Below are 288,358 nucleotides of genomic sequence, written 5' to 3' on the forward strand. Positions count from 1 at the left end.
GAACTTTTGGTTTACAGACGCAAAGCAAATACTGAATGCTAAACCTGGCTGAGGGAAAATCACTTTAGCCTGATAACCGGATTACTTAGAACAAAAATAGAGAAAATTAAGAACTGAAGAGCAGAAAATTAAGGTGGAATGCAATTTAAAGAGAAAGTAGATGATGTAGGCTTTCATTTTCTTCCCCCCCAGTGTCCAGCTAATTAAAATTACAATCAAAATGAAAGAGTCTAAACTTGTAAATATCTTTAGCTAATGATTTTGTCTTTTTAATCATCTTCACATTCAAAGTCTTCTTTTATTCATTTAGGTCTTTACAATAAAATGAAATTGTTTTTCCCCTGTAAAAATCCTCCTTTAATTTTCCTTATCTGCTTCTCTTTATATTATATATTCTCTAGCTCCTTTTACTCTCTCTTAACATCAGTATTATTTTTTTTTTCTAGTTGTTTCTTTCACTGTGAACATACTTTAAGAAGGAAAAGTTGTACAGGTATAGAAGCATTACATCATTTTAGAAGTTAACTGCTGATCCAAATACAGCTCTTCCAAGTTCCCTCATGCACAAAAGCGTAATATATATCTTTTTTTTTTTAAATTTTATTTTTTATAAACATATAATATATTTTTATCCCCAGGGGTGCAGGTCTGTGAATCGCCAGGTTTACACACTTCACAGCACTCACCATAGCACATACCCTCCCCAATGTCCATAACCCCACCCACCCTGTCCTGACCCCCCTCCCCCCATCAACCCTCAGTTTGTTTTGTGAGTTTAAGAGTCACTTATGGTTTGTCTCCCTCCCAATCCCATCTTGTTTCATTTACTATTCTCCTACCCCCTTAACCCCCCATGTTGCATCTCCTCTCCCTCATATCAGGAAGATCATATGATAGTTGTCTTTCTCCGATTGACTTATTTCACTAAGCATGATACCCTCTAGTTCCATCCACGTCATCGCAAATGGCAAGATTTCATTTCTTTTGATGGCTGCATAGTATTCCATTGTGTATCTTTATCCATTCATCTGTTGGTGGACATCTAGGTTCTTTCCATAGTTTGACTATTGTAGACATTGCTGCTATAAACATTCGGGTGCACGTGCCCCTTCGGATCACTACGCTTGTATATTTAGGGTAAATACCCAGTAGTGCAACTGCTGGGTCATAGGGTAGTTCTATTTTCAACATTTTGAGGAACCTCCATGCTGTTTTCCAGAGTGGTTGCACCAGCTTGCATTCCCACCAACAGCATAGACATTTTCATAATATTTATTCTTCCAATCCAGGAGCATGGAACATTTTCCATTTCTTTGTGTCTTCCTCAATTTCTTTCATGAGTACTTTATAGTTATCTGTGTATAGATTCTTAGTCTCTTTGGTTAGGTTTATTCCTAGGTATCTTATAGTTTTGGGTGCAATTGTAAATGGGATTGACTCCTTAATTTCTCTTTTCTTCTGTCTTGTTGTTGGTGTAGAGAAATGCAACTGACTTCTGTGCATTGATTTTATATCCTTTACTTTACTGAATTCCTGTACAAGTTCTAGCAGTTTTGGAGTGGAGTCTTTTGGGTTTTCCACATATAGTATCATATCATCTGTGAAGAGTGATCGTTTGACTTCTTTGCTGATTTGGATGCGCCTGGGTGGCTCAGTGGGTTAAGGCCTCTGCCTTCGGCTCAGGTCATGATCCCAGGGTCCTGGGATCAAGCCCCGCATCAGGCTCTCTGCTCAGCGGGTAGCCTGCTTCCCCCTCTCTCTCTGCCTGCTGCTCTGCCTACTTGTGATCTCTGTCAAATAAATAAATAAAATCACTAAAAAAAAAAGAAATAAGCCACGTAATATATATCTTATAAATTTGCATTTTCAAAAAGTAGGTGGGCTCAATTTTCCTTTTATTTTTTTTTTTTAAAGATTTACTTATTCATTTTTTGAGAGCGAGCAGGAGTGGGAGGGCCAGAGGGAGAGGGAGAGAGAGAATCTCAAGCAGGCTCTGCGCTCAGCACAGAGCCTGATGTGGGGCTCAGTCTCATAACCCTTAGATCACGACCTCAGATGAAATCAAGAGTCGGACACTAAACCGACTACATCACCCAGGAGCCCCTATAGACTCAATTTTCTTACCAGAAATATTTCTTTACTGCTTTTACTACCAGGAATCTTCTTTACATTCCCAAGCAAAATCATAGCTGAAGATGCTGCTGACCCATGAAAATTTTGCTTTATATCTGTGTTTACAAACGCATCATGCTTCAAACTCTCTTGGAAGAAGTACTTAGGGACCTAGGGCATGAAGAGGCACCTAAGGAGAATGAAGCCCACAATGGTGGAGCTCTTTATTTAAGTATCCAGGTTCAATGCCCATCAGTTGGGCACCACCATCGATCCATACACCTTCTGGAGGACTTGTTCCTGAATTTAAAGGTCAGATCTGGGCTTTACACAGCATGCCATGTCTCTCTTGATCAGTTGCTGCTTCAGCTGGTTTGGTGGTGAATTTCTCTTCTGGCTTGCTAGCCTACAAATATAAGTTATACCCTGCTACTGAAACTGTGGGTAGCAGCATTCCCATAGCCGAGAGTCTTGTTGAAAATACAAAATCTCAGGCAGCAAATCAAATGAACTGATCAGAATCTTCATCTTAACCAGATCCCCCACACAATTTTTGTGCACATGAGAAGTTGAAAAGTACTCTTTATGGCATTTTATCTCTAAGCACTCTAGGTATATGACTACTCTTTTTTTGCCCAACCCTCCTACAACCCCCATCCGTTTGTGAAGAATGCATGTCTAAGGGATGAAAGGAAAGGATTGGGTTTCCTGCCTTGTCAGCATGGTACCTAACCTAGGATGTCATTTCCCATGACCTAGGTCTCTTCCTGATAAGCTGGCTGGAATGCCTAAAGCATGTAGCCTAACTAGGTGGTGACAATGGCATGCCGACAAAGGCCAGCTCGTCATTCTCAATTCCTATCCCCTAAATATGAGACCAGTGTGGGCCAGCACACCCAAGACCAAGCACCAGGGCAATGAGGGCATGTATGTGGGGTAGTGATAATGTACTTTCTACAGCCAAGAATAGATGCTCCCAGCAGGAATAGATACCTGCATATCATCTGTGATATCCAGATGCACTATAAGGAAACATTTTGTTTTGCTGGTAAGGGAGGAATCTAGCACTATGTTCCCAGGTCTCTCCTGTACACATTCATTCCATAAACATGTAGGTTGATGCTAACTGGTTTTCATCCTACCTCACTGGTAACTTATCTTCAGTATCTTTTGATGACCATTTTTCCTATATCCAACCTTGAGACATTTGACTTCCTTTAGGCAACCTCTTTTCTCATTATATTGTCTAGACTTCATCTTTATCATCCAGTGGCTTCAGTTACCATCTTTGTGCAAACCACTCCCATTTCTAGCTCTAGCCCAGATCTTTCCTCCATGCTTTAAACCCATATACCCAGCACCATTTTTTTTAAAGATTTTATTTATTTATTTGACAGAGAGGGGAATCACAAGTAGGCAGAGAGGCAGGCAGAGAAAGAGGAGGAAGCAGGCTCCCCGCTGAGCCGAAAGCCCAATGCAGGGCTTGATCCAGGATGCTGAGATCATGACCTGAGCCGAAGGCAGAGGCTTAACCCACTGAGCCACCCAGGCATCCCCCCAGCACCATTTTGTATATCACTTGCATTTCATGCCCAGGCATCTTAATCTTTCTATGTTCAATACATAATTCACAGTTTTTCCTGTTATTTCTCTGTTCATGAGCCTCGTAAATAAATCAGCTATGCTTCCATTTATGCCTAGCCTATCTCATAACCAATTAATCAGCAAGGCTTACTGATTCTGTTTTCTGTCTTCAGAATCTTTCCATTCTTTTCATCTCCATCACCACTAACCCCCCCCCCCCCCAGGGCAAGTGTCCTCGTAGTTTATACAGGTTACTTCAATAGCCTCTCAATTGGGGTCTTTCCCTATCTACTGTAATGTAAGAGAAACACAACTTAAAAGATAGCCCTAGGAAAGCTCATTTCAGATTATTACTAGAGACATCCAAAGACCTTGTTAGAAGCTAACAAAAGAAGTTATCTAACTATCCTTTTAACTAATCCCTGGCTTTACCCTGCCCCTTCTATTATCAACACTGCACCTGCTGAGATTTTATATACCAAGCAATGTTATATTCTATACTTGGGGTGGATTTATTTTTCTGAAAACCAGGTTCTAATCATGTCTTATGTCAGCCTCCTGCTTAAAATCCCATGGACTCTTCCAAACTCTTTGATTAAATTAAAATTCCTTACACTGACTTCAAGGCATTCTAAGAACTGTCTCCCGCCTCACACATTAGAGTCATTTTATTCCTCGTTATATTCCTATCCTTTATACTCTAATTTTTTGAAGGTGTCACTTACTTTTCTCAGACTGCCACCCCTGTATAAATTGTCTTCTTCTCTTTTGCCTTATTAACTCGTATCTATTCTTTGGATCTTGAATTAATCCCTTCCTATGAGACTTTGTATCCGGCATCTCAAACTAGATCAGATCTAGGTTGTGTGCTTTCTTTTTCAATGTCTGCTTCTCCTTTGTAGTAGATACCATCACTGACTGTCTTATGCTACATCTGTTAGATGTAAGCTCCATCTTGGCAGGGATTGTGTTGGTTTTGTTTACTATGTTAGCTCTAGCTGTACTTCTATTTTTAAGATTCTATTTATCTTAATAGAGAGAGAGAGAATAAGCAGAGGGGGTGGCAGGCAGAGGGAGAAGCAGGCTCCCTGCTGAGCAGGGAGCCCAATGCGGGACTCAATCTTAGGACCCTGGGATTGTGACCTGAGCCAAAGGAAGATGCTTAACCGACTGAGCCACCCAGGCATCCCAAACATCACATTTTCTTGTAATTTATAATCTATTGAGACCTTGAACATATTTGAGGAATATAGTCAACAGAATGGATCACCCATTCTGAGCAGTACCTGTCCCCCTGTGGTCCTAAGACAAAGTCTGATCCATCCCCACACTGCCTCAAACTGCAGCTGAAGTGGACATTGTTCTGGCTATAGGACGAAAGACCTCCAGATCTAGACTACTGTGAATTAAAAAAACAAAAACAATTCCTGCAGTTGGCCTACAGTACTCACTTGGTAAAGTACTAACTAACCAAATTACCTGATAAAGTTATCCAGCACTTCAGTCTGCCATTGCACAGACTGATAAGCAGGTCCTGGCCACATGCACTTCTGTTTATATCATAAGCCAGAATCCAGTGAAGCCCTTAGCTTTAGGGGAACTCACATGGAGAGCGATGGGGGAGAAGGATATTTGGCCACATCAGTCAAATCAAGTTTGATGATCAATAGGATAGAAATCAAAGCAATCTCATCCTGCCGATTCTTCTATATCACCAGCACCTGGTACGCTCTACTTACTCATTTCTTCAATACTTTATTTCTTTGTTCTGAAGTGTTTATTGAGAACATACTTGTATTGAAAACATATTGCTGGAGGGGTGCCTGGGTGGCTCAGTTGAGCCCGGTGTCGGGCTCCCTACTCTGTGAGGAGGCTGCCTCTCCCTCTCCCTCTGCCTGCTGCTCCCACTGCTTGTGCTCTCTCTCTCTCTCTCTCTGTGTGTTAAAAGAATGAATAAAATCTTAAAAAAAAAAGGGGGGGGGAGAAAAGAAATTTGGGCACCTGGATGGCTCAATGAGTTAAGCATCTACCTTCAGCTCAGGTCATAATCTCAGAGTCCTGGGATTGAATCCCACATTGGGCTCCTCATTCAGTGGGGAGCCTGCCTCTCCCTCTGCTGGCCGCTGCCATTGCTTGTGTTCTCTCTCTCTCTGACAAATGAGTAAATTTAAAAAAAAGAAAAAAGAAAAGAAAAGAAAATGTGCTATTCATTTTTATGATTGTATTTCATTTATAAAATGTATTTATTTGTATTAGATCATTTTCAGTTGTAGCTTATTTATTCATCTTTTCATTAGTAACTTTATGATTCTAACATAACTGAAAACTGATAAAATTAAGGCAAAACTTGTGTCTCTGTTTGCTCACCCAACAAATATTTATTTGAATTTCCGTTATGTTCCAGGGAGTAGCCTAGGTGCTGTAGATACAACAGAAAATAAAACAGAAACAATATCCTGTTTATGTAGTCTATACCATTCTTGGGGAGGGGGAGACAGACAATAAGGGAAATAAACAAGTTTAATTTGTTAGAAGATAGTCTAAGGGAAAAAATCAGGCTAAGGGACATAGGATGCAGTGGTGGGCTACAATTTTAAATAGGGTGCACTGAGAGGTCTTACTGAAAAGATGACATTTGGGCAAAGACTTGAGTGAAGATGGGGAAAGAGGGAGAAGCCACGTGGGGTGCAAACATTCCAGGCAGTGGGAATAACCAGCTCCTGGGACAGGAGCGTGGCTTGGTCAAGGCACGGCAAAAAGACTAAAGTGGCTGGAGTAGCATACAAGGAGAGTAGCAGAGGACAGGATTAGAAAGGAAATGGCAGGAGAGATCCTGTAGGGCCATATAAACAATTTTGGGGATTTTGGCTTTTACTTGATTGAAATGGGGAACCGTTGAACGTATTTGAGCAGTATGGGGACAATGTGATTTCCATTTAAAGAGGATCTTCGAAGCTTCTATGTTGGGAGTAGAGGACCCAGGGTGGAAGCAGGGATCAGTTAGGAGACTAGTTAGAGAACAATGTTTACCAACTTTCTGACTAGACTGTTACATGTCTCCAGTGGAAATTCTAAGTAAGTTGTGTTAATGTCATGAATTTTAACTCTTATGTTTCATACAGCCGGGAACCTGGTGGAGAAACATTAAAAAGAAATTAAATAGGCTCCTAATAACTGTTCTTCCCTCTGTAAAAGTGGGAGAGTTTGCTTGTGGAATGTGAGAAATATTCACAGCAGTTCCCTGGCAGGTAGAAATCGGACACCACTGGGGAAAGTACCTAGCCATGTTTTATAGAGTGCAGAAAGAGTCACTTTCTCTTATCATGCTATTCAGATACTTTAGGAACCTGTGATATTCCTTCATAAATTCATTACGTTATTATTTCCTTAATTCCTGTCATTGCACAAGATAGTTAATCAGTTGATTTAGGGGATAGAAAGAAATACACATGTTTCCAGCCTTAAGCAACTTATTTATACCATAATTAATTTCATGAGTATGATTATAATGGCATAGAACAATTTTTATAGACAGAATCAGACTTATAACCTAACCTAGAATAACATACCATGTATTTATGATATGATATAGCCTGGTTCCTGAAATTTTATATTTTAAAATTTACAGCAATCATATTGTGTTGCAACGAATAATTTCACCAGATTTCATGCCTACTCATCACCAGATTTCATGCCATAGCAACAGGAATTGACCTTCGGGATAGATATGAGATTGCTCTTGCAAAATAAAAGACACAGCAGTTAAAGAGTGTCTAATGCTAGTAGGTGAGATTAAAAATGTTCTTTGTGATGTTTTCTTAAAGGTTAAATAAAAACCAAACAAAATCTATACCAAAAACCTAAAGTGAAACTTTTTTTTTTCAAGATTTTATTTATTTGACAGAGAGATAGAGAGCGCAAGTAGGCAGAGCAGCAGGTAGAGGGAGAGGGAGAAGCAGGTTCCCTGCTGAGTAGGGAGCCTGATGTGGGGCTCGAACCCAGGACCCTGGGATCATGACCTGAGCCGAAGGCAGCCCCTTAACCCACTGAGCCACCCAGACACACCTGAAGTAACAACTTCAAGCGATTCATTATGATTTTCCAGACTTAAAATTTAAGTCCTAAAAACCTTAAAATAGCTAAAATTTGATATAAATGTCAAATTTTAATAGAAGCCAAATAATGAAAATGTTTCTAAGCTTTGGTCAGTGGCCTATGATCACAGTGCTTTGTAATCTCATTTTAGAATTTGGTATGACAGAAAATTTCATAATAAGCACCAAACCATGTCATAAAAATGAATGCATATACCACACATATATGTGCATATGTATACACACTATATATATCTTTATATATGAAAGGTCATAACTTAACCTGGGTCTTATGACTTCTGTCCATGCCTTTTCTCACTCATTTATAGACCCCAAAATAAATGGGTAAGAAAAATCGTCTATCTTGTCAAATCTTCCCCTTAATGGAGAGTTTCCTTCGCATGACCCATAACAACTGAACAATCCATTCACAATCTGTAAGTAGCTATTTAAATTATATTAAATAATCATTAAAAAATATTATTATAGATCAGACTTAAATGATCATATTTAGAACTAGTTAAAATGGACCAGTTTCCTGGATATCAAATCATTTTTAGATCCATATGTATTTGTCAATGAACAAATCTTTTAAAATGTAAGGCTCAGAATCTTTGATCTATCCCATAAGAGATATAAGCCTAAAGCAAATAGCATGTTATTTTGAGGGTTTAAAAAAAAAAAAAAGAACATTTATCAAACCCTGACAATATCTTTTCTGAATGGAATAAATAAAGTATTTTTTTCAGGGGAAATATTTTCTGTAATAAATAAGTTTCTTATAATTATTTTGACTTTGTCAAAATGTAATGTATTTGAACTCAAGAGTTTAGTTTGAAAGAGGACCCAAGGAAAAATGCGAGTGCTGTATTAACTAACATTATTGGTATTAAAATATAACATAATTTCTGGTGTGCAAACTATCTCATCTACACCATAGATTAATTTGTATTCTCTTCCTTAGTAACAATTTCAGTATTTTTCCATATAATTTTCAATTATGGATGAAAGCTCCTCTAAAAAAGTGATTACTATCACTATGATTTTTAAATTTTATTTTTCATTGATTTTATTTTATTTTAGTTTTATTTAATTTTTTTTCATTGAAAGATATGATCTCACTTGTATATTTTTCATGTTCCCTTACGAATTGCCAGTTGAAGTAAAGTACTCTAAAGGTGTGTTTTACTGATTCCTTCACTTCTGGGTTTTAAAGTTCACTGTTTTTGCCTCCTGGCAAAAATGCTTTTACAGTATGATTCAGTCGATGTTTTCCAAAAAAACCAGAAACACAGGGGGGGCGCCTGGATGGCTCAGGCGTTAAGCGTCTGCCTTCAGCTCATGTCATGATCCCAGGATTCTGGGATTGAGCCCAGCACTGGGCTCCCTGCTCAGCAGGGAGTTTGCTTCTCCCTCTCCTCTGCTTCCTGCTCATGTTCTCTCTCTTGCTCTTTCTATATCAAATAAATAAAAAAATAAAATCTTTAAATAAAAAAACAAAAAATAGAAACATAAAGTTAAAATTCAAACTCATACTTTTCATCTCCAATAAAAATATAATATTTTGATTTACTAGTAAGATCTTGGATTTAACAATTCAGAGCCCATCCATATGATCCAAATCAATGTAAACATTTTAAACATCTCTTTTGTATCAATAAGCTCACTGGTAGATCCACCATGTCCAAATATAAAAGAAAAGATCCAGTACTCGCTAGCAATTTTTCAGTGTGGGTAGGGAAACAGAACAGATGCACACATAATAAATGAAAACACTTTCAGAGAAACATCAACAGGTGCAAATTACTATAATGCACCGTCTTCAAATAGCACAAAATCAAGATGTAGATTAAGGGTGGATTAAAATTAAGCCGTAATTAGGGTGATTAAAAATATAGTTTTTGGAGATGAGTTTCGAGCAAGGTTTTGAAAAAGTTGTATGAATTGGCAGATGGGAGCAGGTTTTCCAGTGAGAAGAGTAGGGCAAAGACATGGAAAGGAGCAATTGTAGGATTGTCGAGAAAATATTAATGGCAGAGCAGAGGCAGGTTGCCAGAATATGCTGCTTTTGACCCACATGTTTCTTTAATCTGTTAATTCTCTTTCTTTCAGCCTATCACTTATCACGTCTTCGCCTATTCAGCGTAGAACCTGTGGTATATCCGTGTGGCCACACTGTGGCTAGAAGGCTCAGTGCCTCGGATCCTGTCTGGTTCTGTTATTGCCCAGACATGGCCAGTTTCAGAAATCAAGGAGCAAGCTTTGCAGGCAGGCCTGTGCCGGGATTGCTAGTGAATTGAACAAAGGTGATCAAATGAGCGTTATCTTTCTATCGTGACTCCCAGTCCTGCTTTCACGCTGCTTCCTCTTGTGTCTTTTCATCATAATCTGAACATCTTTCATGTCAAACTATTTCTACTGTAAAAAATTTTTTGGAAAAGTTGACTATGTTGGAAGGCGGAGACTCTCCTCAGGGACAGCAACAGTTCCCCTACTTCCTATCCAACACACCCTTCAAGCTATACTTCGGATATACCTCCAGTAATTTAGCCTTGCTGTTCTTAAATCTAGGACAGTAAAGAAAAACTCCTACTTGTTCATGTTGCAGCCACCTATCCATCATCTCAGGCTTCATCGAGGCTTCCAGAACCATTTGGCAAAAATTCTGTGCCTCCTGTCTTTTGCATTGTCCTCTCTCATTTTCCCTTACTCCCTCCTAATTGCCCTCCTTAGGTCGCCTAGCCCCAAATGGTTCTGTTGATGGAGATAATTGATCAGATACCAAGCCAGGAAGTCATCCTGTCCACTTGATGAGTAAGGAGGCACTTCTCCATTATGGGCCTTCTGCTGAGTATTCGCTTGAGACACAAACATTTTCAGGTTTCCTCCAGAGCTAATATCAAGGCAGGAATTTTTTAACAGAAAGTTCCTGGAAGGGGCGTGGACTTTGTCCAAACTTGAGGATCCTTCTCTGAGTATCTCCTGTCTGGAGTTAGCAAGTCCACTCAGTACCTCAGGCAGCTACAAAAAATCAAGCACAATAAAAGATTGAGGGTCATAATGACCAACTGACAGTTGCTTGCATTGAAACTCTGGACAAGGTGCTCAGCTTTCTTTTATTTTGGACCCCCAATTAAAGATGGATAAAATTCAGATCATCTTGTTAATGGTCAGAGTAAGGTGTACAAATAGGCTGCACCCAAAATTTAGATAATCGTTTTGAAAGGAGTATCGTGGAATGCCATAAATCCTCAAGCACCCAGACCCTCTAGTGTCATGTCAGAATTTTTATGATTTTTATTTTTATAGATTTTCACACATATGACTTATAAGAGCAACCAGGAGCATTTCTACATTCTGATCTTCGTGTGCTATCAGCATGATGTTTTGTGGGTATGGGATCGAAGCGATGTACCACTTGGATCAAAGAGGTGACATTCCCACAAACTAGACTGTAGCACAGAGCTGGGAAGCTGATGTATTCCTGAGGCACAACAACAAAGATTTACTGGTGTTTATGTCAATGAAGGCAAATTTCTGGTAATACCTATAAACCAAAATGGATAAAACATATTTTGGGCAAGATTCATAATTGCACACTTAGTGCTAGAAGATACATTAATTTATTCTGGTAAGGAGGAAAGAAATCAGAATAGCAGCCACAACAGGAACCTCAACTCATTTTGTTTTCAATAATCTACTGTGATTCCTCATGACTTATGGAAGAGTGAAAGCCAAATCAGCCTATTAAATTAATCACCAAATCTGCACTTGCGGGAAGCAATCTCTTGTAGTGTTCCTGTTCATTCTCTGTTTTGGCAGGGGAGGACAGTGCCAAATGGCCTCCACTGGGCCCTTCCTAAAACAATAGCCCCTTTTATAGGTCTAAGTGAGCAACTGTGTGTGGTTCTGCCAGTTTCCTAAAATATCCATTCCAACAATTCCCTCAGGATCTGAGAAAATGATCCCAAGATGTTTTGGGGAATCCCATGAAGCCTACCATGAAGAAAATTCAGGCCGGACCTCCACTTATCACGATAACGATCCCAAACCTAACCAACTAACTCTTGTGAAATTATAGGTCCCCAGGGATCACTGATAAATTTGAGCCTATATCCAATATTCCTGAGCTTAGGTATTTCCCTTTCCTCAATGCACAAGTATTCAGGTTAACAACAGCAGGCCCCATTAAGGAAGATAAGGCAGAAGGTTGCAGCAAGATCTTCTCTCGTAGGCACTAGCCTCCCCTTCCTTGGGTGATGCTGGGTCTGTGAACCCAAAATTCTCTAGCACTCTGGCTGCAGTGAGGCCTCTGTTCCCCAGACCTAGAATAGCTTTGGTTAAATAAATCAAGACACACCTTAATTGGCTGTCTTTCTATTTCATTCCTGGGGACCCCATGATTAATTAACCATAGCCAGAGATTTCTGCTACTGAAGCCATTCCCTGATCCCCGAGTGTAGCATCTGGCTATTAAAACAATACCCACTTTACTTCAGACTGTTAACAGTCATCACCTGGGCCAGGCTTCAGCTGGCTCCTCATTGAGATCAGGAATACCATTTTGATCGCAGCTCCTTCCACAAGCATCCCCAGCTCAGAAAAATAAAATAAAATAAAAATAAAAAATAAAAGCCAGCAGAGCCCTTTTAGATATTTGGGTATTCCCTTTTTTGGCTGTCTTATTGCCAGGGGAAAAGAATCTTCAGGGCCCTGGCAGAATATAGGAATGCGGGAATATGACACATGACCCATGTAATCTACCTTCTGACCTCACACAGTCTTTAAATTCTTTCCTCTCTGTTGTGCCAAGGACTTTCTAGCCTTTCTTTTACCAAAAGCAACCAACAGTGGATTCCTGTTTGCTTTGCCAAACCTGCGAAAACTGCTAAAACTTTTTGAGCTACCACACTGAACGCAGTATGTTTTATGAATAAACCCATCATAATGAATACGGTTCAGTTTGTTCAGGAAAAAAAAAAATCTTAGCTTTCCAACACTGGCTACACATTAAAATAATATGAGGAGTCTTTAAAAAATATGATGCTTATTATACCTTCCACTCCCAGACATTTAAATCAGGATCTCTGGGTTTAGACCAAGCCTCTACATTTTCTCAAAACTGCCCAAGTGACTGCCATCCACTGTGAGGTGTGAGGACCACTGCTGTGGGAGTTTTCATTCACTCCCAAGGTTTCTATCACCATGTTTATGCTAACAAGGTACATTTATAAATTCTTTTAAGATCTGTCTTCTAAGCCTCAGCCCCCTCAAACAATATTTCGCTCTTTGCGTCTCCCTCCAGTTTCCAAAGAATCTGAAGGCTTATACAATGTAAAGGAGATTATCAAACATTTTTGTTTACTCTGTGCCAGGAACTGTGCAATGATCAGACTAAACATATTAATTCTGGTCTCTGCCTTCTTTGTATAGACATTTGGTTGCCTACTGTGGCGTTTATCTTTTTTTTTTTTTTATGTTTTATTTATTTGAGAGCGAGCGAGAGAGAGAGAGAGAGAGAGAAAGAGTGAGGGGCAGGGCAGAGGGAGAGGGAGAAGCAGACTACCCGCTGAGCAGGGAGCCTGAGGCAGAGCTAGATCCCAGGACCCTGGGATCATGACCTGAGCTGAAGGTAGACACTTTGTCAACTGAACCACTCAGAGCCTCAGGGGTTCTTAACCTCAGCACTACTAACATTTTGGGATGGGTCACTCTTTGCTAAGGATGACTGTCTTGCGCTTTGTAGGGGGCTGAAGAGAATTTCAAGCCTCTACACACCAGATTCCAGTAGCATCTTATTCCTTCCCTGCTAGATATTGCCAAATGTCACCTGGGGGTTGGAATTGCCCTTAGCTGAGAACAACTGGTCTGTAGTCATCTTCACATTAAAGGTTTCACAAGAACTTGCATTTTAGTATTTTATATCCCGAGTAGTAATTTTCTCTTCACTGCTCCTGGTCTTGGATGTGTGTACCATTATCAAGACTTCACTAATCCAGGGACCCAGTATTCAAAATTCATAGTATTATATTGCTCTGGAATGTCATGATTCCTAAGTCTCTTTCTCACTTGAACAGTTCTTTCCCTTCCTGCCAACTCCCTCCTCCTTTTTTACATGCCACTGACTAACGAAATTGGTTCGGTTGTCCTACGGTATCCTGGACATTCTGGAGTTGGTTGATTGGTCCATCTTGACTTTATTTAGCTTGTTCGTCCATCCCTGTTTTACCATACCAGTAAACCAGAAGTTGCCTCCCAAAGCTTGATTAGATTCATATGAAACATTTTTGGTACTGAAATTCATATTGTTATGTATCAGCTGGCACAAAATTAAGGCTGTCCGACTCCTGGCTAAAGAGCTATCATGTGGTTATACCCCTAACTCCACCATTATGAAGTTGATAATTTTGCATCATGTGATTGTCCATTTCACCCTAACTTCTCACATAAAGGTTTAAGCACATATGGATGCTTATTGCCTAAGACAGTTATTGATATATGAGTAATAGATGGTCATTTTCTGGAGATCCGTTTTTGATACAATTTGAGATGGCAATTACATACGTAATGTGAATAGGTCATGTAGCAGTTAGGGATGCAAGTCTGAAGGTTGGTGTGAGAAAGATAAACTTAGAAGTCATCAGTATATGGCTGACACTTACTATTCGTAGACTGGATGCGGTATTTAAAGGGAGAGAGAGGATGGAGAGGAGCGTCCCGTAGTGAGCAATCAGGCACCCCGACTGTTAAAAGTGGATGAAGAGAAGTAGCCAAAAGAGGACTGAGAGGCAGGATCTACCTTATTAATATCATTTCTCATGGCTTTTTCCTTGGTATCTTCTCTGGACTGTGGTAATCATCTAATTGATCTTACTGCCTCTAGTTTTGCCTCTTCTAATTCATGCTCCACAGGACTTTCAGAGAAATTAGTCTGAAAGTTAAATCTATCAGCTTTATTGGTTTTCAGATTAAAATGCTCTAAAAGCTCTGCATTGCCTTTAGGATAAAGCCCAAATATCTACTTTCACCATATGACTCGGGACGTGTATCTTTGCTTGTTTGCTCAGGTCTTGTCATTCCCCATCCTTTCCCTGTACACACTGCCAGGAAGTTTCTTGAAACATTGTAAACTGTTTGTTTCTCTAACTTTTATTCAACTTTTTTGTGGGAGAATTTGTTTCACTTGTTTCATCTGACTCATGTTTTGGTACTAAGTTAAAGGCAACTGGGAAACCTTTCCTGACATCAGCAAGGTGTAATTGACCACTATTATTTTATAGTGTGTGGGGGTGTGTATGTCTCAAATTGTGACCTTAATGCACTGCTCTACAAACTGAGCACAAATATCATCACTTATTTTCCTTCCAGTTGATTACCTTAAACGCTACACTAGGGGGGGAAAAAAAAGCATTTCCCTTCTTTTTTCTCTCCCCCAAATTTTCCACAGTTCTAGAGGCTTACACAGTCTAAAAAAGGGTAAGCAGGAAGATAGGCTATGTTAGTCACTAGAGCTATTAAAAAAAATATCCTGGTTCTCCTTCTAAACATATAGTAAATACGTACTTTTCTGTTCCCATGTTTTTTGCTTGGACAATGAAATGTAAGTAGAAATGACATATTTCCCCTCCTTGCAGAAGGCTTTAAGGACCAGTATTTGATTTGTTCTTCCCTTCCCTCTGTTGTAGTGGTTGGGGAAGCATATGTTGAAATGGAGTCTTTATCAGTCTGGGTCCCTGTGTGATAAGCATTTCAATCTGTGTTGGAATGTAGCATGAACAAGAAATAAGCTTTTTTGTGTATTCAGCCACCGAGATTTTGGAATTGTTTGTTAGCACTGAACAATGTAGCCAATTTAGGCTGATACATACACTAAGCAGGAAGAGTATGCAGTCTGATGATTCTAGTAAGTAAAGCTGGTAACCAAGCCTGGCTGTTGAAGTCTTGCTGCATATCTCTATGGAGGAGAGATTCTCAACCTTGGAATGTTTGACATTTTGGCCTGGAAAAATCTTTGTTGGAGGAGGCTGTCCTTTGTATTGTAGGATGTTTAGTAACAGTCCTGGCTTCCAACTACTAGATGCCAGTAGTACCCCCCACCCAAGTTGTGACAACCAAAATGTAAAGTATTGCCAAATACCCCTGGGGGTCACAAGTCACCCTAATGGAAAACCAGTGCTTTAGGCAATACACATCTGCTTTTGATGCTCCGGTCTACCCAAGGCTGCTATAGATCTTTGAGAGAGAAATGTTACTCCGTCAGAACATGGTTCTGCTGGTGTGTCTTTGACAGGTTCCCAGAGTCACAGTTTTTACGTCTTGGCTCTTCCAAGGCCATGGGGCTCAAAACACCTCCCTGTGGCAATTCCAGAAGCACAGTTGGTTCAGAGTCCGCTTCTTGTGATCCTGGATCTACTGTCCTTGGACATCATTACCACTAGGAATGGTATCACTTTGTGACTCCAAAAAGATATCTAATTTATATATAGTCTTTCCAGGACAATAGGTCTACCAAGCCAAAAAGGCTCAGCTAACCTGATGGGACAAGAAAAGTTAAGAGCAAATTAATGTATAATCAATTGTTACTGAAATTCAGTATGAAATATATATATATATATATATATATATATATATTTATTCCCCCCCACCATAGCACATACCCTCCCCAATGTCCCTTACTCAGCCACCCCATCTCTCCCACTCCCTCCCCTCTAGCAACTCTCAGTTTGTTTCCTGAGATTAAGAGTCTCTTACAGTTTGTCTCCCTCTCTGGTTTCATCTTGTTTCATTTTCCCCTCCCCTCCCCTATGATCCTCTGTCTTGTTTCTCAAATTCCTCATATCAGTGAGATCATATAATTGTCTTTCTCTGATTGACTTATTTGCTTAGTATAATAAATGGCACCAGATATTCTTAAAGATATTCAGCTTTATTATACTCCTAAGCGGAAGGAGGGTAATAAAGGGTTTCAAGCAGAAGTTCAGCAAAAACAACAACAACAACAAAACCTCCCCAAAAATAAAAAACAAAAAACAAACAAAAAACAACTTTGATAATTTGCTAAAATGTTTATCTCATGGTAGTTGTTTTATATTTGTTGAATGTGTTTAAATGTGGATTCTTTTCTTTTTTAAGATTTTATTTATTTATTTATTTAACAGAGAGGATGAGAGAGAGAGAGAGATCACAAGTAGGGAGAGAGACAGGCAAAGAGAGAAGGGGAAGCAGGCTCCCTGCTGAACAGAGAGCCCCGAAGCAGGACTCAATCCCAGGACCCTGAGATCATGACCTGAGCCGAAGGCAGAAGCTTTAACCCACTGAGCCTCCCAGATGGCCCTAAATGTGGATTCTTAATCTGTGTAAAATCACGGGGGTTTTATCATACAAATAAATAGAAAAAGATGGAATAATAATAAGTAGAATAATAGTGAAGCCTCACAGCAGCAGTCTTTACACATTTTCACTCACATATCACCCAGATTAAACTTCTAATTACATATATTTCTGTTGACATCTAAAATTTTTTATTATAAGTTTAAATAGATCCAAAGGATATGATTTTGACATGTTGTAAATATTTGATTTTTTATAATAAAGCTATTATTTCCTTCTTTTAAACATTCCAATGGAATCTAAATACCAAAGCAACTTGATACGCACCATATTAGAGTAATGCATGCTATATGCTAGTGTAACAAATGAAATCCCCAATTTCAGTGCCTTAATACAATGTTTATTTTTCCCTCACACATATCAATTGGAAAACATTTCAGACACAGCTTCTTTCTACCTCATGCCTCCACCAATCCTAAGGGCTTTAGAATACTTTGATTCAAGTCAGTGAACAAGGAAAGAGAATGTTGAATCAAGCATAGTAAAGTTTTATGAGCCACCCACTTTCCATTGGCTACTATTCAGTCACCTGGTCACATCAACCTGCAAGAAAGGGTAGAAATGTAGTTTAGTTTTAGGCCCAGGAGATAGAGGAAATGGGTTAGAAGAGCACAAACATAACAGTCTCCACTATAGTTTACTCTTCTGATGACCAAATATGCTTCCTCTTCTCACACATAAAACATACTCCCTCACCCCATTCCCAGATTAGATAACCCAACATTTCATCTGTCACTACATTCATTTCAAACTCCAGGATTTCCCAGGGGTATACATCCTTTCTATCAGGATCTGGATTTTGATTCCTCTGGTCACTGCCACCACCTCCCCACCACACACAAACATACAGATGCAAAATACAGTGGTGGACCAGGGACAGGATAAAGACACTAAGCTTACCCACTGAGAAAGAATAGTTGAAGATACAAAGCAGTTTCTTGTCAGTGGAGGTTAGGAAATTCTGCAGGGTAGGGACTATAAGGAGCCCCTGCCCTAGCAGCAGAAAGTATTTTTGATTCAGTTTTCATTCTGCTCATTAGGAAGTCCTTTATAGTACATAAAGTTGTATTTGAGTCAAATTAGGTTTGTTGAAAATCAACTAAATAAAGCACAAGCCAAGACTATTCCTGGGAACAGATTGCCTCTGAGGCTTTACCTTTGTTGAATGAAACTGCTTATCCAACAAGTCTATTCAATTTTCTTCCAAATTTACATTTGTCTTTTAGAGTCTCTGGACAATTGAGGAAGAGGACATAATTTAGGTTGTGACTTCTACCAAACCATGCACTGAAGTTAGGTAAGATACTCTCAGAAAGGTGGATACATTTTAAATACAGAAAATAACTTTTATAATACTGTTATAGTTTATATGAAACATGATAGTATAAAACTCTAAATATATATTTATATTAATATATGTCTAGTAAATAAATACTGGTGCTCTAAAGAGTTCTAAAAATTTGAGATTTCATCTTTTACCTTTGTTGGTCATGTTTTCATATGGAGTTCCAGCTATAAAACTTGGACCAGCCAATTTTGACATGTGACTTTCTGTTCCTTTGTGCCCTTTTCCTTTCACAATATATTTTCCTTTGTACCTATTTTAGGCTATAAAGGAAAATGAGATTAAAATGTCTCCTCCTCAGACAATTTGAAGAATGTATTTTATAAAAGACAATTTTATATACTTAAGGTTTTGAAGAATATTTTAAAAGCCCTGCTATTTATTTATTATTTATCTATCTATTTATTTATTTATTTTAAATATTTTGTTCATTTGAGAGAGAGAGAGCATGAGAGGGGGGAGGGTTCGAGGGAGAAGCAGACTCCGTGCTGAGCATGGAGCCTGATGTGGGACTTGATCCTGGGACTCTGGGGATCATGACTTGAGCTAAAGGCAGTCACTTAACCAGCTGAGCCACCCAGGTGCCCAAAAGTCCTAATTTTTTATAAACTTAAAATTTTTTTGTTATTTTAGAATGACTATAGGTGTATATAAAATTGCTTTGAATTTTGAACTGCTGATACATAATAATTTCTGAATGGTAAGTTCTATAGAAGGGAGATTATGTACATTTGAATTTGTAAGGTGTTTAGTTCATAATTTGAACATGAACATTCAAGGGATGAATCCTTTCGATTCATCAAAAAAAAAATAAAATCATATGTAAACATGCTTGTTTCAATTCTTTCTTGCTGTTCACTCCATACGGAACATGAACTTCATCTCCTGCTGCAATAATTGGTTCATAACTTTCTTCCATCATTTCCTGAAAGCATTTATTGTCCAACTAAAAGTGAACAAGACTAAATTATCTTCTTGTTACAATTGTTGACAAAATTGCAGAAGTATCCAATGTCAGCATTCCACCCTAGAATTCACAAACAAATTCTCACTAAGTGGAATGACATTGTGAATGAAATTTCCAAAGTTGAGTTTTTTCAGATTTGTTATTTGGATAATCCATATTTAACTGTAATTATTGTTTTTAAACCCATTGATTTCTTACAAATAATTTTTAGAATTGCAAAGGACCCTATAAATCATATTATTTATACAGAATCAAGCATTTGAAGTTTCTTGACTCTCTTTTCATTATACTGTGCTTCCTCTAACTCAACAGATGATTTTAAATTGGACAGCATTTACATTTATAAAAATCTTAGCTAATGCCTTCTTTTAAAAAAATCATGGTCTCTTAAGTAATTTGCTTTACACAGAAAAATGAAAGATCTTTTATCTTTAAAATATCAACTAATTATGTAAGTTCCTTCTCTTTCTCTTGACATTGTTTTGTTCTTTTCACATATCGAGACTTCATATATAGTTTTTATGTACCAATATTGCATGTTCACATAAGTCATTTTAATGGCTCTTAGACATTTTTTTTAAAGATTTTATTTACTTATTTGACAGACAGAGATCATAAGTAGACAGAGAAGCAGGCAGAGAGAGAGGGAGAAGCAGGCTCCCTGCCGAGCAGAGAGCCTGACGCGGGGCTCGATCCCAGGACCCTGGCATCATGACCTGAGATGAAGGCAGAGGCTTTAACCCACTGAGCCACCCAGGCGCCCCTGGCTTTTAGACATTTTATCACGTTATATAACTTGACCATTTCTAACTTACTGGACATTAAGTTGTCTCCTATTTAAACAGTTTTGGATTATCTTCTTGGGACATACTCCCATAAGTATTTGTTCAAAAGAAAGTAATTCTTATGTTTTCTGTTGTACATAAGTAGATTGCTTTTTAGAAACATTTTGTGAATTATGCATAATAATCAGCAATGTATGATTATATCTGTTTCCTGTAGACCTGCTAACATTAACTTTACATAGGTAAGATATTAAAGAATAAAAAGGGTACTACTAATTTTTTGATAAAGATACTTAAAATGTTTTTGTCATTTTGAAATGATTATATACATATGAAATTCTAAACTTCTGAATCTTTGAGCGAATTTTATTTTATTTTTTGAAGATTTATTTATTTGAGAGAGAGAGAGAGCACATGGGGGAAGGTGCAGAAGGGGAGGGAGGGAGAGAATCCTTACACAGACTCCCTACTGAGCACGGACCAGCCCCCGCCAGAGGGCGTCCCATCCTAGGACACTGAGATCATGACCCAAGCTGAAATTAAGAGTTAGACGCTTAATAGACTGACTGAGCCACCCAGTCACCCCTAGAGTAAATTTTAATTTATTTTTGTTAATTTAGTTATTTCTCAAAATTTTATAAAATCAGCTATTTCCATGTTATGGATAATTCATTTACTTGCTCTCTTTTACTTAATAGAAACAAAATTGCTATTTTAGCAAATCTTATCCCCATCAACAAAGGATTCTTTAAAGGAATGTCACAAACCACAACCATATCTTATTTATCTTTCATAGCTGAAGGACATTTTTGCATGAAAATATCCCTGTAATTTCATGGCTTCCTTATTCTATTTGCAGGACATTTCATTACTATATAGATTACACCAAGTTTCCAAAAGGTAAAATTGATTCTTTATTGCTTTTTATAATGTTACTTATTAATCTGATTTCTAATTCTTAATACTTTTTTTTAGATAAGTTCACTTCAGTTAGTCACAATGTGGCTAGGTAACTGAGCTCAGAACTTTGACAATTACTCACTTGATTAGGGCAATGACTTTCAACTCCCTGCACAACAGAATTAGGTGTGAAATATAACCACTAAGTCTAGAGTAATGGTTTCCAAACTTTAGTTTGCATCAGAATCTCTTGTTAAAACACAGAGGTTTTTGGGGCGCCTGGGTGGCTTAGTGGGTTAAAGCCTCTGCCTTCAGCTCAGGTCATGATCCCAGGGTCCTTGGTCATGATCCCAGGGTCCTGGGATCAAGCCCCACATCCGGCTCTCTGCTCAGCAGGAGCCTGCTTCCCCCTTTCTCTCTCTGTCTGCCTCTCTGCCTACTTGTGATCTCTGTCAAATAAATAAAATATTTAAAAACAAAACAAAACACAGAGGTTTTAAACATATGCTTGTTAAAACATAGATTGCTGACCTTGTCTCCTAGAATTAAAGAGATTCAGTTGGTTTGGGGGTGACATGGTCCCAGGTGACGCTGATGATGCCAGTCCAAGAATCACACTTTGAGAACCACTAGTCAGGGATGTAGCCTGGGCATCTATGTATATAGTTTAACATGATTGTGATGGTTGAACACAGTATCATCCTTAAGGAATGAGTTGCATAATTGAGTGTGTGTAGGTCATTTCCCTGAGGATCTCTCAAACTTCACAGTGTAACACCGTCACCTGGAGGGCTTGTTAAAACACAGATGGTTAGGCCTCACTCCCAGAATTTGGCATTCCCTAGATCTGAGATGGAGTGAAAATCTGCATTTCTACCAACTTCCCAGGTGTTATTGATGCTGCTGATTCTAGAATCACATTTTAAGAACCACTGCCTTAGTGTAATTTAAACCTAACCCCTGCAGCAGTATCCTTGCTTTTCCCTAAGTATCCAGAATACCGTAACAATTGTTGTGCAACTTTAATCTTCAAGAAGTCAGATTCCATTCCGAGGGCAATAAAGATGGGAGGGAGTACATCTTATTCATCTTTACATAGCCTTGGCATATTACAATGATGTTTTGCAAATACTAGTGCTCAAAAATGTAATGCATTTGAACACTGATTGGGATAGCAAATGATTTTGTGGAAATAGTAATGTTACTTATTTAATCAACACTTAGTAAAAGAAAATGGGTAATTACCATTCCTGAGTTTAAAAAATGTAGAGAAGGGGCTGTCAAAGAAAAATTAACTTTGGCTCATCAAGTTAATTGGCAATCTTCCCTCATGTTTTGCCTTTAGATATTTGTGAGTGCAGTGCACCGAAACGGACTATAGTGTTGACTTGAGTCTGGAGATCTGTGTGTGTATATGTATATGTACACACACACACATTTGTGCATCTCTCGAATAGTATCTGACTAAACTTGGCAAACCATAGAATTACGTCGCATATATTGAATGGATTATAGTACATTGTATAATAATATATACAAAATAATACATTATTCCGTATGCCGAGGGCATACAGAAGATCCTGTAGAACAGGCCAATAGGAGACAGACTGCAGTGAAGAAGGGGAGTGGAGGCAGGTTCGGGGTAAATAAAAGAGATACTACAACACCCAGACTGTACAAACCGTCTTATGCTGGAAGAAATGCAATCTCAAAGTTGCAGAAGTCCCATTTTATGCGGGAAGAAGTACAACTGCATAAAAACAGTAGCAATCTTTCAATAAAATGAAACAAAATTACCAAAACGGTTCTTGAGACAAGGCTGGAATGATCTTGTTCAATTAGAGCTATGAACCTGAGAACAATCTTCCCTCCTGTCTCCTGTTGGGGCCAATGCTGCCTCCTACAGAGCCACATCTACTCTGCCAGGTGCTGCAACTAGCGCCAGACCTTAATTTCACTCCGCCGGGTCTCGAGGCTTTTTCCCGCCAAAGGCCAGGTTTCCGCCCCTCCAAGCCCCGCGCGCAGGCGGGACTGCGCATGTGCGGGGCCCTGGCCGACGGATAACGTCCCCCCCCTCCCCGCGGCCCCACGGACTGCGGACCATGGCGGAGATGGAAGCGAGCCTGTTGCGCCAGTGCCCACTGCTTCTGCCTCAGAACCGGGCGAAAACCGTGTACGAAGGATTCATTTCGGCTCAGGTACCCGCCAGCTTGTTGCCCGATTGCTAGGAGAGCGTCCCTTTTCGCGGCGCAGCTCCGCCCCTGGAAGTCAGTTACGGGAGCAGTTAGGGGCCCTTAGCCGCGGGGAGTTAGTAGGGGAGGCGCCTCGCGTCTCCTTGGAAACTGGAGGTTTGAGGACTTCTGCGGTTGTTGACAACCCGCCACTCGCTACCGCGTCTTTGCCTCGGCTACCGTCGGGCCAGGGACTCGGCAAGAGGAGCCCCGCGCTGGACGCGAGCGGGGGGCGGGGCAGGCGGCCACGCCCCCTCGCGCGCGCTTCCTGAGTTTGACCTCCCTTCTGATTCCGCGTCTGCCCCACCTTGAACTGTTTTTTTTGATTGTTTTGCAAATTTTTACCTTGTCTCTAACAACCCCCCCTGACTCCCCTCCCTCCCCCGAGCCCCACAAAGGTTGGTGGCCAGCAGTTCACTAGGGAATCCCTGCAGATTATACTCGTTTTTCCTGCAAAAATGTATTTTGGAGGAAAACCACCTTTTGGCTCTCAACTAAGTCCTGTGTCCCTGAGCGCTTCCTGTAGCGATATTTTGTACGAAATCTTGACAGCAGAATTAATTATCTTTCCTGAGTCCGGGCGGCTCCTTAATTCTGTGGTGGAGTTGATGACACATGGTAACACACGTGTACAGGTTTGAAGTTTACAAAGCGCTTTCCAAGTACGTTATCTCACTAATCCTCCGCCCTTTAAGGCAGAATTAAAAGAAATCTTTCTCAGTCTTCATAGTTAAGTAAAACAGGGCATGGGAAAGTGGACAGGTTAAGTTATTTGTCCATGATTGCCAGAGTCCCTGAAAACGAGGCAATCAGATTCCACTCCCGCGTTTTGCTCCTCTCTCTGCATTGCACCAGGATACTGGGTTAGATTTTTGAGTATAGATTTTTGCTCCCAGACCTTTATACTCAACATTGTGCAACCTCTCTCACCAGCACAATTCATTCATTCTTTCTTTCTTTCTTTCTTTCTTTTTTTTTTTTTTTTTTGTCTTTTAAAATTAACAGATTCTGCTTGAGGAAAAACTGTTGAAACTACACACAAATTAACCACCTGCAACTTTTGATATGGATCATGAATACGTTAGATTACCAGCAGTACCTTTTAGCTATAAAATATAACACGCAACTAACCTGAGGATTTGATTTGCTATGTGAAATAAATTTCGGAAGAGGAAAGAAACAAAGGGGTCATTTTTAAACAACTTAACATTGAAACAACTATTTTCTGGAAAAATGTGTATGAATCTTTTATAGACATGCACATTTTCAGTATTTGAACTCAGTTATATAGAAACACAAATTATGCAATTTTGTCATAATAAATTTAAAATTTAGTAATTAACCAGATAATTTGAAAACCTCATGGTGATGAGTAAAAATTTCTGTTCTCAGAATTATTTTTATTTTCTGAAAGGAAAATGAATAATTGCATTGCTCCACCTTACCTTGATTAACACTCCATTCAGCAATCCTCATCAAAACATTGTCAGCATTAAAAGAGTGGGATGGAGGTAAAATTTAACTCTTAATTATAGTGATTAAGAGAATGGTTTCAACTTTAAGAAATATTTAAGTGTTTGAGTATTGGGTATTTGAAAACTTGATACTTAATTTAACTTTAAAGAGAAGCCTGTTTCATTTTTTTTTTTTTAAGGTATAACTGACATGCAACATTTGTTTCAGGTGTACAACATAATGATTTGATGTATGTATATGACATGAAATGATCACAGTGAGTCTAGTTCATCGGATGCACCATATGTAGTTCTATAATTTTTTTATGATGAGAAATTTTTTTTTAAGATTTATTTATTTGAGAGAGAGAGAGATCCTGTGGGTGCCGAAGTGCAGGGAGACAGAGAGAGAGAGGAGAGAAAGAATCCTCAAGAGGACTCCCAGCTGAGTGACAAATAGGACTAGAGCCTGATCTGGGGCCCTGAGATCCTGACTGGAGCCAAAATCTAGAGTAGGCCTCCTAACCCACTGACCCACCCAGGTGTCCTCCTTATGATGAGAACTTTTAAGATAAGTCTCTTAGCAGCTTTCAAATAGGCAATAGAGTTTTAACTATAGTTTCCATGTGGTACTTTTCATCCCTATAACTTAGGACTGGGAGTTTGTGCCTACAAAAACACAAACTTCACCTGTTTAGCCCTCTACCCCACCAGAAAACATACTTTTTGAGGGTCAGGGCCATATCCTAGGAATTACCATATGTTTTGAAGTTTACTCAAAACCTATAGTAGTCTCTCAAAAATACTGAGTGAATTATCAAATTTACTTGCTAAATGAAACTTTTACCCACCCCTTAGAATATTAAGGTAAACTAATCTGAGTGCACTGTGATTAAGGAAAGATTATAGAGGGTACATACAGATTTATTTTTCTTTAAATTCATTATGAGCATTGCAGAAAGTAGAGGCTAAATTTCATTACTATTTCTGGAATAAAGGTAATCCACTTTTTCGTTCCTGAATTGGAAGTATCAGTCTGGAATTATCTAGCTGAAAACCTGATTCATTTTCAGGTAATGTTTAGAAAAATTAAAGAGAGATTAAGTTACATTTTTATCAGGAGCCATGTTATATCTAATTTTAGGATTTTAAGGAAAGTACTTTATATGTGTGTCTCTACTGAAGCCTGTGAGAAAAACTTGTGTAAAGGTCAGAATTGAGATTAGATGAATTTTCTTGTGACCCTTCTGACTTCTTAATATAAACACATTATTTAATGTTTGATGGGACTGGTTTTCTTTAGAAATGTTTGTCTTGTATATAATTTCAAATTTACAGAAAATAAGTATGTATAAAAATTACCCAGATTCACCATTTTACTTTTGCGCCATTTGATTTTACTCTGCGTGTATATATATGGGTGAGTATATATACATTATTTTTCCGAGCAGTTTGAGATTAAGTTGCAGACATAGTGTCTCTTTATTCTTAAATACTTCAGCATATAGTTCATGAGAACAAGGACAAACTCATGTATATCCACAGTAATCAAAATCACGAAGTTTCATCATGATATAATGCCATCATCTGGAGGCCAAATTCAAATTTTGTTAATGTTGCAATTACATATTTTGTACCCCCCTTTCCAGCCTCCTATAAGGAGTGAGATGTAAGATACCGCATTGTATTTAGTTTTAAGGTATCACATTGCATTTAGTTGTACTATTTCTTTAGTCTGGCATAGTTCTTAAGCTCTTTATTTTCTATGAACTTGACATTTATTAAGACTATGGTTTGGATATTAGGAAGAATGTCCCTCAGTTTGGGTTTGACTGATACTTCCTCATCATTAAATTCAGATTATATAATCTCAGCACAGATGACACAAAGAATTCTGTGTCCTTTTTAGGGCACGTGAAGTCAGTGGTTCTCATTGATGATGTTACCTCTGATCACCTTGTTAAGAAGGCATGTGCCAGATTTTCCTTTTGTAATTCATAAGTACTTTTAGAGAGCTACTCTGAAGCATCAAACTTTCAGGTACACACACCAGTTTTAGTATCTTAATTGAGCCACCATCATTTGGTGCTTGCCAAATGATGATTTTCTAACTCCATTATTTCTTCTTTATTGTCATTTTATTATAAGGAGTAAACTCTTTCCCCCTACTTATTTGTATCAGAAGTTTTAAAAATAATTTAATGGATTGTAATCGTTACTTGCCTTATTTATTTTGATGCTTAAATTTTCCCAGATTTGGTTGTGAGAGCACATTTTTACTGATACAAGTTTTTAAGGCTCTGCATTTTCCCTCTTACCGCTGTTTTTTAAAGTAGGCTGTATATGCTGACATGTAGTGTTTTATCATAATCATTTTTTAGTACTTACATAATTTTCTTTGTAGATCCCTTGCACCCAAGAGTTACTTAATAGAAGATTTAAAAATTTTTCTCATGAAAATCTTTTTTGATTATTAATTTTGTTATTTCTAGTTTTACAATTAGATAATACTGTTTCTAAAAATTATAGTCTGTGAAACTTACTGATTCTTTGTGCATGCGTGTGTGCACATGTGTGTGTGTTTGTGTGTGTGAGAGAGAGAATGAACGATCTCTGTGATTTAAATAAGTTATTTTCTCAGTTGGGTTATTCCTTTTCTTTTTGGTGAGCTTGGCAGTTTGTTTCCCTCAAGGAATTTGTGCATTTCTTCTAGAGGTTTGAATTTATTGGCTTAAATTTTACTTCATAATATTCCCTTATCCTTTTAGTGAATGTATTTAGGAACTGTAATGATGTTCCCTATATTGGTTATCTTTTGCTGCGTAACTACTTATTCCAAATCTTTGTGGCTTAGAACAACAAACATTTGTTATCTTACCTTTGCTATGGATCGAAAGTTTGAAAGCTACTTAGGTAGATGGTTCTGCATCACTGTCTTACAGACTTGTCATGAAGATGTTAGCCAGTATGCCAGTTCTCTAAAGGCTTGGCTAGCACTTAAAGATTTGCTTCCAGGATAGCTCATTCACATGGATATTGGCTGGAGCCCCCTGTTTTCTACTTCTCTTTGACTTGGGAGGCCTAAGTTCCTTAACTGCGTAGACCTCCATAGGGTCCTCACAACATGGTGACTAGCTTCCCCCTGTGTGATAAATCAAGCATAAAGCTGCATGGTACTTTTGGAGAAAAGGTACCAGTCTCTGAAGTTACACATATTTACTTCTGCTTTTTCTGTTTTTTATAGCAAGCCCCAAATCTAGTCCATATTCAAAAGGAGAGAAATGAGGCACCAACTCTTAAAGGTTGAAATATCAAAGAAATTATGGATATATTTTATAGATACTTCTTGTCCCCACTCTTATGGTATTTTGTGTCTTTTTTCCCTGGTGCAACTGGGTAGAGGCTTAAACATTTTATTGATCTCCTCAAAGAACCCACTTTTGATTTTATTGATTTTTTTTCGCTTATTTTTCTGTGTCTTTCTTTGCTTTCTGTATTTGTGTGTGTATTTCTTTTTCTGATCTTAAGTTTCCTAGTATCTTCAGATGGGATTTTAGCTCATGGATAATGAGAACTTTTTATTTTATAATTTTTTTTTTTAAAGATTTTATTTATTTGGCAGAGATCACAAGTAGGCAGAGAGGCAGGTGGGGATGAGGGTGGGGATGGGGAAGTAGGCCCCCTGCTGAGCAGAGAGCCTGATGCAGGGCTTAGTCCCAGGACCCTGGGATCATGACCTGAGCCGAAGGCAGAGGCTTAACCCACTGAGCCACCCAAGCGCCCCTCTATTTTGTAATATAATTGTTTAGTGCTGTAAATTTTTCTTCAGACACTACTTTGGCTGTATCACACATACTTTGATATATTTTCTTTTTCTTTTTTTTGGTTCAAAATACTTGTTAATTTCTTTTCTTTTTTTTTTTTTTTTTTCTTTTGACCCATGGGTTACTTAGAACAACAGTATACCTTTCTAAATATTTTAGGCCTTTCTAGATATCTTTTTGATATTGATTTATAATTTAGTTTCATATTGGTTACAACAGAATTTATGGGATTGAAATTCTTTTAAATATATTGGGACTTATTTTATGGCATAGAATGTGTCCTATTTTGGTAAATGTTATGTCTGTATTTGAAAAGAATGCATTCTGCTGCTGTTGGATGATTGTTCTGTAATATTAGGTCAAGTTGGTTCATAATGCTATTTGAGCTTTTTATATACTCACTGATTCTCTGTCTACTAGTTTTATTAGTGAAAGGGGGTATTGAAAATCTCCAATTATAATTATTGTTCAGTTTCTACTTTTGTTTCTGTAAGTTTTTGCTTTATATATTTTGAAGTTCTTTTACTAGGTACATGAACTTTTAGGATTGTTGAACACTCTTGAACTGATTTTTTTTTTTTTTTTTTAAATGACTGGGAAATAACCCTTTTTATCTCTGGTAATCTTTGTCCTAGAATCTCTATTTTCTGATATTAGTATAGTGACTCTAGCTTTTTTTTTTTTTTTTTTTAATTAGTATTGGCATGGCTTAATCATTTCCCATTTATTTGATATCTATTTGTGTCTTATATTTGAAGAGGATTTCTTCTGGACATTGTTTTTTTTAATTGAATCTAAAAATCAACTGATTTTTGCTTTGAGATGTTTAGACCATTTACATTTAATGGATGACTGATACCATTGACTTTAAAGCTAATATTTTGCTGCTTTTTTGTTTATTCTATGTGTTTTTTAATCTTTTTTCATATTTTTTTGCATTTTTGTTACACACTGTATAGTATAATATTTTTTATCTCCTCTATCAGCTTATTAGCTATTTTCATTCTTAATTAGTTGCTTTATGGTTTATAGTATACAACTTAAACTTGTCATGATTCACATAAATATTAGGATTATATTTTATATGCACTATTGGTTTATCAGCTATATATCACTTTTGTCTCTTTTTTAGTGTTTGTTCTAGGGTTTACAGTATGCTACTGTAATTTACCACAATCTACTTTCAAGTATACCACTTATAAGAATCATGCAATGTACTCTTTCCCATCCCCTCCCTTTTGTGTACTTCTTGTCATATCTTTTACTTCTATTTATCTTTTAACCCTCCCAATACACTTTTATTTTCCTTTAAATTTTTATTTCCTTTAAATAATTATCTTCCTTTATTAAGACACTTTTATTTTTTAAGGACAGTTTTAGAGTGGGTTTATTTCTGTGTTTTCTGTCCTTCCAATGATTTATATTACTGGTTATTGGTTTTTGAGAGGAACATTGAGAATTTAAGTACCATTTCATCACATGATCTAAAGGGAGGAAACCAACAATATGATTTACCACTGTTGATACTGATTTGGGCTAAAATAGTGTTTGTCCGGTTTCTCTACTGCAGCATTAACTCTTCTCCTCTTTCCATACTTACTCTTTGGAAGGAAATCTCTGAGTTGCTCCCATTTAAGGAGTGAAGGGTTATGCTCCCCTTCTTTTAAGGTAGAGTATATAATTTACCTGGAATTCTTCTGTAAGGAAGGTTAGTTTAATTCCCATATTTATTTAAGTTTTTAAATTTAATTCCAATATAGATAGCATATAGTGTCCTGTTAGTTCCAGGTGTACAATATAGTGATTCAGCAATTCTGTACATTACTCTGTTCTCATCGTGATAAGTGTACTCTTTAATCCCCATCACCTATTTCACCCATCCCTCCTCCCCCCACCACTTCTCCTCTGGCAACCATCAGTTTGTTCTCTGTAGTTAGGATTTTTTATTTTTGGGTTTTTTTTTTTTTTTTTTGTTCATCTCTATTTTTTTTTCTTTGCTCATTTGTTTCGATTTCTTAAATTTCACATATGAGTGAAATCATTGGTATTTATCTTTCTTTTTTTTAATATTTTATTTATTTATTTGACAGACAGAGATCACAAGTAGGCAGAGAGGCAGGCAGATAGAGAGAGAGAAAGGAGGAAGCAGGCTCCCTGCTGAGCAGAGAGCCTGATTCGGGACTTGATCCCAGGACCCTGGGATCATGACCTGAGCTGAAGGCAGAGGCTTTAACCCACTGAACCACCCAGGTGCCCGATATTTATCTTTCTTGACTGACTTAGTTCACTTAGTGTTATACTCACTAGTTCCATCCAGGTTGATGCAAATGCCGAGATTTCATTTCTTTTTATGGCTGGGTAATAATTCCATTGTATATATGTACCACATCTTTTTTTATCCATTCATCTGTCAGTGGACACTTGGGCTGCTTCTGAAACTTGGCTATTGTAAATAATGCTATAATAAACATAGGGGTGCATGTATCCCTTTGAATTAGTGTTTTTGTAATTTTTAGGTATATACCTAAAAATGTTTGTGATTACTGCATCATAGAGTTCTTCTATTTTTACTTTCTGAGGAACCTCCATAGTGTCTTCCAGAATGTTTGCACCAGTTTGCATTTCTACCCTCAGTGCAAGAGTGTTCCTTTTTCTCCACATCCTCCCTAAAACTTGTGTTGTTGACTATAGCCACGCTGACAGGTATGAAGTGATAATCTCATTGTAGTTTTGGTTTGTATTGCCCTGATGACTAGTGATGTTGAGCTTCTGTCTTTTCATGTGTTTCAGCCATCTGTATGTCTTGGAGAAATGTCTGTTCATGTCTTCTGCCCATTTTTTAATTGGATAATTTAGGGTTTTTTTTGTGTGTTCAGTCATATAAGTTCTTTTTGTGTTTTGGATACTAACCCTTTGTCAGGTATGTCATTTGCAAATATCTTTTCCCATTTAGTAGATTTGTTGATTGCTGCTTTTGCTGAGCACAATCTTTATTTTGATGTAGTCCCAATAGTTTATTTTTGCTTTTGTTTCCCTTGCCTCAGCAGACCTGTTTAGAAAAATGTTGCTGTGGGTGATGTCAGAGAAATTAATCCCTGTGTTCTCTTCTAAGATTTTACAGTTTCATTTCACATTTAGGTCTTTAATCCATTTTGTATTTTTGAGTGTATTTTTGTGTATGGTGTATGAAAATGGTCCAGTTTCATTCTTTTGCTTGTAGCTGTCCCAGTTTTCCCAGTACCATTTGTTGAAGAGACTTTTTTTCCCATGGCATATTCTATACATAGACATTTTAACAATATCTGTTGTTTTAGTCCTTGAGGATGGAATGTCTTGTCTTGTCTTTTTTTTTTTTTTTTTTCTTTTTTCTTTTGGTCCTGTCTTTCATTAGTACATAGTTTTCAGAATACGGGTCTTTCACTTCTTTGATTAGGTTTATTCCTTAACTCCCTCACTTATTATTATTTTTTTTTAAGATTTTTTTTTTTTAAACTTATTAGAGACAGTGAGTATATAAGCAGGGGAAGCAGCAGAGAGAGAGGGAGAAGCGGGCTCCCCACCAAGCAGGGAGCCCTATGTGAGGCTTGATCCCAAGAACCTGGGATCATGACCTGAGCTGAAGGCATATGCTGAGCCATCCAGGTGCCCCTCCCTCATTTATTAAATCAATCATTTATATCAGTATGGACTCATAGATACTGTATCTTATACCTTGGTTTGTAATCCAGTCCTTATTTATTTGTTCAGATTGTCCAGTTTGGTACAGTAATCCTTTTAAAGACATTTAAGAAAAAGGTTGTTTATATTTACCTGTATATTTACTATTTCTGGTAGTTTTTGTTGTATATCCACATTTCTCTTGTTTCATTTACTTTCTTCCTTAGGTTATTCCTTTAACATTGCTTGTAGTGCATAGCTTGTACTGATACACTTTTTTCAGTGGTTTTATGTCTGACATGGTGTTTAGCCTTTTGAAAGATACTTTTACTAGGTATAAAACTCTAGATTTTTTTTTTTCTTTTAGTACTTTTCAGATGCTGGTTAATTCTCTTGCATTATTGCCTATGAGAAATCTCTTCTGTTTCTTGTTTTTGTTCCTTTATAAGTGTGTTGTTTTTGACTGCTTTTAAGATTTTTCTTTTTGGGGCGCCTGTGTGTCTCAGTGAGTTAAGCCTCTGCCTTCAGCTCAGGTTATGATCCCAGGGTCCTGGGATCGAGCCCCATATCGGGCTCTCTGCTCAGCAGGGAGCCTGCTTCCCTTCCTCTCTCTCTGCCTGCTTCTCTGCCTACTTGTGATCTCTGTCTGTCAAATAAATAAATAAAATCTTTAAAAAAAAAAAAGATTTTTCTTTTTATCATTGGTTTTTGTTGATTAGATTATGATGTACCTAGGTGTAGTTTTCTTCATGATTTTCCTCCATAGGATTTGTGGAGCTTTTTGAATTTGTGAGTATATATTTTCAGTTTGGGCAAAACTTCAGCCATTATTTCTTAAATTTTTTTTCTTCTTCTCCTTCGTATTGGGGTCTTAAAATACGTGTATAGTAGGCCATTTAAAAATCATTCTGTAATTCACTAATGGTTCTGTTCTTTTTCATTGCTTGTTTCAGTGTCTTTCTCTTGAATGTTCTGTGCCTTTGGGTACCCTAATATTTTCTTTTGCAATACTTAATCTGCTGTTAATACTTTATAGCATCTCAGACATTGTATTTTTCATCTCTTTGATTTGGGTCTGTATATTTCCTGTTCTATTTAGCATACTCATGCCTTTCTCTACCTTCTTGAACATATATAGTTATCACTGTTGAATTTTTTTTAAGCAGTTCTATCATCTGCCATTTTTGTATTTCTCTTGATTTTTTTTTTTCTCTTCATTATGAACCTTATTTTCCTGTTTCTTTGCATACTTTGGTTGGATGCCAGATACTGTGCATTCCAACTATTGTGTGCTAGATAATTTTATTCTCTTAAATATTCTTGATTTATTCTAAACTGTAGTTAAATTATTTGGAAACAGTTTAAGCTTTTCATAGTTTGCTTCTAAGCTTTGTTAGGCAGAATCAAAACAGACTTTAGCCTAGATTAATTTGGCTCTACCACTTAGGCAGTAATCTTCAGAGTACACTCTCTTTCTCTCTCTTTTTTTTTTCTTTTTAAAGATTTTACTCATTTATTTGACAGTGAGCATGAGCACACAAGGAGGGGGAGCAGCAGAGGGAGAAGGAAAAGCAGGCTTCCCACTGAACAGGGAGCCTGATATGGGGCTTGATCCCAGAACCCTGGGATTATGACCCTAGCCGAAGTCAGATGCTTAACTGACTGAGCCACCACCCAGGCACTCCCAGAAGAGAAGTCCCACCACTTCTCTTTAATGATAACCTTTATAGTATAAGGTTTTCTACTCTTCTGAAAGGAAACATGACTACTCCCAGCCTCGTGTGAGCTCTGAGATTGTTTTGCATGTTCCAGTCTCATGATTCCCAGGCCTTGGGTAGTTTTCTCACATATACGCAGCAATCATACTTAGCTGATGACTTTTACAACAATACACTGATATTTTCTAGGTTCATTCTCTGTGTATTATCTCTTCTTATATGGAATTCCTCTTTGGTATTGTACATTGTGAATTATACATGTCTTTGCCTCCCCCAACTCACCCCCTTTTGTCAAATCAGGGAGAATTGTTTGGCTCCATTTGGTTCTCCATCCTTGCTGTGAAGTCTGAAAAATTCTCCAGGTAGTAAGACAGGATAATTATAAAGATTTTTCTCATTTGTTTCCCTTCTTTCAATAATCACTGTTTTTTGCTGCCTATTTGATGTCTGAACATCATTGTTTCATATATTTTGTCCAGTTTTTAGTTAAAGTGGGAAGGTTTAACTGCTTTGTTTAACTGCTGCTGTTTCTCCATCATAGCTAGAAGCAGAAATCTTCTCAGTTTCTTAAAAGTTCTGTTCTATTGTTGCTTTTTTAAAATCTTGCTTTGAGAAGTGTGATGCTACTTTTATTCTATTTCCCATATATTATTTGGTCTTGTAAGTTAATGGACTTTTTCTTTAAAGTCTGCATATTAAGATACATTTGAGTCAGTCATTAGGACTTCTTTCTCACATGGTCAGTTTTTTTCATATGTGAATTTCCAGAAAGTATGCTTAGATTATAATTCAAAATATTCTTTCTTCTCTTTTGTTTTCCTTTTCAAGGTTGCCAGTTCTTTTTGTGTTGGATTTTCATTACGTGTTTCCAATTCAACTGCTTTTCTCTGATGGTTTTTATTTTTATTTTCTGATTTGATATTTTTTTTTAAATTTCATAATGGCAAAGAAAACGCTAGAAAACTTTTACTGAGGATGGCACCTGGCTGGCATAGTCTGTTAGGTGTCCAACTCTTGGTTTTGGCTCAAGTCATGATCTCATGGTCATACGATCAAGCCCTGCTTTGGGTTCCATAATTAGCACAGAATCTGCTTAGGACTCTCTCTCTCCTTCTGCTCCTTCCCCTGCTCACTCTCTCTCACTAAAATAAATAAATAAATCTTAAAAATTCTTTTTTTTTTTTTTTTAAGATTTTATTTATTTACTTGACAGAGCGATCACAAGCAGGCAGAGAGGCAGGCAGAGAGGAGGAAGCACGCTCCCTGCTGAGCAGAGAGCCCAATCTGGGGCTCAATCCCAGGACCTGAGATCATGACCTGAGCCGAAGGCAGAGGCTTTAACCCACTGAGCCACCCAGGTGCCCCAAATACTAAAAATTCTTATTGGGGTAAAGTACCCATAACATTTGCCACTTTTAACCATTTTATTTTAAATATTGTCTAGCCCCAACTTGAGGCATGAACTCACAGCTCTGAGATCAAGAGTCATGTGCTCTACTACCTGAACTATCCAACACAGTGCCTCTAATGAAATTTTTATTTTACTCTATTCCTCCTTTAGCACTTATTAATTTATTCTACTGTAGTATCTTTTTTTTTTTTTTTATTTCTGAGTCTGGGTACAGACACTTACTAATGATAATATAATTCAGTATTGTAATTTGTTTATGCCTTGTGTTTTTTTATTTGCATGGGGGATCATTATCACTTGAAATGTTTTCTTTTATTCTGATTTTGACTCATAGTAGCTTGGCATTGATGAAAACATCTTTGTGAATTTGGTTGTTGGCAGTAGTTTATAAAATTACTAGTTTAAGAATACTTTCTTCTGTAGTTGAAGCAAAGTGTGGTTTATTTAATGGCTGATTTTTTAAGTAGTGCTGACGGAGGAGTTGAGTATTTTTATTTTGTTACATAAGAGCCTCAGTTTTCCACTCTTACTTTTCCCCCTAATACCCAGTTTCCAAAGGATGTCTCCACCTGCCTTTTTATCATCTTCTACCTGTGTATTTCTTTTACAGGGTGAGCTTCTTGACTTTTATGTTCATATTAAGCCCCCTCCCTGTAGTCAGTGCTCTGATCTACTAAACTCTTTATTATTATCTTAACACTTAGTTCAGTCTCCTCTTCTCTCTTCCATGCACTTTTTTTCTGAACCCCATAGTTCTTTAAAAGGACTTGGTATAGGAGCCCCAGAGTGAAAATCACTGGAAAGTGGTTTATGTTTTTCTTCCTACAGGTAGTTTGAAGTTTATAGTGTTCTGTTTTCTGATTTTGGTGGAGACATGGGTTTTTTGTGGTTTTAGTTTTTTTCTTTTTTTTTTTTTTTTAAAGATTTTATTTATTTTAAAGAGAGAGAGTTGGGGCAGAGGGAGAGAATCTCAAGTAGACTCTGTGCTGAGCATGGAGCCCAACATGGGCCTTGATCTCATGACCCTGAGATCATGACCTGAGCTCAAACCAAGAGTTGGATACTTAACCGACTGAGCCACTCAGGTGCTCCTGTTTTAGATGTTCTTAATATTGATATATTTGGGAGGATATATGAAGAGATTCAGATTTAGGCAACTGTCATTACTTTGTTCCATACAACCTGGAAGACTTCTTTTTGAGAGCAATTAACATTTTTTATATGCTTTAACTAAAAAAGCTAATTTTGGACATTTTCTTGAATCAGAAAAATATTATGGCATGTAACATAGCATTTGACCTTTTAAAATGGCTGGATTTTGCAAATAAGGGACTTTGGAATTTTATTCTTTCAGATAACAGATCAGAGTAGTTTTACTATTTTTCATGTAAATTCTGAATTCCAGATTGTTCTTACATCTATGTGTGGGATGTCTATAAAGTTAGGTTAAAGTTACTACATAATACCTTCTAGTGCTTTAATGAAATAGTGAATTATTGTTACTTGACCTTTTGAAAAGGTCAGTAGTACATTTTGTTTCATTTTTTTAAAGGACATTTAAATGTAATGAAAGTCAGAACTGTAATATTATCATGAAAGTAAAGGTTATGGGGTACATTTAATTGTGTTCCTTTAGTTTTGAATCTGCTTTGAGGGAGCCAGTGCTAAAATTCTCATGGTGATTATTTTTCGAGAATTTTATTACTCTTTTTCATTTTATATTGTTGGAGTAAAAGATTATATTTCTGTTTGTCTTTTTCTGCTTATCTTTGCTCAGATCATGTGTATTATTCTATTTAAGATATAAAGTTTAAGCTGCTTACCCATTCACTTTCTCAAGAAAGTGAAACTGAATATATTTCTCAGAGAACAGTTCTTTCCTTAGAAAAACTCTTGAGTAAAATTTGGTATATTCAAATGTATAGCTAGTAAATATTTAAATTAAAATAAATATTAGTGATTTTTTTTATTAAAGGCCCACAAATGTGGGAGAATTAAATACTCTGTTTTTTGAAAATATTTCTTTTCATGTCTGTATGTTCAGATTGTGTAACTAACTATACTTTCATTTTATTAAAATGAGGAAATTGAAAATGAATTCTGTAATGGATTACATATTCTTATATTACACTGTTTTTTTTTCTTTCATAGTCAAAGCAATTGAAAGAATTTCTTTTTTCCCAAGTTTATAAGAAGTAATTAAATTTCTTTGTTTGCACTAACAGTCTCTTAACATTCTGTTATGTGAATTGATTCTCTTTAAAAATGAAGTCTTGTCTTTGTTTTGGTTTCCCAATAATTACAAAGTTTCTGGCATTTTTACATTATTTTCCTTCAAATGTAGTATTCTATTGCATATATTTTAATAAATGTAAAGATTTGGATAAAGTTGATACCTTTTTGAAAATAAAGGAAAACATTGCTTTTTTGATATAATTTTGTTTAACTTTTTCTTAACATTGTAATTTTCTCAATATTTTCCACAGGGACGTGATTTTCACCTTAGAATAGTGTTGCCTGAAGATTTACAAATGAAGAATGCAAGGTGATGTAGTGTTTGGTCATATACACGCATCTTGGTGGGATGGGCAGTCAGTTAATCTAGGAAAAGCTTATTCTGTTAGTTTTGCCCACATGCTTATTAGTCAACCAGAAACATTTCCAGTTTTTTCCAAATCAGTGTACATTTGTAAGTTACTATGCTTTGTGCTGAAGTACCGAAGGTAACACGTTAATTCTCTATTTTTATTTTTTTTCCTTTGAAAGCTTAGATGATTAGCAGTTGTGTAAGTTATCTGTTGGTATAGACAGCCCATCAAGGAATGTTAAGAGGACACTGGAAATTAGGTAGCATCTAGAACCTCTTTTCCGCTCTTAAATATCTCTGGAAGAAGAGTAGAGGAAGAATCCAGAGACACTTATTAGAATTGACAGGATTTTTGTGACTGATTAGAAGTAGGAGAAGAAAAGGAAAGAGGAGTGAAGTTTGCTTTCTAAGTTCCTGGCTCTCATCACTAAGCTAGAGAATGGGTCACAGTGGAGAAGTAGGAGAGCCATCATTTTAAGACATATTAGATGTGAAATATCAAGAAGAGATGTTTAATGTATTAGTGTGGAACTCAAGTGTGAAACACGGAAGTCACAGTAGGGATGGGATTTGGGGCTGTGAGTATAGGTACTTAACATTGCCGGCAAGTGTGGGGTGAAAGAAGGCCAACATTTAAAAGACTTGAGAGTATGCCAACATGTAAAGAACTGATAAAGAGGAACTTGGAAGAAGACTAAGGATTGACCAAAGAAGTAAGAGGAAGATCTGGGCAGTTGTCACTGAAGCCAAATAGAGGCTTAATGAGGACATGGTTCCTAGTGCTGAGTATTGCAGAGGGATCAGGTTAAATTAGGTTTCATGTAGTGGCAGAAGCCAGATTGTATTGGGTTTCGGAGTGGGTGAGTAGAAAGGAAATGTAAACAGTATAAACTACAATTGACCCTTGAAGAGCCCAGGGGTCAGGGGCACCGACCCTTTGTGCACTTGAAAATTTGCATGTAACTTTTGACTGCAAAAATTTAACAGTACTGTTGATCGGAATCCTTACTGATAACATGAACAAACCGTTTAATGCTTGTATGCTGTACGTTGTATATATTATAGATTAAAAAGAAAATTTTGTTAAGAAAATCATAAGAGGAAACACATTTGCAGTACCGTATGTATGTTTACTGAAATAATCTGTGTGTAAGTAGACCTGGGCAGTTCAGCCAGTTTTGTTCAAGGATCAACTGTATTATGAAAAAGAGGAGTGGTAGAGAAGGGTATGCAGTCAAGGCAGAGTTATAATCTTGTTTTTTTGAAATTTGCTTGAGCAAGTTAATATGTTTGTTGAAAAAACTAGGAGAACATAAAACTATCACAATAAAGTGATGATTGATTACTTGATATGACCAAGTTGGTGACAAGGGATGGAAAGTACATTTGGAGGGGGAGTTTCCCCATGGGCAGTTGAATGAACTACTTTGCCATTAAGAGAGGGAAAAAATAGGGGTGGAAATGGGGGTTAGCACAGCAAAAATGGAAGAGAGTCATGGTGGTCTGAAAGGGTTGTAATTGGGGAATCAGAGGGGCTTCCTACTTCCAGGTAAGGAAAAGCAATTCTTAGGAGAATTACTCACCTAAGCAATATTGAGAGCACAGCTGAGGTGAGCCAGTGGATAGATGAACACTAAGTACTACTTACACAATTAAAAGTTATCTTTTACATTAATCTTGAATTTGAAGATTATATTGCTACATATGCTTTCTCAAATACAAGTTCTGTATATTATGATCAGAACTGTTGGTTTATTTAACCTACCTTAGAGAAGAATTGAGTTAAGTAGAAAATTCTGCTTTTGATATGTTAAAAAAAATTTACTGTTTGCATGTCATTTACTGATTGCAGTTATTTATATTTTGAAATAAAATTAGTACCGACAGTCTGAAGACAAGACTTTCAACAGTATCAGTGGTAAAAATTTTATTAACTTGTCAGAATTATATTTATGTCATTCTCTTCTTTGTATGTGCATGTTTGTGTTAGCATACAAATAAGTTTTTTCTTTTTAATTCTGAACAATGAACAAACCATTTTATTCCATTAAAATTTTAGATTATTATGTAGTTGGCAACTGAGAGCAATACTTAATGGATACCATCACATAGTACAACAGGTAAGTCCTTTAAAAGATTTGTTTTAAGCAAGGAGGGCGGGGGGTTTAGGGGGTAGGCAAGGAAAAAAATGAAACAAGATGGGATCAGGAGAGAGACAAACCATAAGAGACTCTTAATCTCACAAAACAATATGAAGGTTGCTGGGCATGGGAGGGGGTAAGGATAGAGTGGCTGGGTTATGGGCATTGGGGAGGATATGTGCTATGGTGAGTGTTATGAAATGTGTAAGCCTGATGACTCACAGACCCGTACCCCTTGGGCAAATAATACATTATATGTTAATAAAAATACTTAAATAAAAAAAACAAATTGCTACATTAACTTTTTTAGAGGACTTCTTGCAGAATGTGGTGACAGACTGATATAGTAGTTGCTGAATTTTATAGGTTTCATTTCAAATATTTTAAGGGTCCATGAATTATATAAAATGTTTTCTGTCTTGGAATCCTCAGCACATTACTGGGGAGTATTCTGAAGCGAATTTCCATCCTGGAGAGGGTCTTCAAATGTATTCACCCTTACCCATATCCATCACTTTTTGAGCAGTTTTTCTGCTGAGACTGAATAGTGGTAGAAGAAATCCAGGAACCATCTGGATATTTTAGAGTATCTATGGCAAAAATTGGAATGTAGTTCTAGGTTAGTAACAGAAAAGGTGTGGAGATCACTTAGGATCATATATATATGTACTTAATGAACATAGATATAAATACAGCAGAGATATAAATAGGCAGGATTTTTGTAACTGGAAGTTTGTATTATTATTATTTTAAAAGACTTAATTTATTTGAGAGAGAGAGAACGAGCAGGGGAGAGGAGCAGAGGGAGAAGGAGAACCAGACTCCCTGCTGAGCAGGGTGCCTGATGTGGGATCCATCCCAGGACCCTGGGATCATGACCTGAGCAGAAGGCAGATGCTTAACCGGCTGAGCCACCCAGGTGCCCCTGGAAGTTTGTATTATTGATCACCTTCATCCATTTCACTTTCAGCTCCAATGTAGTTGTTCTTAAAGTTTAGATTCTTCTACCTGAAAATTTCTTTAAAAATTAGAAACACTTAAAAAGAATTACTGTTACTAAAGAAACCCAAAGTAATGAAATGCCTCTTGTAGAAAAAAAATATGTAAGTAGAACTGCATTTCTTTTGATGCTTTATTCATTTTTATGTTTTTCCTGATTTCCTATATTCCTATATTTTTTTCATCTTAAAAGTGGGTTATTATGTATGATAACTGACAATGACAGTCACTCACATAAAGCATTACTGAGCCACAAAGAAATAGGAGATAAACTATTTGATTTGTAGAATGTAGGCTGTCATTGGTGGCAGCATAATTACTGCTGTTTTTTTAAGGGGATGTTTAAATTATTTCTGTTTTCTCTCCACTGCCTCCTCCTCATCCAATGTGACTATATTGTATTCTAGAGTTTGGGAAATGAATCTATTGAGATATTTAAATACCCTGGAAAAAACTTGTTAATAAAGACTAAGTGTAATAATATCTATAACTGTTTTTCTCTATCAATTCACCGAGAGAGTTCCTAGAAAAAGTTCCAATTACTTACTAATCTCTTTCCTGTCCTCTAGTTGGTCATATAGAACCCGGAGTTAGTTTGTCTTTGTTTTATTCTAATATTACTATTCTTTCCTTGTATCGATTTTAACTTTAGTGAATATGGGTTAGGGGAATCAGCAGTCTTTTTCTGTGAATGGCCAGCTAATAAATCTTTTAGGCTTTAGTGGTCCCTAAAATCTGTCACAACTACTTCACTTGTAGAGCCAAAGCAGCCATAAAGAGGTAAATGAATGGGCATTGCTGAATTTTAGTACAGCTTTATTTACAGAAATTGGTATTGGGCTGGATTTAGCCCCTAGGCTGTAGTACACAAAAATCTGATATAATTTATTGCTCATTACTGGTAAACTAACAGGGAAAATATTGTATAGAAGATGGGGAAGTCAAGATTTGTTTTACAGATTTGCCCACCTAAAGCTATGTTAAGATGTGCTTCATATGTCTCATGTATTGTTGAAATATTTTAGATTATTATTTTTCTCCTCTAAAAGAGGGAACAAAATCACAGATTGGCTTTGTTCAGAACTGTGTGGTGGTAGTGCAGTGTATCACAAAAAGTAACAAAAATAAAATATTTTGATTTCAAGCAGAGAAGTGATGTAGAGTTTCATCAAATAAAAAATGGGACACTTGAGAATTTGCTTTGCTTTCCTTTATTCTGTAGGTATTTTAAGAATCAAAGATTTCTAGGAAACAGAATTATAACCCTTAAATATTTATTGAACTTTAGAAGTTATTTCCTTTTTGCCATTTTATTATAATGGTTTTATCCTGTTTAAAGATTGACTTCTTTTGAACTAATAGAGTTAATTGTGAAAAGACAAAACTAATAATTGTATGTTGTTTTTAAGGCAAGGGGGAAAATAAAAACATGGTGTTGATTAATAATTGATTCAGCACTCCAATTTGATTTTTTAATTGCATAGATTTGCCTGATTTTATATTTTATGTTCATCTTTCCACCCCATACCACTTTAAAAAAAATTTTTTTTTTTTTTAGATTTTATTTATTTGACAGAGATCACAAGTGGGCCCGAGAGGCAGGCAGAGAGAGGGGGGGAAGCAGGCTCCCTGTAGAGAGCCCGATGCCGGGCTCCATCCCCAGAACCCTGGGATCATGACCTGAGCTGAAGGCAGAGGCTTTAACCCACTGAGCCACCCAGGCACCTCCCCCCGCAACCTTTTTTTTTTTTTTTAAATAACGTGGTTTGGTAGATTTGCTAAACTTGATCAGTTGTCAGTGCTGAAGGAACAAAGGAGTGTTTGAGATTTTAAGAGACTTTGGTACAATTCAATTTAGCTCACCAAAACAGATTTGAGGGCAGTAATTACTCTTTCAGAATTTTGAAATTGGTAGGTATAGAAGGGATGGTGACTGGTACTTCAGTTCTTAAACTTTTAAGATGTAGATATATCTGATATTTTTTTTTCACATTCACATGGACTTATATTTTATTTCAATTTCAGTGTATAGAATATTCATTGTACAAGTAAAATTAATTAGAAATGTTTCTATCTAGAGAATGCAGCACTCTCCTGATCTAATGAGCTTTATGATGGAGTTGAAGATGATTTTGGTAAGAATTTGTTTTTTAATGCTATTACCATATTCTGTAAGTCCTGATTTTTTTTTTTAAAGATTTTATTTATTTATTTGACAGAGAGAGAGATCACAAGTAGGCAGAGAGGCAGGGAGAGGGAGAGGGAGAAGCAGGCTCCCCGCTGAGCAGAGAGCCCAATGCAAAGCTCAATCCCAGGACCCTGAGATCATGACCTGAGCCGAAGGCAGAGGCTTTAACCCACTGAGCTGCCCAGGCGCCTCTGATTTTTTTTTAATTCCTATAAAAATTAACATGATTAGAATTTAAAACTTTTACTCCCAGTCACTCAATGTTTTATCTTACTGTGTGTAAATGTGGATGATGCTTCTTTTGAATTACATGAGGAACAGAACGTGTGTATAGGAACTAAATTGATTGTGTCAAACCGAGTACACTGGACACTAGTCATGGACAGGTGGTGAAATAAAATGTAGTCCTGGTCTGTCAGAATTTAACATCTGTGGAGAGATTAGGTACCCACACTTAAAGATCTAATAGAGTGTATAAATAATTTTGTTTATAGCTGCAGATTTCTGAAGAACTTGTTAGGCTTCATTATATACATACACCTATATATAATAATTGATTACTCAGTTAATTATGCATAAAATACTTGAGTTTTTAGTTTTTCCAATAGACATTGTATTGTTTAAGAAATTTTTAACTATGCAAGTTTTCAATATAAACACAAGAGGGAAGACTGTATAGTGAATACCCATGGACCCATGACCTGCCTTTAACATTTTGCCATTTTTCTTCCCCTGCTCCTTAAGGAAAAGAGACTAGAGTATTCTTTTTTAGATTGATTTGAGAGTGGGAGAGTATGCACTGAATAGGGAAGGGAGAGGCAGAGGGAGAGAAAGAATTCTCAAGCGGTCTTCCCACTGAGTGCTGAGCCAGCTGCAAGGCTCAATCCAGGACCTTGAAATCGTGACCTGAACTGAAACCAAGAGTTGGACACTGATCCAACTCAACCACCTAGGTGCCCTGGGACTAGAGCATTTTAATGAAATTCTGAACATTGTATCCAATCCTCCATGAATGTATTGGTGTATACTTCTAACAGCTAAGTGTTTCTTTGTTTTGTTTTTAAATATGCTGTTATAACCCCAAAAGACTTAGTGGTAATTTCTTATAGCTTCTTGTTTGTGTCTGTATGCAAACAAAGTCCACACATTAAATGTTGATATGTCTCCTAAGTCTTAATTTCTAGCACTGCTATGTTTTTCCCTTTTTTTTTTTTTTTCTTTTAGTCTGCTAGTTAAATGAACTATGTATCCTGTAACATTTCTTGAATTCTGGATTTGGTTTATTAAATATTCATAGTATCTTTTAACATATTTTTCTACCTTTTTTGTGACCTAGTCTCATTTGTTCTGGTAAGAATACTTTGTGCTGTGTACTTACATTGCACAAGGAGGCACATGGTATTTGATAGTTCCTCTCTTAGTAGAGTTAGGATTGATCAGTAGATTTAGATCTATCAAGTATAAAGTTTGTTATCAGCTTATTACCTAATGATTATAGCATCCAGTGAAAATCATTGCCTACATCCACTATTAGGGGTTGCAAATGGTGATTTTTAAAATTCCATCATCTACATTTGTTATCTTGCTATCTTCTGTAGAGAACTTCCTTTCATCAGTTATTTGGTTTATTTGAGGCATAGCTCATGCTGGAGAAATAGGTTAAGTGCTTGTTTCTTTTCCTTTTTTTTTTTTTTTTTAAACAAAAATCAATTTTTAGAGTAATGAGTTAGTGCCTAGCAACTGTCAAAGGAAAATAATGATTTTTTTTTTTTTAGTATCATTATGAACTCCTGAGTTTTTATATATTGACTTAAGTCCATTGCAGTCACTATACCTTTTGATGCTTAAATTGTATCATTTTTGGTCAGTGTATGCCCCTTCATTTGGCTCCTTAGTTCTTCTAACATAGGCCAAACTATGCTTTCTGAGACCAGTTACCCCAATTTAATGTACTCATCCTTTTGCAGAACTATAATTAGTTACTTCTCTAAAGAGCCATGGTTTCTTTGTAGGAAATGGTGTTTTGATGCCACAGATCTGGAAACTGTGGATTGTTACTATTACTGGTAGGCCTCTTTAGTGGACAGAGCTGGGAAAAAATGCTGTTTAGAAAGAGAATAATTCATTATGAGTTCATATTGACATTTCCAATTCAAATTTGGCATAACACTTTTAATTTGATTTTAATGCTTGTATTTTACTCTGAAAATCTTGGTTTCTAATATTAACATAATTATTTTTTATTTTTTACTTGTTATGTTTTACTTATGCTTTTCCTATGTCTCTATTTATATTTTACAGAATTATAGTACCAATATATTGCTACTAACAACTGAAAGCAGTTTATTTTTTATAGTTCTTTTTGAGTTTTTTATTCTTAGCAGCAGCTGCCACATACTAAGAGCTTAGTTGCTCAAGTTGTTCTCAGTCCTTTTTTTTTTTTTTAAATCCTCATAACAACCCTCTGAATGTTTGGGATCAGAATAAATAGTTTAAAGTCAATTTCTAAAGTTTGAATTTTGACTTACAAATTTATAAACTCTAACGAGAATTATCAAAATTGATGATGAATTTCATCAAAGGTCTGATTTCATGATAAGCTTCAAAGAGGTAAGGTGAAGAAGTAAAGCATATTTTGGTTTACCTTGAGATTGCAAAAAAATTTGAGAAGTTTTTTATTGGGGTACCTAGGATGACTCAGTTAAGCATCTGCCTTGGCCTCAAGTCATGATCTCATGGTCCTGAGATAGGGCACCACATTAGCCTCCCTGCTCAGCAGTGAGCCTGCTCTCCCTCTCCCACTCCCCTTGCTTGTGCTCTCTCCCCCTCTCTCTGTCAAATAAATCTTTAAAAGGAAAAAGTTGTTCTAATTTTTCATAAGCTATACAAATAAAAGGACTAAGGGACCAGAGTAAAACTATATACACTATGTCCCATTAGCTCTTACTACTGGCTGACTTTATTAGGTAGTAAGAACAGCTGTTTTGGTCATTTAATTTTGAAGAAACTGTCATTAATTTAAAATAAAATATTGACATTGATCTCTAACAGTATTTAGTACATTTGTTGCTGCATTTCTGAATAAAATAACATGCTGTATTTTAGTTTTCTAGAGAAATTGACAGAATTGGTGAAACTATTGCACATTTATGAACAGTGTATCAAAAAATAAGTGTATCAAAGTGTATCAAAAATATCAGTTTATTTGTTGGGCTATGTAGTCAGTAACAGGGTTTTCTATATGTAATCACCCATGAAATTACTGAGGATGATGTACAAATGAAATCAGTAATTCTGAACCTTTTTGGGAGATTTGGTAAATCTCCACAGTTTCCTAGTAATAACTAAGCTTATAGTAGGTGTTCAGTATATATTTAATAAGTGAATAATTACCTGTATTTTATTTATTTTTTAAAGATTTATTTGTTAGTGTGCATGTGCATGCAATCAGGGAGAGGGACAGAAGGGAAGGAGAGAGAACCCTAAGCAGTCTCTGAGCTGAGTGCAGAGCCCAATTTGAGGCTTGATCCCAGGACCCTGAGACTATGACCTGAGACGAAATCAAGAGTCAGATGCTTAGCTGACTGAGCTACCAGGTGCCCCACAATTACCTGTATTTTAAAAGAACTCTGATGTGGGTAGGTTTTTTAAATACCCATTTTAGGGCTTAGTAGTGTGTATCTAAGGCCTTAAAACTAGGAAATGGTAAAGTTAAGATTTAAAACCTTTGTAAAGCCTGTGTTTTTTCTACTGGGTATCTTGCCTCTTCTTCACAAAGACTGCTTTGACTCTCTGCCTTGCCCTTTTTTCTGTTACGGTTCTGGAATGGGAATACCTTGTCTGACCCAAGGTGGAAGGTAGAGTTTACAAATGTCATAAACTTAAGATTAAGATGCAGTTTTTATTATCCACATTTACCATCCACATACGTGGATAGCAATATTTAATATTTCTGGATTTAAAAAAATTTCAAAAGAATTGCTGAAGCTGTTTTATATATAAGTATAGGAACTATACTGACTTTTTTAACAGGATAATCTTAATAGTAAAAATTTGTTTCTGTGGACTACCAGGCAATTTACAGATAACATTAGGTATTTATTAAAAAAGCAGTATACTCCTTGTCTTCTAAGAACTTACCTTCTAATTAAATCCATACTGTCATTTTGAGCTTTACAAACCTGCTTTCACAGTTTTGTTGTTTTTAATTCTAAAGGAGATTTAGAAAGTAGTTTCAGTTAATAGTCCTGATTTTAAAATGCTGTTTTGTAAAATCTATTCTTTCTAGTATTATCTCAATTTAATGGTATCCTATCCTTGTTTAAAAACAAAGTATAAGGACTGATAGAGTAAATAGATACTTAAAGGAAAAAAATTATACCTTTTATTAGGGTTATAGTTAATAGAAACAATTTTTATGCTTGTTCTCATCTGCTTTTATCATTTACTATATCTGACTTTTTAATTTATCTCTTCTGATATGAACATCTGTGTAATTTGCAGATACATTTTTGTTTTTGCTTTCCAAATAAAATCTTTGTCTGGGTTAGCACCTTTGAAGAAATTGATAATATGCAGCCTCAGCAATTAAAGTGATGTTTGTATTGCTTGTAAACTAAAAAAGAAAAAAATGGAAATATTAGTTTTTTGGGGGGCGGGGTACATAAACCATCTTGACGATATTATAGGTGAGCCTAGCAGGGAAAGGAACTGTGATTCCACATAGATGGAAAAATATTTAACCTGGTCTGGGAGTAATATAGAATGTAAGCCAGTGAAAGAAAGTAGCAGGCGAGTATTTACTGTGGTAATAAAGGGTTTGTGTTTGTAAGGGTGTGATTCATAACTGTATACAAATATATCTGTCTAAATAATGGGCTTAAGATTTCAGGCTTTTCTTAAGGGTACATTTTCTTTATATCAAAGTCCTATCCATAGGAATAGAAGAATAGTGAAGCCTTGAGGGTATTTTTAAAGTTTTGTCATAACTGATAGGCATAATAGTCTAGAAAAATACTAAAATCTGAAGTTTTTAAATGCTATAATAATTGACGTTTTCACATAATAATCTTCAGTGCAGTCCTTTAGCTTGTTCCTGTCTTTATATGAGAAGGGGAATGATTCAGCTGGAATTTCTGTAAAAATAGTGGACACTTTAGTGAGGCACAAAGGAGATATTGAAGTTGTTTTGTAATCAGATAGTAACAATTCGCTATCTAGCAATACACAGCTGATTCAAGTTTTTTTCTTTTAAACAGGAAGTTGCTTTAAAGAATAAACAAGAGTTGTATGCACCACCTCTGCCTCCCCAGTTCTACTCCAGCCTTATTGAAGAGATAGGAACTCTTGGTTGGGATAAGTATGTCTATTTTAAAATGTTCCAGAAAAGTCTTCTTTTTTTTTTTTTTCTTTTTACACATTTAAATTTATTTGCAGTTTTAGCAATTTATTTTGTACCTGTGTTTATTCAAAGTGTTTCATGATAATTAGAACTTATTTAATTATAATTGATAACTGATCCTTATTGTGGGTATGAATTAAAGGGATAGCATCATTAACAAACTGATCTACAAAGTAAAATGTGAAATAAAATGTTGAAAAAAATAACATTTTTATATAGGAAGTAAGATGTTACCATATTTTTACTGAGCATAAACATGTTATTTTAGTTTTATTGAGGTATAATTGACAAACACGATTATAGTATTTTCAGCATGTACAATATGATTTGATTTACATGTACATTTGGAAGGATTCACATAAGCTCACATATTCACGTATTCATCACCTCACATATTTGCTTTTTTCCTTGATGTTTTTTGGGTCATTGTTCTTCTGACTGTTACGGAATGGAGACTTTTAGGAATTTCTAATTGCCATTTTCACTGACATCTTGCTATATGTTTTCTGTTTGTTTCCTGCATTTTGTGTTTTTTCGTTTTATCTACTTTCATTGGCCTTTATTTGAATTAATCAAGAATTAAGTTGTTACACATTCTTTTATTATTTTTTTAGAACTGTCTTGGAGATTTCAGCATACGTGTAGCAAAATACACATTTTTACTTTTACCAATTTTCTTATGGGAGGATCTGAAATGCGGTATATTTTTTTACCTGTCTACCTGTTGTGTTATTGTTATCATGCATTTTAATTCTATATTTAAAATTGGCAAACTGTTTTTAAAGTCAATATTTATGTATATGCATTTATATATAAATTTATATTTTATATATATGATTATATGTGTAAATATATTATTATACATTATGTATAATTTGTATGTAATTTGTGTATTTCTCCCAGTTTTTTTATGTTTTATTTTAATTTTTTTTTTAAGATTTTTATTTATTCATTTGAGAGCAAGAGAGACAGAGAGCACAAGCAGGGGGAGAGGGAGAGGGAGAAGCAGACTCCTTGCTAAGCTGGGAGCCCGTTGTGACATGGGGCTTGTTTTCAGGACCTGGAGATGATCTGAGCCAAAGGCAGATGCTTAACCATCTGAGCCACCCAGGTGCTCCGTATTTTTATGTTAAAAAGGTTTTATTTATTTATTTGAGAGAGAGAGAGAGGGAGTCCATAAGTGGGGGAGGAGCAGAGGGAGTAGGAGAGGACTCCCCACTGAGCAGAACAAGATGTGGGGCTCCCGATCCCAGGACCCTGGGATCATGACCTGAGCTGAAGGCAGATTCTTTATTAACTGAGCCACCCAGGCGCCCCTCTCCCAGTGTTCTTTCCTCCTTTCTGCATTTCTACTTCTCTGTCTGGAATCTTTTTTCTTCCTCGCTACAGAATTCTTTTAATATTTTTTTGAGATATAATTGACATATTTTAGATGTACAATGTAGTGATTTGGTATAGGTATATATTATGAAATCACAACAATAAGGCTAGCTAACCTCCATCATTACACATACTTACACAGTTTTTCTTGTGGTGAGAGCTTTCAAGATTTACTCTTTCAGCAACTTCTAAATATATATTACAGTATTATTAATTACAGTGGCTATGCTGTACATTACATAGTGGAATTTTGTACCATTGACTAACTTCAGTCATTTCATCTCTGCCTCTGGCAGCCACCAGTATGTTCTTTGTATCTATGAGTTCATTTGTTTTTTCCTTAGATTCAACATATAAGTGACATCATATTGTGTTTGTCTTTCTCTGACTTGTTTTACTTAGTGTAATGCTCTTAGGGTCTATCCATATTGTTGTAATATAGCAGGATGATCTTTTTTATGGCTGAATAGTAAGTATTTCATTGTATATTTGGTGAATATGCGTGCACATACATACACACACACACACACAAACACGCTAAAATTTCTTTCTACACACACACACACACACACACACACACACGCTAAAATTTCTTTCTCCTTTCATCTGTTAGTGGATACTTAATGTTTCCATGTCTTGGCTGTGGTAAATATTGCAGCAGTGAACTTGGGGTTGCAGATACCTCTTCAACATTGCGATTTTGTTTTCTTTGGGTATATACCCAGAAGTGAAATTGCTGGATCATATGGCAGTTCCATTTTTAATTTTAGAGTGTATGCATTTTTATAATTGCTGTATCTTCCTGTGGATTTTTCCTTTTATCATTAAATGTTTCTTTCCATCTCTGGTAATCTTTCTTTCCTTAATGTCGACTTCGTTAGATTAGTATAACTACACTAGATTTCAGTGTTTTTTAGAATTCTCTGCCTTTTCCTGTGTTAACTTTTATAATTATTTAAAAATATTTTTCTACTAACTTCCATAACCTAGATCTACTGGAGTCTGTTTTTAATTTTTTTTCTTGTGGTTTTCAGTCATATAGTTAGTCCTGGATCTTGGCATTCCTAGTACTCCCCCCAAATTGTCTGTCTTCCTCCCTTTCTCTCCTTTCCTCTCCCTTTACCTTGCTTCCTCCCTCTTCCTCTCCCCTTGCCTCTGGCAGCCACTGATCTTTTTACTGTCTCCACAGTTTTGGATTTTCCAGAATGTTGTATAGTTGGACATTATGTAGCCTTTTCAGATTGGCTTCTTTTACTTAGTAATATGTATTTAAATTTCTTCTTATTCTTTTCATGGTTTATTAATTCTTTTGTTTTTAGTACTGAATACAGTTCCATTATCTGTACAAGTTTATTTTTTCACTTGCTGAAGGGCATCTTAGCTTCTAAGTTTTGGCAGTTTTGAATAAAGCTGCTATAAACATCTGTGTGCAAGTGTGTGTGTGTGTGTGTGTGTGTACACGCACACGTGTGTGTTTATCCACATTGGTAAATACCAGTTTTGTAAGGGGCACCTGGTGGTGCAGTTAGTTAAGGGTCTGACTTCTGGTTTCAGCTCAGCCTCATCTCAGGGTCATGAGATGCAGCCCTTCGTTGAGGTCTACACTCTTGTCTCTCCCTCTTCCCCCCGTTCCCCCACTGCCCTGCCAACACATACGCGTGCCCTCTCTCTCTTTCAAATAAATCTTTAAAAAAATAAATTCCAATTAGTTAGCATACAGTGTAATATTGGTTTCAGGTATACAATACAGTGATTCAGCACTGTGTGTGCTCATCACAGCAAGTACACTCCTTATACCATTACCTATTTAACCCATTGCCCCTGCCCCGCCCCTACAGTAACCATCAGTTCTCTATAGTTAAGAGTCTGTTTTTTGTTTGTCCATCCTTTTTCACCCCCTTTGCTTGTTTGTTTTGTTTCTTAAATTCCACATATGAGTGAAATCGTATGGTATTTGTCTTTCTGACTCTCTTATTTCACTTAGCACAATACTTTCTAGCTCCATCCAGGTCATTGCGAATGGCAAGATTTCATTGTTTTTTTATGGCTGAATAATGTTGCATTGTGTATGTGTGTGTATACACACACACACACACACACACACACACACACCACGTCTTCCTCATAGATTCATCAGTTGATGGACACTTGGTCTGTGTCCATAATTTGGCTCTTGTGGCTACTGCTGCCATAGACATTGGAGTGTGTATATCCCTTTGGATTAGTAGTTTTGTATTTTGGCCAGAGACTTAGTAGTGCAGTTGCTGGATCACAGGGTAGCTCTATTTTTAACCGTTCGAGGAACCTCCATACTGTTCACCAGTGTGGCTGCACCAGCTTGCATTCCACCAACAGTGCAGGAGGGTTCCCCTTTTCGTTTCCTGTGCTGCTGATTTTAGCCTTTCCGACAGGTGTGAGGTGGTATCTCATTGTAGTTTTGACTTGTAGTTCCCTGAAGACAAGTGATGCTGAACATCTTTTCATGTGGGCCTACTGCATTTTAATAGTAAGAGGTAAGGGGTTTTTCTTTATTTTCACAATTGAATCAGTGGCAAATTGAGTACTCTATAACAATGAAAATGTAAAAGCTGAACTCTCATGGTCTGTGCTTAACAAGATGACTATGACTACTCTTTCCTTAAAAACGAAAAACCCAAACAAAACAAAAACCCTGAAAAACTGGCAAAAGGGGAGAAGTGCGGAAACTGACTTAATTTCCAGATATTTTAGTTAATACATCTTTTCTCACTTTCTCTTGCTGGCTGTTCTTCAGTATTTGCCCTTGTTCATTAAGGCTGCAGTGCTATGCCTAATGATCTTTTGTTGAGTGTTAGAAATTGTATATAAAAAAGTTCAGAGGTTTTAAATGATACATTCTTTTAAAAGGGTTTACTTTTTCCTTTGCTAAGAAATAGAGTAGGGGTAGGTTGCTATAATCCTGGTTGAGTTTGGGCTATAGTTTTTTTAAGACTCAATGTACTTCTTACTGCTCCTCTCCCTTTCCTAAGTCGTAACCCTCTAGAACGTTTAGGCACGAGCTGGGTGTGTTCAATGGTATTTCTCCCTTGGTAGATCCAAAACTCTCGTGTGTGTCTCTTCACGGGGCCAGTTTTACCTCTCAGTTGGAGTCAGGGGTCCATTTTTGACAGTGTTTCACCTGCCTCTTGTTTGCTTTACTTTTAGGGGTAACCCTCCCAGGGTTCCCACTAAGGGCTTGGGGATATTCACTGGGGCTTTTCCTCATGTAGGTTCTAAATTTTAATTAATTTCTCCTCAGTGTTATGGGATTTCTAAATATTCCCTCCCCCCCTTGGTTTTCACTGGCTTTCCACTTAGTTTTTTCTTCTTCTTCTTCTTTTTTTTTTTTATCCTCATCACTTGCAGTTCAAGGATTTATCAAAAGTTTTGATGGAAGAGTGCTGAAAGTTTAGGGCAAGTTCCCTGGCCCTACCTTTCCACTAGATTCTGGCTCTTTAAAAGTCTGTTATTTTTATCCCTAACCTCAAGAGAGTTCCAGAAATGCTGCAGTGTGGTTTATTTGTTTTGATTTGCTTCTTAATAGCAGCTTTCTGTTTGTGCCCTTTGCTCAAATTCTTCTTCTCTTGCCCTGTGTGCAGAATTGGTAAATAAGCTGAGGGAAAAATGGCTGCAGTGTTGGCTTACCTCTCCTCTGTTCCCCTTTTTCAGGACCTTGGTTCTTTAGGTCTTGGTTGCTTTAGCAATTCTATGATGCCTCCAACCTTTTTTTTTTTTTTTTTTTTTTCCCCCTCTTGCATCAGGCTACTCTGATGGTTCTCAGTGGAAGTGTAGGTCTCTAGCAGGATACTCCATTTTAGCCAGATGTTGTTGTTACATATAACTTCAAATGTACTGTTGTGGTGATATCGAGGACTGGTTAATGCTATTCATGTGATTAGGCATTATTTGGTAAGGTGCCATTCCTGAATAGGATTTGGGAAAAATGGAACTTTTTTTTTTTAAAGATGGAACTTTTAAATAAAATTTAGCATAACCAGGAGAGGGGAGACAGAAGACAAGTAATGAATTGAGATGAACTAATAGCAGTTTGGCTAGAAGTATGAAGATTTGTCTTGAGGCATTGACATCATGGACCTGGTCATTCTTTGGATTTAAGGTGTTATAGAAAAATCAGGTTGACTTACTTTCAGATGCTTAAACGTTAAGATCTTAGTGTTTAGAGGATACTTAGGAATGTAGGAAGGACTTGGGAAGGGGAAACCCTTTAAAAGTTGTTGTGACATGTTTGGAAGAACTCTAGTAATGAAGTAGTAGAATGCAAATAAGAGATTTGTGAATCATTCATTTTTTTCTCACCTAACTATTGAATGCCTATAATGTAAGACAGTGGATAACCAGAGGCAAGACTTTATTAAAGATTCCTCAAGGAACTTATGTCTAGTGGGAGAGTCAGAATTTAAGTAGATGATCGCAGTAGTAGTTAATTCTAACTGTAATAAGTACTACAGAATATAATTATAGGGATTCTTGAGAGCCATTAACAAGGTATAAGAGAAATAGTGCAAGTATTAAAATATCTTATGGAATAAGTGTTTTTTAGGGGCAAAAAGAAAGTATTGAGTTTTGCTTTGCATTATACCTATTCTAATGTGGGAGAAAAAGGAACAGATGTCTAGCTTGGATAATAGATGAAGCCAAAAGGAAGGTTATGAGTGCCTCTGTCATAGCACTGATCACAATATGAATGCTTGTCTCTTCCTTAGACTAAAATTATTTTATACAGGGACTTCCATTTTTGAAGTTTCTGTCCTGTGCCACTGACTGCTATAGCCACTTTATATAATGCCTAGTTAATTCTCTGAATAAATTTCAAGATACATATTTTTATGTTCAGCTTTATATATAAAATGTGTATGTAGCCAAAACTGGCTGCATAACAGTCCTTAGGCATTCTGTGTGAATGGTGCTGCCTTGAATTGTGCTATGGAGTAGCTCTGATAAGGATCCTTCACTAAAGTGCCTTCATATACTTGGAGATAGGTTTTATTAGTCTCACCCTCAGTATGTGCCTGTCTCATCATGGATAAAATTGGCCACATGCAAAATTAACCCATCCTGAGAGATAGTTATGAAATCTGTTGTTTAGATTTGTGAGAGATCAAAGTTTAATTATAGTGACTAGTGTGCGTGATTGAATTAGAATATAGCTGCTGTTACCGAATCACTTGTTTCATAGTCTTTACAGATGAAGAATGTGTTAGCAAAAGAGAAATTGCTTGTGTGGATTGTCAGAAGCCAGATAGTAAGATTTTGTCGGTATTTATTCAGTGCTTTCTGGAGTAAGAAAATCTATCAATTTTATTTTTGTGATTTAATTCTTGAATCAGGTCTGGCAATGTTGGCATAGGGTTTCAGACCATCAGTGCTAACACTGAGACTTGAATTGTGCTATCCATGTACTAGAATTGCTACTTTTTGAGGCCTTGCCTGGATAGCTGGCCAGCTTCTTAATTTAAAATATCTCTTAAAATGACACAGACAATAATTTGTATGACAAATTGATTTGAATGGATTGTCAGAATCTTAATGATTTGTAGACCATGTCAGTATGTCTATATTTTTCTTGCACTCTAATATTCTTGTAGATTTGTTAGTATAAGGGTAGAATCTGATAATGAAAGAAAAATCTTTTTTTTAAGATAATGAAGACTTTGCTGTATTTTTAAATTACATAACTGACATATCTAATCAATTCTATATGATGAGGCTTTATAAAAAATTAGGAAAAAATAGAAATATTTAGAATATGATTGAAATCTTTTTTCTTTTATTCAATACATTTTTTTATGGAAATGGCATTGAGAATTAGTAACTGACCTTAAGTTTGATTGCTATTGTTGTAATTTCTGTACTTGTTTTCAGCTTGTATAAAAACACACTAAAAACAGCTAGTTGTCTGAAGGGTAAAAAGATGATAAGTCAGTGATTTTGGGTGTTACACAGTTCACAACCGTAAGTGATGCAAAAAGCTGTCTTGATAGGTTTCTATTCACTTCTGCTTGTGTTGTTTTGTAGAAGGGCTCATTAAAAGGATAAGAATTAGAGTCCTTGGGGTTTAACAGGATTTTCTGTTCAGAAACATTAGGATGTTAAGGATATCAAGAATGTCCTGGCGTTGAAAGCACTAAATACTTTTTGTTATAAGTAGGTTGATCTACATTCCACTTTACCTAGGATAATCCTAGTTTATGCCCTTTATCCTGGCCTCTTGCAGTCTCAGAAGTGTCTTTTTGGAAGAAATATGTAGTCATCTTAGTTAGAAGATACTTAATGTTTGTTTTAGTAATGACATGGCCCTAGGTAATTCAGAGATTAAATAGTTCTAACAGGGCAAGTGTGATCTGATGGTTTTATTCTTTTTTTAAGACACCATATATATCAATTAGAGTGAGTAGAATTCAACTATTTGGCCTTTTATTGTCTAGGGAAAGAGCTGAGTTTTATTAAATTTGTTGTGCTGTTTAAAGATTGTAAATACATATTAAGTTGAATTTTTCAAATTTTTCAAAATAAGTATCTTATTTTGGTAATGAACTTACTAATCCATTGATATTTTCTATAACTCCCAGTGCATTTCAAAGAACTGTATACTATATTGGGAGAAATTGAGATACTTGTTAGGAGTAACTAGACAAGAGCTTTAATTCTGGCTTATCAGCTATGCGACATTGGGCAAGTAATGTAACCTCTCTGAGGCACGTTTTATTTTTATTTTTCAAATGAAACTAATAATAATAATAAGGGTTAAAAAGAAACATGTGTTATTTGATTCAAAGAATGCCTTGTATAAAATAGGTATAAAGTTGAGCTACTAGTTCACCTAAAAATGTCAGACTATATATGAGTTTTACAGCTCTTAATTAGTGTTATGATTTAATTATAACCAGTAATGATAATTTTCATTGCATATTGCATAAGAACATAGATGTTAATAAGTATGATTTTCATCCTAAATTATCTTTATCATAGAGTGCTTTTTCCTCATATATATTAAAATCAATGAAAAAGTGGAGATTATCTAATAATGAAAAAAATTGTTTTTCTAAATTGGTAATATGTTTACAGTATGTAATTTAAACAGTTTGCATTCAGTTGTTTAAAACTTGCATATGAAATCAATAAATATGAACCAGTCTGATAGTAACTTCTCCATGGTCATGTAACGCATAGAGCATTGATACAATGCATAGAAGTTTAAAACTTTCATATTCCTTAGAAAAAAGTTGATTTAATTGGGAAGCAAAAACTTGAAAAGGGACAGTGTGACAGTTTTGAGAAAGGTGAAGTCCTTTTGAAGATTCATTTATTTGAGAGAGTTCACATGCTTGTGCATGCATATGCAGGTGGGGAGTGGGGCAGAGAGAGAGGGCGGAGAGAATTTCAAGCAGACTCCGAGACCTTGGTGGGGCTCAGTCTCAAGACTCCTGAGATCATGACCTGAACTGAAACCAAGAGTTGGACACTAAACCAACTGACCCACCCGGGCACCCCTAGGAAGATGAAGTCCTTTTGGGCTGCAGATGATTTAGGAAGGTTCTTCCTAAAGGAGGTGGGTATTGGGATAAGCTTGGAAGGAATGTAGAGAGCCTTAAAAGGCAGTGGTGGAAGTAAGTTTAGTGATGGAAATGTGCAGTTCATCTTTGGACTTTGTAGTAGATCAGTTGCTCACAGAAGAGGATAGAAACCAGGGCCAGACTGAAAGGTCTTTCCTACTAGACTAAGGATTCTGTATATGCAAGTGATGGGGACTCACTGACTATATTTGAGCAAGGGGTTGATAGGATTTTAAAAGTATCTAGGAAGATTGGGGCACCTGGGTGGCTCAGTCGGTTAAGTACTTGACTCTTGGTTTTGGCTCAGTTGTGATCTCAGGACTTGAGCTCAAGTCCCATGTTGGGCTCCCCGCTCAGCAGGGAGTCTGGGACTATCCCTTTCCCTCTGCCCCTCCTACTCATGCTCTCTCTCTCTCTCTCAAATACGTAAATCTTAAAAAAAAAAAGTACTTAGGAAGATTAATTTAGTCATGAAAGGCAGAATAGATTGATGTACAGAAGATACAAGAAGTAAAGACACCAATTAGGGAGATTGTTTTTTGAAGTAGTTAATGCTTAAACCTGAGGGTGGTAATGAAGATGAAATTGATGCTTTATTAAAACATGAAGATCTTTAGTCTGCCTTTTGATGTTATTGCTACATATATGCCTCTAGGTATTTAAAGAAACTATGTAACCTAAGCTTTTAGTCAAAGTAAATACTGTATTTCAAGAAAAACAAAGCAAATTTGTTTTGTCTGTCTGTACTGATACCATTCAGCTTTTAACAGGAACAGTGGAAACCTCTATGAATCTTAAGTATTAGTATCCTTTTTCAAAGGTTTTAAAAAATTTAACTCAAGTGTAGTGCCATTTTATTGTAAGCAGCAACTTATAAAGAAATGCAGCAAGTGATAAATACAAAGTTAAGTGCCAGAAATATATATTCTTTAGATTCTATATTTATGTTTTTCTATTTCTTTGTCAATTTTAGAATATGCCTATTTAAGTAATAACACCAAAACTTCTAAATACAAATTTTAAATGTGATTTCATAACTTCAAAAATTGAGCTTTTCACTGATTTTCCTAAATTTATTACTTACATGAACTTATATCTTATTTAAATGAATGAAACTGTTTACTCCATATTGTCTAAATTGAGAGACCCAACTTTATAATAAAGCAGAGCATTTGAAATAGACTTTTTTCAGAAAAATTGATTTTGATATTACTTGTAAGATTTTATCACTTTTCCCTCTTCCTTTAATAATCTCCTCCATAGACCAAACACTAAGATACTCTTTCCTATTGTGGATAGAAATACATTGTATTAGTAAGGATACAAGCTGAGCTGCCATTAACAAAGAGAACTCTAAATTCTCAGTGTTCCATACAAGGTTAGAATTTTATTCATCTCTCTCATTTAACAGTTGAGAGGTAGGCAGATAGTCAAGATTGAGCTGGGAGCTCTGTTCCACAGGGTCATCTAAGAATCCATGTTTATTTTGTTTCTCAATCATACAGCCTGGCTGCATTGTTAAGTACATAGGTCTTAGCCATATGTGGCTATTGACATTGACATTTATATTTAAATTACATTAACAATTAAGGGTCCATACCAGCTGTATTTTAAGTTCTTCATAGCCACACATGGCCATGGTTACTATTTTGGACAGTGCAGAGAGAGACCACCTCCATCACTGCAGAAGGTTCTGTTGGTCGGAGCTGCTCTGAGCGTTGTGCTTGTCTGCATGGTCTTTGCTGGCTCTCATTGGCCCAAGTTTTAGTCTGTAGGTAGGGAAGATGAGAGGGGTGTGGGAAGAAGGCACAGTTCTGTTTAAATGATTCAAGAGATGCACATATCCCTGCTGCTTACAGTTCTTTGACCAAGATTTATTGATATGCTGACACCCAAGGGCAGCTGGAAGGGTTGTTAGCTGAGTGGAATGTACCCTGCTAAAATTTGGTTTAGTTAGGGGTGCTGTGGAGGCAGGGATCCTGTTACCAAAAGGAAGGAGGTGAGAATAGATAGCAGAGGACATTTTGCAATCTAGGTGAGGTGTACCAAAGTGTTAATAATTACAGTAAGGTTTCTTCCTGTCCCTCATACAAAGTAGACAGGGAGTCAGCATGGGTAAAATGTTTAATTTTAAATGACTGTGCTGAGATTAACCCATAATTATACATTTTTTGTTGCTTTATTTGAATTAATTCTTAAAAGTTCAAGATTAACATTATGATCATTTTGACTGCAAGGCCATATTTGGAGCATGACAGTGTTTATCTCTAAGGTATTATTTCTGTCTTAAATATTGTGGGAAGATGATTTTTTTGTGTGATTGTGTAAAGACTAGAATTTTTGTTTATTTCTATCTTACAGGTGTTCAATAATGATTTCTAGTATATTGATGATGAGCAGAAATGTGAAGCATGAGAAGTACTAGGTGGTGACTTAGTCGTTCCTCCTCTCGCCATCCGTTCTTGCTTTCTGTGCATATTTATCTGACTCTTTTAGACAGACACTCTGAAATGTTCATGTGTACAACTTGAATATTTCTAAATAATATGGCTCTTTCAGTGTAACTTACCAGTCTTAGAAATTCTGTAGTGATTACTGTAATAAAAATGGATTCAGCTCGTATACCACCTTTTCGCTCCCTTCTTCACTATTATTCTATTCACCTTAAAATTTCTTAAACTTCCTTCATGTTCCTTCAATTAAAGATGTTATCTCTTCCTCTCAAATTAGCAATTACAAATTTTAGTGTTCCTAATCTTCCTTCCTCATATCTTTTCCCTTCTACCTCTCAATTTTTGTCATCTCTACTTCTTAAATTGCTGTGGTCAAATATATTTACATTAATTTCTGTAGCTATAATTAAGTCTTTTAGCTTTTGTCGGTTGCTGGATTCTAAAAATTGTGATTAGTATGCAGTTACATTTTTAATGACTACATAAATACTTTTCACTGAAAAGCTAGTGGTAGAGCAATTGCACTTTCATCATAGCTTTATTGTTTATAACTTAGTTTAAAATTTCTTCATCCCTTTTGGTTTCTTCTATTTTTTTATATTAATTTTGTCTTATATATAAGTCCTACCCTCTAGTCTATATATTCTACAGACTTTTTTGTCCACTATCTTTCTCCAGGAGTCTTCTTTCTTTTTCTTCTAATCTGTTTTGTTGGGACACCTGAGTGGTTCAATCGTTAAGTGTCTGCCTTCAGCTCAGGTGATGATCCCAGGGTCCTGGGATTGAGCCCTGCATCAGGCTCTCTGCTCAGCAGGGGGCCTGCTTCCCCACCCCCCACCCTCACCCCCCCACCTGCCTCTCTGCCTATTTGTGATCTCTGTCAAATAAATAAAACCTTTAAAGTCTTATGTTCTAAATTTTTGGGAGGAGAGGGATTTGAGATGTTTACAGATAGAGCTGTAGGAAAATGATTACATATATATATATATATATATATAAAACCATTGATATTTTAATGTAAATATTTTTTCTAGAATAATTTTACTTTTTGTTTTCCAGGACTCTAGACTTTTCATAGTTTCTGATATAAATTTCTTCTCTTGACAAAGATTGTTTTGTTTTGCTTTTGATTCTACTATTGAAGATATATATCTTCAGATTCAGATCTGTTTTTCATTACAAGCAGTGTTCACAGCTGTAGCCCAACATTTCTTGAAATTGACCCATTTTAACCATTATATCTGGCCAGTGACTAAATGGCATATAGTGATGTTAAAAGAAATGTTTCCTAGGTTAGGAGGCTAATGTTCTGAACTCTAATGGGTCTCACCATCAGTCTGGGTGATAAGTTGTGCAATACTCTTAGGCTACTTTTTATCTTTACAAGAGAATAGTATTGTAAAAATGTCAAAAAATATCCACATGCCCAGTTCGCTAGTAAATATACTGCTAAATTTGAACCTTTTTGGCAGTAGCTTATGCTACTCAAGGGACCATATTTTTACAGAATGATATATTTCAAGGGTATTGGTTTCCGTTGTAGAAAATTCATGCATTTAGAGCAACTTAAAGCCAAAAGCAATTGTGCTGTGCTATAGGTTTAAAATTATTAGTCATTTTGAATACGTGTCCAGGTTAAATGTCAGAAGCTATATATTGTATGGAAAGAAAATTTATTGTTAGCAGATTAGAGTGTACCTGTGCTTATATAACATTTTCCTTAGAGGATCAATTGAGTATATGAACTAATATCAGCCAGATTTTTGTACACTAACATTATTGATAATAAAGGAGAAGTTCATTGAAGGGAAAAACAAATAAAGGAAGCATAAAAGTCTCATACTGTATGAAACTACAGAAATGGATCAAAGAGTTTGACAGGAAGTTTAATGTGTACATAAGCAGAGGCTGACAGCAACATGCTGTGTGTGCCAAAGGTTCCAGTGATGGAAAACCAAAACATAGTGCTCACTGACCACAGCATGAGCCTTGACACACATTGTAAATAATCCAGAGATCTATGACTGCATTAAGCACCAGGCTGGTGTATTAACGGCAGTAAATCTATAGCTGCATAAAGGGCTGGCATGCAGAAATTCCTCTGATTAATTTTTGTAATGGATTCATAGGAATACAGCAAATATTTTCATTTTGAATCCTACCATCCTCCAACTTCCCCTCCCCCCATCTTTGCCCTCCTTAGTATGATCATTTTTTATTTCCTTCTGTTCACCAGACTTGTATATGTGGATACTTGTCTCAGTACCATCAAGTTAAAAGCTGAAGATGCTTCTGGTAGAAAGCATCTAATAACTCTCAAGTTGAAGGCAAAGGTATGTGCTTAATTAAACTGTTATTATGGTCAGGAAATACTCTGTGAAATGAACTCTGAATGTTTTCAATGTAGGAAGTGCTAATAGCTTCTGAAAAGGTATCTGGTACTTTAAAAATTTTATTTTGGAAAGCTCAAAAAATTTACCCACTAGGTTTCCAAAAGCCTAGACATGATTTTGTGTCACTCTTTTACTGCAGATTTGCTCAAAATACAGACTTCATAGTGAAGAAATACTAGAAATAAGATTGGGCAGGATCAGAGTACCTTGATGTCCTTTTTGTAACATTGTACAAAGAAAAAATTAGAAAGTTTCCACTATCCCAAGTAAAGTTTCATTGAAGTCTCTTTTCTTCAACTTTTACTATGAACTACACTCTCCAAACACATCCATATGTATAGTATACCTTTTTATTCCTTATTTTGGCTAAAATTTTAATTCTGTATTTTAAGAACTTGCAAAGATTATGCCTCCATTTATAGACTTTACAGGCTAGTGATCTATAATTACTAATTCTGTTGGCACAAAACATAGCTGTCTTTATGTCTTTGTTTTAGTTCTAGGTTATGAATTTTGAGAAATAAGTAGAGTAAGCAAGTTCAGCATATTAATCATTTATTTAGTAATCACTAGGGACACATTAGAATTTGAGAAAACCCGGACATCTAACTTTTTTTATTGTTCCCAGGAATGATCAATCAACTCTGGTTCAGAAGATTGTAGTATAAAAAGATCAATTGTGTTTGTCCGTTTTAAAAATGTGTCTGGCATTTAAGCTTTCCATGAGAGAAAATTAATACATAAAGCTGAACTGGGTGACACAGAAAAGTTGGTATCTTAGAGTGCCTCTTTATCAGACAATTTGAGAAATGACTCATTCTCTCTTTTTCTCACACGCAGAATATTCAGGTATAATTTTAAGATTCATGTGTGATAAGTATTGAAAATATTAGTGGGATAGAAATTTATTTGTGAAAGAAGTTAAATGGATATTTTTGTCAAAATGAATAAAAATTTATTTTTTAATTTTTAAAGGTGAGCTTTGTTTTCCCCCTTAAGATCAGGGAGAAATTTTCCTTTATTTCTCCAAAGATCACATGGGTTCTGTAATTTACTTCAGAGTTTTATTTGTTAATTAATTTAATATATAAAAATTGCTTTGCTGTTGTGAAGACCAAAATGAAAAATTTTAAATGCATCGTGTCTTGACTCATGGTGGTGGTGGTGGTTTTTTTAATAGCCTTATTTTTACACCTTTACTTTACTAAGGAGATTCTCTGTCTAAAACTACATCTGTAAAACTTTATTATTCCAGTTAATGACTTTAGTTGGTAGTATCAAGAGGAAGGATGTAGCCATTAGAATGGCCCATCCTTTTTGCTTTTTCTTATACCTTTTCAGGGTAGATAAGGTGACACTTAATATTTCTGTGAAGAATGTTTCTAAGTTTTTGCAGCATTGATAACTGTGAAGCACTATTATGGATTCCCTGGGAAGAGAGAAGAGAAAGCTTTTTTTAAATTCAGAAGGAATTGAGAAAAAAATTTGTATCCAAAAAAAAAAAAAGTGGAAATGAATGATTTTTATATTGGTATGATTTATTAGAATCTTTAATTGTATATTGAGTTCAGGTTACATAGACCGAAGTTGTATTTTAGTTGTGGTAATTTCTTTCTTCTGGAATATTTAGGTCTGGGATTGTCAGTTAAAAACAGTGATAGCTGAAGCTATATGTTAAAAGTATATAGTGCAAAATCACAATTAAAACTAAATTTTAAAGGTCAAGCTGATCTTTTTTAAACCTTAATGCAGACATGTTTTTGTAAATATACAAACCTTTATTTCTTTTACTTGGTATTTTTTGATTTACAGTAAAGGAACACATTTGTTTCATTTGTTTTTTCCTGTTGAATACTTGTTCTCCCAATTCTGCCATTCCCCCTCACTGTCTCCAACCCTCAAAGAAAACAATGCCAATTTTAATTAAATAGTCCTTATTAAAAGTGAATATATAAGTCAAAAAGAAATATAATAAGGGAAATAGTTGAATTTTGTCATTTTTATAGGTGTATTTCTATGCAATACTTAAAGTACATGCTGAACTATGGGATGGAACTATTATCTTTTCTTTTAAAAAAGGAGACCAGGGCTGCGTCAGCTTTGGCCAAGATCCAAGAACTACTTGAAAAACACAGATGTGTTTCAGAGGCTGGGCACTCTTGTCTGCTGGCCGTTTTTGTAATTTGCTACAGTTTGTATGTGCTTACTTTAAGGAAGCCTTACTGCTTAGATGGTCCAATCACAGAAGAGATTGGGTTAAAATTTTCCTTAAACAACATTCTATACAATCTAAAAAATACCATATATGACAAAAATAGTTACTTAATATTGTATGACAATTGTATTCTTTTATAGTTATTGATTTGATGGGTTCTTTTAGGTGAGATTTGAAAAACTGTATGTTAATTAAGAACAAGAATTACTTATTTTTCAATTAATATTCCTTTATGTGGAGCTTTCATTGTTGTCAGTTGGACTACTAAAGTAAAACTTGGCAATTAGTCTCTGGTTTTTATATACCTATACAAGTTACTACTGAAAACTACCTGAATTTTGATAGTACAATATTGCATTTAGTTATCTATGTTATAGTTTTATAATACAACAGATTTTGAAATATCTAGGATGCTACTTACTAATTGACGTTAAATCATCCAGAAGTATATCAATTTTTTAATTAGGTTCTGTACAGTTATGTAAAGTTTATTGTATAAACAGAATTGATCTTGAACATGAATGTAATTAACATATATAATATATTTGCATTTAACTTACAGTAGATATACAGTAAAGCCACCTCTGTAGATCAAATTTATTACATATTTGTATGTCTGTATAATTACGCATAAAAATGTATTTGAATATATCATCTCAGAAATTGTGACTCATATATATGGAATCATATGGAATTTATAATCTGCTTTTTTGTTTAACTATTTGTAGGTTTGTTTTTTTTTAATCACTATATTGAGTCCTCTTTGAAAGTAGATCATCTTCTCTTTTAAAATGTGCTGTATGTACTAAATGACTTCCAAAGTTACAGATATTTTTCTTTGTTCATCTACTCTAAATACAGTGAACATCTTAACTTCATACTCTTACCTAGATTGATGATTTAAGTTGATATTTTTCATTGTCAACATGAGTAGGAGATAAAAAAAAAAAACTCAAAATGAAGTAAATACTCCATTTTTGACCACAGAGGTCTCAAGTGTGCATTATAATTTTTACAGAATCTTAACATGTTAGAAGGAAAAGAGACTTGATAACACTTTTGCTTGAGTTCCATCAATTTTACCTATCAAACAGCCATTGAAGTTAAATGACTTATCCAAGATCACATAAGTCAGCAGAATTGGAAACCAGAGAAATTAAGGTCTCTGTCTGCACTTATTGAGATAATTACATGACTTGTAAAGTGGCTTACAGATTGTTTCTGTAGTGATTATAGCAGTTATACTCAGAAGTACATCATCTCATATTTTGAATTGTAATAGAGTTCCTTACTAAATCTCGGCTTGACCTTTTTCTTTTTTCTTTTTCTCCAAATGAGAGCATTTTATATTTTTATTATTTCCTGTATATTTGCCTTTGTGTTATCAGTTCTGCATAGCCAGATAACCATCAGTCAGAGTATAAGTTGATAAATTTCTTTTTAGCGAATTGCTTACTATAACTAAATGTTAATTCTTTTCAAAACATTGATTTCAGATGGGCTAATGTTTGCTAAATACTATAGTGATAATTTTTGGAACCCATTTGCTTATTCGGCGAAGTAGTGAGAAAAGGCTGAAGAAAGTGAAAGTCTAAAACTTATTTTAAGACTTTGTTGAATGAGAGCTAGGAGTTTTCCCAAATTAATTTTCTTTTGGTAAATTTTGCTTTTTAATGAAAATAAGTGAGTTTTCTTTAATTACATCTGACTTCCAAGAATCCAGAACTGGATTTTACAGAAGTCATGTAGTACAATTCTCTAATAACAAAATTGATTTTAAGAAAAACTGCCTTTTGTCTTTCTTAACTTAGACACCTAATTTATCCTTAATGACTATCACTTTTTGTATGAAGCTGTTAAATTTTTTTTATTGACCATGAAAAGGTTTTTCTTAACACTATTACTTTTTTCTTTTTGTTTATTATATATTTGCTAGGAGTAATTGCTTTATTGTGAAAAATATGTTTTTGTACACTTCTTGGCTCTTTTAACAGATAACTTTTTTTAAGTGGTGCCTGAGATGGAGATTAAATTTTAGATTGAAAGGAAATTAAATATTAATCAGTTTGATCTCTCATTTTAAAGGTAAAGAAACTGAGATCCTGTGTGTTTCACCCCTCAATTTACAGTTATTAGCTGACCTGTCACTGACTTAATTCATTATTCTTTACTCAAAACCTATTGCTTTGGTACCCCAAATCACCAAACTTTGTACCTCTTGAGCATAAGTTGACTTATTAGTCAGTTCTTGACATTTTCTACAATAATAGAATCAAAATATTAACATATAATACATTTGCATTTATAAGACTTTTCCTATTCAGTTTTTCTAAAATAGTTCATGTGAAATTGTCATGACAGAAGCAGATATGACCTAATTTTATGCCTTTTCATAGTACCCAGCAGAATCTCCAGATTGTTTCGTGGATTTTCCTGTTTCATTTTCTATTTCCTGGACACCACAGGTGAGTTCTTAGATTTATTTTAAGTAGCTGAAAAGCATATTCTATTAAAACAATAGGTTATAGGTTACAGCTATAGGTTATAAATATATATTTATTTATATATATAATAAATATAGGTTATAGGTTACATTTTAGGTTATAAAATGATTTTTTTGTTTTTATTGTTATAAGCATTTATTTATAAACAGAACTTTCAGAGTGCTTTCTTTCCCTGTATTTCCTAGTAGTAAATGTCCAGTTTCTCCCTCCCCTCCCACATAAACACACCATCCAGTCTTTAGGTGTTTATGCCTCATAGTAGATAAAGATGAAGTTCTATTCACAGAAATTTAATTTTAATTTAAATCCTAAAGAACGCTAAAGCAGTGAGCAGTAAGTAGAAAGTTGGGTGAATTTTTCAGATTGCTGAAACTGTTAATATTGATGGCATAATATCAGAGGATCTTTTTCAGAGAAGAAATATTGCCTGACAATACAAATCACTTGCACTGAGTTTTTATTGTTTTAAAGTGGTTGTCCGTAATTCATCCTTAAGCATAGGCTATATTTTTGTATGGGCTTTGGGACATTCGTACTTGTGTAAAGAATATAGGAAATTCTTTCTTCTGCTTCTATCAGCTTAATTTCTCAAAATGTTGATACCTAAGAAGAATATGAAATTAGAAGTACACTGTAAATGGTAACACAATGTAGATGTAAGGTTTTTAATTGTATGAACACCAACATTATGTGTGTGTGATTTTTAAAGATCTGACAGAGTGCTGGTTAGATTCAGAGAACAATCTAGTCATGACAGACATGGTCCTTCTTTCACCATGTAAATTGTGCCATTTGGTAGCAAAATGGAGAGAACATTTCTGTTCTTATCCAAAGAGCGGGGGGAAATTCCTATTGACATTTTACAAATATTCTGTAGAGGCTACCTGTATTTTTGTTAGGAAATTTTGATGGGGTCAAGTGAAAATTTATGCCTAATTTTTAAACTACATATATACAGTAATTGTGTATGAAGGTAGTTTTTAAAAAGACCTAACAGGATTTAAATAGCGTTGTGTAGGTTCAAATGTCATTTATTACATTAGTGACATATATATATTAAAAATTATTTTTTGTATTTTTTTCTTTAAAAACAATCTCCCTCCTTTAAATGGAAACTGAGAAAACGCAGCAAAAGAAAAAAGAGAGGAAAAACCCTGTAATTTGCTTTTGATATTCTGATACAGGTTATAAAAATCTAAGAAACACTGTGTTCACTTTTAAATTTTTTTTAAAAGACACTTTTCCTCTTTTTTAAATATACATTTTCTGTTCGGTGTTCCTCTTTTTAAAATAAACATTTTCCTCTTTTTAAAATATGAATTTCCTATTTGGCTCTGTAAACTTTGTTTTATGTGAGATTATGAGATAGGGCTGTACCTGGATTATATTATTCTTTCCAGATATGCTATCTCTAGATTAAATTTTAATATGTATCAGAATCCCAATTCAAAGACTGTATTTTTGACGAATTTGTAGTGTTTTTAACATAGATAAACATACAAGCTTTTCCAGCCTTAAATCTGTGCAAAAGTTTGCATCTCCACAAGAAGACTGTTTAGCGCTTACCTTATTCTGTCACTTAGCAAAATTATTTAGTGATTTCAACACACTGGGAAATCTTTGAGGGTAATTTCTTTCAAATTTGCTATCTGTATTTAACACCAGCTCAATGCCTTGCACATTTACACATGGGATGAGTTTTAGATCTAGTTAGGTCATACATCAAGTTTTCTGTTTTGTACTAGCTCCCAGAGAACAGAACCTAATTACTAGTAACTGGAATGTTATTATTTTTTTTTAAATTAAAGAATATAATAAGATTCTTAGTAAATCACAAATAAAAATTTGGATACCTTTTTATCCACAACTCAGATTTGACAGATGTTAATTTTTTGTCACATTCGTTTCATTTCTAGCTCTTATCTCTGTCTCTCTCTTAGGAATAAAATGTTCTACTAACAACTAAGATTTTATTCCTCTTTTCCCTTTCCTTCTCTCCCTTTCGAGGTAACCACACCTCTGAAATTGATGCATGTGCTACCCATGCATCTTTCTTGCTACGTTTGTTCATGCCATATTCTATAGTTTTGGCTGTCTGAATTTTTTTATACAACGTTTGAGATTTACCCGCGATCTTTGCATGTTTAATACATTAAGTGCTTTATATAGTTACATTATATGAATCCAACAGTTAATTTATTCGTTGTCCTACTGATAAGGTTGTTCACAATTTCTTAAGTTGTGCTCTAGTGAATATCCTTACATTTCCTTGTATGTATATGAGACTCTTAGTGTGGCATATGCCTAGAGAAAATTTTGGATTGAGGGGAATGTACCTCTTTGAGATTACTAAATATTGCCAAATTGCCTTCTCTGATTGGTTGTATAAGTTTATTTCCCTACTAGAATGCATATAATATCTACTTCTCCAAATTCTTTCCAGGTCTTAGCCTGACCTTTATTCTTAACAAGAATTGAAATTATTACTGTGTTTATAATCTTTGCTTATTTAAACATTTTTCTTAATTTGGATACCGATTATTGGTTATATGGCATGTATTTTTCTCTCTGTGGTATACTTTTTACCTTTGTATGTAATCTATTTTGTCAGTCAGAAGTTTAACTTTCAGTGTTGTCCCAAGTCTTGTCCTTGTGATTTCTGCTTTTTGTGTCTTGAATGGGAAAACCTTTCATATCTTGTTCTGAGAAGATAATTTCCTATCATTCTTAAAGTTAATATTTTTTTCATATTTTTAATTTACACTTGCCTATTTTATATTATGCACCTAGAATTTGGATGTGTCTTCATTTGTTTAGATCTGGGGGTAATTTCAGTTTTTCTTTTATATTTGCTATTAAAATGTTTCAAAATACATTATTTACTTATTTTAGAGTCTAGCAGTACATCATAAACATTAATAATACTACCAGTGGTATGATCTCTTGAGTCTTTTAGAGATGATGAGAATATTGGCAATATTAGTTTATGTTTTAAAAGTAAGCAATATCAGACTACTTTGCTGTGTATGATCTTTTTTCATTGATTTGTTGGAAATAATTCTGCTTGTGAGAATTATTTTTTCTTAACAGCTTTTAAACAGTGTGGTTCTTAAGCAAAATAAATGCAGTCTAGCAGCAAACTTATATTTAAGAGATTGTACATGGGTTCCAGATAATTCATTAAAAAAATAATCCTTGTCTCTTTTTGTTTTGTACATTTATTTCTTCTTTGGATTCAGTGTTTCTGGACTTTAAACTTGGAAGATCTTTATTTTCCTCTCTTTTTGTGAAATAATAGGCATGGCTTTGTGGCATCCATATTAAAAATGGGTAATTTTCCTTATGGTCCCTGTCTTCCTGCTGGGTTGATAATGTTTTGATGTATTTTTCTTTTGCTCTGATGAGAGGTCTGCTGCTGCTGCTCTGACATATTCATTTGGATGAATAATTATAACTTGCACAATGTCAAGCTGAAGATGGTAGGGTTTTGTGCGTCATGACAAGCCTAGTAGCCAGTGCAGGTGTCTCACAGCATGATCAGCAACAGCCAGTGTATTCTGGCTCAGAGGAGACATTTAGAGTAGTAAGAAATCAGCACCAAGGGCAAGGCTGCTGCTACTACTGCTGCGGTGATCTGTGCCAAAGAAACACAAAGTGCTTCTCAAAGACGAGTGACTGCATACCTCTTTTCAGATATTTACTTTGCTTACCCCGTAAATTTTCTTTTACAGATTTGGCATAGAATATAAGAACATCTCATTTTTATCTTAATATACTTTCTAGCATCCCAGATGCTCCATGTATCTTTAATAGCCTGCTACCTTTTGGACTTTTACATACAGGTCATATATGTGAATTTTGTTGACTAATGAGTCCATAGAATGCTCTAATGTAAGATTTTAAGTGCATTGATATTGGGGTCTATAAAAACAAAATTCATTTTCTCTAGGTCACTGACCAACCCAAAATAGGTGTTAATCTTCGTGATGCAGTCTGTTAAGTGTCCAACTCTTGGCTTCGGCTCAGGTCATCATATCAGGGTCTTGGGATAGAGCCCCCATGTCAGGCTCTGTACTCAGCTCGGAGTCTGCTTAGGACTTATTCTCCCTCTCCCTCCCTCCACGTGTGTGTGTGCGTGTGCACGCTCCTGCGTGCACTCTTTCTCAAATAAATAAATAAATCTTTAGGAAAAAAAATGGTAGTTCTGCCTATAAATGTGCCATTAAGTGCAGGTTTGGTGAAGTATCCTTGCCATGGCAGTTGGAATTTTCAGATTTGGTAGGATACAATAAGCAGTGGTCTTTATATTTTTTATCATGGAAATCTCCTATTCTTAGAATAAGTCCATGAAATGCAAGAATAGCAAAACTAATGATGAAGCCTCTGGCTGATAAGCTGATGGTGAATGAAGAATTTGTAATTAAAGGAAACAGTCCTATTACATAGCAGGGAGCATGATCCATTAGTTAGAGCAGCAGACTAGCAGTTGGGTAGCTTAGGTTCTGTTTACAGTTCAGTCATTGCCTTAATTGTATAATTTCAGACAAGTCCTGTGTCTGCCCTTTGCTTCAGTTCATATTATATGGAAATAATGAACTTTTTCACAGAGATGTTAAGAAAAATAAGTTTGATTTAAAATAAACTGTGTCAGGGAAAGAACCATCAAAATCCACTCTAAGGGTCCTGTGGAACTTCTCCTTTTTTGCTATTAGATTATCGTTCTTTCCATTTTTCCTCTTTGCTGCCTTTGTTGGAGAACTCCTAGTACTGGATTTTTGTTCACTCTTAAATTAATTAAGTAAATACACTTTTGCCTTTTATTGTTGCTCTAGCAGTATGTTTAAAAAGACATCAAAAGGACCAAAACAAAGAAACTTAATTCATTATTGAGATTATGTGATATGGTAGAAGAACTATCCGTGTGATCTATTGGACTCAGTAACCTATTAACCACCTTTCTTTTTTTTCCCATAACTTATTTTAAAAGTACCCTGTACTGATTCTTTAAAAAAATAAATAAATAAAGCAAATACAAATGAGCAAAATTAGGAAAATATAAAATACAAAAGTGTAAATTTTGCACTTAAAATATAAAATCTAAAATCTAAATGAAATGTCTTTATTTAGAATGGTGTTCTCAATAGATAATAGCTTTGAAACTAGGTTTGTCACTTAAAATATTTCAGTTTTAAAACATCACTGGTAATGTTGTGTATTTATTCCAAGTATTCCTTAGAATCATTTAATTTTTAGTTATAATTAGGTTTACTTTTATTCATCAGATTAAGAACTATTGTGTTCACATTCTAGGAACTGGTTATATCTACATTTATTTAGGTCCCTCAGTTAAGTAGCAGTAGTTTCTTAGTCTACACTTAGCATATTTATGTTGACTTTATTCCTAAGTATTTTGAAATTTTTTCTTGCTACTATGAATGCTTTTTTAAAAAAGTCATATTTTCTAGTTTACCATGAGAATGTGGGCAAGCTATTTTCTTTTTAAAGCTTTTACTTTTATTAAAGTTACATAAGAACATAGTTTAAAGAGTTAGGTTACAGGGTTTTTTGTTGGTGCCGTTTTCTTTTTCGACCAAAGAGCATTTCCTAGCCTCCTTCCCACCTTTTTCTCCTTCTGCAGGGTCAACGACTTTTGAGTGTTAGCTGATTCTTTTGGTGCTACAGTATTCTTTATGTTATTGCATGTTCTTGTAATTATGCTGCCTTTGGTTTGCTTGGTTTAGGCATTATCTTTTAACTTTGCCTTTAGGTGGGTTTGCTGTATCTTCTACCTGCTCCCACTCCACACACCTGTATACTTCCTAGCTTCCTGTTTTTCTCAAATAGTTATCTTGTATTTTTATTTAATTTTTTAATGTTTTATATGGAATACTTCACAGATTTGTATGTCACCTTGCGCAGGGGCCCTGCTAGTCTTCTCTGTCTTGTTCTATTGTTAGTATATGTGCTGCTGAAGTGAGCCCCCACATAGTTATCTTTTAATTTTGATTATATCAGTACTCAGTGTTCACATTATGAACATGTATATATGCTATGCAGAGATAAGCCATGTGGTTAAAATAACTATTATTTTTCTTTTGTTACCTGGTTTTTGTTATTCCTAGAGTTAACAATTATCTTAATTTTTCATTTCTGTAGTTTTCTCTATACTTAAAACTCCTTCAACCTCCAATTTCCCATCACTCGTCTAGATCTCTTCTTAGCCATCTGTATTAGGTTTCTGTTGACTTTATTTCTGGGGAATTTCATGCGATTTACCTAATAACCTTCCTGTTGAATTTTTTTTTTACTTTTGTCATGTTAATTTCTAAGAGTTTACTTCATAAGTGTATGTACTTTTCCCTCTAGAAATACTGTTTTTCCCCTCTAAGTAGTTTCTTTTTCCTTCAATTACTCTTTTTTTCTGCACTTAAAATCTTTGGTCATCTGCTCATGGTTAAAAGTCAGATATAGGGGCACCTGAGTGGCTCAGTGGGTGAAAGCCTCTGCCTTCTGCTCAGGTCATGATCCCAGGGTCCTGGGATCAAGCCCCACATCGGGCTATCTGCTCAGCAGGGAGCCTGCTCCCCCCGCCCCCTGCCTGCCTCTCTGCCTACTTGTGATCTCCGTCTGTCAAATAAATAAATAAATCTTAAAAAAAAAAAAAAGTCAGATATAAAAAGCTGTTTGGGAAAAAAACTAAAAAAGCTGTTTGGAAGCTCTCAGTGCGTGCATGAGGCTTGTCAACTGTGAACTCTATTTCTGAGTCATCTGACTAGATCTCATAATGAGGTATGCCAAATGTCAATACCTTCAGGTCTTTTTGAGTGACTGGTCACTCAGATTTCTTGGAGAAGACTCTTCCAACATTCTGTTTCTGAGGTTGTCAGTTGACCAGGCTAGTGGACAGGAAACCACAGCCTGAATTAGTAAGCACTTAACTTGATGCCATCTTCTACTGATAGGGCTGAACATAGTGTAGCCGTGAAAGAGACATGCTTACAGGATAAACCTCCATTATCACAGAGCAGGTAATAAGGGTGGATTTGGAGCTAAGAGGCAAAAAATGGTATCCTAGTCAATCACTTGGTTTTTTCAGACTTTAATTTTGGCCATTCTTTGTTGTGTATAGTAGTAATTTTTTTCTCCCTTCAGTTTTGTTTGTTGCTGATGTATGTACATCTTTTTTTTTTTTTTTTTTTTTTTTAAGATTTTACTTATTTACTTGACAGAGCAAGAGAGTACAAGCAGGGGGGCTGCAGAGGGAGAGGGAGATCAGCAGGGAGCCAATGCGGGGCTTGATCACAGGACCCTCACCCTCGGATCATGACCTGAGCCAAAGGCAGATGCTTAACCTTCTGAGCCACCCAGGCACCCCTATAAATCTGTTTTGTTTTTTGTTTTTAATGGTTTTCTGTCTAGTAGCCTTGCTAAACTCTTATCTAATAATTTATCAGTAAATTCGTCTGGATTTTTCTGTGAACATAATATTTGTATTGACAGTTTCATTTCCTCCGTTCCCATCTTTATACCTCCCTTCCCCCCCCCACCCCCATATTGCTCTGGCTAGGCTTTCTAAAACAATGTGAAATAGTAAACATTTTTGTTCCAGATCTCAAAAAACAATAAACATAAAAGTTTAGCGTTTTTATTGTTAGGTAGATTTTTGTATATGTATTTCTTTTACTAAAATCCTCTAACAATTAATGGAATTTATTTCTATTTCTGTTTTGCTAGGAGTTTTGTTATGAAAAGTTGAATTTTGTCAAATATATTCTTTCTATATATTAAGATAGTCACATTGTTTTCTCCTTTAATCTCTTAATGTGGTGAATTGATTGTTTGATTTCCTAATGTTAAGCCAGTCCACTGTTCTTGAAATTCACTCAGGTTGTGGTATATTTTATATTTCTCTATTGCTCACACACGTGATCTCTGGTGCATATTGCTTATGGCCAGATTTCATTTTTTAATTTTTTTAGGAATTTGCATGTATGCTTTTATGAGCAATCCCTTTGTTTTTCTGCTTCCACAGTTTTCTTCTTGTCTCCTCTCCAATTTTCCCTGTTCTCTTTAAGATTATGCCTTAAAGGAAAAACAGGAGCAACATAGTTTTAGTGAGTTTTGGGGAGAGGCTGAAGTTAGATGTGTGTATTTAATCCACCTTCCTTACCTAATAGCTTTTATCCTCTTTTTACAGAATATTAAATGTGTCGTTACTACTTTCTTTGAATTCTGATGTATAAACTAGTTGTGAACAAGGAATATTAAAATTTTTTCATTGCTTTCACTAATGGGCTGTTAAAGAGAAATATTTATTTAAATATTAAAATTTCTAAATAAGTATGCTAAATATGAATGGGGTTGCCACATAGGCAAGTGACAAAAGAAATCCTCTTGTTTTCCCATCCACTTGTGTAATATGGAGGGTATTAGTGTGGAACGGTCAGGTTTCTTTGGACCTTCATAAAACTTAGGATAAGATAAATAAGAAGAACTAACTTACAAAAGTCTACTAGAGAAGTTCTGTCCTATTTTTAGGGCTTTACTAGATGAAAATTGTATAGCTGTCATGGTAGAGTCTTTCTTAATAGTTACCTTGAAAAAGTACATAAACAGAAAAGCAAGGAGCAACGTTTTTCAGTAGGAAACAATTTAAATGTAACATACGTTTATTATCCACTGTCTGTGGAGCAGTGAGCTGGATTCTGAGGATGTTAAAGTGAATTAGGTTCTAATACCTAGCTAGGATAGGCTTTCAGGATTAGCTTTTGGTCTGATGAGAAAAGAGGTATTTAAAAAGATAATTTCAGTAAAATGTGTTGAGTGTTATGATGAGCCATTTTGATAAGGTAGAGTAGAAGCATGTAATCTAACCTGATATGGTCAACCAAGTTTTCTGGATAAGATGTTACTTGAGTTCAGTGGGTCTTGAGGAGTAAGAAGTTAGGCTTGGGAGGAGACAGGAAGCTTCAGGGGAGAACTGCATTAGCCAAAGAACAAATACATGAAATTATAGGAGATAAGGCATGAATTATACAGCATTTGGTACTCTGTAGTCAGAGTTAGTGATAAGATTGGACGTTTTGCTAGAGTTTAGGCAGGGTCTGGTGTACAGACATACCTCATGTTACTGTACTTTGCTGTATTGTGCTTCACAGATAATGGGTATTTTAACAAATTGAAGGGTTGTGGCAGTCTGTCTTGAAGTCTGTTGGTGCCATTTTCCAATAGCATTTGCTCACTTTGTGTCTCATATTGTGGTAATTCTTGTAGTATTTTAAGCTTTTTCATTATTACTGGTTATGATCTGTGACGTGATCTTTGATGTGACTGTTGTAATTGTTTTGAGTCAGTATGAATTGCAACCTTATAAGATGGCGAACTTAATGTGTTCTGACTGCTGTACACACTGCACATTCCCCCTATCTCTCCCTTTCCTTCGGCTGTCCTGGTCCCAAGACACACAAATTTTGAAATTAGGCCAGTTGATAAGCCTAAATGGCCTCTGAGAGGAAGAGTCACCTGTCTCTCACTTTAAATCGAAAGCTAGAAATGATTAAATTTAGTGAGGAAGACCTGGCAAAAACCAGGATAGACCAAAAGCTAGACCTCTTGAGCCAAACACTTAGCCAGGTTGTGAATGCTAAGGAAAAGTTCTCGAAGGAAATTAAAAGTGCTACTCCAGTGAACAAACAAATGATAAGAAAACAAAACTCTTATTGCTGATACAGAGAAAGTTTTAGTGGTCTGGATAGAAAATCAAATCAGCTGCAGTGTTCTCTTAAGCCTAAGCCTAATCCAGAGCAAAGCCTTAACTCTTCAATTTTATGAAGGCAAAGAAGAGGTGAGAAAGCTGCAGAAGAGAAGTTTGAGGCTATAGAAGTTGGTTCACGAGGTTTAAGGAAAGAAATACTCTGTCTAGCATCACAGTGCAAGGTGGGTGGGCACCTGGGTTATCTAATCTAATCCAGACCTCCATCAGCTTTTGTTTATCTGAGAATATCTTTATTTCTTCCACACTTATGGACAGTTTGGCTAGAAACAGGATTCTTGGTTGACAGTTTTTGTTTTTGTTTGGTTTAAGCACTTGGAATATATCAGCCTACTGCCTTCTGCCTTTCAAAATTTCTTACAAGAAATCTGATTGTTTTTGAGGGTCCCTAATACATGATGAGTCACCATTTTCCCCCCAAGACTCTCTGAATCTGGCTTTGAAAGTGTGATTATAATGTGTCTTGGTGTGGGTCTCTTTGATTTCATCTTGCTTGGACTTTGTTGATCTCTTGGATGTTTATATTCATGTCTTTCATCAAAATTGGGAGTTTTAAAACATTGTTCAAATATTCTTTCCGTGCCACTGTCTTCATTTGGGTCCCTACACTGCGTACATTGGTTGCTTTGTCCCACAGTTCCCTTAGGTTCTGTTCGCTTCTCTGTATTCCTTTTCTTTCTGTAGTTCACATTTGATAGTTGACATTGTCTTGTCGTTAAAGTCTCAGATTCTTCTTTCAGATTAAAGTCTCAAATCTGCCTCTAGGTTCCTTTTGTGAATTTTTCATTTCAGTTATTGTACTTTCAGCTCCACAATTTGTTTTTAGGTTTTCTTTCTCTTGTTGATATTTCCATTTTGTTCATCATTTTCTTTCTCCACATCTTTTTATTTTTAGAGCACACTTAAAACGTCCTTCTTAAATTCTGAATTTTTTTAAAAATTTTTATTTACTTATTTGAGAGGCAGAGATCACAAGTAAGCAGAGAGGCAGGCAGAGAGATAGGAAGGGAAGCAGGCTCCCTGCTGAGCAGAGAGCCAGATGTGGGGCTTGATCCCAGGACCCTGGGACCATGACCTGAGCTGAAGGCAGAGGCTTTAACATATTGAGCCACCCATGGGTCCTTTTCAAATTCCCCCTCCTTTTCAAATTCTTGTCTAATCTATTCTCAGGTCTTTTTTAGGGAAAATTGCTGTTACTATTTTTTTTTTCCCCCTTTGGATCGAGGCCTCACTTTCCTGTTCTTTTATGCCTTTTAATTTTGTTGTTGTTTTTAAAAATAGCGAGGTAACTCTAGAAATTGGATTTTCCTTTTTCCCTAGAGAAGAAAGATTAAAATATCCCATTTTAAAAATTTTATTCTTAATTTTTGATTGTTATAGGCTGTCTCTGTGCTAAGGATAAGCCTATGGCATAAGTTTAGAGTCTGCTGATCATATTTGAGCCTTCATCTTCTTGGGCTTGCACAGTGACTTCCACATTTCTTTGGGCAGTTACTTTGGTGTGTTTGTATCCTTAATGTCTGATTCCCAAAAGGGGAAAAAAAGAAAAATGAAGTGGAGGGGGAGGAAGCTGGCTCTTTGAATATTCGGAAAGTCACTTCTCCAGGAGGAGGAGAGGCTTGCAGTCATGGGGCATTGGAGCAGAGCACAGATCCCTTTACGTGGAAGACTGATCCCTTTGCCTACCCTAGCTTCAGCAAGCTGTGTGTACATTACTCCTGAGTACCTGCAGGGCTGCTGGCTATGGGGCTGGGTGATGGGTGGCCTCTGTCAAGCTCAGAGCTAAAATTGATAGAATTGCAAGCCTTCAATAGACTCCAGAGTTCAAAATATATCAGGGTCTATCAGTGTCAATGTCTAGGTGGGGAGACCATTTCCTGGTGCTTTCTGCTTAGCCATCTACTCAGAATCCTCTCCTCATTGGCTTGCTGTTGATTTTTTTTTTCTTAATGGTCTGTAATATAGGATAGCTAAGGACCACACTATGAGAATGTCTCCTAATCTCCCACATGCAACTTGGCAGATGTTTCTTTCTTTAAAGGTAGTTGCTATAATCATTCTGTAATGGCTGCATAGGAACATATGAAGTGAGTCTGTTTCATTTGACTTTATGGATAGATACTTGTTCACAAGTCCTAAAAATAGTAGCAGATCTTTTAAATAATCCTCAGTATTGGTCAGTTATAGTAAAAATAAACTTAAGTATAGGAAGGGTTGATATGTTCCGTGTGGATTGTTTGACAGAGAATAACATTTGATTAAACAGATGTAGTTATAGAGCTACTTAGGGTGTGGAGAAGATCAATGAAGCGTGCAAATAAGATCAAATGAACGGAATATTTAAGAGATTTGCTCTCTTTAAAGATATCTGATTAGAAATATTGCAATTAATACTAAAATTAAATTTCTTAAGAAGTTTAATCTCTTGATATTTCCTTATTCTATTGAAGCTTTTTGAATCCCCCAGAGATAAAGACAAAAATGATTATTAGAGGATTTATCTGCACATATTATAGGAGGAAAGTATAAAAAAAAAAAAATCAGAAGGGAAAGCAACTGTTGCAAGTATCAGAAAATTATGCTATTAATTTAAGTGTCATCAGAGCACAAAAGATCACATTCCAGGACTGTGAGAAAATTATTAAAATACTGGAAATAATAGTACTTAAGATGAAGATATTATACTCTAAGATCTGGTTAAGTGACTGACATTATTATATCACTTCAGGTATTATAAAAGTAACAAAATGCTTCTAAAGATAATAAGCATTACATTTTGAGATTGGCAGTGTTCACACTTTTCTGCTTAAGTGCTTTCCTAGTTTAACATAATTTAATAACAGTTATGGGGGAATAGCTAACATCTGAGTTCTCATATATATCCTTTTCCTTTTTCCTTCCTTCTTCAGTATATACACTTCTTAGGCATCTATATATATAAAAGTGATAAAATTTCATTCTCTAAGTGGTGGGTTTATGAAGTTTCTTTTCTGCCTTTGTCCTCGGTGTTAGAACTATTGCTACTTTGTAATTTTTTAGCTCCTAATTATTGATTATTTTACTGCAAGAAAGGTAGTGCTAATGTAGATCCCATTATTATCCAGAAATCAGAAATTTTTTAATAGCTTTATTAATGTATAATTGATATGTAATAAACTGAACATATTTAAAGTGTACAATTTGAGTTTTGACCAGTGTTTACACCTGTGAAATCAACCTCACAATCAAGATAATAAGCATTTCCATTAGACCCAAGTTTCCCCATTCCCCTTTATAATCTCTGGCCCTCTTGGCCTTCCCCTTGGTCCCCAGGCAACTACTCATCTACTTTCTAGAATTTTATATAATTCTATGTATTCTCTGTCACATTTCTTTTTCCAGCATGGAGATTCATTCATTGTGGCATATAATAATAGTTCATTCTTTTTATGCTGAATAATACTCCATTATATGGATTTACTGCATATTGTCCATTTAGTTGTTGATGGACATATGAATTGTTTATAAGATTTGGCTGTTAAAAATAGAGAAAAATGCTCTGAACATTATGTGATGTCATTATATGAGCATATGCTTTAATTTCTCTTCAGCAAATACTTACGAGTGGAATGCTGAATCATTTAAGAGGTGTATGTTTAATTAAAAAACAAATTGGGGCACCTGGGTGGCTCAGTGGGTTAAGACTCTGCCTTCAGCTCAGGTCATGATCCCGGGGTCCTGGGATCGAGCCCCGCATCGGGCTCTCTGCTCAGCAGGGAGCCTGCTTCCCTTCCTCTCTCTCTGCCTGCCCCTCTGCCTACTTGTGATCTCTCTCTGTCAAATAAATAAATAAAAATCTTTAAAAAAAATTAAAGAAACTGCTCACATTAAAAACAGTTGCTTATGAAAGTGGTTGTTACATTTTTACATTCCAAACAGTAGTGTCTGAGATCTTTGTTCTCTGGGTCCTTCATCCTTGCTCATACTTAGTATGGCCAGTCTTTCTTCTCTTTCTTTTGCTTTTCTTTTCCTTAAGTAGGCTTCACACCCAATATGGAGCCCAGCACAGGGCACAAACTCATGACTCCGAGATCAAGACTTGAGCAGAGACAAGAGTTGGATACTTCACTGACTGAGCCACCCAGGTGCCCAACTTTCTCATTTTAGCCATCCTAGTAGTAGTGTAGTGGTAATTTATTGTGCTTTTAATTGCATTCCTTAATGACCAATGATATGGGCATATTTTTATGTGCTTGTCATCCATACATCCTTTTTGATGAAATATCTGCAAATTTTTTGCCTAAAGGCTTAATTAGATGGAGAAATAGGCCACATTAATGCATTAGACTTTTCAGTATTGTTCAGATGTTAGTTCTCTTCAAATAGATCTATAGATCCAGTGCAGTCCCAGTCAGAATCCCCTCAGATTGATTTTAGAAATTGGCAGTATAATTCTAAATTCATAAGGAAAGTGTAAAGGACCTAGAATAAGAAACTGAAAAAGAATGAAGTGGGAGAACTAATATGACCTGATTTCAAGATACAGATCTACCCTTATCAAGACAGTGTGGCATTATGGTAGAAATATGCCTTGACTTAAGATGGGGTTACCCAATCTTAAAGATGATAAACCCATCATAAGTTACAAATACTCTAAGTTGGAAATGCAGTTAATACATGTAACCTACCAAACATTACAGCTTAGCCTAGCCTACCTTAAACATGCTCATAACGCTTACATGAGCCAACAGTTGGGCGAGGTCCTCTAACACAAAGCCTATTTTATAATAATGGGTTGAATATCTCATGTAATTTATTGAATACTGTATTGAAAACAAAAAGCAGAATGGTTGTATGGGCACAGAATGGTTTGTAAGTATATTGGTTGTTTACCCTTGTGATTGCATGGTTCACTGCCCAGCATTACAAGAATATCATAATGCATAATACTAGCCTGGAGAGATCAAAATTCAAAATTTGAAGTACTGATTTGAATGAATGCATATCATTTTTCACCCCAATATAAAGTCAAAAATCATTAAGTCGGGCCATTTTAAGTTGGGGATCATGTGTATACCCATACAAATTGTTTGCTGAAAATAGTTGTGTGTGTGTATGTATATATATATATATATATATATATATATATATATATATATATAAAGGTACAAAGATAATTCAGTGAAGTAATGACAGTCTTTTCATTAAGTTGTGCTGAAACAGTTTGCAGAATACAAAAAAAGATGAACTTTAGCCCATATACAGAAATTAACTCCAAATGGATTATAAACTTAATGTAAAACCTAAGACAATGAAACTTCTGGGGGGAAAAAAATGAAAGTTTTGGGAATTTGGGATTTCTTAATATAACACCCCAAGCAAGATTCATATAAGAACAAACTGATAAATTGTACTTAATCAAATAAAAAAATTTTTTTAAAGATTTTATTTATTTATTTGACAGAGACAGGGAGAGAGGGAATCTAAGCAGAGGAGTGGGAGAGGGAGAAGCAGCCTCCCCACTGAGCAGGGAGACTGAGTCAGGGCTAGATCCCAGGACCCTGGTATCAAGACCTGAGCTGAAGGCAGATGCTTAACAACTGAGCCACCCGGCGCCCCCAAAATTAAAAATTTCTATTCTTGAAAAACAGTTAAGAGAATGAAAAGACAAGTCGCAGACTAAGAAACAGTATTTGCAAATTACATGCCTGATAATTGACTTGTATTTAGATTATGTAATGAGCATTCAAGCTCAATAATATAACAACCTAAAATGAGCAGACCTTTCTATAGACATAATATTTTGTGTACTTCAAACCCTTTTGTTAACATTAAAGCTTTAAATAACTTGATTTCATGAGAAAAAGCTTTTCAAGATTTTTTTTCCTTTTAGAGAATTGACTGTATGTTTCCCTTGTTGGCAAGTAGCTAGGAATCAGGTAATTCTCACTCCCCACTTCACTTCCTTTGCATTAACTTTTTATGTAGTCATATTTCAGTCAGCCTCCGAGTGGTGTTTCTTGACAAAACACCTCATCTCAGCTCAACCACTGCTCATTTTTTCCTTTGTCCCAGAGTTTTTCTAATGCCAGGACCAGGAGCATATGTATGCCTCTGGTATGTATGCAGATCTGGAAATGTGAGAATTAATAATCTTTTTAGGACAACTTGACCAGTTGGAAACAGAGGCCAGTGAATAAATGTTTTGAGATTCTCTCTTTTTAGGCTTTCTGTATAAATTCTCAAAGAGTCACCATTGACCACAGTGACTAGCTTGACAGCACACTCTTATTTTGGCTTTCTGTCCTCTGTTTCACTCTTTCCACTACCCACTGCCTCTCAGGTTATTGGCAGCAATCTTAGGGACTGTCTGCACATAAGTTCTGTCTTACAGTGCTTTCTGGGGGAGACCCCAAGCTCAAATTATCATTGTGTATATTACTGGCTGGTATAGCTACAGAAAAAGATGATGTGGAACAAAGGTCCAAATATACCAGTCATACCTATGGCCCAGAAATTTACCTCCTTAAAAAAAAGAAAAATAAAAATTGCGTTTTGCTTATTTGATCTTCTCTCTTTTTTTTAAAGATCGAACAAAACATATGTAGGACTTTCTGTACAATATAACTTGACAGAGCTTAAAATCAATTTATAAGTCAAAGACTACACTAGTCTTCTCTCAGGTGATTTCCTTGCCTCTAGAACATTGTGATCTTCACAGATGCTATAAGCTTCCTTAACTTGTCACCACCATTTGAAAATTTTGTGTAACTTCTATACAGCAGTGGACCATAGGAACTAATTTCTTAGCTTGTACTTATACATAGTTTCTTTGTAGACTGTAAAAAAATATGTATATAGGTATTAACATGTTTTCCCCACTCAGAAGGGATTTTTTTTTTAATTTTAAAGTTTTTACTTTTTTTTTTTTTTAAAGATTTTATTTATTTACTTGAGAGCGAGACCATGAGAACAAGAGAGAGAGAGCACGCACATGAGATGGGACAGGGTCAGAGGGAGAAGCAGACCCCGTTTTGAGCAGGGAGCTGGATGTTGAACTCGATCCAGGGACTCCAGTATCATGACCTGAGCCGAAGGCAGTCGCTTAACCAACTGAGCCACCCAGGCGCCCAAGATTTTACTTATTTGAAAGAGAACATGAGTAGGGGGTGGGAGGATGAGGGAGGAGCAGAGGGAGAGGGAGAAGGAGACTCCCTGCTGAGCAGGGAGCCTGATGTGGGGCTCGATCCCAGGATTCTGGGATCATGAACTGAGCTGAAGGCAGATGTTTAATGGACTGAGCCACCCAGATGCCCCTGTTTTCTTTTTATAATTAAAAAAAAATCTGAACATTTCCCATGTAGATTCATAAGAAATCCTAGAAAAATAGCAAGATCAAAATATTAATGGCAGAATTTGAAGCTTTGTGATAGGCCACTATATTTTTTATAAAAGAAAGATTTTATTAGCATTTTCTACACTGAATAGACTTCAATTTAATGCATTTAAAGATCTAGCATTCCCCCATGGAATTAGCATTGTTCTGGTTTTGGTTTTGTTTTTTACTTTTTTTTTTAAATCAGTTAACATAAAGTGTATTACTAGTTGCAGAGGTAGAGTTCATGATCCATCAGTTTTACATAATACCCAGTGCTATTCCATCACCCAGTTACCCATTCCCTTACCCCCACCCCTCCAGCAGCTCTGTTTGTTTCCTATGATTAAGAGTCCCATGTGGTTTGTCTCCCTCTCTGATTTTTATCTTGTTTAATTTTTCCCTCCCTTTCCCTGTGCTTCTGTTTTTTTCTTAAATTCTACATATAAGTAAAATCATATAACTGTCTTTCTCTGATTGACTGACTTCATTTAGCATAATACCCTCTAGTTCAATCTGCTTTATCGCAGATGGCAAGATTTCATTATTTTTAATGGCTGAGTAGTATTCTGTTGTATATAAATACCACCTTTTCTTTATCCATTCATCTGTTGATGGGCATCTGGGTTCTTTCCATACTTGGCTATTGTGGACATTGCTGCTATAAACATTGGGGATGCAGCTGCCCTTTCGGATCTCTGCAGTTGTATCTTTGGGGTAAATACCTAGTAGTGTAATTACTACACTAGGGGTAGCTCTATTTTCAACTTTTTGAAGAACCTCCAAACTGTTTTCCAGAGTGGCCATACCAGCTTGCATTCCCACCAACAGTGTAAGAGAATTCCCATTTCTCCAGTACTAGCATGTTTTGGAAAGAGTTTAGACTTAAGCATACAGACAGTTTAGCAGTGGACAACTAATACTGTGGAAACCAGATAAGTGATTTTTTTTTTCTCTAAAGGTGCATTGTCTAGTCATGGAGCTAGTAAGAACAACTTTATCTACCTCCCTGTTCACTGGGTATGCATCTTTAAAAAAAGATACCATTTAAGGTATTTAGAGTAATGATAAAATCTACTTTTCTAATGGTTTGTTTTATTTATTAAACATGAACTATAATAACCAACTTGACCTTTATGTACTCAGATGTCAGGGTACTTGATTCATGTACATCCTCCACTGATAAAAGTGGGCAAGCATTGCCAGAATAGGCTGTGCTTTAGCATTGTAACACTAGTCAGAAAATAAAATAAACCTTTTAGTTTTTTTGTAAGGCATGTAGACCTTGGACCAGACAGACTGTTGGTTCATGATCTCAAGGTTTAAGTTCCAAATCTATCACACTGACCAGACTGCTTGCTTAGAAGTCTTTTCAGTGGTGTTTTTTTCAGAAATTTTCAATGAATCAGTGCAGGTATCCCACATAGAGAAGCCCATATACAGAATAGTCCAGGTATTCTGATTTCAGTGCAGAGAATGTCAGTAAGTGTCTTAGGTCAATCTAAGATTAGATTGATCTCTTAATATCTTCATGCTTGCTCTTTTCAAATCATGTTGAGAAGTCTATTTTTTTTTCTTATTCTTCTCAAGATTAATAAATGCTTGTTACTCTTCTGACCTTTGCTTTTCACCCAGGAGGATTGGACTCCACACCCAAGAACATTCCCCTATTAGCTTTGTGCTTCCTGTTCCCGTAATGTTTCAGAGGTAGTTTTCCATTCCTGGTGTTTGGTCTGTACCTTTTTTTCTGTTATAGTTCTGCCCCATGTGGAAATACACAGACTTGAAAGGTAGTGTGTTTGATATGCCTCAACATGGTACCTTGCCGCATGTCTTTGGAGCAGGTAGAGTAGAATGTCCTTTTCCCACCTTGTTTTATATTTTCTAGATATTGCAGGAGTTCTCTTCCTTTTTATTGATTTATTTTCTAAGATTTTATTTATTTATTTGAGAGAGAGAGAGAGAGAGCAGGAGCAGGGGGAAGTGGCAAAGGGAGGCACCCAGATGAGCGGGGAGCCCGGTGCTGGGCTCAGTTCCAGATTCCAGAGTCCAGGGATCATGACCTGAGTGGAGGGCAGATGCTTATCCAGCTGAGTCACCTACATGTCCTTTTCACTTTTATTTTTTAATGTTTTAAGGACAGGAGGTTGCTTAGCTTCCTGTCTTCTCCTTTCTCCTACTACAGGAAGGCTTAGGGGTTAGGTTTCTGCATCATTATTGGTTACTGGGATACATTTCTTCCCTGTAAGACAGGTTATTGCTTTTGGGATCGTAAGCCTATTTTGTGTGTGTTGATGGGTTTTTTTGGTTGTTTTTGCTTTTGCTTTTGTTTTGTGCTGCTTATTTTTGTCTTCTTTAGTTTTTTTCCCCTGTCTTATGTCTTCTTTCCTCTATTTCTCATCATGGTATTATGTATATGTGCAAAAAGAAAAAAGAAAAGAAAAGAAAAGAAAAAGCTGGCATTTTCTCTTTGATTAGTAAATTAATACCTACAGTGTTCTGGGTATGATTTCTGGCTCTTTGCCATGTTATAGCTATATAATTGCTTGCTGTTCTAGAAATTTGTGATTCCTAACCTATTCCAAAAACTCAAAAGTTTAGAAAAACCGATTTTTTCCCCTTTATTTTATAAAATAATGGTAGTTGTGTAATGCATCATTGACTTCTGTCCTTGAATACATGGGGATAGAGAATAAAATATTGTCTAAATAGTTTGATTCTGGTATGATTAAAGAGGGAATGACTATGTTGAATCATATAAATTGTTCATATGTAATGGATAGATACTTATATATAATTTTAATGAGAAAATCTGTTTATACACATGAATTGGGACTAAATGGGAGTACATTATAGTAATTGGCGTCTTGAAAGATAGGTACTTTTAAGTGGACAGAACTATCTGCTTTATGGATTTTCAGACAGTTATATTTAGAATTCTTGACTTTTAGAATTGGAAGTCACCTTAGAAGCTGTCTACTGCTTAGGCGCCTGGGTGGCTCAGTGGGTTGAAGCCTCTGCCTTCAGCTCAGGTCATGATCCCAGGGTCCTGGATCGAGCCCCACATCGGGCTCTCTGCTCGGCAGGGAGCCTGCTTCCCCACCTCTCTCTCTGCCTGCCTCTTTGCCTACTTGTGATCTCTGTCTGTCAAATAAGTAAATAAAATTTTTAAAAAAAGTTATCTACTGCATACCCATATTTATTGATTTATTAAGTCTTTAAGAGGCTAAGAAGGTCTTGATCAAATACTTCATTAGTATCAAGATGAGAGCTGTGACCTTGTGTACTGGATACTCTTATCTTTGTGTCAAGAGATTCCCAACATAGACCTGATACATAGTTGAAGTATTAATTAGGCTAGTGTGCTTTTCACTGATCTGTGCACATCATGAAGTGAAAGGATTGCTCTCTGACCATTTATTTTTACATATGAAATAAAAATGATTATGATTACAAAAATTATGATTTTCTGATTGGAAAAGTAAGACATATTATTGTAGGTAATATGGAAAAATACAAAGAAGGAAATAAAAATTTTTGTAAAAATAGGTAAAGCCACACTAACCAGGGACCATTGAAACTTACTGGACAAAGTCATTGGAGCCAAATCAGAACAAAACCACTCTGGATTATTCTGGAATGGATTAAGGGCATGTATCATGGTCCTATATGACCTAGAGAATGCTGACCTCTTCAGTGAGGTTCTAAAATCAAGCAGTGACTAATAATGTGAGAAGCAGTGACTAATAATGTGAGTGTTATAAGAGAAGCCAAGCTATGGAACTGAGCTACCTCAGCTTTGAAGGAAAAGCTGCTCTGGTGAAAGTAGACCCCCCTCCCCCAATCCAGTCTACCTCATTTTTCTCACCATCCTTTAATTCTTGAGGCTTTGCTCCTTTCTTCTCTCTCTCTTACCCTTAAGTCTTGCAATTAGATGAGTAGTGTCTAAACTTAGGATGTTGAATATTTTTCATTTGATCACGTGTATTTTTTTCTTTGGGGAGTTACCTTTTCATCCCTCCCCCCTTTTTAAGTCCTATGTACTTTCTTTTCAAACTGATTTTTTAATAACCCTTTTATATTAAGAGTGTTGATACTTTGTCTGGTATGATACAGGTATCTTTCAGTTGCTCTTCTTGTTCACGGGCTGTGAACTTCTCCAGGTCAAGGACTGTATGACTTTTAATAATGGTTATCAATTTTTAAATATACACTATATGCTAAGCAGTTAAACATTTTGTATATATGATCTCACTCAAATCTTATACGGATTAACACTATTTCCGTATTGCAGAAGCTAAGTGAATTAATTTGCTACAAAAGATGTAGCTAGCTTTAAGAGGTAGACCTGGGAATCAGATTCAGGATTTGACCAGTCTGTGATTTTTTTTTTTTTTTTCTTAAGATTTTATTTATTTGAGAGAAAGAATGAGCAGGGGGAGGGGCAGAGGAAGATGGAGATACAGGCTCCCTGCTGAGTAGGGACTCCCACTTGGGGCTGGATCCCAGGACCCTGGGATCATGACCTGAGCTGAAGGCAGATGCTTAACCAACCGAGCCACCCAGGTACCTCTAAAGTCTTTTATCTTAACTAACATGTATTGCATCTTATATTTCATTAGGTCAACCAGTATCTATGATAGAGCATAATACTTAGTAGACATTTCTGTACTTTTGCTGGATTGAATTGTATTAACACATAACTCATTGATGTATTTGCTTATTTGATTTTGTATAATTCAGTGTGCTGTAAATAAGAACATGCATTCTTTCATCTTTTTTTGACTAATGTTCAGTTGGCTTGCACCGTTACATTAGCGTCACATATACAACATAGTGCTTTAATAAGTCTGTACTTCATGTGGTGCTCACCCCAGGTGCAGCACCATCTGTTGCCATACAACAACATTTCATACCATTGACTATGTTCCCTATGCTGTACCCTTTATCACCATGACTTAGTTATTCCATAACCGGAATTCTGCATCTTCTACTCTTCCCTCGTTTGCCCATCTCCCCACTTCCCTGCCTTCTGGCATCCATCGGTTGTTCTCTGTATGGATCTGTTTCTGATTGTTGTTTATTTTTTGTTTTGTGTTTTAGATTCTACATATAAGTAAAATAATACAATATTTGTCTTTCTCTACATTCTTCAGTTCTTGATCCAGATAGTTTGTGGAATGTGGTTAGAAGCTGATTGTTTATAAGTTGAAGGTAAAACTATTCCATAGGTCTAATTTTATAGAACTTACTCATTTTTTATAAATTTATTGTATGTCCCCCCAAATCCCAAAATTAAAATTCTGTTTAAACATTAAAAAATGGTCAAATTAAATTAAAATGTAAATGTTAAGGATGCCTTTTTCCTCATAAACTGGACTGCTCGAATCTTTTTCTTTTATTGAAGTATAATTAACATACAATGTTTTATTAGTTTCAGGGGTACAAATTGATTCAACACTTCTGTACATTGTTCAGTGTTTTCTATGAGTATAGTCACCATCTGTTGTCATATATTATAACAGTACTATTGACTGTAATCCCTATGCTATACTGTTCGTCTCCACGACTTATTTTATAATTGAAGTTTGGCTTAAATCTCTATCCGTTTAACCTCCCCCACCCCCACAACAACCAGTTTGTTTTTTTGTTTTTTTTAGATTCCACATAAATTGACATCATAATTTACTCGTCTTTCTCTGTCTGGTTCATTTCACTTAACTTAATGCCCTCCAGGTCAATCCATGTTGTTACAAATGTCAAGATTTCATCCCTTTTATGGCTGCATAGTATTCCGTTGTGTATGTGTGGACACTTACATTGCTTTCATATCATGGATTCTGTGCATAACAGTGCAATCAACAGAGGGGTGCATACACCTTTTCAAATTAATGTTTTTGTATTCTTTGGGTAAGTACCCAGTAGTGGAATTACAGAGTCATACGATATTTCTATTTTTAATTTTTTGAGGAGCTGCCATACTGTTTTCCGCAGTAGCCACACCAGTTTACATTCTGACCAGTAGTGATTTTTTCCCTCACTGCATCCTCACCAACACTTGTTATTTCTTGTTTTTTGATTCTGGTCATTCTGACAGGTGTAGGCTGATATCTCATTGTGGTTTTGATTTGCATTTCCCTGATGATTAGTGATGTTGAGCATCTTTTGATGTGTTTGTTTGCCATCTGTTTGTCTTCTAGAGAAAACTGTCTATTCAGGTCTTCTGCCCCCCCCCCCTTTTTTTTTTTGATGAGAAAGGGATGTAGAAGTGCAGAGGCAAAGGGAGAGAGAGAATCTTAAGCAGGCTCCGCACCTAGCACAGAGCCTCATGTGGGGCTTGATATCACAATCCTGAGATCATGACCTGAGCTGAAATCAAGAGTCAGATGCTTTACCAACTGAGCCACCTGGGTACACCCCTTGCCCATTTTTTATTTGAATTTTTGTTTGTTTGTTTTGGTCTTCAGTTGTGTAAGTTCTTTATATATTTTGGATATTAACTTCTTAACGAATATATCATTTATCAGTTTCCTTTTCATTTTGTTGATGGTTTCTTTCACTGCAAAAGCTTTTTCTTTGGTGTCGTCCCAGTAGTTTGTTTTTGTTTTTCTTACCTGAGGTGATACATTCAGAAACATGTTACTAAGGCTGATATCAAAGAGATTACTACCTGTTGTTTCTTCCAGGATTTTTGTGGTTTCAGGTCTCATTTGGGTCTTTAATCCAGTATGAATTTATTTTTGAGTATGGTGTAAGAAAGTGGTCCAGTTTCATTGTTTTACATGGAGCTGTCCAGTCTCCCCAGCATAATTTATTGAAAATACTGTCTTTTCCTCATTATTTATTCCTGCCTTCTTCATCATAGATTAATTGACCTTATAAGTGTGGGTTTATTTCTCTTTAGTCTTTCCATTGATCTATGTGTCTATTTTTGTGCCAGGTCTTTCATCTTCTTCTTTTTTTTTTTTTTTTTAAATTTTATTTATTTGACAGAGATCACAAGTAGGCAGAGAGGCAGGCAGAGAAAGAGGGGGAGGCAGGCTCTCTGCTGAGCAGAGAGCCCAGTGTGGGGCTCGATCCCAGGACACTGGATCATGACCTAAGCCGAAGGGAGAGGCTTTAACCCACTGAGCCACCCAGGCACCCTGGTCTTTGACCTTCTTAAGTTTTTTCCTAAGTATTTAATTTTTGGGGGTGTAATTGTAAATGTTATTGTTTTCTTAATTTCTGCTTCTGCTACTCAGTATATAGAAATGCAAGAGATTTCTGTAATACTAATTTTGTATCCTGCAACTTTCCTGAATTCATTGATCAGTTCTAATAGTTTTTTGGTGGAGCCTTTAAGGTGTTCTATATGTAGTTTTATGTCATCTGCAAAGAGTGACAGTTTACTGCATCCTTACTATTTTGGATGATGTTTATTTCTTTTTCTTGTCTTGTTCCTATAGTTAGGACTTCCAGTACTATGTTGAATAAAAGTGGTAGGAATGGACATCCTTACCTTGTTTCTGATCTTAGGTGAAGAGCTCTGTTTTTCACCATTGAGTATGGTGCTATTTGTCAGTTTGTCATATATGGCCTTCATTATGTTGAGATATATTTCCTTTCAAACCACTTCATTGAGAGATTTTATCATAAAAGTATGTTGTATTTTGTCAAATGCTTTTTTGCATCTTATTGTGGTATTCATACTGTTTTTATCTTTTCTGTTACTAATGTGAAATATCACATTGATTGGTGAGTATTGAACCAATCCTTCTTGATCGTGCTGAATGATTTTTTTTTAATGTGTTGAATTTTTTTTAAGTATTTTTATATCTTTGTTCATCAGAGATACTGGCCTGTGGTTTCTTCTTTTTGTAGTGTCTTTGTCTGGTTTTAGTATCAGGGTGATGCTGGCCTTGTAGAATGAATTCGGAAGTTTTCCCTCTTTTTCTGTTTTTTTGTTTGTTTATATAGTTTGGGAAGAATGTGTATTGAGTCTTCTTTAAATGTTTGGTAGTATTTACATGTCCTGAATTTTGTTGTTGTTTTTTTGTTGTTGCTGATTCAATTTTATTAGTAGTAATTGGTCAATTCAAATTTTTTCTTCATGATTCAGTTTTGGAAGATTGTGTTTCTAGGATTTATCCATTTCTCCTAGGTTGTCTAATTTGTTGGCATATAATTTTTCATAATCTTTTATAATCCTCTGTATTTTTGTAGGGTCAGGTATTTCTCATTTTAATTGTATGAGTCCTATCTTTCTTGATGAGTCTGGCTAAGACTTTATCAATTTTGTTTGTTTTCAAGGAGTTTGTTCCTGGTTTTAGTGATCTTTTCTATTTTTCAAATCTCAATTTCGTTCCTTTCTGCTCTGATATTTATCATTCCTCTTCCTCTGACTTTGGGCATTGTTTTTATGTGTCTAGCCATTCTAGGTGTAAAGTTAAGTTGTTTGAGATTTGCTTTTTTTTTTTTTTTATGTAAGCCATTATTGCTATAAGCTTCCCTTTTAGAATAGCTTTTGTTGCATTCCAGAGATTTTGAACCATTGTGTTGTCATTTTTCTCTATTTTTAAAATTTTTCTGTGATTTTTACTTGACTGATTCATTGTTGAGTAGCATGTTATTTGGCCTCTATATATAATGTACTTTCCAGACTTTTGTCACAATTGATTTCTACTTTCCTACTGTAGTGGTTAGGAAAGATGCTTGATAAATTTCTTGAGATTTGTTTTGTAGTCTAACATGTGATCTTTCTAGAGGATGTTCTGTGTGCACTTGAAAAGATTTTGAAGAAGACTCTATATTTTTTACCTAAACCTAATGGGAGGAGGCTAAGCAGTTAGTTATAATTTAAAGCCAAGGTAGGGAGAATTGATATCTTCTTACTAAAAGGCTCCAGGCAAGGGGGTAAAGGATGGAAATGTCCCATGGGATGGGCTTTGTGTGAGACAGTTTTAGGTACTTTCTTGCATTTACTCTTCCAGCCTTAGGATGGTGGCACATCACGCCCATGTTACAATTAGGGAAAGTGAGGTCCTTGAGAAGTTAAACTTTGAGTGTTAGAGCTGAGATTTGAACCAAGTCTGCTGACCCTTGTATCAATACTCTTTCCCCTAGCCACCACCCTTTACCATGTGCAGTCACTCCTACCAATATCTGTATTGAATTTGCAGAGGGTCTGCCTTTGTGTTCCCAGTCCAGGTTATAATGTGGGGTGGGGGGGATGGGGGTCATGAAATCAATGCCAGGAAAGTTCAGTCTAAGGCCACCCAGCAGCTCCCATGGATTGCTGAGAGCCAGCAGCCACCATGAACAACTCTGGAGAAAGAGGTGAGGTCCTTGCTGGCATTCTTTTCCTCATCACAGAATGGTTGGAAGTGTCTGTGTCTCTTACCTGTTTTTTCCTTTCTTTCCCAATGCCCTCTCAAGTTTGGTTCTTTCTTTCCTCAGTTATCCACTTCCTCCCCACCCTCACCAATCTCTTCCTTCAGAATAATTTGTATGAGCACCTGTATACATTGCTTTTCATTTCCTTTCAACATGGCCTCTACTTCCATTTTTGCCCTCTGCACCCCACCATTCTTGATTTCGTCAGAATAGGCAACATAAGCAATTACCTGCCACAAATATATTTGGAACCTCCCCTCAATGACCAAGTCCTTCCTCATCCTACATTGAAGTCTAGTGATAATAAAGTTGAGAGAGAGACATTTGGACATCGGCATACTAATTTTCTAAAGATTACACCCCAGGCATTATTTAGGTCAGTTTTTATTTTAAGGACTGGGTGTTATGCTTTCTGTACTTTTTTTTTTTTTTTTTTTTTTTTGGTCACCCGCATTATTTATCTTCGAGTTGCCACATGCTTAACCAGCGTCTTGGGAGGATAGCATCTCTTCAGCTCCTGCTGAGTGTCAGCAGGTAGGGAGGTAATATACTTTATAATCAGGTAGAATTGGGTATGAAGAAGCTAGGTCCATCATTGACTGGCTCTGAGAGTTAGAGCAAACTACTTAAAAAAAAAGAACGAGTGTTTTGCTGTTTCTGAATGCAAAATTATGTATATGAGGTGTTCAAGTCCTCTGCTTGTATTACTGTCAGTTTCTCCTTTCTTGACTGTTAATGATTGCTTTGTGTTTTCAGGTGCTCCTTTGTTGGGTACATAAATATGTACAGCTGGATTCTTATCTTTGTCATTATGTAGTGTTCATCTTTGTCTCGCGCTACATGAATTGTTTAAATCTTTTAGAAATATGATCCTGTAACTTTTGGACTACAACAGGGATGGCTATTCATTGTTCTACTAGTCATTCTTAACTTTTTCTGCACATTAGAATCCTTTGGGGAGCTTTTAGAAGTACCAAGGCCAAGACCACATTGAACCAAGGTTAATTAAAAAGGAATGGCTGACAATGGAATCTAGATATTAGTGTTGAAGTTCCTTAGGTGATTGCAATATAATTTTTATTGTAGAGAAAGTTACAGATATTGATACTATTTGTTGTTACCTGAATCTGTTGAAGGAAATGCTAGATTTTACTTCAAGAATATAAAGATGTATTTTTTTAACCTAAACTTCTGATTTTTCTGGTTAAGAATATCTGTTACAGACTTTTCAAAAATTATAACTTGCCTTATGCAGTGAGCTTTTTTCTCGGGAGAAATATTTCTGTTTTGTTCTGGGAGAAGTTGTTAAATATTTTAAATGTATAGGTCTAAAGAATTAAAAGTCAGTTACTGAATATTTGAAAAAAAAAATGAAAGATTAGTCTATAACCCAACTCAACTAATTGAATTCAATTTCTGTTACAGTAAATAACTCACACTTAAGTTCTATAATTTGCTTTCCCCCAGTATTTTATTAAAACTTTTCAAAGGTACAGGAACATTGAAAAAGTTTGTCATGAATTCTCATGTACCCACCACCTAGATTTTAGAGTTTATGTTTATGGTTCTTATTTCATCAACTATCTTTCCATTTGTGCATTTCTCCATCCCTAAGTTGATTTGAGTTTTGGTGCCTTTCAAAGTAATTTGCAGATGTCCAAAGATCTTCCCCCCAAATACTTCAGCATATCTACCTTTACTAAAGTTTAGTTCTTTGTAAAATTTGGGAACCATGAAACACATAAATTCCAGCATGTGTAACATAAATATCTGTAAATGAATATACTCATGCAGTCCATTTTCAGGATACAGAGCATTACCATTATCTCAGTTCTTTTATCTCCTCCTAGTAAATCCCTGTTGTTTTTATTTTTTATTTTAACTGTGCCTTATTTTTACCTGTTTCAGACTTATATCATCTTTTGGAGATAGCTTCATTTTACCCAGTATATATATATTTTTTATTAACACATATTATTTGCCCCAGGGGTACAGGTCTGTGAATCATCAGTCTTATACAATTCACAGGACTCACCATAGCACATACCCTCCCCGATGTCCATAACCCAGCCACCCTGTCCTTACTCCCCAGCCCCCAGCAACCCTCAGTTTGTTTCATGAGGTTGAGAGTCTCTTATGGTTTGTCTCCCTCCTGATTCCATCTTGTTTCATTTTTTTTCTTCCCTTCCCCCCATGACTCCCTGCCCTACCTCTCAAATTCCTCATATCAGAGAGATCATATGATAAATGTCTTTCTCTGGTTGACTTATTTCGCTCAGCATAATACCCTCTAGTTCCATCCATGTCATTGCAAATGGCAAGATTTCGTGGTTTTTGATGGCTGCATAGTATTCCATTGCATATATATATACCACATCTTCTTTATCCATTCATCTGTTGATGGACATCTAGGTTCTTTCCATAGTTTGGCTATTGTGGACATTGCTGCTATAAACATTCATCACCCAGCATATTTTTGAAATTCTCCATGTTGTGACATGTATCAGTGGTTTGTTCTTTTTATTCCTGAGTGGTAGTCCATTACATGAATATACTTGAATTTGTTTATTCTAGCTTTTATTAAATGACATTTGGACTTATACTAATTTTTCGCTCTTTGAATAAAACTGCTATAAACATTCTTATATAAGTCTTTCTATGGACATATCTTTTCACCTCTATTGGAGTGGAATTGCTAGGTCATAAGATAGGAGTATATTTAGTTTTTAAAGAAGGTGTCAGATCTTTTCAAAAGTGGTTGTGCCATTTTACATGCTTACCAGCAGCATATGAGAGTTAAGATTATTTTACAACTTTGCCTACATTTTATATTTTATTTTAGTATTACTTTTTAATATCAGTATTCTTTTTTCCTGAATTTTGCTTTATTTGATTCATTTTTAAATTCATTTTGCACATTGTAAATTTGCTCCGCTACATTCCCCCCACCCCACCAATCTTAAAAAAGTAGCTTTGGTGAGATGTGAAACTCCTTATATTAAAAAAATGGGAACTTGGCAATTTTTATTTTTGAAAAAATTTTTTAGAAAACTTTTCTTCTTGTAAAATATTTAGCTTTGATATTAATTTTGATATTAATTTATGACTATATATGTAGAATTTTGCATTGTTTGAAACTACATTTAGAAATGGGCTTTTGTTTTCCAGTTTCAGTAGGAAAGTTAGTTCAAAATAAGAGTTTGTGAATGATTTAATGGATAAAATGAGCAGTTGGAAAAAAAACTTTTTCAGATAGCTTACTGATATATTAGTTTTAATGTCTACCTCCTAAGTTCATTGAAATTCCCAAGAGAAATGTTTCTGTGTCTCAGTATTCACCTTTTTTGGACTCTGTCTAGAACATAAAAATAGTAATGTATCCACTTCACATGACTGTGTAGTAAAATCTGATGATGACTTTTAAAATTTAAAATTTACTTTTTCTGTTGATTACCAACTACTTCTAATTCCGGGGTTGTTGCGTTTTTTTGTTTTTTTTTTTTCCCCAACTGTCATTTTATTTATTGAATATCTTTTATTTTTTGTTCAAAATGTAGAGTTAGTTTTAAGTGGAGCTATGTTTAGGATTTCATTTACAGTCAGGCACACCAGAAATGGACATTGTGTTTTGGCATACTTACTTTCAAATGAAAGATTCCACTGTGAAAACATTTTGTGACTTTTTGGTGTTTTTGGTTAGCTTTTCCATGGCTTAACAATGAAATAGGTAATTGTAGATTTCTATACAGATATATCTATAAGTGGAGAGAAAGAGACATTATTGTGCTGATTTTGAAGAAGAATGGTCTCTTCAACAAATGGTATTGGGAAGTAGGATATCCACAACAAAAAAAGAAATGTACCTTGCATTGTACACAAAATCAAAATGAGTTAATGACTTAAATATTAAGACCTGAAACTAAAAACTACTACAAATACAAAACAGGGGAGAATACTTCCTGATCTTAGTCTCACTAATGATCTCTTGATTGACACCAGAAGCACAGACAACAAAGCAAAAATAGACACAGTCATCATCTTGTACATGTTAAATATGTACAGTTCTTGTGTTTCGTTCACATCTCAATAAAGCTATTAATAAATCAACATACTGTCTAGCAATTGTATTTTTGTGTATGTATCTGAAGATTTCTCTGGGAAAAGAATGACATCAGTGTAGAGCAATAGGAATGTGATACGTCTGTTAGCCATGTGGAGATCATCTATATAGTGATAGCTGAGCAGTTCTGGAGTTCTCTGTCTGGCCTAAAGAAATTTGGGAATCATAGAAATTTGAGATTGTAGTTAGAGAAGATCCTTACTGAACCTTGGAAAGAATTTGTTTACTCTGTGTAAACATAACTATGGATGCATATTAAACAATGTTAATTGCAAGCCATGATGAAGAACTGTGGTTTTAATCAGTAACATAAAACAGTTTGCACGCTACCTGTAACTAAAAGTAGCCTTAAGAAATAAAATGTTGAAGCTCATAAATAATTACTTTTATGTCAGGTAGTTGACTTCAGTTTACTTAAGTCTTGGAATTTGTGTTGCTGTCATTAAGTGGTGGTATTACAAAGAAAAAATACCACTTTGAGAAGAACTGCATTTACATTGTTGTAAGCCAGGAAGTTATAGTTTCAGGTTTGCAGAATACAAATATCAGCCTAATTGCAATATAAATAATGGGCTTCAGGGGAATATGACTAGAGGGGAAAACATCCAGTTAGAAGGTGTTTTGAATGGTTTTCGGAGGCAGACTGATAAGTTCAGTTTACATTTTAGATAGGGTATGCTGCGGTAAGTCAGTGATGGCATGTCTGGTTGTGGAAACAAGAGCAAGGGGGTTATTTTAATAGTAAATAGTAATACTAGGGTAAATAGAGTTACCAAGAAATATGTTAAAAATGAAATTTAAAAAAGGTCTTTAGTTATTGAATATATTAGCTGTAAAAAGAAATCACAGCTGATTTCTTGTTTGGTTATCTAAAGAACTGTGGCATGTTTAATAACAAAACAAAATTTGGGAGTTTGGTTTCTGATTTCTGTTTGGCATCTAAATTTGTATGGCATAACAAAAGAGAACAAATATTCTACCTTCAAGATTTTATTCCTACACTTAACCTACCTCACACCCCCACTACCCACTGGGCCCCGTTTATTGAAGGTTGCAGAGTTGAATTAGCTTTGTGAAACTGAGCCATGACTTCATCTAGGTGTTCCTTAAGCATGTATAAGTACAAAGTATACCTTTAAGGAAGTACTTCCTTTTCACGTTACTCAGCGTATACTGTATTCTTGCATTGTTGACTTGTATCCGTTATTTGGGATAAATACACTTGTAATATTTTCAGTGACTTTTTAAAAATATGTTTTGCTTCTTTGAAACAGTAAGATCCTTAATTGTTCTTTTTAAACTTTTAGTTTTTAGTATAACATATTTAATAAATAGTGGTGACCATTAAAATACTACTTTATAAGAAACTGTTGTCTTTGAAAGTAATGATGAATTGGTTTTTAAAATCAGGAATGGTAGAGGCACCTGGTGGCTCAGTTGGTTAAGCATCTGCCTTTAGTTCGGATCATGATCCTGGGGTCTTAGGATCAAGCCTCCTTCTCCCTCTCACTTTACCCCTCCCCCTAATCTTGCTCTCTCTCTCTCTCTTCCTCTCAAATACATAAACAAAATCCTTTTTCTTTTTCTTTTTCTTTTTTTTTTAAGATTTTATTTATTTATCTGACAGGCAGAGATCACAAGTAGTCAGAGAGGCAGGCGGAGAGAGAGGAGGAAGCAAACTCCCTGCTGAGCAGAGAGCCCAACTCGGGGCTCGATCCCAGGACCCTGAGATCATGACCTGAGCTGAAGCAGAGGCTTTAACCCACTGAGCCACCTAGGTGCCCCCATAAACAAAATCCTTAAAAAAAAAATGGCTTTAGCTCTTATTATTACTGAAAATGTATTTGTTAATTCCCATGAAAGATTAATGTCTGAAATACAGAATTCAGATGTTGGCTAGAAACTTAACATTAGAAGAAATCTTATTTGTAATTTGTTTATTCTCAGAAATATGTAAAACCCAGTCAGTGTTTTATTACATATTCGAAAGTTGGAAAGAGTAAATCTTAAAAGTTCTCATCACAAGGGCAGAAATTTTTTTTTTTGGAACTTCAGTGACAGATAACTAGGTTTACTGTGATTGTACACAAATAATAAATTGGAGAGTATACCTGAGACTAATATAACGTATGTCGATTTTACCTAAAAAAAAAAAAAAAAGTGGAACCTCATGGAATCTACATGTCTTCTTAGTAATGAATGGTCTCTATTAAAATCCTATGCTTCTGGATTTATATCAGTATTTGTCAGTACTAGATATTCCACAAGGTGCCTATGTGTGTGAAAAAACATTTTAGGGTTAATACAAGTAAAATTTCATTACAGACATTAACAGATAAACATTTGCAATTGATTTTGATAAAGGGAACACTAACTTCTAGCCCCAATTAAACATTGTTCCCCATCCACATTATTCTCATTAATAGATCTATATTACAAAAAATGTACTCCATTATTATTTGAATTTAATCAATAAAAACCTTGTGGGAAAATATATGTAGAACCTTTTTATACTCTTTGCCTAAATAAGTCTGTAAAGTTAATAATGTTTAAAAGTAATTTAACTGAGGGATGTCTGGGTGGTTCAGATGGTTGGGTGTCTGCCTTCGGGCTCAGGTCGTGATCCCAGGGTCCTGAGAACAGGTCCGGCATCTGGCTCCTAGCTCAGCAGGCGTCTGCTTCTCCCTCTGCCTGCCGCTGCCCCTGCTTGTGCACACTACTCTCTCTCTCCCCATTCTGACAAATAAAATCTTTAAAAAAATAGTAATTTGGGGGGCACCTGGGTGGCTCAGTGGGTTAAAGCCTCTGCCTTTGGCTCAGGTCATGATCCCAGGGTCCTGGGATCGAGCCCCACATCGAGTTCTCTGCTTGGTGGGGAGCCTGCTTCCTCCTCTCTCTCTGCCTGCCTCTCTGCCTTGTGATTTCAGTCTCTCTCTCTCTCTCTGTCAAATAAATAAATAAATAAAATCTTTTAAAAAATAGTAATTTAATTGAATTACAAATAGCATTACATTTAACTTGATAACTGCAAATTAGATAACTTGATAACTTTCATACTAAAATTGTTTAGAGACTATGCTCAATACATATATAGTATAGCCATTAATAAAGTACATACATGTCATCTTGTACTAGTAATTACTGTTCTATAAATATAGTACAGAATGCATCATGGTAAAAATAAATACGGTCTTTAAAAAACAATTTCTGGTAAGATGCACAGTCCCAATGACAAACAGAAAATTCTGTCAATGCTAATGGAGGTGAAGAGAGGTGAAGCAGAGAGAGTTGACTCTTGTTTACTTGAGTAGTTTCAGCTAAAATGAAACAGAGCTTAAAATTTCTAAATTGAATTGTATTTTAAGTGAAAGATTATCTGCTGTTGATAAGAGCATCATGCAACTTATGCAGCTTTTATCTGTCTTTCACAGAGCTCCTTAATAAGCATTTACGGTCAGTTTTTGGCAGCCTTAGAATCACTGAAGGCATTCTGGGATGTTATGGATGAAATCGATGAGAAGACTTGGGTGCTTGAGCCAGAAAAACCTACCCGGAGTGCGACAGCACGCAGAATTGCACTAGGTACAGAAAAAGGATTAAGGGGACTTTGTGTGCGTTTGTACTTTGTATTAATTAGGAAAATGGACCCAAACAGGACATTGGACTCTTAGGTGAGACTTTTTTTTTTTTTTTTTTTTGCATGAAGTTAACTATTAAAACTTATTGGGATGAACTATGATTTATTACTATGTATTTGAATATTTCAGGAGAAAAGGGCAAACACTGAGGTGTTTCATTATAAAAGGTGATGATCAATGGAAGTATCATTCAGAGATACTGTTTAATTAGCTTTTAATTAGCACAGAAACAGTGAAACAGATTTTTCAAAACTTACATGACTTAGGGAAAAAATTACAATAATGAAGTCTTCATCCATGAGACTAGACAAGATTAATATGAACAGATCTGGGAATATTTTCTGACAAAATTTAGAGGATAAAAGAAGCTGAAGTGGGCCATGCATGCCATTAAAGAATAATCAGAAAGCACAAAATAATAATTAAACATTTTAGGTATTTTCTTTACTATAAATAACATGATATTAATGAATAAGATGTGATATAACAGTGAATGTCCTTGTAACATTACCATATTCCCTTTATTATAAAATTATTGCTTTATGTATTTTCATTATGAAAAAGCAATATGTCAGTTTTAGAGTTCAACTTTTCAATATTTTAGATGTTTTAAACTATATTTGAGTTCGCAGTAAATAGTGTAGATGATTATAAGATACCTATTTATATCTTTCCTTCTTGTTTTCCTTGAAAGCCCAAATAAATATATTGTCAAAAGGCATATATTTCGAAGGATATTATGAAATTCTGTTGTGAATCATATCCACATTAACAATTTTTGTAGTTTCTCCCCAGGCATAATTATCTGGGAGAAAAGAAGTAACATGTAATTATGAGAAAAGGAAGGTATCATTGTGCAAGCAGTTCTGCAAGTAGTATTGTTACTTCGTCTAAAAAGTCTAACGGTATTTAATTTGGAATAATTAACAAATTATGGTGTATTTGTGAACAAATAGATATTAAGAATGAAAGCATTTTCTTCAAAGGAGTCTAGTAATTAATTTTCTTCATAGCTCCATTTAAATAATTATTTTGATCAGGTAATGATCAAATATACCTTTTATTATATTTTTCATTGTTCAGCATAGACAACCTGGTTTTTTATTCACTCTCTCTATATTTACCTTTAGCTCTTTTTTTTTTTTTTTTTGCCTCAGGCATTGATTTGTCTTTTTAAGATCCAAGTTTTCAGCAAAGCAATATTAAATAATATACCCACTCTTAAGTGAAAGCATTTTCTGGAGCCATTAGTACATAACATTGCTAAAGGCTAATACGGAATTTGTGCTCATGGTACGAATGTATAAACAAGTGAGATTGTAAGTTAACTTATAATTTTTGTTTTCCTCAGGAATGATTTGTAGTCATTTTTTGTTTTACTTGATTATCTCCTTTTGTCAGATCTATTGTAATTGTGTTCATAGTGTTGCCAACCTTAGCCAAAAGCTAATGTTACACTGTATAAACTTTATCAAGCCATATCTACTGTAAAAAATCCAAATAGACCTTATAGTTATACTAATGTACCTCTAAGAAATAGTAACATTTCTGAAATTAGTACAATATTCCAGTAGGTAGAATTTATAAAGGAACTTATTGCCAAATAGAAATAGATTTTCTTAGATTCCATAAACTAGGTAAGTTGTTTTTGTTATTGAATAAACAGTATCTGATTTAATATGAATTGAATCCATTGTTAACTTATAATGGAACAAAAGAACTCAAAATGTTTTTTATTTCTGTATTATTTTAAGTTTTTAAATTCCAGGTGACCTACTGTGTAATATTAGTTTCAGATATACCATATAGTGATTCAGTACTTCCATACAACACTGGGTGCTCATCACAAGTGCCCTCCTTAATCCCTATCACCTGTTTAACCTATTCCACCACCTACCTCCCCTCTGGTAACCATCACTTTGCTCTCTATAGTTAAGAGTCTCTTTTCTTGGTTTGCCTCTCTCTCATCTCCCTATGCTCATTTGTTTTCTTAAATTCCATATATGAGTGAAATCATATGGTATTTATCTCTCTCTGATTTCACTTAGTGTAATTCTTTCTGGTTCCATCCACATAGTTGCCACAGCAAGATTTCATTTTTTTTTTTAATGGCTGGTAATATTCCATTGTATATCTATACCCCTAATTCTTTATCCATTCATCAGTTGATGGACACTTGGGCTGTTTTCATAATTTGGCTATTGTAGATAATGTTGCTATAAACATCAGGGTGCATATATCCCTTTGAATTAGTATTTTTGTATTCTTTGGGTAAATACCTAGTAGTACAATTGCTGATTTGTAGGGTAGTTCTGTTTTTAACTTTTTAAGAAACCTCCATATTGTTTTCCAGAGTGGCTGAATTCCCACCAACAGTGTAAGAGGGTTCCCCTTTCTCACATCCTCGCCACCACCTGTTGTTTCTTTTGTTGTTTTTAGCCATTCTGACGGGTGTGAAGTGCTGTCTCATTGTAGTTTTGATTTCTGTTTCCCTGATGAAGAGTGATGTTGAGCATCTTTTTGTGTCTGTTGGGCATCAGTATGTCTTCTTTGCAAAAATGTCTCTTCATATCTTCTGCCCGTTTTCCATTGGATTGTTTTTTGGGTGTTGAGTTTCACAAGGTCTTTATATATTTTGTATACTAACCCTATATCAGATATGTCATTTGCAAATAACTTCTCCCATTCCATACACTGCCTTTTAGCCTTGTGGATTCATTTTCTTTGCAGAAGCTTTTTATTCTGATGAGGTCTAAATAGTTTATCTTTGCTTTTGTTTCCCTTGTCTCAGAAGATAGTTCTAGAAAGAGGTTGCTATGGCCAGTGTCACAAAGAGATTACTGCCTGTGTTCTCTTCTAGGATTTTTATGGATTCGGGTCTCACACTTAGGTCGTCTTTCAGCCATTTTGAAATTATTTTTGTGTTTGGTGTAAGAAAGTGGTTCAGTTTCATTCTCCTGCATGTTTCTGTCCAGTTTCCCCATCATCATTTCCCATGGGATATTCTTTCCTGCTTTGTCAAAGATTAGTTGACCATATAGTGGTAGGCTTATTTCTGGGTATTGTTATGTACCATTGATCTAGGTGTCTGTTTTTTTGCCAGTACCATACTGTTTTGATCACTGCAGCTTTGTAATATAATTTGAAGTTTGGAATTTTGATGCCTCCAACTTTGCTTTTCTTTTTCAAGGTTGCTTTGGCTACTCAGGGTCTTTTGTGATTCCATATAAATTTTAGGGTTATTTATGTTCTGTGAAAAATGTTGGTAGTTTGATAGAGATTGCATTAAATGTGTAGATTGCTTTGGTTAGTATAGACATTTCGACAATATTTGTTCTTCCAATATATGAGCATGGAATGTCTTTACATTTCTTTGTGTCATCTTCAGTTTTTTTGATCATTGTTTTATAGTTTTCAGAGTACAGGTCTTTCCCCTCTTTGACTAGGTTTATTCCTAGGTATCTTATTTTTGGTGCAGTTGTAAATGGGGTTGATTCCTTTATTTCATTTTCTGCTGATTTATTATTGGTGTATATTAACGGAACAGACTTGTGTATGTTGATTTTGTATCCTTCAACTTTACTGAATCCGTTTATCTGTTCAGCAGTTTTTTGGTGGAGTCTTCTGGGTTTTCTATATAGATATCATGTCTTCTTCAGAGAATGAAAGTTTGGCTTCTTCCTTGCTGATTTGGATGCCTTTTAATTCTTTTTGTTTTCTGATTGCTGTGGCTAGGATTCACCTGTGAAGCCATCTAGCCATGGACTTCTGTTTCTTGGGAGTTTTTGGATTACTGATTAAATTTTTTTGCTTGTTATCAGTCTGTACAAGTTTTCTATTTCTTCCTGATCCAGTTTGGCAGTTTATATGTTTCTAGGAATTTATCCACTTCCAGGTTGTCCCAATTATTTGCATATAATTTTTCATAATCTCTTATAATTTTATTTCTTTGGTGTTGGTTATTTCTCCTCTTTCATTTGTGATTTTATTTATTTGGGTCCTTTCTGTTTTCTTTTTGACAAGTCTGGCTAGAGCTTTATTTTTTTTTCTCAGAGAAACAGCACCTGGTTTCATTGATCTGTTCTATTGTTTTTTTGTTTTGATTTTTTAGTTTCTATATCATTTATTTCTGTCTTAATCTTTATTATTTCTGTCCTTCTGCTGGCTTTAGGCTTCATTTATTGTTATTTTTCTAGCTCCTTTAGGTTTAAGGCTAGGTGGTTGGAGATTTTTCTTGCTTCTTGAGGTAACCCTGTATTGCCATATATACTTCGGTGTTAAGACCACTTTTGTTGCATCTCCACGGTTTTGGACTGTTATCATTTTCATTTATTTCCATGTATTTTCAAATTTCTTCCTTTATTACCTGGTTGACCCCATTCATTGTTGAGTAGCATGTTGTTAAACCTCCATTTATTTGTGGTCTTCCTCAATTTTTTTTTAGGTGGGTTGACTTTAAGTTTCATTGCATTGACTAAAAAAGGGGGGTGGTTTCAGTCTTTTTGTATTTGGTGAGGTCTGTTTTGTGACCTAATATGTGATCTATTCTGTAGAATGTCCCATGTGCTCTTGAAAAGAATGTGTGTTCTGCTGTTTTAGGATGGAATATTCTGAATATTTCTGTTAAATCCATCTGGTTCAATGTGTTATTCATAGCCATTGTTTCCTTGTTGCTCTTCTGTTGAGATGATCTGTCCCATTGATGTAAGTAGGTTGTTAAAGTCCCCTATTATTGTTATTATCAATTAGTTCCTTTATGTTTGTTATTGTTTTATATATTTGGGTGCTTCTACTTTGGGTGCATAAATATTTGCGGTTGTTAGATGTTCTTGTTAGATTGTCCCCTTTTTCATCTCTTATTACAGTCTTGGTTTAAAGTCTAGTTTGTCCATAGTTAAAAATAGAGCTATCCTATGACCAGCGATTGCACTACTTGGTATTTATCCAAAGGATACAAACAGTGATTTGAAGGGGAATATGCACCCTGATGTTTATAGCAGCAGTGTCCACAACAGCCAAAATATGGAAAGAATCCAGATGTGTCCATCAACAGATGAAAGGATAAAGAGATGTGGTATATATAAATACAGTGGAGTATTACTCAGCCATCAAAAAGTGAAATCTTACCATTTGCAACATTGTGGATGGAACCTAGAGGGTATTATGCTAAGTGAAGTCAGTCAGAGAAAGACCGTTATCATGATTTTACTCATATGTGGGATTTAAGAAACAACAGATGATCATAAAGGAAGGGATAGAAAAATAAGATGAAATCAGAGAGGGAGACAAACTGTAAGAGACTCTTAATCATAGGAAACAAAAACTAAGGGTTGCTGGAAGGGATGGCGTGAAGGGATGGGATAATTGGGTGATGGGCATTAAGGAGGGCACTTGGTGTAATGAGCTCTGGGTGTTATATGCAACTGATAACTTACTAAACTCTACCTCTGAAACTAGTAATACATTGTATAATGATTGAATTTAAAGAAAATAAAGTCATTTGTCCAATGTAAGTATGGCTACTCCCTCTTTTGATACCCATTTGTGTGACAAGTGTTTCTCCACCCCCTCCCTTTCAATCCGCAGCTATCTTTCAGTGTAAAATGAATCTCTTGTAGGCAGCATATAGATGGGTCTTGTGTTTTGGTTTTTTTAACTCCATTCTGAAACCCTGTGTTGTTAGATTGGAAAATTTAGTCCAGTTACATTGAAAGTGATTATTGTTAGAAAATGTTTTGATAAAACTTCATAAAAAGCCATAAACATGTTTGTTTTTACCATTTATTGTATTTCTGGTCTTTTAATTTTTGACCACAGTTCTGCTTTTCAAGAAAGTCATGGGAGTCATTTAGATAACTATTTCCTAATCTTGTGATTTCTTTTAATGTTAAAGATCTTTATCACTCTATAGATAACTTTTTAATGTATAATAGAATTCTGACCAGAATTCTAGTATAAATTATAGTAACTCAGTGGATTGACTGTGTGTTTTGAAACTTTGGGTGGATCCCCAAATCTTTAGTCATAATCATAATTTCAAAATTTATTTCTCTTAGACTGTAAACTACTAATATACAAAAACTATAAAACATTGGCTAATCATTTGGTATAGTAAGTACCAGATAGATGCCTCTTTATTTTTTGTTTGATGAACTTTTCTACTTCTATAAACTTCAATATTCTTTTATTTTAGGAAATAATGCTTCAATAAATATAGAGGTTGACCCCAGGCATCCTAGTATGCTTCCTGAGTACTGCTTTCTTGGAGCAGACCATGGTATGAGATCTCACATTTAAATGTTTTTAACAGGGTCATAAAATTCTTATCTCACACTGTTAAGATATTCTGAAATAGTAATTATTGGTAATCATTTTAAATGAAAATATTCTGAACTATGTAATTTTGTGGTGTTTAAAAAATATGATTTAGATTTTCCAGCCAAGTAATTAGGAAATTCTGAATTTATTTATATTTGTAAGTTACTAAGAATAGATTTTAAAAGTTCTCATAAAAAAAAAAACAACTTTGTAACTATAAGTGGTGATATGTTAACTAACCTTTGTAGTGAGTGTATTGCAATAAGTACATATACCTAATCATTATGTTGTAACCCCAAAACTAATACAATGTTATATGCCAATTATAGCTCAGTAAAAAAAAAAAATAAATAAAAATTCTGTGTTTAATGTCTTTAAAAAGTGAGAGCGGCAGACGCTAAATTATTAAACTTTTTTTTTTTTTTTAATATCTGAAGTGGTAAAACCTCTGGGAATTAAGCTGAGCAGGAACATACATTTGTGGTAGGTATCTCTGCAATACAATTGTTCTTCTTCTATTTTGCAAATTTAACAACACATTTTTTTTTTCATGCTTTCAGGGATCCAGAAAATAGTCTGTTACAAAACTTGAAAGATGTTTTAGAAATAGATTTTCCAGCTCGTGCTAACCTGGAAAAATCTGTAAGTTTTATCAGTGCTTTGATATTCCAAACAGCATAGCATAATGAAAGTTAAATGTTCTTCTTTTAGACACCAGAGAAAAATGAGGCTGAAAGGGAGGGAGTTGGAAGAATATTATAACAGACTTCTGAACTGCAAGCAACAGTAGCATCAAAGAACTTGTTAACCTTTGATTAGTGGTTTAAGTATACTTTTTTCATGGTCTTCTTAGCAATAAAGTGATTAATGACAGACATCTTTATTATTAAAAATAGGGGGAAAGGTCCAAAGTAGCTAATGAGATGTTTGGATATTCTGTTACTATCTACTTATGGATGATTGAAATAAAGTTTTAATTAACTAGATGTTATTTGTGAAAGGTGGCAGTACAGTTTTTTAAAAATGAATAGACATTACTATGTTGCAAAAATAATAACCTTAGAATTGATTTTTGATAAAGCAGCTGGGGTTGCAGACGGTTAAAGTGGTAGGGATTTTTTTTTAATTCCTTTAGTTACAGAATTTTGAAATTTAGTAATCAAATGTCAGTTCTCTTTACATACTACAGTGGCATTATACTGAAGTACAATATGGAAAAATTACCTAAGCCCAAAATAGAATCTGTTTTGAGTATATCTGTGTGCATTACTTACTGGATGAAAAAGGAAGCACTCTTCTTAGCAATAGCTTTTCCAAGGTGTTAAGCAGTCATATAGCTACCTTTATTAAAAAAAAAAAAAAAAAAAAAAAAACTTTATAAAAAGTTAATATTTATCTATACCATATTCACTCTTATGTTACCTGTATGTTTTAAACACATATAAATATTTTCTTTTGAAGGATTTTTCTATGGATTGTGGGATTTGTTATGCCTATCAGCTTGATGGCGCCATTCCTGATCAAGTGTGTGATAACTCCCAGTGTGGACAGCCTTTCCATCAAATATGCTTATATGAGGTAGAAATAAAATAAAAATAACCTTGGCAAGACTTTTTTTGGCTACCATGACATAGGGAGTATGCTTATTTGAAATACACAGAGTCTAAATTCTGTTTACTGAATGGTGATCTCTTTTGCCATTGGCCCCTTTACCAGTTCATTTCCAGATGCCCATGTGCTTTTATTTCTTCATCCTGGTTACTAGTAAGTGAAGAAACGTCCTAAAGTATCACAAGAAAGGAGAAAATGTATCCAGAATATATTCATGGACTGTTTACTGATGCTAACAAATCAAATCAGTGGTACCTTGGACTGTTTAATGCCTCCTGTAACCCAAGGCAAACTCTGTAGACTCATCCAAGAGGGAGTAGTAGTGGCAATAAGGTGAAAGGGAAGTAGCACTATTGGGTATCTATTACTTTTCAGAGTAGGCTTAAGTATAGAATAAATATAATAATCTTTTGATATTGAGAAAAATGTATTTTATGCTCTAAAAATGTGATAGGACTCTCAGTGACATTTTATTTACTGTTATTTACTATATGTGAAGTCTGCTTTCATTCCTGTGTAGTCACTTGATCTCTATAGCATTCCTCTTGGTGCATAGTTGACTTGATTATATAGAGCACCTTTCAGTTGTATAGTGCTTCCTGTCTTCCTTAATATCACCTACCATCTTTGCGCTTATCAGTTAGTGTTAACAATGGAGAACTTGGAGAGGTCAATTTACCTTATATAAAACCATTAAATATCAAGTCTAATTATGGAGATATTCTTAAGGGAACATGTGCTTTTTTTGTAATAATGAATATTCATTTGATTTTTAAAAATGGATTGCCTCATGCTTCTAATTAATGGATTGAGAATTAACCCATTATTGGTGATTAAGACCTAAATATTCTAGAGCCTGTGGTATCTTTTACAGCAGGAGTTCTTAATTTGTAATGATTTTAGGTGGGGTCTATGAACACCATGGACTTGTGTGCATTATTTTTGTGTCTTGTGGGGTTGAGAAAGTACATAAAGGGACCTATAATTTAGCTATAAACCAGTGGTATAAACCCTGAAATCCATGCTGGTCTCCCTTGTTGTTCAGCATATTACCAGTCTGGTATTGGCTTAGGAAATGTTCCCCTTACTTTTTGTTAAAAGAAAATTAAGAAGGTCAATGTTTGGGAATAAAAATATAAGTATTCAAAGGAAATAATACTTGGAGTATCTGTAATTTGTAGTCATGCTGACACTCTCCCTTTATCTTCTCTTTTTAAAATCTTCAGTGGTTGAGAGGACTACCGACTAGTAGACAGAGTTTTAACATCATATTTGGTGAATGCCCATATTGTAGCAAGGTAAGAAAACCATTAATCACATTTCATAAAGTGTGCCTAGCTTGTAGTAACATGTTCTGGAAGGTAAGCTGATATACTACATACATATCTATCTTAAACATTTTGTTACTTCTGTTCTTCTAGATATATTTAAAAATATAATAAAATAAAATTGTCTGAATATGAATAACATTGTTTTTTAAATTGCTCCTTCGGCCAAAAAAGTATTTTCCAAAGTGTATCATGACACCCATTTTCTAGCATAAAGCAATCTTACTTTTAGAATGTCCACAAACTTACTGTGTTAAAATGTATTCTCTTTTTACAAGCCAATTACCTTGAAAATGTCTGGAAGGAAATCCTGAAATAAGAATGTAACATTTCTGTGAAGAACTGGCAACTTTAAAAATTATCAAAAGGATTTTATTTGATATCGTCATAGAAAATATAAAGCAAGACATACTAAAGTCAAAAGAAAAAGAATGATGAAGCCATAGTAATACATGTCTGCCTTCATCTCTTCACTAAGAGTAAAGTCTGTTATCTCCATACCAGTTGTAGAAGTATATGTATACCAAGATGAAGATCTCAAATTATTGACTATGTCTGGACTGGCAGAATCTTGATGGGATTCATAAAATGAATTGGGGAATTGTATGCTGCTGGATTGTTGTGGAGAACTTTTTATTTCATTCAGAATTTCTTGAGATTTACAGTACTTCTGTCTTCTTCTTGTGCTTTCCTATAGAAAGAAAAATATGTATATTGTTAGGTTTGAGTTATCCTAGTATTTTTGTATTCTGTAAGAATACTAAATATAACATGTTACATAAAAAGAACAAATTTTTGTATATTTTTCCTGAGAAGTTTAGGTCCTGGATCTTACATTATAAGAGTTTACAAAAGTACTTACCACATTAAGCAACTGAAATCTAGTTAAACTGATTGGTCCTTTTAAATCAGGAAATAGGCTGTCTCTTAAGTAATTTATCCTCTAAAAATATGATGAAATATGAAAACTAAATTTTCTTGGCAAGACAAAAAACTGGGCTTAATCTTCGATGGGCAAGACAGTCATAATTAGAAAGCTTTTCGGTCATTAATAATTAGTGATTCCAAGGGAGCCAAGACAGTGAACAAGATGGTGGGGGCAGTGCTCCACGTCCTCAGAGCAGTCTCCTGCCCAGGCTCCAGAGAATGATGTCTTCCAATAACAGACCTTGAGAAGACAGCTGGTTAAAATCCTTATTTGTCCTGAAAGTTGATCCAAGAAAAGATGCTCATTCTAGTCTCCTAGCCAAAAAGGAAACAAGCAGGCTCTACAAATAATACAGTGTTGAGCTGGAATGTCTAGAAGTGTATGACAAAATTTGTGAAGAGATTCTGCCAGAGTCTCATGAAGATAAACATTAACCTTGTACTTTGGTAGGGACTTGGAACACACTATACAGCACGTATGATCAAGCAGTCTACCTCTGGAAGTAGGTATCTACTTAATGGATATCTTCATAATGAGTAAATTCAGAAAAATAAGGTATTTGTGGAATTCCATAAGGCAACTATTTCTTAGGAAGAGTCAGCACCTGACCCATAGCAAGGATCTAGTATATGTGAACTCAGATCTTAGCAACTCCAGCCAGGAACTGTGATTGCATAGGGCAATTACTGTCCAACAACAACAAAAAAAATTTCCACCCCCAAACCAATCTATAGTATTGAACACAATCTCATTCAGAATCCTAGCAGGCTTTGGAAATGCAAAGGACTGAAAATAGTTAAAACAACCTTGATGAAGAACAGAGTTGAAAGACACACTTCTCCATTTCAAAACTGACCACAAAGCTAGAGAAGTCCAGACAGTATATGAGCAACTGGTTTCCAGCTAATGTACCGAGGCAATTTAGTGGGAACAGATAATCTTTGACGAGGATACAGAGACCACTAGACATCCTTGCAGAAAGATTTAAAAAAAAAAAAAAAGACCTCTACCTCATTTTATACAAAAAGTGTAGACCTAGACCTAAATAAAATAGCTAAAATCTAAAAATTTTAGGAAAAAACAAAATCTTTGTGTCCTAGGGTTAGGTAAATAGTTGTCATATATTAAATTCAAAGGACATCATTTTAAAAAATTAAAAGACAAGTCACAGATTGGGAGAAAATTCTGTAAATCACTTATCTGATAAAGGAGTTCTATCCAGAATATGTAAGGAAAACTTGAATAGGCGATTCTCTAAAAGCGTATGAAAAGATGCTCAGCATCACGGATTGTAAGAGAAATGCAAATCAAAACCAGAGTGAGAGATCATCTTACCTCTTTTAGGATGGCTGGTATCCAAAGAACAAGAAAGTAACAAATGGTGAAAATTTCTGGAAACCTTTGTATACTCTTGGTAGAACTATAAAATGGTGCCGTCATTAAGGGAAACAATACAGAAAGTTCCTCAAAACATTAAAAGTCGGATTACCATATTCTGGGTATATATTCAAAAGAATTCAATTTAACTTCTTGCAGACATATCTGTACACCCATCATAGCATTATTTACAGTAGCCAAGAGGGAAAAATATCTATTGGTAGATGAATGGATAAATTAAGTGTGGTATAAACATAATGGAATATTATGCAACCTTAAAGGAAATCCTGCCACCTGCTCCAATATGGATGAACCTTAAGGACGTTATGCAGAGCAAAATAAGCCAGTCACAAAGGGACATATATAATTCCACTAATACAAAATATTTAAAGTAGTCAAAATAACAAAGTAAAAAGGTAACTACCTTACTTTACTACACTGCCAAAGTGTAGGGGAGTTGGTATTTAGTGGGTCTAGAGTTTCAGTTTTGCAAGATGTAAAGTTCTGGAGATCTGTTATACAGCAGTATAAATATACTTGGCACTACTAAACCTTACAGTTGAGGTAAGTTTCATGTGTGCAAAATTTGCCACAATAAAAAATTTAAAAAGATTTAAAAATAATACAGTGATTCCCAACATTTATCATGATATGGCACCCTTTACCCAATATACATGCCACATATTGGTAAGGGAACAGGCTATTTCTAACCAGAGGAAACTGCCCCAGGGTGGATACTGTGGCATATCTCTTTGAATGCTCCAGGAACAGACCAACCACTATGGACTGAACAGATACTGATACATGCAAGTTCCAGAAATTTCTTAAATGTTTTTTAACATCATTCCTATTGGCCAAAGCTCCGAGAATCAGTTTCCTGTTTTCAGCTTGTTGGAGATTGTTCTGTTTCTGCTTTACTTCAGTGTCCTGGCCTGCCCTCTCCTTGTACCATTTATCAAGTAACTTGGAAGAGAAGAAATTTATAAACAAGACAAAATATTTCAATCTTCATTTGATGTAGTACCATCATTCTTCACGATAGCTACCTTCTTGACCTCTAAACAACCATTCTTCAAAGAGCCTTTTTTACCCCACAAAAGTCACTTTAAGGATACAGAGTTTTAGAAGATAAGTTACTTCTACATAAGGTATATAAAACAAAATAGATGTCTTAAAGGCACTTTAGCTCTTCTACTTAGAAGAAACTATTGAGAGTCAAATAACTAACTTTAAATTACTCTTTACTACCTGAGAGCCAATAAAGATACACTCACAATTTTCCTAAATTTCTGTCAACTTTAGAGGCACCTGGCTAGCCCAGGGTAGAGCATGTGACTCTTGAACTCAGGGTCATGAGTTCAAGCCTCATGTAGGCATGGAGCCTACTTAAAAAAAAAAAAGTTTTATCAGCTTTATTTGCTAAAGGCAAAATGTGCAAATAATTACGCCTGTGGACTCAAGCATTGTTCTTCCACAATGAAAAAGAGAGAATGCCATCAAATTGTCTATTTTTAAAGGCTGAGGCCACTGGTAAGCTAACTTCAGTAGCATTTACATATAACTTAAATGTGGAAATGGATGACACCCCATCAAGGTAAGAAAAGAAATCAAGCTACTAAAATTTCAAGATAGAATTGTCTATTATGTAACCCACATACCCAGTCTCTCTGTAAGCGACAACAACTAGTATCAAATGGGAAAGCACTCACTTAAGGATTTAACTACCAGTTGTCTTCAGCGCACTGAGTGATCTGCTTAGAAAAGAACCTGTGGCATGGGCTGTAAAAATGTTGCGAGCTGCCTGTTCTGTGAATAAAGACTGGAACACAGCCACGCTCATTTGTTTATGTATTGTCTATGGCTGCTTTTATATTGCAGTGGTGGAGTTGAATTGTTCTGACAAAGATTAGGCTGTAAACCTAAAATATTTACTATCTGGCTCTGTAAGAAAAAGTCTGATCTTTGGCATAGTTTTTCAAACATTAGAAAAAGCATACAAATCATCTTGGGATCTTGTTAAAATGCAGATCTCATTCAGAAGGTCTGACATGAGTGAGACCTTAGAGTCTGTGTTTCTGAGAAGCTCCACGTAACGCCAGTGCAGCTGGCTGGCTCAGCACACTTTCAGTAGCAGGGGTTAAAGGTATGCAGTGATCTACTCTGCTAGTATAGTGTTTCTCAACCTGTGACAGTTTTGTGCTACAGTGTATAAACAGGACAGCTCCTTAACCCAGCTCTGTATGTCCATAGTGATGCTGCTGAGAAACCTTGAATTCTGAGCAAGTTACTAGCCTCGAATGCATATCAGAGTCAATTAGAGACAGGAAAAATACCAACACCCCTTTTAGTTCTGGCCATGAATAATGGGCATCTGACCTCCCCTCCTGCTGTGGAAGCCCATGAAATAAAGTATACAGTATAAGAGAGTTGGACAAAATACATGAAGCAACTTATCAGGCACAGAAAATAAACAAGGCTGTGATTCTTGAAGCAAGGAAAACAACCCAGATCTTGGGCTACAATTTCAGATGGTATTCACCTTAAATCAGCCTCCAAAAGGCCTAAACAGAAGTCAGGACATGACTCAAGTTGACCCACCAATAAATACCTCCCAGGACAAAAGTCAGTATTCTCTAAAAGAATACAGTAAAATGTAGAGTTTCAAGAACTGACTAGCATCCACAATATTCAGCTCATAATAAAACTTTACCACACAGGGAACAGGAAAATGTGAAAAGAGAAATAGATGTGATGCAGATGGTAAAATTATCAAACAAGGACAATGAAACCTCTATGTAAGTATGTTCAAGGACTTAAATGAAAAGTTAAACATAACTAGTGAACAGATTGGGAGACTCAGCAGAGAAATGAGAAATACAAAGTGCTTCTAGAATGGAAAAATACAGTACATGAAATTTAAAATCCACCAGTTAGGTTTAATAATCAACTAGAGGCCAGGCAAAGGATCAAACTGAAGCACAGCAAGATAAAAAGACTAAATTGAAAAAACAGCACCTCGGAAAAGGGCTGTGAGAAAAGGTAAAGAATTCTAACTTGCATGTATTTGGATCTCAGAAGGAAAAGAGGGATTAAGGGCATGAAACAATTCAGAGCTGAAACTTTTCCAGTTTGATGACAATTATCAACCCAGAGATTTAAAAAAAAAAAAAAAAAAAAAAAAAACCTCAATGAACCCAAAGCAGAATAAACATAAAGACAGCCATCTCTAGAAAACCAAAAATAATCAAATATTAAAAGCAGCCAGAAGAGACACATACAAGAATGTCAATGATAAGAGTAACTGTTAACTTATTAGAAAAAACAAACAAGAAGACAGGAAACAGCATCTTTAAGTTCAGAATGAAAAATCCCATATCCAGTTAACCTTTCACAGTGAAGGTGAGGGGCATCTAATTCCAGACAAGACAGTAAGTACATTCAACTTAATTCCTTCTTCTAATTACTACTAAAATGTTTTAGACAAAAGCAACTAACAGAACTTTCTCCAAGTTGTAGAATAGAAGGCAGACTGGATAAGGGCCTTACTACACAAGGAAGGACACAGCCACTAGTCTCACTCCAACCCCCTTCCTTTTTATGCCTGTTTAACCCAGCCTGGGATATAATGTGTTCTACAGTTTGAAACAGCATTATGCACAGACCAAAAAGGTCCAAGAAAAGCCTGCTATCTTTAAACAATGGATCAGCTAGAGGGCAAGTATACAGTTCAGAATACTTTTGACTATACCTGTTGTACTCTAGATGAATACCATGAGAAAATCTGTCCCCTTCCCACTTCCCACAAGGTGCTATGGAAAGTGGGGGGTAGAGTCCTGTCAATGTATCGCCACCCTCTGCTAACCAGGGAGCACACCTACCTCTCCCCACTGAGGAAACTAAAGCAGAGCCCTGTCAGCAAGACCATCCCCACACTAACAAAGCAGTATCCTCTCCTACTGGGGTTATTTATGAGACAGAGCCCTGTCAGCCACTTCCAGCCTGAACAACTGAGGTGGTACTTCTCCCTCCCTGCCAGATGCTGCGGAGACTCAAGGGATAGTGTGGAGAGGAGCCTACTGACCCATCATTGCCATGCATTAAGAAAAGGCAATACCCCACACCCTTCTAAGTAGAAAGCCCTGTTCTAGGCAATTAACAGACTACAAGAGAGATAACTATTAGTTAAGCTATAGAAAAAAACTGGCCCCAGAAACCAATGGGATCTAACTGATATTTATAGAGAACTCCACCTCAAAACAGAAGAATGCATGTTCTTTTCAATTGCCACTGGAACATTCAGCAAGACAGATCATACCCTGGGTCATAAAATAAACCTTAACAATTTAAAAAGTATAGAAAGTGTATTTTCAGATAATATAAATTAGAAATCAGTAACAAAGAAAATGGGAAAAAAAATCTTCAAACACTTAGCCAGGGTATCGAAAGAAGTCTCATGAAAAAGTACAAAATTATACAAAAAATATAATACATGAGGATTTATGGGATGTAGTTAAATCAGAACAGGACATTTAAAGCATTAAATACTACATTAGGAAAAAATGAAAGGGTTAAAAACAAACTAGAGAAAGAAAAGGGAAAATAAAGAATCAAGCTGAAAAAAAGAGGAAAATCTCCACAAACACCTGAAAATTTAGAAATATTCTTTTGGGACACCTGGGTGGCTCAGCTGATTAAGTGTCTGCCTTTGGCTCAGGTCATCCCAGGGTCCTGGGGTCAAGCCCCACATCAGGCTCCTTTCAGTGGGGAGGCTGCTTCTCCTTCTCCCTGTCCCTCTCCCAGCTTGCTCTCACTCTCTCAAACAAAATCTCAAAAAAATTAACATTTTTCTGAAAGGTCAGAGACCCAAGATAAAAACATACTGAAGTAAATGAAAATATATCAAAATATATGGAATATATCTAACACAGTGCTAGAAATCTATAATATTAAATACCTAGAAAAAAAGAGAGGTCTCAATTCAATAATTAGACTTAAGTCTCCATCTCAAGAAACTAGAAAAAATAAATCCATAGCGGAAAGAGCAGAAATCAGTGAAACTGACAACAGAAAAAGAGAAAAAAGCTCATTCCTTAAAAAACACCAATAAAATTGAAAAACTCCCAATATCTAGAAAGAAGTACTTCTACAGACTCCACAACCATTTACAGGATTTAAATAAGGGAATACTATGAACATTTCTACACAAAAATATGACCGTTTAGATAAAATGGACCAATTCTTAGAAAACCATAAATAATCAAAACTAATTCAAGATGAAATAGGTTAGGGGTTAGTAAACTGTGGTCGACAGTCAAATCCAGTCCACCACCTGTTTTTGTAGAGCTACCAACTAGGGATGAATTTTACATATTTAAATGGTTGGGAAAATATTTTGTGGTTTTCAAACTTACATGCCATAAAATGTTGTTGGAACTCAGTGATACTCATTTGTTCATGTATTGTACGTGATGCTTTTGTGCTACAATGCACAGATGAATAGTTGTGACAGAGACCATGTGACCCTGTAAAACCTAAATATTTAACTATCTGGCTTTTTGCAGAGAAGTTTGACCACTCTTAATATTGAATTCATAGTTAAAAAGGAAAAAAATCCTTAGGCCCAGATGATTTTACTGGAGAATTCTCAAACATTTTAAAAACAACACCCCTCCCCCCCAAAAAAAAAGAGAGAGCAGGAGAGAAAGAAAAAGAACAGCAATTCTACTCATTGTCTTCCAGAAAATAGGAGGTCGGCACTGCCATGATACCAAAACCAGACAAAGACCTAGAATAAAAAGAAAACTGTATACCAATAGTTCTCATTATCAGATGTAAAAGTCCTCAACAAAATACTAGCAAATTAAATCCAGCAGCATGTGAAAAGAATAATACACCATGACCTGGCGGGGGTTCAGTGTCTTGATTCAAACGCTAATAAACGTCATCCACTGTGGCGACAGTATAAAGCTGAAGAATCATAGGATTATATTATTAACTGATAGAGCAAACCATCTGATAAAATCAGTACCCATTCCTGGTAACTTTAATACACTAGAAATGCAAGTGAGCTTTATCAACTTGATAAAGAACACCTACCAAAATCTATAGCTAACATACCAAATGGTGAAAGGTAAAAAAGTGGAAACTCACATGTTCAACACTACATCCACAATTCTATGTACTTATTCATAAAAAGGGATGAACTAAACTATGATATATGCAAAACTCAGATGGATCTTTAGAGCATTACAGTGAATGAAATAAAGCCCATCTCAACAAGTTATGTAGTTTATAATTTGATTTTTACAACATGCTGAAGATACCAAATAAACTAATGCAGAACAAATCAGTGCTTTCCAGGGATTAGGATAAGGGGGAAGGTGCCCCTATAAAGCAACACATAGAAGTTTCTTTGTAAGGGAGTTTCTTTCTAGAACAGTTCTGTAGTAATTGTGGTAGTTACTCTATACATGTAGTAAAATTTCATAGGAACATACACACAAATGCATGTAAAAACTGATGACCAAATAAGGTAGTTAACAGTAATATGTTCTTGGTTTTAAAAATTATACTATGGTTGTAGGATGGTCATTGGGGAAGCTGAATGAAGGGTACATGGGAGCTCTCTGTTACTGTTCAAATGATGTTAAAATGTTAACAAATTCGGAAGTAAAATATAGTTCCCCCTCTCCCCACACCAAAAAAAAGTAAAGGTGAAATAAAGATAGTTTTAGACAGGTAAGAAGTGAGAGAATTAGTCTCTAGGAAACCTATAGTACAATAAATGTTAATCAAACTTTTTTTTTTTTTTAAAGATTTATGTTTTTATTTTAGAGGGAAAGTGAGAAAGAGCAGGAATGGGAGGAGGGTCAGAGAGGGAAACAAGCAGATTCCCCAGTGAGTGGGGAGTCTGACACATGGCTTGATCTCAGGACCCTGAGATCATGACCTGAGTTGAAACCAAGAATTGCCCACTTAACCGACTGAGCATCCTGGGTGCCCCTAAAGGAATTTTTCCAGGAGGAAGGGAAATGAACCAACTGTAAACTCAAATGGGGCATATTTAAGACTTTTTCTTCTTCAATTTGAAATAAAACTGATTTTTTAAAGCACCATAGTTAACTGCATTATGGAATTAATTACATATTAATTAGTTTTATAAAAACGAAATGTATGACAACGATAGCAACGAGGATAGGGGATAAATGGAAATGTGTTTTCACAAGGTTCTTATATATGAAGTGGTATATTAGATCAAGGTAGATTGTAGTATCTAAATTTAAGATGTATATTGTAATTTCTAGAGCTATGCTAATATAGTAGCCACTGACCACATATGACTTGAACACTTGGAATATGGCTAGTCTGAATTAAGATGTGCTGTTAGTAAACACACCAGATTATGAAGACTTACTATGAAAAAAAGAATGTAAAATGTTTCAATTTTTATTACAATGTTTTGGATATTGGTTTAATTAGAGTATATTATTAAAGTAAACCTTACCTGTGTCTTTAAAATTACATATGTGGCTTACATTATATTTCTATTAGAGTGGTTTTAGAGCTGGGGTTTGCAGACTTCTCCTTTGAAAGGCAGATAGTAAATATTTTAGGATTTTGGGGCAGACAGTCTGTGACACAGTTACTCAGCTTTGCCACTGTAGCATGAAAGAAGCCGTAGACAATATGTAAGAGACTTAGCAAGTAAGTCTGGCTAGGTTGTAATATAACTATTTACAGAAGTAGGTGGCTTGCTGAATTTGGCCCATAGGCCATAGCCTGCTGAGCTAAAGTACCCACTACAACAAAAACAAAAGCCCAGAAACCAAAAAAGAACCCCAAAAAGTATAGTTTAAAAATTGAAGAGATGAGAGACAAATTCTCCATTACTCCAAAAGAAAGCAGGAGGGAGGTAAAAAGTGATAAAGAATAAACAGGGCAAAAAGAAATAAAATAGATTGTAGATTTAACTCAACTACGATGATTATATTAAATGGATATGGATAGATTAAAAGGAAGTTTTGTGAGGTTGTACAAAAGAAAGGGACAAACTCTGTTAATTTACAAAAGTACTCACAGACACAAAGAAAACTCCACACTGAGCACAGAGCCCAACACAGGATTATGGATTGTGGATTAAGGATTATGGCCTTAATCCCATGAAGCCAGAATCACTACCTGAGCCAAAACCAAGAGTCAGGTGCTTAACCAACTGTGCCACCCAGGTGCCCCACTATACACTTTAGAAAAGAGACTTAAGTTCAGCTTTTATCTTAAGAAGCTTGAAAGAAGAGAGTACCTAAAGTAAGTAAAAGGAAGGAAATGATGAAGAATGGAAATTAGTGAAATAGAAAAAAAAAAAATCAACAGTAGATAAATCAGCAAATCTAAAAACTGGTTCTTTGAAATGATCAATAAAAATGATAGGCATCTAGCTAGAATATCAAAAAAAGAAAAAGAAACTAAAAAGTTACCATTATAAAGAATGAAAGAAGGGATAATCAAAATGGATACTGAAGATGTTAAAAGGATAATAGTATCATGAACTATATAATGCTGAGAAATTTGACAACTTAGATGAAATGGACAAATTCCTTGAAAGATACATATTACCAAAATTGACACAAGAAGAAAAAGAAAATCTAATAATTTCATTATTCATAATTAAAATTTTTCTTACAACAAAACTCTAGACTCAGATGATTTTACTAAATTCTATTAAACAATTATGAAAGACAAATCTTAGTAAAACACTTCCTGAAAATAGACACCTCCAACCGATACAATGACCTGAAAACAAAAGCACCCAAGGATATTATGAGGAAAGAAATTACAGATCAAGATCTCTCATTAATGTAGATATAAGAAAAACCCCTTAATGGAATAATAGCAAATCAAATTCAGTATGACAACACATTATGACTAAATGGGTTTTATCCAGAGACAAAAGGTTGATTTAATATTCAAAAACCAATGTAATTCCTTATACTAGTAAAGGAGAAAAATCATATGATCAGGAAATCCCAAAAAATTACTTAATATACATCCATGACTTAAATTTTGTTTTCTTTCAACAAACTACAATGAAATTTCCTCAGCCTGATAAAGGGCATTTAGGAAAAAACCTACAGCTAACATCATATTTAATGGTTAAAGAATGAATATTTTCCACCAAAGAACAGGAACAAAGCAAGAATGCCCACTCTTGTAGTATTAGAGGTCATGGCAGGTGTGATAAAGCATGAAAAAAAGATCTAAAAGGCATACATGTTGGAAAGGACGAAGTAAAACTCCCATTCACAAACATGATTGATGATGTAGAAAATTCTAAGAATCTATCAAAGAACTACTAGAATTAAAAAGTGAATTTAGGCTCACTCGTTCTCTCTCCCTCTGTCCCTGACAAATAAATAAATAAAATCTTTAAAAAAAAAAAAAAGTGAATTTAGAAAGATCCCAAGATTCAAGGTCTATAATATACAAAATTATATTTACAATAGAATTTAAAATATTTAGAGATAATTTTAATGGGAAATGTGTAAGATGTCTACACAAAGAAACTACAGAACACTGTTGAGAGAAATTAAAGATCTATATAAATGGAGAGGAGTATCCATTTCATGCGTTCGAAGACTCCGGTGTGTTGCCCCCCTAAACTGATCTTTAGATTGAGCAGAGTCACAATCAAAATCCCATTGTGCTTTTTAGTGGGAATTGATAAACTGGTTCTTAAATTTTATGGAAAGGGACAGAACCTAAAATGGCCAGTGCATTCTTTTTTTTTTTTTTTTTTTTAAGATTTTATTTATTTATTTGACAGAGATCACAAGTAGGCAGAGAGGCAGGCAGAGAGAGGTGGAGGCAGGCTCCCTGCTGAGCAGAGAGCCCGATGCGGGGCTCGATTCCAGGACCCTGGGACCATGACCTGAGCCCAAGGCAGAGGCTTTAACCCACTGAGCCACCCAGGCGCCCCTGGCCAGTGCATTCTTGAAAAAAAGTGTTGAAGGACTTCTACTCATTTCAAAACTTGTGAAGCTGCAGTAATTGATGCAGTGTAGCTCTGGTATAAGGACAAAGAGATTGAGAGAAGAGGAGAGAGTCCAGAAACAGACCATTACTTATAATGTCAGGGGACTTTTGAAAAAGATTCCAGTGAAACTTAATTAGGAAAAGGAACCTCTTTTTACACATGGTGCTGAGACAGCTGGCTCTATATAAAGTAAGAGAAGGAATCTTAACCCCCTTACACCATACACCAGAATGATTTGACATGGCTCATAGACTCAAAATGAAAACTAAAACTACAAGCCTTTTTAAAAAGGTATAGTAACCTGTGACCCTAAGACATGCAAAATTTTCTCAGGTTTCTTTACAGAAAAATAAATGACAAATTGAACTTCAAAGAAAAATAACACAGTTTTTGCTCACTGAAGACACTGTTAAATAAATGATAGGCTACACACTAGTACATATCCATAGTATAGATGTGTAAAGAATACTTACAACTCAGTAATAAAGAGACAATCATCCACATAAAAATGGACCAAGACATTTCATGAAAGAAGATACAGGATGGGCAGTGAGCACATGAAAAAGTGCCCACAGATACTAATTATCAGGTACATGATAACTGGAATCAACAGAGATACTAATACATAAATGTTGGAATAGCTAAAATTAGAAAGACCAACAGCAAATGTTGGGGAGGATCTGTGATTACTGGTGGGAGTATAAAATGGAAGTATTTGTCAACTTTTTATTAAGGTGAACATACATCTGCCCTATGAAATAGGAGTTCCACTTCTCAGGACAAACAAAATGTATCTATAGAAGGACTTGTGACACAAAGCTACTATTCATGGTGACTAGAGCCAGGGGCAGCCCAGTTATTAATGGGAGACTGGATATATGAATTATGATGTAGTTCTACAATGGAGTATTACTCAACAAGAAAAAGAAGAAATGACTAATATATGCAGCAATGTGGATGAACTTCAAAAATACATGCTGAGGAGTGCCTGGGTGGCTCAGTGGGTCGGGGCCTCTGCCTTTGGCTCAGGTCCTGATCCCAGGGTCCTGGGATAGAGCCCTGCATCGGGCTCTCTGCTCAGCGGGAGGCCTGCCACCCCCTCTCTGCCTGCCTCTCTGCCTACTGTGATCTCTGTCAAATAAATAAAATCTTAAAAAAAAAAAAAAATACATGCTGAGTGAAAAAAGCCAGACACAAGAGTTTATACTGTGTGACTATATGGTATGTGACTTTCTAGAAGAAGACAAACTAGCCTAGTAATGAAAATCAGAACAGTGGTTGTCTGGGAGAAAGGGTCTAACTGAGAAAGAGAACAAAGAGCTTTCTGGAGTGATAAAATCTGTACACATGTATCACAATGCTATCCCAATTAAAAAACCAATGTCTTTGCTTAGAACCTGGGCATCAGTTTTTTTTTTATAGTCCCTCCCTACCTCCATACGTAATTGATTATGGTGGACAGTAACAGTTGAAAAAGAACACTCAAGAAATCTCAAAATTTTGTCCCCAAGCAGTACTGTAATTTTATAAACGGAAACTATAACTGCAAAAGATTCTTACTAGTACTAAAGAGCATTCTCTGGATAAACATGCATGCTTGCTGGTTGGATAAGAAATGCCCAACTTGTATATGTCTAATTTTCATCCTGGCTGCCAAGAAGTTCAGAGCCAAATTCAGTGTTCAGTTTAGTGATTAACATCCCAGCTGCCTGATATACCAATTTGTGGGGCGGGGGTTGGGAAACGGAAGATGGGGGTATTAAACTATCCTGTTTCACATTTTAAACTACCTCAAATCATTTGGGGGAAAATGATGGTATATAAATGATAGAAAATGTTGGTCATTTTGGAAAAAAATTTCGCTTTCACTGAAGATAGAAATACATTGTATGCTTCTTCTTGTCAAAAAAAGGTTAGTTCTGGAAGGACTTCTGCTATTGCTTGGATGAGTCCTCTGCTAAAGGTAGGTCACTACCTGACCAAATGATGGAATAACATTAAAAAATGCATCATTTTAAAATACAACCATATCAACAGGGAGACTCTTCACTTACCTTCGATTTTAAGGGTGAGACTGACTGGAGGAACCCACGTAAGAGATGGAATATGTTAAGAGTCCCTAATGGATCATAGATGGCATAAAAATTTAAGTGCACTTCATTACATTCTTAGGCTAAAGAAAGAAATCAGATCTGTACGCAAATGTGCTCACTGTCGTTATGTTTCTGCGATGACTGGTGTCGGCTGCTTTGATTTTATCCACTGGATAGGATAGTTTTCTGCCCTTTCTCATTTAACAAAACCATACAACCTTGACCCTCAGGAGAAAATACAATTTCTTTACTCCCATAGCGCATATTCTAATGCAACATGAAGGAAAAAGAAACAACAAAAAGCCTCTCACCTGAGCTGTCTCACTGCTAAGCATTACAGTCGGTGGCTCCACTTTTTGCACTTTTCTCCCTGTTAAGCAGGACTCAGCACTTCTCTCACTATGGATGTTTTTCTCTATTAACCTATTTTGCATCTGATTGACTTGCTTTGTTGCAGCCTTTTGAGAAACAACCTGTTGATAGAGAGTAATCATGTATAATGAAAACTTTTGACACTTGTTTAAAAAAAAAAACAAAACGCATTCACATCCAGATTCTTGAAAATTCTAAACTTGCCAAGGTTTGTAAAAAGGAGGAAATAAAGAGGAAACCAACAAATGGATGTTATGGAAAGAATATAGAAGTTGGCAAGATCCAGACCTTTCTCATCAATAGTACAAGACCAATTAAAATTAGTGTCACTGTTGTACGCTCTTTAGAAATTATCTTATTGAAAACGGCATTTTTACAGAAAACTGTCACATTCTCAAACTGCACATGAATTCATTATTAACCTTTGCTGGGAGTGGATCCAATACATCTTTTTAGTTTAAATTCTTATTAATTAGAATCTTAGTTCTCTATCATTGAAGTGAGCCTAATTAATGTGAACGTATAAAAGGAGCTTAGGATGTTGCTTACTTTTTTTATACAGGTAATTTAACCTTTCAGCAGATGAGTCACAGTTCATGTCACCTAGTACTGTGAACCAGTATCAGAGGTTAAGTTCTACAACAAGCCTGCTGTCTCTGAGGTTTCTTTTTCACACCACGGTGTTTTCTGGGGGATGACTGACTCTCAATAACCTTGAAGTAGACATGGAAATAGAAGGGCAGACCCCACAATAGAGTTGGAAGATTGAAAGCCACAGTGAAGACCCTTCTGTGAAGTATTTGCTCAGCAGCTTCGTGTTTACAGCAGCTGAAAGTGCCATCACCTTTTTTCATGGGTTAAATAGGGGGCAGAAGATAGGAGCAGCACAAGGGGAAATAATGGAGTAGCCAGTGCCAAAACAGAGAATGAATTACATTGGCTGGGCAAGCAGAGCCTTAATTTGCAGTCTCTCGATTTTTAGCTTCTGTTGCCAAATGTGTTCACTCCTTCCCTTTAAAATATGCTGGTGTTTTGTGGCTAGGTCTAAGCTGTCACAACACCATTCTTTATTCACCCCTCCTCCTGGATTCCAGCTTCTCAAAGGAGAGCAAAGTCATTGCTTTTCAGTAACCTGACAATTGGAATTGTTCCCTCATCACTCAGGGTTTCTTTATTTTCACCACTTGACTCTCCCAAACTACTGGAGAAATTCGTGTGTGTAACCATCTTCTGAGTCTCTCTCCCACTGAAGTCATCTTGGTGATAAATGCTCATCATACCACAGGGTGAAATAAAGGGTTTCCCAAGGCTGCTGTACACCATTCATCCTAATAAAAGACTAGCTTGCCGATCATCCTGAAAATGTGTCTCATGATATAAAGGATTAGTTGAGATACTAGTTGAGGTTTTTAAAGCCTCCTGGATGCTAGGCACTTTAGGTAGAACGGTTTTTGGCCTGGGAGCCTCTGATGTACAAACAAAATTTGATCTAATATAGTCAGTCCTCCGTGAGGCTTTCTGGAAGAGATGGTGCCTCCTGGATCTGCTGTCAGTTGGCCGGATGGTTAGATTGTGCTGCCATAAGCACTTCTAGCTAATAAAGTGATATCCAGTTTATGAAAAATTTCTATTTCTAGGGAAACTTTTGAAATGGTAAGAGTGGAATAGGATGATTAAGTTTTACTCTCAGTTGTGAACAGAGGTAAAACTTTTCTCAAATACATGAAAGTAAGTACAGGAAACAGTCTGGGCATCTCACATAATCAAACAAAATGATACTGTGCAAATCTGGGTCATTTTCAAGAAAGTGGCTATTCAAATAAGGCATTTTTAATTTAATCTTCCACTGGCACTTCACGGTATTCTAAGAAATCAGGAATACTCTGGCCTCCTAAAATTCAGTAAGCCAGCAATATGCTCATAATTGAGAATTTATACTCTCCTTTTCTCACACAGAATTATGAAGACAAGCTTAACAGAATTATTTTGAGAAGGCTCAAGAAAGAATTGTGTAAATTTTTAAGTTCAATGCAAGGATTACTACAACCAATAATAATATATTCACCCCTGGGTTTGCTGTAGGAGCCTCAGATTCAGGGTAAATGAAAGGACAAACTTGCACTTGTCTGAAATGTAGGACAGCTTGAATGTTTCACTGTCCTACGGTTGCTCCTCTGTCTAGGTCGAGCATTTCGGAAGGATGGGTGGCTCATTATGCCCAGGTCTCTGTGCTGTTACAGTATGACTCGGGTATCCCAACACCGAGGGAGATATGATAAGCTGATCAAAGGGTCCACTACTGGCTCTTGAAGAAACAGCTTATTCAAGGGTTGAATGGGGGCCTTCAATAATGCTGGTTTTCCAGCTTGGCTTAGCATTCTCATCTGGGAATTCTAGAGCTTCAGCTCACCTCAATAAGCGTTCATACTGAAATATGGTTTCCTTCAGTGAATTTTGGACATTAAATCCCAGTGGAAGGCATCAACAGACTGTGGTAGCCCTGATGATAGATTCTTCTAATTTGACAGTGTTACCTCAGGAGCCATCGGAGCTGCTAAAGAGTGATTTCAGCAACACAGACCATCATTTTGATTGAGGCAAATGCCCCAAAAGATTTGCTTTTGAGGAAAAAAATATTAGTGTCCCTCCTGTCTTGACAAAAATTCATTTCCAACTTAACTCTAGTAACAGTATTTGAGGACTTGTGCAAGGCAGCAGCTCGGTTTACAGGAACAGTTTATGATGCCTAGTAAAACCCAGTATTGGAAAAATACCTCATTTTTCTTTTGCAAAAACATGCTGTAAGTTTGCCAAGATTCTTATGGTGATGTGCTATTTTCTAATACCTAACCAAAACATATTTTTGTTAGGAACACTAAATTTAAAAGGCACAACCACTTATACTGAGGGTAATAACTTGGACAAAATTAAACATTTATAACTTTCTTTTGAATACTGAATATTTTGTTTATCTAACTGTGTATGTTTTCTGGCTCACTGACTTGTTTTTAAGTGTCTTTGTCCAAAAATTTTAAGTCCAGAATTCACTCAGTATTCTATTAAATAATTAGAGTACATTGAAGTAACAAGAAATGTTTTTAGTTACTAGTAAGGGGATTCTGTGATTAAAAAGAGAGAAATTTGGAGCCATGTGACTGGTGCTCATTCTGGACCTAAAATGATTTTTGTTATGAAAGTAGTCAATCGCAGAAACTATCCTATACTTCTATCATTCACGGGAACTGAGTACATAACAGTTTACACTGTCATATTTTGCTTTTAAACATTTTCGAGTTTGATTTTTGCAACCTTACAAAATATGTAAACTTTAAAAATAAAAATTCAGATACTTTAGGTTTAGCCACATGGTGAACCCATTTTTATGACTATTAAATATATTTGTGCACTTAAAATACTACAGAAGTTAAGTCATTATTCCATAAATATTGATCTGCTGTGGAATATACCCTCACTATACACTGGGGCTGGTCATACTGTTAGAAATTAACTAAGGTCTTAAGAATGCACATTATTCTTTGTATTTTCTTTTTACTCATAATCAAAGTGCTCTAATCAAAAGGGAAGAATAAAATTTTTGATTGAGTCTCATTGGAAAAATGCACATTGGAAAAATGTTTTATGTTCTATTATCTGCATATAAAAATGGTTTCACAACAAACATCCTTTGCTTTTGATGAAACTGAAAATTCTGGTGAATAATAATTAGAATTTTACATCAGAGAATATAACTATCAGTTTTTAAAATGGCTTCCTTTATATTTCAATTAAGTTTATGAAACTGAAAAACTACGAAAAAGGAAAAAAAATCTACTTAAATTAGTGTAGATTAAGTGGTGACCATTATTGCAAGGGAAATACTATGTTAAGGAAATGGCTCTTTGTTTTGTTGCAAAAGTGATAAAAACACAGAAGTCAATAAAACTGTTAAAATAAGTCTCAGTAATTACCAAGATCAAAATCCACTGGCTTTTTATTAAACATGAACTTTTGTTCTGCCTTCTGCAATACGTAAATAGTGCTGACAATTGGTTTGTGAGGCATTTGCTACAATAAAATGTAATTGTATCATGAGAGAAAGGTGACAATCAGGAGATCATGAAAAAATTACATATTCTCACTGGTAGTTAATTAGCCATGCAAAACCTCCTCAAACAGATATTCTCTTCTATTAGGAATGATTACTATGCAGGCCTACAGATGTCAATACCACAGTCATTCAAATACTTCTTTCCCTACTAATTGAAGGTTGTAAAGCTCTGGTGCCAAGGTTTTGCTTCCAAAGAGCTAATTTATGACTAGAAGGATATTTTATGTCTTCAGTTGCAGCAGCTACAAAATTCAGCAAATCAGAACCATCTGTGCACTGATACTTGACTCACCATTCATCTCGCAGCCTATCAGTCACATTAGTTTGCATCCTGCATTCTTGGCTCGTGAACACTTGCGATGATCCAAAGTTCATAAGAAATATTAAAAATGAATGGCATCCTGACCCTACCTTATTGTACACGCATCAGGAAACCCCACCACCACCACCCACATCTTTTGCATATGGACCGTATCAAGGAACGACTGGACACTTGGATTCCCACCCAGTAAGGCTGTTCACAGCAGTCTCAAGTTGCCCCCGCCCTCTGAGAAAGGTTAAGTCCTAATTCTTGTACATTGTTTCAAGTTCTATTTTTTTAAGTTGGTGTGAGCCAGTCAGTTGGAAAATTACAGAGTAAAGGATGAAAAGGTGTAACTTAAAAAAAAAAAAAATTGTAGATTGAAGTATCAGTACACACAAGTCCTTTAGTTAAATTTAAGAGTATCACTATGATTGCCACCAAATTATGACCAAACTGGTAAGCAAAACCAGAGGGAAGTAACTAAAGAGATCTGAAGAAAAGCAGCAAATAAAGGTCCTCATGAGTAAAGTCAGATTAGCCTTTAATCTGACCTTTGGTCATATCTCTGTGGCCTCAGTCACTGCTTGCTTTCTTTAACAGTACACTAAATCGGCTATAGATCCTCCTGTTTTTCTCTAGGAGACAATAGGTCAAAAGGACTTTCAACAAAATTTCTTGGAGTTGAGTGAGGAGAACTAGTAATTACATATAATAAGCAAGAAACTGGGTTGTCAGACTCCTTTTGAGACCCCAAACAACTTCATTTGGTAGAAAAGCTTCAGAGAAGGTAATCCTAGGGTCCCAGGGACTAAATTACTTACTTTTTGATTGTTTGGGATATACACATTTGCACCCTCTCCTCTGGTGGAAAACTCCAGTGGTCCTAAAGGTATTCCACCTGGGTTCAGGATTTTCTTGAGCATTTGATAGTTTGGCTTTTCATCATATGCCAAATTATGAGCACATACCAAATATTCAGCTATTTCACCTGTGAAGTGTTAAATTTTTTTAAATGTTATTCATAATGGGCAAGAATTGTCAAGGTTCTAGTATCCTCAAAACCTCTCTATTCTCTTATACATGCACACAACACACATCCTGAAGAAACTATCAGTGAACACTCTGGTGAAAAGCACTTTTCAAATGATACCCAAAAATGACTGAAATACAGTGACCTGGAGATGTGACAAGATGGGAGAAACTAATAATTTTTTACATATCTTTGTTGGTATGTTTATTTTTCACTAATCAAAAGAAGCAAATTTTTAAGATTATAGTTAGTGATTTTGACTTACGGGGTGCAATTACTAAGAACTACATGAGTAATATGATAGATCAGGCATGCTTCATACTTCTTTTATGTTGAAGTTTTAAAAATTCAGCTACAAACAAGTGTCACTTATTATAAACCTCCTTACTTTGATGGAAAAAAATATCACTGCAAATTTTAATTCAGACTTTGATTTTGAGATAATACTAGTACATTTAGAAATGACCTTGAATTCTAGGTTTTTAGCCATGACTAATTTTAGAGTTCACCAGACCTCCCTCGAGCCCTCCATCCTTAGAGCCAGCCGGGTGCCTTCACTTGTGTCATCTTCCTAACGACAGAGCAGAAGGAGGAGATATTGCTACTTTTTTCTTTCTAATGTAATCTCTTCCTTAGAACTACATAGCAATCCCCCCCCCACAAAATATGAATGAACTCTTAAACACAAATAGAATTAGTGACCCAAATTTATAAACATTGCTGCCTTAAATGTAGTTTTGCATTTTTCAGGTGGAGATTCAATCTAAATTCAAGATGAAAGTATATGACGATACTGTATACTTCTTAAAATCTAGCATGTTTTCCTTTCTTGCAGAGATGTTTAGATACTCCACAAACTAGTTTTTATAAGCTTTCCCGTTCAAAAACTTATCACTCACACAGACATAAGTACCTCTTACTTTCTCACTAAATTGCTATATCCCCATGGCTGGGAAAATCTGGGAAGTTTTGTGGGTTGGCAGGAGTGACTTCCTAATCCTTCCCTTCCCCTCCGGGCCCATCTCCATTCAAAAGGGAATGGCAGACACTGGCTTTCACCCCCTATAGGGGAAAAATTCCAAAAGGAACAGTCACCATCCCTTCCTCTTACCAAAGTCAGAGTGACCATTTCATACCCATTACCCACAGCCATGTTCGAGGACCATAAGGCTACTGTGGCTAAAATGAGAACTCTTGGCTCCAGGGTTTTTGTCTTTAGTTTCTTGGTTTTTGTTTGTTTTTCCTTTTCTTCTGGATACGGTAGCAATTATGCAACCTAACTTTCTTCCTTCTCTAATGTTGTAAGGTGTATCACATTCTGTTATGTAACATTCGATCAACCACATCTTTGTTAACTAGTAAATGGTATGGCTTCATCACATTTGTAACTCCTGTTTCCAGAAGCCCATTGCAGGCATCTGATTCCTGAAGGGATGATCAAAAAGAAAAAAAGATTACATTACATTTACTACCATTTTCATGTAAATATTCTGTTGTTCTTTGGCCCTTTTGAGATGGGTAAACCAACTTTGGTATATGTTATCACAATTCTTTTAACCAAAATATCCCAATGGAGAAGAGAGCTGAACACTGTGGGAGAATTTTCGCAGGTCATGGTTAGAAGACGATGCAAGATTCCTGGCGCTCTCCCAGCTGAAGACAGCTGTGCTGCCAAGTCTTCTTGGGTCCGGGGCTTGGAAAAATGAGGTGAGGTAGGAAAGGGAGAAAAAGAAAAGCCACTTCTTATAAATTCGTTATTATCAATCCAAAGCTTGGACTACTGTGATGTATTACTGCTTTAAATGTTAGCCTTCCAAGATCTGGATTTATTATATTAAGTATACTTTTTAATTTACTGGCATATTTCTGGAGCTATAAAACAAAATGCTTTGAGTAGTATGAAATTATGATATTCTCGAATCATCTGCTTTTAAGCTAATGAAATACTAAGTATCATTACTATCACCTCAGGAGACAGAAACCTATGCAACTATTCCTATTACACGAGTTGGACATGCATATTGGAAACTTTTTGGTGGTTTTATTTCATCAACTGCTTTAGTAATAAACCTTTTTACACATTGGATTATCATGCTTGCAGTACCCACTCCTAAGTACAACCAAGAGATCTTCAGATAATACTAAAGTTTCAATGTTCTGTGCTATAGAAATAGAAATCTGCATTTTATAAAATAATAGGATGGACCCAAATAAATGGTTGGTACTGAAAATGGAGAACCTGGCCTTCCTGTCATCTCTCGTTGTCGCTCGAATCTTCTTATCTCCAGTAATAGAAGGGTCCCAGAATATACACAGGCCCACAAGCATTTATCTTGTGCAACCCAGGGCATCAGGGCTTTCTTTTCTATTACTGAGCTGAACAGTTAGTTACCTTCTGTGCAAGAGGGGCAGAAAAGGTAAGGGAGATACACAGAGAAAACTTTCTTTGACATCTCTCATTTCTCCTTTTTGCTGTCCTATTGAGTAAAACATAAGCTGTATAACTTAGTCCAAATGCCAATAGGCATATTAGCCAAAAAGCAATACTGGCATTTGGACCAAGTTACTCAGAGCAGTTACAGAAACGGAAAGTTTTCTCATTCCCAACCCACCCCTCCACCCAAGGAGAACTCCTCCTCTGTCAGAAGAGGGACTACAGAAGCTGGGAAGCTGGAGGCTCACACTGGGGCAAGCTCAGGACTTGGAGGACAGAGGTGGAAAAGCAGAACTGCTTTGTTCCTCTTTCGTTTCCCATGGAAATGAACATTTTGGTTTCTTGTCAAAGAAAGGCTATAAATATAAGTTCAAGACGATTTAACTCTACATTTAAACTCTCAGATGGAAACTGATGCTATTTGACCTTATCTAGAGGGTCAGTGTACACATTCACTTTCATAAGTCAGCTAAAAGCTAACTTTGAGATTGCCCAATATAGAGAAAACGAGATTCATTCTGCTTATCTGTCTCTGAGAAAAAGTGAGCCTGACAGCAGAAGCTGCCTCTTTTCTATAAGACAATCGAACTCATTTATTAAATTGGTGAACAATGTGCCATGCATGCATATGCAAACGACAGGCACTTATGAACTGACTTACTATTTTTACTGATAATACTGTCAATTAAAGAATTCCAAAACGATCCATACTAACTTGAAAGAGAAAACCATTTAATGAAACATACCTTCAAATCCCAAGGTTATATGACTTTGCCAATTCAAAATTTTTTTTGCTGGCTGTTCAGACTACGACCAGGTTTAAACAGCATTCAAGTGTTCAATGATTTGGTTTTTTTAAATTACTGACTTAAAGTAGTCCTTCCTTAGATCAACTTTATCTCTTTCAACAATATACAAAGGGACAAAACCAGAATGTCAACTCTAAAAGGCACTAGATACAGTTGATGATTAAACGGAGAAGTGAGTTGGGAGAAATCAGAGGGGGAGACAAACCATGAGAGACTGTGGACTCTGAGAAACAAACTGAGGGTTTTGGAGGGGCGGGGGTGGGGGGTTGGGTGAGCCTGGTGGTGGGTATTAAGGAGGGCGCGTATTGCATGGAGCACTGGGTGTGGTGCATAAACAATGAATGCTGGAACACTGAAAAGAAATAAAACGGAAAAACAAAAACCCAAAAAACCTGTGTAGGATTCCTCTCTCCCTGCCTCTCCCCCACCCCCGGCCCCATGCCCAATGTAGTCAGCAAAGCCTAGAAGGCTGCCTAAATATTTTCTTGTAGCCTTCATGTGTTCTAATGTCAGGAGAGGATCTAAACGTTCTCTTCTCAGGCAATTTATCTGTAACCCAGTGTACAGAGTTTCCTCCCACCCCCGTGGGAAAGGGAGTGGGTGGAATAAGCAAAAACTGTAAAACAAGACTGACAAATGTAGAAATGTGGTGACCACTAAATCATATAGGAGAAGGTGGTAGCATTTGACTTACGGCAGCGGCTTCCGGAAGGAGCCCATTTAAGCACTGATTCAGGAAGCTCATCCAATAGACTAAAACAAAAGAGAGTAAGAGTCAATGAATTTGTTTAAGATCCTGTGATTCCCACTGTCTTGATTAGAAAACAAAACTCAAGTTCTGTGTTGGTGGGTCGCCTGTATTGTCATGCCTTTCAATATTTTTTTTTTTTTCACACACCTGGAAGGGGAAAGAGGGTAAGTGGAGGTGGGGGCGATCCTTCAATTCTCATTGACCAGTTTTATATCAATTAGCTAGAAAGTGAATGTAGATTTATAGTATAAATGCTTTCACTCAAAGTCTGGACATGCAGAAATGTAGAAGCAGGGAAATCTATCATGATTTTTTTTTTCTTAAAAACAAGAAAAAATACATAGGAAAATTGTATCAGGATTTTCAGGAGATTCTTCCTCAGGTACTTATCCTTGGGGAGGGGCAAATTATTTAATTATTTATGTATACTGTTCTCCATTGGGCAGAGTTTTATGCTATTCTATGATTCAGTGGGTTAACAAGTAATATTCAAACCACAAAACAAACAAGAAAATCATTATGTTAATCCCTTCTAGTGCTTTAGATGAAACAGGCACAGTTCTATTAATTTGCCTCAGCCACCAGTATATAAACATGCAACTAAAATTATTGATAGGAGTGTCTGACTGACAAACTCGGGCACAGGCAGAATTGCAACAATAAATGCACTGATCTGGTGTTCACCCCATGTCAGGAAAATAAAGGGCATGAAGGAAATACAGTATCACGGCCGTATACGCAAGCAGGCCCTTACAAGGAAATTCAGAGTGCACCTTCTTAGAAGGTGAATGACTTAACGATTATACATTATTTACTAGCCGAAGTTTAAAAATGTCTATAGTTTACCTTAATTATAAACTTCACTATATATTAGCTTTATTGCTTAACAGATTTATATTAATCAAATCAAAATGAAGATATTAATGTAAGGGTGCCCAAAATATAAATGAAGTTATGTTTATTAGCATTATATTTTATTATTTTGCATGATACCCTATTATCATATTTGAATATACACAGGTAGGCATATTCTTTAGCTATCAACAATGAATGCATCTATATGTGTATACGGATAAAAGACTAAAACAAATCACAGTTGTCTTATTAAAAGAGAAAAATACATAAAATCATCAGAGTTAAAATGCAAGTCTTTAAATATAGCACATTATTCAAATCAGGTGAACTGAGGTGAAAAACTGGATACTGAGATTGTTTATATATGCCCATTACTGTGCTTTGATTTGACCCATATATTGAAAAATGTTGGTTAATACGGGGACATTAATCACTTCAGTAAATAACTGATTAGACGGTTCTAATATTGACTTATATAAATGTGTTTGTTTGGGGCAAGGGGCTGGGATGATCAAGATTCCAAGCGGAGAAATACTTCATATACTATGCCAGTGTATACAAATGTAAACTGTACTACTCCGCATCTGCAGGCTAGGCCCTCTGTGTTAAGAACTGAGAGCACACTGAATTTGAAGACTGCTTTCTATAGATCAGCTCCCCCTTTTGTAAATTTCTGTTGTGACTCACCTTACTTCAAACACAGCTGCCTTTTCCAATCGCAGTATTGTATCTGCGGACAACCACTGTTGAGCCTATCTTAGTATATAATGAAAACTGGCTATTCTGGGCTGCCTGTGATTGCTTTCCTGTAGGCCTTATCAGTGAGAAATTAGCAAAATAGTAACATAATCTGTTCTCAGTCTGACCTAGTTCTCATGCTAACACATTCTAGGTGATAAAAATTGAATGTGGAATATTAAAAGCGTTTATGTGGCTGCAACATTATCTCTAATAGGAACACCTCCTGTAAAAGTTTTGTTTCTTCCTTAAGAAACAAAACACACTCCCTCCAAGACACAGAATTAAAAGGTAAGTTGCTCTCACTTGAAAAATATAAGCCCTCTCTGTCCCGCCTCACTGTCGCTTTCCACAGTTAATACCAATCATACCCAACGCAGACTATCTCCACGTACTTGTACAACGCTGATTTGAAACGACTCTTCCTTGAAAACGCCACCACCCAGAATTTAGCTCTGGAAAACATCACGTAAAAGAACAAACACTTCACTTGACATTCCACGTCACAGTGCGCGTGCAGGTGACCTCACAGGTGCTACCTTAACTGATGTGAAGTTGGTCAGGTGTTTGGTCTTTAAAAAATGTTTTTCAGATTTTAGAAATTTGCTTTATCATACTGGGCCAATGGCTAGTAATGCCCTTGAATGTGTCCCTTCCGAGCCCCTGCCCTCCAGGCTGGAATACCTACAAATGCGTACTTTGTTTTAGCAGTTTGCACGGCCACAGGGTCCCGCAGGCTCCGCTCCCAGGGCAGCCCCCCACAGGACCAGCGCAGCAGGCAGTAGCCGAGGGTCTCGAGGTCACTCCTTCTGGACAGGGCTGGAGGGGGAGGAAGCACGGAGAGAGAAACAGGAGGGACAAGCAAGTTTTGAGACCTAGAGAAATCGCCAAATGAACTACCGCTGATGAAATATGAAAAAGCCAAATGGGCAAACGTGTTTTGTTTGTTCAGCTGGATGAAAACTTAGATGCCTGGGCTTTTGGCCGCAGTCCACAGACAGGCAGTGACTTGTGGCTGTTGAAAGTAAGGGTCAGTTTCCTCGCCTCCTCCAACTTCATCCTTCCTTCGTCTGGCCTGTCACATGAACTTGATCTCCATGGCCTCTGACATGATCCAGACAACCCATAACCTGGCACCAACACTTTCTCAAAGAGCCAAGCAGTAAAACAAAGAAATAAATGTCTGCGGCTAAATTGCTAACATATGTTCCAGGAAGTCCATGGGGTCTGCACTGGTCACGCGGAGACCCTCAGAGTGCAGACTAAACACTGATGGCCTTTCCTGCTCCACTCCCGCGAGGAGCACTGAAAGCTGGAAGAATATGACAAAACTGCCATCTAGTGTGCAGGATGGAAACACAGGTCTGCCTCAAGATTCTGCAATTAAATGGGAAGTACGGGATAAAAAAAAGCCTACTGTTTTTTAGGCACAGCGTTCTTAAAATTTTAACCAATATTTTTAGATATAAACAGTGCTAAGCTGAAATTCTGGTCAAATAGCCTGAACAGAAAAATGTAACCGCAAGGTGATGGTGTGCAGGGGTGGCTGGACATAGATCTGGAAGCCACACAGAATTCAAAATAGGATGGCTTTTCATCAAAAAATACAGAAGAACATTTTCAGGCCACTGTAGATGCCATTTATATCAGACTATTAAGTGCTATAGACTAATTTTATCATGCTTCTTGTGTTTTTTCAAGGTGTCTTATTTGAAAAGATAGTGGAATCTAATGTAAAAGTCAAAATAGAACAACTATTATTGGAATAACAATTAAAGCATTAACGAGATCCCACCAAATGAACTCATTTTTTAATAACCATTCCAAATTGTTCTAAAACAATAGGCCGGTATTTACATTTCTGCCCTTACTTAAATGTTTGTCCATCTGTGGGGGGATATAAAATCGTCTAAGTGCAACGTGTGGCTATTAAACCCGCTGTAAACACGTATCCTATTTTATTATCTTTCATTAAATAAACTCTGAAAAGTCTCTCCTTAAACTTAGTTTTTAATTTAAAAAGTCACCTACAAAGATGCGAGCACATCGTAACTACTTCTGGTTACCACACATGAGTTATTATAAAAGCAGAAGACAAGATTAGCCGTTCCACAGAGTCTGTCCTAACTGCTATTAGAGTGTTGGATTATTAAAGGCCCTTCAATCTAGCAGAATGCTATAGTCCCAGGGGCCCCGTCTGCTTTCCTCACAAGCTTCGACAATGTCCTAATGCAAGACTTGGCTCTCCTATTAAAATAAAAACACAATCTCTACCATGCTGTTTGGTCCTGATTTCTTCAGTAATAAATCTCCCCCTAATAATGGAACGGCTCCACTTGCACAGATGTGTGCACAAGTTCCTTTTCGATTATGGCAATTCCTGATTGCCACCACTTAAAAATTCACATCCTCTAATTTTCAAAAAAAAAAACCCAACATATTCTGGCACCTGTTTGGATGACATAGGCTACACATAAGAGATTCTTTGAGGAAAAATAATCAGAATTAAAATGGAATAAACTTTTCCAGTCACTTCCCCCCTCCTCCAACGAAGGGATGAATGGATATGAAGCTGTAAGTAATGTCGAGTCATTTGGACTTCTGAAGCCAATCTTTCATAAACTGGTCTTCATCTGAAATAGCCCGTTGAGAGTTAACTTTACTTCACTATTATAGTTTGGTCTTATCTAATTAATATATATTATCACATTTTTCAACCTTTATTTTCTTTTATTGCCCACATATATTGATAACTATGGTTAGGTAAATGTTTTACTACTATTTCCACTAAAATACATGTAATGCTAGGAAAAAAAAAAATCCTACAGTCACTCTTTCCCACCATTAAAGAGAGACCACTCCCTGAAATTCCCTCCCAGAGAAACAAATTGCAAAGTTCTCTGTGTTTTAATGATGTTCAAATCCAAGACTCTACCAATGATTTAGTCTTCTTTCTATCTACTGTACAGAGAAGTCATCTTAATTCCTGTTAAACTAATTAAAAATAAATATTCTAGATGGCAATATTAGCATCTACGTTTATGTGTAATTAACACAATGAATTGATCATATACCTTTAATTGACTTTAAAGTACATCCTCAAGACATAGATGATATGACAAAAGGATAATAATCATAAAGCCAGGAATTGGGTTTTTGGATATGTATTATACTAGTCTATTATTTCCTGTGCATTTGAAAAAAATTAAATAAAATGGTGAAAATAAAAAAATAAGGATATTTGAAGAGAATGATTAATATAGAGCTATAAAAATCCTTTTACTTTGGAACTTGAAATATATTATTAACTATTTTGTTTCTGTAGAATTTGATCTCTGTGTAATTTATTATAATACATAAAGTTCTTCAGTTCAATTTGATAATTAATGTAATCATTAACAGTAGTATATTTTCACATAGATTTCCTAAAAAAAAAAATTAAACTCTTACTTATGATGGTACTGCTTAGAAATGTAGCATGATTTAGTTATTAATACTTTTCCCCTACACTCCCTTGTTAGTTTTAAAACATAATTTAGCATCTAGCTTTTATTTAGCTTATTAATGTGGAGCAAAGCAAATGACTCTTCACTGAAAGCCTGTTGTGTTCTCCATTGTTTAACAATTTCTAAATTACAAAGTACTGTCAAGAGACACAAGAGTTAAAAAAAAAAAAAAAAGGCATGGGTGGGGACTTGAATTCTATCTCATTAGAAACCAGATTCCAGGAACAGAGGATACTAGAATGCTTAATTAAAATAAAAACAACTGACATGATTTATGGATCTGCTACTGTGCCAGACGCTTTAACTGCTTTTATATTATTTCATTTAATCATTCTAACAATAATATAAAGTACTATTTAAGCCTGTTGATAAATAAGAAAATAGAAGCTCAGAGAAGTTAAGCAACTTGTTTAGAATCACGAAGCAAAAACTGACAGAGCTCTGCATTGTAATCCAGATCTCCATCTAACAATTACTTTGCCTCTCCCCTTAGTTTTAACACCATTCAAACTGCATTACAGAAACTACTTGTATAGTTAGGGGAGTATCTGAGGCAGGAATTTTAACTTAACACACACCAAAAGACATATGGTTGTTTGGCAGGGAATAACCAAGGTCTGAGGTGCAGCACTAACAAGACTATCCATGCAACTATCCTTTCACCACACAGTTTCTTTCACAATGTTTCATTCTGGGCCGCCTGGGTGGCTCAGCCAGTTAAGTGTCTGCCTTCCGCTCAGGTCATGATCCCAGGGTCCCGGGATCCAGTCCCACATGGGGCTCCCTGCTCAGTGGGGAGCCTGCTTCTCCCCTGCCTGCCACTTCCGCTGCTTGTGCGCTAACAAATACATAAACAAATAAAATCTTAAAACAAAACAAAACAAACAAAAAAAAAACCTTATTTCATTCTGATAAAGAAGGGTGTCTGGTTAAAACATGACTATCCAGTGTTCGGATGGTCCTTCTCAGCTAGTCAGAGAACAAGAGAAGCTAACTGAGAGAATGGGTCTTTATTCTAAAGACAAACTGGAGTAAACATATCTGGGGCCAGGTCACAAATGGAATGCAACAGAAACTGGGGGGAGAAGAAAGCATAAGGGTTAATCCCAAAATGGATCCGATTATTTGCCTAAAGTGTTTTCTGTTTAGTTTTATTTTTATACAGAGTAATATGAAGGATGAAGGAAAACAGGATTTGGTAGGAAATAATACAGTGAACTTGAAAACTTCTGCCTGAAGGAGACAGGACTGGAATGCTCGAAATACTAGTTTATACGCCCCAAAATGACCTAAGAAAGGAGAAAACATCTGAATAAGATGCTCATCTGAAGAAGTGAATGGTGACTATGTGCAGAACAATTTACTCTTCCATTCCCAACTAATAATCTATGTTACTATATTTTGTGACTTAAGATGTATAAAGAGCTGAAAAATTTCACGGTGGCCACGATTTATTGCACTTTCAAAAAGGATATTAGGAAAACAGAATGCAATATGTCACATTTCAAATAAAACATTAAACTCAAGTCTCTCTTATTCTTTTAGTACCTTTAAAATTTTAAAACTTAGTTGTTCTCTTTTTTAATTAAACACTATTGTGTGAGGCTTAGGTAAAGTTATTCAACAGAGCAAAGGTGTTTTTGTTTTGTCTTGTTTTGTTTACTTTTACTTTTATGTACCCATTCCTGCCCTCCCCTCCCCCCACCATCTCCCCTCTGGTAACCATCAGTTTGTTCTCTAGAGTTAAGTCTGTTTCTTGGTTTGCCTCTCTTTCTGGTTTTTTGTTTTTTGTTTTTTTCCTTTGCTTGTTTATTTTGTTTCTTAAATTCCACAAAGGTATCTTACATTTGGCCAATGTGTATTATTATCTCAACCGAATAGTTCAAGACCTATATTAAGGCTTTAAAAGTCATGGCTGAATGTCAAAATTGGGTTATGCCATGTAGAATGAATAGTGTCTTCATTATTTTTTATTTATAATCAACCAAGGACTATTTTTAGCAGTAAATTTGCCTAAAAATAGAAATCAATGGTTTGCTTTCTGACTACTAACAGGATCCGAGTTTGATCGTTTACCTTAATATCATAATTGAAAAATGGGTTCCCTTTTTTGAATTATTGTTTGAGGAGATAAATATTGTGTAAACTACATCATTTCCTCAAGTTTGGTAACATGAAAATACACTCTCAGTTTATTTCACATATATTTTGTAAGCTGGAGTGCTAGATTAGAGTGAAAGGGAACTGTGCAAAAAATAACACAAGCCTTGGATTTCATCTACCGTAGCAATTGGCAAAAAAAAAAAAAAAAAGTATATATCTCTTTCCTTGATACTGAATATATTACACAAACAAATGGACATTTAAAATGCAATTTAGATATCATATTTTATGGTCATCAATGATGTCAAATTAAAACAGGTATTATACACTCAATGCAGAGGTCTGAAGTATTTAAAAAAGCTCAATATGTTAAATGCAGCATATCTCTAGAGAAATTAGGTATTGACTGCATGCCTCAGTGAGTAGAAAAATCTACAAAAATCCATACCACACATTGATCCAAATATTGCTTTTTAACATTACTAAGAATGTAACAAATTTTAAAATAGTACATTTGACACAGATATAATTCTCTTTAATTATCAGGCAACAAGCCCAAAATATGTCAATGTTTATACACGTTAGTTTTTATGAAGAAGAAAAAATTAATAACAGAAGAGATAGATAAACTGAATGTATATTACTCTAATTTTACACTAAATGAAGCATTTCAGCCACTCAGAAAATACCTCTAGGTCATACAAGAGAATTGAGTCTGGAAGAATAACTTCAATTTTGAAAAGGCAAACAGTCCCGCGGACGGTCGTTCCCCCATCCGGCCGTCTCTATCTCTAGTCATACATTTTGGTTTGTAATGATACAAGCTGCCTTCCTTTTACATAAAGTTGAACTAGAAAATGCTAAGGGAGACTGGTGATTGGTACCTTATACAACTCCTTCATTAGAAAAACCCAACTAAGCCACGGAAGAATGAGAGCTGGCTCTGGTTTCTGAGTAACACACTACGGCAAGTAGGAGAGACGTGATCAGGTCAATGGTCTCCGTTAAGTGGCTAATTCCTAAGTCAGTCTTCCAATGAGTCTTAAATATTTCCCTGGGCCTGACCTGACATATAGCAACTGTGTTGACAACTGGAGGTTCTATTTCCTAGAGATAACTTGTTTTGCTCTTTATGTTTTCCTTCGCATTATCTTTCTCAGTATTTATTTGATCTCCCAGCTGGACTGCTATAGAAAAGATTTTTCTGAGATTAAACTACATAGTGACTGTGCTGAAAGTAAACACGTGAATATTTATGAATCTGACCTTCTACATTTAACTACAGGATTTATGGTCCTGTTTATTCTGGTGTCTAGATATGACTAAATGATTATTTCATTTCTAATAAATTCCTAAAGTAAAATGTTTTATTTTGGAAAGTTAAATGCAAAACACTAGGAATGAATGGTATTCAAACATTTGAGGATATCAAACCCTTCACTTTATATATCAGACTGAAACTGCATATCAAAACTTCAGCAAAGATATTTATATGTATTTATGTATGTATGTGTGTTTATGTGCATGCATGTATGTACGTATGCGTATATAGTGGACCCTTGAAAACATGAATTTGAATTGCCTGGGTCCACTTATATGCAGATTTTTTTTTTTACAGTACTGTAAATGTATTTTCTCTTCCTTATGATTTTCTTAGTAACATTTTCTTTCTCTAGCTTACTTTATTGTAAGAATACAGTATGTTATACATATAACGGAAAAAAACATGTGCTGGGTGCCTGGGTGGCTCAGTTGGTTACGCATCAGCGGGCAGCCCGCTTCTCTCTCCCCCTCTGCCTGCAGCTCCCCTGCTTGTGTGCTCTGTCAAATGAGTAAATAAAATCTTTAAAAAAAAAATGTGTTAATTGGCTGTTATCTGGTAAGGCTTCTGGTTATCAGTAGGCTATCAGTGGTTAAGTTTTGGGAGAGTCAAAAGTTATACATGGGTTTTTAACTGCATGGGGAATCAGTACCCCAACCCTGTGTTCTTCAAGGTTAACTGTATACATATGTATATCTATGTAGACATGTATATCTACATATTGGTCTAAGTAGATAGAAATATACCTAAAAGTTTAGTGTAAATTCTATTTTAAATGAAGTAAGGGAATCTACTTTTTTTTTTTTTTAAGATTTTATTTATTTATTTGACAGACAGAGATCATAAGTAGACAGAGAGGCAGGCAGAGAGAGAGGAGAAAGCAGGCTCCCTGCTGAGCAGAAAGCCCGATGCGATGCGGGGCTCAATCCCAGGACCCTGAAGGCAGAGGCTTTAACCCACTGAGCCACCCAGGTGCCCGGGAATCTACTTTTTATAAGAATCTTGTGAAACCTCGATAAAAATGAATTATTCACTCCAGCATACAACTTTCTAGCAGATACCAAAAATATGTAATATAGGCACTTCCCTGAACAGTCCTCCCAGCGAAGTAATACCATCTTTCTACCATCATTCTCAGTTCAGTTTTCTCCTCAGAGACCTAGCGTGGTGAAATCTACCCAACTCATCAACATGTGTTATTATTTAGGGAGGAAAAAAACTTAAATGGACTCCAGAATAAAAAACGGTTTAAATCGTTCATGAAGGCAGCACAATGAAAACACTGCCCTGAACAATGTAATGACTGTAGAGGACGTTTAGAATTACCATAGTCCAAACACTGATTCAACTAACATGTAACAATTCTACTTCCCATTCTGCAATCACAGTTGTTTCTTAGCACTTATAATAGTTAATATCAGAGAGCATCAGTATGAGAGCTATCAGTTATAGTAATAAGGAGCCCAACCATAAGTAAATATCATTTAACATGCCTGGGCCAATGCTTAAGAATCTGTATGATGAATTTCCAGTTATACTGCTATGAAAAAAGTATTTCTGGGTTTGTGCAAAGTCTTCCATACTAATAGATCTGGCAAAAATGAGGAACAAAATTCACTCGGAGTGAAAGAACTTTAAACTGAAAAACATGTATCAGTAAGCATTCAACTCTTACATTTCTTAATTAAAGCTATGTCCCATTTATATCTTTAAATGCTCACTGACTCATTAACAATGTAAATGGTGAAAAATTATACAATATTACTAAATTTCTTATGATCATTACTTTTCTAACTCTCTTATCCTTGGAAAAAAAAAAATGTAGTGGTTCCCATTACTTTGATCAGGAATATAAAGAGTAATCTCCACTTCAGGAAATTTAACCTATGATTCTTCCCGGAAGGAAGGTATGCAACTGACACACCTGTTTCACTTTTTCACTGGCTTACCTTACACTAGTGTGGGTTTTAACTGCTCTGGAAGATGATCAAGACCCCCCACATTATATGGCCGATGGTTCTTTTAATAGAAAAGGCAGTAATATACAGTTGTTTGCACCAACTAAAGCTCATCAGAAAGTATCAGTTTAGGGTAACAGTTCAACAGCCATTAACAAGTGAAAATGTGTAATTACCTTTTAGTGACACGGGGTCCTTTCGAAGCTGTTTTTAAATTATTTTTATGGTTTAGCATATTTGAAAATACTTGTATAAATAAAGTTTACAAAGAATATAATTTTGAAAGGCAAACTTTTTCAATAATCACCATTTTTTTTACTAGCATAACATTAGAATTGACTTTTTGTCTTGCTGACAGAGCAACTAAGAAAGTACAGTTGCATTGACCATATTGATTGTGAACAAAGCAACCATCAGTGGGACTCTGCACCATATATTTTCAATATTGACCTCCCACTTCCTTTTCCATGGCTTTCTGGGTCGGCTATTGGATTTGGACTGCAGTGTAATAAACAGCTAAGGTTTAATTAATGGTAAATGAATACAAGACATAGGTTATGACTTTAACTAATTAGGGAATTGTTGAATTAAGTCTGCCTTGGAATGCAAGGCAGTACAATCAATATCCAATAAAAGGACTATGTATGTAATTTACCTGCAAATGTGTTTCCAATACCATCAAAGTGAGTTTAAATAAGTAAGATATATGAAAAGCGACTAGGAGAGATTTCCACAAGTTAACACTTTATAGTTTCAGAAGAGATTTCCTTATTGTTGAGCGATGGTATCTTCTAAAACTCTGATAAGGACCAGGTGAAAAACAGGCATAATTCTTCCCATGTGCACCTTTACCAAATCTGTAATATTAGTGACAGCGTACAAATTCACTTGCTGACCTCCAAGTTTAACCTATACAAACTACTGATTTCCTGCCCCAAATCAGCATCAAGTTTTGCTTACTTGACACCCTGTTGCACCCTTCTCACTTTTCACAATCTCTGTCTCTTCCCTCTAGTAGAAGAAATATTCAATGACATACAGGAATTCACTACTTTCAATAAAAATCTTGGCAACGTTCTTACTCTTCAAACTGACTATGCAAAGGTCATTTCATGGGCCTTATTACCCTTTAATCATTCTTCCGAAATAAAATTAAGAAAAAGAAGAAACCTACCTACTCCCTTGTGGGCATCCACGCTGGTAAACTCTAGTGTCCCGTTATGGCCTTTTCTAGGATTTTCCTGATACTGTTTGTGGTTCCCATTGGGACAATATCTGTAGCAAAGTCCATAATCTGCAAGATAAACCTGGAAGACATGAACAGAGAAATGAGTAATGCTTTTGTCCTCTGAAAATATAACCTTTATAATTAAGTCTTAAGAAACTGATAGGTTCAGAACAGCCTCAGATCTACATTTTATTAAACCAAATGGTGCCTCAGGATAAAATATATACAACTGGGGGCCATAACAACTAACTTTCCAGCTTAAATCCTTACTTCATCATGGGCATATCTTGTTTCTGAGTTGACTTATATTTTAGTCCTTTTTATTTTACTCTAAATTCTCTTCCCTCTAGGTGGGCATCTAGATATCATAAACTACAATAGGTTTTTTTTTTTCTTTTAAATCCATATTCATACAGCTTACGAGGCCTGCCTTTTCTTGTAACCCCTCCCTTAAAAATAAACATGTTTCAAGCAGGTAGGGGAGAGGAGAGCAAACAATCTAAAAATATAAACCTAATGTTATAGGAAACTCCATTAACAAGAAGTATAAAAACAGTGAACAGACTATAAGAGGTAATGACTCTTTAAAAAACAAAACAAAACAAAAAAAACCACCATCATGTTGCCTGTATTTAAGATGGAACATCAATGCAGTACTTTTGGCCTTTCAGACCGATCCATATCATCACTGTTATCTTTGTAAGTCAGTCAGAATTGCAAGCCGTGTCTCCAAACAGAATATAGATTGTTAAAAGTCAGATGGCAATTCAAGTGAATTTTTCTTAGATTACTTTTGGAGAGAGAAAGAAGGGGGAGAAGTAGTTTTACAGATACAGCATGCCCTGAATAGGGAACTGATAGGACTAGACATTCATCCTCATGTGTAGCCAGAATGGAGTAGTTCCCAACTACGTTACCATGCTCCTTCCCAAAACAAAGCAGTTTAAAATTCTTAAACGTGTTGTTTCACATGTATTTCTTTAAAACAGGAGGACTGAGGCAACATTTCCTGATACAGCTTCAAGACAACAGAGCACTGCAATACAACTTGTGCTTTAAAATATAATACCTATTAAAAGAAAATTTAGTGTTGAATTTTAGTCTAAGTTTTTGGTTTTATGATAGCCGAAGAAGAAGACAATTTGACCTTCAAAATATAAACAGCAGAGAGTTTTCTTCATTTGATGGAGAATATAGCTTGCTAGAGTGTCTGGAAACATGGTATTTCAGTTTTCTCTCCCTCGCCCACAGACACTATTTCTCAACATGGCCTCAGAAGTAACCGATCCCTCTGCCCTAAATAACTAGACTCCAGGATCAGATGTGTAACTGGTAGCTTGCTCTCACTATTTATCATGCACTCTATTTAGTTCAAGAACCAAACAGACTTCACTTTGCAAAGCAGATACCCTGCAAACATACATACTGGTAATTCAGCAAATGGAAACATTTTAAATACACTAGAGTAATTTACTACTATTTACTATAGGAGAACCATAAGAGACACTCAACTCTAGGGAACAAACTGAGGGTTGCTGGAGGGGAGGTGGCTGGGGGAGGGGGTAACTGGGTTACCTTAATTACATTAAAGAGGGCACTTAATGTAATGAGCACTGGGTGTTGTATGCAACCAGTGAATCACTAAATTCAACCCCCAAAACTAATAATACTCTATATGTTTACTAAATTGAATTGAAATTAAAAAAATTTTTTTAATTAAAAAAAATAAGACCTATCAAGAAGTTTTTCAGGTAGTCATTAGTCACAGAAATCAATCAATCAATCATTCAATCAGACCTAAAACTTATGGGGTGCCTAATATGCTTCAGGTAGCATGCTAAGAGGTTAATCTTCACTGACCCTCCCAAAAATCCTGTAGGTAGGTACCATCACCTCCATTTTACTCCAGTACACTCTGAAGCCTAGTGAGATTATTTGATTTGTGTAATAAGGTAGAGCCAGAGTCTGACACCAGAGTCTTCACTCTCAATCACTGTCAAAGGGAAACTGCACTGGACAAGCTACACAGACAAGGAAGATTTCATGCAAAGCTACTGAATAAGAGAGAGAGACTGCTGCTGGGTGGGGAGTTTGAACTCAACTCTGCTGAAACAAAAAATGGGCAAGTTTTAAAGTGCAGGGGGTGAGCTAGTGAACTAATTGCAGGAGGTTAAAGGAAGGCTGGTCAGCGTGACTAGGGCCCTCCATGTTGTTAATTGGTGTGTAGGTTCCGACCCTTTCTCAGGGCACAATCTTTCTTAATCACTACATTTTAAAGGGATGGCTCCCAGGTCCTTGAAAAAGACATTCCTAGTTACAAAATGGACAAGAAGCTGGGAAAAGATTTACATCTCAAAGGCACAGAGAAAAAGCTTACAGTTTCATGTTTTCTAAGGTAAATGCTCTAAAAAAAAGGACAGGGTCCTATAATCCAAAGAAAATTACCTAAAGTTCAGTTAAGGTAAAGACAAGAAGCTAATAGTATAATAAAGAAAACATATGCTAACCATTTGACTCAGAATACAGTAATTCATTTGAATAGTGCTGCAGTGGACACATGATAAAGATACCTCTTTGAGATAATGATTTCATTTCCTTTGGATATACACCCAGAAGTGGATTCTTGGATCATATGGTAGGTTTGTTTTTAATTTCTTGAGGAACCTCCATACTGTCTTCCACAGTGGCTGAACCAGTTTGCATTTCCACCAACAGTGCACCAGGGTTCCCTTTGCTCCACATACTCCCCAATACTTGTTACCTCCTCTTTTTGATAATAGCCTAACTGATGTGAGTTGATACCACACTGTGGTTTTGATTTGCATTTCTCTGATGATTTAGTGATGCTGAATACCCTTCTATATACCTGTTGGCCATTTGGATGTCTTCTTTGGAAAAGAGGTCTATACAGGTCCTTTGCCCATTTTTTTGTTTTAAAGATTTTATTTATTTATCTGACAGATAGAGATCACAAGTAGGCAGAGAGGCAGGCAGAAAGAGGAGGAAGCAGGCTCCCCGCTGAGCAAAGAGCCTGATGTGGGGCTTGATCCCAGGATGCTGGGATCATGACCAGAGCCGAAGGCCGAGGCTAAACCACTGAGCCACCCAGGCGCCCCCCCTTTGCCCATTTTTTAACTGGGTTGTTTTGGTTCATTTTTGTTATTGAGTTGCAGGAGTTCTTTGCATATTTTGGATATACCCTCACTGGATATGTGATTTATGAAAGTTTTCTCCCATTCCATAATTGCCTATTTTGTTGATGATTTCCTTCACTATACAGAAGGTTTTTAATTTGCTGTAGTCCCATTTGTTGATTTTTGCTTTAGTTGCACTTACTTTTGGTATCAAATCCAAAGATCACTGGAAGACCAATGTCAAGGAGCTTCTCCCTGTTTTCTCCCAGAAGTTTTATGGTTTCAAATCTTACGTTCAAGTCTTTAATCCACTTGGAGTTAATTTTTGTGTATGGTGTAAGATATGGGCCCACTTTCATTCTTTTCCATTAGCTGTCCCATTTTCCCAACACCATTTAAGAGATCATCTTTTCCCTACATATATAGATTCTTGGCTTCTTATCAAAGATTAATTGACCATATATGCAAGAGTTTATTTCCGGAGTCTATCCTGTTGCATTGATCTATGTGTCTCTTCTTACGCTAATACCATACTGTTCTGATTACTGGAACTTTGTAACCCAGTTTGAGATCAGGAGGTGTAAGGCCTCCAACACTGTTCTTCCTTCTCAGGATGACTATGGCAATTCAGGATCTTTTGTGATTCCAAACAATTTTTAGAATTGTTTTTCTATTCCTGCGAAAAAGGCCACTGGAAATTTGATAAGGACTAAATTGAGTCTATTGATTGCTCTGAATAGTATGGACCTTTTTACAATTTTAATTCTTCCAACCCATCAGCATGGAATTTCTTTCTATTTATCTATGTCTTCTTCAGTTTTTTTTTCATTAGTGTTTTGTAGTTTTCAGCACATAGTTCTTTCATGTTCTTGGTTAAATTTATTCCCAAGTATTTTATTCTTTTTGATGTTATTATAAATGGGGTTATTTTAATTTCTCTTTCCAATAGCTCATTGTTAGTGTACAGAAATGCAACTGATCACTGTATACTGATTTTGTATCCTGCAACTTTACTGAATGCATTTATTAGTTCTAATAGTTTTTTGGTGAAGTCTAGGGTTTTCTCTATATAATAGCACATCATCCACAGAGAAAATTTTACTGCTTCCTTTCCTATGTGGATGACTTTATTTTTCTTGCCTAATTGCTCTGGGTAGGACTTCCAGTACTATATTTATTCACTACTATACTTGTTCTGTGGCCTAACATATGATCTATTCTAGAGAATGTTCCATGTGTGCTTGAGAAGAATGTGTATTCTGCTGCGGATGATGGGATGACTTGTATATGTCTGTTAGTCCCATCTGGTCTAACATGTAGTTTAAGCCCAATGCTTCCTCATTGATTTTCATCTGGATGATCTAGCCTTTGTTGAAAATGGGGTACTGGAGCCCCATATTATTGTAGTGTTGTCTGTAGGTGGAGTCTATAATCTGTTAATATATGCTTTATATATTTGGTGCTCCAATATCGGGTGCATAATTATTGTTCTTAATAGAGAGTTGCAGGCAGAATTCAAATAATCATGGAATGCTATCAAACAGTGGTAGAACAAACAAATATCTATCCCACCACACCCAATATAACCTCCCCTGGTTTTTTTAGTTTGTTTTTAATCTACTAGTGCAGCATATGGCTTAAAATATTTATATTCTATGAGAACTGGATGAATTCTCTAATCAGTATAGATCTTGATGCACTAATGAAGAAATAAGAGTGACTGCACTTGGTAAGCAGAGATTTTGGTATAAGGAAAGTCAATAATTTGTCCCAAGTAATCAAAACGTTGAGAAATTAATTTGATACAAATTAGGACAGAGAATTTCTAAGAAGGTGCAGTAGTAGAAAAACAGTCTAGAATGCCTTAAGAACAGTTCAAAGAAAGAAAAAAAGGTTGGGAAATATTGTCAAACAAGATAAGGAGGGGAGGAAAGGAAGAAAATTTGTTGAGGTTCTACTTATGTGATAATCACTGGGCAAAGTACCTTTCACAAGTTATGCCATTAATTCCAGGCAACCTCCCAGCCAGGTAGTACTGGTCTCATTTACATATGAGGAAGCCAAACACCCCAGTAATTAAGTGCCTATCTAAGTCAGCGCTAATAAAGGATGAAAGCAGAATTCAGTCCCATGCCAATATAACATCAAGGTCCATGTTTTTTAATATAGTATAGAATTTGGGGTTCTGTCCATTTCTGAAATTTTGTTAAAGTCAAAAATAAGTTTAAGCAGAACTTAATCCACAATAAGGTTTGCAGTCTAGGTCCTATTTTTGTGTGTCCTTGAGCTAAGAATGATTTTTACATTTTTATAGGATTATAAAAGAAAAAAAGAAAAGAAAGAAAAAAAAAAGAATATGCAGCAGAGACCCATATGTGGCCCACAGAGCTCATAAAAGCCTAAAATATTTACTATCTGGCTCTTTACAGAAAAAGTTTGCCAACCTCTAATCTAAAATAAAACTTGCTTTCTAGTTAACTTTTTAAATATTATCTTTCTTTTTCCTGTGAAATATAAAATAACTAGTTAATATTTTCCACTTGAAGTGTAAATATATATATACTATCCCTAGTTTAAGACAAGCTTATAGGGGGGAAACTGAAGAGAACCAAGATCAAGTAGGAAGCAATTATTTGCATTGTAATCGTACTAGACATAGAAAAATGTAAGTATCTAGCTCCCTAATGCATTTTGGTTTTTTTTAAAGATATTATTTGTTTGAGAAAGAGAGAGGGCATGAACAGGGGTGAGGGGCAGAGGAAGAGAGAAGCAGACTCCCCACTGAGCAGGGAGCCCAATGCAAAACTCAGTCCCATGACCTTGAGATCATGACCTCAGCCAAAGGCAAATGCTTAACCAACTGAGCCACCCAGGTGCCCCTCCCTAATGCATTTTTAGTGATTTTCTTTTTATGTGACTTTCCTGAATTTAGTAATCATTTCCTTTCTCCATCAGTAAAAGAAGAGCCCTGCTTGCCTCTCTTTACTCTAATTCCATAGATCTTTCTATTATACTGTATTTATTACCTCTCACATTTCCACATGGTACTCATTTTCTTCTCATCTTTCTTAGATATTGTGTTTTATTCCAACTTCATGAGGTTGGTAGGGAAGAAGCATCATTATCCACTCTTAACAGATCAAAAAATAATGTGTTACACATAAATAATGCAAGTCACCCAATGCCAAGTCCAGCTTTGACAAAGTTTTATTGTTTTAGTGAGTTGCTCAGCCTCTTCAACTTCCCCATTCCAAAAAACCCCACTAAATCTGAACTAAGGTTTACATGGACATTTGGCTTTGATATTTTACTACTTAAAAGGTAGTGTGGCAGACACTGAGGTCCAGTCCCATCCAGAAAGGACTGACCTTTCACCTATGAAGAGGGCAGTAAGCTGATGACCTTGAGTGACAAGGGCCATCGGGAACAGCTATGGCATGTAAGCCAAGGCCACAGTCTTCCTAGGTCACACCTGCCAAACAATGATCACAGTGGGGGTACTGTGTGGCCATTGCTCCCCAAGGGGCTCTTCTAATGTGTACTTTCTGCTCTGATGCTTCTTGTCAGAACTCTATCACAGTTTGAGCTCTCCCAGCCCAATTCTTCCTGTTCCCTTTCCACTCACAGGGGTCATATCAATATCCTACTTTCAAGGATTCCCCTGTCCAATCTTGCTTTTTCTCTTTTTGTTTTTCATAGGTAATATAGTTGCTTCCCCCATTAAGGACTTGCACCCCTAATTCTATCTCAGCATTGGCCCTCTGAGAACTGGATTTGGCACAGGTGGTCAGTAAATCAGCCTTCATTAAAAGCACTAAACAAATAATGATGAAAACAAGTTAGACTTTGATGTCCATGAAGAACACAACTTTCCTATACTGAACAGGACTGTCTCAAACATTCTTTCCCTTTTACCTAACCAGATCTGCACAAATATGGTCCACATTCTCAAGTTCTGCACTCTTAAACCTTTACTTCTCATTGCCTTCATTTCCTAAAGTGGGAAGGTTCTTACATTGTTTCATTTTTCCAAATGGATGGGTAGAACTCATGATTATAGAACACGCTGTGGTAAGTCCTCTTTGCCTTCTACCCCAGCCCTGCACTCACAATTTACAATTCCTGGGTTTACCACCTACCCTTGAATCCTATTCTGGTTTGTACATTCCTTTAACCACAAAGCAACTTATTGGGTTTTCATTTATGTCCACATGGATTAACTATTTAAAAATGTATAGTTATTTAGCTTTTCTTTTCTTTTTATGGGGGGAGGAGGCAAAGGAAGAGAGAAAGAGAGAATCTTAAGCAGTTCTATGCCCAGCACAGAGCCCGATGCAGGGCTTGATCTCACAACCTTGAGATCAAGACCTGAGCCAAAATCAAGAGTTGAACGCTTAACTGACTGAGACACCCAGGTGCCCCTCGCTTTTCTTTTATTTAAGCCTTGGCTCCAGATTTATAGGCTGCAAGCTCTGAGGGGACAAGTGGCCAGGATAATGTACACATTTTTGTATCCATGACAGTACCTACTCATAAGTCCTTCTGCGCAGGCTTAAATAATTTTCTATTGATTTGACTTCATGGTAATAATTGGGAAAATTGAAGTAAATTCTTTCTCATAGCCACCTGAGTGCCAAGCATGATAAACCATTGAGAATCATACATTTACAAATAAAAGAAAAAAAAAAGAACGCATATTTATTGAATGCTTTCCATGTGAAAGCATTAAGTGCTTAACAGAAGTCAAATCATTTAATCCTCATGACCCTAAAAGAAGATTATTTTAAAATATCTTAAGGATGAGAAAATTGAATGAGAAAAGTTAGGTACTCTGTGCAAAACAAACTTATATAGCAAAGGACAAAGTTGAAAGTGAACCTAAATCAGTCTAATCAGAGGATGAGTTTTTTCCATGCCTCACACAGAAAAAGGAAAGATGACATAAGCATATCTACAGATCCAAAGATAACATTTACTTTGAGAAAAGTATAGCAGATTTAAATTTAGTAGTATTTTAGAGCAAGGGAAATTTATTTCTAATTTAGGGGTTCAGACAAAGAAACATTGAAGTTGGGCCTTGACAAATATCTAAGATTTCCAAAAATGAAGACAGGAAAAAGAAGTAACCCAAGAAGGAAAACCAGAGAACAGGTCGGTGTAGGTTGGAGTGCAGAGGTTACTGGAAATCTAACACAAGCCAGAAAAACTGGTTAGCAGAAAGCTTCTAAAGTCAAGTTAAGAAGCTGGAACACAATTTTTGCATATAAATCCAAGTCACCAAAGGTTTTTGGCAAGGAATAATATTACCAGTAGTGGCAGCTCCAAAACGAGGAAATAGAAGCAGAGAATCCAATTAAGAGAGTGTAACAATAGTCCAGACAAAGGGCAATGGGAGAGCGGACTCGCTCACTGGTGAACGAAAGAAGGGAGACAAAGAAGAACCATGGTTCTTGGATAAGAGGACCAATGACAACTCTAAAAATGGTATGGCTGGCCACTAAGTGAGGATTCAGTGTATAAAGGAAACAGGTGGAAGAGGTGGTTTGGAAAGAAAATGATTTATTCATTTTTGTACCGAAAGCAAAGTAGTTGATTGGGAGTTAACACCCTAACCCAACCAGTTCCTGGTTCTTTCAGTTTATGCAAGATTGAGTGACATGCTCATAGCTGATGGAAAAGGCAAAGGACCTCTTCCCCATCAAGGGCCAAATCTGCTGCCTTCCTGCTCCCCAAGCAACCAGGAATCCTAAGCACCAAGCAGCTACATTGGCTCAAATGGAAGCATTTCTCAACACTTGATGTGACGGACAGGAAATATGTCAGCTGGAGAAAGGATGCAAGGGGTTATGGAGCTGAGAGAGAAAAAAGCAAGACAAAAGGTGAACAAATTTCACTGGCCACCCACTAAATCACATTACTACTTTACCTCCACTTTGCAGGCTGCTTATACATTAGAGATGTATATTCAGTCCCCAAAATGGGATTTACTCTTTAAGAACTTCAATTTTTGTCATACACTCTCATATCTTATTGTAATTTACACTATTTTATACAATTAAATCCTTTTTTGTTTCTTAAGATTTTATTTATTTATTTGACAGATCACAAGTAGGCAGAGAGAGAGGGGGGAAGCAGGCTCCCTGCCGAGCAGAGAGCCTGATGCGGGGCTCGTTCCCAGCACCCTGGGATCATGACCTGAGCCGAAGGCAGAGGCTTAACCCACTGAGCCACCCAGGCACCCCTAATTAAATCCTTTTATTTAACACACCTTGTTGTATCGAGAAATGTATCTGTTAAGTTCTCATTATCAGAGGTTGGTGGAAATTATACTCTGGAGGGAGACAGTCACTCTTCAGGACTTTTTTAAATGGAAATTTAGAAAACACTTTGAAAACTCTAGCAAGACTGTACAGGCTTACTCAGCAACTTTGAAGGCTCTTTAAAAGAAGCTAGTATTTATCTTATTGAATAAGGTATAATATTTCCCCATTCTATCTACAAGATACTATAACGTGAAAATCTTCGCAAGAAGCTAAATGGTTACAAATGAAAATCACTATATGTCAGAAGAGGAGTAAAGCATGCGATGTGTAAGCAGTACGTTTATGTTCACAAACATCCCTCGCGTCTGTTAAAAACTTATATGTAACCTCACAGATGCTACCACAAGCTGATATAAATCTGTGCTTTTTATTCTTTTATTTTATAGCATTTTTTGTTTTTCAACTTCCCTACCTTGTTTTGCCAGTAACGTTGCATTTCCGCTATACAGTCTAGACAAAAGAGTGTGACTTTTAAAAGGTGCCAGCTTACTTTTCAAACATGATGCTTATTAGAATAAGCATGAAGATATATTTTGTTAAAACTGCAGTCTGACCTTATCTGAGCCATAAAAAGGCTGCCATTTCTGTTTTCTGATGGATGCAACATGCAGTTATTCTTAAGGGAAAAAAATCTGTTTTAGGTGCTGGAGGGTTTTTTCCCCCCTCTTAGATCTCAAAACTACCTACTTGATTTCAAATCTTCAGTTTTATCTTGTTTTCTTATACGTAATATTCATGGAGAGTAAGAGACTTAAAGATACATCTGTGGTTAACATATGAGGAAACGACAGAAGAGATGGGCCTCTTATCATGATGTCTTCAAGGCATCTACTGCTCCCTTGGGCTCAAGTCTATGGCTCCTTGAAATGATGCTGTAGATTCAAGGACCATAACAAAATACTAAGGTATTAGCAGTATTCTAAATGTATTTGTGTTTTGAACCCATGACCTGTTTCTCTATTCCAACCCAGTTCTTTTAGCAATATGTGAAAGCTTAGTTGATCAAACAGGGCTATGACTTAATACGCTATCCAAACTTTTGGGGGAAATTCCTTAAACAGATCATATGCTAGCAATCGCTTCTTTACTAAAAATGCCTTTCACCCACAAAAGAAAACCTTTCCAATTATAGTCTCTTTCCAATCTGTCCTGATACAAGTTCTCAAGAATTATATGAAAGAACCTATAATACCCTTTCTAATTTCCAATATGATATCAAAGCACATAATTTGTCTGTCCTTAAACAAAATAAACAGGCAATGGGAGAGGATAATCTGAATTGCATCCAATTTATGGTCTTCCTTTTTGTCTAAGTCAAATCTGAACTTGAGACTTTTCAGCATGTTGGTAAACATTCTCAGAGTTTGGTGTATCTGTACATAGCAGATACTCACAAAATGTTAGCTGATAGAATTTGATGGCCATTGCTATAATCTTATAAACAAGTTCACCAAGTGGAAGTTACATCTACATAAAACACAGCTAACCAACATTCAAACTAGCTGTCCTGTTCCATATTAACTGCATAGTTCACTGATTTCAGAGACGGCATTTGAGGTTTCCAGCACCGATGCCATTCATACACACAGAGTTGTTTTTTTTTTTTTTTTTTTTTTTAAAGAGAGAGAGAGGGAGGAGGAAGCAGGCTCCCTGGCCAGCAGAGAGCCTGATGCGGGACTCGATCCCAGGATCCTGAGATCATGACCTGAGCTGAAGGCAGAGGCTTAACCCACTGAGCCACCCAGGCAGGCCCCACACACAGTTTTTTAACAGCCCCTAGACAGGGGTACATCTTAACCCACCCAATTCATGCAGCTTACTGAGTTGATTCAGAATCCAGAAATGCCATTTTCCCATACTAACTAAAACACACACACACACACACCCCCTATATATATAGCCTTTTGTGACATAGGATGCTCAAATATTCTTTGGTCATGTATGCATCTGGCCTTCAGAACTAGAAATGATATGACCAGTAGGCACTCAGTAGGCACTTAATAAGCCTGTATTGATTATAGAAAAACACTAATTTTTCAACAGCATTAACTCTCTTGGGAACCACATTCTTGAGGATAGGTAATTTGCTAAATGGGCCATCCTATATTTACACTGCACATACACTCCTAAAATGTGAAATCTTTCCCTTATATAGAAAACGGACCCTGGATGTTCTGGTCCCTACAACTGGAGGGACGTCTATTATTAAACTACACATCTGGGGAGAATAACACTTATTAAATCCAACTCATTACCATCTTCTTAATATCTAACCAGAACATCATCATGTCTAAAGAACTCCTGGAAAGCAAAGTAAGATATGGTAATCTTTTGTCATAAGTATTAAAATAATGAAATTATCATCTGGCTATTACTTACTGAGCTTACTATGTGCCACTTACTGTCTAAGTCTTTCACGTGTTTGAATCACTTCTTCTCCCTCTGTGAGGGAGATACTATTATCCTTATTTTCAGATGTGGAAACAGAAGCACAGGAAGGTGAAATGATATGGCAAAGCAAACAGCTAGTAAGAGGCAAAACCAGGGAGGTTTTTGGAGCTCACACCCTTAACTATTTTTATACTGAATCTCTATTGAAAGTTATGCAAATAGTTGCCATCTTTCTCCATTAAACCTTTTGCCTGGGATCAGGAGAAAGTAAACCACCCTTTTTTAATTTTAATTTTTTTAGAAGATTTTATTTATTTGAGAGGGAAAGGCCACAGAGAGAGAGAGGGAGAAGCAGGCCCCCGCTGAGCAGAAAGCCCGACGTGGGGCTCGATCCTGGGACTCCAAGATCATGACCTGAGCTGAAGGCAGATGCTTAACCTTACTGAGCCACCCAGGGGCCCCACTACCTTTTTTTTTTTTTTTAATATCTTCTAATTCTGAACAAGGACATTTAGCTCCAGAATAAACAGTCTATTATCATGAAAATCCCACCACACATGGGCAAGAATTAACTGCCCAGAGATCCCATGTGTAAGAACAAATCTTGTTAAAACACTAGCTGATCAGGCCTGGCCAGAGTGGCCCTAGGAACAATAAAAGAGGGTACTTTTCTCTCCCCTCTGTTCTCACTCCCCCCGCCCCACTTTTTTTTTTTTTCCCTATCCTGGTGCTCACATATGTCCAAAATACACTGGTATTCATGCTCAAGAGAATGTTCTGTTTTATATAACTTACATGAAACAGAACATTCTCTCAAGGTTTTTATTAAAATTGTTTGGAAATGTATTATCTCAACTTCCATGCAAAGATTTGTCTAGGTCCCTGTATTAGTTTTGCAGGGCTGCTGCTCTAACAAGGTACCACAAACTGGGTAGCTTAAATGATCACCGAAATGTAGCATCTTCTAGTCCTCAAGGCTCCCAGCCTGCCCTCAAGATGTTCTCAGGGTTGGTCCCTGCTGAGGGCTGGGAGAGATGATCTGTTCATGCCTCTCTCCTAGCTTCTAGTGATCTCAGGTGCTCCAAGTCCGTAGAAGGCCTTCTTCCTGTCTCTTCACTTGTCTTTTCTCTATTCATGTCTGGTCTGTCTCTATGTCCAAGTTTTCTTATTTATAACTTCAACTGTACTAGATCCTGGCTTTCCCAAATGACCTCATCTTAACTCAAAAAGACCCTATTTCCAAATAAGGTCACATTTATAAAGACTGGGGGTTGGGACTTCAACATCCTTTGAGGGGACATAATTTAACCTACAGTACTTCCTATTTCTGTTTCTCTTCATGAACATGCTGGCAGAGCTCTATCCATTAAAAAAAAAAAAATACCACTGGTGATGGCTATATAAAGTACTACTGATGTCTTGACATGGGATAGATTTCTCCCAATAGGTATTTAAGAATTGTACAAATGCCTTAGCTACTATATATGGCTCTGCTATATCCAGCTCCTCTTGGTTGGCTTTATCTGTTACTACTGAACACTGAATGGCTAATTAATCAATTCATTTATACATTAACCTATTCAATTACTCATTGTTCACTCATCATTTATTTACTGAGTCCTTATTATATGCCATGCTCTGTGCCAGCTGCTGGATACACATCAGTGAATAAAATACAATCTTTGTTTTCTCCAAGACTAGAGACTTGCTCTCCTGATGGACATTAAACTGAGAGAAATCATGCTCACCTGGTTCTGTACCAGTAGTTTCCCAAGTCAAATTTGTAGCTCACAACCAGTTCTACCCAGGAAGTCAGGGGCTATGAGAGCTAAAAGGGGTCAAAGAGATCACATGATCTAGGTGACTCAATTATAGAAAGGGAAGTTATAATAGAGAAGTCCTGGGTAATAAATAATTTTTAAAAAAGGAAAAAAGAGCTTAAGCACACAGATGTCTGGGTGGCTCAGTCGTTAAGCATCTGCCTTCAGCTCCGGTCATGAACCCGGGGTCCTGGAATCAAGCCCCGCATCAGGATCTCTGCTCAGAGGAAAGCCTGCTTCTCCCTCTCCACTCCCCCTTCTTGTGTTCCTTCTTACTCTCTCTCAAATAAATAAACAAAATTTTAAAATAAAGAAAAAAGAGCTTAAGTGCAATTAGAACACACATTGTCTGTATTCCCATTTTCTAATGAATGCTAGGATAATGGAGAAAGAAAGTAGAAGACATAAAACTGTACCTGACAATGAGGAGTGATGCTTTTGTTAAGTAAGAGCATGGAGATAATATGGTGAATTGTCCTTGTTTTTTGGAAATGCATACATAAATATTTAGATAAAATGATATATATATTTATATATATATATTTAGATAAAATGATATATATATGATATATAAAATTGTTTTAAAACATTTCAGCCAAAAAATACATAAAATTTCAAAATGTTAATTTTTAAATCAAAGTCATGGGTATCGGGAGTTCTCTATTATTCAGTATGTTTCAAATTTTTCAAAATAAAAGGTTAAAAAAAACTGTATCTTCCTAGAGGCACAATTATCTACTTTTCAGATTCTTACCCGTCTCAGAGTCCCAGCACTGGGTAATAAGCTTCACAAAATATAAATTTTAAATATGGAGACCATGGCTTCTAAATCATAAGTATTATGCTGTTTTCTTCAATATTTTCCACTCATCATCACCTTCCAATAAGACTCTGGTAGCCTATATTCATATTACTGTCATTTGCATAGTATTTTGAATAAGAATTTTTCCTTTTTATATGGATCTAATCTGATTTAAAATCAGACATTTTAATATACACGTTAAGAATAAATTCTGATAATAGAAACACCATTCACTACCAGATAACAGAGCTAAAATACATTTGATTACTCCAACAATTTTAAAGTAATTTAATAAATTGGAGTGCAATAAAACATATCAGTATTAACACATTAAAGAATGTTAGATGGGAATAAAATTCGGAGCTGACTTTATTTTTATTTGACAAATCATACTAAAAGAATCCCCAAATATTAAGTTTATAAAACTGATCTATGAGTAGAGATACATACAAGGTATTAAATCTTAAAATCATATTCATATGACAAATTGTATTGAGACAAAAAACTCAGTGGAAGTGTGTATTTAACAAACAATTCTATTAATATAAAACTCATAACATTTTAAAAGTTCAAATATCTAAAATCATAGGAATAAATTTAAAGTCCCTTTGCTCAACTAAAAGTGTACAACAGAACCTCACAAGGAAGAATGATGTACACATTAGTGCATGTTATAAGTGACTGTAAACACTACCACGTTATTTAATCTACAGTATAACCCTAACCCCATGACACCAAAATACTTTAAAGAAGCCTTACCAGCGGTACCATCCAGTAATATTCTGGTATTATCAACTAAGATATATCATACTACTCTAAAGATAATGCAGTATAGAGGTAACATTGGGACTAAATTTTATATATATTCAACAAAGGAAATGCTACCTCTAAAAATGGTACCATATATGTGCATATACCATGCAAAATTCTTATAAATACACATTCGCACTTTATCTTACAAGTAACTGTAACTGATAAATGGCTTATGTTAGAATTCCCTCTAGCAAACAGTGAACAAGCAGCTTTAATGATGCTTATGACCCTACTCTATGGATGAAAGTGAGCATTTTATCACTAGATACAGGTCAGGTACTTCAATTCCTGCTCCCAGATCATTAATTTTTTTCTAAATTTAAGCTTTTTAAGTTCCTTCATTATACAACAATAGGCGGACACTTTGGAAACATTATAAGAAACATTACCTTATGCAACAAGCACTAAGCATTCGGAAACACATTTTTAGAGAAACACGGAATTTTAGAGCTACAAGGAACTTTTGAAATCACTCAATGTTTCATATTTTATCAACTGGAGAACTGAAGTCCTCACAGATTAAAACATGCGCTTAAGGTTGCAATGCTGTTCAGGGTTGGCACTGAGTCTAGAACCTCAGCTCCTGATTTTCAGTCCAATACAACTCCCTGTAGTCAAGTAAGTGTTTTAAAAAATGCTAGGTTTCCTAAGCCATACTTATCCCTCCATTTGCTGACAGAACTATTTTCTCTACCTGTGGGGAACTTTCTCTATGACTTAGCAGATAGCTTTGGAGCAGAAACACATGGAGCGTGGCAGTGTGAGGGACCTGAGCAATCAGGTCAATCTGGGCACTAAGTGAGATCAAGACGGCCTTAACCTCCTGAGTCAATGAAGTATTTCTTAAAGGGTAATTACAAAAGCAACACTAACCTAGGTACTGTGAGGAATACAAAAGAAGGCAGCAGAGTAAACCTATCTACAAAAGCCTCAAGGAGTCCATCCTAGTTCAGAACATAAGACAACTGAGACTGAGGGCCTTTGCATTCAAAATACGTATTAGAAGCCAAAGGAAATTGGAAAAGGAAATCAGTATAAACCAGAATCACCCAGAAAGTCTTCACGTAAAAGCTGCTGTGTAAAAAAATGATGCGCTTCCATGAAAACATGCTCAGTATCACTGGTCATCAGGGAAATGCAAATCAAAACTATAATGAGGTATCCCTCACACCTGTCAGAATGGCTAAGATCAACAACACGGGAACAACAGGTGTTGGTGAGGCTGTGGGGAAAGAGGAATCCTCCTCCACCGTTCGTGGGAATGCAAGCTGGTGCAGCCACTCTGGAGAACAGTTAAGTATATTCCTCAAAAAGATACAAATTGAACTATCCTATGATCCAGCAACTGCACTACTAGGTATTTACCAGAAGGATAGAAAAACACTAACTCAAAGGGATACATGCACCCCAATGTTTATAGCAGCTGTAAGATGTGGTACAGATATACATGGCGTATTAGTCAGCCAGCGGAAAGAATGACATCTTGCCATTTGCAACAACATGGATGGAACTAGAGGGTGTTATGCGAAGTGAAATCAGTCAGTCAGAGAAAGACCAATATCATGTGATTCACTCATATGTGGAATTTAAGAAACAAATGAGCAAAGGGATAAAAGAGAGAGGCAAACCAAAAAACAGATTCTTAATGCTAGAGAACAAAATGATGGTTACCAGAGGGGAGGTGGGTGGGGGAAATCTGCATTTCAAATAGGTGATGAGGATTAAGGAGGGCCCTTGTTGGGTGCCTGGGTGGCTCAGTCAGTTAAGTGTCTGACTTGATTTTGGCTCAGATCATGATCTCATGGTCATGCCCAGCATGAAACCTGCTTAAGAGTCTCTATCTTCCCCTCCCCTAATCTCTCGCTCTCTCAAAAACAAAAAATAAATAAATAAATAAATAATTAAAAAAATTTGAAAAAGCAAGTGCACTTACTGTGATGAGTACCAGGAGATGTATGGAAGTACTGAATAAGCCATATTGTCCACTGGAAACCAGTATTATACTCGCTGTATGTTAACTAACTGGAATTTAAATTAAAAATTTTAAAAATGATGTGCATTTGATCAACAAAGTGGCCTTTATAGGTGAGAATATATGCACCTCTGAAACAATAAAATTTAAAAAGGTGCACAAACCCTGATTTTAGTTAAACTGCCTCACCTTTCTTCACTAGTGACACTGGGACATACAGCCAAGGGTGTGGTACTCAGGGGCAAAACCACCACTGGAGAGCATTTCTAGTAATGGCGTTATAAGTAATGAAATCAGAAAGGCACATTCGTTTTCCAAATACCATAACAACACCCAATAAGCCTAACTTTCCAGTAATCAACTGTGCAATTACCGTATCATATTTCAACATCAGTGCAGTTTCTAAACAAAAGTTAGAAAACCTGTGTAGTCTAAGAGGATGTTACCTACTTATCTATCACGGAAGCATAAATTTTGAAACATTATTTTACTTAAAGAATATAGCACAAGGGCACCTGGGTGGCTCAGTTGGTTAGGTGCCTGCAGATCAGGTCATGATCCCAGGGTCCTGGGATCAAGTGCCACATTGGGCTTCCTGCTTATCAGGGAGTCTGCTTCTACTTCTCCCTCTGCCCCTGCCCCTCGTGTCCACACACACACTCTCTCGGTTTCTTTCTTTTTTTTTTTTTTTTTAAGATTTTATTTATTTATTTGACAGAGAGATCACAAGTAGGCAGAGAGGTAGGCAGAGAGAAAGAGGGAAGCAGGCTCCCTGATGAGCAGAGACCTGATACAGGACTTGATCCCAGGAACCTGGGATCATGACCTGAGCCGAAGGCAGAGGCTTTAACCCACTGAGCCACCCAGGCACCCCTCTCTCTTGGTTTTAAATAAATAAATAAAATCTTTAAAAAACAACAACAACAAAAATATAGTATAATGTCTAGTACACAATAAATGTTCAAAATAGAGTTGAGATTGATTAACATTGTTTTTTCTGAAAGTAAGCAGATATTTCTTAACATAATTTTAATTTTTGATTTAAAGGATTTTTTTAACCAAATCAATACACTCAATTTCTTTCTTCTTCTTCTACTAAATATAATATTACCACTGAAGCATTTTCTTTAGTCTTCTGTTTAAAACAGATTTTTAAAAGAAACCTTACTAAAATGGAGATGTTGTAAAGAAGTACAAACAAATCATGGGTTTTTTTTTAAATGAGACTTTTCCACAGATTTTTTTTTCAACAAAAAATGATAAACATGATGCAAGAAAGAAGGTAAATGGTGTACACTTTGAGAGTTTGCAAAATTCCAAATTTGGAGAGTACAAGATGAGTTACCAAGAAATGGCCAAAATGCAATGAAGACATAAGGAAAAGAAGACTAACATAATCTACAATCGAATTCAGCTCTCAATGAGGTTACCTGTCTGACTATAGGTAAAAACAGTGATCCCAGTCTGAATAGTATTTGGAAAATTAAACACACACACACACACACACACACAAATGGAAATGGCCCAGAACATCAAGTGTGCCTCCAAAGGGCTATCCAGAACTTTACTTTGACTATCATCCCTGTCAGGACCCTTTCATTCCACCTTAACTAAGATGGCTGTTATTTCCACCCAACACCTCTTAGAGTCTATTTCCTATTTTTATCTCAGTCCTTGCAAGTGTAGTGCTTTGACAAAGGCTATATGAATGTCAACTTTTCTTGCCTTTTTCTCTTGCCAAATCATTCAACAATTCTTTCCTCTTTACTCTTGAATCTCTTTTTCCACTTGTTTTTTTCTTTTCATTAAGACACCTTGTTGCTCAAGTTCCTTTCTCTATAATTTTCATTCAAAACACATATGAAGAGTGAAATAATACTTAAAACTATAATCCAAGAAAACTTTTGAGAAATGAAAGGCCCAGTCTGCATATCAAAAGGGCCCACCACATATCTGGGAAAACCAATACAGGATGATCTACTCTAAGCACATCCTGGTAAAACCATTAGACATTATTAATAAAGAAAAAAAAATCCCAAAGACAACAAGGCAAAAAGGAAAATAACATACATTGGTAAGAGAATAAAATCAGCAGCAGACTTCTTAAAAGCAACATGCAAAAGAAGGCAACAGATCAGCATTTTCAAGAAATTCAAGGACAGGAGCACCTGGGTGGCTCAGTGGGTTAAAGCCTCTGCCTTTGGCTCTGGTCATGATCCCAGGGTCCTGGGATCGAGCCCCACATCAGGCTCTCTGCTCAGCGGGGAGCCTGCTTCCCCTCCTCTCCTCTGCCTGCCTCTCTGCCTACTTGTGATCTCTGTCAAATAAATAAATAAAATCTTAAAAAAAAAAAAAAGAAATTCAAGGACAAAACGTGTGAACTAAATATTTTACATCCCCCCAAGCTATCCTTCAAGTATCTAGGCTACTGAAAAAGTTTTAAACATGCAAGGGCACTTCTTGAGCAATCTACAAGATTAGTTTCATCCAATCTAAAGATGAGTGGGTAACTTTGGCAAAAGGAGAGAAAGGTGAATATTTAATATATTTAATTATATCTAAGACCAAAACAAGGGTGGTGATAAATGAAGAATATACAAATAATACATGACCTGACAAGGTAAAGTAGAATGACTAAAAACTAAGGGGACAACATTAGAGGAAGATAAAATAAGCAATAGTGAATTAGTAGTAGGTAGAAGTAAACAACTACCATGAAAGACAGCAGTAAAAGATTAAATACAGACAGAAGGAGCAAAAAGAATCTTTAAAAAGCACAGATACCAAGGCAATCACTACAACAAAAATATGAACTTTCATAGATAGTCCCCCCTAAAAAAAAGAAACCTTAAAGAATATAAGATCAAAGAAAACACATACGAAGTGCAGCAAATATAAATAATGAATATTTACCAAGTAGCAAAGCAATGATCTTTATGAAACAAAAACTACAGGAGAACTTGATTCTGACCCTTGAGGCCAAAAAACCCACACTAATAACAGATTTTTTTTTTTTTTTAAAGTAGGCTCCACACCCAGTATGGAGCCTAATGCAGGGCCCAAATAGGCATGGAATATGGACAAAAACTGTTCTTCTCAGTCACCACTAAAAGCTTCAGTGCATTCCGAAGTGTAAAATTATCATAAATAATACCCTGATCATCTTGTCACAGTTCTAGATTTAATAATAAAAAATTTTAAAAAGGTCCTTCTACTTAAAAAATTAAAAATCTACTGAACAACTTTTTGGTGAAAAAAAAATAAAAACCTTCTAAAAAATAAAGATATTAAAAAAACATAACATATTAAAATCTATGAGTACAACATAAAGCTGTGACCAGAGGAAAAATCACAGCCTTAAACACTAGGGAAGTAAAAAAAAAAATTAATGAAAATAAATGAAATAGATTGGAAACTGAGTACCAAAAGAAAGAACAAATGGGTAAATTAAAAGAGCACAAGAAATGACATAATTAAGGCAAAATCAAAAATTAATGAGATATATAAGGGAAAATATATCTCATTAATAAATCAGAATCCAGGTGTGTTGAAAGATAAACACCTTTACTAAGGCAGAAAAAAGAAAGCAAAATTAAAAAATAACTAGAAGAAAACAGCCATTGAAGTAGAAGAAATTTAAAAGTCACAAGAGGCTACAACCACACAAATAAATTTTGAAAAACCAGACAAAATGGTTAACTAATATAATTGACCCAAATAGAGATAAAAAGCTTAAACATTTCCATGGGAAAAAGTTGAGTTACAAGGAACTGCCTCACAGAAAAATAGCAGAACCAGATGGTTTCATATTCAAAAACCAAATGGTATCAATTTAAAGAAATAGTTCTGGAACATAGGAAATGAAGTAAAACTTCCAAATTCTTTTTATGAAACAGAATGTTGATACCTAAATCTGATAAAAATAGTACAGAAATAGGAAATTACAGACCAACCTCACTTATAAATACCTATATGAAATACTACATAAAGGATTAGTGAACATACTTCAACACCATATTAAGTAAATAATATACTATAACAAAGTGGGATTTACTCCTGGCAAGTAAGGTTAGTTCACTATTAAAAGCACAGCAATATATCATACCATATTAATTGATCTGAGAAAAAATGCGATTATTTCCATACATCCTAAACAAATCTTTAATGAAATTCAATTTCCATTCCATAAAAAGAAAAAAATCCCAAGAACATAGGAGAGGTGCCTGAGTGGCTCAATTGGTTAAGTGTCTGCCTTCGGCTCAGGTCATGATCCTGGGGTCCTGGGATTATGCCCTATGTCAGGCTCCATGATCAGCAGGGAGTCTGCTTCTCCCTCTACCTCTATCCCTCCCCCTGGCTTGTGCTCTCTCTCTCTCTCTCTCTCTAATAAACAAAATCTTAAAAATAAAAGAACATAGGAATTGATGATTTCCCAAATATGACTATAAGGACACACACCTATGTACACACTTACATACACACATGTACATGCACCTTAGTCCTAAAGCCAGCATCACTTTTAATGCGATAAACTTCAGGAATTTCCACTAAGATCAGGAAGAGGTAAGGATAATCACTACCTTCACTACTATTTCCTATGTACTGGGTGTACCAGCAATACAATTAGACAAAAGAAGTCAGAGATATAAGAACTGGAAGAGAAAGACAATTGTATCTACTTGCATATGAAATGTTTCCTATGAGAACCCTAGAGAATTATTATTAAAGCAATTTCAAAGTCAGTAAATTAACAGGATATAAAGTGAATGCACAGAAATCAATAATGTTCATATACACAAACAATAATCACTTAGAAGATAAAACAGTAGAGTAAAATAGCAATGACAGTAAGTGCAGCAAGAGTAAGTATAGGTGGGAGGCTACCTGGGTGGCTAAGTGGGTTAAGCCTCTGTATTAGGCTCAGGTCATGGTCTCAGGGTCCTGGGAGCAAGCCCCACGTCAGACTCTCTGCTCAGCGGGGAACCTGCTTCGCCCTCTCTCTCTGCCTGCCTCTCCACCTACTTGTGGTCTCTCTCTCTGTCAAATAAAAAATAAAATCTTAAAAAAAAAAAAATAGGGCACCTGGGTGGCTCAGTTGGTTAAGTGACTGCCTTTGGCTCGGGTCATGATCCTGGAGTACCAAGATTGAGTCCCACATCGGGCTCCCTGCTCGGCAGGTAGTCTGCTTTTCCTGCTGACCTCTCTCCTCTCATGCTTTCTCTCTCTCATTCTCTCTCTCTTTCAAATAAATAAATAAAATCTTTAAAAAAATAAAAATAAAATAAGAAGAATAAATGTAGGTGTAGCAAGAAATGTGAAGAAGTTAATGTGAAGAAAGAACAAAAATACTCAAGAAGATACAAATGTAAAACTGACGAAATATAAACACATTCCTTGTTGTTGAAGAACAACTTTACATCATAAAGATGCCAGGTCTTCCCAAGTTAATTTAAAAATTTAACAAAATTCCAATAAAAATGCCAACAAGTATTTGTGAATGAAGCTAAACAAAAGAATATAGAAAAATGTGAATAGTTAGAATAATATTGAAAAAGAAAAGTTACAAGGCACTAAATATCACCAGATATTAAAATACATTACAGAGCCTCAGCAATTACTGGGCTGGTATAATTATGAAACATAATTAGACCGAAAGGATTCAGTAGAAAGTATAGAAATGAACCCAAGTACATATGGAAGTTTAGTATATGACAAAGGTGACATCTAGTATCACTGGACCAAACTTTTTTTTTTTCCCAATAGTGTTGGGAAAACTGGAAAATCATTTAGAAAATGATAAAATTGGGTCCATACCACTTGTCATATGAAAGTGAAATAAGTCAAGCAAAGAGAGTCAATTATCATATGGTTTCACTTATTTGTGGACCATAACAAATAACATGGAGGACATGGGGAGATGGAGAGAAGGGAATTGAGGGAAATTGGAAGGGGAGGTGAACCATGAGAGACTATGGACTCTGAAAAACAACCTGAGGGTTTTGAAGGGGCAGGGGGTGGGAGGTTGGGGGAGCCAGGTGGTGGGTATTAAGGAGGGCACGTATTGCATGGAGCACTGGGTATGGTGCAAAAACAATGAATACTGTTACGCTGAAAAGAAATTAAAAAAAAAAAACCTCTAAATTAATAAGAGATTTAAAGGTAAAAAAGGAAACTATACAATTAAATTCATATAAAATCTGTCTGTAGAACAATGTTATTAACCATGACTCAATATCCAGCAAATAAAAGATTGATAAATGTGACATTAAAAATAGAAGTTTCACCTTCTACGTGGCAATGAAACATCACAAGTATAATCAAAGGACAAGAGGCAGATTGAAAGAAAATATTTGCAAAATCTGTAATAGATAAAGGGATTATACAATGCTTATTTAAAGAACATTTTAAAACTGAGGGAATAAAAACAAAAAAAAAAGATAAAAATGGGCAAAAGACAGGAGTGGATAATTCACGCACACACACACAAATTATTAAAAACTAGCCTTTTTTTCTTTGGGCAAAAAGGAATACAATGACTGGATTTACACTTCTACTGCCCCTGGGAAACTGGATAAAATGAAAGATATACATATTTTTGGATATTAACTAGGCAGCACAAGACTGAGATCCTTGAGAAAATGGGGAAAAAAAGATTAGTTGAGTCCCACAGATGCCCCAGCTTTCTGCCTGGTGACAATTCCCAACTCAGGAACAGGTAGGAACTCCTAACTGGAGTACAGCAATCCCGCTGAGACAGTGACTGAGTTCAGGGAGGCTCCTAAAGAGCCCCAAATTCCAGAGAGTTCAGAAGAAGAGGGAGCTACAGGGCGGCAGGGTGGTGTGTGAGGCAGGGGAAGGTCCAGAAAAATCTGCACAAGGATTTCTGGGAGTTGAGTTCTGACCAACCAGAGTAAATCCTCATATGGAATTCCACAGAAGTCACAAAACTTTACAGCATAGATGTAGGAATAAAATATCCACAGAGAATAGGCTACTTATAGACTTATCTTAGCAAAGCTTAAAAATAGCCTCAAAATGAACATACTGTCTCCAAGACATTTAACTTAAATGTATAGACAAAAATAGATTGAAAGAATGGAGATGATATATAATGCAAACACTAATCAAAAGAAAGGAGGTGCGGCTATATTAATTTCAGACAAAGTTGATTTCTGAACAAGAAATATTTTAGGGAAAAAACCTTTTATTTTAAAATGATAAAAAAGACAGTTCATAAAGAAGACATAAAAATCCCAAACATGTATACCAATAATAGAATTCCGATACATATGAAACAAAAACTGATGGGAAAAAAAGATAAATCCATAATCATAACTAGGGGTTTCCATACTCTCTTCAGGGAGGACGTAGGAAATTTCAACATGGAACCAACTGGACCTAACAGACATTTATTAAACACTCCACCCCAAGACAGACAATGTATTCTTTTCAAGGGCTCATGAAATATTCAGTAAGTTAGCTCCTATGCTGAGGCATTAAGTAACTCTCAATAATCTTAGAAGTACAGAAATCAGAGAGAGTAGTTCTCTGACCACAAGAGAATTAAATTAACATCAATAGCAGAGAGGAATTTGAAAACTTTCAAATACTTGGAAATTAAACAACATATTTCTAAATAACCCTAAGGTCAAAAACAAATTACACAGGAAATTTACAAAATATTTTGGAGGGCGGCTGGGTGGTTCAGTGGGTTAAAGCCTCTGCCTTCAGCACAGGTCATGATCCCAGGGTCCTGGGATCGAGCCCCAAATCGGGCTCTCTGCTCAGCAGGGAGCCTGCTTCCTCCTCTCTCTCTGCCTGCTTCTCTACTTGTCAAATAAATAAATAAAACCTTTAAAAAAATATTTTGGAGGCACCTGAGTGGCTCAGTCATTACGCATCTGCCTTCAGCTCAGGTCATGATCCCGGGGCCCTGGGATGGAGCCCCGTGTCAGACTCCCTGCTCAGTGGAGAGCCTGCTTCTCCCTCTCCTCCTGCTTCTGTTCCCTCTCTCACTGTCTGTCAAATAAATAAATAAAATCTCTTTAAAAAAAAAAAAAAAAAAAAAGCATCTGTCTTTGGCTCAGGTAATGACCCTAGGGTCCTGGGATCCAGCCCCTGCTTGGTAGAGAGCCTGCTTCTCCCCCTCCCCCTGCCTGTAGCTCCCCCTATTTGTGCTCTCTCTGTCAAATAAATAAATAAAAATCTTTAAAAAAATATTTTGAAGTTAAATGTGAAAACAAAAGAAATAAAAATGAGTACTACAAAGATCATCCATTTTCCAGTGAATTAGCTTGGCATTTAGTCAGAAGACTCATATTGTTAAGATTTCAATTCCCTCAAATTAATCTATAGTTCAACACAATCTCAATCAAAATCCTAGCATGGTTTTGGACAGAAACTGACAAACTTATTTTAAAATATTATATATGGAATTGCAAAGCAGCCAGAATAGTCAAAATAATTTTGAAAAAAAAAAAAGAACAAAGTTGGAAGACTCCTATTATCTAACTTCAAGACTATAAAAGTGTGATATTGTCTGTTTGATACTGTAATAAAGAATCCAGAAATAGACTCATTCATAGATGGTCAATAATTTTGACAAAGGAGCCAAAGCAATTCATAGGGAAAAAGATGTTCACTTCAACACAGTGTTGGAGCAACTGCACATGTGTATGTTTCCCCTTCCCCCAAAAAAGAGCCTTGACCCTAACCTTGCACCAAATACAAACCTGAAACAGATCAGGTATTTAAACATGAGAGTTCTATAAAACTGGCTGAAGAAAACTCTCGAGAAAACATTTTATGATCCTGGCTTTGGACAGAAGTAGCAGAAAGGATGAAAGAAAAAAATCATAAATTGGGCCCCTCATAATTAAAAACATCTGCCTTCTGAAAAGACACTGATGAGAGAAAAGGAAAGGTACAGATGCAGAAAGTATCTGCAAAGATCTGAGAGAAGGTTCCTGTCCTTAAAACATAAAACTCTCTTAAAATAAAGCAATCTGATTTAAAAATGGGCACATTTGATTCATCAAAGAAAAGTAGCAAATAAACACATGAAAGATGCTCAGTATCATTAGTCATTACATAACTGTCGCAAATTAAGACTAGATACTATCGCGGGTAAAATTTTAAAAAACTAATGAAACCAAGTGGTGGCAAGATGTGGAGAACTACCCGTCACCGGTGGAAATGTGTAACAACAGTACAGTCGCTCTGAAAACCTGTTTGGCCGCTTCTTTTAAGTTAAACTTACACTTCCTTATGATCCCAGAAACCCACTCCTAGTTACGTATCCAGCAGTTCTTAAAACATGTATCTGCACAAAAACCCTTACGTGAATGCATATGGCCACTTTACTAATATTTGCTCCCCCAGCTGGAAATAACATAAATCTTCAACAGGTAAACGAATAAACTGTAGTAGTGCCAATGGAATACTCTATCTTTAAAGAGGAATGAACTACTAATGAACTACAGCATGGGTTAATCTCACAAACATTATGGGAAGTGAAAGAAGCCAGGCATGGGGGAATATATCCCATAATTCCATTTACATGACATTCTCTAAAAATGCAAAAACTACTGGGGCAGAGATCACTGCCAGTGGCCAGAGAAGGGGACTGAATGCAGGGGCGGAAGGAGAGAAAGTTTGAGGATGACAGGAACACCCTGTATCTTGACTGTAGTGGTGGTTGTAAGACACACATGTGTCAAAACACATCAAACTGTACAGTGCAAAGGGTGAATTTCACGGTTTGTAAATTATACTTCAATAAACCTCACCTTCAAAAAGTCTGCAGACTTTTAAAGGGTTTTAATATACATGGCCAAATTGCCCTTCCATTAACTTAATTTCTTCTCCTACTCCCATTTAATTTACATTCCCCCTGGTGTTCTACGAGAGCCTGCACCCTCTTCAGCCTCAATATCATCAGATTATTATTTTTGGCTTTTCCAATCTGGTAAGTTCTTTTAAAATGGTACTTCACCATTTTATCTGCAACTCTCTTCTTTCCAGTGATAGTAAACTTTCCTCATCCACTTCTGACAGTGGATGGGTTCTGTGTTCTTCTGTGATCTGTCTGTTCATTGCTTTCAATCATTATTTTAAGAAAATTACCTGGTGTTTTTTCTTACTAATTTTTTGCTTTTGCTATATATATATATATATATATATACATATATATATATATATATTTATATTTATATATATATATATATAAAAGAAAAAATCATAAATTGGGCCTCCTCACAATTAAAAACATCTGCCTTCTGAAAGACACTGATGAGAGAAAAGGAAAGGTACAGATGCAGAAAGTATCTGCAAAGATCTGAGAGAAGGTATATATACATATATATATATATATCCCCAAATATTTTTCATAAGCATGCTTTCCAATTTCTCATTTTCTTTCATTTTTTCAATTTTTTTTAATATAGACATTTTAAAATTTGAAATTTCTCAATATTTTCTAAAATTTTTTCTTTTGTACCATTACTCAGAAATTTCTTCCCTCATCTAGAGTTGTTAAATATTCAACTATGATTTATATACTTTTCATAGACTCAAATTTTTTTCACTTTTTAACTCTCTCCCGTCTGATAGAGTGGCCACTAGCCATTTGGAATTACTTAAATTTAAATTAACTGAAATTAAGCTTTTCCCCTGCATTTTCTTATGGTATTATGGTTTCAGGTCTTATATTTAGATCTTCAATGAGTTAAAGATTTAATATTTGTGTAGGGTGTAGGTTGAGTCATTTTATTCTTTTGCATGTCTCTGTCCAGTTTTCCCACCATCATTTATTGAACAGACTATTTTTTTTCTCATTGTATATTATTGATGCCCTTGTCAAAGATTAGTTGATAGTAAATGTATGGCTTTGTTTCTGAGCTCTCTATTCTGTTCTACTGGTCTGTGTCTGTTTTTATGTCAATAACATACTGTTTTGATTACTATTGTATTGTCATATAGTTTGAAATCAGGAAGTGGGATGTCTCCAACTTTGTTCTCAAAATTGCTTTGGCTATTCAGGGTCTTTTGTGATTCCATATAAATTTGAGGATTGTTTTTTCTATTTCTATGAATTTTGTCTTTGGAATTTTGATAGGGACTGCTCTGCATAGTATGGCTATTTTAATACCATTAATTCTTCCATAAACATGGGTTGTGGCAATGATTATTTTCAACTGACACCAAAAGCACAGGCAACAAAACCAAAAATTAGAATTACATCTAACTTAAAAGATTCTTTCCAGCAAAGGAAACCATCAACAAAATAAGAAGGCAAGCTACAAAACTGTAGAGAATATTTGCAAACTCTAGATCTGATAAGGGGTTAATATCCAAAATATATAAGAACTAGCAAGAAAATAACTTGATTTAAAAATACACAAAGGACCTGCATAGTCACTATTCCAAAGAAGATATACACATGCCCAAAAGGTGTAAGAAAAAGTACTCAAACTTATTATCATCAGGGAAATGAAAACGAAAACCACAATGAGATATCATTCAATCTGTTGGGATGGCTATTATAAAAAACACAAGAGATAATCAGTGTTGGTGAGGGTGTGAAGAAGAGGGAATCCTGTAAACTCTTGGTGGGAATGGAAATTGGTATAGTCTTAACGGAAAACAATATGGAAGTTCCTCAAAATAGCACTATCATACAATCCAGCAATCCAACTTCTCGGTGTACATTGAAAGGAAAAGAAATCATTATCTTAAAGAGATATGTGCACTCCCACATTACCAGGGCATTTTTCACAACAGCCCAAATATGTAAATAAACTTCGTGGTCACTGGTGGATGAACGAATAAAGAAAATGTGGTAGATACGTGCAATGATTATTTGGCCATAAGAAGAAATATGCCATTTATGACAGCATGGATGAGCGTGGAAGACATTAAACCAGACACAGAAAGACAAATACTGTATTATCTCACTTACATGTGGCATGTAAAGAAGTGAAACTTATAGCACCAGAGAGTAGAGAAGTGGTTGCCAGGGGCTGGGGAAGGTGGAGGGGGGTGGAGAAATGCGGAGATGTTGGCCAAAGGGTACAAACTTTTAGTTAGAAGATGAATAAGTTCTAGGGGTTGAATGTACAGCATGGTGACTAGAGTTAATAATGCTGTGTACCTCAAATTCGCTAAGAATAGACCCTTAAGTGTTATCACCACAAAACAAAAGAAAGTAACTATATGAAGTGATGAATGTGTTAATTAAATTGATGATGGTCATCACGTCACAACGTACTCTATGTTAAATCATCACTTTGTACATGTTGTACAGCCTAAATATAAGCAATTTTTATTTGTCAATCATACCTCAATAAAGCTGGTGGGAGGGAAGCAAGGTAAAATAAAATAATTAATTAATAACCAAAATTAAATTAAATTTAAAATTCGGTTTCTCAGCCACACTAGTCACATTTTTAAAGATTCTTTTAGAGCAGTGTTAGATTCAATTTTGGTAAATTTAGAGCAATTTAGGTAAAACTGAGCGGAAAAGTACAGTGAGTTCTCATACACCTGCTGCCCCCACCCCTCCAACAGTCTCCCCCACTATCGACATCCCACACCAGAGTATTATGCCTGTTGCAATGGATGAACCTATATTCATGACACAGCAACACATCCTTATAACCGAAAGTCTATTTGGTTTACATTACAGTTCGCTTTTGGTGTTGAACATTCTACGGACTTTGGCAAGTGTAAAACATGTATGTACCTACCAGGGCAGTATGACACAGAACACTCTCACTTCCTTAAAAATCCTCTGTGCTCTGCCTACTCATCTCTCCCTCCCCTCTAACCAGTGGCAATCACTGACTGATCTTGCTTGCATCTCCACAGTTTTGCCTTTTCCAAAATGTTGTAGAGTTGGAATTATACAGATTTTCACTTAGTAATATGCATTTAAGTTTCCTTCATGTCTTTTCATGTCCTGACTGCTCATTTCTTTTTAACACTGAGTAATATCGCATTGTTTGGATGTAGCATAGTTTTTTCTCCATTCACCTATTAAAGGACATCTGCATTGATTCAAGTTTTGGCATCTATGAATAAAGCTGCTATAAACATCTGTGTGTAGATTTTTGTGTGGATGTAAGTTTTCAACTCCTTTGGGTAAATACCAGGCAGTGTAATTGCAGATCATATGTTATGAATATGTTCAGTTTTTAAAGAAACCGCCAAACTGTCTTCACAGTGGCCATACCCTTTTGCATTTCCAGCAGCAATGAATGAGAGATCCTGTTGCTCCACATCTTTTTCAGCATTTGGTGGTGCACAACCAACGTCTCAATGGCTCAACAGCCACACGTGGCTGATGGCTACCATACTGCACAGTAATGTACCGAATACTTCCATCCTCAGAGAAAGTTCCACTGGAAATGCTGCTCTGCTTCAAAGCTATGTGTTTATACAGTGAAAGAGGAGCTACTGTGACTTTTAATTTGTTTTCTCTGCACAAATCCACCCCATCTCCCACTGGATTTGATGGTTCTTTATTTACAGTCGCTCAGAAGTTCAAATTTCAGCTACTTAACTATATGTCCATTAACAAATTATTTAAAGCCCTCTGAGTCTCAGTTTCCCCATATGAATTACTTCTTAGTGTAGTGCATTAAATGAGATGAACAAGGTAAGATAAATCACAACATGTTAATCCTCATTTGTAAACTCTTCTGGGTTAGGAGTTTGATTTTTGAATGTCTCTGTATAATACTGTGAGGATTCCTCCTGGAAACAGAAGCTTAATACTGCACTCACCCGATCTGGATTTCTGTAACCTAACAGTAGATTTGCTGCTTTTATATCACCGTGAACATATTCATTTTCATGTATATATTCCAGGACATCCAACTACGAAAAGAAATACATATATATCGGTAACTATTTCAAACTCATGATCAACTTCGAACATTCTGAATATAGAGTAACACTTTTTCATATTAACAATAACAAACTGACATATTCCATACTTAGGTATTTATCCACTTATCACATGTACTGGTCACTTATCCTCAAAAAAAGCTGAATACCATGATCTGCAAATATCAAGTGTTTTAATTAAACTTCTGAGAGAAGGAAACCAAGATTCAAGAATGCCTATGCCTACGCCCTCACAGCCTGGTAGCCAAATCACACTATGCAAAGAGGAGAAACGCAGCAAAATCGGAGATGCAAAGTAAAATAACCCTGAAGCTCCCTCAGCAGTTCCTCACCCAAGCAATGGTTATAAATTGAGTTTTGGAGACCCCAGAACAAAACAGCATGTCCATGAACACACAGAAAGGCATTCTCCCTCTGGACAGTAAGAGAAAATGCCTTAGCTTCATCTTTGAAGCCCTGGAGCCTTGCATGTTACCTACGCCTAGTGCTCAATAAACATGTGCTGGCTGCCTAAATGGATGAATGGATGAACGGGAAAATTAACGAGTTCTATTTGCCACATCCCGACCTGGAGCGAGCAGTTTCATTCTATTTAAAATGGAAAAAAGAAAATGGAGCTTGGGCAAACCAAACACAAACAAGATAAGACAAATATATGGTATAAACAAAATGTGTGCATGGGTGCCATTAAGATTTCATTGCTTCTTATTTGGCAAAGTATGTATTATTCATTGCCATACTAATTACTGCCACCATCCCAAACTCCTAATAAAAACTTTATAGCACCCCCATACCATCACATGTTTAGTATGGAAAATAATATATTTTGCCATAGTTTGCATTGTTATAAATATAGCCGACAAAAGAGAGGTTATTCTTATAGCAATGCAAGCTTGTTCTGATATGTTAAACAAAGCTGTGAGGGGAAAAAAAAATCAGACTGTAGAACCAATGCCTAATTGAGTTTGTAGTGCCAAACACAGCACATTCTGTCACTTACAGAGCCCACTGTTATCAATTTCACCAAAATAGCCTCTACTCTAAATAACTGACATTTCTAGGGCAATAATCCTTCATTCTCTGATAATTCCACAAAGGGCAACGATTTGTATATTGTAACAAGTAAATAATCTGAAAATGAGGCATGTGAAATAAGTCATTCATTCTTACCATTCGGACACCTAGCTGCAGGACAGTTGACTTTTTAAAAGTACCATTCTGGTCTGAGATCTTCTGTAAATCTATTCCTAGTCTTTCCATTACCATAAATCTGTAACTATAAGAAGGAGACGTCAAAAAGAGATCTTAAGATAGCAGTGCTTGAAACTGCCTATTTATGAATCTGAAACAAGGAAAAACACCCCCAACCTAACAATGAAGAACACTGCAATCCGAACCATTAAAGAATGAATGTACATTAATAATCTTGCTGTTCTTTTAAGAAAGATACAAGTCAGTATCTACTCTGCAGTTAGTTTCTAGTAGAAGAGAACGCTATGTTGAAACACGCTCACTCGTAGATCGTGAAAAGAGAATGTTCTTTCTAAATTAAAGAGTCCTCAGTTTGACTCATTTTGATTTCATCATCCTCTCACTAAGACCTTTAACAAATTATCTGCCCATACACAGAATATTATTTACATTTGTTTCTTGACCTTATGAATCATATTTTACTTTCTATACATACTTATAAACATGACTTTTAAAAATGTACTTCTTTTCAGGGTACCTGGGTGGCTCAGTTGGTTGAATGTCTAGTCTAACTCTTGGTTTGGCTCAGGTTGTGATCTCAGGGTCATGAGACTGAGGCTCTGCACTTGGCATGGAGTCTGCTTGAGATTCTCTCCCTCTCTCTTTGCCTCTCCTTCCCACACTCACACACACACACACTCTCTCTCTCATAAATAAATAAACCTTTAAAAAAATGTACTTCTTTTCTGTTTGGCACCTCTGTCCCTTTTCTTCCTTTCACTTACATGCCCACATCAGTCTGCATTTATCTATGTATAAAAACATGAACACAGACATAAAGGAATTTTTGTCCTTGTTTTACAAAAATGTGATATTACATGCACTTTACTGCATCATACTTTTTTCATTAGTATTTCACTGAAATCCTCCCAAACCAACGGGTATAGCTTTAACTGGTTTCTTTAATGGGCTGCATAATATTACATGATATGGACATACCTTGATCCACTCAGCCACTCAGGCCTCTATTAACAGCCCTTTACTTTGTTCCAAGATTATTGATCCTTCATTTTGTTTTTATTGACAGCATTTAAAGACCATTTGAACAAAGCACTGACCATTGAGCCTATCTCCTCATCTAGGGAAAAAGACATCACCTCTCTTAAAAGGCTATTGAAAGGGGGTAACTAACAAACTGATTTTTTTTTTCTTTTTTAAAAATCACTAGTCAATTATTTATATATGAGGACTAGCCATATGTGGCAATTAAAAAATATATTCTACAAATTCTTTGTTGTGCCTTTTCTCAAGAGACAAAGCTTAATTAAATCTCCTCTAGTGTGTGGAGTAGACTTAGCGACTCGCCTCTAGCAAAGAGACTATAGTGGAAATATGTGACATCACTGCAAGATTCAAAATAAGTCAGAGAAAGACAAATACCACCTGATTTCACTCATGTGGAGTTTAAGAAACAAAAGAGATGAACACAGGGGAAGGGGGTGGGGAGAGGGAAGCAAACCATAAGAGACTCTTAACAACGAGGACAAACAGGATTGATGGAGGGAGGTGGGCAAGGGATGGGCTAAACAGGTGATGGAGATTAAGGAGGGCGCCTTTGATGAGCACTGGGTGTTCTATGTAAGTCATGAATCACTGAACTCTACTCCTGAAACCAAACTGCACTGAATGTTAACTTTTTTTTTTCCAAATTTTTATTTAAATTCTGAAGATTCAATTTAAAAAAGGCTGTGGCTTTATTCTTGGATGCATGCTCCTATGTGTGTGTGTGTGTGTGTTTGTCTCCCACTCTCTTTCAATTATTTGCTCTAGGAAAAGCCAGCTACCATGTCTTTATGACACTGAGGCAGCCTACTGAGAGACCTATTGGGAGGCCTGGGGAAGTGAGGCCCTCAAACAATCACGTGAGTGTATTCAGAAGCAGATCTCTTTAGACCTGCCAACAGCCACACGAGTGACCTTGAAAACAGATCCGTCCCCAGTCAGGTCCTGAGATAATTGCAACCCAAAAGACAGCTGACTGCATCCTCAGAAGTCCTGAGCTAGAACCATCTGGGGAAACCATAATTTCCATGGGTAACTTCCATGTTGGCTACCCATGGAAACTAAGATGATAGTAGTCTCTTACAAGCTACTATGATTTGGGTAATCTGTTACATAGCAAAGGTATCAGAGCACATAAGACATAGTCATTGAATGAAACTCAGTAAAAATAATTCCATTTTACCTTCTTCCCTTGAATTCAGTAATACCGGATCCATAAAACAGAGGAATTCCTAAATAATCAAGTTGTTTGAGTTCTATCCAGTTTTCGACTATAAAGAAATATTTAATAGGAAAAAAGATATATATTTTTAGAAATGTTATTTCTTACTTTTTCATAGATCCTAAAACTTAGTTAGCTAACCTAAACAGAAATTAGACCTTTCTAGTAAATGTTTTAAGGAATCAAATACATCTATCTAGTGGCTTCAAATTCTATTTATCACTATAATTAACATAAAAACATATACCGAAATTTTTAATTAAAGCAACTATAATAACCAAAACAAAAGTAGTCATGGTCATAAAATGCATTAGCATCATATACACAAGTGTTTCTATTTATGAAAAAAATTCGTTCCCTTATATGTTAAATTTTAAAATATAACATATGTTCAAAAAATTAAAATAAAATGAAATAGAACATATGTTAAGTACCAAAGAATCAGTAGAGAGATAGCTTTTTCTTTTCCATTACTTAAAAATTTAAAGCCATGGTAGTTGAAAAAATAGAAATTGGGCAGAAAAAATCATCTCACTATGAAATTGTTATACAGAAACTGCTTTGATTAAATTTAGTTCAAAAAAAAAATCAAATCCACTGACACCGTCAGGTAGCTTATTTCCCACTTTTCTACCATATATATTTAATAAGTATGACAGCTCTACAATAAACAATCAAGTTTAATGGATTCTATTTGTCACCCTGACATAGTTTAAACAGTTAGTAAAGAGTACTGTCATAACATTTAGAAGGTTTTATTAAGGAAAACAAAGTTAATTACTGAGGCTAGTCTTATCATTCTTTTTCTAAAACAATGCAGAGGACCTTGACTATTATCATTTTTATTTATATTAACTTCCTGAGAGCTCTATTTATAAAATGCTACTGCTATTCTTCAGCTTGCTCACATTCATTTTACATTCAATTCCTCTAACTGGTGGTTTTTACATGTGATTTCCAGCTCCAGTTATTTTCCCAACAATCAAGTTTCTAACACTTTTAACTCATGGTCTAAATCATTTTAATGTTTAAACATTTCCATGTATCTTACACTAATCCATTCTATGGACATTCCTTTTGTTTATATATCTACCGTCCATTTTAATATCTTTTCCTTACAATCTTTGACTCCAAATGGTTTCCTACAAATTATTTCATTCTACTATCTTTATACTTAGAGAACTCTTGGTAGCTTAGACCAACAACTTGACATTGCATATAAAGTAGTGGAAATAATATTGATTTCTGGGCACCTGGGTGGCTCAGGGGGTTAAAGCCTCTGCCTTCGGGTCGGGTCATGATCCCAGGGTCCTGGAATCAAGCCCCGCATTGGGCTCTCTGCTCAATGGGGAGCCTGCTTCCCCCCTCTCTCTGCCTGCCTCTCTGCCTACCTGTGATGTCTGTCGGTCAAATAAATGAATAAAATCTTAAAAAAAAGAAATAATATTGATTTCAAATATATAACTCACTGTGTATATAATACCAACATTTACAAAGCCTCTATCCTACTTTTATATAAGTTAATTATATAAATTATAATAAAACTTCTAATTGAAAATAATTTTCCAGAAGGCCAGAAAAAAAGAAAAATATTAACATTCACTTTAGCGCATATATATATGTATATATATATGCATATGAAAGTAGCTTGCTTTGCTAAATTTACTTACTATGGTCTTTTTTTGCAGCTCTTTGGTAAAATTTAAGTTCTGAAAATAATGGGCCATTTTCTTGATATTCCTATAAAAGAAAAGAATAATTAATTTTATTAGGTAAAAACAATCTTAAGGATAGATTTGGTATTTCAACAATGAAAATATGAGTATACATGTATAGTATATAAATAGTGCTTGAATTATTTATTAAAAACAGAGGCATCAAATTTCCACTAAAAAAATCTCAGAAAAGCACTAAATAAACTTAGAGAATCTCATGCTTAAATTTAATATACTGTAATGCTATCTACACAATCTTAGCCATGAAAGTAGTCTTTTTATGGAAAAAACTTACTAAAAGCAATGAAAATTATATATACACATATACACAGATAGTCAGTGTCTACCAACATGGACATCAGGGTAGATATACTACAAACTAGCCTGGGGTTCATTCACACAAGACACCTTTACTAAGCATCTACTATATTTCATCCATTGTACTAGGCATAGGGGATACAAACAAAAGTAAAACCTCATCCTTGCCTTTAAGGACCTTACCATTTAGAATAAAGAGGAAAGAAAGGGAGAAAGGAAAGGAGAGATAGCTAGATAGGATAGAAAAATGATAAATGCCAACACAGAAAAACAAAGTTCTCCAGTCTTTACATTTTAATAATGTGAAAATATACCATAACACTACATTTGTTGATAAGATCATAAAAGCTAAATTAAAAACTGTTTTTACAAAGATACCAGGAATAAAGCAGAAAACAAAAAAGTAAAATATATATGAAATATAAATTTAAGAGTAATACTAACCACTTTTATTACATGTCTTGCATCTTTATCTGGTTTATTTGTGGGGAAAGCTGCAGAAAAAAAAAAACATAAGGTGGAGTAGAGTAAGTCGTTGTTCCCAGTTACTGAATATCTACTATATCCCAGACACTGTGCTAAGCACTTTACATATCTTCATTTATTACATCCTTCCAAGAACCTCTTCTGGTAGGTATCATCTTCATGTTACACAAGATACTAAGGTTCGAGAAATTGAGTAATTTGTTCACTAAGAAGTGCAAACTGGGGACTGAAACTCAGTCTGATACCATAGCCCACACTTTGTCATACATCACATTCAAATATTTAAACATGGAAACCAACACATATTAAACACACAAATCCAAATGTAGGGAGAAATATTTTCTAGATACATAGCATTAACCCCCATATATAATAAATAATAAAATTTTATTATTCAATTTTAATTTTATTAAATTCCATTTTATTAAACTAAAATCTGTAATTCAGAAATGAAAATTGATTCATCTTAACTGGAAAGTTCAAAACAATTTCTATGTGGCAAAATTCTAAAAAAAAAAAAAAATCAAGTGAGAATGAGAATAAATCTTTAAAAAATCATTTTCTGAACCTGGCAATCAATGTATTCCTTAATGCAGGAACGATTATCTCCTAAAAAGCACCATTTCAAGTTATCTAACTTTATTTTATTATTTGCTATTTGCATTTCTAAAAATTTCTTCTTTATTTTTTCTTTAAATAGGCTTCACAGTTAACATGGGGCTCGAACTCACAACCCAGAGATCAAGAGTCACATGATTTACCAAACTGTGCCAGCCAAGTGCCCCTTGTATTTTAGATATAGTAATCAAACTTCTGACAATTCCACTGTTCAAATTTTTAGATCAAATCAATCCTTTCATCTATATTATCTAAGTTATTAAGAAGTCACAGTTTTCAAATCTTGGTAAGTTGATGCATATATTTATTTGTACTGTGAAAGTCAAGAATCTTGTCATTCATCCCTTCATTCTCCTTCCATTCATTCCTTCAACTAACCAATAGTTATTTATCATGAGGCCAGAATTTGCAAGGCACTGTGTCAAGTGTTAGTAGGATGTTTAAAGGAGAGTGAAAGGAATGTGGAACTAGTCCTCAATATGATTAAATATCAGCACCTAACAGATGGAGAATAAGATCAATTCTTCACATTTATTTTCAGTAAGCTTACCAGACACTGTCCTCTTATGATTATCCCTAACATTTCCCCCCTTTCTCCTAACTTCATCTCCTAACTTTTCTCTTTTTCACATGATAGATATAAAAAAATCACAAATTTACCAAAATATACCAATCCCCCTTTACGGTTGTGCCCACTCATGCACAACTTTAACTGTTCTCCAAAAATTTTAATGTCAGCCTGCTATCAACCATTTGAAGAAATTATTACCTAAGTCTTAGTTGATATTAGACGTAAACTATGAACCCAGAGCTCTTTCCAAAGAAACTAAACTTATTTATATCAAGTAATTTTTACCTTTTCACCTTGATGCATGTAAAGTCATTCCACTGTCACCCATGCAGTAGTCCCAAGGGAACTGCAGGAGGAATAGATTATCTATATATCTAAGGCAAGAAAAAACTAAAGAGAGTGTATATAGAAAAAGGGGTCCAGTCCTGTTAAAGAAGAAAGGGTAAGAAAAGCCTTTCTTCTCACCTATGGCAAACTATTTTTACCAGGATGGTACCAAAGCCTGGGGAGAAACCACCCTGCCCCAATCCCCGTCCACTTACTGCAGTGCTGACTCTGGGCAAGGGTCTTGGCTTCCTGAGGTATAAGTTGGTAGAAACTTCCTGCTTCTTGCCTAAAAGCAAGTGGCCCCAGCAGCAAAGACATCAACAAGCCCAACAGATATAAGCAGAAAAGCACAAAAGAAAAATTGGGGTTTTCAACTAGATAAATAACTTATTTGGGTGCTAATGGGAAAAGAGATATCTAACCAGTGCAATGGGCTACTCCCTGCTGATTTCAATCCTTATAGCCCTACTACTTTCTAGCCTTTCACATTATTTCACATGAACATAACTATGTGTTGACAGATACTCAAAACATCCCACACTTGTTATGATAACTATATAATACTCTCCATAAACTTCTAAGTCAGATTATATTGGAGGGCCTAAATCCAAAATCAATTGACTACAAAGCTCTTGGAGATGGATGTCGAATGAATAAATTGTCTTCGTTACCATGGAGGTCTCTTTATGGTAATCAATCAGTTAATTAATGAAATAAATATTTATTTTCTACTGTAAGCCAAGCCACGTTCTAGCTAATGAAATTAAAAGATAATGGAAAACAGACATGGTATCTGCTTTTATAGTCTAATGGAGAAATCAGACATTCATCAAATACTCATACACAAGTGCAAAACTGTAATTATAATAAATGTAAAAGGGAGAGGTAGATAGTAATAAGAGAATATATAATTTAACTTATATAAAAGGGAATTATTGAGCAAGAATAGTTGGAGAAGTGATGATGGGCCAGATGTAAATCTAGTTAATAATTTCTGCCTAATGAACGGTTTTAAAGACTTGAGGTGTTGTTGGAGGACAGGAAACACATTATTAGATTTGCATTCTGGACAGATCCCGTTACCACAGTGTGGAGAACAGACTGAAGGGGAACCGGAGTAGATACTGACCTATCAGTAAGGATGTAATTTCGATAGATCAGAAGAAAGAGGATTATAGCTTGCACTATACTATCAATGGCAGATAAAAAATGAGCAGATTCCAGAGATGCAGAGATTTCAGAAAGCGAAATTGTTAGGACTTGATAAAGGAGGGAAAGGGATCTTGTTTGGTAGGTTACTGCTAATTAATCTATTCAGGGTTGAAAAGAATGATCAATCCCAGATAGTGATAGTCTTGAAATTATAGCAGTCTCACATCTTCATTGAAATTTCTAACCTGAGGTCTGATGAGCTGCTAAAAAACACATACTGCACATACAAGATATCTGCCCTCCTAGCACTTTTTTCTATTCATTGGGAACTCTGTCTGGTTTTTCCTTTGAGGAACCAAACCACCCTCTACCCATGTGAACCTTGTAGGGCTGCTTAACACAGTATACCTGCCCTTACATCTCAGAGTTGGGTAGATGACCAAATCTAGCTAATTGGAATATATAAGCCCACCGGCCACAGTAACCTGTTCAGAAAGAGCAACATGCCCCAAATAGGCAAAAAGTTATTTCCTATATATATCCGATGTAACACAAGGAGGGCATAAGCTGTAAGGATACCAAATCCCAGAAATCACTTTCATCAGCTAAATGGAAAATGAAGTCTGAGAATCAAATCCAACACTGAAAAATGTAAGGTTAAGGCAGGAAGAAAGGGCCCTGTTGACCGTGCTTAAGCTCTAGACTATCCATACCTGAAGCCAAAAAAGCCCTATAATTCTTTTATAAGAGTTAATAAATCCCTCGTTCGCTTAAATACATTTGAGTTTCTGACACTGGCAACCAAAGACAACACAGACGGCAACTAGAAAAACTAAAACATGATGGCATCTGATAAAGAATGTCATAAAGTAGCACACTAGATAAATGAAAACCTTCTTCTATAAAATAAAGAAGATGCCAAAAATAAGTCAAACTTTCTTATAAATGAAGAGTTGATCTAGTTAAATAAATAAATAGGAAGCCCAAAACAGAGAAATCTAAAAACCAGAGGGAGGGTCGCCTGTGTGGCTCAGTTGGTTAAGCATCTGCCTTCGGCTCGAGTCATGATCTTAGAATCCTGGGATTGAGTCCCAAATCAGTTCTCTGCTCAGCGGGGAGACTGCTTCTCCCTCTCCCACTTCCCCCTGCTTGTGCTCACTCTCTCACATAAATAAATAATTTAAAAAAATCTTTAAAAAATAAAATAAATAAAAAAATAAAAACCAGAGGGAAATAAATGTACCTGAGCACTAATGTTCTAGGCCATGCTGTAGGCCCCAAAGAGGCTGCCCACTCAGGGTAGCCAAGGATATTAGTGTTAAAGCCCTCTTGGGGAAAAGACAAGTCCTTGGGGCTTCAATAGGCAGAGATTTGAAGTTAAGTTGGTCACATAAAGTCAGATTTTCCAAGGCCTACATCTTCAGTAGTATGAAACATTTAAAGAAGAGAGAGAAGGAAATGGGGAGATGTGGGGAGAAGGAGGAAAGGAAAAAGGGGAAGGAAGGAGGGAAAAGAGAAGGAAAAAAAGACAGATAGACAAGACTTCACCACTGTCAAACACATAAAAACAAAAACAAAAAAACCTACCTTCTGTAGCTTAGACCCTGAGTATGAGGAAAAGTAGAGTCTTTCCTGAAAATTTGTTACTCCGAAGCTGCCTTCAGGAATTTGAGGCTCAAATTTACAAAACAGTATGGTACAAGGATTTGAAACCAAACGATAACCCAGAAGCCTTGCAGAAGCAAAAGAAACAAATCTTCAAGAGACACACTGGACCCACATGATTACCAGAGATACAGCATGGCTAAAGATGAGTCAATGGTCCAATACCACAAAACAGGAAAGAAAGCAAACAAAAGGCATAAATTCCAAGAAATTCAGACCTCCCATATAGCTTAAATATCTGCTTGAAATGATAACAGACACAAAGTAGAAACACAAAGAAACAATGCAAAACATTCTATGAAAAAATGAACTGGTTGTAATTCAAAAAACATCTGAGATCTAAGAGACAGTGACCAAAAACAAGAAATACATTAGAACTTCAAGAGGAGGGACACATAGGTGGCTTAGTGGTTAAGTGTCTGTCTTTGGCTAATGTCATGATCCCAGGGTCCTGGGATTGAGTCCCACATCAGGCTCGTTGCTCAGTGGGAAGCCTGCTTCTCTCTCTCCCTGCCTGTGCTCTCTCTCTCTCTGACAAATAAATAAATAAATATAATATTTAAAAAAGAAAAAAGAAAAAGAACTCCAAGAAGAAATATATATGGAAGTAAGTATGAATTTGGAATAGTCCAATGCTGGAAATTACATACACATTTATCTTCAGTAGAATGTGTAAAAAACTGTATTACAGTCATAGTATGAAATACATTGTAGGAAAAAATGAATGAAATACAGATGCAGTAGTAATATAGATATTTCTTAGATACAATGTTGAGTGAAAAAACACTAAACAGAATGTATATTTAGATTCTATTTATATAAATTAAAAATGACGAACAAATTATATTTGCTTATGGATACACACACACACACACACACACACAACTATAATGAAAAACAGTAAAACAAAAATCATAAAGCGTCTAGACAGTGTTCCTACCTTTAGGTAGAAAAGAGATGTCAGAGCTTCTAGAGTGCTGATTATGTTGATATATGTTTGACCCAGATGGGGACTGTATCTTGCTATTATATATATTTTCTTAATAAACTATAGGTCTATGTTGTATGCACTTTTCTAAATATTAATACATGCATACATATATAATAGTTAATATTTAAAACCTAAGAGAACAATGAAACTGATTAGATCTGAGGAAATAATCTTGAATTCACCAGACAGAAATATAGAGACATAAAATATGAAGAAGAGATTATGAAACATCAATGTAATGTGACAGAAACACAATTTTCTAAAAAAAAAACCTCCAGAACTAGAGGACAGAGAGAATAGAGGACAGGCACTTTTGAATAAATATTATCTGATAACTTTCAAATGCTGATAAAAGTCATGAATCCTCTGATTTAAGAATCGTTAAGTCCCCAGCAAGATAAATAATAAATCTGAACTCCAGCCCACCATAGTCAAACTGCAGAAAATTAAAGACAAAGTTCTAACAAACAACTCAGGAGAAGAAATTAGTTTACATACAAAAGACAGATGAAGTGACAACAGACTTCTGAATAGAAACAAGGCAGTAAGAAGACATTGAATAACATCATATTCATATGCTGAGAAAAAATAACTATCAACCTAGAATAAGGTACACTAAAAACAATGGACAAAAATAATGTACAAAATAGGAAAATGATGACTAAAGGTATAATGTTGTAATGCCATGTATTTATCCAGGAGAAAAGTGAAGACACTGATTAGCTTCTTAATTTATTAAATCAAGAGAGTGTATTGAGTTTACAGGTAACTATTAAAATAATAGACATAAAATTCAGAACTTCAAAATCAGTAAAGAAAAAAGAATAAAGAAAACCTAAAAATCTAATAGAAGATCAGGAAAGAAGAGGTTCTCTTAAAAAAAAAGGTAAATATAAAATATAAATGAAATAAATTATCAATTTTATAACAATTTTACACCAGTTTTTCATATTTCATTACCTCTGACATTTGAATGCACTACTAACTGAGGACATCATATGATTGCGGCTAACCACATAGCAGTTTCACTGCCCACACAAGTCACATATCTAGACCCAGACGTCTATTGGTCTTTACTTCAATTGAGTCGTGCACATTGCTGATAGTATTAATTTACATTTAATGGTCATTTATAGTGATTTGTGCATGAAGAAAAATTAATCAGCCCAAAACAGAAAAATGGGACATAAACTTGATAATAGTGAAATAAAAAAAAATGTTCTTTAAGATAGGACTGCAACACTGAGTGCTCTATGAGTTGCGTACGTAAGGCTGTTTTAAAAGTATGTGTCATAGTTTAAGGGGCACTAATGGGTATTAGATATAAAGCAGATCTTACATAAACACAAAAAGAATGATTCAAGAAGAAGAAAATTATGAAATTTTAAGCATCTAATGGAGACCCAACATATAAAAATAATTATGTATCTTAAAAAATCATGGACACCTTAGGTTTGAAAAACCAATAATTTGAGTAGACTAAATTCACCAGATGAGAAATGATAAGATCATGAGAAAAATAAATAAATGTATACTATTTATGAAACACAACTAAAACCAAGTGATACAGAGAAAACAGAAAGGTAAACTAGCCAAAACAGGTGAAAAAAAGGCTAGAATATTTATTTTCACAAAATTATAGAAATCTCAGCAAAGAAGAATTACTAGATATAAAGGTAGTCCAACCTAATCATTAAAAAAAATAATTCAATGGAAAAAAAAGATTCAATAGAAAAATTAAATTTATGAACTTGAAAGCATCTGATAATGTACCTTCATAATATAGAAATCAAAAGCCACTACAAGGGGAGCCTGGGTGGCTCAGTGGGTTAAAGCCTCTGCCTTCGGCTCGGGTCATGATCCCAGGGTCCTGGGATGGAGCCCCGCCATCAGGGTCTCTGCTCAGCGGGGAGCCTGCTTCCTCCTCTCTCTCTGCCTGCCTCTCTGCCTCCTTGTGATTTCTGTCTGTCAAATAAATAAATAAATCTTAAAAAAAAAAAAAAAAAGCCACTACAAGTACAGGGGGAAAAATGAAAAAGCACAAAAATCATGGAATATTTTAAAACAAATCCATAATGTATAGTCAAGCAGACAAAAATAACTTAAAATAATACAATTAATAGTTTTTATCTAAAGGCCACATAAAATAACAATTAAAGAATATACATTTTTTTCAATTGTTTTATGCATAAAACAATTTTTTAACTGCCCATAATTTTACTCAGAAAGCACACTTCCTCAAGTTATCAAAGAATAAGGATTATTAAGCTACATTCTGTGACCATAATGCCTAGACCCTAGGCCAAAGAAGAAATCACAAAGGAATTTAGAAAATACATAGGACTGAATACTAAAAATATCATATTGAAACTATTTAGCATATAGTTACATATTTATTAGTTGCTTTTCTCTCATCATGAAAACTGCACAAAGACTCGGTTTAGTTTAGATGTGTCCCAAGCACCTCAAATAAGGTCTAGTAAGCATTCATTAAATATTTGATGAATAATTTAATGAATGAAAGTAGTACTTAGAAACTAAATTTTAAGGCGGAATTAAGATGGTGGAGTAGTTTGGCAGGGGGACCCTGATCTTGCCTTGTCCTTCAAACACAGCTAAATTGGCATCAAAACATTTTGAGCAACTAGCAAATAAATTTGAGGATGAACCGAACAGTTTGCACAATTAGAAGGAGAGAATGTGGAGGCTGCAAGGTTCAGAGATATGAATTGGGGGAGAGAAAAGCCACATTGCCAGGTAGGGGCTGGGAGCCCTTTTTGTGGAAAGAAGACAGGGAAAGAAGGGGAGAGACAACAGCACAACAGGTTTGTCCAAGGAAAAACTCCCCCAGGACCCCTGACTGGGTGATTAGGAGGAACTGATTATGGCAAGTTTTTTGCTAACACTGGAGCTCAAATTCTGAGGTTTTAGAAGTCTATGCCATTTGCCAGAGTTAAGCCAGGCAAATAGTAGTACTCTGGGGAGAGGGAGGAGTGGCCTGGGAGTGCAGTGTGGGGATGCCCTGGGTGGCACTGGGAGAGAACATTCCCTCTCCTAGGGTACAGTTCAAAGAGGGTATATTGTCTCTCCAAGGACAAGGGACCCAGTGGGCACCACTGAGTGGCCATTCTTCAGCAGAGGACAAGAAGAGCATACAGAGAGCCGATAACCTGGTTGCAGCTTTCTCCAGGACTTCACCATTGACTCCAGGCACCTGGATGCCCATGGGACTGCTTTTCTATGACAGTGGCTCCAGGCACAGCACTGAGATGAGAAAGGGGAGGGGAGCAGCTCCACACCTTGCTGGGTTCTTTAAGATTTGGAGTTTTGAATCCCAGCTGTGCACCAGAGATAAAACACAGGAGAACTGTGGTGTGGGGCATGTTGAAGGCCCAGGCATGGATAGGTTGAAGGTAGGCATCTGAAGGAGGTCTGGGGAATAGGAGGGGAGATTGTTTGCTTTTCTGTGAGGGCTTCCTGAGCAGCAGGGGCTGTGAGTTCCCCTCCCCAGGACTAAAAGCAAGATTATGCCATCTTCCACGCACCCCTCACCCACAAGCAAAGTCCAACTTCAGTGAGCAACATGGCACCCCCAGTGGAGGGTGGAGCCACTTACACCAAACTGTGCCCCCCTGAGCTCTGCAGGGGCATTTTTCCTAGAGCAGGTCTAACCATGAGCCAGCAAAGTAGGCCTCTCCCCCAGAGGACCAACACAAGGCCCCTGCATGTACCAAGTATACTGATCACAGAGTGTTCCAAAGCATCAGCATCAGTTCTAGTGAAAATAAGACCAGGCTTTCCTTTTTTTTCTTTCGTTCTTTTCTTCTTTCCCCTCCATCTTTTTCCTTTGGACTCAAGCTTACAGTTTTATCTTTGTTTGTTTCTTCCTTTTTAATGCATTTGGGTTTCTTTTTGCTTTTTCTTTGGAAGCAGACTTATAAGTCTTTCTTTGTTGGTTTATTTTCTTTGTTCCTTTCTTTTTCTCTTTTTTTTTTTTTTTGGACCAGGATTTTTTTTTTTTTTTTTTTTTTTTTTTTTTTTCTTTCTTCCTTTTTTTTTAAGAGGGGTAGAGGAACAGCAGAGGGAGAAGGTGAGAGAGAATCTCAAGCAGGCTCCATGCCCAGTGTGGAACCCCTTCATGGGGCTCAATCTCACAATCCTGAGATCACGACCTGAGGTGAAATCAAGTTGTTTAACCAATGGAGCGACCCAGGCACAGGCACTTTTTTTTTCCCCCCAAAATCAGGTTTACCATAACAAACAAATCAAAGCACACCTAGTTAAAGGCCCAAATATCCCCAATGCAAGGAGGAACTCAGCAGATGACTTATCTGTGGGAAAGAACAGCCAAAACATACAGCAGAGTACACACAGCATACACCAGAAACACTTCCTAAAGTGCCAAGACCTGGACAGCGTATAACCCCCTTTTTAATAAAGCAAAAATTACTCTAAGGAGTAATTTATGTAATGAGTAATGAGCTCCATTACTCTGAGGAGCAGGAAACACAACAAGCTTTCATAACACATAAAAGACAGAAACCTAGACATGACAAGATGGAGGAATTCTCCACAAAAGAAGGACCAACAAGAAATCATAAACAGGGCCTTGCTCAAAACAGTTGCAGAGATAAAAGACATAAGAACTAGTCAGGCTAAAATTAAAAAAGCTACAACTGAGATGTAAAACAGAACATACGTAATCATGAGGATGGAAGAAGCAGAGGAATGAATAAGTGATATAGAAAATAAGATTACGGAAAATGATGAGGTTGAAAAGAAGAGGGAAAGAAAACTATTAGGTCATGACTACAGGGAAATCAGCAAATCCATAAAACACAGTATCTGTATCACAGGAGTCCCAGAAGAAGAAGAGCAAGAAGGGGAGGCAGGGAGTGGGGGGGGGGGGAGTCTATTTGAATGAATTGTAGTTGAGAACTTCCGTAACCTGGGGAAGGAAACAGGCATTCAAGTCTAAGAGGCACAGAGAATTCTCAAAATCAACAAAAACAGGTCAACACCAAAACATTAACATAGTGAAACTTGCAAAATGCAAAGATAAAGAATTCTGAAAATGGCTTGAGAAAAAAGTTCCTTAACCTACAATGGTAGACAAATAAGGTTAGTAGCAGATCTGTCCACCGAAAGTTGGCAAGACATAAGAGAGCGACCTGATATATTCAACATGCTAAATGGGAAAAATATGCAGCCAAGAATACTTTATCCAGGGACACCTGGGTGGCTCAGTGGGTTAAAGCCTCTGCCTTCGGCTCAGATCATGATTCCAGGGTCCTGGGATTGAGCCCCACATCGGCTCTCTGCTCAGTGGGGAGCCTGCTTCTCCTCTCTCTCTCTGCCAACTTGTGATCTCTGTTGTCAAATAAAAAAAAAAAAAAAAATCTTAAAAAAAAAAGAGAATACTTTATTCAGCAAGGCTGTCATTTGGAATAGAAGGAGAGAGAAAGAGTTTCCAAAACAATAAAAAATTAAAGGAGTTCATGAACACTAAACCAGCTCTGCAAGAACTATTAAAGGGGACCCTTTGAGTGGGAAAGAGAAACCAAAAGCAACAAAGACAATCTATAGGAACAATGACTTTACAGGTAATACAATGGCAACACATTCATACCTATTAATAATTACTCTGAATGTAAATGGACTAAATGATCTAATCAAAGATAAAGGATAAAAGATTAAAAAAAAACCCAGACCCATTGATATGCTGGGACTCATTTCTAGATTGAAAGTAAGGGGGTGGAGAACCATCGGTCATGCTCACGGACATGAAAGAAAGTTGGAATAGCCATACTTATATCAGACAAACTAGATTTTAAACCAAGAACTGTAATAAAAGATGAAGAAGTACACTAAATCATAATAAAGGGGTCTATCCAACAAGATGATCTAACAATTGTAAATACTTATGCTTCCAACTTGGGAGCAGCCAAATATATAAAATCAATTAATAACAAACTTAAAGAAACTCACTGATAATAATACAATAATAGTAGGGGACTTTAACATCCCACTCACAGCTGTGTACAGACCATCTAAGCAGAAGATCAACAAGAAAACAAGGGATTTGAATGACACACTGGACTAGATGGACGTTACAGATATATTCAGAGTATTTCATTCTAAAGCAGCAGAATACACATTCTTTTTGAGTGCAAATGGGATATTCTCCAGAAGAGATCACATACTGGGTCACAAGTCAGCTCTCAACCAGTAAAAAAAAGACTGTGATCATATCATGTGTATTTTCAGACCACAATGCCCCGAAACTCAAAGTCAATCACAAGAAAAAGTTTGGAAAGGCCTCAAATACATGTAGGTTAAAGACCATCTTACTAAAGAAGGAATGGGTTAACAAGGAAATTAAAGAAGTTAAAAAAAAAAATACATGGAAGCAAATGAAAATGAAAACAAGATAGTCTGAAACCTTTGGGATGCAGCAAAGGTGGTCCTAAGAGGCATGTATATAGCAATACAGGCCTTTCTCCAGAATCAAGAAAAGAAACTATAGAAATGATCCCTGAAAGTATAGTCTTAAACATACAACTTAACCTTACACCTACAGGAGCTAGAAAAAGAACAGCAAATAAAGCCTAAAACCAGCAAACGTGAAGTAGTAGCAGAAATAAATTCTACAGAAATAAAAACAGTAGCAGAAATAAATGCTATAGAAATAAAAACAGAACAAATCAAACTAGAAGCTGGTTCTTTGAAAGAATTAACAAAATTGATAAACCCCTAGGCAGACTTATCAAAAAGAAAACAGAAAGGACCTAAATAAATAAAATCATGATTGAAAGAGATCACAAACAACAACACAGAAATACAAGAAATATTATGAACAGTTACATATCAACAAATTGTGCAATTTGGAAAAATGGATAAATTCCTAGGAACATATAAACCATGAAACTGAAAGAAGAAGAAATAGAAAATTTGAATAGATCTGTAACCAGTAAAGAAATTAAATCAGTAATCAAAAATGTCCCAATAAGAATTCCCCTATTTCCCAGGGGAATTCTAACATACATTTCAAGAAGAATTAATACCTGTTCTTCTAGAAATGGAAGGAAAACTCCCAAATTCATTCTATGGAAACAGCATTACCTTGATTCCAAAACTCAACCGCAACCCTTCTATGAAGAATTATAGACAAATAACCTTGATGAACATGGATGTAAAAAGTCTCATAAGATATTAGCTAACTGAATCTAACAGTACATTAAAAGGATTATTCACCATGATCAAGTGGGATTTATTCCTGGGCTGCAGGGGTGGTTCAATATCTGCAAATCAATCAGTGAGATATACCACATTAATAAAAGAAAGGGTAAGAACCATATGATTCTCTCAACAGATGTGGAAACAGCATTTGACAAAATACAGCACCCTTTCTTGATAAAAACCGTCGAAGTAGGGACAGAAGGAACACACTTCAGTATCATAAAAGTGATATGAAAGACCTCCAGCTAATATCATCCTCAGTGGGGAAATCTGAGCAATCTTCCCCTCATGTCAGGAATTGAACATGGATGTCCACTCCAACCATTGTTCTTCAACATTGTACTGAAAGTCCTATTCTCAGCAATCAGAAATCAAAGAGAAATAAAAGACATCCAAATCAGCAAGGAAGAGGTCAAACTTTCACTATTTGAAAATGGCATGATACCCTATGTAGAAAACTTGGAAGACTCCACCAAAAAATTGCTACTGATCCATGAATTCAGCAAAGTCTCGGATACAAAGTCAATGTGCAGGAATCTGTTGCATTTCTACACACCAATAATGAAGCAGCAGAAAGAGGAACCAAGGAATTGATCCCATTTGCTATTGCACCAAAAACTGTAAGATACCTAGGAATAAGCCTAACAAAAAAGGTAAAAGATCTGTACTCTGAAAACTACCAAACAATTATGAAAGGAATTGAAGAAGACACAAAGAAATGGAAAACCATCCCATGCTCATGTACCAGAAGGATAAATATTGTAAAAAGTCTGTCCAAATCAATCTACACATTCAAAGTAATCTGTACCAAAAAAAAAAAAAAAAAAAAAAAAAAAAAAAAAAAAAAAAAAAAAAACAACAACAAAAAAAACACACCGCATTTTTCACAGAGCTAAAACAAACAATTCTAAAATTTGTTATGGAGCGAGAAAAGACCCCAAATAGCCAAAGCAATGTTGAAAAAGAAAACGAAAGCTGGAGGCATCACAATTCTGGACTTCAAGCTGTATTACAACACTATAATCATCAAGGTATTATGGAACTAGCACAAAAATAGACACATAGAATGGAATAGAATAAAGAACCCAAAAATGGACCCACAGCTATATGATCAACTAATCTTTGACAAAGCAGGAAAGACTATCCAATGGGAAAAAGACAGTCTCTTCAATAAATGGTGTTGAGAAAACTGGACCATTTTTTTGCAAAACTAAATAAAAAGTAAATTAGAAATGGATGGAAGACCTAAATGTGAGACAGGAAACCATCAAAATCCTGGAGGAGAGCAAAGGGAGTAAGCTGTTTCACCTCAGCTATAGCAATTTCTTACTAGACACATCACCAGAGGCAAGGAAAATGAAAGCAAAAATAAACATTGGGACTTCATCAAGATAAAAAGCTTCTTGACAGTGAAGGAGACTATCAACAAAACTAAAGGTCAACCTAAGGAATGGGAGAAGATAATTACAAATGTCATATTGGATAAAGGGCTCATATCCAAAATGTATAAAGAACTTATCAAACTCAACACCCAAAAAATAAACAATCCAGTTAAGAAATGGGCAGAAGACATGAAGCAGATATTTCCTCAAAGAAGACATACAGATGGTAACAGACACATGAGAAAATGCTCAATATCACTCATCATCAGAGAAATACAAATCAAAACCACAATGAAATACCACCTCACACCTGTCACAATGGCTAAAATTGACAACTCAAGAAACAACAGGTGTAGGATGCAGAGAAAGGGGAACTCTCTTGGACTATTGGCAGGAATGCAAACTGGTGCAGCCACTCTGGAAAACAGCATGGAGGTTCCTCAAAAAGTTAAAAATAGAACTACCCTATGACCCAGCAACTGCACTATTATGTATTTACCCCAAAGCTACAAAACAACTGATTCAAAGGGGCTACATGCACCCAAGTGTTTATAGCAGCACTATCAATAATAGCCAAATTATGGAAAGACCCTAGATGTCTACTGATTGATGAATGGATAAAGAAGATATGATACACACACACACACACACACACACACAAATGGAATATTACTCATCAAAAAGAATGAAATCTTGCCATTTGCAACAACATGGATGGAACTAGTGTGTTTTATGCTAAGCAAAATAAGTCAGAGAAAGACAAATACCATATGATTTCACTCAGATATGAAATTTAAGAAACAAAATAGATGAACACAGGAGAAGGGAAGGAAAAATAAAGTAAGATAAAAATAGAGAGGGAGGCAAACCATAAGAGACTCTTAACTATAGAGAACAAACTGAATATTGTTGGGGGGCTGTGGGCTAAATGGGTGATGGGCACTAAGGAGGGCAGTTGTGATAAGCACTGGGTGTTACTATATAAGTGATGAATTACTAAATATTACTCCTGAAACTAATATTACAATATATGTTAACTAACTTGAATTTAAATAAAATCTTGGAAGAAAAGAAAAATTTTTAAAGAAATTAAATGTTTACTTTAAGAAAATGGAGGAGTACCCAAGAGGGTGACATAGTTGGCTGCTGAGCTCCCCTCCACCCAAGAATGCAAATGTATGGGATTCAGAAACTCACTGAGCTACCCCTACACGTCAGGGTAATGAGAAAAATGTATCATAAGGGACCCTCACTGTGATCCTCCTCTCTGGAACAGACAGGTCTTGGCACACTCATAAGTACCGGGGACTACTAAAACAAAAACAAAAACAAAACAAACAAACAAAAAAAAACAGCAGCTAGGACAATCAGCATGAACAATAAAGTAGGAACTTGAGCAGGGCTGACTAACAAGATTCATTTCCTACCCAAGACCACTCTGTCATATTTGGAAGAGATAGCTGTTCTGTCTAACATAGGGAAACCAACAAAGAGAATCAAAGAAAATAAAGAAACAGTGGAAAATTTTCCAAACAAAAAAGTCTCCAGAAACAGATCTTTATGAAAAGGAGATAAGTGGTTTACCTGATAGTTCAAAATAATGGTCATAAAAATGATTAATGAGCTCAAGAGAGAGCAATGTATGAACAAAGTAAGATTTCAACAAAAAACAAAAAAAAAAATTCAAAACACAAATTATAGAGCTGTAGAATATAATAACAACAAAAAATTCAATAGACATTGCTTCTCAGCCTTTTGGCTAAAATCAAGTGCAAAAAAATTCAATAGGGAGGTTGGTTCAACAACAGACTAGATCAAATGGAAGAAAGGATCAATGAACTCAAAGACAGGGCAACTGAAGTCATAGCATTGGAGAAGCAACAAGAAAAAAAAACAGAATGAAAAAGAGTGAAGATAGCTGAAGGGACTTAAGGGATACCATCAAGCCAACAATTACATGCACTATAACGGTCCCTGAAGGAGAAAAGAGAAAGGAGCATAAAGCTTATTCAAAGTAATGGCCATAAACTTCCCTAAAGTGGGAAAAGAAACAGACACCCATACCCAAGTAGCACAATACCAAACAAGATGAATCTAAGGAGACCCACACTGAGATACATTATTATTAAATTGTCAAAAGTTACAGATAAGGACAGAATCTTAAAAACAGCAAGAGAAAACAATTTTCTATGTACAAGAGAACTCCCATAAATCTAATAGTATCCTGTCCTGCAGGACAGAAAAGAGTGAAATGACATATTCAAAGTGCTAGGGAAAAAACAAAAATAAAAACCTGTCAACCAAGAATCCTCCAGTTGTAAATTTATCCTTCATAATTAATGGTGAGATAAAGTACTTCTCAAACAAAAGCTAAAGGAGTTCATAACAACTAGACTCATCTTACAAGAAATGTTAAAGGGAGTGCTTAAGTTGAAACAAAAGGACATAAATTTTCAAAGTGAACATATATGAAAGTATAAAATTAGTTGATAAAATATACAGATAAATTCAGAATATGCTAAGATTATAATAATAGATGGTAAATTACTTGTAACTGTAGCATAAACATTAAAAGACAAAAGTACCAAAAAAACTATAATAATTTGTTAATGAATAAAAACAACAAAAGCATGTAAATTTTGACAATAAAAACATAAAATCTGGGGAAAGGGAGTGTAAAAATATACATCTTATCAATATGTTCAAAGTTATTATCAGCTTAAAACAGAGTTATGTTTTACATAAATTTCATGGTAACTAATAAACAAAAACTTATAGTAGATACACAAAAAATAAAGCAATCAAAGCACAGCACTATGAAAAAAGTCGATTCACAAGAGAGGTGAGCAAGAGAAGAAGAAACAAAAGATCTATAAAAGAGCCAGAAAACAACTATGGCAGTAGTTAAGTCCATAATTATCAATAATTACTTTAAATGTAAATGGAATGAATTCACTAATCAAAACACACAGAATGGTTGAATAGTATATATATTAAAAAAAGATCCAACTATATAGTGCCTATAAGAGATTCACTTCAGCTTTAAAGACATACAGAGAATGGAAGTGAAAGGATGAAAAAGAAAGATGTTCTATGTCAATGGAAACCAAACGAAAGCAGAAAACACTATACTTATAGCAAACAAAAGAGACTTTAAACCAAAAACTATAACAAGACAATGTAATGATAAAAGGATCAATTAAAAGAATATAACAACTATAAATATTTAGGTACCAAACATAGGCACACCTAAATACAGAAAGCAAATATTAACATATCTGAAAGAGGAAACAGCAATACAAGGATATTAGGGGGTTTCAATATCCTAAATTCCAACTATGTATAAATCATCAGACAAAAGTAAATTAAAAAAACACTGGATTTCAATCTTATATTAAACAGGATGGGCCTAACAGACATATACAGAACAGACCTTCCAATAGCAGGATACACATTCTTCTCAAGCACATATGGAACACTCTTCAAGATAAATCAAGCTAAGTGACATAAAAAGACTAAATTTCTTAAAACAAATTTAAGAAATGTGATAAGGATACTGACATATTCAGTATCCTTTCTGACCACAATGGTACAAAAGTAGGTATCAGTTATTAGAGGAAAACTGGAAAATTTATAAAAATATGGAGACTGACCAATATGACCAATATGAATGACCAATGGCTTAAAGAATTAAAAAAGGAAAAAAATAACATATAACTCAATACACACACACACACACACACACACACACACAATCTGATTAAAATAAGCAGAGGACTTAGACATTTTTCCAAAAGACACAGATGTCCAATAGACATATGAAAAGATGCTCAACATCACTAATCATCAGGGATATACAAATCAAAACCTTAATGCAATGTCACTGTATACCTGTTAGAATGGCTAAAATCAAAACAAGAAATAACAAATGTTGGCAGGGATGGAGAGAAAAAAAAAAAGCTTTTAGACACTGTTGGCGGGAATGTAAATTGGTATAGCCACTGTGGAAAACAGTATGGAGGTTCTTCAAAGAATTAAAAATGGAAATACCACATGATCTAATAGTTCCACTGCTGGGTATTTACCCAAAGAAAATGAGAACACCAATTCAAAAAAGTGTATGCAATTCTATGTTTATTATAGCATTATTTGCAATAGCCAAGATACAGAAGCAATCTAAGTGTCTATCAATGGCTGAATGGGTAAAGAAGATATGGTATAGACATATACACACACACACACACACACACACACACACACACATTACATAGCAATAAAAAAGGATGATTGTGTTATTTGCAAGACATGGATAGACCTAGAGAATATGATGCTAAGTGAAATAACAGACTGAAAAATACCACGTAATTTCACTCATATGTGGAATATAAAAAAATGAATAAAACAAAAGGCAGAATCAAAAATATAAATACAGAAACCAAAGTTAATGGTTGCCAGAGGGAATATGGGTGGGAGGATGGGCAAAATGGGTGAAGGGGAGTGGGAGATAACAGACTTCCAGTTATGGAATGACTAAGTCCTGGGAATAAAAGACATCATAGAGAATACAGTAAATAGTACTGTAATAGCACTGTATCTTGAAAGATGGTAGCTACACTTGTGGTAAGCATAGCATAACCTATAAAGAAGTTGAATCACTATGTTGTACACCTGAAACTAATGTAACATTGTTGCCAACTATACTCAAATAAAAAAATTTAATAAAAAATAAAGTACACTTTCTAGTTTAAAAAAAAACTTGAAACAAATGAAAATGAAAACATATCAATAACATGGAATGTAGCAAAAGCAGTTCTAAGAGGAAAGTTTACAATAATCAGTTTGTATGCTAAGAAAAAAAAATCTAAAATAAACAATCTAACTTTATACATCAAGGAACTAGAAAAAGAACCAACCTCAAATTTAGTAGAAAGAAGGACATAACAAAGATCAAAGTGGAAATAAATGAGAGACTGGGAAGACAATAGAAAAGATCAAGACAGACAAGGACACTCCAAGAAAAAAAAATTGCAGGCCAATATCCCTGCATATTTTACATATATATAAAAGTACTCAACAAAATATTAGCAAAATGAATTCAATAGTACAATAAAGATTCATACACCAGGATCAAGTCAGACTTATTTTTGAAATGTAAGGATGGTTCAACATACACAAATCAATCAATGCAATTCACACATTGACAAAATGAAGGATAAAAGTCAGAAGATCATAGCAACAGATACCAAAAAAGCATCTGACAAAATTCAACATCCTTTTGTGATGATAACCTCTCAAAACTTTGGGTACAGAAAGAACATACCTCAAAATAATAAAGGCCAATTATGAGAAGCCGATATCTGACATCATACCAAACTGTGAAAGCATAAAGCCTTTCCTTTAAGATCAGGAACAAGACAAGGACACCCACTCTCACTGGTTTTACTCATTTTAATACTGGAAATCCTAACCAGAGCAACTGGCAAGAAAAAAGAAATAAAAGGCATCCAAATAGAAAAAAAGTAAAATTGTCTGTGTCAATGACATGATAATATATAGGAAAACCCTTGAAGACTCCTCAAAACAACTACTAGAACTAATAAACACAGTAAAGTTGCAGGATACAAAATCAATACACAAAAATCAGTTGTGTTTCTATACACGAACAATGAGCTATTGGAAAGAGAAATTTAGAAAACAATCTCATTTACAATAACATCAAAAAGAATAAATTATTTAGGAATAAATCTAACCAAGGACATGAAACATTTGTACACTGAAAATCATAAAACACTGATAAAAGAAATTGAAGAAGACACAATAAATGGAAAGATATTCTGTGCTAATGGATGGGAGGAATAAACTGCCCACACTACCCAAAGGAATCTACAGATTGCTGTGCAATCCCTATCAAAATTCCAATGGCACATTTCACAGAAATAGAAAATCCTAAAATTTATATGGAACCACAAAAGACCCTATATAGCCAAAGCATTTTGAGTAAAAAGAACAAAGGTGGAGGCATCACACTTCTGATTTCAAACTACATTACAAAGCTATATTAATCAAAACAGCATGGTACTGGCATAAAAATAGACACATAAATCAATGGTACCTAGCCCAGACAGCCCAGAAATAAACCCAGGCATTCATGGTCAATTAATTTTTGACAAAGGAGCCAAATATATATAATGAGGAAATAATAGGCTCTTCAATAAATGGTGTTAGGAACACTGGGTAGCCACATGAAAAATAATCAAACTGAATCTCAATCTTATACTATATACAAAAATCAACTCAAAATGGATTTAAAGACTTAAGTGTAAGACCTGAAACCATAAAATACCTAGAAGAAAATATAGGTGTATATTCCTTGATATTCATCTTGGTAATGATTTTTTGGATTTCACACCAAAAGTCAAGTCAATAAAAGCCAAAATAAACAAGTGGGACTACATCTAACTTAAAAACTTCTGCACAATGGAGGAAATAATCAACAAAATGGGAAAGCTAGGTATGAAATGGCAGAAACATTTGCAAACCTATTTTAAACCCACATATTCAATGAGGGATATCTATACAAGAATTCATACAACTCAACCAAATAACCCAATTTTAAAATAGGCAAAGGAGCTGAAACTTTTTTCCAAAGAAGTCATCCAAACGGCCAATAGATACAAGGAAAGATGCTCATTATCACTAATAAGGGAAATGCAAATTGAAATCCCAATGAGATTTCACCTCATGCCTGTTAGAATGGCCAAGAAATAGTCTTGCTACTGAGGCTATAGAGAAAAGGAAACCCTTTTACACTGTTGGTATGGATGTAAACTGGTTCAGCCACTATGGAGCCAGTACGGAGGTTCCTTGAGAAATTAAAAACACAACTACCATATGGTCCAACAATTCCATTTCTGGGTATATATCCAAAGAAAATGAAATAATTATCCTGAAAAGATATCCGCACTCTCATGTTCACTGCAGCATTATTCACATGGCCAAAACATGGAAACGATCTAAGTGTCTGTCAATGGATGCATGGATTAAAAATATATATACAATGGAATATTATTCAGCCTTATAAAATTATTAAACCTTATAAAATGGAGATCCTGCCGTGGATGACAACTTGGATGAAACTGGAGGGCATTATGCTAAGTAAAATAAGACAGAGCAAGACAAATACTACATGTTATCACTTATATGCGTAATCTAAAAAAAAAATAATAAAGTTGAACTCACAGAAACAGAAAGTAGAATGAGAGATGCCAGGGGCTGAGAAGTGGAGGAAGTAGGGATAGACTGGCAAGATATTATAAACTTTCAGTTATAAATGAATAAGGTCTGAGGATCTAATGTATAATACAGTGATATATATAACTCAGTTGATATATAATATATGCAACATGTAATATATATTACATATAATATATGTAATATAGTTGATAACACTGTAATGTATAATTGAAATTTGTCAAGAAAGCTGAACGTAAGTGTTCTCACCAAAAACAAAAAAGCAAATGTGTGAGGTGATATATGCATTAACTCAATTGTGGGAATCCTTTCACAATCTGTATGAATATCAAAACATTAATACTGTACACTTTAAATATATTATAATTTTGTCAGCTGTATCTCAATACAGCTGAAAAAATCTCCAAAAACACTTGGGTATAAATCTAACAAAATATGTACAGTATTGATATGAGGAAAAATATAAAAGTCTGGTGAAAGAAATCAAAGATCTAAAATATGTGGATCAATATTCCCTGTTCATGGATAAAAGACTCATATTCTTAAAATATCAGTTCTTCCCAACTACACCTATAGATACAATGCAATCCTAATGAAATTATCACCAAGTTATTTTGTGAATACTCATATACTGATTTTAAAGTTTATATGGAAAACCAAAAGATTCAAAACAGTCTGTAAAGCTACAATAATTAAGACAGTGTGTCTGTTTCATAAGGATAGACAGAGATCAACAGATCAGAATAAAGAGTCCAGAAATAGGCCCGCACAAATACAGCCAACTGATTTCACAAAAGAACAAAGGCAACTCAATAGAGTAGTGGTAGTCTTAGCAAATAGCATTACAACTGGACATCCTCATGCAAAAAAAATGAATGTAGACACTGGCCTTACATAAATATTAACTCAAAATGGTTCACAAACCTAAATATAAAACACAAAATTATAAAACTTCTAGAATATAACATGGGTGAACATCTAGGTGAACTAGGGTGATATGTTTTTAAATACAACACCGAAAGCATAATCTAGTAAAGAAAAAACTGTTTAGCTGGATTTCATTAAATCTGAACATTTCTGCCCTGCAATACACCATTAATAGGATGAAAAAAACCACCCACAGTCTGACAGAAAATATTTGCAAAACACACACCTGATAAATAGTACTCATAACCTAAATAGACAAAGAACTCTTAAAATTCAATGATGAGAAAATCAACAATCCACTTAAAAATAGGCAAAAGATCTGAAAAATATATCTCCAGAAAGATGATATATGGATGGCAAACAAGTGTATGAAAAGACGACCAACATCATGTCATTAGGGAATTGCAAATTAAAACAGTAGGATTAAAATTACACATTTATTAGAAATGGCTGGAATCCAAAACACTGACCATTATCAAATGCTGACAAGGATATGGAGCAACAGAAATTCTCATTCACAAGGAAAAAGCAAAGCAAAGCAAAGAAAAACTCTCACTCATTGCTGGTGGAAATGCATAATGGTACAGTCACTCTGGAAGACAGTTTAATAGTTTCTTACAAAGCTAAACACAGTCTTACTACATGATCCAGGAATCACATTTCTAGGTATTCACCCAAAGGAGCTGCAAACTATGTCTACACAATAACCTACACATGAATGCTTATACCAGCTTTATTCGTAATTGCCCAAAACAGGAAACAACACAGATGCCCTTTAACAGGTGAATGGATAAGCAATCTGTGATACAGCCACACAATGAAATATTCAGCAATAAAAAGAAACATGCTACTAAGCCATGAAAAGATACAAAGGTAACTCAGATGCATATTGCTTAGTGAAAGAAGCCATTTGAAATGGCTACATAATGTATGGTTCCATATATACATAGTTTTGGAAAGGGGAAAACTATAAACAGTAAAAAAAACCAGTGGTTTCCATGGGGTTTAGGGGCAGCTGGAAGAGGGATAAATAGATGGAATACAGGGGAGATTCAGGGCAGTGAAACTACTCTTTATGATACTGTAATGGTAGATACTTGAACTGTGCATTTGTCAAAACCCATAAAACTGTACAAGTGAATATTAACGTGAATTATGGACTTTAGTTAACAAATATACTACACCAATTCAAGTCAACAATGCCAAAATTATACACAGATATTGGAACTATCTGACAAAAACCTTAAAGCAGCTATTACAAAAATTCTCTACCAAGTAAAGGCAAACACATTTGGCACAAATGGAAACATACCAGTGTAGTAAAAACATAGAAGATACAAAGGAAAGACAAATGGCATTTTGGAACTGAAAAACATAATGACCAAATATTAAAAGAAAAAAGAAATTCATGAATGGGCTCAATAGGATTATGGAGACAAGTGAAAAAAAAAAAAAACATTGAATTTGATAATGGATGAATAGAAATTTATCCAACTTGAAAAGCAGCAAGCTAGAACACAGAAAAATTGCAGAGAGCATCAAGAACCTGTTGGTAGCAACAACGAAACTTTTTTTTTAAGATTTTATTTATTTGACAGAGCGAGAGAGGCAGAGAGAGGGAGAAGCAGACTCCCTGCCAAGCAGGGAGCCCAATGTGGGGCTCCATCCCAGGACCCTGGGATCATGACCTGAGCTGAAAGCAGACGTCTAACCATCTGAGCCACCCAGGTGTCCCACAACAAAACATTTAACATTCATGGTATTGGAGTCCCAGATATAAAGAGGAGTGTGGTGCTAAAAAAATATTTGAGAAATAATGGCTGACATGTTCCAAGTTTTATATATACAAAAACTGACAGTGTAGTAAATCCCCAACAGGATAAACTTAAAGAAATCAATGCCCAGATACATCTAATCAAATGGATGAAAGCTAAAAACAAAGAAAATTCTTGAAAGGAGCCAGAGTAAAACAGTACATTAAGTAGAGAGGAACATGACTCAAATGACTGGATTTTTCATCAGAAACCATGAAGACCAGAGCGAAGTGTCACAACATATTTGAAGTCTTGAGGGGAAAAAAAAAAAAAAAAAAAAAAAAAAGCTGTCACTGTCACTCCAATATCCACCAAAAACTTCTTCAGGAATTAAGGCAAAATAAAGACATTCTCAAGTGAAAAAAAAAAACTGAAAGAATCCATAGCCAACAGAACTGCTATATAAGAATTGCTAGAGAAAGATATTCAGAAAAAAGACAATTGTACAAAGAAAAGCACACTACTGAGAAAAAAAGAAAATAAAAATTGGTAAACATCTGGGGAAATGTAATGGATTATGATCCTCTTCAGTTAAAAGATATTTCATAGTTGAAGTAAAAACTATATTATAGTCTGGAGGATTTTCAGTGAATATAGTGGTAATATATAAGACAATTACAAAGTATCAGAATGTTAGGATGCCACCAACAAAGGGCTTAGAAAGAAACTTTAGCATGAAATACTTAGGTTACAAAAGAGGAATGGTTCAAATAAGTTTCTACCTAACCAAATTAGGAAAAGAGCTAACTATACCCAAAGTAAATGGAAGGTAATAATAAAGAAAAAAACAAACCAATGTAATTTAAACAGAAAAACAATGGAGTGAATCAATGACCCCAAGGGCCGTTTCTTTGAAATGCTCAGTAAAACTGATATACCCATATCATGACTGACAAAAAAAATAGAGAAAAGATAAAAATAATCTACATTGGGAAGGAAAGGGGAACATCACTATAGAACCTGTTGACATTAAAAGTATAATTATGGGGGGCGCCTGGGTGGCTCAGTTGTTAAACGTCTGCCTTCAACTCAGGTCATGATCCCAGCGTCCTGGGATTGAGACCCACATCGGCCTCCCTGCTCAGCGGGAAGCCTGCTTTCCCTCGCCTAGTACCCCTGCTTGTGTTCCTTTTCTCACTGTGTCTCTCTCTGTCAAATAAATAAATTTTTAAAAATCTTTTTAAAAAAAAGTGTAATTATGGGACGCCCAGGTGGCTCAGTCGGTTAAGCAGCTGCCTTTGGCTCAGGTCATGATCCCAGAGTCCTGGGATCAAGTCCCACATTGGGCTCCTTGCTTGGCAGGGAACCTGCCTCTCCCTCTGCCTCTCACTGCCACTATACCTGCTTGTGCTCTCTGTCTCTGACAAATAAATAATAAATAAATAAATAAAATTTTAAAAATAAAAGTATAATTATGAACAACTCTACAGATATAAATTTGACAATTTAGATTCAATGGAGCTATTCCCTAAAAACCACAAACTACCAAAAGTTACCTAAGATGAAAACAACCAAATTACTGCTAAAACTACTAATGCAAGTAAAATCAAGTTTAAAAAACAAACAAAAAACTTCTGAAAAAAAGTATCCCTAAGCCCTATGACTTCACTGCAGAATTCTATAAAACATTTAAAAAAGGAATAATACCAATTCCAAATATTCACTTCCAGAAAGCAGAAAAGGAGGGAATAATTCACAATTCATTTTATGAATCCAGCACCATCCTGAAATCAAAACCAGACAAAATCAGTAGAAAGAAGAAAAAAAACTACAGACCAAAGGCCCGCGTGACACTGATGGAAAAAAATAAATAAAAAGGAAACTACTGTTATCCACCATATGAAGTCTGAATAAGAAAAAACACACAATAATAATTAATGCAGAAAAAGCATTTGGCAAAATTTAATACCCATTCACCATAAAAAAAAATTAAAAAACAAGTTAAAAAAAACCTTTTGGTATGCTAGGGGAGAGCTTCCTCAACTTTATAAAAACTATCTACAAAAAAACCTATAGTTAACATCATACTAAATGATGAGAGGCTGAAAACTTCCTCCCCAGAACTGGGAACCAGTCAAGGATACCATTATTATCATTCCTATTCAATAAAGTACTAGAAGTCATGGCCAGTGCAATGAGTCCAGAGAAATAAATAAAAGACATATAGATTGGAAAGGAAGAAATAAAGTGGTCCCTATTTGCAGAAGACACAACTATCCATATAGAAAATCCCAAAAAATCTGAAAAAAAAAAAAAAAAATCCTAGAATAAATAAGAGGAGGGGGCAGATAAAGTCAATGTGCAAAAACCAATTGTATTTCTATATCTTAATAATGTACAACTGGAAACCAAAATTATAAAAACAATGCCATTTTCTAAAGAACCAAAAATTTAGAAAGAAAAATGAAACTTTCATATACACCTAACAGTACATGTACAGGACCAATTATGCTAAAAACTACAAAATGCTGATGAAAGAAATAAAAGACCTAAAAAAATGGAGAAGCATACTGTATTAGAACACTCCACAGAGTAACAATGTCAATTCTCGGGGCACCTGGGTGGCCCAGTGGGTTAAAGCCTCTGCCTTCGGCTTGGGTCATGATCCCAGGGTCCTGGGATCGAGCCCCGTGTCGGGCTCTCTCTGCTCAGCAGGGAGCCTGCTTCCTCCTCTCTCTCTGCCTACTTGTGATCTCTCTCTGTCAAATAAATAAATAAAATCTTTTTTAAAAAATGCCAATTCTCTCTAAATTTATCTTTAGACTTTACTGAATGCCAACCAAAATCACAGCAAAGTTCTGTATTTTTTTTTAAATAAATACAGGTTAATTGATTTAAAAATGTATAGAGAGAGGCAGGAACTAGAAGAGATAAAATAATTTTGAAAAAGAACAAAGTTGAAGGAATCACATTACTCAAAAGTCCTTCAATGGCAGAATAACCAAACTGTGGTACATCCATACAGTACAATCCCACTTGGCAATAAAAAAATAAGATACGGTCCATATATACAGTGGAGTATATGCCTCCATCAGAAAGGATGAACACCCAACTTTTGTATCAACATGGACGGCACTGGGAGAGATTATGCTGAGTGCAATAAGTCAAGCAGAGAGAGTCATTTTTCATATAATTTCACTTACTTGTGGAGCATAAGGAATAACACAAAGGACATTGGGAGATGGAGAGGAGAAGGGAGATGGGAGACAAACCATGAGAGACTGTGGACTCTGAGAAACAAACTGAGAGTTCTATAGCGGAGGGGAGTGGGAGGTTGGGTGAGCCTGGTGGTGGGTACTAAGGAGGGCACGTATTGCATGGAGCACTGGGTGTGGTGCATAAACAATGAATTTTGGAACACTGAAAAAAATAAAATGGAAAAAAAAAAGAAATGAAGTGCAGATATACACAATGTGGATGAATTCAAAAGCACTAATAAGGTAAGTGAAAAAAATCCAATCTCAAAAGGTTACAGGGAGCCTGGGTGGCTCAGTGGGTTAAGCTTCTGCCTTTAACTCAGGTCATGATCTCAGGGTCCTGGGATTGAGCCCCACATCAGGCTCTCTGCTTAGCAGGGAGCTGCTTCCCCCTCTCTCTCTGCCTGCCTCTCTACCAGTGATCTCTACCAAATAAATAAATAAAATCTTAAAAAAAAAAAAGGTTACATGCTGTTTGATCCCACTGGTAGGAATTCTGTACATTCCTCAAAAGACAAAATCTTAGTGACAGAGAAAAGAGCACTGGTTGCCACTGGTTAGAGCTAAGGAAAGGGTGTAACTGAAGGAAGATTTTAGGGATGATGAACCTGTTCTGTACCCCGTTGTGGAATGGTAAAATCCATAGAGATGTACACAGGTGAAATTTTTTTCAATTTTTCTCTATATCAATTTTTTTTTTTTTAAAGATTTTTTATTTATTTATTTGACAGACAGAGATCACAAGTAGATGGAGAGGCAGGCAGAGAGAGAGAGAGAGGGAAGCAGGCTCCCTGCTGAGCAGAGAGCCCGATGCGGGACTTGATCCCAGGACCCTGAGATCATGACCTGAGCCGAAGGCAGCGGCTTAACCCACTGAGCCACCCAGGTGCCCCTCTATATCAATTTTAAAATGATATCAACAAAGAGACAATGTATAATCATAACATGAAATAGAATATGCTTAATGACAAAAAGAGGCAAAAGATGATTTTGAAAACAAATATATAGTGTACAACATTGGCAGAAAATACAAAAGGGGTAACAACAGTAGGCTTCAAGTGGAAGATGAGACTTCAAATAAACACAATTTGAATATCTAGAAACTGGAGATAATACGAGTGAGAAGAACAAAACAGAACAAACAAGTTGATCCTTAGTATTTATTTTCAGCAGTGAATCCCAAGACTATGACATATAAAAATTCCATTTTCTAAAATTCTTACTATATCACCACACACCTAATTTTCTAAATGAGTTCCTGTATAGTTGATTAAAAAAAAAAAAAGCTTATTCTCTATAAGGTTATTAAATTTCCTCCAAATATAAATTATTTATTAACTGCATATTCAACGGTATAGCTTATTAAATATTATATAGCACAGGTATTTTCAAACTCTTTTAGTGATAGAATGTTCCTCAAAAATGCGACACACAGGTCAAAGCAGAAATGCTCAGGTTGAAACATGGTGGAGGGACCAGAGCCCCTACCCATCTCACCTGTGGACGGGGCTCCATTAGAGATAACTGTGAAGACCCACTGGTAACTGACTTGTCATCTCCTGAGTTTGTTTAGAACACCATCAGTCATAACTACATTTGCAATAATTTCTTACTAAATGTCTGCTAGATTTTCTTCTCTCTCTTTTGTTTAAGCATAAACAGAAGAATTCTGGTCATATTAAATTCTATCATCACAGTTTCACTTTGCTTTACTAAATTTCTGCCTTTTTTAAAAAAAATTTATTTATTTGACAGAGAGAGATGCAGCGAGAGAGGGAATACAAGCAGAGGGAGTGGGAGAGGGAGAAGCAGGCTTCCTGCTGAGCAGGGAGCCCAATGCGGGGCTCCATCCCAGGGCCCTGGGATCATGACCTGAGCCCAAGGCAGACGCTTAACAACTGAGCCACCCAGGAACCTATAACGTCCTCGTTAGCTCTTTTGGTGGTTTTACTATTGAATGTAAAACAAACAAAAAACCTGCTTATTTTACTCTTTATTTACATGTGCATGAAAAACTTTGATCTTTTAAGGTATATTTCATTGTTTACTTCTCTTTTGGGGTGGGGTACCTGGGTGGCTTAGTTGGTTAAGCTTCTGACTTGATTTCAGCTCAGGTCACGATCTCATGGTGTCTCATGGTTGTGAAATCCAGCCTCACGTCAAGCTCTATGCTTAGCATGGAATCTGCTGGAGAATCTCTCTCTCCCTCTCCCTCTTCCTCTACCCCTCCCCATCCCCGCTTGCTCGAGCACTCGCTCTCTCAAATAAATAAGTAAATTCTTTAAAAAAAAAAAAAAAAAAAGTACTTCTCTTTTGACAACTGATAAGGTATTTCTGGCAATGATACTTTGTAAAGGATTTCAGACTATTTTTTATCTAATATAGTAACCGGCAACTGTATTACAATCCAATGCTCCGTAAATTTATATTACTGTTATTTTACTTTGTGCTTCTTTGCCAGTTCCTTACTGTTAGTGGTACATACTTCATATTTTACGGTAGATTTTTTTTTTCAATACATTTACCTATTTCTCAAATACCCAACACTGATACACTCTAATTCAGGTATTTTCATTATTACTAAGTAAATACATTTTGAGCTTGCTTAAAGGATTGATATGCAATTTAACATTAACTTTTAACTCCATAATTCCTAACCGTGGTTTATTAAGCTACTTTAGAAATGTGGATTACATTATAAAATTCTATGTTTTTAATGATTTTTACTAAACTGGTTGTACTTTGTATCATCAAATCTAATATTTTCATTCATTTACCTCTTATAAGCCTCTTTCAATTATATACTCTCAAGTGTAGTTTACCTTCATGCTAACCTGTTATAAAATCAGATTTCCTCAGATCTCAAATGCTCCCTCTTATCTCTTAAGAGACATTTAATTTGGCCAGAGAGTACACTGGAATGATAGCCATGTTTCTCTTAGCTATTATGAAGTCTTTGTATTTTCAGCCTATGAATTAAGGGCTAACATAGTTCTTGTTCTCCTTTCCTAAAATCATAAAGTAAAATTTGTATTTTGCTTAAAAACCTACTATGTAAGAACTTTAGTCCCACCCTCACTTTTTGAAACACTTTTTTTTTTTTTTAAGATTTTATTTATTTGTCAGAGAGCATGCCCGTGCACCAGCGCACAAGCAGGCAAGGGTAGAGAGAGAAGCAGGCTCCATGCAGAACAAGGAGCCCGATGCAGGACTCGATCCCAGGACGCTGGAATCATAACCTGAGCCGAAGGCAGCGGCTTAACTGACTGAGCCTCCCAGGTCTCCCTTTGAAACACTTTCCAATATTCATGCTGAAATTAGGTTTCAAATGAGGGAAATCTTTTCTTTAATTATGGTCTCTATCTTGCAGGTCTTTACCTTTTCATGTGATATTCTTATCATCCAAAGATATATTACATAGACAGATAATAGTGTTATTATTTTTTCTTCTTGAGGATCTCTTTAGGTCATTTTTCTCTAATAGAGATTTGCTTTGCTTGTTCATTAATAGTACAACTAATTTTTGCTCAGTTAATTCTTTCTATAAAGCCTCTATCCATGTCTCAGTATCTCTCACAGCCTTTTAGGCTCTCACAGAATTCCAGAAAGAATTAAATGTCAGAAAGAACTTAAATGTCCTTCTCCCAGTAAAAACCTCTATTTTTACAAATATTCCATAATGCATTCAATTTATGTTACACAAAATTTCCGAACAGTTATACTTGTTCAGAAGTTTTCTGCTGCAGTAGAAATTCTGCTATTATAGAGTCTACATAATTTTTTTCTTCCCCTTTTCATCACATGGCAAAATTTGCTTATTAGATATACAACTTTCTTTTGCTTTTTTTCTTGAAATGTATCATGTAGGGATTTTTTAAATGGGTCTTACTTCTTCTCCTTTACCAACTTCCTAACACATCGTAAGATGAAAGGTTTACATAATACTCATTCTCAACTGTTAATACATTTGACACTGGAGATCTATGCTAGCATTGGAACACGTGATCTTTTAATAGAAACAAGATCAAGTATGATAAATAGCTTTTCTTGACATTTTCAAAAAACTGAAATTAATAACCCCTATCACCATAAGTGCTCAAAGACAAATATTCTAATGTAGTATTATATTTTGTTCATTCTTTCCCTTGCTATGTATATACTCCAAAGAAAAAGGGATTCTATCATAAAAACCAGCATTGCAATACTTTTTAAATACCTCTTTTCCACCAAAAATACCTAAGGATAGGACACTGCATGAAATGTTACAACTTTTTAATAAAGTCATTTATAGATTTGTAATAAATCACTATTATATAATAATATCTGAAAGGAATTAAATAATTTTCTAAAAACTATTATAAATTACATATTTTGGTATCTGAACAAATTCTATATGAAAACACATTCTTTATCAAGATTCCACTTATCTAAATATTATTTTTTTGTTTTGCTTTACTCTTAAAAGACAAAGTTTTCTCAATACCATATCTTTATTATTCCAATGAAGAGAAATGGTCATGAATAATTTGTTAAAATATCTATTTTTACATGGTGCTATTTAAAATTGTATCACAGGGATTGAAAGAGTCTTCTTTTGATTTTCCTGCTGCTTATTAGACTCAAAATAAATGCATAAAATTACTCATTTTTCAAAAAGCAAAAAATGCACCAAATCTTTCTTACTAATTTGTATGCACTACTGGTTGACTATTTTTTTTTTTTTTTTTTTTTTTTTTCACAAAAATATTGTTTGACCTAAGTATAGGACATTTTTAATGTATTTTTCTAGTTCTTAGGATTAGATTTACTATAAATATCAGATGTTCTTTCACAGATTTTGTGAACTTAATATTAAAAACATATCCCTGACACTCTACACCTCAAGTTGTCAATCTGAATGAAAATGACACCATTATCAGCATCACCACTAACAGATTTCTTAAATTAGCTGCCAATACTATCAATTAGATATTTCACGGTTATTTTAGAAATAAATATGTCAAAAGCATGTCGTTTGCAACTATTTTCTCTGGCTAGCAATAAATTCAAAGTGTTCTTTGACAAAGGACATCAATCAGTAGAGCAAAGAGACCTGAGTTCAAATGCAGATGGAGACAATTATTAAAACTGTGGCATGCAAGTAAATTACTCAACTCCCCCTAAGCCTCCCTATCTTCCTTACTAGTTTATTGGGAGAATTAAATTAAATAATGCATGTAAAGCATTTAACACTAAGCTTGGCACGCACTACGTGAGATATCTCAGTAGTAGTTGATGTTGACAATGATTGCCTAATAAGGATTTCAAGAACTATCCATGGCAGTTATCGGATGCCACAGACACATTATGACTCATCTGTTATTCTTTGCTGCAGATTTGCTCTTTCTTTCTTTCTACTTTTCTATGTTCTCTGCCGAGTGAGGCTTTGGTAACATTACCTCTAAGAATGTCATTAGGTGGCACTGAGAACACCTACAATGGAAGCTATGCTCTCCATGAACCTCTTTCATACATGTTGTAGCTTCCAATTGCTCTTGCTTGAAATAAATTTGTGGAAAGCTGCTTTAACTCCACATTAAGCATAGATGAGAAAAATGGCCAGTGTCTCTGGGGAATAATTAACAAAAGACAGTTTGTTTCATCTTCATGATAAAATACAGCATCCCTATTAGAAGGCAAATTCATCATTCCCAAAAGTTAAATAGAATGACACTTTAAAAGTAATTCCAGCTGATTAAATTTAGGGTTCTGAAAAAAAATTTAATTCATGAATATACTCTGAATCTTTCATTTGATTTTAAAATGTATAAATGTTCATTTAACTTTGAGCCCTTGCCTCTCAGTGTTCTATTCTGAGCTAGTCAAACAAGTGGTAGCAGGCATGCTGGGCTCAATAATACTGCCTCTCATATTTAAATACTCTTTTTCACTTGGATTGCAAATTAAAGACAGTCTCCTGAACACTGACACATTTTCAATGATTGATTTTGCAAAACGTGTTGATTTTTCTTACACTGTTTTGCCTCTGTGTGTGTCAACTTTGGCCTTCTTTTCTTGCTCCTTTGCAGCATTGCTGTCTCTTTGAAGCCATTGTCTGCCTGATATGAAAAATGTACATTAAACCTCATGACTAATTACACAGACAGAAAATTCCTGATCTCAAATATAAAATGCCTATACCCAGAAACAGTAACAAAAGCTTCTGACTATGTACAAAACTCTTAATCAAACCTTTCACTCGTTTGAATTAAAAGAAATTCCAATAATTTATTTTCTGTTAAAGTTGTGTTTACATTCTTTGAAAAGCAGATTTCTTATGCATGTTACATGCCTACAAATCAATCCATTTAACAACAAACAACATCCATCCATTTCCTCCACAAAAGTTTATACTTGCTGTTAGATCTGCTATTAGGAGCTTCTGGATGAATTCAATTAAGTGCTACTCAGAATTGTTTTGTTCTAGATACAAAACCGTCTTCAATACGAGGTCCATCTTTTAACTCCTGACACTATGCATTAGCAAAGTAGACTTCTTCTAATAAATCCCATAATCTATGGATTAAGCACCTGGCTCCTTATATTTTAAAAATATACTTATAAAGAAAATGAACAGATACTTCTCTCCCCGCCAAAATATACAAAATAATGTCTCTAAATCTAAAAGTCCAGGCCTTATACACACACTGCATGTTATAGTCTATACAATATACAAAAACTCATCTCCGATAACCAGTTTGTGGGCCAATTTTTCCCCCCAAAACAGACTAGTTCTAGAGTTTATTTGACCAATCATCTTTGAAAAACTATTGGATGCAAGGCCTCACTTTGGCACTCGGAGAGAAGGCCTGCAGGAGTTTATAATTTAGTATGGGGGGCCTGGCAAATACAAGGGTACACGAAGAGTACTCCTAAGAAACCACAAGTTAGGCACTGTGAAAGAACACATCAGGGAAACAAAGAGAGGAAGGTTGTGCTTGCCTCTTCCGCATGTTAGAATTTTCCTAAGGGCCAGCAGCCACCATTTGTTTTCACAGACATCCGAGCACCAGACTCCCCAGCTCCCAGCCTACCAAATGTAGGTACCCCGCTCTGTTTAGCTGTGGCTTGCCTTTTTGTTAGACCAGCTCTCCTCTGCCTCTAGTTGTTGTTCTCCTTGTGCAGTTACCAGTGCAGTAAATGCAGCACATGCCATCACACTCCTATTTTGGGAAACCCTGCAATAACCACCAGTGCACCGATTGGCTAGTCCAACCTTGGGTATAAAATTTTAGTTGCTTGCAAATGATGTTTCCGAATGGGGAGATGCAAGGAGGAAGGGGGAAAGTAGCCCTGCTCCTCCAGAAATGGCCACAATACCTAAGCGGAGTAAGTTGGAATAAGGTCTGCACATGAGCCAAAGCTTAGAATTTCATTGCCTTTGTTGGCTCGTGTCACTTCTTTAATTAATGTCACTTTCTCTGTTTTAATATCAGAGCAAGTGACAAGAGTGCTTCTGGATGAATTGTGTTTTCTGAGGACTGTATGGCACACTCTCCCGCAGTCTGACAGAGGGACGTGCCAGCTTTCCTTGGCAGTTACAACGCACCAGCTTTAGTTTTAGTAGTTTAATTTGTGGCAGTTATATGTTTTGAATACGTTGAAGTATTCACAACGGTCTCATGGAATCTGTTCCATAGATAAAGTTTACACAGTGGAAAAGAAAAAGCAATGGCGATAAGGCGATTAGGAAAAGCTTCTCTTGGCCACAGCTGGCCTTAGAGGCATTCCTGTAAATTTAAGAGCATTTAGGGGGTAGGATTAAAGTGATCACAAGGAATGATGGCCCCCCCACTTTTTTTTGCCCAGTTCTGTAGTTGGTGTGAGACGATCATAAGGAATATGATATTTAGAACTCAATTTTATGCAAAATCCATTATTCAAGAAGTGAAGTTTATATACATGATAGACATGCAATGAAATAAATGTTAGAATAGAAAACTTTGTTACTTATGCATTAAGTTGATTCTAACATTTTGGTAAACTAAGTTTTTATTGATATAAAATTCAGGAGAATTTCTGCATTGAGGATAAAGGACTAAACTTTTTCCTTGGGTTTGCTAAAGATCTCTCGGTTTCAGGCCCAAGTATTCCGAAGGTTTTTCGTTTGGACTTTTTCCTTCATCTCCTTTAGACACTTGCGTGAAGCTTCATCTACTCACGGTGAGAGCCGCCACCAAGGAGTTCTTCCAAACTTTGCCTGCCCTTTCTAAATTTAGGGTTCTTTACTGCAGCAGGTTGAAGATCTGGCTTTGATTGCACCTGGCTCTGCTGGAGAATAGAAATATTCATCTCCACTGAATGCATGCTGCTTAAGTGCTGGAGGCACTTGCAGGAGAGAAACTCTCATTGGAAACTTCATTACAATACTTTCGCTTCCCTACATGAAGTAGTCATTCTCATTCACCAAAGATAGAATTGTGGCTGACACAGCCACGGGAGCTCCTGTTTGACTTTCAAAATTAATCAACCTCTAAGCTGGAGTAGAAATGGCATGTCCTTTAACCTTAAGCACAAAAAGCTCTCAACAGACTGCAGTTTTTATATCCCTGGATGAGAGTTTGGGCCCCTAATACTTAAACTTGATGCACATACTGGGTTTCTGGCATGCTTTTGCCCATACCCATCTGCTAGCCTGGCACTGTGCCCATTCAGAAGGTGTGATGCCAGTTTCAATAGGGCATAGGTGCCAATCAAAGATGGGTTTGGAGGGGCAGCATGCAGAACGCAGCAAAAGTCAGCTCTTCTGCCAGAAGATCCTCCTGTTATCAGATAATGCCAATGAAGGGCCACATGCTTCATTGCTTGGGATCACACTGCATCTGTAGATGTTTCTGGCCTTCAATGGATGTCTTTCTACAGAAGCATTTTCCTCAAGGATTACTTGATTGGAGACATTACAGCAAAGTCTAACGGACTGAAGTCCATCCTTTTCAAAGAAACAGTGGAAACCTTCGACAACTGTCCTGAAATAATTGCCGGGTTTTCTGTCTTTTCTCCTAAAACACTTCTTCGTGTAGAATATTGTAGAGTATATTCGGTCCATGTATGGGAGTTATAAGGGACAAACATTCTGAAGAAGGATTAACTGCAAAACCAAGAACCTAAGCAGTACTGAAGTCCATAAACACTTCTGTATCGTTAAGTGTGAATGGTGGACAAATTTTCATCATCCCATAACTGTTTTCTAGTGGATTCTCATGCTTAGAGCTTCAGAGTTTAATTTTCCTCTCCTGTATTTTATAAACATGGATATTCCTGTGTCTTAAAAGAAAGACCGTATCTACTATTTATTCCTCTTCTTCCATGTCGAAAGGAAAAAAAAAAAAAACAAAAACAACCAAAACACTTCAGAAGCAAAATCTATCCATATTTCATAAGGAAGCCAGAAGCTCTCAAAAGCTGAGGATTCTTTTATTGTGTGGCAATAGAGGTGAGCTCATTTCATGAAGAAGAAATTTCCCTATAGCAATAGGTTTCAAATTTTTAAAACCTTGACCACTATAAACAGTTACAAGATAGTAACAGGTGCAGTAGAAGAAACATAATATATAAATCAATGAAGAATGCAGCAGTTTGTAAACCTTCCCTGAAGGCACAAGACTTTGACAGTAAAAATGCTGAAAATGAAGAACCATAATATATGATAAAAAGAAGATCAGACACTTAGCAAAATGAAAAAGCAAAAGCTAAGCCTTAGAAGAACTTTCTCTTTTCAGACAAAGAACCCAAACCTCTGTAAATATTTAGATTTCCTGACTGATAGGCACATAAACACTCCTCTTTCTCTAAAAACTCGAAACTGATAGCCTATGGACAGCAAATACAAAATTAAAATACGTCTCCTACAAACTCTTATTTCTTGTGTAAAGGTCTAACAAATGTATTGAATTCGTAAAATCCCAGCGATTCTCTCCTCTTGTATCTCTCTCCACACCTTCGTCTGATAACTACTTTACCATATATACTATGTTTCTATACCATGTTTCCAGTGTTCCTGTTTATTTCCTTCTTCTTTTCACCCCCCACAGTATTGTTGGCAAAATTTTCTAGTTACAATCGTAGTGCCACCATAACGTTGCATTGCGTCAGAAAGACTAACTGCTTATCCCAAAGCCTTCTCCATAAGACACTGCCAAAATAACACTTAATATAGCGACGTATAATAAAACACTAAGCATTCCAATCACTCCACTCTGTTGCATTATCATTGGGCTCTTCTGAACATTATTCTACGTATCTTTACAATGCATCTATTGCTACGGACAAAAAAGTAAAGTAAGTAAAACTACACATGCATAAATTATCTTTTCTATTTCTTCAAAAACAGAAGTCTGTTTTCTTACCAAAAAGTGAGTTAAACTTTGATAACTTCTAAAAATCCTACTCCGGCTACTCTGGTTCTTCAGTCCCCTCAAAAAAAAAAAAAAAAAAAAAAACCAACCAAGCAAACAAACAAAAAAAAACCAAAAACTTTTCCTCTATGTTTCTAAAGTAAAAAAGAGCTAAGCTGAAAACATGACCCAAGAAATGGATGACCATCACCTAGATAATGTATTTACATTTATCCATGGATAAGTGATTTGATCTTAAGGCCTCACCAGAGTTTAATTTTAGTTATAATAATGTGTTACTCTTTATAAAAAATAATGCTATTGATTTATGGCAAAAAAACATATCTGGATTCTATCAGATGATATAATAATTGTCTGGGCTTTTCTTGAAACTAATAGTACCTCTGTAAAATCACAGGCTGGAATTAAGGGGTGACATCTGCAATTATGGAAGGGAATAAAGAAGGCTGGCTTGTGTAGGTTGAATATCCCAACCTCAGTCTCAATCTCTCAGGCAAATAACTACCGATCATCTACTCTGTGCTTGACATTCCAAAGATGCTAACTGGTCATCGCTATGCACCACATTGAAAAACTAAAACTTCCGCAGATAAATCATTTTTGTTTTTACTCCTATAAGCCTTCAAAGGAATTCAGCTTAAGTTTATTACATATAACTTTGTTTTTCTGGATTTGTTTTGACTAATTTCTGAAACCCAGTATCTTCCCTATCTGAAGTACATGAGATACAACTTAAATGAGAACTTTTTACTATGTCACCATGGCTACTATTATAAATTTTAGGGGTAAAAATATTTAGGTCAGTAAGTAAAATGTCGTAGTCTTCCAATGGCATTCTCGATGTTCTTAGTTTACGACATCGGTAGCTAAATCTATCACAATCCGTGGCAGGATAAATGGAAAATCCCTCCAGTGGGTGTCCTTATCACCTCCTAATCCCCTGTGGCACCAGACACTGAACCTGGGAGTCAGGTAATCCATGAGGATAGAAGTTTCTAAATAAAAAAATAAATTATATTTAAGGGTTTACTAAGCTCCAAGTCCTTTAAAAACATTACTTCATTTAATCCTCACAATTATTACTATCTCAGTGATACTGAATAGAAACAAAGTTTTGTGACTAGGTGGAAGTCACTCAGTTTCTTTGGTCTTACGTCAGAATTCAATCCAGATTTGCCTAACATCAAAACCCATGTCATTTATACAATTCTCCCTTTTTTTTTGCTTGCTTCTGTGTCACACCTCATAGTAAAGAAGAATTCAGACTCCGTTCCCTCTCCTTCCCTGGAAGTTTAGAAACTTTTTCACTTAGTTGATACTAAAATGATAGCAATTTTTCCATTCCCTGAACCAACTTCCTCCCCTGATTCTTTTCATATACAAATAAAGAACCTTGGCTTTGTTCTTGTATTCAGACCTGTCTTTTCCCTCTTATAAATATTTCTATTAATGCTATAGGCACATTTGTCCAAGTCAAGAGGAAATCGCAAAATTCCCATCCCTTCCCCTTGACTCTCAGCTGATGACTCCTGATCTCAAAGCTAGAAGACAGCTGAACATGCACAATGAGTTAGACAAGGTGGCCAGTTTCTTCCCAGCCTCAGGCAACAAACCCTGAGGAAGTGTCTACCTAAACAGTATATCTACAAAGAACATCTGGAAAAGAGGTAGCTGCACACAAAGTTGTTGTTAAGGAAAACCTGAATTTCTTCACTTATATACAGGAAATGATGAGAAACCTGGTAAAGTGCAAAAATATGACACAATTTCATATGCATTTGCTTAGATGGCTTTGAAAATAATCAGTAAAAACTAAGTTGAATGAACTGATTGCTGATAGTATCTCATTAAAGAGCTGCTCCTATGATTCACAAGTGCCACTCTAGATGGCACGCTGACAATATCTGGAACACACAGTTTTATTATATATTCTGAAGTATGGAGCCTCTACCTCAAAATAGCTAAACATTTCTTCAAATCTTTCCCCAGTGGTGTGTGCTTGCTAGCATTCCCAGGATCCAGGTCCTAACATTCAGGTAGTAGAGGGTCCAGTATAATATATGGAGTCTTAAAAATTGTTTTAGAACAGAGGCACCTGGGTGGCACAGTCAGTTAAGCATAGGACTCTGAGTTTTGGCTCAGGTCATCATCTCAGGGTCATGAGATCTAGTCCGGTGTTGAGCTCCATGCTCAGCGTGGAGTCTGCTTAAGATTCTCTCTCCCATTCTCTCTTCCCCTCTGGTTCATGCTCTCTCTCCCTCTCTCTCTCTCCTCTCTAAAACAAATACATAAATTTAAAAATCAACATTGTTGTAAAACAAATATTATTTTGGTAGTAAGAAAAAATAAGTAAATGATACATGACATATACTTAGACTAAAAGCAGCAAAGACTTTTTTATATTTAAATAGGGACAAATAGATCACATGCCTGAGCACATTTCTTTTTTTTTTTCTTTTTTAAAGATTTTATTTATTTATTTGACAGAGAGAGATCACAAGTAGGCAGAGAAGCAGGCAGAGAGAGAGGGGGAAGCAGGCCTCTGCTAAGCAGAGAGCCCGATGCGGGGATGGATCCCAGGACCCTGAGATCATGACCTGAGCCCAAGGCAGAGGCTTAACCCACTGAGCCACCCAGGCACCCCATGAGCACATTTCTTTTTCACAACAGGAACCACACAAGTAGTGAATGTACGAATATGTGTATAGGCCTATACTTTTTTAAAATACACTTAAATTTAAATACATATTAACATTTTATGTATTTCCATTTTTAAAAAAAGGAATTACAATCTATGCTTTTCTGTATTTCTTTGAAATTACTCAAATAATTCAATTAGAAATCTAAAAGTATAACTGATAAGCCTTGGGCTCCAAGGCTATATAGCTCAGTGACAACAAAAATTTATTCAACTTCCTATCTCTGACTTTGAGTCAAGACAGTATACTAGAGATCTTAGCTCTTTGCTATTCAAGAGAACTCTCTAATTTAAAGTCTCAGTCCACACTTATTCTATGGGGAAATCTACTCTCTGTGGACTCCACATATACTTTTATGGTCTTTACCTGTACCATCTAACATGGTAGCCACTAGTTCTATGTAGCCATTGAGCTCTTGAAATGTGACTGGGTAAATCCTGGATTTTAAAGACTGTAACTAAAATAATTTCTTTTTTTTTTAATATTGATAACATATTGGAATAATATTTTAGATATATCAGATTAAATAATATATATAATTGAAATAAATTTCATCCTTTTTCTTTTTTAATGTTTCTCTTAGAAAATTTTAAATTACATAAGTGGGTTGCATAACCTTTCTCCTGAACAGTGCTGCTTATGGCACTCTCAACCTACTACTCAGAATCACAGCAATTTTCAAGCAAGTTCAGACTCGTTCGAGGAGGAAACTTTTCTCTAAGCCATACAATTTTGTGTGTGTTGGTCTCATCTTCCCAACTTGATTAGACCCTGAGATGATTAATAAGGAGTTCTCTTTTTACTGAATTTCATTCATTTGTTCAAAATGACAATTACGGGTCACCTGGGTGGCTCAGTTGGTTAAGCAACTGCCTTCGGCTCGGGTCATGATCCTGGAGTCCTGGAAAAGTCCCACATCGGGTTCCCTGCTCATCAAGGAGTCGGCTTCTCCCTCCGACCCTCTCCCCTGTTATGCTCTTTTGCTCTTTCTCTCTCTCAGGTAAATAAATAAAATCTTTTTTTAAAAATGACCAATTATATCGAAAAAGGAGCTTTATCCATCATGATCCATGAAACATGTCTGTGAACTGTGGTGAAATACGCCATTCTAAACTATGCCTCTTCAGTATAAGGATTATTTGGGGCTGAGGGTGCAAGGAGGAAGAAATACAGGGAAAGGCTTTCTCTGAACTCCCTTTATTTACATGAAGACAGATCCTCCAAAAAAGACTCAATTGTTCTAAGTTCCCTCCAGGGAAGTTTCATCAAGCAGAAGAAACTACTCTCATCACAAGAGATTAGAAATTAACACCATTCCCAGACAAGCTTTGTCACAAATGATCAAATCCCCCACCTATTCTCCTAAAGGCCCATTCATGTTTCCTAAAGATCATCTACTGTCCTTAAAGTGACCTCCATCCCCTGTCCCTTTCCCCTATTAAGACAGTATATAAGTTCTCATATCTCACTGCTTTTTGGGGTATTCACTTTTTTTTCTCTGTGATATCCCCATGCATATAACATCAATTAGTAATTTCATGTAGCTTTTCTCCTGCTGTTAATTTTATAAATCCAGCTCTCGAACGTTGGAAGAGTAGAGGGAAAGTCTTTCCTTCCCTACTGTCTGAAATGTTTAATGAGGGAGGAATCCAAGATTCCCCCAGTGGAGGTCTTTTACCAGCTTCTTAAACTCCTACAAGAACAGATGTAATGAGTCAATCCATTTAGGAGAATTTATCCTTGAGGGTAATTTTTTTTTTTTTAAATCACTAATATTTATCTTATTTTATTCATTAAATCCAGTCATGTAATGGATAGTTCTGATCATTAAACTACAGTTGTAAGGTAGCCCTGAACGATCCTTTTAAATTCAGTGTAATTTAAACCTTTTTAAATGTAGTGTAAAAATATATTTTACTAGAATTCCTTACCTTTACCTAAGAACACAAAAAATAATTTTTTGTTTTTGTGTCTATTTTCTCATTTATGAAGGACAGCAAATAACTAGTACCATCTAGACACACAGGCGAGTTCTTTCATTCCATACAACAGATGCCTTTAGGTATTAAGACTCAATTCTCTAGTGAAGCCTAGTTAAGAAATGACCACAACCCTCTATTACTTAAATATTAATGATAAAGATTCACAAAGTGTCTGGATTTGTAAAGTGTGGTTTCTGAGCTATAAAAAGCAATGTTTCCAGGAAAAGACACACTCAAAAACAATACTAGTATTTGTCTGGTGGACTTTGTTTAACTAGGTTCTGGAAGGACTTCCAGAAGTCATGCACAGCAAGGAGTGGGGTCAATCATGGCTTAAACCAGACATTCTGGTAAACTTTAATGATCCTCATTTACTTAATAAAGTACATTTATGAATTCTATTGTAATTCAAAGTTTCAATTGTCAAAATACTAAATGATCACAGTTGCAGTCACATATACAAGAATATTTGGTAACTTATACTTTACCTAAATATATCAATCCAAATCCTCCAGAGCCAATCATTTTGCCCAGCATCCATTGTTTTCCTTCCATATCATCCAGAACCTTGCCTTCTGGAAGTGGAACAGGAAGTCTGTATTTCTCATTTCTTCTTGGTGGCATCACTTCTGTTGACAGAAAAGTTGAGATAAGTAATTAAAAATAAAAACAACAAAAATTCCAATTAAAATACATTTCTCAAAATGTGTTCCACAGGGCACTTTCCCAGGTTCCTACAAACTAGGGTTATGAGATCCACTGGACTTGGGAAAGCCCACACACTATATTCAAATCGGAATCTCACATACGTTACAACGCTGAAATCCAAGAAAGACTGATATTAAAAAACAAACAAATCTTGTGAACTTCACTTAACGTGTCCAAAATTCATTTAGGGGAGTCTATAATACCCACTAAGAGTGCAGAATATATCCTAAGAGATGAGTTTACAATTCCCAATGACAAAGAGAAAATAAATTTCATATATATGCAAATACTCCTTTCTTTGAGAATTGTTAAGCATCAAAGATGAGGTCTTTGGTCACTAGGAGAGAATACAGTTTTGCATTAGGAAAACATGGACAACAGCAAAAAGTATCACCAAGCCAGCGGGTCACATCATGGACAAAGAGCAGCTACCCAGGAAATATTTGTTAAGTAAGCCCGGAATTTTCATGGATACATAACTTCTCAGAACACAAGGCCACAGGGCAGTTTCAGGGTTAGCACACTAGTCTCTGTTTCTTTAGATCCTGTCTTTCTGTTTCTCTATACCCTGTTTCTTCCCCACCCTCACCAAACTGAAAACTGCCCCGCTTTAGAGATGAATCAATTACATGTGCACAAGGTTTGTGGATTTCACAATGAAAGACTTTTAGTTGGAAGAGAAAATTGCATAGGGAAACACACACACATGCAGCATATCTTCCTGAAACTAATCTACATGTGAAGGTAATTACAATCCTCTAAGTATGAAAAAAAAAAAAATTAACTGGTGAGTGCTTTGAAAGTTAATGTAAAGTTTTCGCTGTATAATTTTTTCCATTTTCTGAACGAGAAAGTTTCTGTTCCTTTTAATAAGGCTTCCCTCTTTCACTGACTTTAATCCAATGTCCTGCTCTCTTTTACTTAGCATCAGTGTTTCAGAGCAAACGAACGCAGCAGAAACCTTTAACCATAGTCACCTGCCCTCCTAACACAGCCACAAGGGAAGCAGGGAATTTACTCGGTGAACTACGCCTCAAGTAGTTTTCTGGTGGTTCCCCTTGGCCAATACTTTATACGTACTGGTGTCCAAAACGTATCTGCGGACTTAAAACCCGAAGTCTTCAAAGAACAACTCTGCAGCAGGGCATAAACACAGTTTCAGAGGGAAGTCCGTGGCATCAGAACTTGAGAGCTGAAACTGCACATCCTGGGCGGGGTTCCCAGGGGCAAGCGGCGGCCTCCTCCCCAGGCCGGCCCCAGCAGGGTGCCCTCTGCTTTGGGGTTCCTCCCAGGGCTACGATGCAAATCGCTCAACACGAGTTGCCGGGGACAAACCGGTGTCCAGAGGCCTGAACACGTGCCAGGCCCGGGCTCGGGCGGGCCATGGCACGGGCCGGGGGCACAGTGCGGCCCACCACCCGCCTGTCCCCGACTCACCTCTCGGCGGCCCCGGCCCGAACCGCCGCGAAGCCCGCCGGCGTCTGCACTACCTTCCCGCCCCCGGCTCTCCCTGCACCGGCGGGACGCGGAACCCGACCCCCTCCCGCGCCTAACACCTCCCGCCAGCGCTCCGGGGCGAACGCGAGTTGGAGAGCGCGCCGCTTCTCGCTCCGAGTTAGGAAAAAGTGCGCGACCAACCGCCTAAGCCGGGCCTGCCTCGGCTGGGAGGCTCCGGCGCTCACTCCGACGGCAGCTCCTCCCGCGGCGCGGCGTGGCAGGCGGAGAGCGGGGCGCAGAAGGGCCGCTCGGCCCGACGCCCAGGACCGGCCCCGGGATTCCCCCGCCGCCAGGCAGCGCAAGGCGTCTCCCGCGGGCTTTGGGAGCCGGGCGGGGCCGCGGGCCTCCAATCCCGCGGGGAGGCGGGCCCCGCCCGAGCCGGCCCTCGGAAGGACCCAGGCTGACGTCCCCGCACCCGCGCCGCCTGCGTCAGGCTCCGGCCGGAGACGCAGGCCTAAGGCCCGCGAAGCTTCGGCGGGACCGCACGGCGGCCTTGCCCGCGCGCCCGAGACGCCCAGGGGAAGAGCGAGCGGGGTCTCAATAGGGAAAGGGGGCTGTGTGATTGCCGCACACACACCCTGGCCCTCCAGAGTCTGGACAAGGAGCCACCAGACCACTTCCATGCATTTGTGCAGGAGGAATTTGTGGTCTCCCGCACTCTCCCAGTCCCCAAAGTTTCCAAATCAGTGGGCGAGTCTTTACTGAGCACTTAACCCGCAACTAGTCACACTAGTCAGGCCCTCCGGGGGGCAAGAAGCCTGGTGTCAGCTGGGAGGCCTGGGGACTCCTTGTTCAGTTCTCAGATACATACTGGCTCAAGACCTATTTACTGGTTGGATAATCTTGACTAAACGTAATTATTTCACAAAACTTCCATTTGCTTGTGAACTGGAAATAACCGCAGTTACTTAGGTTATAAGGTAGGTTAGAGGAAAAAATTTATAGCAACACTCGTTAAAATGGTAAAGAAAACTTTATTCCAAACTGTTGCAGTAGGAGAAATCTGCATTCAGTGCCAAAGACAGCAAAGAAAAGTGGGACTTTATAGCCAAGGGGTGGGGGTCCATGGATGGAAAATTATTAAGAAGATATGTCAGAGATATGGGGAGTATTCTGGCTAAACTGAGTTAACAGAAATCTTGCTGAAGTCAGGGCCAGGTGATCAGAATTCACCTGGGGGATGGTGAAGGATGAGGAACTCCATTAGATACAGAGGGCTGTGATTAGTCAGGAGATTTGGGCTAAACTGACTTAACAGGATTCTTACTGAAACTTGACAATGTGGAGAGGACATGGACGTCAATAGCCATCCCTCGCTGAAAAAGAGTTCTGGGAAGCCTGATTAGAATTTGGTCAAAGGGAGGTTATTACTTAAAACAGCAGGTTATTAGTTAAAACATTACGATGATACGTGAGAGAAATTTATTAAGTGGTTTTCTAACACGTAATAAAGACTCATAGTGAGCTTCTAATATTTTCAGCTAGACAAAACAAATGTTCCAAAAGCAATAATTAAATATATCAACATCCTATGTAGGAAGACAGTAAATACTTGGAATGCAAACTGAAAGGAAAATCAAAGTCCTTTAATGAGTTTGATGGAATAAGGTTTTAGGACTTCCTACATCTGTCACTAAATGAAAGATGGCATGAGAAAACATTTCTAAAGCACTTGGTGCTGTGGATATAAAAGCCTTTTTAGGGGCACTCCGGTGGCTCTGTAGACTAGGCGGCTGCCTTCTGTTCAGATCCTGATCCCCAGGATGGAGTCCGGAGTGGGGAAAAATATCCCTGCACAGCAGGGAGCCTCTTCTTCTGCCCCCCTCCCCTGACTCATCTGCGTTCGCATGCGCTCTCTCTCTTCTCTTGCTTGCTCACTCATTCTCTCTCTCAAATAAATAAATAAAATCTTTAAACAAATAAATAAAAGCCTTTTTAAAGAAGTTCAGTAGTCTATGTGTAGAATAATTGCATCATTTAAGGTAGTGACTCACTAATCCAACAGTGTCCATTCTTATTTCCGTAAAATGTATATGTGACAGATGCTATTGGTTGCCTAGCCAAACATCCATATGGACATTCTTTCTCCCATTCCAAATTTGTTCAGGTTTCTACCAACTTCCCCAGGTTAATTTCTTTAGGAAGATACAGCTCCAGCACCAATTACAACAGATTACTCCTGGGGGGTCATACATGGCTCTGGTCTTCATACCTATATATGGAGTACATTTGTGTCTTTATTCAGGCCACTGTAACAAAATACCATAGACTAGGTGGCTCAAAAACAACAGAGATTTATTTTTCACACTTCTGAAGGCTGGAAATGTTATTACCTAATCAACTCCGAAGGTCCCATCTCCTCACTATGACATTGGGGATTTCAAGATAGAAATGTTGGAGGCACACAAACATTTAGTCTGGGGTAGTTGGTAAAATCTATTAGCTTTCAAACCTTCAAAATATATATAGAATCCATCCATCCTCCCCATCCCTACGGCCACCATCCTGGTCCAATAACCATCATGGCTTTCCTGGGTAATTATAGTACCCTCCTAAATGCTGTCTTATTTTCTACCCTTCTAGGCCTTCAGTCTATTCATAGAAAACAGCTAAATGATCTTTTTAGGAGCTTAAATTAGATCATTCTTCTATTGAAAACACTTTAGTGTCATTTTGAGTCATTCAGTAAAAGCCAATCCTTACTATGACTTAAAATGGTGTTTTTTAACCTTGGCCATATTGACATTTGAGCCAGATGACCTTTTATCGAGAGGGGGAGGAGGGGCCAGAGGTGGTCTACCTCCCGTACGATATTTAGCATTGCAGGAGATTTAGCATCTATCTGGCCTCCCCAGCAGTCCCACCACACCCAGTTATGATGGCCAAAATCAACCATTACCAAATTTTATAAATGTCAGAGTTGTTCCTGGTTGAGAATGACTTATCTGTAATGATCAACATGTTCTGTACCTCCCCCCATTTCCTACTACTCCCTCCAACCACCGTGGTCTCCGTGCTGTTCTTGGGACTTTTGCACTGGAATGTGCAAAGAATGGCCTGGACCATTCTTCAATCTGTATCTGTATGGATACAGATTCAGTCTGTATCTGTGGGGACTACTCTATCACTACTTTATCACTTTCTTCAGGTCTTTATTCAAAAGTCAACTTGGGGAGATCTTTTTTAACCACCCAATCTCAAATTCTAACCTACCCACAATATTTTATGACCCCCTTTCGTTCTTCTTCCTAATACTTAGCATTGTACAACAACATATTATACAGGTAACTTATTTATTTAGAAAATAGACAAATAGTCTTCCTTAGCAAATTGTATGTTCCATGAGAACAGGCAACATTTCTGAAGTTTGAAAATCACTACTGTATTCCCAGTCCCTATGATGCAAATAGAGAAAACACATCATTCCCTTATTAAATGAATACATGAATCATCATGGTACCATTCCCTTCCCAGTGATTGGTTTGGGTGTATGTATGTATGCGTGAAGTATAGGTAGAGGCAAAGAAAAGTTTTCTGGACACTTTATAAAGAGATGTTCTCTTCTGGATATCATTCTGGATGTGATGCCTAAAATTTCTGCAGTCATTTTATGACCATGAGGGTACAAATTACAAATCTAATACACCAGAAATGGCAGAATGTCCAACAAATGAGGTTAGAATACTTATTCACATATCCAAAAAAAGAAAGGAAGAATAAAAGAAAAAAAAATCAACCCTTAACTCACACCTCATTTAAAACTTGACTTGAAATTGATCATAGACCTCAATTTAAATGCAAGAGCTAAAACTATAAAATTTTGGAAGAAAACCTGGGAGAAACCCTTTATGCTCTTAGATTTTATAAATCTTTGTGATCTTTTAACTTTTTGTAATTAGAATATACCCCAAAAGCTGAAAGCCTAAAAGAAGAAGTTCCTAAATTAACTTCATCAAAATTAAAAATGTTTGCTCTTCAAAAGCCCTGTTAAGATACCAAATTTTGGTAAGAATATGGAATAAGAAGAACTCTCTTCGCTTGTGGGGCTCCAAAGTGTTAAATTCACTTTGGAGAACAATTTATCAGTTTCTTATAATATCAAATGTAAAATTAGCATATGACCCAGCCTTCATGTTCCTGGGTGCTTCCCCAAGAGAAATGTAAACCTGTATCTACATGAAAACTTATCTTAGAGATTTATAGCAGCTTCTTAGGTGATAGCCAAAAATTGAAAACAGCTCAAATTCCCATCAAGTAGTAAACAGATAATCACTCAGCAATAAAAAGTGGAATATCACTCAGCAATACAAAGGAATAAACTACTGATACAAGCAACAACCTGAATAGATCCCCAAAGTGTGATGTTATAGAAAGGAAAGAAGACACAAAAGAGGACGTATTGTATAATTCCACTGAAATTCCCAGGGACTCGTTTGAAGGGGTGGATGGATGGCAAAGGGGCTGGTGGAACTTTTGGGAATGACAGAAATTATTAATTTCTTGACTGTAGTGTGACTCCATAAGTATACATTTGTAAAAACTTACCTAATTGTACACTTAGGATTTATAAATTTGATTACATGTAAACTATGCCACAGTGAAACTGACTTAAAAGAAAAGAATGGCTGAGGAGGAAGACAGGAAGAATCTGAGTTGTTGAGATCTTCATTGAATCACTCATTCAACTGACATTGAAGCCTCCATACTTTCCAGATTCCTCCGTGAAGCGTTAAGTGTCTTTATTGCTTAAGCCTCTTAGCATTGATTTTCATGTTTCTTGCAGCCAAAATCTTCCTAACAGATGAAATAAAGTTTCAAGCAGCAATGAGTTTAAAATGTTAATAAAGTTGTCATAAATAAAAATGGGAACAGAAGTGCAGGTAAACCTGTATTGAGAATATGTGGGGTTTTCTTAAGTGTTGGGTTTTAATGCAGAATTTTATGATTCAGAGCATATTGCTGTGTGTATGTTTCAAGATGAAAACTGACAGAATATAGAAATACAAATTTTGGAACTAGTGAAAGAGCGTCTTCTGAATGAACACGATGAGAAACAAGAAAGAAAAGAGAATCTAGACATGAAGCACTTAAGCGTGAGTCATCTGAAGAAGAAAAAAATAGGGAAAACAAGGTTTTCAAACAAGGCTATTTTGATAGATCTTAGAGACTATGAGTGATTCACCACACACACACACACACACACACACACACACACACACAAAAGGACTTTCTTGGCGGTGTGCCAACATTGTAGGTATGGCTTGGGTTCTGCTTTTCAAAGAACCAGGTGCTGTGAAATGCTTGTACTGGTTCAAAGAAAAAAGAAAAACCTAGCCATTCAGTGAGCATACTTTACAAGGCCAAGATCATTTCAAATCAATTAAAGTGTTAAAGATGTTGCATAGACAAAACATTTAGAAAAATCCAATCTTTGTAATTTAATGTGAGAAAAAGAGATCACTTCACTGGAAGCATTTTGCCTGCCAAAGAAGAGCTAGTTTTTGTTTTATAAAAATCAGGAGGCCATTCACACTCATAAACGCACAATCCCTGGAGAGCTAAGCAGTTACTGACATAGAGATTCAGAAAATAATAGTATTCAGATAAATGGAATCTCAAAGCTATCAGATATACAATCATACCAAATATCTATGTCTTTTGCATTCTTTCCATATAAGACCGTTACAAGGTCTCAACTTATTGTCCCCAAATCATAGTTCTTGATTGTCCATATAAGTGAAAGTCAAGGACACAAAAAATTAATTTAAAATGTCATCTGTCAGAATGTCAACAGGCTTCATAAACTCTTTTCCAGAGATATTAATTAGTAGAGCCCTGCTGCCAAACAATCAGAAGTAAATACACACCAAATTATCTCTCAAACAACTGAATGTGGTAAAACCTGATATGGCTAGCCAACATGATGTTAGCTTTAGGCTGTCCATTCCCTAATGCAAACATCATAAAAGGTTAACTAGCCACAAGACTATATTCACACTTTACATCCTTCTTTCTAACTAGTATGACTGCAGTAATCACAAATATGAGCTGAAGAAAGAGGAAGGGGGACTGGCTGAATGATTTTTAAGCAGAAGCTGTGCTTTCAGTAACAATAGAGTCGATGACGTATTCAACGGAGAGGTGAGGACAGTTCTCCCACGTGTGATGTAAGCATGCTTTTAGGCTTGCTTTTCACATACCTGCAGCCCTACCATCCTCAGTTTTTATTCTTAGGTCCTATAGGCTTTGAGCGCAGGTTGAGATAAAATTATGGAGAATCTTAAATGCTTAAAAAAGAGTTTGGGTTTGAAGTTATAGAGTTGCACAGTCCCATCAAGTAGCCACAAATTACTTGCGACCACTTAATGTTTCAATGAATTGAAATTAAACACAATTAAAAATTCAGTACCTTAGTTTTACGAGCCACATTTCAAGTGCCCAGTGACCACATGGAGCTAGTGGCTAACCTGTTGGGCAGAACCAGTTATAGAAGATTTCCATGATCATAGAAAGTTCTGCTGGACAGTGCTCCTACAGAAAATGTGAGAATCCCTGGCAACTCAGGCAGCAGCCTAACCCTACCTGCTCATGCGTGTTAGCCACCCAGAGTTTAGAGAGGTGTGTAGGAGAAAGGTCTATTCCTCAGCCCATACCACATTCTTTTGATTATAGTAATTTTATAATAGGTTTAGTTCATTTCTTTTCTTATCTCAGATATTTTCACATATTGCACATATACTTTCACATATATATGTATATAAGTTTGTATTAATTTTATTGGTAGGAACATAGAATAGATGTGGAGGATAGACACCATCCTGATACTGATAACACTGGGTTATCTCAGCATGTGGAATAGGAAAGACAGGAGTAGATTAATATTTTACTACAGACTTCTGATATGTTTTATCTACTACAACAAAGAAAACTCCATGCCTGTTATCTCTATAAAAAGAAATTAATGGTATACCCACTGCCTTACCACATTTGCTTTTTAAAATGTTCTAAGGGAAGATAATTAGGTACCCAGTAGAATATAAGCACTTAAAAGGGATACATATTCTCTTTTTCAATATGAAGGGTCAAAATAATAAAATTAAATCGAAGATACTCGCTTTTCTTGGTGGAAGATGAAATGTAGTGTTACGTATATTCTACTTTTTGTTTATGATCCATAGTAGGTGAGAAAAAGTAATAATTGGAACCACAAACTAATGATATATTGTGTTTGTCTTGGTTCTGGAAGGACCATGCTTTATTTAGCTGTGTCTGGTATCAAGGATATTTAAGAGGATATTTATAAGCCACTCCTATGAAGTCATTCTAATGGAAAACAGCCCTAACCAGTGTCAGAAGTTCTTCTTTCCAAGATTATTCTCCAATGATTTAGTTCAAAAGAACAAGTCCATTTTGAGGAGAGTGTTTTTTACATAGTAATGTCATTTTATACCTGAATGTTATCCATACCTGGTGTTTCATATTTCCACACATAGGTGGTTGGGTTTCATTCAATGCTACTTGAATTCACTTATAAAATGGAAGAATTCTAGCACGCTTTTATATCTCAGGGAGCTTTCTCTCTTCTCTTCTGCCAAGTTATGGAGAAGAAGGCTACAAAAATCCCATTCCCTGGAAGTGAAGTTAGTAATGCTGAATTGATTTGATAGGGCTGATGAACATTCAAATGCCAATATATTGGAGGGAACCAACAGTGTGAAGTATTCATGACAGTGCTCATTCATTTCACAAGGGTACTCAATCAACTATGAAATGCAAATGTTACTAGCATCATGAAATCTTCCTCTGCAGCTATCTGGACAATCTATTACACGATATTTCATGCCATATGGATACTCTTGAGTTCTTAATATACATAATAATTTCCTGGAACGCAGTTCCTACTCATAACAAAAATAAACTGATAAATAGATAACAGAGAAGAAAGAATGTATGGAGACCATAGTTTGGTGAAGAAATCATTGGAAGCTTCTGGGCAAGGTAATGACAAGAGCAGACTTTTATCTCCCTGCTCTCTATTCTGATTGCAATGCCCAATATAACATTTATAAAAGGGAAAGAGGAAAAACAACTCTACGTTAACACCAGAAAGTAAAAATGAATACTGGCCACATAAAGAAACTTGGAAGCATTTCTTTTAAAAGTTATACAGATGGATTTATATTGAAGGAGAGCATGGAGTATCAATGTCAAACATCCTTTTAAAAGAGCAATGTATCTATAATGCAATAAAGCAAACACTGGTCAATTAACACCACCATCCTTTGAAATTTAGAAATATTAGGGTTAAAAGTGAAATTCATGCATTGCCTCATCAGGAGCACAACTTCACTCATGTGGAGCAAAACATTTGGACCACATCATTGGTACTGAAAGGCCTCATGGAGCAGGGAGCTGGCACCACTTCCCCTCGCTCCCCACACAAAGAGAGAACCACCGAACATTCTTAATAGTGCTTGGTGGATAGCTGCTCAGTGAATATTCTGAATGAATAAATGAAGTTTAAAAAAACAAACAACCCAGTAAACCTGCAACCTGGTGTCAGTCTTCCTTTAGCACTGACTTAGGGAATGAAAAACAAAGATGAGGGGTGGTGTTCATGCCCTGGAACAAAGACAAATTCATGGAATAAAATGAGGGTGAAATGAAATGGCCAGAAGTCCCCATGAAGAAGCCAGAAGCAGCAATGCAGGTTCGTTTACTTACTCAGATAGTACTTGAGCTTGGCTCAGGACACGGATTGTATCAAAAGGCAGAATGCTTGCCTTCCTCAAACTCATAGCCTTTTGGAGGGGACAGGTATTAAATAAACATTGAGAAAATTTATAGGATTCTATTTGAAGCTGTAATAGGAGGAGCTCATTCCAACTGGCAGGCAAGGTCATGGGAAACCTCTGAGGGAATGACACTTAAAATGAGACCTGAAGGATGAAGGGTTGTTAAGAGGCAGAAAGGGGAAAGAAGAACACTTCATGGAGGAAAGGATATATGCCAAGTCCTGAAGTAGGAAGGAAGTAGGTGTGTTTAAGGCCCCAAAAGGACAATGGTAAGAGATGACAGCAATGGATGATCCTGGAGACATAGGCAAAGGACAAATAATGCTACAGTTTGTGAGCTAAACGTTTTTGTCTTTTTCCTAAGTGAAATGAGGAACTGCTGAAGAATTTAAACAAAGAAATGACATGATACTATCTGCGTTTTAAGATCACAGTAGCTACTGAGTTATTATTCTCTAAATGGTTCATAGTGATAGATGGTCAGTGGTCAGTAAATTTATAAGAACTAACTTGGAATCAACAGAAATTATATGGGAAACAACTACATTATCTACACTCACATTGGATCAGAGCCTGAATTACTTTATTTCTCTGTTAGAGGTAAGAGTTATTCCAGAAACCTTGATATTTGGGAAGACATCAGAATTACACTATTATATTGTAAGTTTTTTCATTTATCACTAAATCTAGACAGGAAAGATACTAGTAGGAAATCATATCAGGTCAACAAAAACTATTTCTGTTACTATTTTTCTTATAAAATAAGATTAGGTCATCTGTAGATGACCAAACTGAGAAAAATTACCATACTTAAAGAGAGATCCTATAATTTAGACTCCATTCCTTCTCTGAAAAATCAAAACTACCTTCTTTTAAAAATAAAGTGATTATAACAAACAGAAAACCATTCTAAAATGTTTTTTATTCATAAGTATCATAAAACCAAAGGAGAGATTTTTACCTATGAAATTAAAGATAATATGTAGTAATTTCCTGTTACTGTTTAACAAGCTACCACAAAATTATGAGTTCAGTAATAAAATGTATTCTCTTACCAGGCTGGAGGTTAGAAATTTAAAAATCAAGGTGTCAGTAGGTCTCTGCTCCTTCTAGAGGCTCTAGGGAAGAATCCATGTCCTTGAATTTTCTAGCTTCTATAGGCTGCCTCCCAAATCCTTCTTTTGTGGCCCATGGTCCATCTTCAAAGCCAGCCGTGTAGTAGCATCTTTCAATATTTCTCTCTGACTCTGATCTTCCTGCTTCCTCTTAGAAGGATCCTTTTGATTAAATTGAGCTCACCCAGATAATTCAGGATGATCTTCAAATCTCAAGATCCTTAACATAATCATTACCTACAAAGTACCTTTTGCCACATAAAGTAACATATTCTCAGTTTGGTTTCCAGGGATTAGAGCCTGGAAATCTTTGGGAATGGAGGTCATCATTCTGACCACCACAAATATTCTAGGAAAAAAAAAAAAAAAAGAGAGAGAGGGAGATTAAAAAACATACTTCTAAATTATAAACCAAAGATGAAATTAACCCAATCTGTTATATCTGAAAAAGCAAAATTAGTTATGTAGAAGATAAACTTATAAAATTCTTTGAAAATTCAAAGGAAAGGATAGATAATGAACTTCAGTGATGAGGGAAAACATTCAAAAAATATCAGTGCAAAAATCTACTTACTTGCAAAATTAGATCGGCCTCAGAGATTTTTCTCTATGACACTAAGTGAAAGAAGGAAAGGAGTGTCAACCACAGAGTTGTAAATAAAATGACTGTGACTTTAGAATGCTAAAACAGTCAAGTTATCCTTATGCATGAAGGCAAAAATAGCAATATTTTCAAATATGCAAAAGTCAGAACATACACCAGGAAAACTTTCTGAGTAAAGTAACCAAAAACCTGGGGATAGAAACATTAAAATGAAGCAAAAGTAAGGACAAAGTTTCTGTCTATTCATGACAACACGACCTCGTGTGGAAGGGAATTTCATTTGCTGAGCACCTTGAAGGGAAAATTGCTTGGTAGAATTGAGAAATAATGTGGAGTTCCTAGAGTTTTCCAGGAGGGAAGAGGAGGAAGCAAAACAATGGGTGGAAGAGAGATCGAGAGAGATGGTGTGAGACTGGATAGTGTATGGGGTAAGAGGTCATTGTGGAGACATTGGTTATCGAATGGACAAAGGATTAATCAAGTCCGATGTCTACTGTTCCACTCAAAATTGTTTTGGTTGCTATTATCTAATCTCCTCTTCTACCTTCCTTCTAATTTTTTTCAGTTTGTATGAATGAGTGTGTAAACTGAAGAGTCCATATCCAAACATATATGACTCAGATCAGAGATGGCACTTGAAGAAGCAGCAGTCCAAGGTAGCCATGAGAATATAAACACAAGGTGCTTTTATGGAGCAAATATGTAGAAAATTTAGGAAAGGGCCTAGAAAAATTGGGAAGTACCTGGCTATCATTTGGATTGCCCGTTGATTATGGAAATGACAACTCGAAGATATGGTGGTGAGCATTAATGATCTGAAGTCTAAATAATTATTTTAGATATTTACTTCACTTCAAAATGTGTTTAAAGTTTTCTTTATTTGACCTCTCCACTTCAATGATTTTTTTTTTCTCCACTCCTACTGAAGTCAATCATTGAAACCAAGCAGCTGAAGTCAGTTGCTCTGATGGAAGGGAGGAAATTGACAATCATGTTCTTGGTCTCATTACCAAAAAAATGTGTCACTTCCTATCTCAGTTCTCTTCCTTGGACTTTTATGACACTAGAATGCTCTTTTAGCTCACTGGCTATTCCCTCTAAATCTGATGTACTTAGTCTGTCTCTGCTCAGTCTCTACTCAGGGCACAGACATTGATCTTTTTTAATTTCATCTAGTCCCAAAGCTTTAAATGCAATATATGTGTTAGGAACTCCAAAAGTTTTGCCCCCCGTTGTTTCAGTTGCCATTTGGAGTGACAGCCACTCCAAATTTAATGGCATAGAACCACAGCTATGTTATTATGCTCATACATTCTCTACTTCAGAACTGGGATCATTTGCAAGCTGGGAGTGACTCCCAGCTTGAGTACTGAAGTACTGAGTACCTCTGAAGGTTTGATTATTCACATGTTTGGACTAGAAGACCAGACCGATGACTCTAGAACTCAAATAATATTTAGAAAAGTCACACAACAATGATAAGTGTGGGGTGTTTCTTTCAGAACCTCAGAAAGCATTGTTAAGGGCCAGATAGGGATGGGCCTTCTCTATCCAGATGGTCAAGGAATAGTCAGATGACTGTAAGAAATAATAGTCAACAGTAAAAGATAATTGTAGACCAGGAGATCAGCAAAGCCCAGAACCAAAATGGCCATTCTGATACAAAATCAACAAACAAATAAGCAAAAATTCAAGAACCTTATATAAAAAGGGAGGATATAAAAAGGGAGGAAGTCTTATCTGCCTTAGCCTAGCAATACAAATATTTAATCTGGTCACAAGAAAAGAGTGTAAAAGACAAGAAAATAAGGGCAGATCTTGCAAGCTCTGTCAGCCATACTATTTGCTTTTGGTCAACCCTACATTTGGTCAATGTAAAAATACCTTCTTCTTAAATGTTATTAAAACTCCCTTTGCTGGGGCACCTGGGTGGCTCAGTGGGTTAAGCCTCTGCCTTCAGCTCAGGTCGTGATCTCGGGGTCCTGGGGTTGAACCCCACATTGGGCTCTCTGCTCAGCAGTGAGCCTGCTTCCCCCTCTCTCTCTGCCTGCCTCTCTACCTACTTGTGATCTCTCTCTCTGTGTCAAATAAATTAAAAAATCTTAAAAAAAAAAACAAACCTCCCTTTGTAAAAGTCAGTTTCTACTTGAATTGATACAAAGCAAAATGGTCTCATCTAAGCAATGGTAGAGAGGAAAGTCAGAGACCTCCAAGAGCTTAAGTCCAGTGTTGACTGTGAGGAGGATGGCCTAAGACAGAGAAGAGTGGTGGAAGTGGACCAAATAGGTAAGAGATATTGAAAGTGAAAGAAAATTGGAAATGCAAATTAGGTAATAACCTCATACCTGGAGGTTCGCCTTTTATTTTTCTCTTGTATTTGGTTTGTAATAGGGAATAGAAAATCGCTCATCGGTTTCCATAGAGCTTGTCAGGATTTTAAGGGAATATATATATATATATATATATATATATATCATTCTAACCCTTGATATAGAGTTATAGTAAATAGGAAATATGACACCACCAGGAGATGATGTCATTACTTGTCACTCTTAAGTGTCACCTCTCTCTGGGAGCTCTGGAGTACAAAGCACTAAATCAGGATCAATACAAGTCTCAAGATTAAAAAAAAAATTTCCCCCGCTCTGAGTTCTAAAAATAGCTGGTGAGTCCACATACACTACTGAGACATTTCCCATCTAGATTAAAGACCTAGATTATGGCATTATTTGAGCTCTATTTAATAACAATTTGTTACTAGACAGTTCTTCATTTGAAATCCCTGGTCATGGTATTTTTCTCTCTTCCACCAAGTAGACAAATACTATATAGCACTTGTCACATTTTGCTAAAACTTAGCCACACTCAATTCCTCTTCCTAGACTTCTATTTAAAAATATTGACCATATTCATGAAAATATAAACATATTTCTGTTCAGAGCACAGATTTTTTTTTTCCTATTTATCAATATAACCATTTCTATTATCCTGTCTTTGGTCACCCTCCCATGTTGGATACTTATACTTCTATAAATCTCATAGATAGAGCCAGTATTCTTTTTCTACCTGAAACACTTGTAAGAAAGTTCTGTCAATATTTCTGTCTGTACTGGGGTCCCTATTTATATCCATTGACTCAGATGTACAAAAAGTAATTATTTGTATAGTTGACTAGCTATATAATTGACTGTTTTCTTTAACTCTGAAGTCCCCATTGTTGTTTAAGACACTACTTTGGATTTATATTCAGTCATTTTAGAGGTTTTGCTATCAGTCATACCTGTTGCTCTCCGTCGATAAAAGACTTCTCACTGCTACTCATTTCTGTTCCTTTTCTGGATGTAATTTGAATACTGTGGGATATCATTTATGTTTGTGGGATTGGATAGAGAGGCATTTGATCTTTATATCATAACTTGGATTTGATATAAAGGTTTTTGTCTCATTCTGCTGAGTCACTGGGCATTCCAGACTGGTGCCCTTATGTTTTTAGTATGAAGGAATTAAGGTGTTAGACAATTAGGATGGCAAAATGTTAGGAAGGAAAAGACACCCTTAATTTGCATAAAATGGTACAATTATTTAACTTAGTATTACTTTGTTTAAATAAAAGTTTACAACTATACAACCATAGGTTACCTAAACTCATTAAAATGCACAGATTCATCTTTCTTCTGTAGTCAACAAAGATTTCCCTTTTCCCATCAGCCTACAAGAAAAGTTATTAAATAGTCTTTTGTTCCATTGAAGTCAATAAATTCTAAAAATAAGACAGAACAGTACTCACTCTTCTAAAATGCTGCATATGCCAGTACTGACAAGCTGCGCTCATGATCTCCAAGTTATTTATAGAACCTGCCTATTTTTCATGGTTTTATATGCATTGGAAGAGTATTGTGGATCCCTAACCTTCAGGAGTCACATCAAAATTTTTTAGCTAATATATAGTATGATTTCATGCTATAGAAACTAATTACATAAATTAGACACTAAACCATCCGACCCTACCCCCCTTCTCACTTACACACACACACATACCACTGGTCTCACTGACAACACCTGCTCTTAGGTAATAGACATTCCAATAATCTCAGCAATTCAAAGATTTTCCATTACTATTTCAGAAGGGAAAATGTACCAGGCAATTTTCACTTTGCACATCTCCGTGATGTAATGGAACAAGTGAGACAGAGTACATTGGAAGAGGGAAGACTTGCAATAGTTGAAGTATTAAAATCCCCCGATAGAGTCACATTTTATTTCATTTACACATAGTTTTATTGAACACTATTTAATGCATGAGGAGTAGTCATCTATACTGAAGTCACAGGGACCATTACAAACTGATGAATATTTTGTGCAACTTATAAATTAGATGAAAAGGGACTAGGATATGGGAGCAAAAGTTAAATAAAGGAGGCACAACTTGCATAGGCTAATGCAAGGAGCCAGTGATCTGCAAAGGGCAGGAGAAAGGTTTTTGAGTGTCTCTTAGCAGAAGCTTACCTTTTTTATAAAAGCCACCCAACTCACATCCTTTCAAATTGAACCAACCTTGAAAACACCAGGATAAAACAGTCCAAAAATAGAAGGATATCTTTAATCCAGCTACAGGATTCATTCTATCCCCGAAAAAAAAACAATTCCTGCCACAGTTCTTGGCTGTCCATCAGATCTAAGTTAGGCAATAAGAGAAACCATGACTTAAGCATTAGCAGAATTACAGAATAGTCCTGAGCAATGATCACAAAGACAGATACAAGACATTTACATTGGAAATGGTTGAAATACAGCAAATATTTTAATTTTAAAAATTAGCCTATGATTTTCTCCCTTTGTGTGGTTCTTCAGTTTGGGCTTTCTCTAAAACCGGCTTTCAAATGCTTCTTAATTCAAATCAAAGAAGGAAACTCCAATACCAGCAATAGTAGTGGCTTACCAAATATTGAGCTATGGATTCACTAATCACTTTAACTCATTTAATAGTTAGAAAAAGGAATGATATGGGTATATTATTGTCCTTATATTACAGTGGATGAATTGAGGCTCTGAGCAGTTTAGTTACTTGCCTAAGCTCAGATAGTCTGAAAGCAGCAGTGACAAAATTTGAATCCAGAAGTCTAGCTTCAGAGCCTGTGCTCTTAAACATTCTGCTATACAGTATACAATATTCAGTGTGACATGGGATTAAGAGTGAGGATGGCCCCACTAAAGAGTGACCATATGACACATCTTTTGCTTGGAAGGAAGCCCTACCTATGCTAGGGCTGTCACCCACATTTGCGTTTGGTTTCTAATAAAAGTTTTTTTCCTTTATATTTGAATCTCTTTAGGTAATCCTTAGGGTCAAAAATTATCAACACTTTTCTATGTGTTCTTTTTCAGTACGGATCCTTTTTAATTGCTGTCATATTAACCTACCAAATTTAGCACCCTCACCATGCATCATACTTGAATACTGTGTGAAACCTTGAGAGTTTAGTATTTTAAGATGTTGGGGTCAATTCCACGTTAAAACATGTTAACCCCCTAGGGCCTGCCTGGGCCTACTTAGCCATAGTGACTCCATGTTGCCTAGGTAGACATTTTGTTGTTTAATAAATGCCTCAACAGTTATTGATATCAGTTCCAGGTAACTGTTACTAAAACACACACTTAAAACAAGGCCATTTTGTTTATATCGGTTCCAGGTAACCGTTACTAAAACACACAGGTAGGAGACATCCAATCAGCCAAAGCCACATATGTAGATGCCTGCGATTGTGCCCTATAAAAACTAGCCTGTAAGACCAAGGGGTGTCGCTTTCTTCAGAGGCGGCCCTGGCCGGTCAGTCTGACTTCTAATGCTTGGCATAGAATAAAGCTTTACATAACTTTCACTTTGTCTCAGCCTCATTTCCTTGGCCGGTCAGTCTAACTTCTAATGCTTGGCATAGAATAAGGCTTTGCGTAACTTCGTCTCAGTCTCGTTCCTTTGATAACGGACCCAACAAAGAGTCGGGTCTTTATGAAAACATCACCTTGAAATAAAATGTCTTTAGGGTATTTGGTCCTTATACCAGAGGTAATAGATTTGCTTCCTAGGCTGGCTAGGAATAAAGTTGAATAGGCCCAATTTTAGAAGGACAAACAATTCAAAAATAAAATATTGAAAATAAAATATTGATCCTCAGGGCGCCTGGGTGGCTCAGTGGGTTAAAGCCTCTGCCTTCGGCTCAGGTTATGATCCCAGCATCGGGCTCTCTGCTCAGCGGGGAGCCTGCCTCCCCCTCTCTCTCTGCCTGCCTCTCTGCCTACCTGTGATCTCTGTCTGTCAAATAAATAAATTAATTAAAAAATATATTGATCCTCTTTCTCACCAAAAACAAACTTAAAAGTGTTAAAGCCTCTGGGAGTGTCTTTCTCAAAGACTCATCATTCAACATTATAAATCCACTAAAATTAGACTCCCAATACCAATTGAGATTATACTCTATCAAGTACTTTAACTTAATTCTGCAAAATAACAACACACATAGACACACACACAAACTTCTATTCATTCTTGACTTATCCTATGTTCTAAGCCTGTTATTCCCACCTCTAAACTGGTAAAGATCCGTTTTGAACCCTTAAGCTATTTGTAAGTATGAATGGGTCTTGAGAAACCCGAGACTCATTGATACAGACAGCAATTCTAGCCTAAATGGATGTTTATTTCAGAAATTGTTCTTCTATCTCCCAATCTCTAGACTCTTCCCAAAAGATGAAAATACTTCTTACCAGCTAGTTATCTGTTCATCATTAACATTCAATTGTGAGATTACTGACTTCTTTCCTTTTTCTAGTATACCTCCATATTGCAACAATTTGGCTATTTATATCAACCTGAGCATGACCACTCTCCTGCAAAACTTCTATACTGATTTTGTAATGGTGCTCAGGTGTTGTCCCCAGGTGACCCACCTTGGAAGCTTGGATTGTGCTAATCCTTTCATATGGATTTTGAAGTTCTAGAAACAAAAATATTTTACTTCTAATGTTTATTTTTGGCTGATATAAAAGAAGCCAGAAAAATGAAAGGAAGTGGTGCACTTTGGGGATTTCCTCTGTTTCACTTCTCAAATTGATCATTTTGATTGCAGACATTTTAATTTTATTTATTTTTATTTTTTAATTATGTTTAATTAGCCAATATCATTAGTTTTTGATTTAGTGTCCAACGACTCATTAGTTGCATATTAACACCCAGTGCTCACCACCACACCTGCCCTCCTTAATGCCCATCACCTAGTTACCCCATCCCCCCAATTCCCTCCCTTCTGTAACCCTCAGTTTTGTCTCCAGAGTCCAGAGTTTCTCATGGTTTGTCTCCCTCTCTGATTTCTTCCCATTCAGTTTTCTCTCTCTTCCCCTATGGTCCTCTGCGCTTTTCTTTATATTCCACATATGAGTGAAACCATATGATAATTGTCTTTCTCTGTTTGACTTATTTCACTTAACATAATCCCATCCAGTTCTATCCATGTCAATGCAAATGGTAGGTATTCATCCTTTCTGATGGCTGAGTAACATTCTATTGTATATATGAATCACATCTTGTTTATCCATTCATCTGTTGAAGGACATCTTGGCTCCTTCCACAGTTTGGCTATTGTGGACATTGCTGTTATGAACATTGGGGTGCATGTGCCCCTTATTTTCACTATATCTATACCTTTGGCATAAATACTAGTAGTGCAATTGATAGCTCGTAGGGTAGCTCTGTTTTTAACACCTTGAGGAAACTCCATACTGTTTTCCAGAGTGGTTGTACCAGCTTGCATTCTCAACAGTGCTAGAGGGTTCCCCTTTCACCACACCCTCGCCAACGCCCGTTGTGTCCTGTCTTATTAATTTTTGCCATTCTAACTAGTATAAGGTGGTATCTCATTGTGATTTTAATTTGTATTTCCCCGATGACTAGTGATGTTGAACATTTCTTCATGTGTCTGTTAGCCATTTGTATATCTTCTTTGGAGAAGTTTCTGTCCATGTCTTTTGCCCATTTATTGACTGGATTATTTGTTTTTCAGTGTTGAATTTGAGAAGTTCTTTATAGGTCTTGGATACCAGCCCTTTATCTGACATGTCGCTTGCAAACGTCTTCTCCCATTCCATGGGTTGCCTCATAGGTTTGTAGACTGTTTCCTTTGCTGTGCAAAAGCTTATCTTGATTTAATTCTAAAAAGTTCATTTTTGGTTTTGTTTCCCTTGCCTTTAGAGACATGTCTTGAAAGAAGTCACTGTGGCCACTGTTGAAGAGGTTATTGCCTGTGTTTTCCGCTAGGATTTTGTCGGGTTTCTGTCTCACATCTAGGCCTTTCATCCATTTCCAGTTTATCTTTGTGTATGGTGTAAGAGAATGGTCCGGTTTCATTCTTCTACATGTGGCTGACCAATTTTCCCAGCACATTTATTGAAGTGATTGTCTTTTTTCCATTGGATATTCTTTCCTGATTTGCTGAAGATTAGTTGACCATAGAGTTGAGGGTCCATTTCTGGGGTCTCTATTCTGTTCCATTGATCTATGTGTCTGTTTTTGTGTCAACACCATGCTGTCATGATGATCAGACATTTTAATTTTAATTTGTTATTGGTAACTTCTAGGTACCTGTGCAGAGGTAGGCTTCGAAAATACACAATTGCTATTTTGCTCTTTGAAAATTACCTTTCAGAAAAAAAAATAAACTTTCCGAATCGAAAGCAGGAACTTAAAAAGATATTTATATACCCATGCTGATAGCAGCATTATTCACAACAGCCACAAGGAGGAAGCAACCCAAGTGTCCATCAACAGATATATGGATAAATCAAAATATTATTCAGGCTGAAAAACAACAGAAATTTTCATGCATGCTATAACATGGATAAACCTTGAAGACATAAGCTGGTCATGAAAGGACAAATATTGTATGATTCCACTTGTATGAGTCATGTAGAGTAGTTAAATTCATAGAGACAGAAAGTAGAATGGTGATTTCCAGGGGCTGGGGAAGAGAAAATGGGGAGTTACTGTGTAAAAGGTACAGAGTTTCAGTTTTGCAAGATAAAAAATTTCTGGAGATGGATGGTGATGATGCTTGCACAACAATGTGCATGCACTTAATACCACAAAACTGCACACTTTAAAATGGTTAAAATGATAATCTTTATGTATATTTACCACAATAAAAACAACTTTAAGTTATGTTTTTTAAAAATCTCTTTCAACACCCACCCCCACCTCCAGTATGTGAACTTTTGACTTGTTATTTTTGTTTTGTGATACCAACCCAGAATTTGTCATAGACAACATAGTTTTTACACTTGCTGTCTTCTCACTCCTCCCCCTCCCTTTAATATCTATCGGCTTGTTGTTTGAAATATTACACAGGGTTAACATTAGAAACATCATATTGAAACAGCATCAACATTAAGGCATTCAAGTTTTCCCAGTTTCAACGCTGAACAATCTATTCATGATTGTCAAGCAGTGTGATATTCCATGCTTACTCTGTTCTCAGACTGTTTCTGGCATTTTCTCAAAACTTTTCAAGTAATTACTTTTTGGGTATCAGGGGACTTATAACAACCAAAGAGCATGTTGCTCATCTCAGTCATTGTCTGGGTGCACTGACACTCATTCTAAAGGCACTGACACTATTTCGTTAGCCTGGCCTTGTGATTGAGATCACATAATTGCAATAATTAGGAAACTCACCTCAGGATATTATCAAAATGACCCACCCAAACCCAAGTCCATATGGTTTGAAATAGCTAATGAGTCAGTTAATGTGCTATGTCCAGGAGTAATGGGTACTTAATATGGATAGCATGAAGGTATAATTTACCAACTTTCTGACTGATTAAGGTTTTCAAGTGGACATTTTGTGACTTAAAAAGGGTTCAAAGTATTAACAGCTTTATGGCTGATACAAAAGGAAGAGGCAACGATTGTTTAAAAGTCAGGGGCATTGGATTTTGAGCAATTTCTTTCAATCACATTGCCTAGGATGAAAAACATAATGCTGTACAAAATCAAATGAAGACATAGGTTTCAGTAGCTGTTACAGTTTTTCAGGTCATAGGTGTGAAAGATGCTACTGGCTGTGTCTTGGGAATAAAGGAAAAGTAAAGAAAATGTTAAAAACTCTAACTCACTGATTTTTGGTTGGGGTGGAGAAAAGAGGAAATTCAATTACAAAAAAAAGGCTAGAATCAACAGTAACACATGTCTACATGGAAGAGAGTCACAGTAACTGATGGATATATTTTTCACTTTATACATTAATATAAACTCAAACAAAATTGTTATAATATGTCTAACTTGTTGACTGTGGTATCTTACAGTAAATTAATACCAAGCATATTTATAAGGTAGAATTAAGAAAAATTCTACAGTAACATATTAGCTTTCATCTGAACCCTTATGACAAACATATATATTAATTTTTTTACTTAGAATATGAAAGTATTTAAGCCCAGGGGATTCTTTGAAAGAAAAGTTTCTTAATTTGGGCCCATAATCACTCACTAAATTCCTGGATAGACTCTAGGAATAGTCTGTGAAACTGGAAGACTGGGGAAAATATCACATCTTCATTTTCACTAATTTTAACTGGAATTAACATTTTCTGCAATTACATAATAAACCATATGGTATCTGCACTACCTATGATTTTTCCACCAAAAAGCCTGGAGGTGTTTTCATATCATACTAGATATGTTATAGATACTTCAAAATACTATTTATGTCAATCACTATTAGAAAAGTCTGGCCCACCATCAGGTTTAATTTTTAAAACTATTTTGATAACTAATTTTAATAGATTTTATTTACTTTATTATTTTTTTAAACTTAAAAGATAATTCATGCACATTAACAAAATTTCAGTTGTACAGAAAGTTATACAATTAAAAAAATTAGTCTTTCTCTTACCTTCAACTCTACTCCCCAGAAGCAACCACTACTTCTTACGAGCCTCTCCAGAGATATCCTTCATATTGAAGCACATAATATATGCAATCTACCTATAATGTATTGTATGTGTATATATATATATATATATATATTTACATAGGACACATATACATACAATGCAAATATTACATATGAGATATATTTATATACTATAAACCTATATTTATAGACATTTAATTTTCTCTTTTTACACAAATATTAGCATACTTTACACATAATCTGTACCTTAGTTTTGTCACTTAATGGTATATTTTAGCAACTGTTTCATATCAGGACTAATGAAAAAAACACCTTTTTAAAATTTTTAATGGCTAGATAGCATTTGATGACGTAGAAATATCAGACTTTATTTGACTGGATCTCTATTGATTGACACTTGATTAGTATCTTGTCTTTTGCTATTTCAAACAATGTGTCCAAGAACTATCTTAATATTTTCTCCAAATGGACCTTCCACCTATGTTGAGATGTTTACATGTAAACAAATTCATACAGGTTATGCTGCTGTGCTGCCAAATTGAAAAGTACCTCTTCAAAGGGAGAGTCTGCCCTAGAACCAGGGGTGGCAGGGAGGCTGAATGACTCCCAAGTAACTGGAATGAAACTTCTTCTGTTGCATTTGAAAATCAAAGCTAGACCAAATTATACACTCAATGTAATTTAGGTCAAAGCTTCCTATTCGCATTACACACCCCAATTTCCTGGATAATTGTCTCATTTCTCTATGTCACATTAGCTATGAAAACCTGGTATGAATATGAGTCATGGCTAAATTTTAACCGATGTCAACAGTACATAATGTTGACATTTACATGATTGCTGCAAAATTCTTAAAAAAACAAACTCAGAGATACTGATTAATTAGTCTTAAAGTTTATATTTTCCCCACACTTAATGTATGAATAGTTACTGCTATTCTTAGGCTTGCCAACTGTGTGATAGCTGGGTTAACATTTCCTCATTATTCTAATGTTTCACATGGTCGTGTTATTTAATCATTAATTCCACACATTTTTGAGGGTTGATATTGTGCTTGGCGTTATGGATACCAATTTCAGAAAGGCATAGTTCTTGCCTGCTAATTGTTTGGTTTGTTTATTTGGTAGGAAAGGCATTTAAACATGCATTTTCAATACTGTGTGAAAATCACTGTGATATTGACGAGCATCTGCAAGAAATACTGGCCAAGCTTGGTGGTTCAGGAAAACTTCTGAGAGAGGGGGCACATAACCATGGAAGAACAGAGATTATTTGGATGAAGTGAAGGTATCGACTAGGTAGTTTTGAAGTCCTGGGGGCTGGAGACGTGTTCTAGGAACAGAATGGAACAGAATGTGCAGAATGGAGAGAACCTGTGATTTATACCCTAGGATTTGGAAGTGGTCAGCTATGCCTAGATCATGCAAAGGAGAGTTAAAAGAAAAAATCAGCTCAGTGCTTAGCCAGACGATAGCTCCATTGTAAAAATCAGTAACGCAAAGGTTTAAATGCAACTTCTCCACATAGGTCAGAGGACTGAGACAGGAGTCAGATACATAGCCTATAGGACCTACCAGAATTTCTGCAGGAGTGTTATAATTTGAAAAGAGTATAATTCAATATTACAACATTATGTTATGTTTACAAATGGAAAAATATCTTTGAACTATACATTTTAGGAACATAACACTCCAACAAATATTTGCTATAAAGGAAACATGAATTTTAAAAGGTGGAAAAGCACTAATATACATGAATCATGAAGTGGAAATCTTTGAGAATTAATAAGGTAAGAAGAATGAAAGAAGAAACTGCTCTCACTGAAGAACTGGACTGAATATAACGGTTTTAAAGTTCTTGTTTCTAAAAATAATTTTTCAAGTATTCAAGTGAGACTATCTTCTACATATTTGTATCTATCTGTTACTCTATTACTCTATTACTCTATCTAGTATCTATATAGATATTACTCTATCTGTTGTGATGCAGCATGTGCTATGAATATTTTCATATAATTATCAAGGGGAAGGTTAAAAATTCATGTTATCTAGCTTATTTATTGGTTTAACAAAAATTCAACTACAAATCCAAGAGAATGATTTTACTATAATTAAAAAAATTAAGGTAAATGGCTTCTCTTTCAAGGAGATGTATTATATATTTAATCACATACTTCAAATCTGGGTTCATTAGATACTAATGGCAACACTGAGAAAGTAAGGATTTCCCATAAAGAAGGAAAAATAGGAACTTTGCATTTCAGAATAGTGATACGAGCAAGTATATTTAACAAACTCTTTCCCTAAGTTCCAAGGAACTGATCAAAAAAATGTAAATCGTGGGAGAAATGGAAAAAAAAATTGTTGGATAACAGGGGAGAAGTTCATTAAGAGGCCCCAACTTAGAAGATTGTCTCTACAAAACCTAGTGCACATGGGATCAGATCAAAGGCCATAGTAACTAGTCTGTGATGAGGCTAATAGGTCCACCCGTGTAATAAGAAAAGAGGATTGATTGCCTAATACTTCCTCTTCATAATCCGGTTTCAAAACAAAAGTTGGGAGTTGAGTCCTGTGGGGTGGTCAGTGGAGGACAGGTAACAGAGGGCGCCCAGAGGCTGAGGCAGGCAACGTTGGAACAGGCCACCGGTGAGATTACTCCGTGCCAGGTGGAGAAGGCCGGGACAGGAGCTCAGGTAACTTTGGGTTATTTAGCAATGGCGGAAAAGAAAACTTCTTACCAAGCAGGGAATTTTCTATCCTGTGATTAATTCCCCAGAAGCTCTTGCACTGCTCACCGCAGCCACTGCAGACTCCTGGATCAGGCAAAATAAAATGAAAATATTCCCTTTTCCCTCTTTGACTGGATTTAAAACTTAGCAATGACTTTGAACCGAAGTCTAAAAGTTGAATAGAAATTACTCAGGCTAAAAAGACAGGACAGTGTGTGAGAAATTAAGGGGAAATTATTCCAGCAAATGTCCATGAAGAAGCTTATGAAAAATCAAAAGCTATATAAATGTTTATGCAATGGTGAGTGCTTATCAGTTGAGTAATACAGATAGAAAATTATGATACTCTATCAAAAAAAAAAAAGTTAACAATGAAACCCACCTAATTGTTGGTCAATACAGTATCAGCTCCCCCAACTGGACATAGTCTCTTACTCTGTAAAGTTAAAGAGAAAAATCATCGGGCAAATGGAAATATTTAGCAGTTGTGGGGAGAAAAACTATCATGAGGAGATATAGCTAATAATCTTTAAGGGGAAGTAAGACAGTCATTCCAAGAAACAGGAGCCAATTTTCAAAACTCTCTAGTTCATATTCCCCATTAGTGTTGAGAAAACACAGCATCTATATGGATGCAGCAGTTTAGAATTTTAAAAAGATTGCATTTTAGATATGAAAGAACCATGAGAGACCGTGGACTCCGAGAAACAAACTGAGGGTTTTTGGGGGTGGGGTGGGAGGATGGGTGAGCCTGGTGGTGGGTACTAAGGAGGGCACATATTGCATGGAGCACTGGTGTTATATGTAAACAATGAATCTTGGAACACTACATCCAAAACTAATGACGTACTGTATGGTGACTAACATAACATAATAAAAAAGAATGAAATAATAAATAAATAAATAAATAAATAAAATTAAAACACAGTGGAGATTCTATAAATTAGAAGTTTTACAAAAATATGATTTAAATACTATCAATATGGGGGTGCCTGGGTGGCTCAGTGGGTTAAATACTATCAATAATAATTAATGTTTTTGGACCACCTACTGTGTTCCAGAGTTTTTATCCTTTACATGCAATAACGTATTTTATCTTATCATATCACACTTAACGTATCACACTCCGTGGTGAATACTACTGTGATTTCCATTTTGCAGAGGAGGAGACTGAGGCACGGTAAGTTTAAGCAATTATCTAAAGATCAAAGATTTGTAAGTGGATGACCTAGGCAATCTAACTCAACAGCCCTCAGAAGTAATTCTAGAAAAAGCAGAAGAAGTTGACAAAGAATCTGTAATCAAAGAAAAGCTTAGGATCTGAGTGTAGTATTTAAATGTAGTGGAAAGAAGATTGTATTAGTCGAAATTACCTTTGACTGCATAGTCTTGATAATTTACAATGCTGTTGTCTAATGTGCATTGTCTTCAAGAAGACAGAATGAGGCTTTTGGTAGAACGAGTGACAATCTAGTATGTTCCCCAGTTTGTGTGACAATTTTCAGTTCATGTATCAATTTAAAAACTGATAAAAATGAATCAATTAACAAGGAATTATCTCTGCAAAGAACAGCTGCTATTAAATCCCTGCTAGAAAAATGGAAAAACTGTTATATCATTATTGTCTAGGTGATATTTCTATTATCTTCTGAAAGTATTCTAAAAGGATTTACCTATAGCACACGCAAAAACCAAGCAAACTGAGAAAACACCGCAGTCTGATAAGCACTGGGCATTATACGCAAATAACAAATCATGGAATGTTACTTTGAAAACTAATGATGGACTGTATGGTGACTAACATAACAAAATTAAAAAAGTATGAAAAATTTAATGTTTATACTGCACCAGTCTCTTACAAAACACTTCACAAATTTTACTTATTTTAAAAATATGAGAATTGTATATTTAAATATTTTAGGTAATTAAAAAATTAAATTCTTCCCTTTACCATTGAAAGAATATTTTAACTTTTTTTTTTTTTTGAAGATTTTATTTATTTGCCAGAGAGAGAGAGAAAGAGTACACACAATCAGTCAGAGGCAGCGAGAGAAGCAGGCACCCCGCCCAGCAAGGAGCCCGATGCGGGACTCGATCCCAGGACTCCGGGATCATGACCTGAGCCGAAGGCAGCGGCTTAACCAACTGAGCCACCCAGGCGTCCCATTAACTTTTTTTTTTTTTTTTTTTAAGCATCACAGAGTGTACCGGCAACCAGAATATGTAAATATATTATCTAGGGCTGAGTACTCTGCCACCACTCATTCAGGATATATTTTTGATGGCTGTAGTAAATATTCAAGAACAGATATAAGTAAATGTGGCTTGAAATTATATAAATGCCTCCTTTAAATACACTTATACAGGTTACCTAGTGGTGATGATCAAACTTTGGTTATAATATGTAAATATCTTTTTATTATATGCTATATTCATATTTCACCATTAAAATATTTTGGCATTTAAAGAACAAAGATGGCAGTAGATTTTTTTTTTTTTTGCTTAGTGATTTTTTAAATTTAATTTTATTTATCTAAAACTGGAATTGAAATTATTTATTTAAAAAATAGAAAAGAGATTATATCTAAAACTAAAGTTTTTTTCTTTTTTGAAAGATTATTCCTCCCTATAACTGATTTCCTCTTAGTTATGATTTATAAGACATTACGTAGTTTGAATTTTCAGATACTGGAATATTTAACAGTTTTTAGTATTACATAGACATAATATGCAAAATGTCTTTGTCTAGTAAATATGATTTACCCAGGCTTGTATAATAAAAAAAGTATTTGGTTTTTGTCTGTGGTTCCTGGTACAGAGTTCCCCCAAATGCTCAGGATCTCTGGAGTGACAGGAATGTCTTTTGTTATTCATATAATGAGCCACTTTCCACCATGAATTTATGCTAATGAGGTGACTCCAGGTGGCTCCTTGGGTAGTTTCAAGGGAGAGACTCACTAGCTGTGTTAGAGGGTTGGTTTTCAGTCCCCTCCTCCAGCCTCTGGAGAGGTGAAGGTGATTGGAAATAAGAGTTCATTCACTGATGATCAATGATTTTATCTAGCATGTTTAAGGAATGGAACTTTAAAACACTCATGAACGGTAAGATTCTAGGAACTTTGGGTTGGTGAATGCATTGACATGGTTGGGAGGGTGGTGCTCTTAGACAGCCCAGGGCGGCTCTGTCCCTTCCTCCTCATACCTCGTCCTTGGCACCTCACCCATTTGGTTGTGCCTAGGTTGTGTCCTTTAGAAACTGGTAATCCAAAATAAAGTAACTGCTTAAGTTCTCTGAGTCATTCTAGCAATTATTGAACCTGAGGGTAGGTTGTGGGAACCCTGATTTTTCTCCAAGTAAGACACAAATGCAGCTAGCTTGGGATCCAGGAATTCTGACATGGTGCCCGAAGGAGGGCAGTCTTACAGGCCTGAGCCCTTAAACCTGTGAAGTTGGATGCTAACTCCGGGAGTTAGTGTAGACTAGGACTGAACTGCAGGACACTCAATTGTAGGACACAGCAGAAAATCAGAGAACAGTTGTTGGAAAATGACAGACCCAGATACGTTTCATATAGTAAGTGATATTTAGTTCAGATAATAGCATTTATATAACAGTAAATGATCCTGGGAATTTGAACCTGTGGCCTAACAATGAGAACCCCTGGATTTCAACTATTACAATTTCATTTTATTGAACTGGTTTTGATCTCCCTGTATATCAACAAGACCCAAAAATGAGATGTCAGGAGAAGTGAATACAAGGACTAGATCTCTTACCATCTTGGTAATTTAAATACCATTATTAGGAAGGAACAAATTCACCAAGAGGAATGGTGTACTGGGCACAACTGTGTATTTCTTCCACGATTTAAATATAATGTATTAGAGGAATGACACTAAATCACTGTTTAGAAAACTTATTAATAGAAATTCTGGTGCAAGTATCCTCTCAGCCAGTAGCTTTGAAAAGAAGCTTTTTGACTGGCACTTGGAACCATCATAAATGGAGGCAAAACTTCAGAACTGAAAAGAATCAGGAAAAAAAAAACAAAAAACAAAAAGGGAATGCCATTAATATTACTAATTAAAACCAGTTCCATTGGGTTACATGGGTATAGCAGGATCTGTGACCAATCCTGATTTTCATCCCTGTTGAACCACCACTGCCGAAACTTTGCCCTTGCCCTGGGGCAGCTATTGTTTCAGGTAAAGACGCTGTTCTTAATGCAAATTTAGTGACTTCAATCGTTTTTTCTGATATCACCTGGAAAAAAAAAAAAAAAAAAAGATGCCCTGGGCTGTTAAATATACATTGAAGAAAGTCCAAAAGACTGGCTCTTAAAACAATGCACTTGGGGCTCCCGGGTGGCTCAGTTGATTAAGCGTCTGCCTTCGGCTGGGGTCATGATCCCAGGGTCCTGGAATCGAGCCCCATATCAGGCTCTCTGCTCTGCAGGGGGCCTGCTGCTCCCTCTCCCTCTGCTGCTTCCCCTGCTTGTTCTTTCTCTCTCTCTCTCTCTCTCTGTCAAATAAATAAATAAAATCTTAAAAAACAACAACAACAATGCACTTGACCTCCAAGTTATTATTATGGTGGCCAGCTAGCTTTGCCCAATGGAGTTACCCTTTGAAATGCCTCTGAAAACATAGTAAGACTTACAGAGTCACATCACATTTGCACTAAGAAGTAAGGGTATTGGCACATTAAAAAAATATACGAGGGCCTATGCTGGGCCAGGCCTTGTTTTAGGCAAACATACAGAGAAAATTGCCTACCTTTGTAGAGCAGGTGAGGTGGGGGCGAAGGGGAGGTGGAGCAGACATTACACAATTAGCACAATAAATTAGAGGGTAAGGTTTGCTATGAGTAGGAGAGATGTGTAGAAATGCTAAACTCTGAAAGTCCTAACTATGCAGAGGGATCAGATCAAGGAATTATGGCCCTCAAGCCTCGGCCTCAGAAACTGTTGCATGACAAGCAGGTAGATGGGAGAAAGCCCTTGCATTTCCCTCTTCCGTATTCCTGTATTAGACACAGAGGCCTGTGTTACAGTCCAAAAGAGTGGCTATTGTTCTGAGAGGGCAAGCAAAATTGACAAATAGACTAACTGCCTTTTTCCACTGAGTCTGAAAGTTACAGTATATAAAGTAACCAAAGGTCAAGAGGGACAGGTAGGGCACACTAATGCCTGGGTATTAAATCAATGGTGAGAGGAGAAATAGGAAAAACATATGGAATTGGTACTTTATAGGCATGATTTTCACTGAGTGTTTTAGGTAAAACAAACGAACAGGTCCAAACAAAAATTAATGAAAGTCCACACTCATCGGCCACAGAATTGTACAATCTTGTGACCTAAAGATTATCCTATTTTAGAGCTATGCTAACTAAAGCAGAGACAAGCTAAATGATTTGTCCAAAGGTCACACCTCTAACAGCTTGTGGAGCCGGGATTCGAACCCAGGAAATGTGATTTGAGATAGCACACTCTGAAGAGGTACACCAGACTGACTCCCCGTGGTGAAAGACCAGGCAGTGAAAGCAAGTAAAACAATCCTGCCCCAGTCACACTGAATACGTGTTTGCTAAAAGTCTCAAATTTGGAGGTACTGTCCACACATCTACTGCTAACCAGCCTCAGGCAGGACAAGAGAATTTTGGCAGCATCCCAGTGGGTATCAAGTGGAAACATTAAGAGGAAAATCTGGAATACACATAATGTCAATTTACAACCTGTAGGCCTGGATATATTGATCGTTCCCCATTAAAGGCTGGATGATCTGGAGAAAATATCGACATGAGGAATCAACGAAAGCAGTCCCTCACATAAATAAAACATGGATCTAAAGGCCATGAACAAAGCATATCTAAACATCACCTATTTCAGGAAATAGGAACATTCTATTCACCATCCGTGATTAATTCTTTATAATCTCAATAAAATATGGGCTATATGAACAAGAGGAAAATGGACTAGTCTAAAATGTCAGATGGCATTAAAAGAGCAGTAACGATCAAAACTGACACTGGAGAAAATCAAATTAAGAATTAAGTAAAATGTGTCTATAATGCAAAGTGTGAACATGATGGGCAGAAAACAAAATGCTCAATTGAAGTGTAAGAAGACATAGTAGCTCTACTAATTATATTAGTTTTAAACTAAAAGTAAGAAAAATCAACCTGTACTAATTTTATTAGTAAACAGACTGCTGGCTGCCCTTTGTTAATACATCACGAGGTCATGGACGACATTCAACACCAGTGGTGCCCACAAAAGTAGAGAAAGCTCCAGGCACAAGGAGAGAGACTGACAGTAGCCCTCTCAGGCATTTATTTATTTACTTATTTTTGTATAATAAGAAGTGGGTATGTGGCTACATGATGTATTCTGGGCCCTGTTAAACAGATCGACTGATCATGTTTTCCTAAATCATAGAATACTTTTTTCAGTACATGAGATCAGAAGGGACTAGGAAAAACTTGTCCTTTTTACCTCAAGACAAAGTATTTAAGAGAACTGTTAAACTTAAATATGGGCTATAGGATTTCTTTCTTAAAAAAACAAGCATTCCATAGGGCACCTGGGTGGCTCAGTCAGTTAAGCAACTGACTCTTGATCTCAGCTCAAGTCTTGATCTCAGGGTGGTTAAGTTCAAACCCAGTGTGGAGCCAACTCAAAGAAAAAAAAAAAAACAAAAAAAAAAGCAAACAAATTAACAAAAAACAAGCATTCCAGATTTTCTACGAAGACAAAGGGCTGTCAGTGAGTTATTAATTGGTATTTATTCTAAAAAAAATAAACACCTTAACCTGTTCCTTCATGGAAGTGACTTTTATCAACAAATGAGAAAGTAACAGCTTTTCAAAAGAAACTCTTGAATAAAGAGAGAAGATTTTGAAAATAAATGTATGGAAATATCTGCCTCGTAATACACGGTGTGTGTGTGCGTGTGTGTGTGTGTGTGATATTGATGTTAATGTGTTGATAAAAACTCATCTATCTACATACTTAAAAAACTTGGAAACAAAATTTCCTTACCTGATTACTAATCTTCCATACAAGGAGTTTCAGTGAATTTTAAAACCAAGTCACTTATTAAAAATGTAAAACTGTACTACATTCTGGTTATTTTGCAAGGACTGATTGACAATGAAGAAGGTAAAAGTTTGACCAAAAAACCCTGTGCATAATTAGTTAATCAGAATTTGAAAGTGAATATCATAATTTAGTAAACACAATTAATTCAGCACTTACCCCACTGGATTTGTGTATCTTTTCAGTTATATTAGTCACTAACATCAAATATCCAAAACTTAGATCTTAGAGACATTGTATCAGAAAACATTAAATCAAAAGTTTCCAAATCAATTAAGCATATTCAATGAGTTGCTACACTAAAAATAATTTCATTATCACAAACTTTATAAACAATAATTTAGAGAGGGCATAAAGGCTTTTGCTCTTAGGATATAAAATAAAGTAAGTATTTTAGAATACTTATTAAATCCTTATCTGTGTCTTCTAAATTTTTGTTTTGTATACATTTTATAGTATAGTGCATATGTATGATTTAAATAAATAGGGTTGTGTTTTGGGGGGGGTTGTCTTTTTTCTTTTTCTTTTGGTGGTACAAAACAAGCCAACTCTGTCTCAGTCCTTACCTATTCAGAGACATTAATCAATTTGGCCAGACTTCATTATAAAACCTGCTGATGATAATTAATAGGGGAAAGATACTGGAGAAAGCCTATTGAAAAACCCTGTATCTGGTCTGTCTAGATTGCTTATTGTAAATCAACCTACAATTTGGCTGATGGAGAATGGGATCCAGTAATATAAATATAATTTATCTGAGTATAAAATTGGAAAACCACAAAACTGAATTGGTTTCTTTGGGAAAGATGTCTCACAACCAACATGCAGAATGTGTTTGATATTTATGCAGGAGAAATGGATGTTTTTGAAAACTGTGGCTAAAGGATTTGTACTCTTCTAGAAAGATATGTTACATCTGTGTCATTCTTGCCCGTATCTTTTGAATCTTAGTAAAGTTTTGCTATAGCTTGGGTAATAGCCATGATTAGCCAGTCTACTCTGACAGTTCAACTATCATGGTAAGCTGTAAGCTCAAATATTTCTACTGATAGGGTACAATATAAAAAGTGTGATTTGCACCAGTGTAGAGGACAATACAAAGGAAAACGATGAAATACTTGACTGTATAAAAGTTTAGAAGAACAATCTGAAAAAAATATTTATACAGAAAGAAGTAGCCACACATTAACAGAGATATTAGCAAAAAACAGGAATAGGTGTCTACATACCTTTTACTTTCCAAATGACCAAAAAGCAAAAACAAAAACAACAATAAAAAACACTCAAACAGTTCAAACTGACTTAAACAATATAAGAACATTTTAGTTCACATATACGCAGAAATAGTCTTCACAGAGAGAATCTTCAGGATTGCTTTTATCCAGAAGTCCAATGGTGCCACAGACCCTGCTTTTTTCAACATCTTTGCTTCTTTCTGAGGTGTCAGCTTCATCCTGACTCCAGCTCCCCTACTGCTAACTAACTAAAGCCTGTATACCTTAGTGTCTGCATCTAATGCCTGGTTTCCCCAGTCAAAAACAGGGGAAAAACACAAAATAAAACAAACAAACAAAAAAAACAGTTACCAACAGCACAATGGGTTACATGTTTCCTGGTTTATATTGAGAAGGAGAAATTGATTGAAAGTCAGTCTTTGCTCAAGTTCAACCATCTGTGGTGACTTTGGTCACCTCAAAGAAACTACCGTGGTCAGGTAATTTTATTTACTGATGTGCCCATCCTTGAACTAAATATGGTAGCAAAGAAGTGGGTTGGCATTCTGTTGATGAGATTTAGGCCAATTATATTCTATTCCGGGATCTAGAGGTCATATGAAGTCAATTCCATATAAACCTCATGACTAAAATTCCAAGAGGTCAAGTTTTACCAAAGGAAAATTTGGTGTAATGGATGCTGTGGTACATTGTCTATATCTTCCTGTTAGGACAGAGGGATTCCACCAGTTTCTGAACTTTTGGTTGAAGCTGGCTCACAGTTAAGGCCCTCTCCAGGAATTTCTCAGTCGAAGGATGCGGTCTTCTCTAAGGTCATGCAGCTGACTTGGGACAGCTCTCATCAAATAACCAGTTTATGTGGGAGTACAAAGGCCTTGCCCCTTTGTCTCAATGAGGGCAACTTTCATGCACAATTCCATTTCTTGGCCCAAACCCACTTCCTTTTGCTTTACTGGTGTTGCTTCCAAGGTTAATTTTATGTATCAGTTAGGGTGGGAAACAAGATACTCGGGCTAAACATTATTTTTTAGTGTGTCTGTGAAAGTATTTCTGGATATGATTGGGTTTTGAATCAGCGGATTGAGTAAAGCTGATTAACCTCCCTGATGTATTCTAATAAGGGCCTGAAAAGAACAAGAAGGTGGAGGAATGGAGAATTTTACTAACTCTGCTTGACTATTTGAGTTGGAACCTTAGTCTTGTGCACTTGACCAGGACATACCATCAGCCCTTCTATTCTCACAATAGTACTACCAGTTTTCCTGTGGTCTCTAGCTTGTAGATGGCAGATCATGGGCCTTCTCAGCCTCTGTAATCACATGAGCTAATTCCTTATGATACAATAATAATATATGAAATAATAATCACATAAAAGATATATATCATATATAAACATACTTTTACATATTTTCTATTGGTCCTGTTTCTCTGGAAAACCTGACAGTGGCGCCTGGGTGGCTCAGTGGGTTAAAGCCTCTGCCTTCAGCTCGGGTCATGATCCCGGGACCCTGGGATCGAGCCCTGCATCGGGCTCTCTGCTCAGCAGGGAGCCTGCTTCCTCCTCTCTCTCTGTCTGCCTCTCTGTCTACTTGTGATCTGTCTGTCTAATAAATAAACAAAGTCTTTAAAAAAAAGAGAAAAAAACCAAACCCTGACATTCCCCTGGCAAGAACTACCTGCAAAACAATCTCTAACACAATGTCTGTTTTCCATGGAAACTGAATAAAGATGAGAAGAGGGAGGAACACACAATCAGAAAAGCCCTTTAGAAGAGACACTGTACCCCCTAAATTACAAACTGTTAATATAATGATGAAATAATATTTATCACTAGAATCAAATAGTTAAAAGGTAAAACAATGCTATACAATTTTCATTTATCTTGTATGTAAAGATTTAAAAGAATTATAATACAACTGGTAAAGGGTAGGAAGATAGGCACACCCACATGTAATTGCAGACATCAAAATCGGCTCAAACTTCCTGAAAGACAACTTGGCAATGTCATACCCTGCATCCCAGATGTTCCATTTTCCCTAAAGAAATGATATAAATTGTACGCATTTGTAAATATAACTGTATTTATCCTGGCATTTTCTATAAATTTGAAAAATTTACAATAACTTCCATTTAATAATGGTAGGGTGAAGTTTTCTGCTCCACTCTTCTAAAACATACTAAAATCAAAAAAGAGAATAAAGAAAAGAAAATGCTGCATTTTCTATGTAGAAACTATAAAATAGTACCAAATCCCTAACCAAAAATGATGAGAAATAAAAGCAAAATTCAGTGAATTTTGGCAAAAATCAATGGAGGATACAGGGTGTGAATATATGGATAGTCTGCCAAAATATAGGAGTGAATATATATATATTTAATATATATTGTATAAATTATATATGTCATATATAATTTATGTATGTATTTTATTTAAAAAATATATGTACATATATATGTGTGTGTGTGTGTGTGTGTGTGCGTGCATATATATATATATTTCCTAGAGCTCAGGTAGTGTGTTAAGTTTTCCAAGGGAAGATAGCATCATTGATTTGGAATGGCAGGATCTAAGAGTGGGGTTGGCTGGACAGGCTTACTACTCCCCACAACTCCACGTTTCCCATCCCCATGTTATCCTATAATAAAAAAATGGACCAGAGAAAATGGCCCTGCCTAGAGTATATTTTCCATCATTTATCTCTCTGTGCTTAACCCCTGGTATTTTCTTCTGACCTGGATTCCAGTTCACAAATTCTCCTTTTATCACTGCTTTCCTTGCTATGCATTACATTCTGAATAACAGTGGGTTTTTTTTTTTTAGAGTAATTTACAGTTGATTCTCTACCATTATCACTTCTCTTTAAATATTTTTGTTTTTTTTATTTCTTTGAGTATATTAATCATGACCATTTCTCTATTTTGAAAACTCTACTATGCTGATTCCCAGTATGACTAGTTTTAATATCCATTGTTTCTCTTGGCTTAAGTTTCTCTTGGTTTAAGTTTATTTGGCTTCTTCATATATCTGCTTTTTATTGTTGAGTGACAGATATTAAGATAACTTGAGATCTAGGACAATATTGCCATCTTTCATGAATGATTTATAATTGTATCTGGTAGGAAGTTAGCAGAAATAACAATCCTGGATTACCTTAAATCAATAAAAATCAAAATTATTTAAAGTTGAGCTTCAGTCTCTATAAAAGATGATCTATCTGATTCACCCTTACTCTTTGTTTGTGGCTCAGTAAAGTATCCAGGCCCCAGTTTCCCCTCTACTCTTATATTTTGGCAGACTATACATACCAATTTTTTTCCTATGTCCTAACAATTTCAATGAAAGCTTTGCTCAGTTTCTCAGCTGTATCACTCTTTTAGAATCAGCATAAACCTCCTAGGGGATGGCAGTTCCAAATGCTTGGGTCAACTCTCTTGAGTTTCTTTTTCATTTTGCATTTTTGTCCCATAATTTTTCAATGCTTATTAAGTTTTAATGATTTGAAATAGAGTTTTCTTTTTGTCCAAATTTTTTAGTTGTTCTTAGAAAAAAGTTTGTCCAAACTTCCACATTTCCAGTTATTAGAAATGGAACTCACCAATCAATTTTTTAAAGACAACCCCTTGACAGATAATTTGGAAATCTATTTTTTTTTATATATTCTTCCTTTGTTTACTATGACCTATAGAGTTGTGACTAAGAATTTTTATTTGCTTAAGATAGATTGGGATTCTTAATCTGAGTTTTGGTGTTTTCCACAACTCTGCAAAAATGCTGACTTCTTGTTTTTTTTTAATATTGTTACTGACCTTTTCAGTTATTCTTCCATGTCTTTTATTTTCTCTTTTATGTGTTTTATATTTTTTCTTCTTACTACATTTTTGTATCATTTTACCAGATTTATTTTGCATCTTGATTTTTCTTCAGCTAGTTCTAACTTGCTCTTTAGTTCATCTATTAACATTTTAAAATTTATTCTATTGTAAAAAAGTCTGATATGATCCAAATTTTGTAAAAATATTAAGATTTAGAAGACTAGAAACAAATATACCAAAAAACACAAACTTTCTAAATACTGTTGGAATAAGAAATTATTTTCACTTTAATCTGTACACTTTCTGTATTTTCCAAATTTTCTGCCATGAGCATATATTAATTTTATAACAAAAAATCCATATTTTTAAAAGAAAGCAATCCATTTTGATAATTTTAAATAAGTAACTATATCTTCTTAGATGTTGTTTCTGTTATTAATTCCCATGCAAGCATGGCTTCCTGACAAAATAGTTTTTGCATCAGAATCCTTACAGGATGACCTAATTATAAAGTCATATCAAGCAGAATACAATGTATGAGATAATCCTTGATGAATATTTTCTAGATGAACAATAAAATTGCAAGCCTTTTGTTCACTGCATGAATGTTAATGCCTGGATGTTTATGTATTTCTTTGCCTTTCAACTATGAAATTAGACTAAACGGACAACTAATTTATCTCGAGAATTAAAATACTAGCCACCTAACTGGCCTTTAAATCTTGATATTCAATGTGACTGTTGAGAATTTGATAAACTATTATTTAATACAGCTATAAAACATTCTCTTGTAGACTGGCAGCACTAGTATATGTCTCAACAATCCCTGATTAACTTTGGAATTTTAAAAAAGATTTTATGTATTAATTTGAAAGAGAGAAAGCAAAAGAAAGAGCATGAGTGGAGGGGGAAAGGTAGAGGAAGAGAGAGAAGCAGACTCCCCACTGAGCAAGGTGCCCCAACCCTGGGATCATGACCTGAGCCAAAGGCAAGCGCTTAACCTACTGAGCCACCCAGGCACCCAACTTTGGGATTTTTGATATTTGACAAAGCAACATGTTTGTCTTATTTGCCTAATTCAATGAAAGAACCCAGATAAATGTTTAGGTAGAAAAAATTCATTTATGTATTCTATTAAAATTTAAATGAATACAACAACATCTATAAAAGAGTTAGAAACATCTATATTATTTGCTTTGAATATTGTTTTTCTTTGGCAGAAGACAAAATTAAAGAAAATCAACCATTATTGAAGAAAAAAAGGAAAAGATTCCTATTTGGGAATAAAACCCAAAACAATTGGCACAAGGCTGTCAAAGGGTATATATACATATTTGGCTATTTGTGAAGCTTCAGTTCAAAATCTTCATTTCAAATGTCACTATTTCAGAATAATGCTTGGATTTGTTTCACAGGATAAAATCATTACAATTGCAAGTTAGAAAACAGTCAATTACCATTCTAATAAAAAGCTTTTGATAAGGGATTTACTTCCAAATCTTGAACAAAACAGATTCACTCATTTTTTCCATTGAACCATTCAGTAATACATTTTTTTAAAATCACGCAAGTCATAAAAATTATATCACATCTTCAGATAATACACAGTAACTTAATATTTCCATGGTTTCAAGAACTAGCATGGTTGAAATTACAACAAACTTATTATAATCTCATGTATATGTGGTGGGTCAGTAATTGAGAAAGTGTGTGTGTATGTGTGTGTCTGTGTGTGTGTGTGTGTGTGTGAGAAAAAGAAAGAGAGACAAAGAGAAAGAGATTAAAAATGAAAAGTAAGAAGAGTTGTTTATTTGACTATTAAGCATAGACTTCTGAATAAGGATCAAAAGTTACTAATCTTTAAAGTAATATGAAGATAGAATACCTTTTCACATGTACAAAAGATGGCCATCTAGAATTAAGACTGTTATATATCTGATCTAAATAGGGCAAAGATCAGTAGCCCTAAGGAAACAATCTACAAAAAAGGAGCAGTAACATGATCTAACCAGTTAAACAATTTATTATGTAACATAACTTCATGCAAATAAAAAGATATAAATCTCAACAGCCTTGATGCAGCCTGGATTAGAATTAAGGCTGAAATCATAGGCCATGATTCAATATTGGGACATATTTATACTATAATATTATTGTTATATTTATGCTAAATTATACTTTCATTAAATGTTATTTGTTGTTTATCTGAAATTCACACTCAACTGGGCATCTTGTATTTTTATTTGTAAATCTGGAAACTCTGTCTTAGACATTAACTGATATTGTAAAGAATAATAGAAAATGTTGTAAGATATTCATGAATAAAAAAATAAAAAGAGTTAGCCAGGTGGTGTGAAATGTTTAATTTTTACTTAAAAATAAGTAAAAATGTTGAAATATGATTTCAAATCAGTTACTATAAAGACCCACGGTATAAATAGTGTTATGCATCCAGGTGATATAGCTTGTATTTATACACAGTCTGTATTTTGTCATGATAATATTGAATTTATGGGTAGTTTTTGTTTGGTTTTGTTTGTTTTTTTATGGAGAAGAGCAGGAAGTTCTCCCATGATCTCCTACTTTTTATTATAAAACAATTATATTATCTAATAGGAGTGATGTTTTCTCAAGGCTTTGATCATCATAAAACTTAGTTCATATATATTTGTTACTGCTTAAGTATTCTCTTGGATAATATCGTTATTGGAATTTGAGTTCATTTACCTCAGTTGTAGTGTATATATGGATACCATGATTATTAACTCATTTTCTATACTATAATTTACTTAATATTTAAATGTTATAGTATCTAAAAGGCATGAGTTCACTTGCTGGGCAGAAAGCCTCATGATTCTGACTTGGGTTTCTTCCTACAGGTGTGTTTGAAAGTCAGCTATTTTGTGATTCCAGTAGCTTCATTTTGGGACACAAAATGAAAGATGCTTCCACAACTGAAACAGCACAATTCTTTTTTTTTTTTTTTCCTTTAAAGGTTTATTTACGTATTTATTTTTATTTAAATTCAATTAGCCAACATATAGTACATCATTAGTTTTAGATGTAGTGTGCAATAACTTATCAGTTGCAGATAACGCACAGTGCTCATCCCATCACATGACCCCCCTTAATGCCCATCACCCAATTACCCCACCCCCCCAACCACCTCCCCTCCAGCAACCCTAGTTCAGAATCTTTCATGTTTTTTCTCCCTCTCTGATGACTTCCATTCAGTTTTCCCTCCCTTCCCCTATGATATTCTTCTCTGTTTCTTATATTCCACATATGAATGAAACCATGTGATAATTGTCTTTCTCCAATTGACTTATTTTGCTCAGCATTATACCCTCCAGTTCCACCCAAATGTATGTAAAGGTTAAGTATTCATCCTTCCTGATGGCTGAGTAATATTTTATTGTAGATATACACCATATCTTCTTTATCTATTCATCTGTTAACGGACATCTCAGCTCTTTCCATAGTTTGGCTATTGTGGACACTGCTGTTGTGGATGTTGGGGTTCAGTTGCCCCTTCAGATCACTACATTTGTATCTTCAGGGTAAATACCCAGTAGTGCAATTGTTGGCTTTAGGGTAGCTCTATTTTTAAATTCTTGATGAACCTCCATACCTTTTTCCAGAGTGGCTGTACCAGCTTGCATTCCCACCAACTGTGTGAGAGAGCTCTCATTTCTCCGCATCCTTACCAATGTTTGTTGTTTCCTGTCTTGTTAATTTTAGCCATTCTGACCGGTATAAGGTGGTATCTCATTGTAGTTTGGATTTGTATTTCCCTGATGTCAAGTGAAGTGGAGCATTTTTTCATGTGCCTGTTGGTCATTTGTATGTCTTCTTTGGAGAAATGTCTGTTCATATCTTCTGCCCATTTCTTCATATATTCTTTGGTTTTGGGAGGGTGTTTAATTTGATAAGTTCTTGAGAGATCTTGAATACTAACCCTTTATCTGATAAGACATTTGCAAATATCTTCTTCCATTCCGTAGTTTGCCTTTTAGTTTTGTCCACTGTTTCCTTTGTTGTGTAGAAGCCTTTTATCTTGATAAAGTCCCAACAATTCATTTATGCTTTTGTTTCTCTTGCCCTTAGAGAATTGCATAGGAAGAAGTTGCTGTGGCCAAGGTCAAAGAGCTTGCTGTCTGTGTTCTCTAGGATTTTGATGGATTCCTGTCTCACTTTTAGGTCTTTCATTTTGAGTTTAACTTTTGTGTATGGTGTAAGAAAATGGTCCAGTTTCATTCTTCAACATGTGGTGGACCAATTTTCCCAGCACCATTTATGGAAAAGACTGTCTTTTTTTTCCACTGGATATTCTTTCCTGTTTTGTCAAAGAGCAGTTGATCATAGAATTGAGGGTTCATTTCTGGGTTCTGTATTCTGTTCCATCAATCTATGTGTCTGTGTTTGTGCTAGTACCATATTGTCTTGATGATTACCGCTTTGGAATAGAGTTGGAAGTATGGAATTATGATGCCACCAGCTTCCCTCCCCTCCCCAAAACTCTAGCTCCTAGTTTTATTGATCTGTTCTACTGTTTGTTTGTTTTTAAATTTCTATATCATTGATTTCTGCTCTAATCTTTAGTATTTCCCTTTTCTTGCTTGGCTTAGGTTCTATTTGCTGTTTCTTCTCCAGCTCCTTTAGGTGTAAGGTCAGCTTGTGTATTTGAGACATTTCTAATTTTTTGAGATAGACTTGTATTGCTATGTACTTCCCTCTTAGGACAGACTTTGCTGTATCCCAATGGTTTTGAATAGTTGTATTTTCATTTTCATTTGTTTCCATGGATTTTTAAATTCTTCTTTAATTTCCTGGTTGACCCATTCAGTCTTTAGTAGGATGCTCTTTAACCTCCAAGTGTTTGAGTTCCTTCCAAATTTCCTCTTATGATTGAGTTCACATTTCAAAGCACTGTGGTCTCAAAATATGCCCAACCTTTTGGTGTCAATTGAGACCTGATTTGTGACCCAGTATGTGATCTATTCTGGAGAATGTTCCATGTGCTTTCAAGAATATGTATTCTGTTGCTTTAGGATGGAATGCTCTGTATATATCTGTGAAGTCCATCTGGTTGTGTCATTCAAACTCCTTGTTTACTTGTTGATCTTCTGATTAAACGATCTGTCCATTGCTATGAGTGGGGTGTTTAAGTCCCCATTCTTATTGTATTATTTTCTTTTCTTTAAAAATATATTTTTTTGAGATTTTATTTATTTGACAGAGAGAGATCACAAGTAGGCAGAGAGGCAGGCAGAGAGAGAGGAGGAAGCAGGCTCCCCAGCGAGCAGAAAGCCTGATGCAGGGCTCGATCCCAGAACCCTGGGATCATGACCTGAGCCAAAGGCAGAGGCTTTAACCCACTGAGCCACTAAGATGCCTTATTGTATTATTTTCAATGTATTTCTTTAATTTGGTTATTAATTGGTTTATATAATTGGCTGTTCCCAAGTTAGGAGCATAAATATATATAATTATTAGATCTTCTTGTTGGATAGACCCTTTAATTATGATATAGTGTCCATCTTCATCCCTTACCACAGTCTTGATTTAAAATTTAATTTGTTGGGGTGCCTGGGTGGCTCAGTGGGTTAAGCCTCTGCCTTTGGATCAGGTCATGGTCTCAGGGTCCTGGGATCGAGCCCCGCATCGGGCTCAGCAGGCAGTCTGCTTCCCTGTCTCTCTCTCTGCCTGCCTCTCTGCCTACTTGTGATCTCCGTCTTTTAAATAAATAAATAAAATCTTAAAAAAATAAAATAAAATTTAATTTGTCTGATATGAGGATTTCTACCACAGCTTTCTTTTGATGTCCATTGGCATGATAAATTATTCTCCACCCCCTCATTTTCAATCTAGAAGTGTCTTTATTTATTTTTTTTAAAATATTTTATCTATTTCTTTTAGGGAGAGAGAGCAAAAGAGCACAAGCAGGGGGAGAGGCAGAGGGAGAAGGAGAAGTAAGCTCCCTGCTGAGCAGGGATCCTGATGTGGGCCTCTATCCCAGGACCAATGAGATAATGACCTGAGCCAAAGGCAGATGCTTAACCAACTGAGACACGCAGACACTGCTGGATGTGTCTTTAGGTCTGAAATGAATCTCTCATAGACAGCATATAGATGGGTCTTGCTTTTTTTTTATCCAATCTGATACCCTGTGTCTTTTGATTGGAGCATTTAGCCCATTTACATTCAGAGTAACTATTGACAGATATAAATTTAGTGTCATTGTATTTTATTACCTATAAAGTGACTGTTTCTGTAGATTTTCTCTGTTTCTTTCTGGTCTATGTTACTTTTGGGCTTTCTCTTTGTTTACAAGATCTCCTTTAATATTTCTTGCAGGGCTGGTTTAGTGATCACAAATTCTTTCAGTTTCTGTTTGTCCTGGAAGCTCTTTATCTCTTCGTTCTGAATGGCAGCCTTGCTGGCTAAAGTATTCTTGGCTGCATGTTTTTCTCATTTAGTACCCTGAATAAATCATGCCAGTCCTTTCTGGATTGCCAGATCTTTGTGGATAGGTCTTCTGCTAGTCTGATGTTTCTATTATTGTAGGTTAAGGAGCTCTTTCCTTGAGTAGTTTTAGGGTTTTCCCTTTATCTCTGAAATTTGCAAGCTTCACTGTTATATGTTAGGTATTCTAGTTTTATTGGTTTTGGGGACCTTCTCTCTACCTCTTGGACATGAATGCTTGTTTTCTTACCCTGATTAAGAAAGTTCTTAGCTATAATTTGCTCAAATATACCTTCTTTCTCCCTATCTCTCACTCCCTCTCTTTCTTCTCCTTCAGGGACTCCAATAATTCTAATATTGTTTTGCTTTATGGTATCTTTGATTTCTTGATGCTGCCCCTCATGGCTCATTAGTTATTTCTTTCCTCAGCTTCCTTCCTTCCATCATCTTGTTTTCTATGTCACTGACTCTCTTTTCTGCCTCATTTACCCTAACCATTAGAACATCCAATTTAGACAGCATCTAAGTTAAAAAAACATTTTTAATTTCAACCTGATTAGATTTTATTTCTGCACTGAGAGATTCTCTAGTGTCTTTATGCATTTTTCAAGTCCAGCTAGTACTTTATAAATGTTATCCTGAATTCCAGCTCTGACATTATACTTATACCTTTATCAATTAGATCTGTGGCAGAGAGTATTACCTCTGGTTCTTTCCTTTGTTGTGAATTCCTCCTTCTAGCCATTTTGCCCAAAAAAGTGGATGAACGAGAGAACAAAATCAAAAATATAAACCACAACTCAAGTGAAATACACACTAGACAAATCCAAAGATGTCAGAAACCAAAAAAGAAAAAGATAAAAAGGGAAAGAGAAGAGAGAATATAATCTCCTAGGTGGACAAAACAGGGTGATCCACTTGGTTCTGGGTGTATTTCGGTCTGTTTGTTAGAAGAAACTAAATCCCAAAATTGTAAAGAAAGCAAAACTTATATATATGCAAAAATAAAATTGAATACAGTAAAAGGAAGCCAAAAATGAAGAATATATCTATAAAATGTAAATGTAAAAATGAAAGTTAAAAAAAGACTTGAAAACAAAGAGTTGATAAAAAAAGAAACTAGTTGAAAAGGAAAAGAAGAAAAAAAAAAGGGTAATTTTAAACTGAAAGATAGGAGAATCATGAGAAAAAAAACCTTGAATTCTATATACTATTTTCTCCCAGTGCTGGAGTTCTGCAGGTCTGTGTGCTTGGTAAACCTGGTATTCTCTTGATGTTTCAGCTGATCATCTGGGGGAGGGGTCTGCTGTGCTGATTTTCAGGTGCCTTATCCTGGCCTGAATTGCACCACCCCTTGCCATGGGGCCAGGATCATCGTAAGCTGCTTCAGGCTCTTCTTTGTGACTTTTGTTCCCTGAAGGCTTTCTTCCCCACTTCAGAGGATGAAAATAAACATGGTCAAACCCTGGTATCCAGCCATGGAGCAAAAAATTGTGGCCCCCTCTCTTCAGTAAATCCTCAGAGAAAAGCAATCTTCAGTTTTGTGTGTGCTAAACTCTGCAGACTCCTACAGTGCACACCCGGACCCAACCTCCCAGGGAGGGAAGAGGGTCACTGCAGGCCTGCCACTTGCAGGGCCCTCACAGGAGAGCAGTTGCCTGACTCTGCATGCACCCATACTGCCCTTCCTGGGGGAAGGCAGAGGGTTACTACGGTTCTGCTCTGTGAAGGGCCCCTGCACAGAGAACAGTCATGCAATCCAACCGTGGCTTGCAGTTCATGGCAAACCCAGCTGAAAGTCCACTCCCAAGCTCACTAAATGCAGCCAGCTTCCCCGATCTGATGCCTGGGAGCTCTGCCATCTCAGGCATCCCTGTTCTTTCTGTGACCCCAGGGATCCTGAGACCACATGGTCCCACCTATGATTTTGTTCTGCTTTGCCACCTGAGCACATTTCAGACAGGGACGTCTCTCTCTGGAGCAGACTTCTAAATGTTCCAATTATGAGCTCTGGGGCTATATCACTTTCTAGTAGTTGGCTTACCGAAGATCCCTACGCCTGCCATTTATCTTCTGATACATCCTCTCCCATTCACTTTTCTGCACCTCCTACTTTGCAAAAAGTGGTCACTTTTCTATTTGCACAACTCCAGCACCTCTTGTCTTACTCTCAGGTTGAGTTCACAGGTGCTCAGAATGCTTTGATAGTTACCTAGCTGAATTCAAGGGACCAAATGAAACAAAGTCCCCTACTCTTCTGCCATCTTGCCTCCCTTTATTTATTTATTTATTTAAAAGAGAGACAGAAAGAGAGAGAGAAAAAGAATGTGTGGGAGGGGCAGAGGGAGAGGGAGAGAGAATCTCAAGCAGAATCCAACATGGGGCTCAATCTCATGATGCTGAGATCAGGCCTGAGCTGAAACCAAGAGTGGTTTAACTGACTCTGCCACCCAGGTGCCCCAAAGAATGATTCTGACGTCCAAAAGAGGTGGTGCATATGCGAAAATATCTATTTACAAACGTCAACTATTTTGTAAAATACCTATTGCAGACACTATCAGTATCTCCTATGAGTGTTTCTACCTCTAAATCTAGGGCAATTCTTTTCCTTAGCCTCGCATCTTTGCTTCCCAGCTTCCAGTAATCCAAATTCAGTGTGTCCTTCACAGCTTGGAAGAAGGTATAACCATCCAACAAAGAAATTCCCCTGCAACTTCAACTTACATTGATGTCTTACTTTTCTGTAATCTCAAAGTGTGGTCCCCACCACCCATTTTTATATATTATAGTCATTTTATTTAAAAAAAAATCACTTTAGACTTATTTCCAGAATTATAACCAACCAAGAGGTAGTCATTGTTGCCCTTTGTTATATTTCTCACAGCACTCATTCATTTATTAGAAAAATATTTAATGAGTTCCACCATGTTCTAGGTCTATGCGATGTGGTAGAGATTCAATTCAGTTCTTTGGAGCTTATAATCTGATGGAAGTGGTAAAGTGTTGCTAAATTCTAGTTGCAGAAGGTATGAATATCATGACCTTATAACCCCTGGAATATTGAGGATACCTAAAGAAATGGTTGTGGGATGGAACAAAAGATGGTCTCTCATATGACTCTTATTTTTACAAATTGGTTAATGTAGTTTTTCTTTACTTTCTATGGATATATAAAGAAGGTTAACAATGGACTCTCTTACCTAAAGTAAAGCACATTAGATTTCCTTTCTAAAACATTTCTGATAAGCAGGAATAGTCATTTCATTTTGAATTTGTGTGTTGCATTTAGATGATTTAGGTGACATGAATCTAAACCAAAGAATAATAGCTGAAAGTCTCTTCTTTTATTATATGCTGTGACATGTGGCATCACACAAAGAGTTCAAGTAAACAAACATAAGTGAGTACCTGAAGTAATGACTAGGTACATTTTGTAATTTTTCCCATGGACTAAGACATAAATATATGAAAAAATATATAAAATGTGCAAAAAATGAAGTTATCATATGGTTTAAAAAATTGTCTTAGGCTTTTTATTTATTCAGTATGGATCTTTAAATTTATATTTCATTCATCTGTATAGTGAAATGTACTTCATTATTTTGGAAATTATGCCACTCATTAAAATATTATATTGTGCATATAGAACATTGATGTAGATAGCAAAAGAATTCAGTGTTTGAAAACCTTGATCATCTGCTCTGCATATTTATCCTATTCTAACCTGGATGATATCAGAGGTCTTTTCCTGTACAAAGTCATCATAGAGGCAAATAGAAGTCCAGCTTCTGAATTTCTATTTGTATTATTACTACCTAATGAATTCTATTGTACAGCAGGTGTCAAATCATATCGGTTGTTTTGCAATTGAGTATGAATAGAAGATGTATTGCTATTGCAAATGAATCTAATATGAAACTAATGAGCAATAATGAGCAACTGTTTTGTCATTATTGAGGCAACCACTGAGATGCTAATAAACTCTCATTTTTGCTCTTTAGAAAAAGCAGTGGCCAGGATTTATAACATGGCCTTAATGTCCCCAAAGCCTGAGGCAAAAAATAAAAAAAAAATAGTGAAATCCTAAACTGAGGATAATTTAGTCATTTTCTGTATGATTGTTCTCTCTCTTATTAAAATGAACCTGTTATAATGCCTTTCAAGAATTTCCATAACTGAAGAGAAAAGATGAAGAATGGGTGTCCATTAAATGAATATAAAGTTAAGAAGATAGGCATCTTACCTAATTTTCCTTAATGTAAATATAATAATTCTAGAGTTTTCCACTTGCCAGTTCTTTCATAGTATGATGAAGCCTAATGTAGGCAACTTTTTATTTCTAAACCCAGTTACTTCAGAAGTAACATTATTGAAAGACTTTTTGTAATTAACTTATTTGTTCCTGTGAATGGCCTAACTTGGTAAATAACCCAGAGCACTTATCACATAGTATTATGGCCATATGTTTTATGTCTCTGCCTTTTTCTTTGGTAGTATAAGTGCAGGAAGCTTAATAAATATTTATAAGATGAATGGTGAATAAATAATTGAATGAATGAGGAAAAAGCTAGCACATTAAATTTGCTTTCTTAGGTAGAAATAATGTGGTTTAAAATAGTTTTTAATACATGTTCATTTGATATGTTGCAAGACTCTTAAGAACCCTGCTTTAAATACTTTATGCTATGGGACAAAAAGAAATGTTAAAGTATATATGATTTATGTGACCTTGTTGCTTCAACTGATAAACTTATAACAACTCTGAAGACAAATTTTGGTATCTTTCTATAGATGTTTGCTAGAATTCATGATTTTACCATATGACACAGGATTTAATCAGTACCTTGGATAACAGAGACCTCTAGTTATCTTCTTTCAGACTTTTTATACATTTATATTCTTTATATATTTATGTATGACTTTTATAGCTTCAAAGTGTATTTATTTGATTAAAGATAATCAAAGATTTGAATTACTAAACTGTCTATCTTTGCTGTTGATTAGGCTGCTGTAGACATATGTGTTCAAACGTGAAGCGACTCTATTTGAATAATCCAATATCGCTCACTTTAGGAAGATTTCTTTTTCATTATGTACATATATGTAGAAATTCTGCTATTTTTCTAATATATATATAACCAAACTATATATAAATGTTAACATATATTTATGTCCTGTAGGGTCTACCAAAAGTAAGTAAACATAAGTAAAGAAGGAACTACAACCTGAGTGTTTGAAATATACAAAATAAGAAAGCCAAAAAGACTGAAATACTAAATTATTTGACTCTGCAGTTCTAAAATACTACACAAAGTTATTAAATTACAGAGTGAGGAAGTTGATTTGAGATGGAAGTTTTGGTTAAATGGACTGTAACTTCAAAACTGCTCTGTGTCAGGCCTCCTTTAAATGAAACCAAATGTTCAGGGACTCTGATTTTCCATCTCCCACACCTCTCTACAGTGTAATGTAACAACTGTTCAATAATAAAAACATTTTTTCATATTTATAAATGTGCATACATTTTTACAAAATCCTAGGTTTTGAAGTATATGAAAATTGTAAGTAATTACATTTTGATAACTTTTTTCTTAACATAATTTCCTTTACTGACTTCCTAGACCTTCAGAATGAATTGGTCCAACATTCAAATAATTCTTCTCACAGACATCTATGTTATTTGGGAGACTATTTTTCATGGACTTATTTCTTGCAGCCAACAATATCTGTGACTAATTGTACTACTCATAAATTCAAGTAAAGCAATGTCCTCGAAATACATCTTCTAGTAATTATTGTAGGCCTCCTGTTCTCTGTGGTGATCTAAAGAACAAAAAGGATAGTTAATTGTGCCATATAGATATAAGTTATGGTTCATTGGGGCCCATTCATTAAAGTAAAATAAAATTCCCAACATCATCTTTAATTTTGGTAAGGAGAATCTCCTACTATTTTAAAGCATTGATAACTTAAAAAAAAAATGTGCCCTAGAGATAAAGATATTTTCCACTGCTTCTCTGTCCTCATGAGAAATAAGTAAAATGATGAATTATCTCCTAAATTAAAACTTGAAGTAATTCCTTTATATATCCTTGAGAATATATATGAGAACACATGAGCAATTTTTTTTGAAATCTGCTACTAAACCAAGGAAATGTTTACCATTACATTTTATTAAATTTATTTCCATTAAACATTAATTGTATATAGACTTTAAGGAGAATGGCAGCACAATTTTTAAGTGGTCCTAGTTACTGATAGGGTAAAAAGATTCTTTTTATATACTAATATTACTTTTCATCAAAGTAATAAAAATTAAACATATAATAAAAATTAAAATAGCACAACATAGTTTTTAAGAAAAAGCTATAGTTTCCTACTTCACCGCTGCCTATCTTTTTGGCTTCCTCCTATCTTTATTTCTCCTGGTTGTTACTTCCCTAATTCTTTCTTTTTTTTTTTTAAGATTATATTTATTTATTTGACAGAGAGACAGTGAGAGAGGGAACACAAGCAGGGGAGTGGGAGAGGGAGAAGCAGGTTTCCCGCCCAGCAGGGAGCCTGAGGCGGTGGGGGGGGGGGCTCAATCCCAGGACCCTGGGATCATGACCTGAGCTGAAAGCAGACGCCTAATGACTGGCCCCCCAGGCACCCCCTTCCCTAATTCTTTTTAAAAACAGTTGGTATGTAGCCAGGGTGTTCTAGTCAGCCTCTATTTTGGATATATAGACTTCTGGTCTGATCATTATGCGTCTGTGCTAAAATAGTTAACAGATATTTTTAACACTAAGGTTGTCTAAATAATGTAATTTCTATCCTAATCTTGACTCAAAGAAAATTATCAAAGAAAATTTATTTCATTCTTAATACCTATCTCTCCTACCTCTTCCAATTTGTGACAGTTGTAACATTTTTTAAATCTCTTCAGTTTATAATGTTGAACAACACTTTTCTTAAATACTTAAAGTTTCCCTGTATTTCTTATTCTATTAATTTTCAAATGCATCTTGACTCCCCATTACTATGGATACACACTCTCTCAATATCTTTTCTGTCCTCCGTCTCAAATATTGATAACATTCACATGTGCTACACCAGACTGAAATATGTATAAGTAACATATACATTTATTATAACATAAACATATACATTTGTGTGTGTATATATAGAGAGATAATTAGTTGAATGACAAAATTATATATAGTTATATATATTAAAAATGAGTAAACAGTATTTATATCATTATGGTTATGCAAATACTTCCTTTTCTACAAATCCAAATCCAAAGTCCAAATCCCTGAGCTGCTCAAAAGAGAAATTTCTTGACATCAAATAAATAGAGCCTCTCTCCTTTCCTTCCATCAACTGCTCAAAATCATACTACACTCTGCTTCTTCTAGGATCAGAATTGTATGGGTTTTGTTTTTCCTTTAAGCTTAGAGTTTGAGACAGGGAACACATTAGCTGTCTTTATCATATCCCTAGCTTTTTCCTCATTCTGTCTATTGCTTAGAATCTCACTCTTTTTTGGAAGACTTTTTTCCCCCCCCCCCCTGAAGTCCAGAGATTTCCTGTTCTAATTTGGGTTGAAATTCTTCCTAGGCCTTTCCACTCAAGACAGGTTTTTAAAAGGGGTTGGCTTCCCATGTTGGACTTCCTCTGGATAGGACCAACACTTCTAGTCCCAAAGATTCCCTCCTTAATGGATCAGTGTAAAAAGCAGAGTCAAAGCCTTTCCCTCTGCTCCTTAATGAAGCCTCTCATAGGACTTGCTTATTCCTTTGGCTTTCACCAACTCTTCTCTGTATCGTCAGTTTTCAAAGTATGATCTGTGGTCCTCCGGGGGTCCACAAGACCCTCATGGGTGGTTTATGAGGTAAAATATATTTCACAATAATGTTAAGACATGACTTGGCTTGCTTCTGTGCTTTGGCATGTGCTCTGCTGGGCAAAAACAAAGGTGGTGGGTAAAACTCACATTTTCACATGAATCCAGGCCATAGTACCAGCCGGACTCACAGTTTTTGTTTTTGTTTTTGTTTTTTTTCTTTTTAAAGCCAATTGCACATAGAATGTTTTTGATGAAAATTAAAACTTCTTGTATAAAATTTATTGTATTAAATCTTGTCCCTTGAGTCCATGTTTTTGTAACATTGTGTGACAAGACAGGAAATATGCATAAAGTACTCAGAGATAGAGAAACTGTCTGGAGCAAAAGCGGTAGTGTGATTATTTGAGAAGTGAGCTGAACTACTTTTTTTTTTTATGGAACATTATTTTTATTTGAAAAAAATGACTGACAGAAAAAGTACGATTATGTCGACTTGGGTATTTGGCAATATTTTCTCGATAATGAATGGAGTGAAACTATCACTTCAAGGAAACCATTTACAATATTTGTTGCCAATAATAAAATTTAAGATTTCAGGCAAAAATTAAGTTTTTGGAAGACTCCTAGGCACTTCTGTGAGCTTGACAGCTTCTTAATAAAGTATTTTTTTTTGATGAGTTTAGTAGTGATATTAACGAATGTAGGTGGGTTTTTTAAATGTATTTTGTAATACAAGATCTGCATAACTCAGCAAAGTATTATTTTCCAAAAGACAAATGCCTGATGTTTCAAATCATGTATGGATGAACAATTCATTCAAAGTGTCATAATGACCAATGGATTTTAATGTGATAGAGTATAGAAAGTCTGTTGATATGATCTTAAATTCTACTTTGCAGCTAACCTTTGGGAAATTATCACTTGTCAGATACTAGTGTACTATCAGAGAAGAGTACTCACACTTATCTGAAAAGGCTATTAAAATGCTTCTTCCCTTGCCTACTACATTTCTGTGTGAGACCAGATTTTCTTGATATTTTTAATCAAAATTAAGATATCACAACAGATGGAATACAGAAGCAGAGAGAATTCAGCTGTCTTTATTAAGCCAGATATTAAAAGAGATTTGCAAGAGTATAAGATAATGTCATTCTTGGGGCGCCTGGGTGGCTCAGTGGGTTAAAGCCTCTGCCTTCGGCTCAGGTCATGATCCCAGGGTCCTGGGATCGAGCCCCGCATCGGGCTCTCTGCTCAGCAGAGAGCCTGCTTCCTCCTCTCTCTCTGCCTGCCTCTCTGTCTACTTGTGATCTCTGTCTGTCAAATAAATAAAATCTTAAAAAAAAAAAAAGATAATGTCATTCTTCTCACTAATTTTTCTTTTGTTTGGAAAAATATAGAAATTTAGGTAAAAATATATGTTGTTTATATAAACATAGAATGAGCTTATTGTTATTCTGTTTAAAGGAACTGATCAATTAATAGATAAACTTTTTCAGGTTTTATTGCTAAACCAGCATATATTGAAATACATAATCCACAGACAAAATGGCCTTTGGGGTTTTCATAATTTTTAAGTGTGCAAAGTAGTCCTGAGACCAAAACTACAACTCTTCACTTCTTGCCTGCAAAGACCTAATGTTTTTGCCATATTCCCTCTTCTTATCTGAGTTTTTGTTTCTGTACATTTCTGAGTATGTTTGTCTTTCTATCACTCATCCCAGTGGGACAGTGGTGGAAAATGGGGACTGGGCAGCTATCTTATTCCTCCAAACTGTATAAAGAACAGGTGTCTCAGGATCCCCCTAAACCTTCCTTTGGGAAAATAATTATCGAGTTTATTCAGACTATGAGGTGTACTAGATTATTGACACTGACTCATGTCCTTATCTCTTTGAACTAATGCAGTTTATGTTATAATGCTATGTCAACTTAACCATTTCCCCCTCAATTAGTAAAGGCTATTCTCCTGGAAAGGTTACAGATTTTATTTTCTTCCCAGAAAGCTAACCATGACCTTATCACCTTTCTGATTTAAAGAGGTGGGATCTCTTTAAAATTTCAGTGCCTGTAAAGTTTTTCTCAAGAAACTCACATAGGATCGTCTACTGACATTTCTGATAATTTTCTGAAGTAATAAGAAGAGGACAAAGATGGATACATCCTCTTAAAAGGGAACCTTTATCACGGTAGCATGGCTTCATCTCTTTCTGCAGAACTTGAAAGCCTGTGTTCAGTAATTTATGTTAATGCTTTATTTTCGAAGTTTTCTTTCTTCCATAAGCTCTTCAGACTTTGACCAAGAACTGACCTTTCCCCTCTTTGAAATTTACCCTCCAACCTACCCCCCCCTCCAGGCTAGCTCTTCATTAGGGAAGACATACCCTCATATGGGAGACATACCCTCACGTTGCTACGCATTGCGCTCTGGTGGCAGGCCTCCCTGACAAAAATCAAAGAGCTGCTAGTGCCAGAAGGATGAACTCTGTGATCTCAGCCCCATAAAGAGAAGCATCCCCAGAGAGAGGTTCAATTCATGTCAGAGTTAAATCTTAATTCATCTGAGAGCTGAGAAGCCGTCAGGCTTTTGAATATTTTTATTGAGAAACATTTTCCGAATCACAGATCAGATTAATATTTCAGTTACTTCTTTGAATGAGTCTGGTCCAAGGCAACAAACAAAATCAGTGGATCATGTGCAGTGTGATTTAGAAAGAAGTTTTTAGAGTGTTTAAGCAATTTCTGCTACATTTTTTCTGGTTGAGTAGGGACATGGTCTAAACTCCTGTTCCCCTTTCTTTTTGCTTTCTAATTCCTTCCTCCCTTCCTTCTTTCCTCCTTCTCTCCTCTTTTCCTCCTTTCCTTTTTTCCCTTTCTTTCTTCCTTTCTTTTTCTTTCTTTCTTTCTTTCTCTCTTTCCTCCCTCCCTTCCTTCATTCCTTGCCTTCTTTCTTCTTTTCACTTTTTCTAGAGATACACTGCCTTTAAGAACAATCTATTGCTTAACACAATCTGACTTAATGCAATTGTACTTGGGATTTTTGAATGCACCAACGAGAACAAACAGGTATTCTCGGAGATTAGAGTCTTCCTTTGATGTTTATGACATTAGGTACCATGCTACCCTAAGTAAGATTTGGGTTGTTAGTGCTATAGCCTGCCTTAAAGTGGCAGTGAGCCAATATAATTCTGGATTAGAAAGAACTGGGTTTAGTTATGCTAAATGTTGAAAGACATATAACCAACCTTCATGGGAAATGGCATGTGGCCTCAAATTAAATAATATTATTGAGCACTTAAATGTACTAATCACTATTCTAAGTGGCTTACATGTATTATGTTATTAAACCATTAGAATCACTCTATAATGTTAATGCTTTTATTGTGTCCATTTTATGGATGATAGAGTCAAGGCACTGTTTTAAAACTTTGTACAAATGTATTAGAAGTGTCAGGATTGAGATCAGGATGTGGATAGTCTGGCTGCAGAAAATGTGAATTCAACCATCACACTATGATTCCTCTCCAGGTAGTAAAATATAATGTAATCGTAAAGAAACAATAGTGAATTCTGATTAACTCTTGTATTTAGTTTTACTGAGTTATTCTTCTTTCACTGTAAGACAACTGACATATTCATGTCTTGGTACATGTTATTCCCTAATCTGGAATGACAGACTTTCTTATATTCGAATTCAACCCATTCTTCATTTTCTTCATGAAACTATAGCTGTTAAAAAGCAGAAGCTCCTGAAATTTAAGTGTTGGTTGGAACACAGAGGATTTCTAGTATGATCTCTACCTAAATCAGAGTTATTGAGACATTAGCTCCTAGCCAAAAACATACCGTTTTAAGGCGCTCAATATCTTCTGTTCCCAAACCTCTATTTACCTAGTGATTCTGAACTTTTTTTTTTTTTTAAGATTTTATTTACTTATTTGACAGAGAGATCACAAGTAGGCAGAGAGAAAGAGAGAGAGAGGAGGAAGCAGGCTCTCCGCCAAGCAGAGAGCCCGATGCGGGACTCGATCCCAGGACCCTGAGATCATGACCTGAGCCGAAGGCAGAGGCTTAACCCACTGAGCCACCCAGGCGCCCCAATTCTGAACATCTTAAGTGAATCCAACACCTTGTTTTTCTGACTAAAATTTAGCATTATTCAGCTATTTTTTATTAATCACCTCATTTCTTCATGTATTTGCACTTTCAGTAGTTACTTACTAGATTTTTTTTTTTTTACACACTACTCTTCTAGATGCTAGAAGAGAAAATAATAAAGACATGAATTTCGTTTTAAAAAAATCAGATGCTTTGGAGATGCCTAACACAGATTAGGAGATCAGGGAATGACAGTAAACCTCAGACTGAGATGTCAAGAAAGAATGCCAATATAATTTCTTGAACTTCAAGGCTACATTACAGGGATTTAGCTGTTTGGAAAAGAGGAGGAAAAACCCTAAAAGCAGATGAAGCACCTGAGGCAAGAAAAGCTAAGTCAGTTTTCCAAAATCATAAGGCTAGTGACTGGGAGAATTGAAATTCGAGTTGGCATTTTCACTCCACAGTTGATGCTCTTAAATTAGGGTAATGAAAGCGTAGCATCATATTCAGGGAGTTGTAAGTAATTATTTAAGGCTGAAGTGTGGGATGTGTTAAGTGGAAGGGTTGAGATGGTGGTAAAATGAGTCAGAAGAGTTAGGCAGGGGCCAGATTGTGACGAGTTTTGGAAGCTCTGCCAGTATCTTTGGATTATATTCTCGTTTTCTGTTTTTTGTAACGTGGAAAGAGGCAGTTGAGTTTGTCCTCATGTTACTGATTTGGCTTTTTCTAAGGTCAATTTTGTTCTCTCCTGATACAATTATTCATTTTTATTCTGTTGTTACTTTTAAGAGTTATTTGATTATTTGTCAATTTTGTGAAGAATTTGCCAGCTTCCTTTTCTTGTCCAATTTCACCTCAGAATATTGCCTTCTCATGACTCCCTGCTTCTGCTTTATAGAACTCAACTTCTTAGGTTTTTTTTTGGTATACCAAATAAATGTTTTACACAGTATTCTTATGTTTTGTGTAGGAAGAAATTTTAGTTATGCTTTGATTTCAAGTTTTTAGGGAATTGTGCTTTTCTCTTGTGACTCAAGTATTTTTTGAAATATATGTATATGAATATATATGTGTGAAATATCTATATATATGAAATATGTACATATATATATACACATATAAATATATTTGTTTATCTGTTCTTGAAATCAGGAACAACTGGACAGGCAGTATACATCTATACATGTTTGTATCTTTAGTTCTCTTAACTGTATATTTAAGCCATGAGAAAATTTGCATCTAGATCTGTCCATGATTTGAAAGTCAAGATTTATGGTCTCCAGTACAATGTTTGTTGCACAGGGGATCATTGTTTTATGTAGAATTTTCTTCTCATTTTAATTTCAGGGCTTCTAACTATTCTGGAGGGTCAAATTAATCTCAGGTTGCCATTTTTTTGTCATTTTGTATGTGTCTGGAGAAAGGTGTTCAACGGTCAAATAATTTTGGGAAATACAATGTGCTGCTTTCTCCTCTTGGAAATGCACCATGAAGCACCTGGAGAAATCCTATAGCAGAGAAACTTGTTAATCACTCTTTTTAAAGCCAGTATTTGTTAAAATTATTTTCAAGAAACATGCTTTTTTTATATGTTTATGAACATTCTTTGGACTATTCTACTTTGGTAAATGCTATAGGATGAATTAAGCCTACCTCCCAATGCCTGTCAGCATTACTCTGTTCTAATACTTATTTACAATGCTTTTCTTTATGTAGCTATATCCAGATTCTACACAACAGTGCCTCCACATCCCATCACTTCTTATCATATTGTATATATTTTAACTTTTTTTTTGCCGACATATAATTTACATGCAGTAAAATTCACTCTTCTAAAAAAGTTTAGTTCTATGTTTAGGAAATGCACATAGTCATGTAAATACCACTACAATCAAGATATAGAACCATACCGAATATCAAAAACTTTAGTGCCTAAGGGATGTATAAACAGGGGTAATGATGAAATTTACTGAACTAAGAAGGTGTGCCTCTTATATGTGAAACATGTTCAGTGATTTATTGGTAAATACAGACTATGTATCTTTATCTTAGAGTCAGAGAATAGGAGGTGGGTCAAAGTCTTTTATTTTAATGATGCATGCCATTCTGTTTTAGGAGGTGGATTTTGAGATATTCAAGGATGTTATTCTTTTCCATCTGTCCCTGTGGATAGAGAAATTCTTATCATTCATCTTCCCAACCCTTCCCTCTTCCTGACTAAACCGGGTTGTGTTCTTTACCTCTCCTTTGTTTAATCCAGTGTGTGTGTGTATGTGTGTGTGTGTGTGTGTGTGTGTGTGTGTGTATTATAATGAGAAAATGAGAACAATCTATGAAATATTGTGTGTTTTCCCACACTAACAGCAATCACAGTTTTTTTTAAATATTAAAATGTTACTGAAATACAAGATATTCTTATACTGCTCATCTTCACAATGGTGTTCAGTAAAATTTGAGTAAAAGTTTTTATTTAATGAATGCTTTTTCTTTGATTGACTGAATGGTTCAGTAATTTGTGAATTATTGTGCAACACTAGACAGTAATATTGGAGTGATGTTTACTTTTAGACCTGGGGATGGTTTTGATGGTATGTATAAAAAGTTCCTATGCCATTTTGAGAGGCAAATTTTAATGTATTTCTGCTTATAATCTGATGCTACCATCTGGACCATATTTACCCTGTATTATTCTTTTCTTTCAGCTCAGTATGACATACTCGTTTTTAGTACAAGATAGGTCATGTTTATCTGTTGCACTGTCTATGGTCCAGTGATCTCTTTTGTAGTCTAAGGGGAACTGTATGAAAACTGAACTGTGTCAAGGAGACTAAAAGTGTTAAAGTTCACCAAGAAATCAAGATGAGCTTTTGCAGAAACAAGAGGGAGTTAAAATTAGTATGAATTGATTTCCTACCCCCTTTTCAGAAATTGTTCTCACATGTTGAGAGCCCCTTGGCCATTTATGTTATGCTCTGTGTTATGGCTGTGACATGACTATGCCAGAGGATGGCCAAGGTCAACAATGTGACCTATTTTTATTTTTTCTTAATAGGAAAAAGTTGCCATTCTTTTCCCACACTGGCAGAGTCTTTCTGTGTGTGTGGCTTTGCAGACTCCTTTTTGTGAACATTTCACATCTTTTCCTTTGATTAAGCTTGTTAGATTTCAGACCTCCTTGAACTTTAAACTTCTCATTTCCAGCTTTTCCAGTTAGATGTTCTAAATCTAGTGATCTATTATACAGTGTTATTAGCTTATCTATCCTTTGGCAGCTTTATAAATTATTTTGGAAATATATTTTTCTTAAAGCAGTAACACAAACAGGAGGTAAACATTATTTTAAACTACTTTTGAGTTAAAATTGGAAATTTTATTTACAAATCTGAATTCTCTGAAAAAAATGAGAATGCATTTATAATGTGGATACTTTATACATCTCAACTTCCAGGTTTTCTTGAACTTCAAGGCTACATTACAAAGAAGGCTTATTTGTTTGTTGATTAAATCTGTGGCACTTACTGGCTTAAGAATGCATCTACCTGAACGGATTACGAATGCATTAAAAATAACATATAGGCACTATGGAAATAGCAACAACTAAACTTTTAGTAAAACATGAAGTATTTAGTAGAAAACTGATGCCATGTAACGGGTAATTAAAATATAAATTTCTTTTTTTTAAATGCCCAAACATAACCCAATGTTCCAACTCACTTAATGTGTGTGAACAAAACCAATGTTAGAATTATATGTTAGGAAATATTGTCGTGAAACTTTTTGTCAAGACGGCAGCCTTAGTTGATTGGAAATGCCACCAATCACTTTCTGGAACCAAAGCACAGAGTATATTAGGAAAAAAAAAAATAATTTAAACATGTATTTGAGTGTGAATCCATGAAATGGGAAGCTTAGTTGCCAGAAATGGACTGAAACAGGCACAATGGTGAGCTGATACTGAAGTTGAATGTCTCATAGGGTATCTCCAGACATTGATGCCTGGGTTTAATATCTTTGTGGATGGGCGGTGAGGGACTGGATTCATGCAACCGGGGTACAGAAACTGAACTATAAAGGGGTTGCTGTGCTCAAGAAACTGGAAATAGGAAAAAAACAAAACAAACAACAACAACAAAAAACCCCAAACCCTGTCTGCTAGCTAGGAAGCAATAAAAAACTGGCATTCTCTTGTGCCTTGGGTGGGAAAAGTCAAGAGCTAGCACACACTCTGAATAACTATGAAGACCAAATTCACACTGAGTGTAGTAGGTGGTAGAACCATAGGTAAAAATCATTACAAAAAACACTGAACCATTGCTGAAGATAAAATATCTCAAGAAGTAGAAATCATAAACAATATGAAGAGGCTTTAATGTAAGCATGCCAAAAATGTAAAAGAGATAACAGAAAGAAGAAAACATAAAGCTTGAATAAGAATGTATGAAAGAAGAGTATTTTTAAATTTTTTAAAATGAAATTATAATTTATGTACAGTAAAATTCACCCTTTTTGGTACACAGTTTTCAAGTTTTGGCAAATATACCCAGTTGTGTAACCACTATCACTCTAATTAAGATATAAAATATATTATAATTATATATGTACTATGTAATTATATATTTATTATATTATATATAATGCATTATAATATATTTTATATCTTGACTACATATATATATACACACACACACAGTGTAGGTTTATTCATAAATTAAGCCCCAAATATTTCCCACGCCCCCTTTTGTAGCTGACTCGTCCTTCCAAAAGGCCCTAGAACCAGTTGATCTGTATTCTGTCCCAGCCGTTTTGGCTTTTCCAAAATATCATGTAAATGAAGTTATATAGTGTGCGTAGCCTTTGGAATGTAGCTTCTTTCACTTAGCATCACACCTCCGAGATTCATCCATGTTGTTACGAGGATGAGGAGTTCCTTCCTTTCTATTACTGAGTTATTATTCCACTGTATGGAGTTGCCACATTGTTTTTGTCTGTTCTACAGTTTTTAGCAATTATGAATAAAGATGCTATAAACATCTGCATGTAGGTTTTGGTGTGAACATAAATTGTCATTTCACTCAGATAAATACCTAGGAGTTAGAAGTGTATTTAATACACTTCATAAGAAACTTCCAAACACTTTGAAAGAGGCTGTTAACAATTTGCATTTCCACCAGTAACGTTTGAGCGATTCTAGTTGTTCTGCATCCCAAGAGCAATTTGTAATGACAGTGGGAACTTTCAGCATGATTTTGAATAGGAA

At 35.9% G+C, this 288,358-nt stretch overlaps 2 protein-coding genes, 1 non-coding gene and 1 pseudogene across 8 annotated transcripts; 2 read left to right on the plus strand and 2 right to left on the minus strand.

Annotated features, from left to right (window-relative positions):
* Positions 1-18,404: 18,404 nt before the first annotated feature.
* On the plus strand, positions 18,405-111,257 carry FANCL (FA complementation group L). 3 transcript variants are annotated; one of them, XM_032873883.1, is made up of 14 exons: positions 18,405-18,477; positions 37,959-38,017; positions 40,119-40,179; positions 43,278-43,334; positions 48,646-48,746; positions 62,450-62,546; positions 67,218-67,286; positions 101,378-101,528; positions 107,778-107,861; positions 108,340-108,385; positions 108,463-108,544; positions 109,364-109,480; positions 110,740-110,811; positions 111,120-111,257. In XM_032873883.1, exons 2-14 carry the CDS (start codon positions 38,004-38,006, stop codon positions 111,153-111,155), a joined length of 987 nt encoding a protein of 328 aa, XP_032729774.1. In that variant the 5' UTR covers positions 18,405-18,477; positions 37,959-38,003; the 3' UTR covers positions 111,156-111,257. The 3 variants fall into 3 exon arrangements, with proteins under 3 accessions (XP_032729774.1, XP_032729772.1, XP_032729773.1); XM_032873881.1 differs by lacking the exon at positions 18,405-18,477 and adding an exon at positions 23,235-23,375; XM_032873882.1 differs by lacking the exon at positions 18,405-18,477 and adding an exon at positions 24,899-24,919.
* Positions 73,201-73,306, minus strand: LOC116877254. The gene has a single exon (XR_004384597.1). It is a non-coding gene; the product is annotated as a U6 spliceosomal RNA (small nuclear RNA).
* On the minus strand, positions 111,227-228,655 carry VRK2 (VRK serine/threonine kinase 2). 4 transcript variants are annotated; one of them, XM_032873877.1, is made up of 13 exons: positions 228,499-228,655; positions 226,641-226,781; positions 183,902-183,951; positions 183,095-183,164; positions 181,386-181,473; positions 179,120-179,225; positions 177,827-177,919; positions 146,733-146,865; positions 137,369-137,489; positions 135,021-135,079; positions 130,875-131,041; positions 125,581-125,742; positions 111,227-111,532 (listed from the first exon to the last, which is right to left on the minus strand). In XM_032873877.1, exons 2-13 carry the CDS (start codon positions 226,774-226,776, stop codon positions 111,227-111,229), a joined length of 1,491 nt encoding a protein of 496 aa, XP_032729768.1. In that variant the 5' UTR covers positions 226,777-226,781; positions 228,499-228,655. The 4 variants fall into 4 exon arrangements, with proteins under 4 accessions (XP_032729768.1, XP_032729769.1, XP_032729770.1 ...); XM_032873878.1 differs by lacking the exon at positions 228,499-228,655 and adding an exon at positions 227,941-228,096; XM_032873879.1 differs by lacking the exons at positions 111,227-111,532; positions 130,875-131,041 and having other exon boundaries at positions 125,586-125,742.
* On the plus strand, positions 111,904-112,624 carry LOC116877084 (annotated as a pseudogene).
* Positions 228,656-288,358: the final 59,703 nt, after the last annotated feature.

Source organism: Lontra canadensis, unplaced genomic scaffold (genome assembly GCF_010015895.1).
Source record: "Lontra canadensis isolate GAN:19392208 unplaced genomic scaffold, GSC_riverotter_1.0 scaffold50, whole genome shotgun sequence".
Lineage (NCBI taxonomy): Eukaryota > Metazoa > Chordata > Mammalia > Carnivora > Mustelidae > Lontra > Lontra canadensis.

Excerpts from the sequence above, each read along its gene's own strand:
- FANCL (XM_032873881.1), top strand. The coding sequence starts at position 23,280 with ATGGCGGAGATGGAAGCGAGCCTGTTGCGCCAGTGCCCACTGCTTCTG. Across the intron at positions 62,547-67,217 it reads CTCTCAAGTTGAAGGCAAAG|TACCCAGCAGAATCTCCAGA; the intron begins GTATGTGCTTAA and ends GCCTTTTCATAG. Across the intron at positions 101,529-107,777 it reads AGCACGCAGAATTGCACTAG|GAAATAATGCTTCAATAAAT; the intron begins GTACAGAAAAAG and ends CTTTTATTTTAG.
- VRK2 (XM_032873877.1), bottom strand. The coding sequence starts at position 226,776 with ATGCCACCAAGAAGAAATGAGAAATACAGACTTCCTGTTCCACTTCCA. Across the intron at positions 183,165-183,901 it reads CAAGACATGTAATAAAAGTG|GAATATCAAGAAAATGGCCC; the intron begins GTTAGTATTACT and ends TTTCTTTTATAG. Across the intron at positions 177,920-179,119 it reads TGCAGCTAGGTGTCCGAATG|TTGGATGTCCTGGAATATAT; the intron begins GTAAGAATGAAT and ends TTCTTTTCGTAG.